The 285566-nt window shown below is 44.2% G+C and overlaps 6 protein-coding genes across 9 annotated transcripts; 5 read left to right on the top strand and 1 right to left on the bottom strand.

Annotated features, from left to right (window-relative positions):
- Positions 1 to 1929: 1929 nt before the first annotated feature.
- Positions 1930 to 6095, top strand: ITPA (inosine triphosphatase). The gene is made up of 8 exons (XM_065648912.1): positions 1930 to 2006; positions 2101 to 2158; positions 2236 to 2300; positions 3459 to 3532; positions 4363 to 4394; positions 5128 to 5243; positions 5539 to 5615; positions 5884 to 6095. The coding sequence occupies exons 1-8, from the start codon at positions 1944 to 1946 to the stop codon at positions 6002 to 6004; spliced, it is 606 nt and encodes a 201-aa protein (XP_065504984.1). The 5' UTR covers positions 1930 to 1943; the 3' UTR covers positions 6005 to 6095.
- A 385-nt stretch (positions 6096 to 6480) lies between these two features.
- METTL13 (methyltransferase 13, eEF1A N-terminus and K55) lies at positions 6481 to 11706 on the top strand. Of its 2 annotated transcripts, none has more exons than XM_065649069.1 (8): positions 6481 to 6676; positions 7103 to 7850; positions 8572 to 8771; positions 9335 to 9530; positions 9779 to 9922; positions 10014 to 10226; positions 10609 to 10740; positions 11216 to 11706. In XM_065649069.1, the coding sequence occupies exons 1-8, from the start codon at positions 6524 to 6526 to the stop codon at positions 11488 to 11490; spliced, it is 2061 nt and encodes a 686-aa protein (XP_065505141.1). In that variant the 5' UTR covers positions 6481 to 6523; the 3' UTR covers positions 11491 to 11706. The 2 variants fall into 2 exon arrangements, with proteins under 2 accessions (XP_065505141.1, XP_065505142.1); XM_065649070.1 differs by having other exon boundaries at positions 6490 to 6676; positions 9758 to 9922.
- A 7062-nt stretch (positions 11707 to 18768) lies between these two features.
- DNM3 (dynamin 3) lies at positions 18769 to 165515 on the top strand. Its single transcript, XM_065648911.1, is given in 24 exon segments — positions 18769 to 18956; positions 18958 to 19332; positions 35136 to 35209; positions 42135 to 42284; positions 44079 to 44282; positions 44834 to 44932; positions 45961 to 46121; positions 48719 to 48861; positions 49944 to 50079; positions 51419 to 51486; positions 53520 to 53658; positions 55715 to 55801; positions 58145 to 58215; positions 61821 to 61869; positions 63488 to 63517; positions 70225 to 70338; positions 119853 to 119962; positions 130803 to 130914; positions 134809 to 134820; positions 159531 to 159695; positions 164058 to 164284; positions 164895 to 165131; positions 165433 to 165468; positions 165470 to 165515. Coding segments are annotated over 24 exon segments (3033 nt in total).
- A 21642-nt stretch (positions 165516 to 187157) lies between these two features.
- Positions 187158 to 188201, bottom strand: PIGC (phosphatidylinositol glycan anchor biosynthesis class C). The gene has a single exon (XM_065649088.1). The coding sequence runs from the start codon at positions 188146 to 188148 to the stop codon at positions 187270 to 187272; it is 879 nt and encodes a 292-aa protein (XP_065505160.1). The 5' UTR covers positions 188149 to 188201; the 3' UTR covers positions 187158 to 187269.
- An 11661-nt stretch (positions 188202 to 199862) lies between these two features.
- On the top strand, positions 199863 to 235624 carry SUCO (SUN domain containing ossification factor). Of its 3 annotated transcripts, XM_065648977.1 has the most exons (24): positions 199863 to 200115; positions 207417 to 207525; positions 209789 to 209890; positions 211169 to 211311; positions 214561 to 214701; positions 214882 to 215029; positions 216931 to 217051; positions 217287 to 217411; positions 217877 to 217944; positions 218043 to 218150; positions 219267 to 219372; positions 221226 to 221246; positions 221481 to 221536; positions 222670 to 222761; positions 223495 to 223560; positions 224481 to 224555; positions 225101 to 225197; positions 226255 to 227421; positions 228302 to 228389; positions 229760 to 229864; positions 231637 to 231791; positions 232153 to 232244; positions 233467 to 233522; positions 233682 to 235624. In XM_065648977.1, exons 1-24 carry the CDS (start codon positions 200051 to 200053, stop codon positions 234126 to 234128), a joined length of 3753 nt encoding a protein of 1250 aa, XP_065505049.1. In that variant the 5' UTR covers positions 199863 to 200050; the 3' UTR covers positions 234129 to 235624. The 3 variants fall into 3 exon arrangements, with proteins under 3 accessions (XP_065505049.1, XP_065505050.1, XP_065505051.1); XM_065648978.1 differs by lacking the exon at positions 221226 to 221246; XM_065648979.1 differs by lacking the exon at positions 207417 to 207525 and having other exon boundaries at positions 200091 to 200115.
- An 8947-nt stretch (positions 235625 to 244571) lies between these two features.
- FASLG (Fas ligand) lies at positions 244572 to 247364 on the top strand. Its single transcript, XM_065649141.1, has 4 exons — positions 244572 to 244961; positions 245331 to 245376; positions 246479 to 246532; positions 246967 to 247364. The coding sequence occupies exons 1-4, from the start codon at positions 244572 to 244574 to the stop codon at positions 247362 to 247364; spliced, it is 888 nt and encodes a 295-aa protein (XP_065505213.1).
- Positions 247365 to 285566: the final 38202 nt, after the last annotated feature.

A 285566-nucleotide genomic window follows, 5' to 3' on the forward strand; every position in this document is an offset into this window, starting at 1 on the left:
ATGTGATTACAAGCTCTATTTGCCCAGCTGGAGTATAAATAGGGCTTTTCCCCTCTGTGGGCCTTGGTCTCTCCAGGTGGGAACCAGAATGCCAAGCTGGGTTTTTCCTCCTGAAGCATAGCCTGGTTTTGAGATCAGGCACCCAGTGAAAGGGGCAAAAATCATCCTGCCTATGCCTTTGGCTACTTTCCACCTGCCAGGGAACAAGAAGGTGGATGAAGAGGAACTATGTCTGTCTGCAGGGGGGCTGCAGGTCTCGCTGAGCTACTGGCTACTTTTCCCTGCCAGCTGCAAAGTGAGTTAATGGTGCTGTGAGCTGGTGTAATGGCTGTGCTGTGCCTGCTCTGGCCTGCCTGCTTGGCCAGGCTTTACTCCTGCTGCTAGAGAGTCCTGCTGGTACCTCTGGCTTTCTCTCCCAGCCCCATCTTGCCTTTACTGCTGCCACCCACAGGACCTGGGTGCTGCAGCAGCGTGTCAGAACTTCAGATCCCTGCTGGCACCAGGTCTGAGCAAGACAAGTCTGCAGTTGCTTGCTCGAGGCAAAGCCTGACTTTAAAGCTGAATGCTGGGGTTGTCCTGAGCACAGACCTCCAGGGACCAGGTCTGGCTTTGAGAGGCACCAGCAGCAGCAATCAACAGTCCTGGTCAGTAGCTTCACAGTAACAGAATTTATTGAGCAAGTTTTATAGTTTTATGTTTGTTTTTAAAAGGCTGTCATGATGTCCAGTCTCAGGTACGTTATAGAGCAGTCCTCCTTATATTCCTTTGAGATACCATGGTCTTTATATTGCAGCCTATGCCATCCCACCCTGGGCTGGTGGCAGGGAGAACTGTAGTGAGTGGAAGGGGTTGTTGTTTCCAGCAGTGTCTGCATGCTTTGGGATTAGTTTTCACTCAGGAGACATTATGAAGGAGATTTCTACAACAAAAACAATTCCTTCACCCAAGCGTAGAGTCTGTTTTATCCATTCACTCCTTGTGCAGAAGACAGACCTCTTCATTAGCTGCTGTTTTCCACATGATCACTTTTTTACAAGGAACAGCGTGTTTTGGCCAGAGCTGTGCATTCCTGCTGCAGGGCTGGTTCCTCCCAGGCCGGACCCCAGGGTCCCCATGCCTGAGGACACAGGAGCTGCAGGGATGGATGGCTGCAGCTCGTATGCAGGTGGGGAAAAGCCTCTCCCAGCTCTGGGAGCTGGCCAGACCGAAGGGGAAGGAGTTCTTCCCCTGGGGATTCCCCTTGCGAAACAGGAGCTTCTGAGGCTGCTGGCTGTGAGGAGGAGACCTGAGTACTGCAGTGGGAATGCTCCCAGGCCCCTGGTGCTCTGCAGGGCACTGCTCCCCATCACACTCTGCCTGGGGGCCACTGGCCTTCACCAACCCATCCCTCTAGGGCTCCGCACCGGGAACAGGGCCCATCTCTTGCCTCCCGAGTCCAGCTCTCCCTACCAACGCCGTTGCTGCAGCTGCCAGCTGGTCCCGCATCTGCCTTCAGCGAGGTGAAACTCCACCTCTCTCACACAGGAAATCTGGTTTCAGAAAGCGCAAAGACGTGCCAGGGGTCAGGAGCACAACTCGCTGCCCGGTTTCCCCAACTACACGTGGTTCTACTTCAGGGAAAACAGGCACAGGGCTGCCAGGCGCTGGGGAAGTAAACAGGGAGGCGACCGCCCCCGCCCGCTGCAGGCCGGGCCTCAGCCAGCAGTGACCAGCGGCCGTGGGGCGGGGTGGGCCCCGGCGGGGTGGGCCCCGGCGGGGTGGGCCCGGGCTCCCGCGGCACTGCCCGCGGGCGGCGAGCGGCCAGCGCCCTCCCCCGGGGGACCGGAAGTTCCCTTCTCTCGGGCATCGGCGGAAGCCTTCCCCATTGGCTGGGCGTTGCCGGGCGCGGTGCCGTTGGCGGCGGTGATTGGCTCCTCAGCGCGCAGGCGCCGCGCGGGGCGAGGATGGCGGCGCCGGTGCGGCGGAGCGTGGTGTTCGTGACGGGCAACGCCAAGAAGCTGGAGGAGGTGGGGGGGCGGTTGCCTGGCAACGCGCGGCGGCGGCCCGTGCTGGCGGGGCCGGGGCCTGACGGGCGGGTTTCCCCGCCTTCTCCCTCCGCAGGTCACTCAGATCCTCGGGGACTCCTCTCCCTACACGCTGGTGGCCAAGAAAATTGACCGTAAGTTGGCGGCGGGGCGTGGGGGGACGCGGCGGCTCGGCCCGGCCGTCTCCTCAGTGCCGGCTTTGTGTCCCCAGTGCCGGAGTACCAGGGGGAGCCGGACGAGATCTCCGTGCAGAAGTGCCGCGAAGCCGCCCGGCAGGTCACTCGCTTCGTCCTTCCCCTTTCCCGGCGGGGGTGGGTGCGGGGGACGCCGCGGCCCGGGGGGCGGGAGGCAGCCAGGGGCACTGGGGCATGGAATCGGCCCGGAGAGAAGCCAGGGACGTGTCCGGGCCCAGCCTGTCTGCGCTCCTGTCACCGGGCTGTGCTGGTGAATTCTCGCTGGTGACCGCTCAGGCAGTCCCGCTGCTGCTCCCCCAGCCCCGTGTCCCCTGAGCAGCGGGAGGACGTGACAGCTCCTTCATCCCCCGTGGGTGTGGGACACGGACTCTTCTGTCAGCTGGAGCTTCTGAAGGATCTCCTTCCAGAGCCGTCTCTGGGATGGGTATCTGACGCGAGGGTATGGACTTCACGACACGATCAATATGATCATCATGAGAGCCATTTATTGTTAGTCACACAGAAACCTTTATACTTCTTGAACATACTATTTTTAGACTACAGCATTTATACTTCTACAGCATACTATTTTTAGATTACAGCATTACTTAATTATTATTGTCAATTGCAAGAAAACAGAACCTTATCTATTTAGCAAAAGCAAGCAGTAGAAGTCTTATCCATCTGCAAAAGCAAATGGTTCAGGAAGCAACTTGCAGTTACATTATTGCGGTCACACAGACCTGGGTGCTGTCCTCCCTGCACCTGCGTGAGGGAGTTTCTCTCCTCCTGCTGTTTCTCTACATTCCTGGCTTACAGTACACAATTACTATTTATGAAACACTGGGTTGTTCACATTAGGATGACCAAAGTCCTGTAAAAACTCAGCAACAGGTATCTTAAAAGAACCAAGCGAGGATTGGGACTTAAGGAAAATGCAGGCATGCCTGTAGGACACCGGTTTGCCCTCTCCTTGTCCCACCGTTCCTGCCCCCCAAGAAGGCAGAGGATGTTCAGCTCTGCTCTGTTTTCTCCATGAAAGATCTTGCCTGCCATGCTTCAGCCACCCCAGCCTGTCTGGGGAGAGCATGGCTTTGGTTGTGTCTGTCAGGTATGTGGATGGCCTCTGAGGTGGCTGGTGGATTTTTGTGGTATTTCTGTTATCAAGGAAACACAGCAATAGAATAGAGCAAGAAAATGGTGTTGGAGGCAGTACATTCCTCGAGGTCTGATGTTTCCATCTCTTGGGCTTCTGCTGTAGGTTCGGGGACCTGTTATAGTAGAGGATACCTGCTTGTGCTTCAATGCCCTGGGGGGGCTTCCAGGACCGTACATGTAAGTAGGAGGGCACTTGCTTCACCTTTTGTGTCCTACAGTTAGTAGCGCAGGCTGGCAGGGTGTGTTTCACAGGAGATTCTCCACGTGTCAGGAGCAATAGGGTCAAGGAGGTGATTACTCGTTTGTGTTCTCTTCATCCTGTACCCTGGGGGCTGGACTTGAACTCCTTGAGCCCTGCTGTAAGTCACAGTGCAGGATGAGAGAGACACACCTGAATTATTTGCTCTGGCTCCTGATCTGTGGTGCCTGTTCTTGCAGCCAGCTTGGGAACCTGGTCTCACAGCGGGATCTGCATAGTAAATGCACCATGTGTTTCTGTGGGACTCTGGGATGAATGTCCTATAGGTTCTCAAGGGAACTGCCTTAATTCAGCAGATAACAAGATTATTACATTACAGTGTAATTCTGCTAAAAAAATACTGCCTTAACTCTTGGAATTAACTTTTAGTGTGATTAATTCTTCCAAGCTCTTCTAAGCAGAGACATAAAAGCTTTATGATGAAGTTGGCACTAGAACTGCGTGTAAGATGTGAACAACTTGAGTTGAGAAACGTATTTTTCCATGTAAGTGCTCATGCGTGAGAACTGGATTATTTACGTAGACCCCAGTGCTGTAGTAAATTAAATACTCCACTGCTGTTTTCACTGTGTCCCATTCAGTTTAAGTCTGTCTTTATTGGTAAATAGTGCAGAATGAGGTGATTTGGCAGCACATTTAAAAGGGATTCAGAGGGCTATGAAAATGTAGGCAACAGTGTCTCAGGGATGCCTGTATTTATGGAGAAATAATAGCAAAAATTAATCTTTCGTCTCTTCTTCCCCTTCAGAAAATGGTTTCTGGAAAAACTCAAACCAGAAGGTACTGCCTCCCATGTTCCTGCTCTGCATGTAACTCAGTCCTTTCCAAACAAAACGCATCCCTGCCCGTGCTGGGTTCTGCTGAGCGTGCTTGCCCGCCGCACTGCCTGTTTCTTAGCTGGTTCCTTTCCTGTCTGTCCAGCTCTGTCCCTCTGCATTCGCTCCTTCAGCCTGTTCTGTGCCCTTCTTCTTGGGATGTTGTTTCCCCCAGTAGCTTCAGCATCATCCCTGGATTCCCAGGCTCCTGTCTCTGCAGACTGATGGCAGGGCTTACAGGAGCTTCTTGTCTGTCATCAGTATGGCCCAGAAGACCTTCTGCTCCCTTTGGCATCTGTGCAAAGCCTCTCTGCACTAATGCACACCTCCCCAGTGTGCCGTGACTGCCTTTGATCCCGTGGTTAAGAGTGTGACTGCAAATCCGGCATTAGCATTGGGAACATGAGTGTTAATCATGCTAACTCAGAGCGGTCTTTAGTCCTCTCTGGCACCGTGCACTCGTTTAGTTTTGCTCCCAAATTAATAGTGGGGCCCTGCAGTTCACGCTATGTTAGATGCGTCAGTCGTACAAGGGACTGGGCCAAGAGCATCCTTGTGCCTGAGCTTTGTCACCTCCTGTAGTTCTTCCTCTCCCCTGTGGATGTGAACGCAGAATGCTCCCTCTGTTCGTCTCTAGGTGGATGTGTTGCGCTCCGAGGGAAAGGCACTGATGCCAGGATCCTTTCTGTTTCACTCAGGCCTGTACAAGCTGCTGGCTGGGTTTGAAGACAAATCTGCCTACGCTCTCTGTACCTTCGCATTCAGTACTGGAAACCCAGAGGAACCTGTGAAGCTCTTCAAAGGCCAGACTGACGTAGGTGTTGTGCCTGGGGAAGGGAAGATGCTGAGGGAGAGGGCTGGAATGTGAATTTTGTAACAGGGCTGGCTCTGTTGAGGACAACTTTAGTGGCCCCTCAGTCACTGAACGCCCTCGGAGCTTCTCTGTGCTGGGAACAGGCTGAGGGAGAACACAGGTCGTGGGTGCTGCAGCCTTTTCACCCACCATGTGAGCTGTGGCTGTGTGTAGCTCTTCAGTCTGTGTTTGAAATGCGGCTGCGAGGGAATTGCTGCGAAACCACAGCTTACGGGGCTGTTCTTTCTTGTGGCAGGGGCTGATAGTGGAGCCCAGAGGCCCCCGAGATTTTGGCTGGGATCCCTGCTTTCAGCCTGACGGCTACAACCAGACGTAAGTGGTGTTTAACCTGCAGCTCTAAGGCAAGCCAGGGTCAGGGTTGTGTGTGGAGGGGAACCTGCTTACGAGGAAGGGTGACAGGCAGAAAACTCCCTCCTGGATCTGATCGTGGTGGGTTACAGGGAACCCCCAGATCAGGATGTGGGTTGTTGTCACTATGGACACCCTGCTGCAATTGAGCAGAGTGGGAACTCTCGGTGACTGGGGGAGCGCATGCTGCCGTGTCCCTGCTGCTGACACTTGTGGTTTCTCTCCCCTCCAGCTATGCCGAGCTGCCCAAGGCAGTGAAGAACTCCATCTCGCACCGTTACAGAGCGCTGAGCGAGCTCTCCGCCTTCTTTCATCAGAGCAACTCTACAGAGCCCAGGCCCGCTCCCAGCTAACCCCCCCAGCAGCTCTCTGCCTTGTCCGTGTCACGTTCCGCCGCAGGGGAGCTCTGCTCCGCTGCGGGCTGCCATTAAAGCTGTTCCTTTTGAAGCCACTGGTATTTTATCGCTGTTTTCATTGCTCCAGAAGTGCTGGGCAGCCCTGGAGGGCTGGAGTATTTAGGCTGTGCGTTTGTGCTTTATGGAGGGGCTTGCAGGGCCCGTTGTGTCTGAGAGGGCTCCGAGCCTGCCCGGGCATTTCCTGCCGCCTTTGCTGCCTGGAGAAACGGCAGAGACCCGGTGCCGCAGCGCACCGAGACCCGGGTGACCGGCTTCGCGGGAGCTGCGGGCGCGCCGGCGGGCCGCGCTTCTGCGCGGAGCGGCTAGCCAATGGGAAGCGGCCGGAGGAAGAGCCAGCCAATCGGCTGCGGGTCCGCTGCGCCCAATGGCCGCGCTGCGCAGCCGGATGCAGTCAGCGCGCGGGGCGGCGGGCGCGGGGACACGCGGGGCGGGAGCGGCGGCGGGAGCGGCCCGGCCATGGAGCTGCTGCCCCGGAGCCCCGGGGAGTTCGGCTCAGCCCGGTACTGGGATCGGTTCTTCCGGCAGCGCGGGCAGCGGCCCTTCGAGTGGTACGGGGCCTTCCCGGAGCTCTGCCCGGTCCTGCATAAGTACGTCCGGCCCCGCGACAAGGTGAGTCCCGAGTGGAACCCAGCGCCGTGTGCCCGGGCCGAACCTCCCCCGCCATGGGCTGCGCCCGCGCCGCCAAACTGCGCCGCCAAACTGCGCCGCCGTGGCCCGGCTTAAACTGCCATCGTGCGCTGACACAGGTGGTGTGAAGCTCCCAGTGTGCAGAGACCCACGAGTTGTGCTGGGACGGGGAGCTCTGGGGGTAAAGCACCCAGATTGTACCAAAAAAGGTGCAATAGATGCATCGTTCCTGTGCCCTTGTGACCTTTCTATATGGAAATGTTATCTCAGGGCCCCAGAGAGTGGGTTTGCAGGTGCTGCGGGTGTGGTTTTCACGGAGGGCTCGTGGCTGATATTTGCTTGTAAAATGCTTTGGGACACGTTTCCAGGGTGTTCTCACCATCACGCTGTTCTTACGCTGCTCCCCAGGTTCTGGTGGTGGGCTGCGGGAACTCAGAGCTGAGTGAGCAGATGTATGACATGGGGATGTGTGAGGACATCATCAACATCGACATCAGCGATGCCGTGATTCGTCAGATGCAAGAGCGGAGCGGGAGCAAGAGGCCAAAGATGAGCTACCTGCTGATGGACATGCTTCACATGGACTTCCCTGATGCCCACTTCCAGGTGGTCCTGGACAAAGGCACGCTGGATGCCATCCTCACCGATGAAGAGGAGGCCACTGTAGCCAAGGTGGACAAGATGTTTGCTGAGATTAGCCGGGTCCTGCAGGTAGGAGGGCGCTACCTCTGCGTCTCCTTGGCTCAAGCCCACGTGCTGAAGAAAGCGGTAGAATATTTCTCTCAGGAAGGCTGGGTTGTGCGTGTCCATCAGGTGGCCGGCAGCGGGGACAAGCAGCAGTTTGTCCTACCTGTCTTTGTCTATGTCATGACAAAGTTCAGGAAGATCCCTGGCTCGGCACCGCAGATCCTGGAGATCTGTGCCGAGGAGCAGGACAAACCGATGCGGGTGGAGAGTGCAGAGCGGCTGGTGGCGGCGGTGAAGGACAGGCAGCATTATGCGCTGCTCTGCAGCCAGCTGAGCAAAACCCCATGCGGGGAGCAGGTTTCCCTGGATCTGTGCGACAAAGAGAGTGGGCAGCCTCGGTACACGCTGCATGTGGTCGACAGCCCCTCAGTGAAACCTTCCCGGGACAATCACTTCGCCATCTTCATCAGTGAGTACAGCTTCTCCTGCCTGCAATGAGACAGTGCTCTGGCCAGGAGCTGCAAGATGGCCAGTGGTCCTGGCCCTGCTGAATTCGGAGCTGGAGAGGGAAATAACCTGCCTGTGTGGGGTTTGGTTGATGTCTTAGTCTTGGCTTTGTGGTGGGACGTCTGTTTGCCTGGTGGTGCAAACAGAGATCTAGCACAGAGCTTGCTGGCTGAGCGGATGCCCATCTGGCAGCAGAGGGCTGCTGCCTGCCCTGCCTCCAAGGTACTGATTCCTGCAGCTCGTGGTGCTGGTGACAGCCGCAGTAGCAGGCGCTGCGTAAAGCCAGAGCGCAGCAGACACAGCCAGAAAGGTGTCACTGTTCTGTGTGGGCGTCCTGACTTCCCAGGGCCAGGCTGCTCAGGGCTGTGCTTTGCTTTTGCTCTTGCACCTTGCGGAGGTGCACTGGGCTCTGCCAGCAGCACTGTTCCCTCCCTGCGTGCCTGCAAAGCTGGGGCTTAGCACAGCCCAGAGATGGGTCATGAGGCTGTTGGATGCTCCCTTCTTATGACGCGTGGCTTTTCCAGCCTCTTGCATGAGCCTGCCCAAAATGAGGAAGGTCCTGACACTCTTGCAGTGTTACCTCTTCCTCATGTCTTGCCATTCGCCGTGGCTCCTTTCTTGAAGGCCTGGATGGTCACTCGGGGACCAGGACTGGCCCAGGCTGATGGCAGCCCCTTCTGCAGTCCCACAGGGCAGAGAAACTGAGTGGCTCTTTGGGACGGAGGAAGGGCGGAGGCAGCTGGCCGCCAGCGCAGGCTTCAGGCGCCTGGTCACCGTGGCCCTGCACAGGGAGCAGCACTACGAGGGCATGGCGGGCATCCAGGCGGAGCTGTCGGGGAAGGTGATGGAGCTGGCCCCGCCGGGCCTCCCTGCCCAGCAGCAGGTGAGCCCTGTCGCCCAGCATCCCTGCTCAGCTTCCCTGAAACCAGGGCCAGGCTGGCTCTGGCAGCAGCGTGTCCCTCTTCTCTGAGTGGACCGAGCTGCAATGCATTACCTGGCTGCCCTGGCAGTGAGGAGACTGGCCTCAGGTGTAGCTCCTCTTGTTTTTCCCACTAGCTGGCTGCCTTTGCTCGGAGGGAGGATTTTGGGGAATTGCATGGCAGGGTTCAATGTGAAGTCCTTGCGCTCCAAAACCCAGCATCCCAAGAAAACCAGGCATCCCAAAACCCTGAGAGCATCCAGCCCCTTCTTAATCCAGGCCTTAACTTTTCCTGTCCCTTCTGTCTCCTTCCTGCCCCACCTCCCCAAACCTCAACCCTTGCAAGAAATCTTGGGTGTTTGCTCCCTGTACCCCATCATACATGTACAGGAGGGGAACCTGGTGTCCCATGTGCTGGTCCCCAGCTGCCCTCTGGCTGCCTACAGCACATGGTCAGGGCAGCAGGAGCTCCAGGGTCTGTTCCTGTAGCCTTTCCTTCCTCACACCGGTCCCCATCCCTCCTGCAGGTGCCCTTCCTGTCCGTGGGAGGGGACATCGGGGTGCGGACGGTGCAGCACCGTGACACCAGCCCTCTGAGCGGGGAGTACGTTGTAGAGGATGTGAAGGGTGATGGCACCTTCTACTTCCGACGCCTCATCTTCCTCCGCAACAGGAACGTGGTGCAGTCAGAGGCTCGGCTCCTGGCCCCCGCGCCTGTCCCAGGTATGTGTGGCAGCCGGGAAGGGGCAGGGGCCAAGGGTGACTTTTTGGAGTGTCAGAGAGTGAGATTGATACGGGAGGAAGATAAAAGTCCTGCTGAGGCCTGCCTGCTTTGTCCTGGGGCGGCTCTGGAAATGTTTTTGCGCTCTGCTGCCTGCTCCGTGGGTGGGGCAGGGGCTGGGGTGGCTGGTTTCCAGAAAGCATCCCTATCTTCTGCCTTGCCTTACCAGCCAGTGCTTCCTGTCATTCAGGCCAGAGAAAACGGAGGAAGGACAAGAAGAAACCCAGCCCTGCTGAGCCACCTGCAGCCATTGACAAGAGCTACCTGTGCTGCGAGCACCACAAAGCCATGGTCGCGGGGCTCTGCCTGCTGGGGGGCCCTGACCCCCTCCCAGGTGAGTAAGCCGGTGGTGGGAGGCTGTGCGTGGGGATGGGTGGTGTGAGCACGGCCGTCCCGGTGGCTCACTGGCTGCTCTCTGTTGGCAGGAACGCTGCTGGCGGTGCTGGTGGTGGGGCTCGGTGGGGGCAGCCTGCCCCTCTTTGTCCACGACTACTTCTCGCAGGCCCATGTGGCCGTGGTGGAGATCGACCCCTCCATGCTGGAGGTGGCCACGTGCTGGTTCGGCTTCTCCCAGGGTGACCGGATGCAGGTGCACGTCTCCGATGGCTTGGACTACGTGGCCAAGCTGGCAGCTGAAGGTATTGTTTCATGGAGCATCGTGGCTGCTCCATCGATCCCACTGGGTGACAAGCTGGGGACCTGAGTCCTGGGCTGCTTTCACCCTCTGCTTCCAGTCCCTGCCCATCTCCTGCCATGTGTCATGAGCTCCAGCCTCGCCAGGTCTTGGCAGCTCACAAGCCCGTCCTTGCCAGCGTGTGCAGGGGACCTTAGATTTGCTGCCTCCCCCATTGCTGATGGCTGCTGCAGTGGGTTTCGTTTGGAAAGAGAAACCTTGAGAGAGACAGCAGCATCCACAACATAGCAGAGGAGGTGTCTTGGCCACCCCGTTTGTTTCCTCCCCACCACGTGTGGCTCATCTCTGTCTCACGGGATAATGGGTCTCTGCGCTCCCTCCTGCAGCCCCAGCCCAGTATGATGCCATCATGTTTGATGTGGACAGCAAGGACCTTACGGTGGGGATGAGCTGCCCACCCCCAGCCTTCGTGGAAAAGCCTTTTCTGCAGAAAGTTAAAACCATCCTCAAGCCAGAAGGTAGGAGGAGAAATCCAGTGTTGTCCCTGTGGCCGGGCTGGTGGGGTTTGAGTCACAGGGCCACTGTTTCCCATGCTGGAGAACAGCAGCTGCAGCCAGGGTTGCTGCATGGGATCTGCTGCTCCTGGTGGGTCCTGGATCTGGGTGTTTCAGTGGGCGTTGCGACAGCAGGGAGCAGGGTGGAGCAGGTGGCCCATGACACTGCTGTGTCAGGCAGGCTGAGACATCCCGGAGGGCCAAGAAAGGTTGCAGGAAGGCAGAGAGTGTAGACAGTATCTGGGAACAGATTGTGTGGCAGCAGGGATGTGGAGCTGGGCCAAGGGCACTGACGGGCTGTCAGTACTGCTTGTGCGGCTGCGGAGGAGCCACTTGCACCAGGGTGGCACCGATTTAGTTGTGTTCCCACAGAGAGGTGTGGAGCTGGGTTGCTGTGCGTGGGCTGGTCTGAACTCTCACTCCCCTGGCTCTGCTGCAGGAGTCTTTGTGCTCAACTTGGTGTGCCGCGACGCCCGGCTGAAGGAGTCCGTCCTGGCCACCCTCAGGGAGGTCTTCCCGCTGCTCTACACACGCCGCATTGAAGGGGAGGTCAACGAGATCCTCTTCTGCCAGCCCAGCGCTGAGGGCCGGCGGGACCCCACAGAGCTAGGAGCACGTGCCCGGGCACTGGAGGAGGCCTTGAGGCAGCCTGGCCGCCCCTGGGACAGCTCGTACGTGCTGGCAGACATGCTGCAGGCCGTCAGGATCCTCTGACAGCGGCCTTGGTGCTGCTTGAATGACAGGTGTCCCCACGTGGGTGCTGCGGCCCCACACTAAGGGGTGTCTGTGGCTGGGATTGCTGCCCCTGGGGGGCTGCTGGTGGCCTGGGTCTGCCTGAAGGACGTAACTGGTGTGGAGGAGTGCTCCCCGCAGCACGGTCCCCTGGGAGGGGGTCTGCAACTGGGGGGGCTGGGCAGCCCCAGGGGCAGTGTCGGGGTGGTGAGGGGAGGAAGGTGCTGTGGGTCTGGCAGGGCAGTGGGTTTGGCTCTGTCTCTTTTGCTCTGCTGTTGTGGGAAAAACATCGCTCCAACCTTCCTCTCCAGCAAAGCTCCTTCCCTCTGTGCTCCCCTACCTGTGTTTCCAGCATCCCTGGTCAGGGGTGTCCTTGCAAAGCGCTTGCCCTGAGCCTGGTTGCAGATGTCTGTGGGTGGGCTGAGCTGTGAAAATAAAGTGCTCAGAGCTGCTCTGAAGCCTACAGTGCTTTGCCTGTGTTATTTGTGGAGCACCTGACACCCCTGGGAAAGGTACAGACACCTCCACTCCTCAGTGGCACATCCTGGGGGCAGGCAGCTGCCCCTTGTGCCCACCGCCGCCTTCCCCAAACTGGGGCCCTTTGCATGCCCGCTCCTCTGTGTCTCTCCAGGCATCACCACTGTGAAGTGGGACCTGTGATACCTGTGGCCCCAACCCTTTTTCCCCCGTCCTCTGGGCAGGCAGGGACCAGCCCTGTGCTCAGGCTCCTGGCCACACTGACCTGCTCAGGTTGGCCTTCCTGTGGGATGAAATGTCAGCAGGAAAACACCCATTGAGGTGTTCCCGCGGCACCCCATTCCTGCCCAGGTGGCTCACTATTTCTCTCCTGAGGGTTTCAAAGGCGGGTTCCTCCCTGCAAGGTTTAGCTGAAGAGCTGACCCGTGGGCCCTGGCTGGTTACAGAGCAGCTGACCCGCCAGTGCTCCCTCAGTCTTCAGAAGTCATTGCGGGGTGGGGGCTTTCCTTTCTTCCCCTGCAACAGCTGATACCAAAATAGGTTTGAGACACAATACCAAGGTGACCGGCTTGCAGACACCGAGACATGTTGGAGTCCAAGGTGCAACCTGCTCAGGCACCACTGACCCCTCACTCCGTGCTCCCTTTTGCTGCTGGCACCCTGAGCGAGGACATCATTTTGTCAGCTGCTTCCCAAAGCAAACCTTTCCCAGCCACCCTTCCACAGCTCAGGAGTGACAATGACTCACCAGAAGCAGCTCCAAGTGGAATCTGACCTGGCCATCGGCGTGGAGGCAACAGTAGCCTCATCTCAGGGCTGGCTCTGCCGCTGTGCTGCTGGCTGTGCCGCTGTGCCGCTGGCTGTGCCGCTGTGCCGCTGTGCCGCTGGCTGTGCCGCTGTGCTGCTGGCTGTGCCGCTGTGCCGCTGGCTGTGCCGCTGTGCCACTGTGCCGCTGGCTGTGCCGCTGTGCCGCTGTGCCACTGGCTGTGCCGCTGTGCCGCTGTGCCGCTGGCTCTGCCGCTGTGCCGCTGTGCCGCTGTGCCACTGGCTGTGCCGCTGTGCCGCTGTGCCGCTGGCTCTGCCGCTGTGCCGCTGGCTGTGCCGCTGTGCCGCTGTGCCGCTGGCTGTGCCGCTGTGCCGCTGGCTGTGCCGCTGTGCCGCTGTGCCGCTGGCTGTGCCGCTGTGCCGCTGTGCTGCTGGCTCTGCCGCTGTGCCGCTGTGCTGCTGGCTGTGCCGCTGTGCCGCTGGCTGTGCCGCTGTGCTGCTGGCTCTGCCGCTGTGCCGCTGTGCTGCTGGCTGTGCCGCTGTGCCGCTGGCTGTGCCGCTGTGCTGCTGGCTGTGCCGCTGTGCCACTGTGCCGCTGTGCCGCTGGCTGTGCCGCTGTGCCGCTGTGCTGCTGGCTGTGCCGCTGTGCCGCTGGCTCTGCCGCTGTGCCGCTGGCTGTGCCGCTGTGCCACTGTGCTGCTGGCTCTGCCGCCGTGCCACTGGCTGTGCCGCTGTGCCACTGTGCCGCTGGCTCTGCCGTTGTGCCGCTGGCTCTGCCGCTCGTGCGCCTCTCACCAGGCAGCCTCACCACCCGCTGTCCTGCCAGGGTGTTGGTGGGCTGCCCCTCATCATCCTGTCCTTCAGCGGGGCTCCACCTGCGGGAAATCCTGGATCCTTTGGGAAGCCGAGCAAGAGAGTGTGTGAGCCCAGGGGTTTGCAGTTCCCCAGCCCTGTGAAGGCCATGGAAAGGGCATTGCAAGGGCTCTGAGCCCCTGAACCAGTGGGGACTGCAGACACTGCAGAAGATGGGGCTGTTTGTGCCCAGGAGTCACTACGGCAGCCACGTGGACAGCAAGCGTGTCCCTCCGATCTTCTGCTGTCGCTGTATTTTAATTTGCCAGCAGGTTCTGCTTTAGAAACTGCTCTGTTCAGATCCCTTCGATGCTCCCTGCCTTATTCCCCTTCACACAGCGGGACAAATCGGTGCCCTACTTTCTCCCTCGGCTGGCCCGCTTCGACACAGAGGGAGCAGATATTTTTTAAATAAGTGCCTTTGATGGTTCCCAGGCTGCGGAGAGCGGGGCTGGCCTGCTGCTTGCCTCAGATGAAGGATGGCAGTGGAGGCACTTGCTCTCTGTATGTTGCTCACTACCCATCGCTCCTCTGTAGCCTGTTCGGGACAGCATGTGGTTGCTGGTCCACAGGAGAGACAAGGCTGGGGCTCGAACTGGGTAGAAGGCTGGCTGTCCCCACACAGTTAGTTTCTAAAGCTGTTCTATGATAAGCAATTATTTGAAAGGTATCATCCATCCAGCTTAGCAATGGCAAATTTCTCAAGTGGATCAGCAGTGCTGCATTTAGTCTATTTGTAGTCTTTAGTTTTCAATTCTCAACATAATTCCGATGACATAGGTTTGTGTGTGTGCTCTTTATTTTATGGAAACCACCTCCTTTCTTCCCCAGGAGCTCATACAAAGGCCGCATTCATCCCTCCCTTGTCCAGTTCTGCCTTTCTGCTGTGTTTCCTAATCGCTATGTGATGCCACATCCTGGTGGAAAAACAAAAGCCATCTATTAGAAACAATGTAAGGGTGAAATCTCAGTTTGTTGCAGCTGTCCTTGCAGCTACTGACAGCCCTTCAAGTTTGATCTTGAAATACTGGAAAATCAGTAAAGTAATGAGCACTGCATATCCCTGAAATCCTGTGGTACAGGCAAAATGCTCTGAGGCTGGAATAATTGATGTTTAGTAAATATTTCTCTCCTGGAAGTCAAAACATGCAGCTAATGTATATGTTTGGCAACTGTGTTTCTGTTGAGTGTTTTGGCAATCTACTCATGTTTACATCCCTTACTCCTCACTTCCTTCCTTTGCAGTGTAGGCTCGCTGTAAGCCGGGGGATAGAACAAGCGCTGCTGTCACTTAGCAACCTCAGCTGGCTTTGAGATGTCGACTTTATTCCTTTCTGGATTTCCCAGCACAAAAAGAGACGGCCGTGTAACTCATTGCACGGCTTAGGTGTGAGGCTGTAGCCAGCCAGGGATGCTTTGATCTGGTCCAGCCTAAATCTCTCTCGGAGCATCAAACTTGTCTCCCACTGCTGTTCCAGTTGACAGGTCAGCCCTGGGTTTGGTGATCCAGAGTGGTTGGGATGCTTTGGCCCAGGGTGACACTGTGGCCAGGCAGCTGGCAGGACGGTGACGCTATCAGGCTGGCAGCGGTGGGGTGCCACACATATATCCCATATGGTATAACCTCCTTAGGGGTCACAGCCCAGATCCCTGCTCTGCAGAAGGACTGGAAGTGGCTGGGCTCTCGGAAAGAGGGTGGAGGTGGATGGGGAACTTACTGTCACCTGCCGCAAGCACGCCAAGCAGCTGGGAGAGATCTTGCAGTAATAAAAGCTGCGGGGAAGAGCCTTGCTGGGGTGAGCCTGGCCCTGCTGTCTGGGGGTGCTGCTGCTGCCTGGGCATGGCAGGGTCACAGCACAGCAAGGGCTGTGACAGTCATGTCTTGGAGGGTGGAAATGACTGGGAAGTGTTTTGTCCATGAATTCTTCCCTTGGGGAAGCACTTGGCCCGCCTGGCTTTGTGACCGAGGCTGCAGCAAGGGAGTACGGCTCTTCTCTGGTGTGCTCAGGGCTGCAAGGAAATGTCTCTGTGGGCTGCAATGCAGCACAGTGGCCTTTTGCTACCCTGCAACTGGATGCACCCAAGTAAAGGATCCAGCTGGAGGTCACAGGGCAGGAGAGTGGTTACCAGGCCATATGGGATGGGGATTGGGCTCACTGTCTTGTGGTCTGTGAGTAAGTTGTGCCACAGGCTGCAGGGGAACGGTAGAAAGCGCTGCCTCCTCCTTACTGGGAGAAATGCTGCAGCTGCTACTTCTAATCGCAGTGCTGCAGCCTCTCTGGCTTTCTTCCACTGGCCTTAATTCTGTCTTTTGCAGTTTCAAGGTCTGAGCATAATGCTGACCAGCACATTTATGCCAGTGTTGCGGAGCCAGGTGCTGCGGGGAACTTGGAAGCCAGAGAGCCTTGGTGCATGGGGCTCCTTGTCTACACCTCCTCCCGTTTCGTGGCGATCTGCTCCCTGAAAAGCTCTGCAAGACTCTGGGTTTGCATCTGGACCAAGAAGGAGGCAAGGAAGGTACCTGGAAAGAAGATGATTGTGTATGAAGGAGCTGGCCTGCCTCTTCTAAATGCTTCCTGGGGGGGGAGGACACAGCCTTATCTGTGCTCTGCTTCCCCTTGGGGTACTGCCTGCTGCAAATCTCCATTGTAGTTTATATATAACCCATTTTTCATGAAGGGAATTGTACCAGCATGTGTTTATAAAGCAGCCTGGGGACCTGATCCAAATGTCCTCAGCTGAGATGCTACAGCTATGCCCTGAAACCAGGCTATTTTTGCCATATGTATTTTTCTGGAAGTCAGAGCAGGACAAACTTGATCTGAAATGCACTGGAGGCTTTGGCAAGGCTGGAAGCCCCAGGCAGGCTGTGCTGGAGCTGGTGACGCTTGGAAGCGAGCAGACCACACTGATGGAGACAGCGGGGCCAGCGTGCCACCCTGGGGAGCTGGGCACCCTTCTCACCGTGCCGGGGAGAGGTGGTGGGTAAAGGTCTTCTCTCCTTGCTGAGCCTGGCACGTGGCAAAAGGAAACGATAAACAGTGTGGGGCACAACTGAGCGTTGGGTAAAAAGAGAGCGTGTTTAGCTGGCTAACCAGTGAGCAGTGCAGCTCTGTGCTCCCGCTGTGCTCTCAGGGGTCACACCTGGTGCTCTGCAGGAAAATGGTTTATTGTGTGGCCTTCTGATGCTGCTTTGGGTCTTTTTTTTTTTTTTTTTTTTTTTTTTTTTTTTTTTTTGGTGTTATTCATTACAGGAAGCTTTGCAATGGTCTCTGCTAGTACTGTCCCTGCTTCCTTTAATTTAGCCACTCTGAACCTTGATAAATTCAGAAAGCTAGGCTGGGCTCCGCAGTAGTGTTTGGAACAAGCTGCCTGGAAAAATCAAAAAAAGCAGAGACTTGAAGATACACTTGAGTGCCCTTCCTTTCTTCTTGCCTGCTCTCTTGGAGCTGTTGGAGAAACGAGCACCCTTGTGATAACATGGACATGCATAATGAAAATGTTCCTGCATTTTCCAGGAGGTGGGAAATCTATATTTGGCTACTTGTGGCTTTTTTTTGACGGAGGGTGGATTTTTGTAAGTGATGGAGTTGGAGAGTGAGCATGGTCACTTAGCAGCTTTAACTCAGCTTCAACAGGAAAAAAAGTTTGGTTCGGAAATTTCCCGGACTTGGGGGAATAACTCAAAATTTTCCTAATTGTATATATTTTCTTATTTTATTTTTTTTTAATCATGGAAGCAAAAATCAGATGTAATTTAAAGACCTAATGGAAAGCACAGTTCCCCAGGTTATCCATCTGAATGTGTGCATAATGTTGCTCCTGAGGCATTCTGCCTTTTTAGTCTTCGTTTGTCTCTTGTGGAAATGCAATCCTATCACCAGGCTGCTCTTCTACCAGTCTTAATTATTTCACTGGAGCAGCACAAAGTGCTCTGATGCTGAGATGAGATGGATTTGGCCAGAACATGATACTGTTCTTCCTGACTTCCAGCCTCTGTAGAACCCCATGAACTGGAGGAAGGCCAGGCAGTTACTCTAGTAGTAGTACTCTAGTTACTCTCGGCATAACCTGCTCACTCAGGAGTGGGGAAAAAAATAATCATGCTGCTAATTGGCATAATTATGATATGGTCAATAACGCCCCAGGCCCCATCTAGATAGAAGTGATCATGAGGCTTCTCCCAGAGGCTGTGATGCTGGAGGGGGTGATCTAAACACAGTGGCAAAGCCACTGCTAGAGAAACCACCTCTGTGTTACGCTGATTATAAATGTTTTAGCTTGAGCTAAAGCAAAACTGGTTTGTTTCCAGAACTCAGTCTGTTGTAGAGAGTCACTTTTTACACTTATTGAGAGCTCTGGCCAACAAGTTTTGATAATCCTCCAGACCGTTAGTATCTGTCAGCCTGCGGGATGTTCGCAGTTCCCTGTTGTTTTGCTTTTCATGCTGAGCGAGGCCGGTGTCTGGTTTAACGCAGAGGATAACTTTTATTGCTGCAGGACTCCCAAAGCCTCTGTTTTGGATATTTTTCTGTTGTGACTGCTGCCAGTAATCACAGATAAAGCTAATCTCTGTTGTTTGCCTGTGCTTTTAGCTCAGCCTCAGTATGCATTTTTAATTGAACCCACTGCAATGGTGTGACTTGGGCCTTGCTGTCGCTTCCCAGCCTGTTCCTGAAACACTCCCCTGCTACCAGCCCTGCTGGACCCATTTTCTTGGGTCTGCCCTGACCCGGTTCTGGTGGATGCGTGTCTGACCCTGCAGTGCTCCTGCCCATGTCTGAGCGTCAGTGCTGTTTGCCAGGGCCCCTCATGTTCTGCGGGGACGCATCGTGGCTCCCGCTGCTCCTGTTCCCATCGCAGGCAGGAACCGAGAGGAATTTGGCCACCGGGACTGCTCCGAACTACCCTGCTCGGCAGACTGGGAAGCGCTGAAGCCAGCTGCCTGCCAGGTCCCACGCCTGTAAGCATGTCCAGGCTCCTGGGTGTGCTCCCGGTTTGGCCGTGTTCCCAGTTTGGTGCCAAAGTCGCAGAGGAAGGAATGTACGCAAAGGTGCTGGGGCATGGCTCAGCCCTGTGCTGGGGGCTCTCCGGGGATGCTGCAGCCCTCTGCCAGCGGGAGGGGGTGGCCAGCCAGGGTTGGGGCTCCGGGGGCAGAGGGTTATAATGGTGGTCCCCTGCGTCATGTGTGGACCTGGGTCAACCGTGGTCCTCGTGCCCAAGGGCCCCAGCACCAAGGAGGCTTGTCCTCGTGTGGGGGTGAGCCCACCCAGCCGCTCGAGCAGGGCAGGTGGGCAGTGGGAGCTCTGGGCTGCCGGGAGGACCCCACGGATGCTCCCTTCAAGCTGCTGGCCTCTGCCGCTGCCGGGTCGCGGAGGGGCCGCTGCCACCGCAGGGACGGCAGCGGGGTCGCCACCGCCACGGGCAACCGGGACCCGCAGCGGGCGGGGGCGGGGCCGCAGCGGGCGGGGGCGTGGCCGCAGCGGGCGGGGGCGTGGCCTTTCGGTGGAGACCCCGCCCCCAGGTTCGGGGGTGGGCCGCATGCGCAGTGCGCCGGCCGTTACCTGTCAGCGGCGGCGGCGGGATGGAGGGGCTCATCCCGCTCGTCAACCGGCTGCAGGACGCCTTCGCGGCGCTGGGCCAGAACTGCCTGCTCGACCTGCCGCAGATCGCCGTGGTGGGCGGGCAGAGCGCCGGCAAGAGCTCCGTGCTGGAGAACTGCGTCTCCAGGTGAGGCGGCGGCCACAAGACCCCCGGGGCGCTCCCCCCCCCCCCACCCCGCCCCGCTCCCCGACCCCCGCGCCGCTGCCTGCGCGTGCCGTTCCCAACGGCCGTTCCCGCGCTCCCAACGGTCGCGGCGCGCGCCCCGCTGCAGCGCCGTTCCCCGGCCGGCGATGTGCGGGGCGCGGGGGGGTGCCCGGGGCAGCTCGGTGCGGGCCCCGGTGCCGCGGGGGCGGCGAGGCGGGCCCTGGCACGGCAGCGACCTTGGTGTGCGTGCTGCGGGGAGGGCGCCGCGACTCCGGTGTGAGCGCGTTCGTGTGCCCGGCGGCGAACTGTTGTCTGGAGGAAAAAAAAAAAGGTGTTTAAATCCTAACTACGGTGGGAGCTCTGGGTCTGGTCTGTTAATGGTTCTCATGCCATTGCGTACACTTCGTGCTGTCCTAACGTGCGGGTGGGTATTGGCATCTTTTTAAAAAATTACTGAAAGAAGAAAGGTGAAGGCTAATGATTCAGGTGGTCCCGTGAAGGTCTCTGGGGGTAAATGTGAACTTCACATGCTGTTTCATAAAGTTCTTGCTGCATTGGATGCGAATAGCAGGCAGTGTCCCGGAGGGAAGTGGTGTTTTCAGAGCATAGCTGCAATTGTTAATCTGCAAATAAGGTCTAACGTACTGTTGTGCGTCAGTGATTGGGGAACGTCATTAAAGGCGATATTAAATATTGTGTCTTTTTACAACCTGGCCACATGTCAAATCTCAATATCTCTTGACATACAGTTTGAAAATACTATACAGTTGATCTGTATCTCCACTTCCAAATTTACTCTTAATGTGTTAAATGCTGGTTCTTTCTAGTTAACCACTGATGTAGACAGTACTGCCAGTCTCCCAAGTTTAGAAAGCACAACCGAGGTCCTCAAAAATCAGTATTGGCCATCAAATTATTGGAATTTTTTTAAACCATTCTGTTAAAAGTATTCTTGTAACCTTTTGACTTTTTGATCTGTGTGTTCACGAAGCTATGCGAAGCACACGTGTAGAGGAGGAAAGGCATCTTCATTTTTCTTGTCAATAAGGATATTTTGGTCCCTGTGTCAAAGCCTTGTCGGGGGTGGCACCCACCTGGGATTGGCACTGAGTGCGGTGGGCTGATGTCTTTGGTAGAGGTTACTGCTCCCACATGCTTGTTATTGCTCCCCTGCTAGAGGGATCTGCTCCATCTGATCTGCAGGTGAGGTGGTTCCTCTAAATGCAGTGCACTCCTGTGCCTGCTGCCTGGATGCACCTGGCTAGAGCAAAAGGTGAAAATTAGCAGTTTGTGCTAATCTGATCCATTTTGACAAGGGGCTGGAACTGGCACAAGTGAGATGTGGACATCTCTAGGAAGAATTTTGCACAAAAGCTAAGGCCAATGACTTTTTTCACCCACATAATTATGCACCATGCAGCCTGCAGACACTACAAGAGAGTCTTCAGAGAAGAGGTTACAGACTACTGTGAAGCAGCAGGGTGTCTCTGTCACACGGGATCGGGAGTTTGAATTCTTTCAACCCCATCTCAGAGTTCCACATAGTTGTTTTGTGCAGTAAGTTCTTGAGATAAATTGTCAGCTGATCTGTAGTGCCTCCCTACTTGCAAGCTTGGAGCCTATTGCAAATGTGATGTTAAAATGCATTACTTCAAACCTATTCCACAAGACTTAAGCAACTGTGGTTTATTTGTGCCTTTCCTCCAGGCTGAGCGAGTATGTGTGGTCAGCAGATGTACACTTGCTAAGCTGTGAGAACTTGATTTTGAGCCATCGGAACCAGATTAATAAATATCCAGGAGATCAGAGCGTGTTTTGCTTATCAGATCAGCACACAAAATGGTCTATGGCTCTTTTTAGTAAGCTATAGGACATTCTATTTTTTACAGGATAACGAAGCTCCTCTTTGCAAACTAGAAGTTTGTTACATCTGCATCTGTCTTCATATGGTTTATAGAGGTAGCAAGTCTTGTTGTAGAGACATGCCATACTCATTTCTTGTTGTTACTAGTACATTGCATGATGTGTGATTAACCACTGGGCGAACACTAACAGTAACATGGCTTTGAAATTCACATCAAAGTAAAACACTCCCAGCATTGCTCTGAAGCTTAAGCATTAATTCTCATGGTTTTTTGTTTGGATTTTTTTGTCGTTGTCGTCTTAGGGGTGTTTTTTTTTTTGTTACCATATGAATTGCTAGTAGATTGTGAACTCTTAGCCTTCAGAGAGACATTCAAGATCTCCTCTCTTCAGGAATAGCTGTAATTGGGAAGAGGAAAGCATGCTATCCTCCATGGGGAGCACAAGGTCTTGCTACAAGCATGCTGTTGGTTGATAACCTCCGTATTTGTTAGTGGAGCTCTACTGAGGTTAGTAAGGTTGTTCTTAATTCTAGGGTCAGATTGTTATTCTCTGCTGCCTGTAGCCACTAGACTGGTGTGCCTGCTTCAGTCCTTCCTGGAGGCTTTGGTTGCACAAGGACAGAGAACACTTATTTTCTAGCTTGCAGGTGGTATCAGAGTTGGAGCTTGTTTATGGAGCCGAACCACCCAGGGAGCATGTTGGGCTATACCGCTTTACCCAGCATCTAGTTTAAGTATTGCCACGATTTTTCAGAAGTGGTGTGAGGGATCTGGCTCTGGTATAGTTCTGTGGGCTGGCAGATGGTTCTGGAAGTGGGATCCACGTGCTGTTATTTCTGAAGTTGCTGAGTGACACCCATCCATCTCTGTCCCCAAGGTAGCACCAAGCCTGCTTTAGGTGCACACAGCATCCGTAATTACTAAAAACAGTCAGTGAATGTGTTTGGATTAGATTGCATGTTTGATCTGCGTTGGTGCCGGTGTTGCATGAGGGTGAATTCTGCATGTCTGCCTGCTCTGGGAATTGTGTGACACCCAGAACTACTTATTGCGTCATGGTAGGTTGGCTTGGAGCAAGGCTGCAGTGGGGCAGGGTCAAATCTCCCAGTGCAGCCATTATTGTTACTATTTCTATTGGCATCCGCTGAGGTACTTGGAGAGTACGCTCTTCACTTATCACTCCTCTGTGTATAAGGAGACTCCTTCTTTTGGTAGTCAAGGACTGTGTTTGAAAGATTTCCTCTCAGGATTCTGGTTAAATTTAGATGGAAACAAAGATTTCAGAGAGCACCTGAGGACAACAGTCGTTTCCATTTATGGGTTAGACCTTCATGTGTTCCTAACTGGAGCTCGTGGCACGTGTTTGAGGAAATGGCATTGTCTGAAGAGCAAACTTTCTTCTTACCTGCTTCTCTTTGTAACAGAAGTAAATGTGCCCTTAAAATACTGAGCCAGTGTTTGAAGCAAGGCATCTAGTGCAATCTTCTGGTAGAAGTTGGTGGGAGAGAGATTCAAAAGCATAAAGGGGAGTCAAACATCTGATCCCAAGAGGATGCCAGTGGGAGATAGGCGCTTTGCCTGCTCCCACTCCTTTCCTACAGATGAGTACAGGACAACGACCTTGTATGTTGTTTGTGCTTTTTAAATGTCTTGCTGTTGATAATAATAGGGTTACTTAAAAGAAGACTAATGGCAGGAAGCCATCTCTGGAACCTGTATTTGGAGAGAAAACATTTTCTATTATTTCATATATCCAAATGGGTTTTTACCATAACGAAAGGCACAGATGGCAAGCTACCTTGTCAGGGCCTCTTTCTCCAGATTTGAATCAAAACCTTATTTTATTCTTACAAATAGCGAGAAATTAATAATCAGATTTCAAAGCTGAAAGCTCTTTACTTCCTTCCCTGCTTAATATAATATAAACTGCATGTGGCCAAATAATTGTTTTATAAGAGATGTGAAGTCTAGATTGTAAGCCTGTCAGTCACAATCAAACAAGCACTTTCATTTTAAGAGCCTGAGGTCTGGTTTTGTAATACAGCTTTACAGCTTTTTGATCTGAGACGCTTTTGATAATCTCATGGCCACTGTGTGTTGTATAGCTATTTATTATGACGTAGGTACTTTTTTTTTTTTTTTTTTTTTCAAATTATGATTCCTTGTGCACTCAGTTCATTCTTTTTGCTTGAGATGCTGGTGATGAAAAGACTTCGTTGAGTCATTAGGGGAAGAGAAAGGACTTTAAATCTGGCTGTTGAAGCACAGAATTTCTCCATAGGAGCAAGACACATACTTAGATTGTGTGCTTCCTGGGGGAGATACAGTTAAAATTGGTGCAGATATTTTATTATTTTAGTTACTAGTCATTTACAGAAAATTCTCCTCTTTCGTGAAACAGGCATGAAAAAGCTAAGCAGTTACAGATAGAAACTGAAATGTGGGGCTGTGTATTTTTTTTTTAATCTTGAGGATCTTCTGGAAATCAGAATCAGCCACTCCTTTTCCTGACTAATTAAGCCATTGTACAGCTGTATTGAGTGTATTAGTCTAGTTCTCAAAATAATTCGGTACGCTGAAAGCAAGAACAACTCCTGTTTTCAGCTATTTCTGACTATTCCATTAAATAGAAACAGCAACAAATGAGACAGTGTCTCATTTACGTTTCTTCTCTAAATATGTTTTTACATATAGATGCTGAAGAACAAACTTGGCCATTTATGTGGGATGTAGATGGCATAGTTTTGTCCTTAAATGTAACTCCAATGTGGATTCTAAGTTCATTTTTACATCGTGTTGAGAATTGATATATATAAAGTAAAGCAAATGTGTAGTTTAAAACAGACATGCAAACAAATATGGCGATTTTTTTTTTCTTTTTTTTTTCTTCCCCTGGATGTCAAGTAAAAGTTTCCCTCTAAAACTGTTTTGAGGATCCATGTCTCTTCTGGCATTTAAATTTTACCAATTAAAGGATTTCTTCTATTTTAAGAAAAGCTGTACTCCATAATGAGACATAGTATAGGGAGCCCTGACCTATATTATGGTATTTAAGTTCAGTATATCAAGCAGTTTACAGAGATGCTAGATCAATAAGAAATACATAACACTTTTGTAAAGAGTGCCTCTGAGAATACATATATGTATATATATATGGTCTTCAGCATTAGGCATAGTATGTACAATTAGGGCCTTGTAGGGGTTTAGTGAATACAAGCTTGGTATTTGAAGTCTGAGATGTAGGCTTCAGGAAGGAGCCCACACTTGGGATTTGTTAGTGTTGAGATCAACTAATAACAAACACCTTTGTCTTGCGGTTTCTTGACAGGCATTGCTTCTGCTAAGGCTTCAAGCTTATGTTAATTGCCTTTGTAGATTAAATAGGAAACAAAGCTTTCCAGTTTAGATAAAGAGATATTAAGAATATGATTGTCTGGACATTCATCTGTAGTCATAGGGAGTGATGCTGCTATGGAGAAGTAAGGACACTGTTCTCTGCCACTGATTTACTGTATGACATCAAACTGTTTTTTAAACGTTACCTGCATCTGTACCACATGTATATGCCTTAAGTCTTTACTGTCTTAACTGTATGAAGGATTTAGATTTTTATTCCTTTATTTTTAAGTTGCTTCTATTTCTAAAGGAAGAGGTTAGCATATAATCTTAACATCAGTGTGGGAGAACTGTGATTGTAGTCTAAAACTTGCTGTTAGGCATTTCTCTGCTTTGTGTGACATCTGCTTTAGATATCCACTGGATGTTTCAAAAAGATGGACACAATTTGAAATCACTGTATCTTTGAAATGGCACCAAAACTGAGTATTGGATTCTGCTTTGAACAGCTGAGGCAGAGCAGTGTTTCTTCTTCCTGAAAAGGGACCCTTGCAGGTGATTAGTTTGTGCCTCTAACAGCTTAGTCATTGAGAGATTGTGGTTTGCTATCCATCAGTTAATGATATTATTTGCAGTATTAAGGAGGTTCTTAAACAATGTCTGCCTAGATTGCAAGCAAAAAGGGCCAGAAGCCATTTCTGCCTTTTTTTTTTAAACAGTGCATTTCAAAATAAGGACTTCTAGTAAATAGAAGCCTGTGAACTCCTCTTGTTTGCTGTCCTCATGTGTAACGGGTTACTGGGATTCCTTTTAATGCTGTGTGTCCGCAGCGTAGAGCCTGTAGCGCGAATATGCTGAGAACAGGAAGCGAGCATTATTTAACTGTGACCTTGCATCTTTTTCTTCAGCAAGTTGCACTGAGATGAACAAGGCAGCATTATTGAACTAGAGAGGAGGAAAATCCCATTTAACTGCATGCTGGGCTTTGATGTACTGCCAAGTACTGTTGTCTGTGATAGCCTCTGGGATGCAAAGGAGACTGTAGCTGTAGATAAGAGAGGTTTTCAACTGAAGTGTCAAGCGATAGTGTCAGCTTTTATAATTTGTATGTAGAAGTTATGCTAGGTATTGAATTAAAAGCATAGTATTTCTGCATCCTAGTTCCCGTGCAAAATCACCAAGATTTCATTCTTCAGATATGCAGGAGATGTACTGTTTGCTGTAATACAGCCAGGTTTCCAGCCTCATAGATGACATAATCAAAGTTAGATTAATCTTTACCATTCTGTACTTGTTTATTACGTATAGTGCAGATGCCTAAAAAGGTCCATGTGTATTCAGCAGTCCATAAGTGTAGAGTATGTTCTAAAATGGTCTGTGTGTAATTCACCTGCAGAGAATAGGCAGGGCTTTGCGTGGCGAGTGCGAGAACCACTGTAAGGCATCTCTGGCCTCTGCTGCACGACAGCAGATGAAATGGGCTGTGTTCCAGATCTATTCAGCAGCCAAGCTGGAGGCTGCTGAAGAAATTTTAGCATAATCCATCAGAGGCAGTGTTGTGCCCTTGCGTGCTCACCTGTTAGTTTGTTCAGGTGCTAAACAAATGTTGACAGAAGATCCTCAGTGTCTGTCAGATCACAGAAATAGGGTGGAAAGCCTTAGGAGTCTGAGCTGAGACCTCTGGCATTATGACTTTGTTAGTGTTCTGGGAAGCAGCAGCATAAAACACTATTTTGGTCAGACATTTCATATAAAATTTTCTCGTGATAATAATTCTGTTTCTGGTGAGAGGAGAGATGGAAGATCATGCCACATATTAAATTTCAATGTTTAGCTAAACAGACTTTACATCGTCATGGACCATATGTTCATTTGCACATATTACCGGCCCAAAGAAGGGTAAGTGGGCAGGTAAAAAAGGACTAGAGAAATTGTTTGAGAGACTTGGATCACGTCTTTTGGAAACATCCCCCTTTCCTTCTTCCTTCTGTAGTTATCTTTCCGTCTATAAATTCAGGCTGTCTTTATACTGCAGTTCCCATTGTCTATACATTCTGGAGGGAGTAGAAGAATTGAATGCAGTTGTATTCCAGCTCAGCAACATAATCTGAAATGACTTGTATTGTACCAAGAAAGGTAGTTGTACAGTTTGACAACTTGTCCACCACAAAAGAGAAAATGTGTTTTTACAATGCTTCTGAAGAGGCAAAGTTTTTTGGACGTGACTAGGATGTGGCATAGCTGATTGTATGCTATACCACAGTTTAAAAAGTCTGTGGTGATGTATCTGCATTCAGGACAGTGTGATTTGGGAGGAAGGGTTAGAGCTTATTTTGTCCAGGTTTTTGATGGCACCACTGAAATTTGCAACATTTAAAGTCTTGTCATGATGGAGTATCCAGAGGGGAATTATTTGCAAAATGCAAGTAATTATATAGTAGTTAGCTTCATGTAGTTTATATGCCTGCTGTGCTGGGGACATGTTATTTTCTTTCTGATCCTTGTAATTGGAATTTCTTTATGTTTGTATCTGATTGTGTTATAGAGGAAAACTTTTTACTCAGATATTTTCTAAAGAAACATGTTAATAGTATTTGGCAGCTGTGATTAAAAAAAAAAAAAAACCACAACCACAAAAAGCCACCCAAACTTCTACTTAGAGCACTAACAGCAATTTAAAGTGAGTAAAGGATTTTTGTTGTTCATTTTTTCTATTGAGATACAAAAATCTTGCTGCATTTCTGTTCATCTTGAGAATGGATGGGCTTTTATGCACCAATGTTCTATGCAAATTAGTCCTTTCCTAAGAGCAAACGTATCTGATTAAGGAGGATACAGTTGGCCTGCAAAGTCTGCTTTATTCTTTTTGACGTACACATTCTGAGAATCGTTGGTTTTGTGGTTTCTTCCCCTCCAGCCCCCCAGTTGGGATTGATGGAGGGCACTGTCAAGCAGGAAATAGCAGAAGCTTTTGTAAAATCTTAAAGGAGAAAGGAAAAAGGGCATTTTCACAAATGGAATTAGGATGATGCAGCAGAGTTCTGGATGGCTGCCAGGGAGGACAGATGCATGGTGCATGCAGTGGCTTGCTGACGAGACTGCACATTGGCAGCCTCCCGATCTGTTTATACAGCAAGCCTACAGCCCGAGCGTAATCACTGCAAACAGACACTGTTCATCTTACCACTTTGGTGGTTTTGCTTGGTAAGTTCTCATAGCTGTGTATGGCAAGTTTTCAGTCCTATAAACGTTATTGAGACTTTAAAACTTCCTATCATGTAAAAGATACATATATATTTAATATTAGGAAGTGCATTTTCTTTCCTTGCCTCAGTGAACAGGCGTGCCTTTTTCTGTGCAAAAATGCAATGTGAGGTACTCTCGCTGCTGTCAGAATATGACATTAGATTTGGGGTACTAATAATGGGCCGCCTTAGACTTCTGTTCAAATATCCGCTACTTTGGAGAACCTGTTGACTCCAGTCACGTTTGATGGAAGACTTCACCACTGGGACTAGTGTGACTTTGGCACTGATTTTCTAATAGCCCTGTAATGTTTACTTTAATGGGAGACGTGTAGTAATTTCTGGCTTCTTGTTGAGCAGAAACGCTGCTGCTGCTACTTAAAGAAAACATCTTCCAGATACGAGAGAAGTATAACGACAGTGATTTCTAAGCCTGCTCTGTCTCCAGTCTTCTGCATGAAGAGCAAATCTCAAGCTTTGCTTTCTCACCTCAGTGGTGCCTAAGCATTGACATGGAACTTAGTTGTTCTGGAGGTGACCAGCTAGTGTGAATGAAATACCTTGCCATCATATTTGAAGTTCTTCAAGGGCTTTTCAAAAATACCTGAGGTCTCACCTTTAGAGTCAGTGCTCACCATGTTCCAATGGTAAAGGTCTGTTTGGGTGGATTTTTTTCTACTCTTCCCTCTGGATTTATGTATAGTTGGTCATAACTACATAAAGGAGTGGGGAAGACCCAAACAGACATTTTAGGCTGCTATGTTGTTGTGCTGTGAAGAATTTCAAGTTTTGTTTTTTGTGGTTTTGTTTGTTTGTTTGGTTGGTTTTTATTTTTTTTAAAATTATTATTATTGATTCAACTTGTGTGCTTATCTGAAAGTGAAGGATAGGGTAAGTGGGGTGTCCCTGCTTTGGCTGTTCAGTTCCAGTGGTTCAGCAATGGTGATGAAGGACACTGCCAGGTCAGAAAACAGCTTCTCAAAGACACCAAGTTTATCCACCCTGCTTGAAATGAAATTATAGTTAACGGCCCCAGGATGTTTGGATACTCAGTTTCTCATCTCCAAAGACATGCCCAAACTGCATGGGCTGCAATATGTGTAGTTACTACTCCTGGCTGTTGGACTGCATCTTGATTCAGCAGGTTAATTAAAGCAATCTCTTAGCTGAAGGAAGATTTACCTTGAAAGAATGGTTACTGCAAACTGAAACTAAACTTTATTAGAGAGCTTTGTCCAAGCACTAAAATGTCATGATAAGGATGCCAGCATCTGTGCTGTGAGGTTTATAAAAAACCTTGCAAAGATGGGTATTGAGCTTTAGGAGCTAATATATCTGAGATCACTAAAAATCCACAGCCTCTTAATGCATTTAGCTTGTCTATTAGGCCTAATTTAGATAGGTATCATTGATCTTCAATAAAGAGGATTGTTTATTTTCTACATCTTCATGTAAGCTGTGTTTCGTCAGACGGAGATTTTGCAGCCATTGAACAAAGCTGTGGGGGACTCGCTTGATTGACGGACATTGTGCCAATACAAAAAGAATTTACTCTTCTGTAACTAATGAAAGGAGGTGAGAGATCAAGTGGTGACTGATAATAAGCATTGGTCTCTGAGCTAGTGAGGAAGAGCATATGTAGCCAAATAGCAGTATGATGTAGAAAGTGATGTATGCTACTGTATTACTGAATAAAAAAAAAAAAAAGGGATGTGCTTGAGAACAACCAAGCACCACAGAGGTGGTGCCTTAAAGCTTTTGAGACTTCTTGAAAATGTGTCCCGGGGTTACCTTTGTACCGTCATTTGGAGGGTACAGGAGCTGTGATTCCAAAGCTCTAAGGAAGAATAAATACAGTGATGTCTGGCCTCAGTGATGACAAACCTCCTCCGAGAAAGTATTTCACTCAACTTTACAAATTTAATTCTGAAGGAAGCCTCTGCTTAAATGCAAAGTACATTTCCTATCACTTGGGTGCTTGGATAACTGCTTTGTAATGAACAAAAACGCACGAAGGATCTACTGCTGGGTCCTCTGTGGTGTTGGTGAGCATGGGAGCAAGAGCAGGTGAGACAGAATGATCACATCTGCCAAAATAGGCGTTAAGATGTATATTTTTAGCATTAAGAGTTCTTTAGTTATAAATTAACTGGTAATGGTTTATGGATTTTAAAAGGTGAACCCGAGGAAAGAAGTTAGAAATTATTAATATCTCTCTTTGTAGGCTTACACTAGGCCATGCTTTTGTGTATTTTTTTTTTTTTTTAGCATTGTGCTTTGAGGCTAAATATGCTAAATGCAAGAAAAATGAAAGCCTTTTGTAGTACGTCTGTACTCCGTACAGTGTACATTTGCCACACACCAGGGAGACGCTTGGCAGCGTAGGCACGTGTAGGTGTTCACTGTGAAACAGTGCGTTCTTTTGTGCAAGAGATGGCCGTTCGCAGCCAGGGCAAACCAGGAGCGCTCCCAGTGCTCCCAGTGTGCCAGGCCGGGGTCGTATAAACAATAAACGTGCTGTTGGAAAAAAGCCCAGGAAAACTGTTGACTTCTGGCATAATTGCTTCCTATTGCAATTGAAGCTGCGTTGCCGTCCTTGGCGAATCCTGGGAATAAAGAATAAAGGCCTGTGTGGAACGCCAGCACAGCAGTGGTGCTCATGTGAGCGGCCCATGGAATATGGCCTTTCTGCATGAGGGAAGGTTAGTGGAAAAACTTTTATAAGTAACGTTGCCAATATGGTTTGGCAAAATGAAATAGATTTAGATGGGTCATTTGTGCTCCTCTGTAAGAGAATGATGGCTCCTGTCCTGAGCTTGTCTTGTTTCTGCTGTTTGTGAAAAATGTGGAAGCTTTTTCTTTGGAGGGACTTCTGATTTTTATTTTTATTTTTGACAATTCATCACTATCACAGTTTTACTTGTTCCTAGCTCTTTAATGCAGCTACTGTGTAATCATTGACATTTTCCTCCATTATTTGATTTCCTGAATTCCCCGGATTTCCCCTATGTTTAATATGAATTAATTATATTGTAAATTAATCACCAATTATCCTGTATAATACCAACCATGTAACTGATCAAAGCGCAGAACATTTCTCAGTGTTCCCATTTCTTCCACGAGACTCTTCCCATTAATGAATTATCTAATTCCTTTTTCAGCTTATTTGCTTTCTGAGTGTCAGTCAGAGAGGGTGCTATGATAAAGGAAAGACAACATATAGAGACATGAGCTTTTTTGGTTTTTTTCTCACAGTAAAATTGTCTACTGTAGCAAAGATCAGATGCCTGTCTTGTTATTAGAAACTGCTAAAGTGATGGTGTGGCCATTGATAACTTCTTTCGCTATCCTGTGGCATCATTTTTTGAGATCTGGGTTTTAGCAAGTCAAATTTAAACCCATATCTATGACTTTTACACATGAAACAAATGTTTTAGTAGATCTATTTGTCCAGATCTCTGACACTGCAAGTGAGCTGTGTTAGAGAGCAAAGACAGCATAGCTTATGTTGTGCAGTAAGATGTGAGTGATTTTATAATTGTTAGGGTAAAAACTATTTGGCCCTGAAAAAAAATGTGCTCTTGAAAATATTTAATGGTATTCTAGGGTTGAAGAGTTCTTGATGTTCTGGAAGACCTGGCTGCTTGCAACTTATTTGCATCTGATATATCCAGTCCAGGCCACACTGGCCAGGCTTTGCTGCCGTTCTCCAAGCTGTCGTGTCACAGCAGCAGTGCTGCTGAGCCAGTATAGCTGTTGTCAGCAGGGTGCCTTTTGCTGAAAATGTTCTGAGAATAAAGATGTAAAAATAGTTTGATTCTTAATGTAGGATGCATGTCTTTTAAAGGAGTATATCTTTCATTCCCAGCTTTATTGTTGCACAGTGTGTTTCATTCTTGTTTCCTGCACCTTGTTGTTGTTAAGTGGTCTTGCAGCTGTGCACACAGGCTCACTACACCACCACAGAAGACAGCCTTTTCTGCCCCTTGTCCCTGCCTTTGTGCAAATGTTCTCGGGCAGGTCTTTTTTTCGAGATGGATTTATTTGTAGCTGTTGCAACTCTGACGTGATTTTTCTCCCAGCTCTCACTAAACGTACCTGTACACACTGACCGAAGGGTTTGGAAGAGCAGCTGTCTCAAACCTGTCCTTCAAAGAATGTTAAGTGTGCCACCGGGACACTGAGGGGCGTCATCCTTTTGGCCAGAAGGAACCTTTGTAACTTGGATGTGTTCAGTCCTATTCTATTTCTTGCTGCTGAAGCTGTCTTTTAATTATTATTATTTATTTTTGTCGCTGCTAACAAACCCTGTGTAGAAAGCTTTCCATATCAAGGACAGGGGGAGAAGACCTGCATCCTGTCTTGTTGTCAAAGTAGGCATTTCTGCAGAAGCAGTCGTACAGTATTTAATCTGATTCCCTTGCTGATAGAAATGTAATGTGGTGCTGTGGTGCTTTTCCTAAAAAAGTGCAAGTTATGTCTCAGACTTGATTTATGCTTCTGTGTGTGTTTAAAGAACCGTCTTTTTCTAGAAGTACAGATTAGGTATTTATTTGTAATACCCAATTTGGGCTGCACAGAGAAAGTCTGCTGATGCCATTGCGTTGTGGCTTAAGCTGAATTTTTGAAAGTTTTAAAAAAATATTCCCTGTGAGGGCATATTTATTAATAAAGATCAATGTTTCTTTCACAGAGGTAAAATATACATTCAGAAGTTATTGGGGAGGGAAGTTTCTTTCTGAACTCTCCCCATGAACCCCTTTTTATCCTCATTCTTTGCCAGTTTTTCCCCTTCAAACTGTACATCTAAAGCAGAAGCCTTATGTTCTTCTGCTGCAAACTATTTAGCTGGTTATGTGATCAGCACAGCTTGCCCTCTCACCAAGCAGGAATCTCTCTCTGCTGAGGCTTGCTTGAACAGACGATGGGCTTTTTGACAATAGTTCTATTTGTTAGAGAGGGTTATCGAATGCCATCTGGTTTGGACTTGTTAAGAGAACGTTCTGAAGGAAAATTGTTGTCATGCATTTATTTCTGATTTTGCTGTTGAGGGAAGGTCAGTGTTGTGTAACTAGGAGCTGCATTAATGCAGTGTTCATTATCTCTGAATGTGCTTTGTCTGAAGCAAAAAATCAATAAGTCTTTTCAGCCTTTGACTCCCTGAAGAAGTAATTTACTGCCTCATGTTGTGCTGTGGAGGACCTTAGCTTATTTTGTGTGACCAGTTTGTCCTGAATGGCAATTCCTTTTAGCTTCTGGATGGAAAATTTGGGTTTTTTATCCATCTATTTATTTTAAATAAGATCTGAAATGCTTGAAACTCAAAGTAGGAGACTGTCGTCTCAACAGGCGCTTTCTACAATCTGGGCTATTGTCATTTCAGTGCATACAGAAAAATGAATGTTTCTATGAAAATTTTCTCCTCCTGCCTATGAGAAAAATATCAGTAGATGGCACTTCACTGAGGCACAGGTTTCTCTGCATTGCTAAGTATTGAAATTGTATCAGACCTTTTGAAGGCCTTTAGCATCTTTCTAAGCTAGTCCTTGTATCCTACTGCTGTCTCAACTGTTACAAAGCATGGGGGCAGATATAAATCAGTATGTGTGATGTTTTTGCATTATCTTTGTTTTAGAGATTACTTGAATTCCTAATTGATTGCACTTTTGCCTGCAGATCTGTGTTTGAATATAGAAGTTAATGAGCTAGTTTGTGTTTGAACAGCCTCTCCTTTTTTGGTGCGCTTTAGCGTTAGTTTGAAGAGTAATCACATTGTAAGCACACAAACAGGTACTGAGAAAGTGAGACTTTTATCTAGAAATTAACATTGTTTCATTCAAAATGCTGGGGAGTTCTAAAGCGGTGTGGGGCACAGCTGGCAGCCAGTCTTTTTCCTCAGAGCTTTATAATAATTTTTATTTTTTTATGTCTAGATGTTAGGGTGGGAAGGAAGTCTTCAGAGCTTGTATCACAGGTAGAGTTGTCATATTTCTCTTCTGCAGGGTGCCACATCTTTGTTTTCTTGTTGGCGCTTGTGGAAAGAGGTTCGCTGTCGTTGCATTCCTGAGCCTGTCTTGACCAGGGACTCCCCAGACCTAATGTGCTCTGATTTGCACAAATAATATCCTGAAGTTTGAATTATTTGTGTGTTTTATTTTTCATAGATGTAGCCCTCTAGGCTTCGTTTAAAACTTGTAGGTTTGTGTGCTACCTTAAAGGAACTGCTAAAATCAGGCATCCATTAAGTAGCACAAGGTCAGTATGAAGCTACGCAATGACCATAGGTAACACGCGGTTTTTCAGGTGGCTTGAGCAGACCCCTCTAAGCAGTCCTGTCTAAAGGGCTGGCAGGGCTCTAGCTTTTTTCCTTTGACTCCTTTGTCCTTCTCCCCACCCCTCCCAAACACACAGTTCATTCCTGTCTCACTCTTTATACTGGCAGTAGCACATGTGACAACACGGTTATCTGAAGATGCTTATTTGAAGGCAGTACTCTTCAGAGCCCCTCACTGAACCTCATCTCAAGGTTCGGAAAGTTAAATAAGTATAGAAACTGGGGAAGACCCTGGAAAAAAAGTCCTTATTTTGCTTTGAGTTTCTGGACATTGTTTTTGCACTGACAATTGTTTCAAAGTTATTTATTGGGTTTCAGTGGCATGGGGAGTCTCCCTGTCTTTGGAGGCATGGAAAGGATCATGGGGATGCATAATGATATGAGAGAGTTGCTGTCTTTGCTTCCTTGCTTGCTTTCTGGTCCAAGGACACTCCCTCTTGCTGTCCCAGAGTACTTCTAACGTTCGGTTTTCACTCAAAAACTTCTGAGCAGATGTGTTGCTGGAAAAGTTATTTGGGGATTTGAACTGACAAAATTTAAGCATGGGAAAGAGTAGGTGCAGAGTGCTGGTAATTTGGTTTGGCCAGAGTTTTGCTATGGTAATGCGAGAATGTGTGTATTCATACGTCCATATCCTCTTCAAATCAAGTATAGGGTGAGGACACATTTGTTTTAGAGACCCTGATAAATGCAGGCATGGCTTCAGGTACTCGTACTATGCAAGGTGAATTTTGCGGTGTTATATGTGATGGTCATGAAGAAAGAGAATTGGTAATTCCCTGAAACAGTAATTTTGTTTTAATACATAATTTGTCTAATGACCTGCTGCTGATTTGAACCAAAATTAACAACCCTACTTTATAGTAGTGTTCGATGTAAATCTGGCCCCACTAACATTCCATTTTCATTGCAGCCGAAGGTATGGAGGAGGTTCAAAATTAGTTCACTATCTTATGTAACTGGACAGTGCTTTCTGGGTCATAACTGTTTTCTTAATGTTTCTAGGGATTTTCTTCCACGAGGTTCAGGAATTGTAACAAGACGGCCATTGGTCCTGCAACTCATCACTGCCAAAACAGGTAACATCTTTCTCTTTTTGGTTCAATGCCTGGAAAAGTGCTGATGTACTTCAGCAGGAGGAAAAAAAGATTCCAGGAAAACTGAAGCAGTGTGAAGAAAGGTGCAACTAAGCCGTCTGGGACAAAGACCTGCTGCTTCAAAACTGTATGCTCAGGACCAACTAATTTCACTGTCCTGTCTGGGAAAACAGTAAAATCTAAATCCTAGAACACATAGTAAATTTAATCCAAGATCAAACTTGAGGCAGTGAAGAAACATTATTACAAACAAGTGTTTTAGAAATTAGCTTTGATTTATTCCTTTCTTGACGAGCTTCACAGCTGTATTAGTTAACACACCAAAATTGCTGTACTTCCACCTTTAACTCTTGCTCCAGTGCACTCAGATTTGATTCCACACAGCTTGTTTTTGTGACTTGTCTTTTTTGGTTGGGCTCACTGCACTAAATAGAGCAGAAGGTAGGCTGGGGGAGAACAAGGCTTCAGTGTATTTGTCTGGTCCAAAATAAAAATACAGGATGTGTATACCACTGAGCTATGTGACGTATTGAGACCTTTCGTCAGAATTCACCACGTTATACTTTTCTAAGGGGCACTAAACCTGCTGTTTTGTAGCTTAGTTCTCTAGTATATGTAAAAGCAACTATGGTTTTCAATCATTTATTGTTGCTTCTAAACCAATGTAAGCAACAAAATCACTGGTTTAACATTCACTTCCATGCAAAATAGTTAAGAGAAATGAAAAAAAAGTACTTCTGTATGCTCAGCTTAGAAACTTCAAGATGTTCAGGTGTGCGATAAGCTTTATAGTGCTTTATATATATAATAAAAGATCAAATTAATTTTAGTTGGAGATATGAACACTTGCCATTTCTACATATCTGGCTTTAGATCTCTGACAGAGCATGCAGAAATGCATGAATAAAACCTAGCTATGGAGAAGCTTCATCTAATTTTCCCAGCACCATGAGAGCAGAAGAAAGAAAGAATTGAGCTCTGTGCTGGCGTTCCTAACAAAATGACTAAACTGCGGGAACATATGAATTAGTAAGTAAACTCTTACACTCTAACCTCGAGTGGTTAAATACTTATTCCTAGACATCCATCCTAAACTTATCCTGGCTGGTCTGTGTTGCCCTATTTTGTAAAAACATCATTGTCTCATGGTTAAGGGGGCAATGAAAGGGCTTCTCTTTCTGTTTTTTTTTCCCCATTAATATGTTCACATAGTATTAGCTTTAGTGGTAAGTGGCATAATATTATTGTATATTATTATTAGTAGTATAGTATTAGCATTGGCATAGTAGCTTTAGGTAGACCTCTAGGTTTTTGTATAGGTACCTTCTCTGCTGAAAAGTAATTCTTTATTACAACTTAAATAACACAACAAAAACTTTACAAATTCTGAAGAACTAGGCTTCAGCCTAATTTAGTGTTTCCTGGATGTCAAGGCATCCCTTTGGGAAATGCTGTGTATTTCTTGTTTGGGATTAGATGCCAAGGCCTTTGAAAATGCAGGCTTTAATGATTTTGTTACGTTCTTTAAACTTTGTTCTGTTGTTGCTGTTTTTGGTGGTAAAATTTCGAATAACTTTATTGTTTAAGCCACCTTGATCTTTCTGAACTAATTTTAAAAAGAGAAAATTAAGAAAACTCCTTAAAGAAGCACAGTGTTCTTTTACAGGAAGCAGATGCTGGACTGATTTTAGGTCAAGTCCATAATTATCCAAAATGTTATAGAAAGTAATCGGAGGACTGTATCAGGTTCTTGCTGCTGTGGCAAGCTTAACTGGTCTCTAATCCTAGGATCTTTCTTGACTCTTTTAAAAGTAACTATTCTTAATCTTATAGCATTACTTGGGAGGAAGGGGTCACTTTCCTATATACTGTAACATATAGGCATGCAGAAATGACTGCATGATATTTTAGCAACATTTTGAAAGTGGCTGAGTATCTTTTGGAATGTGAATTTGATTGACAGAAGAGATTAAAGCTTCATTTAACTTTAAGTCATTGCACTAAGGGATAAAGACTGGTAGCTAAGGCATTTGTACATACCCAAGTAAGGAAACTGTGACCACTTGTTATTAGGGTTGGCCATGTTGTGGAAGTGTGCATCAGGTTGTGAGAAGTTATCAGGGGCTCTCCAACATCTGGAAGATCTGACACATCGGACTAAAGAGCTGGTCTCTTTATGCGCTTTAAAAATCTGAATATGCAAGGGGTAACATGAAACAATTAAATACAAATTCATCTCATGAGATGAGGAGGGTTGGTTTTTTTAATAACTTTGTTTACTTCATCTTTTAAAAAAAAAAATTCTGTGTAATTAGTACAAAGCTATTTTGTAGTGACCTGTTGACCTTCTTTAATCACTAACATTATTTGGTGGGAACAGTATAATTCCTAAATCGATTTATGCCATTTGCACTTCCACATCCATGCAAATACTGCACTCTGCTGAAATCTTGGAGGCAAAGACAAAGGTTTTAATTAAATATGACAGCTGTCAAGTCAGTCTTTAGTAGTTGTGACTGTTTTCCTCTGAGTTTGATAATGTGAGAAATACCTGGTAGCAAAGAAGTTGTCAAAATGTGGCCTTGGGCAATTCCACAGCATTGGGAATGGCTGGTGTCAAGGGAAACAAGACTCCTGTGCCTTCATTGTTACTAGTCTCCGAAGGAGCTCTGAGGAAAGATTGGTTTTGGAAAAAATAGTCTCATCTGGGAAGATGCAATTCAGTGAGTTTTTTAGAAGGCACAGGTGTGGGCAGGGGGCTGGCGGGCGCTGATGGGGAACTCCAGGTTTTACAAGGCAGGCAAGACAGCTGTGATAAATTAACTTAGCCACTCAGAGGATGCACATGGGAGGAATTCCACCTACTCTTTTCCTGGGTGAGAAGTTGGATGTGAAGGCAGTTGATTTTGTGAGAGTCAGATGTCCAAATCAGACAGCAGACGTGCTGGTTCTGTCAGTATTTGACTGCTGCTGTGAAGGATACAGGAAGCTCATCCGTTCTCACCAGACAGCGTTTGTTTTAAATGCTGAACCATTGTGATATTTCATCAGTTTCCAATGAGTGAAGAAGAGTGCTGGTGTCTCACTTTCTTTACTCGTGATTCCTTTTCAGGAGGAGAAATGTGTTACGTATTCCTGTAGTTGTGCTCTTTGAAGGATGTTTCCCTGTGTGTCTTTAGGATGTAAGTGTTGGCACACAGCATGGGACAAGAATTTTAAGGCTGCATGACTTTTCAGTAGTCTTGGAGCAATATAACTGAATTCTGCATAAGGTACATGAGTTCAGTTTCAACTCTTAATCCTCTCACTACAAGTTTTGCCGGTAAACATGCTAACCTGTACTGATTTGTCATGTGTTACCATGATTTCTTAAAAGAGGACTAGCGAGCTGGTGGGTTTTTCTTTCTTTGAGTTGGTATGCCTTAATTTATATGTTCAAATCTATTTCTTCAACATTCTAAGTAAGATTAAATACTTTTTGTAGGAGTTGGTTGACACTTTTAAATGGTGCTGCTGAGTAAGCTTTGGGAAAGTAATGGCTTGAAATACCTTTGAAGGTCTTGGTTGGTGTGTTGATGTGGGTTTTGTTGTTGTTTTTATTTATTTATTGGGGGGGGGGGGTGTTGTGTTGTGGTTTTTTTTATTTTCTTCCCCTGTTGCCACACATTCTGTATAACTCCAGGCAATCTGTTCTTCCTCTTACTATGCTTTTTCTTGCCTGTGGAAGTGGAATAATTATCTAGATTTCTTGAGACTAAGAAGTATGTTTTTTAAACAGCAGTGACAAAAAATGTACTCAGGTTTTGGGTGAAGTGTTTGTTGTAGGTTTTCTGTTTGTTAAAAGTACATTGTCTGTTATATAAACACTGTTATTTGTTATTTACATGTTAAAATATCTTGGCTCTAGGAGGCTTGTTTTCCTCATTGTGGTAACTATTTTTGGAGGAATTTCAGATTTGCTTCATGGTTGGTTCTTTAGTTTCTTTGCTAAAAAAGTGGCAGATTAACAGAGTTTAAAAATCATTATTCAGGTGGATGTTTTTAGATGAATGAGCCATAGGTACAATACCCACGTTTGTTTGCTCTGTTAATCAGAACACTAAGTGGAAAGTAAATCACCATAAGGTTCAAAAGACATTCTGACTTTCTTTTTTTTTCTGAAGTCTTGCAGATGCTTTCTTCTGTTGAAGTTGCTGAGCTTTAATGCAAGTATGTTTTGTGATGAGACTACTCCTCAAGCATACCCATCTTTTGTTGCCATCTGGTGGCAAAAACAATCCTCTAACATAACACTAAAAAAATTATAAAAATAATTTAGATTGGTTGTTTCAACTAACACGAGTGATTTTCCAGACTTCATCAGCAGGAAAGCATTTGGAGGCCTTCAAGGACAAAAGCTAGAAAGGTGCCACAGTGCCAATAGTAGGGGAAAGACAATGTTTTCATTTTTAATTTATTTTTTATTTCTCTTAACTTCAGTTTCATACAGAAAATACCTGTCTGAAAACTAGATATTAGGCAGGATCACTTTTTCTTGTCTTGCTTCATGTCCATTCACACAAAAATGTAAATAAAATGTTTCCCTGGTATTCTTCTGGGTATGAAAGCTGCAAACTGAAGACTGCATTAAAGCATGTGCTTGTGCAGTCTGGCCGAAGGCATCATTGCCAAGGACAGGATCAGGGCTGAAAGCAGTAAAACAAAGCACTGCTTGTTCATTTGAATTTTTATTCCGTAGGCTGTGCGTGGCGCCACAGGTTATGAACCATTGTAAAGCCTATTCCCTCAGAACTAGTGGGGCCACAGATGTCACTGGGAGGAATGAGCTAGTAATAAATATTAACACAGCTGAAAAGTAGCAAACATTTCCATTTGAATTACCTTGAGGCCATTTCAGTTAGGGGCTCTTTCTGTTACTGAGTATTAAGTGGAACAAAGAGAAAAGCTTCCTCGACTATCAGCTGAGGCAGTCAAGTGATTACAGCTAGGCAACAAGTATTAATTACTGAATCTTGAAATATTTTTCTGAGAAAATCTGATAAACCACTGGGGAAAAAAAAAGGTAACTAAGAAGAATACATTTTACTTTATATCCGTAGCAGTGCATGAAGAACTGAGACAAAATAAGAGCCCTTTGTCAGCTCTCTTTTTCAGTACCTACTTTTCAACTTTGAGTTGACGAATTTTACAAACGTGAATTCTTAAATGTGCTAGAACAACTGAGATGTTTTATTTTGTGCACCACATTATCTTCACTTTGAAATATTTGACTATTCCTTGTTTGTTAAAATAAACAGTTGACAATGAAACATGCAAACCCCCCAGTCATTGTCATGATGCTGCTAGAGCTAAAAAGGAATGTAAGATATTCTGGAATTCTTAAGTTGTCAAAAGTAAGACAGAGATTCTTCTGATGTGCTCCCTTATTTTTAAAATAAGAGATGTGCTATTTTTATGTTAACAAGGGAGAGTTTCCCTGTCCCTCAAGCTTTGAATCTGAAGGGACTATGGTATTACAGTGCAAAAAGGTCGGTGTTTGTTGTTTTTCCCCTCCTCTCCTTTTTTAGCTTTCCGTTTGCTTTAACTATTGTTACGGTTTCATGTGTGGTTTTGACTATTTGGTGGTGTGTGTGGTTTTTTTTTTTTTAACAGCTCTGTTAACGATAGTAATAAAGTGACTGTTGGGAAACCGACTTCAGTACTGATACATAAGGCCCTCTATTGGTCTGTATTCTTAGATCAGTTCTCCTGAGCTACTGTTCTTTTTTGAGTACCAAACAAGCTCTTTGCCCCGATATTTGAGGTCTTTTTTACCAATAAATGATTTCTAGGGAAGAAACACCTAAATGGAACTTTGAGATCAGGCCTTGGATGTGGGATGAGATAAACACACACAACTCTGTCTGGCCTTTCTGCAGTGCTACTGCTTGCACCTCGAGGGAAGCCAATGCGGGCTGATGTCTGTGGTCACCATTTATGTCATTATATCTGATAACAGCCTTGCTGTGTGAGAGAAACTTTTGTGTTCTGTTTTGCCCTGTTTGAAGGAAGAAGCTCCAATTTTAAAATCTTGAGCTGTGCTTTTGGTTATGCAGCTCTAGGGAAGGAAATTCAGAAGGATACAGTAATTAGTATCGGTATTTGGATTCAAGGGTCAAAACAGGGACCTAGTGTCAGGTTTGAGTGTAACAAATTAGACTGTTATCTATCCCTGATTCCTGGCTGTTGCCATTTTAAGGTAAGAGAGCGAGTTGTATGATATTGAAGACTTAGGAATTCATTGTGTTCTACTGCAGCAAAATCACAGCTATATCTAGAAAAGCTTTTCTAAACTTCTTAAGCGTGGCTTGTATTTAGACTACAAGAAGTCTTTAGGAAATGAGGAGTTGTGTTTTGAAAACTTTACAGTGTTTTTAAGTGATCTTATTTTCATGATGAACTTGTAAAAATGTACGGAATTCCTTTGTTAAAATCAGATGTGACATGGGCTCTTAGGTTTTTGAAAACTAGTGCTAGTAATCTTTCATGATACAGAACTTGAATTACTTTTCTTACAGGCAAATGAAATCAGATGAACACTCAGAATCTGATTCACAATCTGTTCCTTATTCCATTAATGTAAACGGTACCTATTTGAATCTTTCGGGTTGTTCCAGATGACATGCTAGAGATAAAAGCAGTAAATCACATCCAGTCAACTTGACTTTTTAACTAACCCTTTCTTGTTGTAGGCTGGTTTTCATCTGTGCAATCATATCAATAGCATGTGCTCGTGTATAATGCTTTCCTGATATCCATGATGACATCCTTTTGTGCGTACACATCTGAAGAATACTAGGGGCTCGAAAGTGGGTGTCCAAGTCTAGAAGCCTGTGAAATACAGAGTTGCTATTGATATTTTTAACAGAGTATGCTGAATTTCTGCACTGCAAAGGGAGGAAATTTACCGATTTTGATGAAGTTCGTCAGGAAATTGAAGTAGAAACAGATAGAATAACAGGAGTGAACAAAGGCATTTCTTCAATTCCTATTAATTTAAGAATATATTCTCCACATGGTAGGTAAAATCATTCTGCTTTCTATTTCTGTCAAGTAATGCATTTTCTGTGTCTGTCTGTCTTAACTGTCGTCTTTTGTACATGCTCTCATTGCTTGAACAGAAGTCTTCTGGGATGAAAAAACTTCTGAGATTGAGTTGAACCAAAAGCGGATATATCTCTGGAAGAATCCTCAACTTCTCCTGTGTTAGGAAATCACTCTGTGTTGGAGAGCAGTTGCCCCTAGAGCTGGGCAGAATGCAGACTCTCTGTCTCATTGAATATCCTCATGATTTAAAAATATTCTCACTCTGCATCAGGGTCAAAACAATCTCTCCTGTAGTACATATACCTTTAGTTAGTAGCTCACTAGTAAAGACAAATAATAGGAGGTGAGAGACTTAGTGGCAAAACTTTTTGCCACCTTCCAGATGGATTCCCTGATCAGGGATCTAGAATGCCATTAAGTCTCCCAGCCCTGTTGGATGCTTATTGTGTGCTGTCCCTAGAAATACATGTAGACAACAATGGTGTTTGAAGCCGCTTTCTGTTGTAGACCCCCAGGATAGATCAAAGTTAATTCGTCTGGTTGCCATCTGCCTATTTAATGAAGGCAATCTAGAGAAAATGTTTTGCATTGAATCTGTCTTGCATACAAGAGAAAAGCGTTATGTTTGGCTGAAGCACTTTATTTTTCCAGCCGCCTCATCTGATGTCTTCATTGTGAATCAAAGGACAGAAAGATTAAAATAAGAGGAGAGGTAATTAAAAAGATGCTGAACCTCCTTTTGATATTCCATGAGCAGCCTTGGCTCTAAACATCTGTCCCTGAGCCCCTCTCTGCTATACAGATGTGGCATAGCCGACTGGAGAGGAGCTGGACTAAATGCCCTGCCCCAGAGCTTGTTTGTTGAACCTGCTGACTCCGAGAGAAAGTGCAGATTTCCTACTTAATGCTCTTACTGTGTTTTATTAGGATCAGTCTTTTAGTTCAGCCGCTATTGTATGAATTAGCCAGACCTGAAATATATGTCTGGTGTTTCCTTTCTAGGAATAGCATTTTTCTTATTTGTCTAAGAGGTGTCCTGTTAGCCCAGTACTGGCTGAGTAAGTTACGGTGCTTCTAGTTGGCACTGTGGCCTGTAGTGGGGAAGTCGCTCCAGAGGAAACAGGCTTTCTTAATGGATAAACTTTTTCACGTTTCTTTCATGTATTAAGAAGTTACAGAATTAAAAACAAACCAACCAACCCCAAAACAAAAGCATACCACCAAACACCTTAACAACAATTTTACTATATAAGTTAGGCTAGCTATTGAGGTTTTTTGGTAATTTCTTAATTGGAGATAGAGTTGAAAGCGTGGTCTGAGAGAGACTGTGTTTAAACAGCAACAACAACACCCAACAGCAGCAACAAACCAACCTAAAACCTGGTTTGGTTTGATTCGAAAGTTGCAATGGGAGTGGTCTGTTGTCTATGCTTCTGTTTGGTGGAAAAAGCTCAGAAAGCCATATTCATTTGTCTAAGAGCCTTCAAGGATATTCAGTGTAAGTATAATCCTCCTATGGCAGTTGTAATATTTAAAATATTAAATAGTACCAATAAATCCAGAGATGAAAGACCAACAAGGAAACAAATGTACTTTCCAGATTGTCAGGCATTTTGTTTGAAACATTGACAACCTTTATATACCTATAAAGGCAATTATGTGGGCTTTTATGTGACTAAAATTTGTCTGCAGCTGTAGATGTATAGACCTCTTTAGACATGTCTGGCACGCTAAACGGTTTTATGCTCCTGTGTTTTCCATATAGTATTAAGCCTGACTCTCATTGATTTGCCGGGAATCACTAAAGTGCCAGTAGGGGATCAGCCTCCAGATATTGAGCAACAGATCAGAGACATGATAATGCAGTTCATTGCCCGAGAAAACTGTCTGATACTGGCTGTGACTCCAGCTAACACTGATCTGGCCAACTCAGATGCACTGAAGTTAGCTAAGGAAGTGGACCCTCAAGGTAAGCGTGAGTGAACATAACCAGCTTTTGTTCTCAAGTGCAATAACATAACTGGAAGTAATAGACCAACTCCTGTCTGAAATATAAATTATAATCTATATGTACAGTCTCACATAGGCTTCAATATCTAAAATAACCATTTGTTAATTCAGTATGATTCAGGTAATGGTGCTGTAAATGTATTTTTAAAATTTGGTCACTAACTCTTATAAGCAAGTGGGGCAATGCCTATCTAGACATTTTTGTACTACCTAGCAAAAATGGACCTTGGTGCTGATGGGATTTTGGGGTACAGGTGATAAATTTTGTACAGTCTTATCATAAGCATGCTGAGCCTTGTTAAAGAGATTTGAGGAATGTCTTTCAGCACTGGCTATGATGACCCTTTCTTTTCCGGATATGCCATAGCAGTTGTGGCTGGTATTGTGTGACATATGATTTGAGAATGTCACATATTTATTATAATTATTATATAATTGTAAGATGTAATTTGTTTTCCTGAATATAAATGATTCTTCACTATTTTTTTCTCTTGTCTTTACCCTCCTCAGGCCTTAGGACCATCGGTGTGATCACAAAATTGGATCTGATGGATGAAGGAACAGATGCAAGAGAAATTCTAGAAAACAAACTACTTCCTCTTCGTAGAGGTGAGAATGTTGCCTATATTCTTTGCAATCCAGAAGGTGGTTTGAGTGAGGATGGTGACTGGGAGTTCTGGAGGTAAACCAAAGGTTATGGGGTTATGAGGAAGAAATTTTTTAAAGTGTGGATGGTAAAACAGTAGAACAGGTTGCCCAGAGAGGTGGTAGATGCTTCATCCCTGGGAACACTCGGCCAGGCTGGATGAGACTCTGAGCAACCTGATTTGGTTGAAGATGTCCCTGCTCATTGCAGGGGGGTTGGACTAGATGAACTTTGAAGGTCCCTTCCCACCCAAACTATTGTATGATTCTATGATGATCTGTTCAGCAAACAAAAAGGGGCTCTACTAAAAATATACTGTAAGTAATTTTTTTTTTTTCTGGACCTGGGAAATACACTGCATATTCTAGAGGAAACAAGAAATGACAGTTGAAGTTGTTGGCCAGTTTTGTTTTGTGTGCCAGATTGCTGTCCCTTACAACAAAGAATTTTTTTTTTCTTTTTACATATGACAGAAGCAAGCACCAGAGCTTGGGTAATCTCATCGTAAACCAAATTTTGACCCTTTCAGAAATTTTCCATGTGATTGTTCTGGCAGCTACGATCACAGTCACTCATACTTTTAACAATATAAAGAATTTTGATTCTAGTTGTAATTTACTGATGAGACCATCTTCTTCCATTATACGAATGTGGAAAACAATTCAGGAGCATGACCTGTGCCTGTGTTTTGATTTTGTTTTGGAGCTTTTTTTGTTTTTTGATTTTTGGAAGTGCTTTCTTTGCAGTACACCAAAGTTTCGGATATTTGTGTATTTGAATCCGTGATTTAAAAGGAAGTATATCTGTTATATATAAACAGGATGAACAATTTAGACACTGTTAAGGTCATTACAGTACTTGTAAACAATACCTGAAATGCCTAATTTGGAAAGTTTTGTTTGAACTGAGGCAGTCAATTTGTATGTAATGTGAATTCAGTAGTTCAGGCAGCAGCTCCATTGACCTACCCATTGTGTTTTTGTTGGTTTAGGTTATATTGGTGTCATAAACAGAAGCCAGAAAGACATTGAGGGGAAGAAGGACATAAAGGCAGCTCTTCTAGCAGAAAGGAAATTCTTTCTTTCCCACCCTGCATACAGGCATATGGCAGATCGAATGGGCACACCGTATCTCCAGAAAGTTCTAAACCAGGTAAAACCTGAAGTCTTTGTGGTGAAAGGCAGCTTTTATGATGATAGGACCAATACAACATGTTTATTGGAATGAATGTTGGTCAGTGAACCTAATTTATTCTTTCCTGCTTTAAACCTTTGTAATATTCACAATGTAATAAACTCAGCTGGATATTACATGTAGCATACAAAAACTTACTGTGAGATATAGTTTCTGATTTTTACTGACAGTTCTGCACTCTCCTGTTCTCTTGAATACTGAATATGAACATAGAAAACAAGATTCAACTACCTTGTTGGAAGAATACCATCCTATTCCTTAATTATCACATTTCTTCTAGTTTAACAGGATTTTTAGAATACAAATTTAGAAATTAGAGGGGAGAAAAAGAGACATTTTGAGCAATCGTGTACTGAGGGTTCACTGTATGTCTATACTTTAACCTCAAAATCTACACTTTATTGCAGCTTTTAATAGAAACAGTGTACTGTATACTAATGATATAAATGACAAATACAGTAATTGGAACAGTTCCGTTGACACAACCTTTATTTTTGCCCCAACCTTTGGTTTACTGCTGAGTCCATGCCAAACTGTGTCAGATCACAGCTTCCTTCAGCAGGAAATAGAGGGCTATTTCCCAGTTACCTGGAGCAGAAACCAATAGCTTACTGTCCTAATGAAGACACTGCCTACGGCAAACTTGGAGGAGTATATAATTCTCTTCACATTTTGTGTCTTTGGGTATTACTCTTTTCATAGCAACATCCCTTAGCTTGAATAACATGTGACCCTAATGATTAGGCATCTCAGCAAGTTTCAAGAGGGAAGTATCGTTTTGTGTCTGCCTCTCTAAAATTACTGGTGATGCCATGATATTATATATATATATATATTTTTTTTTTTTTTAAACTTAGTTTGTCAGCTGACCAGTGTTCTTGGCATTCCAACAAGTCAAACTGGATAGTGTTTTTTTCAGTTCACTGTCAAATTGCAGCCTTTGGTCTGGAATGGACAAAGACCAGGTCAGCCTGGCTTTGTCCGTTTTGGACAGCAGATGGAAACAGCAGAAAAGTTATTGATTAAGGAAGGAAAAAACATGCTGGCCTGCTCAGTTTCTTGCTACAGTGACTTTGCAGCTGTAACTAACTTGCCAGGCCGGTTTATGGCATGCTCTGGACTCGCTCAAGAACAGTGCTAGTGCCATTTATTTGTGCCTCAGAACCAAAGTCTTCAGCAGGATGCAAGACCTTGCCTGTATCCTGCAATTTCATCTGTGCTTAGGATGTTTTGCCTCTCTTTATGTCTTGAAAGTCTAATCCATGTGTCTTAGTTTTGAGACTGAGGCACGAGCCACATACGCCTTTGTACTGTCTTATCTGTCCTGACTTGCATTACTTCATATACTATTAACTTTTTTGTGAGCTGCTTTGTAAATTTACCTATTTCAGTGTGAAAAAGGCCTTCTGTTGCTATTACTTTGTGTAGAATATTATATATATGGGAAGATCTATTTAAGTTTCATCTCCAAGATATTAAACACCTATCAGTGCTTGTGGTTTCAGGTAATATTTTGATTTCTCTGTATCCACAAGGTGGTGCTCCAGGGAAACTCCAGCTTTTGATTTTGTGCCTGTCGGGTCTGCTGAACTTTTGTGTTTATATATTTTAGTATATGACATTCTTAACTTGTAGCTTCTCTGATAGGGGTTGGGAAGAGGGTTTGTAGTGTAGTGCAAGAAGTGTGCTTTAGTTTTAATCAAGGAATGGGCACAATGCATGAGAAGTTAATGACACAGGTAAGACATCAATAGTGCTGTCCAAACACATGACAAGGTAAATGTGCAAAAGTAAGGTAAGTTACACACAGATCTGGTAAGCCTTTTTCTACTCCCCTTCAATTTATTTTCCAGTACTTTTAGTTATATTTTCAGAAATGAGAACTGGTAGTCTTGAGTGATAAAAGCTTTTTCAGCCAAAAATCAAGTGTTTAAAAAATGTGAAGTTCTATAATCATTAATATGAGAGCAAAATCTCTTCCCTTTATTATACTTTGTACAAGGGAGCAGGAATCACGTGGAGGTGACTTTTCCCAATGGTGAGGAGTGCCAAGTAGATACTCTATATGTCTGTACTTCCCCACATCTCTGTTCTCAATGGGCTGTGGATGCTCAGAAACTCTTCCTTGTCCCATATTGTCTGGTAGCTGTACAGTAAAGGAGTCATTGTGCTGAACAAAATATATAGGGAATTGGGAATCTCCCTGAGGAAAACCAGCAAAGTGGGAGTGGTGTTGTGAGTGCTGAGTGACGAGAGATTGTTTCAAATCAAATATGTAATGCGTATAAGTTTTTTGTGTGTAACTGAACAAGTATGTAGTAACGGGGCTCAGCGCGTGGGAGGACGAAGGAATTTTTCAAGTCTCCTTATAATGTGTATGCAAAAGAGATGTTGTGTTGTTCTTTAGCAGTCTCCATTGCTTCAAAGATCAAAAGGAGCTACGCTAGTAAACTAGCACAGGTCATGGTTGATATGCTTGGCAGTCAGAAGGAAATGTTTGTGCTCTTGCTTTCATTTTTATTAACAGTATAAAAGGACTTTTATTTGCTTTTTAGCAACTTACCAATCACATTCGCGATACCCTGCCAGCCTTCAGAAGCAAACTGCAGAGCCAGCTGCTTTCCATAGAACATGAAGTAGAGGTATACAAAAACTTCAGACCAGAAGATCCAACCAGAAAAACGAAAGCCTTGTTGCAGTGAGTGTCTAGTCTTTTGTCTACTTTTCTACTTCATCTAGGTTTGTTTTGCCCCACCTTTTTTTTTTTTTTTTTAAATTTCTAATGAGTTTATATTTAAAGATTAGGATATGGTTAAGGATTCTGTATGCAAAGTCCGAAGAATTATGTGCTCGATGTTCCAGAACACTTTATTTACTTTACAATCTCAGCAGTTTTCCCTAAATTAATTTTAGTAATCCTAGAAAAGAGAGAAAGCAGAACAGGAAAAGGTGCAAAAATGGAAAACATTGATGATCAAAGGTAAGAAACTGCTTCTGATTGTATAGACAAATTCTTCATCCTGCCAAAAATATAACCTCAAGCAAGGGAAGGAGATTGTGTTAGAAGTCTGTGAGATGAGGAAAATGGTCACCTGAACTAGACAGGCTTTCTTGAGCCAGCTAAAGGCTCCGATTTAGTGCTTGGCTTTGTAACAACTCTGTCCAAAAGAGTCTGTCCCTCATGACTTCAGATGTTTTGGCTGCAGAAACAGAAGGACATCACCTTGACTCTTCCATGGCAGTACAACATGGGTGGTTTTTTTCAGTCTGTATATTTGGTGACTTAACTGCTAGAAACACATGTATGAAACTTAAACATTCAGGAATTTTGTTTGCTTATCCTGCTAAAAAGGATGCTATCGCTTTTTATTCTCTTAAAAATAGTTAAAAATTTACATTTACAATTATTGTGATAATAGATAAAACATGAACGTAGCCTGGTACCATGCTGTATTTGTAGCTGACTTTAATATACAGTTTAATAAACAGTGTTTTTAAAAATATAACATTTATGAAGAAAGCAAATATATACTGCTCTATGTCCTGTGAGAGAGGAGGAGTGTGAGGGGGTGTGTATAGTTACGGATTTTTAGGGGTTGGTAGCTTAGCTGAATGAGTTATTATAGATAGTTTTGTCGATTCCTAAACATGTTTTAATAGGCACTGGTTGTCACATAGTACTGAAGTAAGAGTTGGTTGTCGAATGTTGTTTAAATGGTTGTGTGGTTTTTTGTTTGTTTTTTGTTTTTTTTTTTTTTGTCTCCCCACTTTGAAATTTAGGATGGTACAGCAGTTTTCAGTGGACTTCGAAAAAAGAATCGAAGGATCAGGAGATCAGGTTGATACACTAGAACTTTCAGGAGGTGCCAAAATCAACCGTATTTTCCATGAACGTTTTCCTTTTGAACTAGTAAAGGTATTTAGCCATCTTGATTGTGTGCTTTGTGTTTTATTTATGTGTTCTTATGTTCATACTGATAGTAGTAAAGCCAAGATAAGGTCTGATTGGAAGAACATGCTCTTAGCTGTGGAAGAAATTACGTGAAGTGGTAATTGAGACATTTGGCTTCATTTCTAGTTTTGGATACTAAGACATGCTAAGAATTCTGAAATATAGGAATTAGAAAATAATTATATTCCCAGTTCTTACTATTTTCCATGCTTTTTTAAATTGTTTTATCACAAATGGCATCTTCCTCCTGGTTAGATGAGGCAGGCAAACAACTATAGTTGGTAAATATAAGTTGTTGTGTTCAAATAGCTAGTAAAGTTGTAGAAAATAGCCATTTTCTGTGTTTCCTACTTCCTGTGTTCAAAGCATAAAACCAAGGCCAGCTTTCAGTCCTACATTTTCATAGTGGGAGGTGGAGCACAAGCAAATTTAGTGTTCTGAGATAGTACTTCTCCTCTTGATACATCTCTTCTTGTTTACCCATCCTTTGCGTAACAATAAACAGAGGTCCAGTGGGGTGTGAACTAATGAAACCTGGATTTCTATGAATGTATGTTACATATTCTTTGATATTTCTTTCACTGCAGTGACTTCAGCTTCCCCTCACCATACCACTGTATCTCTAGTCCCCATTCTTTTACACTTTTCCTAAACCTCCTTTCTATACCTGTTCTATGTTCAGCTGCCTTGACATCCCCCAGCTTTCAGCTGGATAAGAACAAGACAGGGTTGTGGCTGGTCCCAGGGTTTAAATGTGGTAGGTCATCTAGCAGTCCAACAGCACAGGGGACACTTGGGCTTAGGTAATGACCCTTCTGTTTGTGACCACACTAACTTCTCTTCCAGCTAGCTGGCTTTCAAGAAGCTTGAAGAAAAGCTTTATAAAGTCATCACTGAGACCACTACTCTCTTAAATTTCATTGAAAAGCAGTAAACTGGGAAGGGGAGGATAAATGGACCATGATCACAGAAGTTGCATCACTTTAGGAAACGGGGCTTTAAAAAAAAGAGTTGCATCTTCCAAATGCTGTTTCTGGCTTACTCTATCAGCTCTGCAAGATCGTTCCAGCTGTTGCTATATATGGAATGGAAGGGTGCATAATTTTCAACAATCCTTACTGCTGCCTGTAGCCTTAGTGTTGAAATGTTCTAAAATACTTATGCTTTGTTTAGTGTAAATATGAATTAGTATTTTTGCCAGTTGAACTTGCCTGTCTTCCAGTTATACTGGGAGATGTAATATTTTTTTTGTTTTATTTAAAAACTTACCCTAGTATGATCTCATATGCTTTCGTTCTTCTAGATGGAATTCAATGAGAAGGAGCTGCGGAGGGAAATAAGTTATGCCATCAAGAACATTCATGGTATCAGGCAAGTGCTCCCATGTTTTCAAGGCCATTCACATTATAGAGAGTGTAGCGTCTTGAACCTACAGGCTCCCTGGCTATTGACTGCTAGACTACATTGCTAACATGCAGCTCCCAGCAGCTGACCTTCATCTTCCACTCCTTCACACTTCTGTTTTTCAGGTAGCTGTTTTGAGCCAAACAACTGATTTGCCTGAAGAGGTTTAATTTACTTAGAAATGCTGGAAAATTATTTTACAGAGAAAATCTGTTACTTTTTTTTTTTCTGGTAGAGTCTGCAGTTCTGGTGTGCCTGCATTCCTGAAAAAATAATAAGTTTTAGAGGGAAACTTGTGCCTTGGTATAGGAAAAAACTTTCAGCTTGTGTTACAGCAGACTCCTTGCACTATCTTGCTCTGCTTTATTTTCGACTGTTTCTTGAAATGACTGATTTACAAGTGACTTGGCTGAGGTTGTGGGTATGTCTGCAGTATATTGTTGGGTTTGGGAAGAGGAGGTATTTGGTTTGGAATGACCCAATTATCTCCCTTTGGAACCATCAGTCTGTTTTGGAGGGACACTTTATCAGACACGTACCCATTTTTTTATCTTTTGACGATAGAACACGTTCCAAAAGGCTTGGGTTCTTTTTTTGGGGTGTGTTTTTTTTGTTTTTTGTTTTTTTTACCTCTTCCTACCAACTTGTGATTACATAATATCTTTTGAAAGCATTGCTTATAAGCTGTGTTCTTAGTTTTTTGGAAAATGTTCTTCATGTTACTTGTATAATTATGTTACCAAGGTGACTTGGTGAGCGCTCAGCCCTGAAGCCTTGAAGCAAGAGAATTCTCTGCACCAGCAAATGGTGAAATGAGAATGTTATGCAAATCATCTGTAGTCCATTTCTACATTATTTGAATAGTATAACTTATCAGAGAAAGGAACACGAAATAGACTACTTGAAGTTTTCCAAAGGTTTGGAGAAACTGATATTTTAGGCCAAGATAAAGGGCCGAGATTGGAGGACACAAACAGAAGCTATACATTAAGTTGGCTATGCCTTTACTGTCACATGAAGGAGATAATGGACAGACGTTTATTTCCTTTTCTTGGTCAATTTAAGGAAGTACTGAGGTAGGTCTTGCTTCCTGTTGCTTAGGTAGTTGATTCCCAAGGAAGTTTACATACAAGATGCACCAGAACTCCAAGGCTAAGTGATTTCTTCTTGGGGGTTGTGAAATTGAAGTCACGTGCAACTCAGCTGTTACCTGCTAGGAATTACAATATTTTGTGATCTAAGATCACATTACAGTAAACTCACGGCCTGCTTCCCCAATATATGTTTTAAAATTAGGTCTTAAATTCTCAAATGGATGACTCCATTAGCTCCGGTGCAGTATTGGAACTTTTCTGGCCTTACTGATGGAATGGTCTTGATGAGGAATTTGTGCTGGCAAACTGATAGTTTTGGGCATGTTTTTGTAGTCTGCTTTTTTAATAAATCTTACCATCTGCCAAGATATTATAGATCTTTGCAAGCAATGCTTGAAAGAGAAGGAAGGCTGATTTGTTTAGACCTGGTTCTGTGAGGTATCTGTTATATAGGTTCATATACTCTGCAGTGACCAGCTATGGAGTTCTCCATATAGGACTCCGAGGACAGGACCACATTTACTGTTGTGAGTGCAAAGTACAGCTATATGATTCTTACGGGTTTGCTGTGCAAGTAATTGTGTGTGGAGTGCTGCAGCTACCATTCATCTCTAAGGTTTGATGCACTGCTGAAGGGGCTTTACTGTATTATATTGGTACTCTTTAGAGTTCTTGCAGTAATTTTCAAGTAGTAGGGCATGTTTCTGTTTTCGTATTCTTACAATTACACTTTGTTTTTTCAAGGGAAAGGAGCAAATTTAGTTGTGTTGAAGGCTGTTTGTTTGTGTTAGAGATGTTATTGCTCAGCTGTAAGCCTCTGAAATTGAAGATGGGCAGTTCAGTTAAAAAAGAGTCTTCCTTGCATGATTCTTTTTTTACCATCTTACATATTCTTTATCTCCACAGAACAGGTTTATTTACTCCTGATATGGCATTTGAAGCCATTGTTAAGAAACAGATAGTCAAGCTGAAAGGACCTTGCTTAAAAAGTGTGGATCTTGTGATGCAGGAGTTAATCAACACTGTCAAGAAGTGCACTAAAAAGGTAACTTGCAATTAGATCTGGTAACATAAGTATAACATAATTACATAGTAGATAATACAAAGCCTGTCTTGCATTTTATATTATTTATATTATTATAAGAGATTTCTTATCTAGTCTCTTGATGTACAGAGTAAGACACTCTAAAGGAACTACAACTTCTGCAAAAGTCTAACCAGTGTAATGCTGAAAATGTTTGTTGTTTTTGATTCCTGTTTTGAATATATATGCACCTCATGATTGGAGTTATGTTAAGAGTTGCCCCCAGTTTCCTCTTTAAAACAATGTTTTCACTAGTACTGAAAATGGAATTCTGCAGATATGTAAATCAGCAAAAAGTACTTTAAATTTTTCTCTTGCAATGCTAGTAAGAGGAAGAAACAGTGAAACCTTTATAGCGCAAAGGCCTCAAATGCATTCAGAGACATTTATCAAAGAGAGAAAAATACTCTTTGTATATTGAAACTTTACTGGGTAGCACTGCAGTTCTTTGTGATGTAATGGGACCACAACTTCTCCTGTGCTTTTTTCATACACGACTCCAAAACTTCTGATCTCCAGCTGTCAGGAGGTGAGAAGTGGAGATGTAGGAAGACTTCATCGCCCTTGTATTTGTATATGTATATCCTGAGTCAGCATCTTGGGAGGTGTTTAAAAGATGCATAGATGAGGCTCTAAACATGGTTCAGAGGTGGACTCGACAGTGTTCAGTTAATGATTGGACTCGGTGATCCAATCAAAATGATTCTATGATCATTGCATTAGTGTTGACAAATGAGCTTTCTGCACAGAAATGTTTAATTGGAAAGAAGTCCCGAGCGTAGAATCTCCTGGTGTGAAAGCTGAATGCATCAATTAAACTTTAACTCAAGATCCTGCAAATATCAAAATTAATATAGAGGTTCATCAAAACTAAACGTAGCATTACTATGAGTATTTGGGAATGGTTTTCCTGAAATGTGTGCTTGGGTTGGTCTATGATCTTAGAATGAAACCTCAAACCTCACACCAACCCCAGCTGTGGCTAAGGAAGCATGTGAGACGTATTAACATAAAGCTTTTTTCTTTAGACTTCACTTCCATCGGAAAGTTATCATCTGTAAATACTGCGACTCACTTGTCTGGAGCATTGACAACTAACAGTTACTGATTTTCAGTTCTCTTTTCTCCCATTACTCTCTGATATTCTAGAAGATCCCATTGACTCTTGTAGACTTCTTAGCTAACTGGCTACTTTTATCGTCTCACCTTCTGTTCATCTGTCTTTCCTACTGTGTTAGAGTGCAGAGTACGTTAATAGTGGCAAGTACAGGAGCAGTTCTGGGGTGTGAACAGAGGTATGCTGAAGTTGTTGAGAAACGTCCTGTCACAAGCTTTGCATTTTTTTGAATAATGCAATTCATTTTTTTTTTTAATACAAATGAGCAGGTAAAGGAGCTATTTTTTTAAAAACAGAAAGGGGTTACAATCTTTTGACAAAGATCATAGAGAAGTGGATTCACTGCAATATTTTGAGCAGCGTTTTCAGGTTTTTTCCCTTTTGTCAAAGTTTGAAAGACATGTCACTTGAATTAGTTGTGCAAATTCTTTTCCCAGTGCTATTGGCAAAATTTAGTGCTGTGTTTTGCTGTTCACATTTTTAAGTATTGTTATTGAGATGTAAAGATGTTGCCACAAGGTGGAGCCTTCAAAGAACAAGAAACTTGGAAATCATTTAAAGCGCCACTCTGCAATTAGACACAGCAGAAGAGAGAGGCACAGAGAAACCTCACCCCAAGGCTGGTAAACTCTGGTTCACGTGTCAAAAGTGTCCTTCCTCCATGTTCCACAGAGCACAAATCCAACAGCACCAACACAGAAACAATCCGATGGTTAGGTCTCTCCAGTTTCTCTGGAAAATGATCATTGAAAGCAAGTGAGGTTTGCTTTGTAGTGTAGTTTACTTTTAGCCCAAGCCTTTATAATAATAGCTTTCCTCCAAAGGGGAAAGCTGGAGACTCCTTTATTTTCTACTGCAGCCACTCTGCAGGTGTAAATTTCTATTCGTTTTACTTTTCAGTTGGCAACATATCCAAGGTTGTGTGAGGAAACAGAAAGAATTGTTGCTGGCTACATTCGTGAAAGAGAAGAGAAGACCAAGGATCAGGTGAGAATAAATAGGAGACCTAGCAGTCTGGGGAGAAGTGCAGAGGAGGAAAGTTCTTATGTACAAAGTATAGGAAGACAATGAAAGATTTTTTTATTATTATTATTATTAATGGCGAAAGAGAAATTGCTTCTCTACCATTGAGCTTTGACAAAGGAAACTGGAAGTGTTACAGAAAATACTAATCTGATCTCTCAAGATTAGGATTGGTGGCTTAAAGTAGCATTGCTCCTGTACCACAACAGCTGTTTGTGAAAAATGGATTCATTATTAAACTAACACACACACAGAAATACCCAGTCTTTTTTCTACTTTGTTTCCAGGGCTGTTTTTTAACATACCAATCCCATGTTTTAATCACAGTGAGGTCCACAAGCAGTTGTACTGGGATTCATGCAGGAGTAACAAGCTTTGTAGTGGATGTGTGAGCTCCAGCAAGTGTTGCTGCTGAAGTTCTGCGTTGCTAAACAACAGCATCAGCACGCGGGCTGAGCCGTGCAACTTGGCCCCTGAGCATGTTGACAGACTTGCTGAGGTGTGTAGTGTAGAACCACTGGAACTGACCCCTGAGGGCTATTGTATGCTTTGAAAGGCAGTGTCTCAAATCTGAAAATTAAAGTAATTTCTCCTTTGGATTCTAAAATAAGCAAGAAAAAGATTCCTCCTGTGGCCATTCTTAGAAGGCAGGGACAGCCATAAAGTTAATAATTTTGGCTTGTGGTTTGTTAAACTTGGAATTTCAAGAGTTTGTTAATTCCAGGTTCATGGATGTACAGCTTTTCTGATCCTTGCTTTCCCTGAAGTTAAAAAAAAAAAAATTATCTTAAGAGAAGCTTATTTAGAACGTACATCACCCAGCTCAGCAGTCCAAATCCAGGAAACTTCAAAGCTTAGATTACATCTGAAAAAATCCACTGGAAGTGGGAACAGGAATTATTGTCTGGAGAGTGCAGAGTGTGACAACAGAAATATTTGGGGAAGAAGGGCTAGGCAGAGCTCCTTAGTTGTTCTGGACTCCGGGCTCTCTAGCCGTGTCCCTGTGTGAGCTGGGGAGCTGTGCAGCGTGTCCTGTGTCTTTTAATCTGTGCTGTGAATGTATTCTTAAAAATAATTCTTAAAAAATTGTATTTGCTGGGCTTGTACTTGCAGGGTGTTCTAGTTAGCACACTCAGTTATGTCAAAATTTGGAAGAAGATACAAGTCACAGTAATTGAGTCCTTTTTCTTATTATTCCATTCATCATTGTATGCACGTAGCTGGCAATTTCCCAGAACAAAGTACAAAATATCAGCTTTCTGTAAATGCCAAGAACTGTTCAAATAGGTTATTGTCACATATTCACATAATTATTTATGCTGTTAGCAGTTATCATGAATAAATGAAAACATTAGTGAGAGTAATTTCAGAGGTAAGAGCTAGACCCAAATCCTCGCTATCTTTTGCTCTGAGTGAGGCACTGAATATCTTCTGGAAATTGTGAAGAACTTGGGAGTGATGCTGTGTTTAAGGAGCTGTACAGAAGCAACTCTGTACACTTTGAGGAGATGAAATGCTACCATTTGGTAGCAATAGGTTTCTTCCTTGCTCCCTGCTAATAATTGGAAGTCTGAAAAGATGGATGGAAAGTGCAGTGTCATGTGTGTTCAAGAAGCTGTTCAAGGGTGAACGTGGGTTTTCTCCAGTGTCTTAGCAAATTCTTTGCCAAGTTACATTATCAAGTTTGAATCAAGTTCCATCTCTGGGCTACTGAAGGCCTGGCAAGCGCTAAGTACAGAGACCATTCATTCTGTTATTTCATTGATTAGCTTATCTTGCAAGCCAGATGTGTGCACCAGAATGGCTGTCTAGTACCCAGACACTACATTTTTTGGGACAGGGCTTGCTTACTTATCACTTCTTTGTGGAGTGCCTAACGAAAATTTAGGTTCTCTGATTTTAGGTTTAAGGTTTGGGTTCCTTGCTGGCTTGGCTGGAATGCTACAAACAGGCAGAACTTTGCTAAAATTGCAAAACGTAGAGCTAGAATGTTATTAAATGCTCTCTGGCCATGTATGATTGAAATTAATAAAATGGACAAGGGCCAAGATAGTGAAAAAATGAGGTCTGTCAGGAAAGAAATAGGCAGAGGTAACAGCTCTTCTGTAGTGTAGCTTATTAAACAAGCACATGAACAGAAGTGGTAGGATTTAGAAAATATTCTTGCTTTTGGCTTGAGTAATTATGAAAGGAATATTCAATAATGCAGAAAATTGAAAAGTTCTGTTCTTTTCTCCCACCCTTTTCCTCAGTCTTTCTCCCCTACCTTATTCACCCTTTTTTTCTCTCTCTCCTCTCCTTTAATAGGTGCTGCTGCTGATTGATATCCAGGTTTCTTACATCAACACCAACCATGAAGACTTCATTGGCTTTGCCAAGTATGTATATAGAGACTTTGTTATAAAGATACTGTCTGGTGGTTTTTGTGTGTGTTTGTTTTTAAATAAATTCAAAACACAAGTCCTGCAGTGTGGCAGTGAAGATGCAAGCTGCGAAGGCCCGAACACGTTGAGGAATGCTCTTCTCGATATACATAGTATTGAACTCTGTCCCACTTTTAGGGGATTCTTCACCCCAGTTCACGAGACTAGTTTCACTGAAGCTGAAGCTTATGTCTCGGTCTGGAATCACGTGCAACTCAGGAAACATCTCTGGCAAGCTAATGCCTCCACTGTATCCATTTTAGGGCCGCAGCAATGTATAATATTGGTGGTCTTTCCACATTGTTGTGAATGCATATTTTGGGAGCTGTGATTCTGTGTGAAACAGTTTTGCTCAGAGTAATGGATGTCTCAATTATAAGTGTGCCTGCTGTTTGGCTGTAGAGAATAATAGTAGCAGAATGCCCTGCAGGGCCTGGTTTGACGTTCTCCTCACTTAATTGAAAAGGCTGTGAGAATATTCTCCAGAATGTTCTCCCTCAGCTTGCAGCAGTTTGTGCCTCAGGCACTTCGTACCAACATTTTGACACTAATAAAAACGTTAACGATGTCTTTGCTCTTTGAAGAATAAATGTTCCTTCAGTCATATTCATGCCATATTTGCCATAATAGTGTTTTGAGTCACAACAGGTTTCACCCGTGTGGGGTGCTGCCAACAAAGTTGGGCACCACAATACGTATTATACTATGGCCTATTCTAGTTAGCACTGTGAAGGGAGTTCTCCATGTTTGGCGGCGTGCCTTGAAGGTTTAAAACACGGAGTTCAGCAAGCCGAGAGGGGAGCAGGCAATGCCAGGCACTCTTTGTGTATGGTTTGAACAACTTTCTCTAGAATTGTTTGCAGGTCCTAGATGTCTTTATCAGTTCTCTTGACAAATGACAGGATGTTGTAGGAATGGTAGCTGGCCTTCTAGAGGTCAAGATAATGACCTGCCTGCTGCTGTTTACTTATCTTCATCCTTTTCTGACAGGAAAAAGCCTGCTAAAAACACTCCGTATATGTTAGTGGTGCGAGCTGTGACCTTGGGAAGTCACATAGGCCAGCCTCCTGCTCAGAGGAGGGTCAATGCTGAGTTTAGACCAGGTTACTCAGGGTTTTGTCCAATCAGATCTGGAAAACTTCCAAAATCAGAGGTTCTCCAGCCTCTATATGCAGTGTGTTCCAGTGCTTGCCTCTCTTCCTGTGAAAAGATTTTTCCTTTTGTCAAGTTGGAACCTTCCATATCTTACAGTTTTGGATTCTGGAGTATCAGGTATATCTGGTGCTATTTCGTTGTCTCTCTCCCCTGGAAAAATCCCCCTCGTGGATGCTGCTGCTGGGGGCTGTAGCTCAGTCTGTGGTCCTCCCTGCTGCATCTTTTCCAAGGAATTGCAATGCTTGAGTTCAATTTCTTGGGAAAGCTGTTTTTTCTTTTGCAAGTTGAGATCTGGAAATCCCCAGCCACTGTGTGCAGGTTATAAGCAGATAACGAATGGGTCTTTGCTTATGTTCACTGATAAGTTCAAGCAAGCGTTTATATAAGTTGAAACTGGTGGGAAGAGAAGTATCTCTGTTGACTTGTGCTCAACTCGAAAACTTGGATAACTAAGAATAATTTCAAATGTAAAATGTATTAATTTATGAGCTAAAGAGTAGAAAACACACATTTTAAACTATAATCATATTATTGTTATAGCAATTCTGTTAGAACTGGAAAATGAAGTAGTTTTTGAGTACCATATGAGCTTCTGCAGTATCTAAACATCCTGGACTATAGATTCCCCAGATTGCATCCTTTCTTTTGCTGAGTCTTCTAGCCAGCCGTCTCATGTGATTGCAGTGTTTTGTGAACCTTGTTCATCAGAACGAGAGCAGAAGACATTTCAAACTGCCTTGCAGCATTGCAGGGCCTAAGGCAGGTACAGCGCAATGTGAATTGACTTGAAAAGGATTTAAGTATGCCAGTTTTTAGGACAACTTTGCAAAGTTATGAAATCGTGAAATCTTAGGATATTAATGTTCGTCTCATTTGGCAGAACGAGTAGTAAAAGGTTGGGATTGGGTTTGTTTCCAGTTGGTGTAACTCAGAGCTACATGCTTCAATGCTACAAGCTACCCTTCTACATCAAGGGTAATTTGTATTCAGAGCAACAGAGGACCAATTGGTAGGCTATTAGTAAAAGGTGGGGGTCTCTTAGTATGATATCAGTGGGCTAATTAGCTTTCCTAAGGTGATAAAAGAAAATAAAGAAACAAACAAGCAAAACCAATGCCAAACTAAAAGAACGGCAGTTGGGTTTCCTAAAGCTGTCTCGTGTGTTTTTCAATACATCGAAATTGGTGAGAGGTTAGTGCTGTGGTTTTTGTGTACGCATACTTTGATAAAATTTATGCACCAAAGCTTATGCATCTCAGCTGATGCACCAGAGACATGCAGTGTTATTTGTTCAGAAGGATCTAGATGATTGAGAGCTAAGGCCAGCAAATAGGCACATGGAATAAACATCCGTTTGGATATTCTCACGGACAAGTATGGTCTGACAGGATCAGAATTGGGACAGGGCTGAGTCTGGTGCTTCAGCAATTCTTTGCAGCAGCAGCTGTGCGCAGAAGAGCTGCAGGACTTGCCCATGTGCTGTGATTCAAGCACCTCTTTCTTTCTTACTCTTTCAGAGCAATGTTTGTAGCTGATCTAATATGTATGCTTCTTTTTCAGTTAATCAATGCCTGATGAAATGGTATAACCTAATCCAAACAAAACTTCCTGTCACCAGTGGCCGCTCTGGTGGTCAAGTAGCCAAACCCTGCTGGCTGAATGCTTTTTCTTCCTCTTCCCAGCAATATTTTAATGTTGTGGCCTAACAATTACAAACCACCACATAATGCAAATGCTTTTAGAATTAATGGCAACTTGTATGTTTTTGAGACAGGAGTGTGTTTTTGTTTCAGGAACTGGGATTAACGGAATTTCAGAATTGAGCAAAACATTTAAAATACGTTTTAATTTCAAACATCCTCTATTCTTATAAGATTCCAGCTTTTTGAACCGGCTTTGTGACAGCTTCATCCATTGGTTATATTTACACCCTCAAAATGCATATAAATATCAGAATAATTTCCAAAACAAACTGTCAAGACAAAGCTATTAAGGAGCCTCCAGCAGGGGAGAATGTTGTTGTACTGCACTAAATAACATAAATGGCTTGCTTTTTGTCTCTCTTGAATATGTATAGAGGCTAATGTTTCCAAAGTTACCCACATGAGCCATAATTTCTTTGTGCTTTTAGGAACCTTTACCAAAGCAAGTAGATCTTGTTACAAAGGAGGTGATCAGTAGGAGTCGTCTGCTGTGCACGTCCCTTCTGTGCTAAGCAGGCATTCCTGTACTGTCAGAAAAAGTAGTGGAAATATGCACGTAGATGCAATGATTTTTGCTGTGTTTCTTTATTACGCTAGCTTTTTGTGCTGCAATCAGAAGTAACTTGCTGCTAAAATCTATTCCTTGGGAATGGGCTTAGTTGGAGTTTCTTCAGTGTAACTCTTTATCTCTGCTTTCCTTAGTGCCCAACAAAGAAGCAGTCAGGTTAACAAAAGTGCAGTGGGAAATCAGGTAGGCACCTAACAGAGAATGGATAATGGCATGTGCGAGTTATTCCAAGCTGTTTGGTTTTCTTGGCTGTGTTTATTTGTTGTAAGTGTATCATTTACCTTTTCTGCTTCAAACATACACAAAATGCATCATCATCACCTCATTTTACTGGGTTTTTTTTAGAGCCACCTGACTTTCATTGTTACCATTTATTAACCTCTGCTACTGCTTGCACTGCTGGTTGGTGTCTCCCCTCCCATGCAGTTTAGTGTGTTGAATCTTTCATGTTACACATCAATGTATTTTGGCATTAATTGTAAACTTGTGAATTTTGGAATCCAAATGCTGGTGAGTACTTGCTGTGTGTGTTTTGTCATAGTTGTTTTACTAGTTCTTAAGTGTTCACAGCTTGATAGCAGTGAAGGGGCGATTCAGCAAGCAAAAGCGGATTTGCCTTTACCTCTGCTGAAAACTCTCAGTTGACTTCGCAAAGCGAACAAAGAATATAACTGGTTGATGGACTCATTAATTAGAATTTTCACTGAGATTCATTAATGGAAGTACTTGTTTGGTTCTTTTTACCATATAAGAATATGGCATTGATTCTACAAGATGCTAAGTGCTCCCAAGCTTTGCTTCTTTCTTTGCTTTTGTGTGGGCTAGGGGTGCTCAGTACTTCACGGGATCAGTCCTGTTCTTTATATGCGATAAAAATAATGAAAATGCTACAATTTTGTGGGTTTCTGCTTGCTTTGAGGGTTTTGCAAAGTCTTACACAGAAATAAAATGCTATGGAATTAGAACATTCTTTAAAAGTATATAAAAAATCCAAGTAAAAATGAGACAATGACATTTTGTATAAAATATTACCTGACTTGAACATCTTCCTAATCTGTTAATGTGTAATTTGGTCAAACAATGCTTGGGAGTGAAAGGTCAAGGTTTTCAAATGTGACCACTGAGTTTAGATCCCTCAGGTGATAAACCTGAGCTTTCAGAAAGTCTCCTATTCTGCTGTTGTAAATGAGAGTTCTAGCATTTTTTGAAAACATAGTTGTCTTTTAGGGGATAGAAATCCAGCCTCTTTCTCCCACCAAGAAATTGCTAGTTATTTTTGAAATGTTAGTTAAAATAATCCATTACTTCTTGGATATGACTGTCCCATAGAGCCTTGCCAGTGTGAGTGGCATTTTTGATGTAATATGTGGTTTGGACTAAAATGAAGAAAGTTGAAAGGTCTAAACACTGAAATGGCTTCAAAGACGAGTCTCTCCGCTCTAGGGAGAAAATTCCTTCTTATCTAGCTGTGCCGGAACATGTGTCAAACACAACCACCATCAGCACTTTGGAGTGTCCCATAAAAGGAAGATCGACCAATTATCTAACTCTTCAGAAATACACAAACAAAATGAATGATTTTTTTTTAATTATGTGAATGTTCTGTCTCTAAAGAAGTGGAGAAAAAACTTGGCATTTTAAATTAAATGTTGAAACTGGATTACTTTTGGTATAAAGGACTTTGCTGAACCTTTTATTTTAAAGATAATAAACAGATGTTTGTAAGTTAATTGTATGGAGTTGAAAAGAATGAGAGAACATTTCTGAAATAAAACTTCATTTTTGCAATTTGCTATTTCAGGGAACCAATCTACCGCCTTCAAGGCAAATTGTACGAGCTAAGTTCTGTAAGCTTTATTGTTGCTTTTTCATTTAGCTTCTCAGAGGGCAAAGTTTGTCTCTAACTCATTGGTTTGTTGAGTACTTGCTACTAAACTACTTAACGTTAAACAGTCTTGGCCGTAACAGCTCCTCAACAAAGTATAATTGCAGTTCATCACTTAACTGCTACTAACCTGCTGTTATAAGTATGAACTAGTATCACTTAATGTTATAGAAAACTTTGAATAAAATCAGTATTGTATAATTTATTGTTTCTCAAACTAAAATGACTAATTGATGTTTCTTTTATTATATAACTGGAAAGCAGTATTTATCTGTTGTAAGTGCCTCTATTCGTAGGAAATCTTTTTGAAAGGTGGGCAAATAAGTTTGTGGTAACTGAAAGGAAGCATTAGCTGTTGCTTAAATGAACATGCTCTTTTGGGCTACAGGTACTGTTACTGGTATTTTGTTTATATGAAGGAATTACTTCTGCATAGAAAACGGGAGATTTATTAATAGAAATATTTAAGCCTTTGTAGCATTCTTTTCATAGCAGCAGGAGGATCAATACATAAAGGACGGGCTTCTTTCTAATCCTTCTACTTTATGAGTAAATAAATATGTGAATGCCTTTAATATTACTAATTAGAATAAACTGTCTAAACAGCAGTTAACTTTATAACAAGTTACTCCTGGTTCCATGATGGTGAGGTGTAAGAAGTAAACCTCTGTATGATGTGCATCCTTTAGTAATATGTATTATGAAAACGTATACATTTTTCCAATGTGTTGCCACATCATCAAATTATATTCATTTTCATTTCAGACAAACTTGAACTAATGTTCAATAAAAGAAAAAGGACTAGGCAGCACTGGTTCTAACAGCAGTTGAATTGAGTCTCTCAGAAGCTCAAGATCATTAAGTTTTCTCAAAATAGTGGGATGCTCATTTGCAATCCATTGCTTTTCTTTTTTGTAACTTGCTTTGAACTGGAATGATGCAGATAACTATTAACTGTTTCTGTGTATCTCAGAAATAAGATGAGCGCAGCAATATTGCTTTTTTGGAAGAAGTGTAATGCCAACTCCTCTTAACATGTTTTTGCTCCTCTTTCCTCTACTACTAATTTATCCTCTCACGCTTAATCTTTGGCCTTTTTTGTTTGTCTTTTCTTTGCTACCGCCTGAGGTTTTGACCTGACTCCACAAAGTTTCTTTTTAAGCCACAGGTTAGTCTGTCTTCTAATTTGCTTGAAATACTCAGTGTAATGCTTGGGTTTACACAGCACACTAGCAAGATCTGCTTCCCGAGAGCTGACTCACTCTTAACTGTGTATTTTGTGTGTTGAGATTTGTTTTGGTGACTAAAACTCGGTGTTTAAAGCTCCCCTTCACGATAAACCTGTGAAGGTGTCATTGCTCCATGTGCCCAATTGATACTCTGTGTGTGAGAAGGCAAGATACTCAAATTATAGAGGATTATATATAATTTATATGAAATTCTGTTCTGTGTTTTACTTCTGCAGCAAAATCTGCTGCTGTGTTTGAAGTAGCCTCTGTAATTGGAGAAGGGGCTTAATCTGAACTCTGAGTTTCCAGTCACTGTCCAAGTGATTTGGAGGTTTGGGTTCGAAGGCTTTGTTTGACCTGCTGCTTTTACAACATTATACCAGTGATCTACTTCACTTGTTCCGGACACAAGTAGCATTCAGACCCCATCAGTTGGCCTGAACTATTGTGCTAATAAGTAACTTTACCCCTAGTAACCCACCCCCCCACCCCCCCCCTTTTTTTTTTTTTTTAATTCTTGCTTTGTAGCATACTCTGCTGCTTATTTTCTTCAGATATACTTAAACCCTGTCACCTTGCATGACCCAGGAAAAAATGTGTGTTTAAGATGGAAATGGAAACTTGTGCTGTGGTCAGTGAGGTTATCATGTGAAGAAGTGCCGGTGTTTCTGTAAAGGTCGTACTGCCCATGGACAACCACATGATGATAAATTTTGAAATATCCTTAAATAAGACATACTGCTGTTAGATTTTCACCTTATCAAGACTAGAGGTGTATTGCTGTTCTAAATGGCCTTTAACTATACTTACTTTTCAGGTTAATATTCCTTTATGATTGACTTAATCACCTCAATCTTTAACTACCTTTGGAAGCATATTTTAGTTTCTCACTACTGAGTGCTTAGGTTTGGTAAAGACTAAATTATTCTTTAAAGTAGACATCTGTTTAGGACTTAAGTCACTGTCGTTATTTTTAAGTTATGTGATATATAATGCAGTGATTTTTAGGGAAGCGTCACAGATCTCGTTTCTATTCAGTATCAGTTTATGCTCTGACATTTGGCAAATTACAGTGAAATACCGTATTAGCTTTCCCCTCTAATCTGTTGTTCTGTGTGAGAATCTTCATATTCGAATTCAAAGAACCAATAGCTTGTAAGGATGCCTCACAGAATAATTTTTACAATTTTTATTCTCTCAATGTGCTTACTCTTTGGTAAGACACGCTGTTATCACAATGATTAGAAGGTAGGGTAGTGCCGGGGGTTGTGCGTTCAGAATTATTTAAATGGAGTTACGTAACAAAACTTTAACAGAGAGTTATGTTCACTCAACAAATGCTGCTGCTTGTACAGTAGCGGAAGTAGCCAGTCTCATGATTTTCACACTTGCATTTGTCTGCCCAGCCAATTTCTCTTCTCTCTCACTTATCTTGAAATCATCTTTAACATACTTATTTTAAAGAAATGGAACACTTTCTGATTCTCTAATGTATTTCTTTTACAAATACTTTATTTGATTTAATGGAATGAATAAGTCATGCAGCAGTACATAAAATGTACCTATTTTGTCAAATCCTCCTTTCCTGTTTATCCGTGAAGTGGTGAAGAACAAGAACAACTGATATCATTTGGGTTTTGTGCAGCTGAACTATCGGAAAATGACTTCCTCTGGCTTGGTCGTATGCATTTGTACCCTCTAAGTTTCATTTTTCAGACACCCAGATTAGATATCGGGACCCTGAAGGAAGGAACTGTGTCACCTCTTGTTCATCCTGTACATGGAGTCCAACTACCGGTCAGAATATTGTCTTCACTAGCTTCTGGCAATGCCCAGATTTTTCACCTTCCTGAAGTTCATAACTCATGTCACTGATGTCCGGTTTGCACAGAGTGGCATTTGGAAATATGATAGAAAATACTGAAATGGATCTGTTAAATCCAAACCAACCAGAAAACGAGCTAGTGAAAACAATAATGAAACACACCAGTTTCATTTTTCAAGCTGAAGTACTATGCAACATAGCTAACACAATAGTTCAAACAAACAAACAAAAAATACCACCAAAACAAAACTAAAAACCAACCACCTCCCCATCAGGGTTTTTTTTTTTTTTACTTCAGAAGCCTCCTTGAAAATCTTTGCTGCTTGTTTCCCATGGAAGGACACTTATTTCTAAAATACAGCTTGAGGTTTGGGTGGGTTTTGTTTTGAGAAAGTGACTGGAGTCTAAGGTGTAATTCAACTTCTCTGGAAAGTAAAACTATGTTGATTAATCTCGCTTTGTTTTGCACTTACTCCTTGATCTGACATCTCCTTCCCCCCGACCCCAACACTGGTACTAAGTATTTCGAAAGCGTAGCTTTTTGTAGTTAACAGAATGTGCCTGGAAAACGGGAACAATTCAATGAAAAGAATATGAAGCCTAGTACACTAAGCTCATCTCTCTCTTGACATCCCTCGGAGCTGCTTCCAAGTATTTTGGATAATTATGTTCCGTTGTAGTGTCCGGGATATTTTAGAGAACGGAGTACCCTGTTTTCCCAAAGGGGTATGGATAAACAGGTCTGGAAATGTGCACGTGAAACACATGTACCCAGGATTCTGCTCTGGCTTGGTGCCCTGCTCTTCATGCAGTGTTGTGTGGAAGTGACAGCTGGATCTAGTCCTCAGCACACAGGACTTCTGAGGAAACAACTGGCAAATTCCTTCCTTTACAAGACAGTGACCAGTGTTTGTATTAGCAGGTCAGCTTGTTTCTGTCCCATCCAGCCATGGTTATGCATCTATGGGGAGGTGTGTTGGACTGGAGCAAGATGGTCTTTTGGAGCTGTACAACTAATGTAGTTCCTATCTTAGGTGTGTTAAAAACTTCCTTACTTCTTAAATGACTTGTATAGTTTAGATTTTAAAATCTTGGCTTGGTCTGTTCTGAGACCTCTACCACGAATGCGTTCTTATCATATTGAGAAAATTTGATACAAAGCCTATGGTAATGACGAGGGAAAGCTCTGAATGAAATAAGCAGAGTGTGCTACTTCCCTTCTCTTGAAGTGCTCATCACCTGTAAGGTTCTTGAACATGATACTCAGGTGTTCCTCATGGGTTTGCTTCCAGAAACCATCTCTCTATCCCCACTGTGACATCGGTTTTCAAATCTTTTCCCCTTTCTAAGGTGTGTGTCAAAATCAGTTGTCAGCAGCGTGCTGGCCCAGCTGTCTGTGCTTCCCGTCCGTGGATACGTGCTTTCTAGGGAGCAACACGGCATTTTCAGCTGCAGACAGCCCGGTTCAACAGCATCTTCTCCCATAGCCTCTTATTTCAGTTTCTTTACAACATGGGAATAACAACCTTTGCACACTTGCTGTGAAGTATTAATATTTAGTTTGCTGTACACATATAGCTCACCTTGTTGCAGAGCTAAGCTCAAGTGGTTGGGGAACCTTAATTTCTTAGATTTTTTTCTTAAAATTTCTTCCATTTGCATCTGTGTAGTTCAATGCAGAAAAAAAAATGAAATTACCTTATTTCCACAACTTGTTCTGTGGCAGCCGCCTGAAGGCCAGTGCACTGGCTATATATGCATGTTACTTGTTTCCTGTTAAAAGTTTACTTCAATAAACATCATCAAATAAAATGAAGATTTGATGGGTAGTCAAGTTTATATCAGGATGTTGCCCTTAACTTGCACTTGAACAAGCATTCTGTGTCTATTTGTAAACAGTAATGCCCCTCTCCACTTTTTTTTTCTTCCACCAATGAACATGACTATTGAAAATAATTACCAACCTCTGCAGGAACCTTTGTGGTACAGGCTATTCCAGCCAGTCTGCTTGGGCCACGCTCTTGAGTCTCTCTATGGGAGACGCATCCAGTTCTCTCAGAGCTTACTCAGTCTTCAAAACCAAATCAGTGCTTTCTTAGCAATTTTCTTACAGGCTGAAACCCCATGGACTGTTTTTGGATCTTCAGTGGTTTTCTTACTTCTTTGAAAGGAAATTGATACTCTTGGATTATGTACATTACCAATACTTTTACCAGCTTTTCAGGTGCAACTTCTGATCTCTTTCTTTGGTTCACTTACCAAATATAAGTTAGTTCCTTGCTCTGTGCAATACCGCAGCTGGTTTCTTCAGGCAGTTTATATTAACATGCTTGCTGAATGGGAGGGAATTCTGATCCTGAAACTCTCACAGATGACAAGGAATAGATATTGAGCAATGTTTTGCTCTGATTATGCATTGATATTGGAGTAACTGGTCTTGTAAAGCACTTTGAGAGGGATGTCTCAGTCTCGTACAGTTCCCTAAAAGCAAGAGGAAACTTATGTTCAATCACCCAAGTCTATGCACGTAGCACTTACTGAGGCAGTTCTGAAGGACTTGTTTGGGCACTTCTTTCTATCTCAATACTTCATTGGCAAGTCAAGGGTGTTGCTGTAGGGAGAAACAGGAGGGCTGAGATGCCCTGCGTCCGTGTCATCCGGGGAGTTCTGTTGTCTTGTTCAGAATATGATAGGTAGGAAAGTTTTCTTTCTCATATATGTTTTCAAACCCAATAAATGTTCCAATAAAATTGAAAGTTTTAGCTGTATGATCTATAAACCAGTTCTCATGACCATTCTTTCCTCTTCAGCTCTGGAGCTGTCTCATTCCTCTTAAGTTTTCTTTTGTCTCTCTCTGCATGGTGTAGCCTCCTGGCCTGAGTATTTATAGGTATGCTGTTCCCATCTGTTCTTTCGTCTTTGGCTTGCATCTATTTTATAAAGTTCCACTTTACAAATTTTCCCTGATTTTTATTGCCACCTTAGGTTGTGGATTTTTTTTTTTCTTTTTTCCTCCTTTTCTACCTTATGAGAGGAAAATAGCTCTCATATACGTCTCCCTACCACTTCCTGCCCTAATTTTAAATTAACCGTACATACAAGACCTGTCCACTTTGTCACTTGATTCAACCCCTTTGGAAATTCCCAGTATGTGCCAGAAGCCACTCACTTTGCCAGGATCCAGGGGCTTTTCCTAGTATCCAACTTTACAAATGACCTTAACAATTAGCCTAGAACAGAGTAGGCGTACATGAAGTTGTATGGACATTACAAGGTGTTATTGTACAGCAAATAAATATCTTCAAGTTGACATGATCCTTGATGCACTCATACCTGCTGTAAGTACAACGTGATAACACTTAGGCTTCTCTCTTTCTCCATTTTTTTTGACTAAAAAAGGCTATATTCATGTTTTTACTTTTTTTTCTTCCTTGAATGATAAGCACCTGCAAAAACTCTTGAATTTGCCAGAGACTGAAAAAATGCACCTGTTCTTGTTTTATTTAGCAAATCTTAATGTTTAAGAGGATGAATGCAGCAGCAGAATAATGTCAAGTGATTAATGAACTAAACTTGTGCCTGACTGCACCTCTGCACAGGTCATCCGGAAAGGCTGGCTGACCATCAACAACATTGGCATCATGAAAGGAGGATCCAAGGAATACTGGTTCGTTTTAACGGCAGAAAGCTTGTCCTGGTATAAAGATGATGAGGTAAGGAACAAAGAACTTTTTTCTAACTGGGAAAAAAACCCAGTATTTTTTCAGTCTTCTAATAACAGCTTAAAATATTAAATCAGCTTATACACACTCGAATGGAAATAATGTTTTAAGTTTTTACCTGTGTCCTTTAAAATTTCTGCTTTTGATTCATGGAGAATGCTGACCCTATAAGACTTGTGTTGAAACGTTGATACATAAATACAGGGTGTTCTGTGGAGCGTTTTTGTTTGGGTTTTTTGTTTGCCTTTTTCCTCTCTTTCTGTGATTTCCATACATGGGTTAAAATACAAACCAAAAACAAAGCACAAAAAAACCAACCCCCAAACCTGGAATGTTCTGGTGGTAGTCCTATGCTTGTTTAGACCACACTTGGACATCTACTATTAGTTGATCGTGAACTGTCCAGGTAAAGTTACTTCTAAAAGTAACCACAGCAATTGATTTCATGATAATAGTTGTTCTCTGGCCTCAGAGAAGATGAGAAGCCTGTCTGCAGGGTTCTGGAGCTGGTTAGTATGGATTTTGAAATTTGCTACTGAAAATCTGAAAAACGTGCCTTTGTAAGAAATGTCGCTACTGAGCAGTAAATCTGAGGTGAGTAATAAGAGAACTGGAAAAAGCATTTCTATGATAAACAGGACATCCAGGTTGCTCACTTTGTTGAATATGTTGTTTAGGCAGCTTTGGTAACCAACGTTTTGCTCGTCTGTTCCATTTAATTATTTTTTCTACAATGTTGGTAATGATATTCTCTATCCAAAACTCAACAGCAGTTCTGCAGAGTTTCGAAGGTTAAAATGGGATTATTATGTGCACTATCAGCTTTATAGTAAAGCCTTTGTGGTTTTTTTAAAGTTTTGTGTTGGTTTTCATAGAAAAATTGGTCTACATTTAAAAGCAAAACACCTATTATTTTCTGATTTTTATTTTTAAGTCTCTTCAGCAAACAATTAGTGATTTTTAGGGTGAACGAGGTCAGTGGATGGAAGAGGCACAGGTAAAGAGAGCCTGAAATGAGCTCTAAAACATCACTCAATCTTTCCAACTTATTTTAAGTAATAAAACACTGGCTTACCCCGACAAAACAGGTAGTTGGTTACTGGGAACTATGCGGACAACTCATAACCTGTTTAACCAACTTAGTGTTTTACTGCAGTGGATTTTCTAGAAGCACTGGGGAGAAGTCCTGCAGTGCATGGATGTGAGGCAGAGCTCTGCAAATCCGGGATGTGGGACTTCCCAGGGGTAGTTACTTCAGAAATACTGATGGTGGAAACCGCGCTGGTCAGTAGTGGCTTTTTCATGAGTAAGTAGCCACTGTGGGCTAGATTTTAAGACTGAGGGACAGATTAGGTTAATCTTGGAAGATTTTGCCCCTTGTCCTTTTATTTAAGTTTTAAAGGGAGTCAAATGTATTTTGTCTAACAGGAAAATGAGTGCATGCCATCTGAGGGGAGCACCCAAGCGCTAGGTGTCAAGAGGGGAAGTTTTATTCTCAGATTATTGAAATATAACTTGAAGTATTTTATTGCAAAGACATAAAAATGAATTTTTTTAAAAAATGCAAATATGCCGTGATGAATTCGAAAATTCGAAGCGGTCTTCTTTTTTTAATCTACCTTGAAGCTACTAGGACGTACTGCCTTAGGTTAGGTGCAAGTAACTATAACTAAAAGAAGTGACGAGGTGAGATTAGCGCCCCTTGCTATGTTCCATCTCAAGCGCTTGGAGCTGTGTCTAATATGTGACATGGCAATTTTGGAGGTAGTTTCGGTGTTTCTTTTTTGAGTCTGATCTTTAGTGTGAAGTATAAAAATTCCTGAAAATACTTACGGAATGCCTTGTGCTATGCAACTTTAAAAAGAAAGTGTTTTGATAGTCTGCTAGAGAGTCACCTGGGAATCTCAGATTAGTACATGGAGAGAATTTGCCACTGTCTGCTTTCTGTATGCATATTTTAAAATTGTCTCTTTATTGCCAAACAGTTGTGTTTTGAGAGTCATGAAAATACCAGTAGTTCATTCAGGCCAATATGGAAGATAACTCAGGAATTTCTTAGGCTGGTAAAAGAAGATAACAGCACGGGATTCTATGCTTTGCTGATGGAAGAAGTTCCTCCTTAAGTATAGATTTGCTGTATAATGTGATTTATTTTTTTTTCCTGGGCCTTTCTCAGTAAAAAATTAGTAAAGTCTCTTTTAGATACATTCTGAAGATGGTCAAAAGCCACAGCTTGACCCCTTGGGTAATCAAAAGACCAGTGACTTTCTGTTTCAGAAACAGAACTACTGGCTTCTGAAAACAGAGCAGCAAATATTTCAGCTCCTGGCAGAATTCCAATTTTTAGAATTACATTTTGTCTCCTTAAAACGTTCTCCTCACTTTCAGCTTGGTTTGGTAGTTGTCACATCCTGTTCTCAGACAATTGATGCAATGGCTGCATGCTGGTGCACTTCCACCCTGGTAGGATACGATGTCTTCAGCAATGTGTGAAGTGATATCCGTGTTGATGTGTCTGGACGGTGCCCGGCACAGCGCGGCTGTGTGTGCTGTGAGCTCGCGGGGGTTCACAGCCCCCGTGCCGCCTCCTTGCACGGTAGCAAGAGCTGCTCCACCGCGGCCGGGGAAGATGCGGGAGGGCACGTCTCACCTTTATTCCCTCGCCACACTGATGAGTTCGTTCCCCCTGTGCCTCTGCCCCGTGTAAGGACTGTTGTAGCAGCCTGTGTACCAGTGAGCTCTGAGAACGCACTTCACACAGCAAGAGTGTTTGCTGGGACCTCAGGCGCCGTGTACCCCCTCTAGTGTAAGCCGAGCCCGTTTTCTCTAGTCTGGAATTCACCCGGAGATGAAAATCACTCTCCGAATGCAAGCGAATACTTGCTAGTACCGTTAGAAGGTTGTAAATGTTTTCCATTATTTGTGAGCTGCAGCTTCTGTAAGTGAAGAATCCACAGTGGAATGCGTTTTGAAGCAAGTTACTTTGGCAAAAGATTTCAAAATTGATTGTATGGTGTCTGTGTTACGAAAGAAACGATTGGTTTCTTGACATGGTTTTGTTGCTGCGCGGTCGTACAACAGGATTTTATTCCTGATGAGATGGGAATCAGCGCCTAAGAATGCTTTTTAGGTTTGACATTTGAACAGTGTGATTTAAGCAGTTATAGCATTGATTATGTGAATACTAATCTCGATTAGTTTCTGATGCTGCATACAGTTCCTTGTGTTCATAATTTTGTTGCGTGACCAATACCATAACTTTATGCTTTTCCACTTGCTTAAAATCAAGCAAATATTGTACCACTTCAAGGTTCTTGTAAATAAGTGCAAGATTAGCACTTTCATTGACCACACAAATAATAGTTTTCTTTCATAGAGTATTCCATATTATACTAGCTAAAGTATTATAAGGTATACTTACACAAAAAAGATTAAATCTGAGCATCTTAGCTCTCAGTTGTTACTGCGTTTATGTAGCACAAAAAGCTGTAAGCTTTTGTGTTAAGGTTCATTTGAGAGTCAACCTGCAAATGTGAAGTTTGCGAATTAGCCACTTCTACATTAGGCTAAAATGGACTTTAGGAATATGAACCACCATCCTAGCTTGCGAATCAAAAAGCTCTTTGCTGTAAACCAAAGGAGGCCATTTGTGAACTGGTGCAGCATTTTTACAGGGCATGGTCAGACAGTGTAATTTTATTATTCTTTCTAAAACATCCAGAGATTTCACTGGCATAATTGATGTGCAACAATTGCCAAACTGGACTCTAGGATAAGAGCTTCTAAAAATGTGAAATTTACATTTATTGGAAAAATCTCCTTTAGTTTTATTTCCAAATAAAATATTTCTGTTGCGTTTCAGTAGGAAAGGACAGTGCTATGAACATCGAGTGAGAGATGCAGTGTGTATTATAATTTCACAATTTATTTCCAATCGTAAAATTCTGTGTGATTTGGATCGGAGATATGAAAATAAGTGAAGAGGTGAGAGAGTGGAAAAGGGAGAAGTTACTCTTAGATCTGACACTGGTATGTTTACAGAATTAACTTGCCACACAATAGGCTGCTATTGGTTTCTGGGGCTAACAGGACTGTTAGTGATTTTTATACCAACAATAATAATGCAAGTTGCTCAAGTTATGCCTGAGAAGTAAATGGGAGGACAAAATGTACAATGGTGCCGCAAAGCTGCGTATAAATACAACTTATTGTTAGTGAGTTAATGAGAACAACTAGGAAAAGAGTACTATAGGAAGCACAGTAAAAATTTCAGCAGTGGGTTTTATTGTATTTTACCGGCAGTGTTGGTTTGACTTTAGGTGTGTCGCAGTACGCGCTTGGTTACTGACCGGCCATCTGAGGTCCAGAGTGACTCTTGGCTGGAGCTGCTGGTGCAGATGCTCGGGGGTGTCCGAGCGGTTTCCCGCTGGCTGGGTCCCTCAGGCTGGGTTGTCATGCGACTGCCTGTCTGTGCCTGCTGTACAGGTGAGAGGATGTTCTGCACAGCAAGTGTAGACAGGCAGACACATGACAACTCCGTCCAGCCAGTCCCTTGGAGCCATCACCGCTGGGGTGCAACAGTTTGTACCGTTCCGGGTTGGGGGGCTTTGTTGGGAGGGGGAACACACATAACACAATTAAACTTTAAAACATTGGGAGCTGTAGAACAAGAACAGAACTTGATTTTATTCGGAAAAGAAGCATTTTGGTACATCGGGTATCATTGTGCTGACGTGTATTAGAGATGTGATTTCAACAGACCAGTCACACTGAACATTTGGAAAAAGAAAAAGGATTGAAGCCGTGGTTTATTTTGTATGCGATTCATACAGGATTTTGCCTGCATATTCTACTCACACATAGTAATTTAACCAGATGTTTTAACTCTTCTTGGAAGCACAGAAATACTGAAGTTCAAGATAAAGGATATGTTTATACAGTACATATTTTCTAGGAGCAGATAAGTACAATAATCTTGCATGTTAAAAATAAAAGTCTTTCTGTATAAATGGAGGAAACCACTTGTACATTAACCCAGTTAAAGGGAATGTACTGGAAAGTGAATTGGTTGCATTTTAGAGCTGTTTTGCTAATCTGTTAAAGCTGTACACTTGTAATGATATTTCTTTAGTGTTTTGCTTTGCATATTATTTAAATTTAGCTTTCTCTCAAAATCTGTACTTTGTAAGAAAACAAAAAAAGCTTTGTAGAGCTTCAGTAAGTTTTTTCAGTTGAACATAGACTATGCTATAGAGCAAAAGCATGAAAACAGCATCATTTCACAAGATGTGCTGCTTTGCTAAACTTCCTGTATATAAAATACACATAACGCCTGTAATCCAGTTTTGCAGTGACATTTGCAGCATTACTGAGGTGTTGCTTCAAAAGGCTTAAAACACACTGGAAGCTTAAAAGGGGGAAAAATAGTTGTATTACTTTTCTATACAGATTAAATGTTTCTGTTTTGTGATGGTGTTTCTTAAACCACTTGCTCGCTAGTGCCTCCATAGGTAAGCGACAGACTTGTGCTTTCAAACCCTTCTTAAATAGAACCCATACAGAATAGCAGCAAAATGCTTTCACGTTCCAGCCCGAAACCTGATTATAAAAGGGATTAATTTACCAAAAGGCTAAAGGTGGGGAGAGTGTTGAGTTTTAAAATTAGACTAATAGTAAATGAATATGTAATTATTCAGGTGTGCTACCTCTAATCCTTATTTTGCCATAAAGAAAAAGATGCATTTTAGCTAATATACATGTTGAAGTATACAAATTAAGTGTTTCAACTGTATGAATAAAATTTTCCTTGAACCTGACAAGATAGAGTAAGATGTCTTAAATAAACAAAATCAAGCACAAAACAATGCCTAGCGAATTCGGACACGAGAACTTAATTCCTAGGCAAAAAATATTCTGACTTTGACTTCATCATATGCTTACTTAAATTTTTTTCTAGCTCTAAGTAAAGTTTACCCGTTTGACCACTTAAAAGAAAAACAAAAGTGGCAAATTAGGAGTACTTTTAAAACAAATATAAACCCCTACTTGTTTTATAGATTTAATCAAATTTAATTTCTGTATTTACTTGTTAAAGAAATCAATGATCTTTAGTCTAGGAGAAAGTTAGGTCTCGATTTCTATGTTGTGGTTCCTTTTTGAAATAGTGAAGAATTGTACAATAATATTCACGGGCAACCTATAGTATAGAAGGATTGGAAGAACAAAAGTATGCATTTTAATTAATAGGTTTTCTGTTAACAACTATCAGGGAACTAAGGGCAGTAAAAGTTGTAAGTGGAAAGACTGTATGGTCTTTCTAATAACTGTACAGGAGAATTCATCAAAGAACCAGCAAAGAGCTTTACATCTTGAGCTGAGGCAAAATTATTTTTGCATTCAATTAATTCATCGAGCGCTACTAACAACGGGATAGTTATCTCCACTTGATTATTACTTGAAAACTGATTTTCCTTGAAATTATAGTTGATTTACTAAAAGGCCTTAATACTTTTGTGTACTGTTCCTGGTCGATTCATTGATTCAGTGAAGGGCTCAAGAATATTTTAGAATGCTCGTAACAACAACAAAATAATCTCATGATTGCCAATATGATATTTGCAGAAACCTATATTAAGGATCTAACTTTTAATATTGGCAGCTTGGAAATTGAGTTGAGAATTGTGTTCTCTTCAACTGTGATCAGGACTTTTTGTTTAAAGGCAGGTTGTTATTTTTAGATGCTGTTTTGCACTGCAACGTAAAATGCAGTACAGAAGTACAGTAACATTTTTCAGGGAAGTTTCATTATGAACTGTGGCTTTTCCCGTCTTTTCGTAGGTTTAAACCTGACCCCTAATATTATCTCAATTAGGATTTTTTTTTTTTAATAAAGTACTGTTCAGGAGGCAAAGCGTTTTGCAAGTCAGAGTGAAGTTATGGTTAAAATTGATTATTTAAAAAAAAATACACAGTAAGATTTAGGATTTTTATCTTGCAATCTGCTTAACAGATTTTGATTAAAAGTTTATAATAATTTAACATTCTATTTAGAAGTATGGAATTTTAATGCAAGTATTTTGCTATTTTGGTTATAGTATTTTCCATAGGGCAGGGACACCTGGGTGGTCTGCAGCAATGTCTGTGGGCGCACGGTGAGAGTAAGGAGGGGGGCAAGGAGCCCGGGGAGGACAGCAGTGGCTTTTAGTCTTCCGAAAGTACAGATGTGTTACCCAGCACTGGTCACGGTGACACAGAAGATAACATACAACTTAATGACAAGGCAGAAAAATGTCAAATGACCTTTTTTTGGTTTTTTTTGAAGTAACTAGTTTTTTTCACATTTGGATGCTTATTTGATCTATATTTATGTCTGTAAAGTTAAGTGACTTTCCCCCATCCCTTCTTTGATTTTTTTTCCTTTTTTTTTTTTTTTAACATTAAAGGAATATATAAAAAAGGTTAGGAATATTTTCCTTCCTCTTCCCTATTTAATTTTGTTGAGTATACTAAAAAAATTGATGCTCCTTAAAGATGAAAGAAAGTCCATTATATTGAAACACTCATTTAAATGTTCATACTGGCTTTAATTTGCTTTTCCTGTTTTTGTGCATTCTATGGTAATATCAACTGTATCATTTAGTTCATACAACAGGCTTAAGCGTTGAGATCGTCCTGGTTTTACAGAACTCTCACCATGATTCAGTATGCATTGGATCCTGCTAATTTTTTTAGTCATTGCAAAAAGGTAGTGTTGTTTGATTATTTGGTTTTTGCTCGAAATATTTGTATACAGCTATCTCGTGTTTGCTGACACGAGTAGTTAAAACCTCTTGTTTTAGAACTACAGAAATCTTTTTCTGTATGGTTATGATCAGCTAGAATTTGTTTCAACTAAACCAGCGCTGTTTTAAGAACCACAGAATCAATTCATTACCTTCGAAAATGTTTTGATTACTGAGCTGCAGCAGATATACTTCCTTATTCATCGCTAACAATACGGGCTTTCTTTCCCTATCGGCTGCTCCCCCCGCCTCCTTCCCGAGCCCCACGCCAAGGGGGCCTCCGAGCTCCCAGCCTTCAGTCTAAAAATGTAGCTTTGAAGAGTCATGGGTGTATGGGAGGGGAATCACTTCCTAAACCCGGAGAGGTCATTTAAAATAAAGATGAATGCAAATAGTGGACTAGAGATAAGAGAAACACTAGTTCCATATGTTTTTGTTGTCCTTGCTTATTTAGCAAAAGTTAACGTGGGCTATCTGCAGCAGTATTTTCACTGAGAGCCTATTATTGGCTGGATAACAATACTTCCTTTCTTAATTTCTCGATCAGAATTATAAAAAAATAAAAGTAGCATTGCAAGTAAGCACTAGATAGAAAAAATATTTGCAAACGATCATATTCCCCTTGAAAGCATAACTGAGCAAGTTTCATAACAAGATTTGAAAACATTTTTCTACCGCTTGAACAAAATCTAAGTCTAAAAATTTTCAGATTTACTATGCCTAAAACAGCAGTCATACTTAAAGAGAGAGTGAGAAATATTAATGCAAGTTTGATTCTGGTTCCATTCCTTTAATTTCTTCCTGTCTCTTCAGATTTTCTATTAACAACTACATTTAACTGTGCGTTGTAACTCTACTTAAAAGTAGAACGAGAACAAAAGTTCAGTTTACTTGTACTACAATGGATTAAAACCCCATTAATTTAATTCTAAATATTATCTTCTGTAAGGTAAAGGAAGAGAGAGTGTATAACCTATAAGTCTATATATAAATTTTTAAATAATTCTTTTAGTCAAAATACATAAGCTTTGATGGGAGGCAAAGGGAAACGACAGTGCTAGTTCTTGCTATGTGGGCTTTAAGACAGCCAGTATAGGCACAGTCACACTAATGTGACCATCTCTCCTCAATAGGACTTGTATTGATTATTAAAGAAGCAACGAAAAAGGTAATAATAATATAGGTATATTTTTTTAAAAAAATTGCACAGCATCAAGGCTGTCTAAAATATAACTCACATTCTGCAAAATTGACTGGTCTAATACTAGTGGCTGCATATTTATTATAATTCTTACTATAGCATAGCTATTCAAAGCCTTCCTGGCAATAAAGAGCACCGTATAGATGGGATTTTTTTTTTTCCCGGTTGCAGTAGTTTCTTACTAGTGTTAACTTTAGGGGAGCTGACTCTGGAGTTCAGCTGGTATCAAATTGCATCCCAGACTTTTTGTATTATTTTGTCCGTGGGGATTTCATTCAGCCTGAGGGTTTTTTTTTTTTTCCCCTACCAGGACAGCTGGAAATTAACCAAAGCAAACTTCTGCATTCGTTTACAAATTCCATTTTTATCAGTGGGATTCAGGACAAAGTAACTTATCGTTTTGAATGTTAGAAGAAATATCAGCGATTCAAAGTATACATGAGAACGGCAACAATCAATTGGTGCTGGTCACTTATAGGCAATGGCCAGTCAGATATCGGGATGGAAAGTTGTTTGTTACATTTTATTTATGCATTGGTTTTGTTTTTTTCCATCACAGCCTGAACTTTCAGAGTAATTTTTCCTCACAATCAACGATTTTGTATTCTGCAGGGCAGAAGCCTAGCATGGAGTAGTCATAGTTTTCCTATGGTTTCCCTCTCAGTTTTCATTGCCACGTACAGCATAGGTTACTTGCAAAGAAGTTTCAGCTGCGTATAAAAATCTAAGTACAGTTCTTCCAAAGGTGGTATATTTTACAATAATTTAAAATAATATTCATGCATGCTTTTATTTTATTACTTTAAGAGAAAATAATTTCTAAAAATTGATTTTCAGATCATAGTTCACAACAGGAGCTACTCAGAATACATACTTCTAGCAAGTCTTTTCTGCATTAAAAAACCATTATATACTCCTTAAATATTTATACGGATTGCTACAAGTAAAAAAAAAAAATTAAATTTACCTTTTTAGTTTGTGGGGGGAAAAAAAGCTTTATTTTAAATTAAAAAAAAAAAGAAAAAAAAGAGAAAAAAGAAATGACCGCCTTTAAGTCTGCTCTTGTACACTTCTCTAGGCAGTATATACCTCTAGGCAATATACCTCTCTCATTTCTTGCATAGGTTTGATAAACCATCAGAGCTCCATCTTTCTTGCAGTGATGACTGGAGGAAGGGGGGAGGGGAGTCACCTAGGTCCGCCAGGTCATAGGCCAGGTGTTCTTCCAAAGTAGGCCTTACCAGAATGTCTTCCCCGCTTTATTCTGAAGTCCTCCTTTTTCACAGTGTCCCTTAGCGTTTCTTATTCCCTAGTGTGCAAAACCTGTGAAGAAAAATACTGTATATGAGATCTGAAAGGAGCAATAAGTGTCTTCTCCTTGGCAAGAGCAACTTGCGTCCCCAATAGTCCATGCCGCTGCTTTCCCTTGCCCAGTCTAACCAATGTGCAGACTACTGTACAACAGCATTGTCCTGAACAGGTAGTCTGAACACTGGGGCGACGGAGCAGGATCTCCGGACGCGTCTATTTATTTATTTTAAATCCTCTTTTAGTCTCGGGGAAAAACTGCCTTCCTGCATGACGGGTTGTGCTCGGCTCTCCCTCACACTCTGCAGCACTCACTGAAACACACTGAAGTGCTGTGATTTCCAGTCTTGACGTGGCACATTTGCAGCAGACTGGGGATCTGGCAATGAATTTAGGACCAGGAAAAGGGGGAGGGCTGGGCCTGAGAGTCCATATATGGGATGATGTCACCCTGGGGAGGTTTGGGTATGCACTGTGCCGCTGGTGAGACCGCTAGAATTGCCTGCTCTCAGACATGGGTCTGTGTATAAAATGGTACCAGATGTTTTAGTGTAATGTTAAGCAGTCATTTCATCTTCAGGCCAGATTTTTTTCTTCAACTGGGCAGGAAGTGGGCCCCAGTATGGAAAAGCTGTAAAAAGTCAAGATGTACAGTTTCACTGCAGCCAACGGAGAGCGAGTTAATGTAGACGCAGAATTTGCTGGTTTGTGAAGGCTGAAGAAACGAATTTATAAAAAGGATTCTGCTCGGGAAGCTAATGCACTAAGCCAGTGCTTATTTTCTTTCTTTTTAATGACACTAGTTGTGTTTTTCTATTTTGGCATTTCAGACCAAGAAAAGGGCAAATAGGTTCATTTTTTCTTGGAACTGTCAGCGGCATGCAGGCTGCCGAGACTTGAACAGTAATTAGAGTTACTTCCTGAAAGTGAAGCCCCCATGAAAAGTCTGGAGAAATGTTCTTTGTCATAGCCTCTACATGAGTAATTAGTTCCACATGTGGCCTTCCTATTTCCCTTCAGCTATTTTGGCTGGCTGGTTGAATACTTTGCTATAGCTCAAGACTTAAAGAAGCTTTAAAGTTTTCATTTCAAGCATCCACTGTGAAAATAGCTATTTCTGGTGTCATAATAAATTGCTTCTGGTAGATGAGTGCTATTAGGCCTGGCATTGTTTTTCACTGGTAACCCTGCTGGTCCCATTTTTCTTTTAATGGTGCTTGGTGGAATTATCCTGCTAAATTTTATCTTTGATGTTTACCAGATCTATTGAATTTTGCCAACTATGACTTTACCGTAGATTTTAAGATATTCTCCCCACGGGCAACCATCCTTGTTCTCCTGTAAACTTTGTTTCTTTGTTACTCATGCTTTTGAATCTAAGTATTGTATCCTTTTTTTTCTTTTTTTTTTCTTTTATCTTTTCTTTTTTTTTCTTCTTTTTTTTTCTTTTTTTTTTTTTCGGTGGTCTAAAACATGGTCTAAACCAACAGCTAACGTATCAAGTTAGCTCTTCTGAAATCAGACCCGGAGGTGATTGTGTACAGGTCTGTATGTGCACTGTATGGAATTGTTGCCAGTAGCTCTATTTCTGCCTAGGAGCCCCAGGCAAATGTCAGTATTGGGAGTACATTCTGAAAGGTACATCTCCACCTACTTCCTGGACAGGAATGTATGTAAATCTAAACATGCGCTGTGAGCTCTGGTGTCTTAAACAACGTATGCGTGATTTGGTTGTTCTTAGGTGATGGCAGATTCTGTGGGAGCCGTAACTCCTAGAGGCAGGCACAGGGCAGGTTGCAGAGCTCTAACTTCAGGAAGAACGAATGCAATAAACTTTGGATGTTGGGGGAGTTGGAATCGGAGTCTTGGGCCAATGAAAAGGGAAAGTGACCTTCAGGCTGCTTTGTGGCGGTGGCAAGCCGAGCGCTGCGTGCCTGTTTCAGCTTGTGCGTGCTGCTCTGCTGTTTGGATCACAGTGGGCTAGTGTGTGTCCAGGCACTGGTGGGGTTTCTTTTTTAATTAGCGAAGGTAGAGCTTTGAAGAAGTCCTAGAAAGAGGTTTAATGTGCAGAGTGCTTGGCTTTCTTAGAAACAGCAGCACCACATCAGCATGTAAGAGAAAGTGAGATGGTGGGAAAGAGCTTTGGGAGACAAAGCTGTGATAATGGAGAAAGTGGAGCGTGCCACGGACAAACCAGGAGGGCTCCCCGTCTGCACATCACTGCTTGTGTAGGAGCTGGCTGCTTTGTGATATTCCCACTTGGTGCTTGCGTTCTGGAAGAAGAATACAATTTTGGAAAGACTGAGTAGTGAGAGAGATTGGTGAGTGGGACCCTCAGTATGGTGGGTCAGATTTTCCCTAGTGAGGAACCATCAGAGATTAACTGCTGCATGTGCCACCAAGAGCAAGAAATTATGTTGTCAAGAAAAGACAGCGTTCCAGGGATCTTCTTTCCATACCAGCAGAAGGGGAGGTAGGCTGAATAGAACAGGAGGCAATGCGTTAATGAGCCAAGCAGGCTCAGGGGCTGAGGAAAGCGAAGTTTTGAATCTTGCTGCCGAATGCAGCAGCATTAGTCTATGGATATTTCTCGACGTGGTTAAATAGAACCAGAATAGCTCACCACATTGCAGCCTGGAAATTTGTTGCCTGTAAGTTTTGTTTCCTGGCAAAAGCAGAGCTTCAGAGGAATGGAGTGCAAGAACAGGAGTTTTGGGTAGTTCTGGGTGCCCAGAAAGATGGCAAAGCCTTGTCAGGGACAACTTCTAATATAGTGCAAAGCTATTCAGATCTCTTATGCACATTTTCTTTCCTTTCTGAGGGCTGCTCAGCTAGTTACACGCGTCTGTGTTAGACATTTAGATCCAATCCCTCCTTTTCCACTCGATCTCTATTTGGAAAGGAATAGGCCCAAAAAAGCAATCAACATTTCCATTCCTGTGATACCAAGTTCAGACTATACTTGAAATCTTCCACCTAATAGCTCCCCAGCTATGCTGTGGAATTTAAAACTGCTTCCGATCGTCTTCCGAGGCTCTCATTTAGCTGCAGTTTCTTGCATGGCAGGCTGCTTTCATAGTTGTAATAATCTTGACTCAGAGAGTTGATATCAACAATAAATTGTTATCGAGAGCTTATCCTAAGTGCCTTCCAAAGGTGGAGATAAACTTTCATTTTTCACGAGTTTATCATGTCGACATTTCTGTCGTGCCTATGAACTCAGCTTAATGGCTAAATTATTTTCCACAAGCTTAAAATATTCTTTGATTTTTTAACTTGGAGGTAACCAAGGTTTTTGAAAAGTCTAACTTCTTCATCAACACTTCTTTGGAGGGCTACCATGAAAAAGAAACCAGCTATATTTCTGCTTGATTGTCGTGTTTTCCTGGCGGACGGCAGCGTAGCGCCAGGCCATTCTTCGTGCTGGACGGGACAGGTGGTTTTGAAATGGTCATGAAGTGTGTGCCTAGCGTGGGAGCTATATGCTGCTTGTTGTTTGTAAGACATACTGGGCTGCATTTACACTAGTGAAGAGGCTGAATTGCTGCTAATGTGCATTTTTACATTTAAAAAAGTTATTGTAGAAAATGTCTGGACAACTGTAAATTTTGTATCTCTATTTATCAAAAGCTCTAAGTATGATCCAAGGAACTACAGAACAGTAAGCGGGATGTCTGCAGCTGATAAATGAGTTGAAATAATAGCAGACAATTGAACGTAGTTGTTCTTGAAATTCTGCAACAGAAAGTTGTCTGTCATGATTTGTTCTAGGTTTTTGTGCACATCCAGCAGTAAAGGTTAACCCTTGAGCATTCAATAAGCTAAATCATGATTTGAGTGAGTTGGAAACAAGCAGGCACAGGACACAGGGAATGGTATGGATAGGCTGTTGTTGCCATCATAGCCAAAACCCATGCAAAAACTACCTCCAGGGTCTGATTTTGTAGCTGAGTGAACGAAATGAGCGGAGAATTAAATGCCAATGAGAGTGAGCAAATGCAAAGGAGTTGTCTCAATTTGCAGAAAATCCCCTGAGTTATACTGTGAAATTATGTTCAATTTTATCGAGAAGGCTTGGGATATGGATGCAAGAAAGAAGATAAGGATCACATGGGGAGAGAAGAGGTGACGGTGGAGGAAGCACCAACATGTGAGGCAAGAGTATCCGATAACTTCCTTCTACAGAGTTTGTCAGTTTTCTGCTTAATCAACGAATATCACCGTTGGTTGGGCACGGTCTCATGCAGTCTTGCAATCCTGTTCTTTCTTGGTACTCCACTGCAATCTGACCTATGATTTTTTTTAAATTTTAATTTTCTTTAAAAAAAACCCAAAAGTTTGCCCCTTAGCAATTTTGTTTACTTATGGCTAATGCATGTAGGAATGATCTGTGCTCCTAAGTATCTGTGCCTATGGTTATGAGAACGCACTAAGCGCGTTCCTCATTTTCACCTTGAGCGTGTACCATCATCATCATCTATTGATCATTAATATTATTCTTGATGTCTGAAAAAACTCTGAGGCTGGCAGCAGTTTATCAGTTCTGACCGAAGACCCCCTGTGGTAGCGACCCCTGTGTGAAGGCTGTATGGCTGCGAAGAGCCACATCTATAGTTTTCCAAGCCGTCTGGCCTTGATATTGCACATAGTGATTTGCTCTTCCATGAACTACTTTGCTCCAGCTCTGTATGTGCTGGATAATGTTCTAGCGTAATGTCCCTCTGCTGTGTAGTTCCTGTGAATAAAACATAACGGACAGATGAAAACTATAGCCTCTAACACTGTGCTGTCTGTTCTCAGCCCTTTTCCCTTCCCCTACCTCTTTTTCGTTTGCCCCCTCTGGCTTGCTTTCCCTCCTCATCAGACAAATAACTTGAATGCTTTAGTGTATTTACTCTTCTACCTACTCTGCAGCCTTTCTCTCCCCAGTTCTACTTTTCTGCTCTGTGTATGTGTTCGGTGCCACACTTTGTAAGAGTTTGCAGGTGAGACATGAACGGGGAGAAAGCGGAGCTCGAAGGGCTCAGTCCAGCTATTTTGTGCATCTGACAGTTGAAATTTGTAAGAACTGAGTTTAGGAGCCGGTGTTTCCTGTATCTGCAGTGAGCAGGGACCACTCTGCCTCTGAGGTGGATACCTGTACTTTGCCAATGTCCATATCCACCCTTGCGTGTGTGAGGAGCTGAGCAGCAGGTTCAGTACCAATGCCACGTTTTCTTACCTCATTAGCAGTCTGGTTATTTTCGTCATTTTGTGTTCTGTATTGTTCAGTATTTTTATTGCCTTTCTAGCCAGTGGTCAGAGTTTACCAATGCATAATCAGAAATGCTGGAAAATAACCAGAATACCATAGAGCAGGAATTTTTATATACGGGTGACTATGTGCTCACTGCGTATTTTCCAGCTTAAATTTCGTGTATGCATTCATGCACATATTGGAACATCTGAACTGATTTTTGGATAATGAATTGGTTTGGGGGAACCGTGTATGCTCAGCCCAGCGGTAACAAGTGATTATAATGATTGGCAATGTTTAGATTGCATGTAGGTTATTTCATTCCTGCTAAAACAAATAGCTGTCTCGTCGAATTGTTGTGGTCTGATGGGAGGTGTTCTCTCCGCCTGTCATGTTTTTCTTCAGGAAAAGAACAGGATATGGAATAGCTTTGACATTTCCTTAGTCATTGCTTACTCATACACAACACACAATTAGTGGAGATGCAAAATTAGCTGAGCTCAGTTAATTTTCAGAGTGGTGGTGAGGAGCACGATATGCCCTGGATTAACACTGCCTTCTTTCTTGCCTGCTGTGATCTCCTCAGACTTTGTTTTAGCCTTGAAGCATGTTAGTGTTAAGCTTTTGGGCCCTTTATGAACCCCAGATGTGCAGCTGAATGAAGTGTTCTTTTTCCCCACTCAGACTTGAATGATTCAGTCAGGTTACCACATCACAGGAAGATCACTGCTTCTCTCAAGAAGATGTCACTTCTGCTACAAAGTGATGGTAGGATTCAGCAAAGCAAAGTAAGCGGACAATAAAAGGGGACAGAGCATTTGAGTGTAGGGTCAAACCGCTTAACCAAAGCAGAGATGTATAACGGATAAGCTTGCAGTGTTTTTTACTTCTTATTTCATTCCTTTCTAGGAAAAAAGAAAACAACAACAACAACAACAACAAAAGCACAAAACCCCAAAGCAACAAACAACAACTCTTCGAAAATAGAACTGCCTGAGTGGCCAATAAGAGCGTATACAAGTTTCTAGTTTAAAAATCCTCTGTCTTTGGGGGTTAACACTTCTGGGTTTTTTTCTAATTAGAATTTGGGGGTTGATTTACCCTTCAAATGTGTTTCTGTGAACATTCTTCTGCTGAATGGAGAGACAGCTTGTTGTTACTTTTGTGGTGATTTTTTTTTTTTCTTTTTCTGGCAAATTTTTGTGTTGCAGCTATTTCTGTGTTTCAGTAACATAATACACTGTGGAGGCAGATCTTGGAGATCTTTGACTCTAACGCATAACAGTCACGTGAGAGCAAATACATGATTTATTACTTGAGTATATTTTCAATAGTAATGCCTGGATTTTTTTTTTTTTAAAGTGGGGGGGAAGGGAGATCAAGAAAGAGAAGGAATTGAAAGAAATTAGTGGCAAAGTGCTATTAATGCTCACCTCGGTGCAAGCCTGTGGTTTGCAATACCAACATTGTGAATGATCCCAAAACAAAAGCATCCATCCTTTTTCGCATTTAAGAATAACATCAAGAGAATTGTGTTGTAGAAGCAGGTCTTAAAATGAACACCAGCAATATTGCTCAGGGCCTCTAAAACTGAAAGCCATTTCTTCTAGTATTTATTGTCTTTGGCAGAACTATTATCCTCTCTTTATATTAAGTGCTGCATGAAGTGTCGTCTTTGTCTTGCCAAAACTTCTGTTCATAATACAATTTTTTTCTTAGGTTGACTTGCTTTTGATAAAGACTTAACAATAATGAGCCAGGTTTTTGAATGTGGAATTGGGGGTTATTTTCCATAGAAATGGGTCATTTGTGCTGGGCAGAGATGTGTTCTCTAAGAAGATCGGGCTGTCAAGGAGTTCAGGGAGCCGTATTGCTCCAGCTCCATGAAATGTACTGAGTGTACCCGCATAACAGAGCCATTCATTCTCTTTTATGACCGAGTTCTAAATCACGTTTCCAAAGATTAATAAGTGATATCCAGGGGGTAGTCATGAGAGTAATATTTTTGTCTGGCTTTTTCTGTAGGTTCTTAAGATTTAATCGCCTGTTATTATTTGACTTGACTATGTAGGCATAAACATTTAAATTAGAATTAAGGGCCAACTTAGAAGCAATTTGATTGCTCAAATATGTTGAGGTGTCCGGTGAGATCCGATTCCTGCAAAATTTTCATGGGAACTGGTCAATACTGATGCTCCCAGGCATAACTTACCTATTTAATTTTTTAGGGAGGTTGTTTCTTGAAAATGTGTGAAACAGAAGAGTTAATAAATAAACAGATTTTGTTGTTATTGTTTTTGTTATTTTGTTACAGTGTCCCTGATATTTATAGTTGCTCTTTTCATCAATGTCTCCCAGGAAGAGAGGTTTCAAAATGGCTCATTATCACTCTAAAAGAACAAGAAATTTTTACTTGTCACTTAAGCTTCCATAGCCCTAAAAGAGGTTACCTCCTGCTTTCGTGACAGCGTGTGTTGGTTGCTGTTAGTGGGTGAACCAAGGCAGGATTTACCAGTTCAAACTCCTGATAAAGCTGAGGTGCTAACAGACTTTCTGTCTGTTATTTACTTCATCTGATGACTTTACAAGTAAAGTTTTAGCGCTTTGCCTTAGCTGTTGCTTTTCATGCACTACAAGAAAACGTGTGTTTATGGGGGCTTCACTAATGTCCTCTTAGCACTTGAGACAAGCTGTGTTCTAGAAACCTGTGAGCCAGTGTGCTGGCCAGGTAGGTATTTCTAAGCATTTGACAACACCCAACTAGTAGTTTAGTAAAACATACTCCATTCAGGCCTGTTGTGTTTGTGGTAGAGTTTCCTTTTGTTGAATTACTAAGCGTTTTTAAATGTTTATGTAAGTTCCAGGGAAACGAAACAAGTTACTGAGCTAGTTTGAGAGATGGTTAGTTGTTTTAAGTCCCTTTCCTTGTGGATCATCTTCATCATAGGGGATGCTTTAAAACCGTCACGACAAACATCCCTATTGATGCGTCTTGGCTCACACTCTCCAGAGGTCAAAAAGTTCTTTCCCCTTCCCATTGTTGTCTGAAATCATAGCAATAACTTATCCTTTGCAGTATAGAACCCCCAAAAAGAATAGTGTTCCTTCTTTGAAGTCCCTCTTCCTGCTTCAGTATCTTTTTCTGCATGATCTTTCACGGCTCTTCTCTCTCCTTTCATGTTATTCTCTGCCGAGCTATGCTCTGTCATCTCGCTGGCAGGAACCTTCACTCCGTATGGATCCGTGTTCTTCATGGCAGTGTCCTCAGCTTCATTCCAGGCCTTCCTTTTGCTGATGGAGAGACCTTTCCCTGCATGCATTACATTACTCCCTCTGCTGTCCAGCGAGCACTTCATCCTAAGAGAGCAAATTCTTTGAAGTCTTTCGTGTATGGCACTTGACCTCTTGAGGATCAGATCTTGATTTAAAAACAAAACAAAACCAAAATCCCCCAAAACAACAACTCGCTGAGCCAGCCACCCAGAGCCTTCTCTGGCTGCTTCTGTAATACTCTGTAACACCCACGGTCAACTCACCCGTATTGTTGCTCGCATTTCACTTACCTGCAGAGGTTTCCTTTGCTGCTTTACAGACTTGCATCTGATACGTGAATCTTAGTATATTCCGAAGTTTGCCAAAAGTTTCGGGATGAAGTAGACAGCTACGCTCTTGATTCCCTAATGGACCTTGTGTCATCTGACCTGTTGTCTTTTACTCCAGCTACAAGGTGTGTTTATTAAATGTGTCTTTTCCTAAAGCCTTACAAAAGATTTTTTTCGGTTGAACACTGAACCAAAATATTGCCTTGTGTGGGGAATGCAGAAAAGGTGGAAGAAACAGCAACATTTTTTGGGTATTAATGTCACTTACAGTGTTATTCACAAACAGTATGTGTGTAGGGTGAGACCTGAAAAAGCAGTTAAGTGAGGAAATTCAAGAGAGATCCAGGAAAATGATGAATATAGATACCTGCGACGTAGTTAATGCCTAAGTACACTTCTGAAAATTTCTGCAGCCAAGCAGGTTTCACAGCCCTGATTCAGCTGAACATCTTTACTGCTGAAAAAGCTCCCTAACTGATGTCTGTATAAAAAAATAAAAAAACCACTTTGTAGTGCAACGTTATTTTTCAGTAGATTTCTTCTCTATCCTCTGTTCTGGAATATTTGAAGCAAGACTTTTAATTGTTACTAGTTGCTTTAGTCTTCTGTATAACTTGTATATCCCATGGGTTCAATCATTTCAGCGTTTTGTGACCTGTAATGTGTTCTATCCATATGTCTTGAGGCTGATCCTCAAACCCAGCCAGGTCAGGTTGCTCAAAAAGTAGCAAGAATTCAGGACTTGGGACACCACCTTCTAATCCCAGAATCTTCCCTCTAAATTCACCTCCAAACAAAGCCAAGCTTGCATGAACAAACATTTCCATCGGTTATTCCCTTCCACTCTCTGATTACTCAAGAATGCTGAGAACTGAAGTGCCAGGTTGAACTGACCTATAGACTTCTGTGGGGATGCCTGGTCTGTTACTAGATTTTAGAGCACATAATGCTGTACAGATAGCTTGCCAGGTTAATAAGTACCAAAAAAAAGTGATTACATAGATCAAATATTCATGTACTTCATATTTTTTTAGTTTTCTATTCACTGCTTCTTTCCCTAGGTAACAATTTTTGCTTTCTTATGCACAAATATAAGGAGACATAGAATCAACAAAACTTCCTTTTATTCTTTCGACATGTCAAAGAATTCTCAGTTCACAAGTCTCCATCAAATAGATCTGCATAACAACACGTAACCTTTACGCTCTTGCTTCTTCTGAACAGGCATATGAACGCACAGATGCTGAGCACCTTTTAAAGCAGAGGCTGTGTCTGTCAGGCAAGATGTGTTCATCCCATGCTCATGCACGTTCTCTCAGAGACACAATATTGCCATATAGGATTTTTCTAAGTTTTGCTAAACTTGGTCTTTGCTTCCACCTTGCAGCTATGCAAAACTTCAGTGTCTTGTGCTTACAGGGATCAGTACTGTGTCATTCTGATACGCTAACCAGGTAATGTTTCTTGAGAACGTCTTTCTCCACACACATCCCCTTCTACTTGGACATGTACCTTGAAGAGGAAAAAGGGAAGGTGCTCCAAATTTTCTTCTATTTCAGTTTTGCATCCCACTCAATGCCTCCCTTATAGCTGATCTCCGAAGGGGAGGAAATCCAAACAATTGTTAACTCATGGAAACAACAAATGCATCCGACAAATAGCAGCTCATCATCCATTCTCTTCCATTGACATGTCAATCCCCTGAGAGTGTCTCGGGAAAAGGAGGAGCTTGCTGATTTGTAAACCTCCCTTGGCATCTGATAGAAACATGGCATATTTGCTTTGGTGTTTGTATGTCACCAGGAACTGCTGAGAATGCAGGAGAAAAAAAAATCAGCATAGGCTATGAGGAATAGGAGGAAAAGATCTATTTCATGTAAACAAAGTCAGAAAGACCTTTGAAGTAATTGTTTAAATCAGCTAGGAAAGCTGGTGGAATATGATAGTTATGGAGACTTCTTGGCAGAAACAGTATTTATAGGCTGGGTTTAGTATAGCACAGAGCATGTCAACTAGGTATAAAGTTGTTAGCGCTGGAAAACTCTGTGTGCTCTGAACAGGCATAAAATGCAACGAGCTGTGTGGCATGGACTAAGCTTCATATGCCTGAAAACAGAAAACTCTAGGGTAGGTTCACACAGCCATCATCTGAGTGCACGTATTTTGTATATACTGATTTATTAGCTAGATCCAACGGTACTTTTTAGGAATGATTTACCCTAACGAGAGAGAGCACAGACGTATTGCGACGTTTTTGTGCACAGAGGGTTGTCTCCTAACTCCTGTGCTGACAAGATTCTGAAAGTGGACTTCAGATCCGGATTTGTGGGAGGGATTTTTTCCTTGACTGTCTATGAAACATTGCATGAAGGAAAATGGAAACCATATGCAATTCACTACACAGATCTGTTTTTCATTTAAATCTTTTCCTGTATTACATTTTCTGCTAGTAGAAGAGAGAGAAACAAACTGCTAGATGAGTAGTATGGAGCTTAAAATAAAAGGCAGTATGTTTTGGGTTTTTTTCCTTTTTTTTCTGAAGAAAAAATGGTATTCGATCAGTAATATAATTTCATGTAGGATTCTATAGAAAGAGGACAATTGGTATATAGTATGCTGAAACATCTGTTGTTTTAAGTCTTAGTGGATTGAATTGATATGATATCAAGGGAACTGCAAGGTTGCTGAGTTAATAGAGCTGTATCATTTTAGTAGTAGCACCACAATGTAGAAGTTCTGATGAACTCTGCATACAAAACTAAAATAGGTAGTAGTTTCTAATACTGTTAAAAAAAAAATCCTTGGTCTGGTGTGGAGTTGTGGAAAATTTCACCATCTCTGAAAACAGTCCAGTGGTTTTATTCAGAGTCTCAGGGTTTGGGGTTTTTTTCCTACTTTTGAACAGAAGTTCAGTTTTTAAAAGTTCACTGAGACTCTTTGCCACTGAGGTAGTCCCTTGCTTTTTGCACAGAGCTCGGGAAAAGAAGCGCCGCAGGACAAATAAAACAGAATACAGCGCTTTAAAAAAAAAAAAAAAAAGCTGAGCTTTTTAATGTATTGGATATGTTATACTTTAAGTTCAGTCTGTGAATGAAGGACTTAACTGGCTTGAAAGGGAAGTAGTGAAGATCTTCTGCCTCTGGGACTTTCTGGAAGCTGTACCAAGTGGAGATCCTCAGGGCTAGTTCCCAGGCGCCCAGCAGTGTGTGCGCAGGGTCAACACCTACGTTTGTCCAGTGGCTTCCAGCCGTGCTACCCAGCAATGTAAACAGCGCGGTAAGGAATCTCTTTCATTTGGTCAGGGCAGTATGGAAAATTAAGCAAAGGAGACTGGTTCCTAGATCCAGTTTTCTTAGATTTCCGAGGACAACGTTGTCTAAATCTGCTTGAAAAATAACAACACTACCATAAAGGAACATTGCAGGCATTCAGAAGTGTTTCTGCACCTCCCGTCAGCTGCACAGATTAAGGAAGGTTGAAGGACCAGTTTCAGTTGCTAGATCTCCTTTCAAAGAGACTTTTAGTATTTTAATGTAGCTATTATAAGAATGTTAAAATCGCTTCTGAGCGCTAGAAATGCACAGAGCATGTGGTGGTACACGCTTTGTACAGCGGAGAACTGCACAAAGAGGCTTGAAACTCAGAAGAGTACTTAGAGGGACCTTGAGAAAGCCTCAGCACGTTGCACGCTGATGACGCTGCTGTCATGCAGTTGGCTGAAATCTGGCTTGATTTAATTAACGGCAAAGACCTGAAGGCACATAAGGGCATAACCAAACAGCAAGTCAGAGAAGCTATTGAATGTTTCTGCTGTTTTGTCACTGTGGCACAACTCAAATGTTCTCTCAGTGTATTTGAATTCCAAGCAGGAAAAGAAATTGAAATGTGATTCCATGGAATGCAATTCTGAATTCCTGCTTTTTTAATGTTAAATACTGGAGAGGATTGTTTCTACTTCATTCTTTTTGAAAAGGTGTTAATGAGATATACCTAATTCCTGTATTCACTCTTTTTTTTAATGCCTTGTGAGAGTAGCTACAGTGTGATTTGGGGTTGGTGTAGCCAAAGCTTATTAGAAAACCTTGTATTGAGAGTGGGGAAAAAAGAGATACTTTTATGTAGTAGTAAAGTGCTGAGTGGACAGGAGATGTAATTGTTGTGTTCTTGTGTCTTATTGATAACGAACATAAGAACTTGTTTTGATTACTATAGAATAATTTGGAAACATATTTCACTCCTCAAAAATCCCAAATGAAACAAAGAACTCCAACAGTATGATGTTAATCCTTATAAAATATGTTTGTTTGATGTTCCTCATTCCCATTTAATGCTCTCTGCTTGTCTTTAAACTGTAAGCCCGAATCTCAGTGTAAAAGATGTGAATCTAAGTTATGGCATTCAGATCCTGCTGTAACAAAAATATTTACTACCAATAGTAATAACATTTGGCTTGTGCTTTGTTTCACAAAATCTCTTTTGGTTTTAGAAGTTTTCTTTCGGGTTCCTTAATTTTGGAGGGGTGCGAATTATTTTGTTTTTCAGGTTGGATAACTTACAATGCTGTCTTTGGTCTGAAGTTTCTCTCTAGCTAACTGGAAAACATGTTTTTCTGCGGAAAATTTAGCTGTTTGAATGTATTTGAATTATCTGAAATTTTATTTATATACTTTCCACCTGTTGAGAAATATTTGTGGTGTTCTTTTAGCTTTCGTTCATAATTCAAGCCCCTGTTTTGAAACTTCATATTTGGCGTACTCCGAGGTATTGACAGACTGTTGCCTTGACTAGGAAAAACAATCATGGGCATTTAAAAAGCCCCACATTATTGGTGGTGTCTTTCCCATCTTCACTTTGAAGATTCACCAGGTGTTTAATTATGTAAAGTCAAATGCTGCTATTTTGGAATTCTCAGTTATGTTTATGTGCATTCAATTCCAGGGCTGTTTGTGTTTTACTCATTCATAGAAGGGCTGATAGAAAGTTTCCTGTACGAGACAGCAAGTTTGTATAAATCTCCATGTAATGTGAATATTTCTTTTCATGACTACAGTTTGTCTGTTTACTGCGCCTTTTTAACAAACTGCACATCTCTTGTAATAGAACCATAACAGGAGTTGAAGCAAGTATTTGAGTTGATCACTGCTAGGAGATAGTAATGTATAAAGGCAGTATTTAATTACTTGAAAAGGGATGACCGTAACAGACTGCCAGATGTCACAGGTTACACAGCCTGCTCAGCAGCCACAGCTGCCCCCTCCCAGCAGCCACGTCATCCCCACACATCAACTTGTTCTTAAAGCAAGCAGCAAAAATCAATGAAGAAATCAGCTCCAATTGCAGATGGTGCTCCAAAGCGAGGCTGCAGCCCCATGTCAGGTCTGCGCAAGCCTCTTCTGCTGAGGCTGAGGCTGCACATGTATGTATAGGTACAGTGCTTCACAGAATGAAGAAATCAGCAGGATCTATTTTTTTTCCACGAGTTGTTCATTTTTGTTACAGTATAGACTTGGGGATTTAGCTCAGGAAGGACAGAAGGGAAGGAAGCTTCATACTTCACCAGTGTTGGAAATATTTAGAGGAATTAAATGTGTTTATTGATGATAACCTGTTGAGAATAAGCAGTATGATTGGAGTGAAAATTGAATCAAGATTTTTGCCTTTTTCTGCATCACTTACTTGTATGACCTTGAGCAAATTCTTTCTGCTTTGGGTTCGTTCTCTTTTCTGTAAAGCCTTCAGAAGAAGACCATGTTACAATGCAATGCAAAGTACTTGTCTTGAGCTGCGGTAAAATAGTAACAAAACCAGGTGATAGGGCATGTTTGAAGTTAGGCAAGATAGGCTAGCTAAGTATGCAACAGGAGATGGATTGTGTATACGGTTGTTTTATGGGCTCTAAGATTGAATTCTGTCCCACAAAGTCTCCCACGGTGTCCCCTTTCCAATAACTCTCAGAAGTCCTGCATTTGAACAGCTAGAGGGGGAAAAAACCTCTTTATACAATATATTGCCTTAGTCTTAGAAGAAGTTTACAGAAAGGTCGTGTTTGGATGCAGTCCGTCTATAGAATATAATCAGTCAGTTAATGTTTCTGGATCCTTACACCTGTAAAATTTGTCTAAGACTACTTTGGACATCAGTGAGTTGGATTCAGTTTGGAGCTTTCTCACGTGGCCTGAAGCCATATTTTCGAATCTGTGCTTTTGAAAACATTGTGCCTGTGGCATCTTGGAGCCAGTTTCTTGAAGTGATTCTGCCGAGCTAACTCTGTGCTCCATCGCTCTGAACCACAGAGGTTTCTTTGCTCAAGAGGCGAGGAGTGGTTTCCTGCAGGTCTCAGCAGTTCTTTCCCGTCCAGCTGTCTCCATCACATTACCATCACCATTCATCAGTCCCTTACCTCCGGGACCTTCAATTCCTCCCCCCAGTGACCTTCTCTCTTCCACTGTCATATCTGCAAGCCGCAGTGCCCTGATAACTGCCATCTAGAGATGTAATATTGCAATTCTTTCTGCACCCAGTCCCTTTACTCCCCAGAACCAGCCTAGTCCCGCTTGACCATTTCTGCACTATTCTCTTCATGTCCAGTATATTTCAGTAGCATCAGAAGCCATAGTGGCATAGAGCTCCTGTTGCTTTCATCGTCTTTCACCAGTATTTCACCAGAACTTCCTTGCCCGTGACATTACTCCAGTTCCCAAGGATGACCTCCCCAGATCTCGTTATTCTTTTCAAACGCCTTTTTACTCTCTCCATGGATATCTCACCAATGTATTTGGTGGGGTTAATAGTCCGTTCATTCACTGTGCATAGAAATAAAAAAACACAACCAGAAATATTAATGTGTTCCTGTACCTATGTATTTCAAGGGCAAATAATTACTAATATGCCATAAAGGTATGGATTTTTTTCTCAGATGAGACGGGGTTACAAAAAGATTGTTTTCCATAAGGAATGACTGTTCTAAACAAAGAACATTTCTCTCAGGGCTTCGGTCTACGAGGTGTTGTCTCCGCTTGTGATGGACTTGAGTATTCTGCTGGAGATCTGGTTTATATATTTCCTTTTTCTTTCCTGTTGGTTTGCTGCTTGGCACTCAGCTGATCATACAGAAGAAAAAGTGTTAGTTTGTGGCCAGTGTGTCATAATCTGTGACCTTGCTATACCACATGCAGTTGAGTTTAGAAAGAACATCCTCTAGGAGAGGAACCTGTGGGAATCATCCTGGGTTTATTCACCCAGTTGCAGCTACAGTGTAATCTCCCACAGAATTATTATTTTTTTTTTACATAGAGGTTACATTTATCTTTACTACCTATCATAATTTAAGTATTGTAAAATAACTAATAAAGATGGCGAAAAGACTAATGGTAAATTCCTTTTACATAGGGTATGTGCATATAATTAAATAAAAACATTCTCTAGAGCCAGGAAGTCAGAAATTAGGCCTGCCGTTATCGTATTGGAAGGTAACATCGGGGAGAACTACAAAATGTGTGCCAAATGTATAGTCTTCTGTGCAGAATCTGATATTTTACGCTATGCCCCACTCTTCGTGTTGACGAAGGTGTTAGTGATTCATTCTTTTAATGTAGCTCCATTACTATCTATGAGTCTCTATATACTATCACTGAGTCTATATTAAAACCAAAAAATATCTTTTATGATCTTAACTCCTTTGTGAGGTGAATCATAATTGTGTTGCATTTTTTCATCTGATTTGGTCCGTCTTCCCCAAGATAATTTGTGACGTGGTTTGCAATGATAGTGATATACGTGATTTGAGGTGAAAAGAAGTGAGGATCCTAAGAGGAGGCAACTAAAATCATCCAATGTGTCTTGTGAGAGTGTTATTGAATTAGCCTCATCTTGTGGATAGTCTCCAGGTTCTTATTTCTGTGGGCCTTGGGATACGTTTGTGGAGAAAGTGAGAGCGGAGCCTATGTCGGTGCAGCAAAGAAAAAACAGCAGAGAAGATGCTGAGCAAATCCTGTCAGGTGGAAGGAGATGGGGAAGCGGGGCCAGCCAGCTTGGCGAGGAAGAGTCGCGGAGTGCAAATCGTGGTATATGTTGTTTGCGGACCATGAGGACCCTAAACGACATTGGCAGCCTCCCAGAAATCTTCATGTGACTGTTGTAAGTTTAATGATAAAAATTCAACTTGTCCATAGCAGCTAAGTTCTCCAAGGGTTTGTGGCACAGATGCAGGTGTTAGACCCTGAAAGAGCATCCAAAGGTTGGAGTAGATGTGCTTGAAGACCTTGTTAGCTGATCAAGAAGTAAAGACATTAGTATTTAGTTAATCCTTCAGTCTTAGCTAGATGGCTGCTTAGTAATGAACACTAATTTTGTCTTATATGTAGTTTGTCTAGTGAAAAACTTGAATTTGCTGAGGGCTGTCTCCTTCAGAACTCTGTCCCAGCATCTTCCCAATGTCAAAGGGAAAGTTTAAGAATTCTTGCAAGCGCTGGATAGCAGGGAAAGCAACTAGGAGATAAAGATTCAGGGAAATGTCACACTTCTACTTGTATTCTCAGCACTGACTTAATTATTTGAGGTTTGGATTTTAATTTTACTGCTTTCTTCTGCTCGCACAGCTGAGAGAGAGTAAAGCAGAAACCGTTTGCCAAGTTCTCTTTCCTTCCGCTCAGTACAAATGCCCGAAAAGTTAAAGGATTTGAATGAGCTGATTGAGCCGAGCACGTGAAGCTGCAGGGTGTGCGCGAGGTGTGGCGGTGGCGGCAGGGACGCCTGCCTGCGCTGGCAGGGTTTTCCTCGAAGAGCTCCAGTGCTGTTCTGATGCTTGTTTTAATAAGGAGGACCACAGTTTACTAAGCAGTGCTTTTAGCTGCCTAAGGAAACTGCCTGGGGCCTGTGGAGTAAAAGTATCGTATCTGTATTAATCCAGTGCCACCTGCTGAGCCAGCAACTGCATTGTGCACGGTGTCTGTTCTGGTGGTAGAGTCGTGCTGAACCAGCTGACGCTCTGGTAGTTGAACTTAGGTATAAAAGCTGCTGCCTTTGGAGACGTGTTTCTGGAAATCTGGAAGAGGCACTTTCTGTTTTGTCAGGTTGCATTGGGTAAGATTTGTGCCCTCTCCTGCAGCTCAGAACTCCTGCTTTACTAGAACAGCACCACGATCTCCAGTAGCTTTAAAGGGAAAACAGGGCTTGTTTTATATATTGCTGCTTTCCTTATATTTTTGTGAGAGTGCAATTAAAATGCCCTTTACTATAGGTTGCCCTCCCACCCCCACCCTTCTTAATTGTTTACTTGGAGCTCAGAGAACACAGTTCATTGTTAGGAAGAAAGAGAATAATTCAGACAACTTGGTCAATCAGTGTGCAGCTTGTTTTAATTTTTACACTGCCTCTATTGTGTGGAAAATATGACTTTTATAAGCATGATAGTGCAACCATGAAATGAGAGTGTTTGAAAACGTTACATCCATAAAATCAGAGTGTTTCAGAAATTATGTACTCTTAGACAACACAGTAATTTAAGTTGTTGCAATGTTTGTCAGGTGTATGCTGTACAAATATTACAACCAAAAATCTACATGAAAGGAACACTGTTTGCAGAGTGAAGTACTCAGAAGCCAGGAAATACTGGATTTATGGTTGTTTGTGCAAATGAAATTCTCTTCTCTTGTATGTGCTTTCTGCACACTGAACGAGGCAGGAGTTCCAGAGAAAAATAACGCACGATCATGTAATCAGATACTTAATCACAATGCTTACACACACGGAGCAGAATTGAAGTTGTATGTGCAACCATAAATCTGACATTCCCTGACTCTCAGGTACTTGATGTTGAAAGAATTTCATTAAAGTTGCAACATTTGTTGGTTTTAGGTACAGCCTTCAAACTTTAAAAAGGCTAAAAGGCTTTCTGGAACTGTTAAGGTTGGGTGTATCTCTAAGGATGGAAGTTGATGGTGAGGGGCTGAACTTCACAGCTGGTCCGATTCTCAAATAACACGGCGTGAGCTACTGGAGGCTGGTGCAGCTCAATGCTGGGGCAATTAGCTGTGCCTGCCCCAGTAATTAAGCACTGCAACTGTAAGGGCTCTTCCTGCCTTTTGCACCTCCTACCCTCAGCATTGCAATAGGAGTCATCGCCAGAGGGCTTGTAGCGTTTGGCAGTGGTGGCGAGTGGTAGGGCGAGAGAATTCTCTGTGCAGGGGCAATTAAGGGCCGGATTCAGGTATTGTGGACATAGGAATGCCAAGCTCAATCTGTTCTCCTTCTGGATGAAGAGAAGTAGAGCTGAATTTCGGGAGTTGGAGTAAAATAAAAAAGAATCTCCTGGCTTGGGGAGGTTTTGTTTGGTTTTTTTTTTTTTTCTGCCATGTATTATCAAGAGGCTACTACAAACTTCACAGATTTAAGAGCTCTTCAAAGATAAATCCAGAAGATGGATTAATAATGGGAAATGTGAGTTAAAATATTTTAGATTACTATCATCTGCTGAATCTGAGATGGTGCGCCCAGATGGACTACCTTACAGTGCATCCAGATTTTCGGAAAAGAGTAGGTGGTTGTAAGAAGGTGTCAGTTCAATTTGTCTTCCATAAATAGCCCATCAAACCTGATGGATAGTTGTTCAAAAATATAACAGCTATCTTGCACAACACAAGCCAACCCAAACCACCCTACAGCAGTCCAGCTATTTGAGGAAAGCTTTGTACACTGGGCACAGCTCAGCTCCCTCGTCACCCTGCCTTGCCAGCTACATCACAACATAGAATTGCCTGTGCTGCTGGAGTGCAGGTGGGATTTGAACATCCAGCACCATGTTTGGGTCAGAAAGCTTGCTGTGAAGTGAGCAGATTCTTGGCCTTGGACCCCTGGCTTTTTCATACATCACCTCAGTTCTGGAGCTCTCATGTGGAACTGCACTGATCAGAAGTGTAATGTGAAACTGATTTTGCAAAACAATAAATTGCAGCGAGCTTGAGGAAACAGGTGGTTTTGGTTAGTAAATTGCACGTAAAATACAAAACATCAGTAAATGGAAGTCTTGGCCCCGGGAGAGAAGCGGTGTTTAGCCCTTTGGTTTCCCTGCTCTGGTGATTGGTTTGAGCTCACTTGCCTTTGGCCCCAAAGGGGGCTGTTCTAGCAGCCCAGAACAGCCAGAGGCTGCCGAAGCCCCGGCACAACCTTCCTGTCCGTGTTTGCTCAGGCTTGTAGACAGCAAGTTACAGCAGCAAGCAACCGGAGAATACCTCCGGTACGGGAATTTCCCACATTGCCAGATTTGCCAACTCTCTGGACCCCGTCAGCAGCCAGAGTGGCATAATCTGCTCGATTACCTGGACCCCTTTGAGGTTTTACAGTGCTTCTCTTCTTTGTGATGGCAAGTCATTCGCAAAGACATTTTGTACTAAGAAAAACTAAAAAAAAAAAAAAAAAAGGTAAAAAAAGAAAAGAAAGCAAAACCCTTAAAAAAAATCCTTCCTTTGCAGTTTACACTGAATAACATTCCATGAGGCTCAAATTAACTGCGGTAATAAAATGTAGTTGATATTGAATTAATCTTACCAATGTGATGCATGTGGTAAGGATGACGGTTGCTTCAGTCTTTACTGTACCAAAGATGTATAAATGTAAATTGTGTTTTCTGAACTGGAGCTCTCTTTAATGTTGACTTCTAGCTGTGTTGCAGCTAAACCCCTGCCCAGATCCAAGACTGCAGACGCTCACACACAATTAATCTCACAGATTTATGAATGCCAGAGCATGGAGCAAAATGAAAACAACTGGAGGAATGTATAAGGGGAATAATTGGACTGTATCCAGATGTGCATGTGTAAAACATCACTGATTGACTCCTCCCCCATATCCTGTCTGAAGAAAGGAATTTTTTCAAAAATAAACTGGGGTTATTTGAAAGAAGTTGTGGTGTCTGAATGAAATCTAATAGGCAGGATTAGTGGTAATTAGGTGCATTCTTTAGTCCTTGGGTTTGTTTGGTTTTGTTTTGGTCTTTTTTCAGCTCCGTTGGTATCGTTGAATTTAGCAGATTCGTTGCCAGTTTGTGTTACAGCTGGAGCTTTTGCTAAATGTATCTGAGCTGCAGGACAGAAGAGGAGAATTGCGAGGACTGTATGAGTGTGTGGTGTTCAGTGTAAATTTTATGAGTAGCGGCAGGCACTTATAAGTTGTCTATCAGGATATTTTTGTAGTGAGGGCTGGTTAAGAGGCAGAGGGACACTTGAAAGGTTTTATATAGAGAGACTTTACCAAACTGGAGAAAAAATAAATGGCCCTTCCTCATGTCATATTTACAGATTGGAATAGCAATGAAGGGAACAAATGTGCTCTTAGATATTTTTTAAATTTTTTTTTTTAATCGCTGGCTTTCGGCGAAAGAGGACTAGCCAGTGTATGCAGTTAGGGCCAGCGTCTTTCCTCTCCGCCACAACTGTATACTGTCTGGCGGATTACGACTACAACGGGGATGGGAAGAGAAGAATGGGGAAGGGAAGGAGAAAAATCTAAACTGGAAAAAGCTCAACTTCTGCTTTACTGCTTTGTTGATTAAAAAAAAAAAAAGCCATCGTTCCCATAGTTATTTTGATGCACTTTTTATCTTTTTATGTTTTTCCTCTTCAATAAATTTCATTGCCCACCTCTAAATACTTCTGTGCTTTCTCAGCACAAACTTTTCCTAGACATTTTGTAACACTTATTTTTCTCCCCAGATGAAAATAGCAGGAACGCTGGCTGAGGTTCAGGAAACACCCTCACAGGCTTGCTCTACCGTCTTATGTTTACTTTGGTTCTATACCCAAATAGGTTGAGAAAAAAGAAATAGTACTGAACCTTCTTAAAAGCTGCAATTGATACTTACTGCGGGGAAGACTCGTAATGTTCTGGTTCTTTTTCTAGTCCTTGTTCACACAGCAGCGTCCCTGAAGCCAAGGACACTGAAAATAAGAAAGCTCTTTGGGGTTTGGACCACGAGACTCTAGCCACCTCCCTCCACAAAAGCCTTTATCACAGAAGCACTCGGTGCCGATTTCTTTTCATAAAATCTTGGTTTGGATTTCAACCTTTATTTTAGCTGTGCTTAAAATGGAGTCGAAGCGTTATTACAGTTTGGCTTCCGTTAAAGGGATGGGTTAGTACTTGGGCTTTCTGTGCCTCGAGCTAGACTTTTTATTTTTCTTCCTCTCTAATGGAAAGGGACATGCAGAACTCTCCAGGCAGGCTCATATTGTTGCCAGAGATGTAAAATTCTTGCACTTGAACTGAATGAACACAGAGGCATGATTTTTTTTACACCAGGTATAAAATTGCCAGACACAAATCTGATTTACCAGAATATGGTTTTGAACTTAGTGTCACAGCCTTTCCACTAGAATACAGAGAATGCTATTTCTCAAAAATATCTATAGTTCTTGGATAAAGTGCTCTAGAGGTTCATCTGAAAATGCTTTATAGTTGGAAAGACTCTTTAAAAAATTCAGAATTGCCACAGTTCGTCATGTTGATTCGCTGAAGTTGCAGCAGCTGTCGAGGTGAGATGGAGTTGCCTTGGCAACAGCACATATTGTATAACAGTACCACACCACCATCAAACCATTGAGGTGAGAAGTAGTTTAAAAGCGTTACTAAATTTTTATGATACGTCTGCTACGTTTTCAGCCTTGTGGTTGGCTGAATTTACCCAGCTTAGCCTTCTCGGAGCCCGGAAGGCTCAGCTGCCGAATACTCTTCGGTGAAGAAAGTGGGGGGGGGAAAATCCCTAATTTGCGTTGGTTTGTTTAAATGCTCAAGTTACGCTGTCTCTACATAACTGTTCTTGTTAATTATGTTCGTGCTCACAATGCAGAGTTACTGCTGTATGTAAATACGTTTTTCATTCCTTTTTATACCTTCTGTTACAAGAAAGAGTGACTTTTTTTTTCCCCCACTGTTTTGGGTAATAAAAGCAGGAGATATTTAGAAAAATCTATTAAAACTTGGCAGAGGAAGCCCCAAACCCATGAAACTGGCCTGGTTTTATGGTTGCATTAGAAATTCAGTCAAAATCCCCAAAGCATTCAAATGGTGAGGTTTCTGTCTTGTGACGACACTTAGGTACTGGGCTTTCTTTCCAATTTGCTTGCTTTCCAATCCTTTGTGCTTCCCACAGCTGTTTAATTTCATAGAATATATAATCACTTCCAGCCACATTATACACAAGGGGTATCTGTTCGTGTGCCCCACCCTCTATATCCTGTGTTCAGCTAGAGAACTTCAAATCCATTATTTTACCAGTCCAGTGGCCACCAAAAGATCTTTAAGGCTGTTTTCAGCATTTCTTTACTAACAAGCCTGTGTCTGGTGAAGTGATGGGTCATGTACATTTTTCACCTACCTCCACCGTTATTTCACTACTTTTTGGTTAATTTTAACAAAGATTCGGATCATCTTGAGTCTTTTTTGGGCTGTGATATTTAGATGGCTTTAATTAGAAACCAGGCAAAAACCAGTGTCTAGGTTAATTCATATTTTTCAACTTAAATCTGAAAACAAACCAAAACATGAACAAAAATATGGTATTAACTTTAAGCAGTGGGGAAAAAAAAAAACCAACAGCAAGAGGCGCAAGTGTTGTGAAAACCCTACAAATCGCAACCACCTGGTTAGAGTAGTGAGTCCCATGTAACTTGGAGAAGAACTGACTTCAGTCGTGATGTCCAAAAAACAAACCTGTGAGATGCTGCCCAAAGCACTAGTTAATAATTATTGCCTACAGCTTGGAGCCAGCCCAGATTCTGCAGTGCTGTTGGATCCTCCTGTGGGTTCGTGCATACCACAGGGATTATTGGATGCTTTTTCAAGGTCCATTATATGTCCTTGGTCGTGGGATTTGGTGCCTCTAGTGTTGAGCTGCGGAACTATTTAACAAAGCTGTGTCGACAGCAGGTGTGGTGTGTGTACATTCAGTGGGTTTTAGGGGTGCCACACAGATCTGAATGAAATGATTTCTGGTGCCTGGGAGCTGATCTCGCTATAGAATGTTTTGTAGAAGTTGTTCGTAGCGTGCTTAGGAGTTGATGGAGTCACTGCTGCTGTTCTTAGAATCAGAGGCCATTCAAAAGGCATCTCTCCTGCTCAGCTGTATTTCTGGGGACTGGCTTGCACGTCCAGTGTCCAGGCTGGTGAAAGAGGCTGAAGGTGAGTGCTTGGGCACAGTTTGCTCAGCTGCCACCCTTGCAGCAAGGGCAAGCTGGGTCGTGGCTGTATCACGTCACGCTGCTCATCGAGCCAGCTTACAGCTGTTCTGGAACTGAGAACACGGTCAGCACACCTGCACGGGCACCTGTGCTGACTGACTTTATGAAAAGTCAGGGCAACAGGCTTGTCCTGCTTCTAGGTTTGTGCTCTGTGTCTTCCTGAAGTGTTGCCCTGCACAGGATGATACCACGCTGACCAAAATCAATTTGGCAGGGATTCTTGTGGTTTGTTCTGTTGTGTCCTTAACGCAGGTGATTCAGTATTCCCTTTTCCAGTATTGGTCGGTCTAGCAAAGGATATTTGATGTTTGTGCATTTCAAAGACTAGGGTGAAGAAACTGAAGCAATAGTGATGAGGGAGGAATCTTTCCTTACGGTAGGCTTTGAAGTCTGCTAAACTATCTAGCCCCAGCACTACTTTGTTCCTAGCAGATGAGGTTTTGGTGTGTAGTTGCACAGCTTGACGCCTCATGCTTAATTTAAGTGAGGCTGCATGGAGGCAAGTCTTAAAAAACACTTATCAGTTTGTAAATAATCCTCCTGCTCCTAACATAATATGGTTTTGCAGCCTTTGATATAGGGTCTAGCTGCAACAGCAGAGGAAAGGGAATGTTCCTGGAAGACTGCCAGGTGACCTCCAAGCTTTTAGTCAGGGTGACAAAGATTGTTCCCCCTCGAGGCAAGAAATGCTGGAAATATTTTTACGGTGCCATTTCAAAATATTCTGTAGATGCTCCTGCAGTGCAAGTGATGATAATGGTCCTGTTGCTAGTCTTGAGTTTAGCAGTAGATTGACAATATCTGCATTTCTCAGACCTGCCGACCTTCTGCTCGCATTGCATCACAGACCCTCACATCTGAATGTGTATTTTTACTAGTAATTGGAATATGACTGAGTTCTACTGAGCTCTCTCTCTTTATTAACCACAAGTAACAGGCCTAATAACTATAGCATTTTTTTGGCTGAAACATTTTGTTAATTGCTTATTTTATTTGCTTGGGTGAGTGAGCTAGCCTAGTAAATCTTCCAGTAGTTCTAAGTAATAACTTGACTTTTGGAAGCTATTTTCTATTAGCTGAGGCAACCAAATTATTGTTTTGGCAGTCAGAGCACAGCATACGTACCAGAGCAAAAACGATTAGGAAGGGGATCAGAAAACTGATCAGTACATCGGGCTCTTAGTTGACATGAAGGTTTCTGTGTTCTGCAAAGGAGAAGGTGTTTGTTGTTGGTTTGCGGTTGTTTGTTTGTTTGTTTTTTCCTGTACAGCTTTGAAGGCAGTTTTATCCTGGGCTGCAGAGAAAAGGCATCACTATTTTTGATTTGTTGATAACCTGCCATTGGGGAATTGTATCGTAGATGCACTCCTTTGTTCCTCTCTTCCATTCATTTGGGTTTTATCTTACTCATAGGTCAGATCAGTAAATAAATGATATTTGAATTCATTCTGTTTCTTTATGATGGCAAATGAGAGAGGCTGATATTTGAATGCACTTATTTTGTAAGAACTAGCATAATAAAAAACTTTATTTTGCATCAATCTCCTGTCTCTGCCAGTACTGAGGGTGCAGACCACCATCCGCCCATGCGGTAGAGTTGTTGAATCATCTTCTAGCTCACTTTTATTTCAAATTTTGCTGTCTATCTGTATATGCAGTCATCATCACCGTTGGAGTCAACATCCTCTCTTCTTGAGGAAGTGGATATATATCAAGTACAATCCACAGCTTGGTGAGTTTTGTTGTGATGGTCACCTTGGCTTATCTCATTGGAGTAGAATGAGAATATTCCTGAAGCCTCATGTCTCTGAAACTTGATGCCGTTTTCAGCAGGAGTAGCAGTTATGCTCCAGCTGTCCCCACTGAAGCTCCCGTAGGTCCACGCGAGACAAGCCGGGCAGGTAGCGAGCGCAGGCCCTGGGAACGCTGCTCGACACCTCCAGGGAGCACGTGTGCGGTGAAGCGTCGTGTGCGCCCTGCGGACGGAGCCTGGTGCGGGCTTTGTGCCGTCCGTCTGCAAGAGCGTTCACCAGGCTACCCGGCTTCTGGGAGTCCTGAATAGGTGACCGTGGCCCGTCTTTTCCAGTTAGGAAAGCTTTCCGTGGGGATAAACGAGTATTTCCAGGGAAGTGTTGTCGTATGGTACCTTAGCTGGAACATCTTACTGATTGCTAGAATGTGGGGCCTCAACAAAATTAACAGCCAAAACAGGTATAGAAAGAAATCATTTAAGTATGGGCTGGTGTGTGCTTGTGTTCTGTTAAAGTGAAATTTGCAACTTGCCCATTCATGGAGTCACTTAATAAGCCAGAGAGACTGGAGGTGGCATGAGGATGGTAAAAAGCTTCAGTGTAAGACGTGACAATGACTCCAGCTTGAAAATAAGGATTGCACAAATAGGAATGTTCTTGTTTGATTTAATCGCGTGGGAGTAATCGCTGCAGATGAGACAGGTTACAGGACTGGGCACAGTATCTCTTCTGTTGTTTGTTTTTATATAATTTCTAGTCATTCCTTGGCTATTGATAAAGGTCGTTAAACCAGACTATAACCTTCATCAGTATGAGTAGCTTTTATGTGATACTATCATCTTTTACAAGACACATCCCATGTTTCTAAGCATATCTTAATGTGTTATCTGTTTAAATTTTTTCCTTTTGGTTTCCCGCTTTCCCACTTCAATTTTATTACCTGACTAACAAGTGAGAAGTAAAGTCTGGGTAGCGGTTTCAACATTTTTCAAGAAAGAAAAGTGTTGTAACTAAAATATAGGATGAAAAGTTAAAGGCTGTGATTCAGTTCCTGTTTCTACCGTTTCTCTTGTTGTTAAGCTCACTGTGAGGAGATGCCGTCAGTGTGAAACCAGAGTTCAGTCTGCAGTTTTGTCATCTGTCAGATGTAAACAGAACTATCAAAACGAAAAAGCTAAGGAAAAAGAAAAAAAGCTCCGCTTTTGACGTTGTGTATTTGACAGCATTTGAAAAGTAGCAATTCTTGTCCTCAATCAGATTAGTGTGTTTGTGAAAGCAGCAAATGCCAGATGCTAAAAAAGAACTAAATCCAATGGACTACTCCAGTCCCCACAGCAGATGGTTGGGCAGCATTTGGCTCTCTGGCTTCATGAAAATTTATTTTCCTTGCATGGGTTCCTTTTTGATTTTCTAATGCAGTTGGGGTGTCCGTAGGAACGGATTCCTGGAGTCACACTGAATTCTTGGTCTGGAGGATGCTTGGCATCAGTGGAGGTCACACATGAAGTATGTGCTTTGTTTAAAGAAACTTCTGTTTATCAGCTTTCGCAGAGGAAATGCAAAAGTCAGTCACTTGTTTGATTTCATCTTCTGTTTATGTTGGAGAAAAAAATATTCACAAACATAGAAAATTAGTTTTAAAGCTACAGAATGGCAGTTGGGTGCTTAGAGGAACAGGCAGGACTTTATACTACCGAATACAGGATTGTTTTTGTTTTAAATGAAAACATCCAATTCACGTGTCTCTGATTGCAAACTCACCCATAAAATACTGTGCATCTTCCTTTTAAGATTTCAGTTTAATTATTAATATTTATAGAGAGGGCTTCTGAAATGCCTAAAGGCAAAACATAAATGTTGCCTAGGCGTTTAAATACCAGTGCACAACAGTGGGTTAAAAATACTGCACATTTTTCGTAATGTTAGAAGCCCCGACGGGTGGAGTACAATGGGCGTTTTAGTGTAGATGGGTTTACTAACCCTTTGCTGTAGAGCTGAAATACAAAAGATTGAAGTAATGGCCAGCAAGAAAGTGGATTCTCGGGAAGCTTTGTTTAATGAAGCCTGTTTAAAAACCACTTCTGCGCAAGAGAGATTGTTTTCTGCTGCAGGAGGAGCAAGGACTTTAACTGTTTTCTAATCACTAGCTTTTTCTTGTAAATACTGTAGGAAAAGCATTGCAAGAACAGCCTTAAAGAGTTAGGAAAGCTCATTAGCAACCAGTTGCCAAAATACCTGTTTCTACATATTCTACCCAAGTTAGAATAATCAAATTAAATGAAAGATGGTTTTTACATCTGGTTTGGAATCTGGAAATAAGTTGGTACAGACAGAGATTCACTGGACAGTTTAATTGCTGTAATAAATTTACAGTAAACCTCGTGGAAATATTTTCTTTTTTCACTGTGAAAATGGGTACATCCTTACATAAAGAGAAGCCTGCTTCCTCCTTCGTCTCATTGTTGACAACTACAAATTTTCTGTTAGATTTTTGTAATGGATAACTACTCCTAAGAAATTCCATCTGTATGAAAAACTATGGAAAGTGTAGGCATCCACAGTAAGGTCAGTAAGCGGTGCTGCTAACAAGAGAAGCTCCAGGAAGAAATGCCTTTTCATTACACTTTTCAAAAATAGCCTCTGCAGATTGCACACGGGTGCTTTGTGGGAGGGCGTTCCACGCCGCGGGAGCAGAACAAGTGCCTCTCGGCGTCTGAGGTCAGAATGTGAACAAGGACTTAAGACACTTGTAGTTGTGTTCCTCCCTGCTTATGAAAAAATTATCTCAACAGTTTAGGGATAGTGTATACGGCAAGCTTAATTTGGCAATAACCAACACTTTATTGGCACAAATTACACAAAACTTAGAATTTTAAGTTCTCTAATATTTTCATAATGACCTTCTTTGCTGTGTACAGTGCACATGTGCCTATAGCCTTCATGTAAGACACGTGAAATGATGCCGTTCCGCAAGTTATTTGCCACTGAGATGATGGGCCAACACCCTACCACAGCAAATGGAAAAGCTGAGTGGCGGCTGCTGGGCCAGGCTGGGACCGCGCCAGGAGGGGACACGGGAAGGTGTGGTGCATTATTTCCCAGAGCCTTGACTCCTTTGTTTTTGGAGCAGAACCAGATGTTGACCTCTCCTCTGGAAGATGAAGGCGCCTCTGTGGTTTGAGCCCCCTGCTCAGCTGGACTTGCCGTCGTGTGGTGGAAAGCAGGTGCCCCTCTTCTCTGGGTTTGGTTTGTACTGGCAGCTTGTTCTGTAAATGGGGAGTTCTCATGCTGGCTAAGCATGGGGTGCTGTCGCCTTTCAGCCCCGCACTGATGAGTAGTGGCAGCATTCCCAGCGAACTGAGTTCTTGGGTTCCGTCGTTAGAGCCCGTCTCCCACCTGTGCCTTCAGCAGCTCTGCCAGGCTGCAGCTGACACACGGCGCTGAGCACCCTCCTGGGAGCTGGGACTTGAAAAAGCAGTTCCGGAGACAAGGAGCTAGCGGATGCAGGGCTAGAGTATGCAAAATCGTCTGCACTGGGGCAGAACGGAGAGGAAAAGAGAAAGTGCTTAAAATAGAAACACATTTGGGAATCTCTGAGGCTGTTTTTCTGAGGAAGATTGCGTGTCGTCTCGTACAGCAAAGCTGCTAGCTGCGGTGTAAATAGCAGAGTAAGAGTAGGGCTTAGTTCCAAGGGACTCTTGTGCTTTTTAAGTCAGGTTTGCTTTTCTGTTCGCTCTGTGTAATTTAGATAAGAGGTTTACACACATCAGTTGCAGAGTTTTTACTCTTATGACTTTAACCGGTTGATTCAAAACCGAGGCACGTGTGAGAGCTGAAAGAAGGGGTGTTGGTGGGGTTATGGAACTTAGCGGTTTGTACTAGCGCGTCATTTTCTTTCATTTCTTTTTTTCTTCTAATATCTAACCATAGTCACCTTTATGACTTCTTAGGCTTTTTAGTGAAGAGTAATGTGAAAGAAGGTGTGAAAGAAGGTTTGAATACTGGACCTTTCTCAGCATTGCCTATTGATAGGTTTCCCCCTCAACTAAGCAGTGGGTCAGTTTTTTCCATGGTTAAAATACCTTATTACCATCAAGTCCTGTACCGTGAATCATTATAGTGAACCCTGAAAGGCCCGGTGTTGGTGATACACATGTTCCTTGTTCCTTAGTTGCCTCAGGAACGTTCAGAACCCCTCTCTCCCTGTTTGGTGTCAATCCAGCATCTTTTGCTGCTGTCCTCTAGCTCTCGATTGTTCTTAAAGCTAATAGTTTCTTGATGTCTTGGATGTTCTCCTAATCTTTTTTTTCCTACTTTCCTGTGTCCCCGTTTGTGAGGTTCCTTTTTCCGAGTTCAGTTATTGCTCAGGGTTTGCTGTGATAAAGTCTGCAATCCCCACTCGCATTCAAGTACCTCCTGGGGCAGACGATGTATTTCGAGAAGCAACTTCTGTCTTGAGAGGGTTACAGCCTAGAGACAACTTGAGGTCAGTTTGGGGAACGGCTTTGGCAGTGAGCTTCAGGAGCCCGCCGGTCTGGGACAGTTTCATGGAAACAATCTCCCTGATGGATGTCTCTAAGGAGGCTTCAACCTGGTAGCTGTTAATTTCCAAGGGCAGAGGGTTGCAGGTTTTCCTGCACATCACCGTAATTATTTTAGGACATATTTTGTCAAATTCTGAGACACATTTCAAAACCCACTCCCTTGAAGATGTGATGACATATGGCACTTAGCATTCGAAGGTAATGGTCTTGATATAAAGTAGAAACAGGGCTTGATCATTATTGTGTCTTCAATTTTTCTTTGTTTATTTAATATAGGAACATCTCCAGGGCTACTTATTTTACAAAAAACCAGAGGTCTTTTTACGGTAGAATAAGCAAGTGGTTTTCTCGCTCTTTTGTTATAATTGAACAGTTTTTCTTTGATGAAACGAAGAAGCCGGAGTATATTTATACATATAATGTAGAGCAAGGAAGGAGGTATCTTCAGACAGTTGTCTCAGAAGTTGATGTTTTCCACGATCCAAGTATCTTGGCTTGCTTAAAAAAAGAGCTGAAATGGTACCTTTCAAAAAATGCTGCTATTAAAAAAAAAAAGGAGGGGTGGTGGGGGAGAAATCTTGACACCAGAAGCTCTTTCATAGCAGAGTATCTCTCGGATGTCTGGAAAAAGTCTTATACTTCTGGGATGCTTTCCAAAATATTTTCAGTGACCACTGCCACAGGCGTGAACTTCTTAATGCATTTCGCAGTAATCTCCACCACAGTGAAACTGATTGCTGTCTGAAAGCTTTTAATGATAACAAGCAAGTAGGGCAGCACAAATGGCATGAGCTCATTTGTGTTTGTGTATTTTGTTGGATCTTCGGGAGTCTTGCAGAGGCAGATGTGCCGCCTCAGGAAAATCCTGCTTGACTTTTTTTTACATAATTATGTAATTGCATATTTATCATTTTGATTTTAGTAACGAGGAATTTCTTCTTCCACACACACGCGTGCACACACGTGCACACAAAGCATCTAGAAATACAATCTTTTTCCAGATACTTCAGTTCGTACCCAAAGAAAAATATCTGGTGGCTTCCTGAGTTTCAGATTTTCTAGGATTCATTTTATAGAAACTGAAATGTATTCAAAAGCTAGAAGCATTTCAAGAAAGAGCTTTCCAGCAGAAAAGAACGGGAACTGTAGCAAAGGTGTATCATCTTCATATACCTACCAGGGAATTTTGGGAGGCTCATAAATGAGAGGCTCTCTTCTTATGTGCGAGTTAAGGGAGTCCAGGAAGCTGAAAATACAGTTAAACTTACGGGGTTTTTTTCAATCTTAACTAAGCATTCCTAATGTAAGAGGTCATTAGAACTGGAGAGGTTCATCCACCCAGACCATCACCTCCTCAGGACTGAAATGTGGGCTGCACTCCTATTCAAAGTTAATGTTTTTCCTTCAAAAAAAATAAAAGAGAACCCCACCGTCAAAATATAGGGGGGGGGGGAGCGTGTGCACACATATAAATGTAAAAAGCAAAACTGTAAACTGTATGAATGGAAATCTGCACCGAACTGAAAAGACAGACCCGCAGTCAGCGTCCGTCTGCACCCTCTGCCAGCGCAGACACGCTGCACCAAAGCCCTTCATCTGCACTATCGCTCCCACAGACCAGTGTGAGTTTTGGATGAGCTGCAGTAGGTGAAGAGTGAAAAATAAAAACTTAAGCACCAGTAGAGGAAAACAAGCTGTCATAAGGAGGCTTCACATTACAAGGGATAAAAAGGTCAGAGGATACTTTTTTCTGGTCCCCTCCCTACCTTCGGGGCAGCCACTAGACACATCCAGCAGGATTTTTCCAGACTGTCAACTGGTTCATCAGTTGGGGCTTTCTCTCGGTTTTAAATGCCAGCACCACTTCAGTTCGGAGGAATTGCTGGCTTCTTTCCCAGACAAGATTTCCCAAATTCAAAATGACCTTTCAAGATCCTAACTAATAGGAGCTAAACAGAGATTTCCTCTTCATCAGAGTCTTTCTCGGATTGATCCTTTTCCTGACACAGCTTATCCCCACAGCACAAACCAGTGAAACAGCAGCCCTTCCACCTGTGAAAATAAACACCTCTTTCGGAGAGGGGCAATCTTGGTCTATTTGTTCTGTATTCCAGAAACTTATTACGCTTCCATCGGATGCACTGATAATGTAAAGACACGTGGAGTACTGGTGAAATAACTGTGGTGTGGCTGTGGGGTTTGGTTTTGGTTTCGATCCATCCATCCGTTCGGGGTCTGTACCAATACAATGGGATGCCTGCTCAGCCACCCCTCGTTATTGAGGAACGACGGGAAAGTTGTGTATCTGGGTGCCATGATGTGGGGGATCCTTTATTGGCATCCCTCTGTGAAGTCTTGAAATGTAGCAGCATGGTAAACTCCTTTCAAGATAGACAGCAGTGACCATTTCTTGAAAGGATGAAGTATTTCAAATATGGACTTGTGAAGTCTTGTGGCTCTATTCCTGAAGAAGCTTGGGCAGAAGGAAAGTGCAGAAACAAATATAATACTGTTTCTCATAAGAGAAAAACACTGTGGGAAATGAATAACACTGTAAAATGAAAGACAGGACTAAACTAAGGACTGATTTAACATTAGCATCAGGTTTAATCCCTTAATTGAATTCAGAAGAAACACCAGAGAGATAACACACCCCTGAATTTTTTTAAACAATATGTTGTGGGGAAAGGTACCAAAAGATTGGGAAGAACAAGCAGATGTGTAAAGAAAAGTTTAGGAAAGATTGCCTTAGAATCAGAAGTGTCGTGAATGCTCATAATTGCTTGGAAAAGAGATTACAAATGCAAAATATAAAAAGTTACTAGCTTAAACCTGAAATAGCCTGATTCTATTGTCAGATCCCCGTTTTCAAGCTGCAGTTTCAGGTTTGGCATTTCCAGCTTTGATTTGTGTAAGGAACTCATTGTCTCTGTCATGGCAGAAGGTAAAATCTTGTAACGCTGAAGGAATATAAGATTTGGGATTTGTGGTCTTTACTGTATGCTCCTGTCTTCTGACTTATCACCCTAAGCTGTTGTCACCATTTTGGGCATGTAGGGTGTCATTTGAATGTTTGCGAGTGCTTCGTGATGCCCGTGTGACTGGCTTTAGTGGAGAACCAGAATCGGTGGTGGTTTGAATCTGGTTTCACTGGTCAAAGAAAAGAAACTCTTGGAAAAGTGCTCGGCTTCAATGCTTTATTATCAACAACTAAAACCAGGTAGGAGTTGATAGTAAAAGACTGGAAGGAGAGATGCAGAGGTGGAAGAAATACGGTCTTGTCATCTGCAATTTTTTTGCTATACTTTTCATTAAAATGTTAGCATGTTTATGTATGCTATACTTTTCATTAAAATGTTAGCATGTTTATGTATGCGTTGTTTTTCTGTGAAAGCAGCTCCTTCTTCATTCTGTAGACACTTTAGAACTGTTTTATACAGCCGTACCCAGGAGCACGTTCAGGCCTGAATCTCATATTGCTAAGTTGTCTGTAATAGAATAACTTGCCTTGTTTTTCTTCAAAAGTTCTCAGTACTATAAAAGTATCTCATGCTTCATTTTTCAGAGTATGCTTTAAAGCCAAGTGTGGTAAAGCAGAGACCATTGTGAAGCTGATGTGTGGCTTTCCAAACTGCAAGAGAAAAATGAACTGAAATAGAAACACAGTAAAATGCTCTTGGGTATATTTAAAGTTAGAATATGGTTAACTCTTCGATATCGATTTAAATACTGTAAGAGTTGCTATGAGGCATCATAATAGTTTGCATTGTCATCAGATGCCCTAGAGCAGGCTATTCTGCACTGGCAGTGAGAGCAGCTCCTAGGTGTAAACACATCTGAGCCTTTCCTTTTCAGGAGTAAACAGACATCATTTCAGGCCACCACCAGCATTTCCTTACGCTTCTCATTTTTTTCTTCTTCTTTCTTTCACACGGCTCGCTCCGGCTCAGCAGCTTCGCAGGCCACTGCTGCTTGTGCCTGCTCCTGTCTGTGAAACGGGGGTAGGGATCCAGCCATCCGTACGAGTGTAGTACTGTAGAACATCTTCATTTTGGTATTATTTTCTGCCTCTGCTGCTTAACTGCTTTGCCAAGTAGCTGCTTGGCTTTGGTGTTCCCCCTACGCATTTTAGCACCCTGTTTGCAGGATCCCTTTGTCATTCGCTGCCATCGCCAGCTGCTCACAAAAACAACAAAAGGTCTGGTACGGTGCCCGTGAGCCAGGGGAGTGTCAGGCCTGAGTGACTGGCATGGAAACAACTGCAGAGGTTAGTACAGTGCTGGTCTGGAAATCTGGTTCGGAGGCAGAAGTGTCAGCCTTGTTATCTGCTGTTCTCAAGCTTTAATTCAAAGCTGTCCTTCCTCAGTTTATGATTTTAAAGGAGATCGCTCTTTCGCCTCATTAATGCCTAATGCTTGTTAATGCATGAACCGAGTGGTAGAGGTGTTTCGTGGATACCTATGTTTGCTATCCATGTGCAGTAATTGCTCTTGAGAGTTGTGCTTTCAGCACAAGTGATGCAGGGAATGAACCCTGCTGTAGAGCAGCCTTGTTCTAGCGTCCCAGCGTAGCCTGCACTTCCAGTTGGGAGCTTGATTGCTGTGGTCTTGTGGGCCCCACAGCTGGCATCGACAGGGTTTGGTTGGTGTCATGAAGCCCCTGTTGGAAATCGGTGATGTAAAAAGCTTTATGAAGTGATGAGCAAACCGTCTCAGTTCCCCATGACGTGACTGAAAGTGCCATTAGGCCAGTGGTCAGGCTCAGACCTGCCTTCCAGCGTCTGAGCATCATATATTTAAATTGTCCTGCATGAATTTTGCTTGTATTCCTCAGCATACAAAATGAGGAGTGGAATTTGCCCTGCGTGCTGCTGTTCTGCAGTAGCCATCCTGAAGTGACAAAGAAAAATGAGAATCGTCTTTGATAACTGGAAGAAGATGAAGTAATTTAACAATCTCTTTTATTTGAAGCAAAGGAATTCTGTTCCCCTTATAGTCCCGTTAGCTGACACTGTGTCTAAGATTTCTTCTGTCGTTGTTCTGATGGAGCCTATAGAGTTCCAAAAGCAGAGGACGATTTCTGCCCCTGGCTGCGAATGAAGTTCATTAGCTTGGAAGTGCTGGCTGAGACGTAGCTAGTGGGGGAGAGCTGCCGTTGTATTTTTTGCATCCCTTGTGCCATTCGGGACTTCAGCAGTATTTATTTTTAGTACATTTAAACACCGTAGAAGGGGCAGTTGTAATATGGCATATTTACATCATACTGTCAGTTCCTGGCAGCATACTCGCCTGTCGGAGAACAGAACTAGTCCATTAAGGATGTGAGTGCTACTTATGCCCAGGAGTGGTGAAACGTCGTCTCAGGGGTGGGAAGACCTCCCCAGGCTAGCAGGTTGGTTTGTTTTTCTAAGGTGCATTATGGGGAGGTTTTTTTCCGTGTCACAGAAGCAGGAATGGGCCGCGCTACCTCCCACTTTTTCCGTCTTCTCCTTTGCTCTGTGTAGGAAAAAGAGAGGCAAAGTCTCTACGTGAGATCAGCGTGTGCTGGTTTTTCCCCTCATGTCACGCTTCAGTTCTCTGCCCCATTATAAAAATAAAAATCTATAAATAAAAAAGAACAAATGCGGAGGGGGACAAACTGGACCCGCAGTTATGTGCGTGTTGTCACTCGTAGTAGTGTGCCGAGCCCCATTCCTGCCAGGCTTCGGACATTCCCTCTTTCTTGTGCTGTCGGCCTCTCGGGATGGGAAACATGCACGGACAGTGCTGGCCGGGGCTTTTTTTGCCTCACCATAACATAATATTAATGGAGCTAAGGCTGAAATGATGTTGGGCTCATCTGCTGTTGAATGAGCTCATGCTCCATTTATGTGTATTTTTTTCTCTTTGTTTGGGGGAAAAAAAAAAAGTCGCGATGGGTTTTGCTGCCACACTTTAATGTCACCTTTCTCCTGGAATTAAGCGGCGTTTAGGTCTGACCACTCAAGTGTGACATCCTGTCTCTGGTAGCTTCAATCATATCCACCCTATGATTTGCCTTTCTCGGAAACTGCTCAGTCTCAGCATGTGGGTAGGAGGCCGTGTAAATAAATACCAACCACTTCTTAGCCTTCAGCAGGCATTTCCTTCTTCCTGGTGGCTGCAGGAGAAACACTTTCTCACAGTTTGGCATCAAACATTTATAAAACTTTCCTGCTTGTGGAATTTTTGTTTAGACAATCAGACTCTTGGTATAGTTTTTTTCATGAGTTTTTCTTTCTTTACTCGTTATTGGTTGCTTGGTTTTTAAGTGAGTAGTGTCTATCAGAACAAACACTTCATCAGAAACTTCTTGAATTTATGGCAAGTGAATAGTAGGTCATTAGAAGCATGTTCTGTAATAGTGAAAGATAAGTTTTAAAGAATAAAACAATCTTAGCGGGTTTTTTCCTTAGTTGTGATGTAATAAATAACATAGATATTTCTGCCCAAAAGATTTCTTTCTTTTTCAGATAACCTGTCTTAGATGTTTGAAATAGAAAACAAGGCGTCTTACATTACCATGCAGTCTAGCTTTCAACTGAAAAAAAATAATGCTTTTAATACAAAGTTTACTGTGTGTTCTCTAGGATTTATATGCTAGGATATTTTTCAAGCGTGTGTCACTTAGTCATGGCAGCAAAGCTAACACATTGATACCTTTTAAATGCTACTGGAAGTATTTAGGGCAGGAATTTGTAATATCAAAACAGATCATATCAATAAAAATCAGTATTAGAGGACAGTGCGCTTCTAATTTTTATACGTAAATATCTGATATGTAGTTCTTTATTTAGCTTCATTTACTATTGTTTATTTACTTTTAAATTGGTAAATTATGAATTTACTCGTTTAGTTTTATTTCTCTCAGTGGTAATACTTACTGAATGGGTGGCAGTATCTTCTCCCTTCAGGGAGAGCCCCAAAGGTTCAGCGAGTATCTATTGCCTGGGAGCAGAATATAGCTATGAACTGTGATAAATAGCTGTAGACCGGCACAGAACTAGACTCCCGCATCAGAATAGTTGTTAGATGAGAAGGTGAAGAATATACATATGTATGATCTTTTGTGGGTAAGAATTTCTAGGATGGCTAAGCTAGAGGCAGTTTGAAAATGCATCAGATATTTCCAATGAAATACTTCCACACTGGATTTGATAACTTTTGTGTTCAACAAAACAAGAAGCAGAAATGCTTTTTCCTCTACTGAGGCCTGTTACGAAGCTGTCTAGGAAAGTGACCCATTGCTGGACACATCACTGTATTTTTATAGTTTCGCTCTTCGGTACATTCTCATCCAGTTTAGTTTTGCAGTCGTCTGAAGCTTAGCCAGGTTGAATTGCATCTGCCCTCGCAGTACACACATCTCTGTCTAGCTAGGACTTCGACCAGTTCTGTGCAGTGGAAGTTGCTTTTGCGTATTTCTTCTGGAAATATGTATCTTGAAATAGGAGTCCTAGTTCGGTTTGTCCCTGTTGCCCTGTTTTATGGCAAACAATAAACTATCGTCACGTATCTGTTTTTTACTTGAGCCAGCCACCGTAAGTGATGGCCCAGTTCACAACCCTCCAGCAAGTGCAGTGGGCGCTGGGCTTCACAGCTGGTTCTGCTGACGGCTGGGTGGTCCGGCAGTCTGGCTTCATGGTGGCAGATAAGGGACTGTGAAGGAATCTTAAGCTTTCCACCTTCGGTGATTTATTGGACTCTGAGTCATTGGATAGCCAAATTGATAAGAACCCCGTTCGCTATTTGCTGCACAAATTCCAGGGCATAAATCCTCTCCCCACTCTATTGCTGCCGTGGTGATGGTGCCAGCCTTAGAAATACCTTAATGGCCTTTGAAAGCTGCTGAACTCTGTTCTGTGTTAGTGCCCTTGTCAGCAATTTCATTGTGATGTGCTAAACAGAATGGGGTTATGAGGATGCAGGCGTTGCCTCTCTTGTCTTTGGATCTTTTTCTACTTAGCATCAGGTGGATTTGCAAAGCAACATGGAGAGGTTTGCCCCGGTTTATTCATCAGTACGAGGAATTCAAGGAAGCTTAACACAACAAGAGCAGCTAATAATCTTAGGGCTTCTTTTGTTCTGACACCATAAAGTAGCTTGAGAGTGTTACTAGTCTTCAATTTGGAGTGACAGGAAGTGAGAAACCTAGAAAAGGTGAAATTATAGTAATAGTCCTGTAAATGAGGGTTGTGATGAAAATGCAAAAGGAGTTGGCTAAAGCAAGAGCGAGTGGATCATTCCCGCTGTTTGGAGAAACAAGCTGGTTAGAGTCCGGTTTTGTTTGTATGTGATATATAGAAAACCACAATGATGGTATGATTTTGATTGATTTGTATGATTTCTGCATTTTCCCCTGGAGGAAGGAAAATTTTTCCTGAGGTCGTCAAATGCGACCCCTAAATAATTATTAATAGTAATTCTAGCTTGAAATGAATTTTACGTCACAGGTTACTCCGGTTGCTATGCAGACATGGTAGAAGAGTTCTGCATTGATTAGATACTTTCATTTTAGTTGTCTGACCCTTTTCTTTTTAGAATTCAGAGGAATGAAGAATAATAAATGTAGATGCTTATGCGTTTGAGATGGAATTTTTCAATTAGGAAATGTTTTAAAAGGGTCATTGAAAAACACAACTGGAATTGAGGTTTCATTTCTGTTGCAGGTACGTCTATGAAAGATAAGCAGACGTTTCAATTTTGGATATTCCGTTACAATAATAAATGTACTGAAGGCATTACCAGCTAAACAGAGCACTGAGATCAGGCTTCTTTGAGGCTTCTCACATAGTGGTCTTTTAATATGTTGGGGTTTGTTTTTGTTTTTTCTAGGAAAAAGAGAAGAAGTATATGCTTCCTTTGGACAACTTGAAAGTGCGAGATGTCGAAAAGAGCTTCATGTCTAGCAAACATATCTTTGCATTGTTTAACACAGAGCAGAGGTAAGAAAATGTGCTATTCTGCAGACATTTCTATAAAACTGTATCCAGCTGAGCATTTTAATAACTGAGAGTGCAGTTCTGCTATTTCCACTGTGTTGATGAACAAAGATCTTGATACTCTGGATTTCTCTGCTGCTTTGCTGTTGCGTAGCCAGGGGGTGGAGGGTTAGTGTCCTCCTAGCCACCGCGGGGTGAACCAGCTCCGTGATTACTCATCCAGCTCTGTATGGCTGAATAATCATCTCCTGATCCTACTTTTGTTTTGTTTGGCAATCACCTAGGCTTGCCAAAACATTCATGGCTTCTGATATCTTGTGACCAGATTCAACTGGTGTAAATCACAAAAACGTCATTGCTTTTCACTTTCTCCAGTGGAAAATCTTGCCTGTCTGTAATCTTGGGATTCATTCTGTTGTTCGTTTGGGTTTAAATACTGCTGAATGGAGAAAAAATGTGCACAAATAAGTCAAAGAAATATGGCAACACTCAAAGACATACAAGTGACCTGTAGATTTTTAAATTATTTTTATTTTATTTTACTTTTACTAAAGGGTAGAGTTCCGTTTGCAGCTGTCTCAGTGGAATTGCATTTCAGCAGAAAAGGTGCAATTTCTGTAAGATTTTTTTTCAGGAAAATAAGTCAGATTAATTGTAGTGGTAGCATGGGTAGATGCCCTTGTTTTCCTCTTCGCTTCTGAGTCCCTTCACACTCCCTCCCCCCTTGGCAATACCTTCAGATACTGCTCAAGATGCTGAGGGCTGGATGTGGCTCCCTGCAGAGCCAGCTGTTGTTGCTCCTGAACGGGCCAGAAATAGTCCTTTCAGAAGCAAGGAATGCTCCTCCTTCCTGCAAAGCAAAAGCGAAGCACAAGACTTCTGGGCTGTCAGGTTTCTGCTGGCCCCAGAAACATAAGGACGCAATGTGAGTCCCACTCTGAACTGCCCCATGAAGGCTTTGCCTACATCTGCTGACATCTCAGCTAGCCTACATGTGGACATTGTCTGCCAGGAGATGCCCTTTGAAAGTATGTCACACACATACTTGCTGGGAGTAAGATTTCAAACACTTGACCACTTGCGTGTCTGGAGCACAGAAAAAAGCTTTGAAAAACTTTTCATGTTTTTAAAAACATAAATGATCTTCAGATGCTGCAAACTAATGTAATTCTGATTATTCTGCTGTAGGTATGTGTGAATTGTCCCAACATTGCATGTACATCAGTCAAGAGAGATAGCTTTGTCCCAATGGCTTGATAATCAGCTGTACATATTGAGTTCCTTCCGTGAGAAATCTGTTAATTTCAGCTCATTGTTTCTCCTTTGTTTTGGCTAATGGCTTTGAATATTTTCATCATCTTAAATATTAATCGCTAAAATGCTGTGAAAGATCCAAGAGAAGCATGCATTTCCATTGGCAGCTATAGCTGCATATTTACATTTTCACTGGATCCTCATGCACAGTGGACAGCAAAGATTTCAAAATCAGATGTCTAAAATGTTTGCCGTGTCTGTAATAACCCTGTGAGTAGAGCCTCCAGCATCTGCAAGCTGCTCTAAAAACATCCTTATATCTGTATGGGCACGTTAAGACATGACAGCACAGCGACAAGACGACAAAATAACTTTGCCTTGGGAGAGAGTGTTTACAAAGACAGCCTTCCAGCTTAAAAGGAGGCAGAACTTCTTCAGGATAAATATTTCTTGAATTCTAATTGCAACAGCAATCCCTCTGTTACTGTAAAAAAGCTGATTTTTTGATATTTCTAAAAATCTGCCTGCTGGTACAAATTGGTCAAAACAAATTTAGTATCTCTTTCCACTGTCCTCCAAACTCATGGATTGTGCCAGCAGAAGCCAGGGATGTTGGGGCTTGGGGAAAGTGGTCTGGCCCTCAACTCGGGACTGGGTTCCCTATCTCAAATTCTTAGGGAAACTGAAACAGGGAGTCAGTAAAGATCTGTTGAAATAAGGAGTCTCATTGTTGTACTTTATGCTAATCCATTTCTGTTTTTTTAATGTGGGGGTTTGTGTGTGAATATGGCTTGCTTTTCAAAATTATTGTAAAAATTAATTTCTGGTTGTTTGGGGAGGTGGGGAGATGGGGGGCGGTGTTTGGGTTTTGAATTAAAAAAACCTTAGTAATTGAGAAATAAATCAGCCTTCTCTTTCTGAGTTTGCCTACTGAGGGTTCTGGTTATGGAACCATTTTGCTATTTAAGATGTAGATCATTAAAGAACAAAGGCAAAATCATCTGTTCCAGCTTCCATGATAGCATGGAGATGATTCTGTACCTTTTTTCAGCACCCCCCCCAATAACCTGCAGCATTTTTCTAATCAACTACGTAAACTTTCTTAATGTTAAATTAAAGTATTTTTTAATTTTCAAGCAAAATCCATTTAGGAGAAAAATTTTAATAAGCTTGTTCTCTTTTTCATTCCCAGCCCCTCACTGCATAGGTATTTGCTCCAGCCATATGTTTCTGATACTGTACATTTCAATAGTTTCCTGGATTATGCAGTGCATTTTTTCCATTTATGAAAGCCTTTCCAGTTCTGAAATATAGTTACCAGGAAAATGCTCATTTCACTGCATAGAAGGAAAAACTATCTTGAGTTCGCTGAGGCTTGGGGATAGATGCAGAAGGAAACGAACAGTATCTGTCATTTTGATTTACTGCAGAAGTCAACAGTTCTCTGACAGGAATCAAATGTGACTTCGTAATGTATAGTAAATGGAGACTGTGACGATTGATTTCACAGTGAAGATAAATTCTCATGAAATGAACATAATTGTATGTTTATGAAAAGGATGCATTGTGAAATAATGGTATTATTTTTCCTGTTACTTTCCAATTAAAATTAAAAAAAAAAAAAAAAAGAAAATGAAAATTCTTAGCGTGAAATAGATATAGTATTGCTTAAAGAATGGCGGGGGGGAGCGTTTTGCTTTTCAGCAAACTAAATAGCGTATTGAAAGTTTTTGAGTCGACCCATCTACTTAATATATAGACACCACAGATAGAAGGGTTCATCTTGTTTACTTACCTTAGCAGTACTAGAGATAAAGCAAAGTACGTTAGAGTGAGTGCTCTTTGCTTCCCGGATTGGTTTTGGCTGTGCCCGTGTCTGTGAGTCTGCTTCCCAGCAACTGAAGTTGAGCTGTAGGGTCAAGCAGTGCATGTCTAAACCTAAAGCTCTCACAAAACCGAGTGCTATTTTGTGTTGACTGTCGTTTTCTCCTCCACAGTAAGCTGCTGGCAAATATTTTAGGGTGGAAAATATTAAAAGTATTTGAAAATAATGATATTGTAGGAAAAAACCTAATGTTTGCGGTACTGCTGTAGAACATAGTGTGAAGTTGTGTGGATGTAGCTGCTGATTGACTTTCTTAGGCAGATCTAAGAATGGAGGAGAGAGGACTTTGTCAGCACCTGTGCTTACACATAGTGTAGATTAACCTGTGATGTCCCTATTGATGAATGTGTAAGACTCATGTGCAGAGTTCAAGAACAAACAAGACAAATTCTGCGCATCCCAGAAAGTTTACTTTCCTTCTAGGATTTCATTCCAAACACTTGTCTATTCCCCTGTATTTCCTGTAAAAGTTATTCATCGATTGGTGCTTTTTCTTTTAGCCAAGTACTGTAGTCTGGGACAACAACTGCAGTCGGAAATGTGCCTCTCTTTAGGATCTATGCAACAGTCCCATGTCACCTTAATTAAGAAGGGCAAGCAGTCAGTATTTCTCATGATCTTGCCCAGTTGACTACAGGATCCACATGGCACTATTTTACTAGATTTTGTGCTGTTCAAAGTAGTCCTTTGCCTTTGCAGTAGAGTAGTTGCACTTTTTTCCTGATTTATTGCTCAATAGGTTGTATTACTGTATTACAACTCCATCTAAATACTGCTTCTAAGTAAAGAGGGAATGATGAGTAAAAATCTCTCTTATTTTGCTACAAGTAGAGATAAAGCTTCCTTACCACCTCTTTTCCAAGTCTGGAGAGATGAATTCTCTTTTGTGGGAGAAGAGTTTCTACTAAGTAAAGATTTTGGGGGTTATAAAACACTAGTAGGCTGAAGTGCTTGAGTTGGTGAATTTTCAAGCCTTTCTTACCACTACTGGGAGCAGCAAGCGTATAATGAGGAGGAGCTGCCTGACGAGAGTCCCTGTCAGTAGCCTTTCTTATGCGGGAAGCTCTGTTCCTCTTCAGGCTCATTCCTTTCCTCGGAGCCAAGGAAGTAGAACCAGCGTGTGAAATTCTCCCTTCCTTGCAGGGCCAGATCCCACCCACTAAGTCCCCGTCTTTTACTTTCCTGCCCAGCCGGGATCCAGATGAAACTCAATAATGGTGTTGCTTTCCTCACCTCCGAGGTTCTGTATCATGGGGAGATGCGAGGAACAAACTCAAAGCACAGAACCGTTCCTGTTTGCCTTCGCAGGAAAAGGTTCCTGAGAGCCAAATGCTCCTCAGTACTCTTGCGGCAGCGGGACGGAACCTCCCGTCCCTGCGCGAGAGCTGACCGTCTGGGGCAGGCTCCTCGTAGAAACAGATCCTTAATCTGAGAAACAGATGAATGTCAAGAGGGGAGCGATCAAAAGGGAGCTTTGAGGGCACACAATAGGACTGGAAATAAAACTGCCAGACGATAAATTTTTAGCTCCTGAGTCCACTCTGACTGTCAGGAATTGCGTTGCACGAGAAACCGCGTTGTCTGGTAGGACCCAGGAAAGTGCTCTGTGTCTACTAAGTGAAAGGTGTGTGTGACAATACTTATTTGGGGTGCATGTTGTTGGCTGAATGTTGCTGTAGAAGGGGATGGAGCACAAGTTCTCTCTGGGACTCCAAATGCACTAGAGCTTCAAGTACTGAATTTCTTGTGGAGAGCAACCAGTTAACTGCTATCCATATATAAGGGAAATTGGGCAAGAGCCAAAATAAAGGGAACTAGTGAAAGGAGACCGGGTCAGAGGAGGTGTTGGATGGAAGCCAGGCTAAAGGAGAAAGCCTAAGACGAGATGTATGTTTAGTTACTGTTTTTGAATTACTCAGAAAGTTAAGCCCCAGGAAGAGCTGGACTGTAAGCTATTCAGAGCCCTTTCTATTAGAAATGGAAGAATGAGAATCTATTTAATTTAAAAAGCCCACAAATTTAATCCAGAAAAAAAGCTGCTAACGTTTGTAAACAAACTTCTAAAATCCTGGTAGAGTACAATGTTTAGGAAGAGGAAAAATATACAAACCCAAGGAATAACTACCCTTTATCCCCCAAGTCCATTCCATTAACCAAAAAAAAAAGAAAAAGAAAAAAGAAAAAAGAAAAAAAAGAAATAGAAAAAAGAAAAAAAGGCTTGCTTTTTTTCCCCCTCAAGTCGTGATTGGTAAACTTGACACAGGCTGCAGGAGCTTCGTCTTGGTGAGTGTGACCCGCAGGGGCCGGCCCCCCGCGCCGTGCGGGGAGCGCGGGGCGGGCGCGGGAGCGGAGCCCCCTCGGTGCCTGCCCGGGCTCTGGCAGCTGCGAGCAGCTTGTGCGGCCCCCACGCACCTTCCAGAACAGGCTGCTGTCCCTCACCAGGAGAAGGATCAAACCTTCTTCAGCAGGAATATTTTAGTGCCAGTTGCTGATACTTCTCCATATTTTGGCCCACGTGATGTTAGTTTTGGCTGCATTTCTGTTCTGGATTACATATAGAACTCTAGATACTTCATAGTCCAGGCTTGGCTCTATACTGATCAGCATCTCTTCGGTTCATTTTCACCTGAAAATTGTCTGGATTTGTCTGTGTATTTGTGTCCGTGAACTTGAAAAGATCCGTATACTTCTGGGAGACCACTTATATGAGTTAGGTGGTAAAATCCTTAAGTGCTATTATTTCATGACCTTGTCTCAGAGTTTGTCTCTTTGGCTTTTCTGGATGTTACGAAAACATCTTTGGAGACATGTGTAATTAATTTTAATTAGCATTCACATTGGACTGATCTGAAATAGCACGCCTTGATAGAAAATGTTAGTCATTGCTGTTAACTCAGAGCAGATGGTCATTTTTGTTTCTTTAAAATATATGATTTGCGGAGATTTTAGTAGAGCTTTCTTATGTGAAAAATAGCCATTGTGGAATTACAGGTGTCTAAAATGGAAGACTACGGTTGAATAAGTAGAATGTGTACGGTAGAGTTGCAAGTTGAATAAGAAGAGAACACACAGTAGAGTTTCATCCAAGATTATTGTTCCCGATTGTGCATGTATATTTGGAGTATGGGATTCTGTTATTTTCTCACTTTTTTCCATTTTAGGTGACTATTTATGAAACCCATAATTTGTATGATTTCAATCAAGTAAGAAATATCTAGGAATTGAATCTCTTGTGTTTTTCATGGAATAAAATTGACCCAATTTGCATTTGGTTCTAGATTTCTAATGTTCATTTTTATCCCACTTGCATCCTAACTACAAGACCAGATATTTACAAAAAAATTATTTGAGATGATAGGCACAGTTGTTTGAAATCCCTGTAAAAGAGCAACCGCTGAAGTTAAATGGTGTTTTGTGTTCTTTGGAGGATTAAAGGGGCTTATAAGCACCGTTCTAAAAATGTCACTAATATTCTTGCTCTGTAATTGCTGTTCCATCTTCTCCCATACTGGCAAGAATAAATGCTTCTTTTAATCTTGGTTTGTATTTTCTCTCTATATAAAAAAATTATATGCATATACAGTATATCTTTATCTACTTAAGTGTTTGAGATCCAACTCAATCTAAAAGCTGTCTATGCATATGTTTAATATCTGGATATGCATTAGTATATATGTACACATGTTAACTGAGTGATCACCCTCAAAATCTTTCCAGGTTTGTTGAAGATAAAGAATTAACCTTTTCTTGGTATTAAGAAATTGCAAGGGATACCATACATCTTGAGGTCTAGCAGTCGAGTTTGCTCAGATAACAAGCAGTTTTGATATGCTAATGCTGTAGAGGGAAACCTACTGGTGTTGCCTCCACTGTAGCAGGCAACTGGAAAGGTATTTCTTTGTGATTTCCACTGTGTGTTATTCACCATTTGGTCCTGGATTCTGTTCTGCTGTTTTATAGGCGATCGAACCTTCTCTGTGCCATGTTGACAGCCGAGGCTTCAGGACTAGTGGGACAGAAATCTCAGTAACTCACAGATGAGCTCAGTCTTCAAACTTATCTGGCACTTCTCTGTTTCCTCCTGTACACTTTCAAATTCCTGCATTTTCACGTTAGGATTCTTCCGCAGTGGCAGGGGTTAAAGAAATACCTGTGGACGATATAAAGGTCATTTCTGCATTAGAAAGTTCACTTTTGGCCCTGAAATACATTTGGGAAAGGAGTCCAGTATGCTGGAGGCAAAGGTAATAATAAAGTGAAGACGTTGTTGGGTCAGCAAAGTTACAGCTGGGTGTCTGCTGAACCTTCAATACCAGGCCGGGCTTAGAGAAGGTATGACCTGAGTGTTGAACCACTCCGGAATTGGAAATTATGCTTTTAGTCCAATTGTCTGTTCATCTCCATAAGCAATTTTCTGGTGGTTTTTTTTTTCCTGGAATGCAGTTCTTGAGGTTTATTTACCTAGAGTATAATAAAATCTGCAGTTAACAAATGTTAACCTTCTGTATTTTTCACTCTGGAAAAAAAAAAACAAACGGTAGTAGCATGTTAACTTCCAGTAATGCCACTGTAGATAGATTTTCATGTACTATGCAGGTTATTAAATTACAATGATGAGACCCTACAGGGGGAAGTGGCATAGGTAGATGTGGTATACACATATAGCTTTGCACACAGCTTCCTTGTTTATGCGTTCACATTTTAAAAATGTTAAATATTCAAGGGAAATGTTGCACACAAATTGTACTTCTAGGCATGTTCCCATTTATTGTATCTGGTTTGTTTCTACAGTCCCTTAGATTCAAAGATGCTTGAATTATCAACAAGATTTGTATTGTTGAGAGTTCATCTTTTTGCTTCTTCGTATCCTGCATTATATCATTCTCTTTGATGTATAACATCCCATTTAGCTGCTATAGAGATGACAATGAGAACATGACCTCACTGTATTCCATATGGAGCAAGTAGGTGAGGATTGAGTAGTAACTCTTTCTGTGCCGATATCTTCAGCGATTTTAAAAAGTGGAAGAGAGAACTAAACAGAAAATCTGAATTGTTTTCGAGAACATTTTTACAGCTTTCCATGAGACGCCAGTGGATTCCTAATGAGTAAAACATGTTAATTTGTTTTTGTAAGATTCCACTAGTAACAGAAAAAGGACACACTCTTTTCAGAAGTTCCTTTGGCTTTTCTTTTTCTTTGGAAAGTTCCCGTGCCTGTCAGCCTTTCTGGAAGAAAGGCAGGCAAAGGAAATCCAGTAGCAAGGAAGCTGATGTGGGAGGCAAGTATTTACCTGCCCTGCTGCAAGCTTCCTATGAGTTCTGGCTCAGGGCATGTGTCCTTCATTTCCTCCTTTATACTGAAACTTGTGTCTTTTGTGTTGGAGGGGGTAGGATTAGCTACACTAGAACGGTGGATCTGTCAGATACTACAGGGAGAGGGGCCTTGGAAAGCCGGAGACATCAGTCCCTTGGCCATAAAGTGTCTGTAGACCTAGGAAAAGTCTTGACGCAGAGACAGGAATGCAGGACTGTCCGCTCCCACCTCTTCAAAGCAGTTGGCTAAGATCCCTTCTCGTACAGCTATGCTTGATGTAGCAAGTCACAAAATGCCAAGAAGTTTAATATATAACATGACAGTCCTGAAAAAATATTTTCACAAGCTGGTGTCATGTTGGTTTGCTCTTGCAGATAAGTATTTTTGGAACTTCCCTATCGCTGTGTTTTACAGCCTTTATTTGCTCTATTGTTATTTTTAGTCATCTTTTCTGAGAGTACCCTTTTACCATTTCAGCTTCGTATTTCTTCAAAGTTATAGCTGCTTAGTTAACTTAGCCAAAATACTTGTCTCGGTAAAATTTCTTCTACCAATAAATCAAAGCATTTTTTCCTCTGGCGATTTCATTTTGCTTCTCCTTTTATTGTTATTATTTGTTTTTTTCAGTAAGCGTTGACTTGGAATTCCACAATATTGCAAATTGAATAAAATTCAAGTGTTTTGTCACCACTTCAAGATAACAGCATCTGACGAGGTCATCCAGGCTACTGTTTGCCTTAAAGCAGGATTAGTACTTTTGAAGTCAGGGAAGAAATAGGTTTAATTTTAAATTTCTAACCAATAAAAGAATGCGTAGAGCTTTCAGTCATTCGTACTGTCAGTGTCTTTGCCTAAACTATGTGACATGACCCTTTAGTGTCTCTTTGTCCCAGATGGAGCCACTGAAATTGGTGAGAATTATGTCACCGTCATGAGGAAATCTGAGTATGTCCTTTATTCTTTGCAGTTTGGAATGCAATCTATAAGCCTGATTAAAAATGCCTGATTTCCTTCTACGCAGAGGTGAGGATACTCTGGTTGCCATACTGTGGTTTTGCGGCTGACAACGTAATGATTAGGTGTCACGGCTGCTCCATATCATCATCATGCTCTGCATGAGTGCTTACCGTTCAATTACAATTTTTCTACCCGTCTGTTTCCTGGGACTGCCCCAAAAAGCAGGGCCAGGAGCTGTCTGGCCATGTGGGTAAGGGAGAAGCGCTTCCGTGAGTGGGAATTACATCAAGTTGTTGTATTCCGGCAGTGTGACGGTGAAATCCCACCAGTCCCTGAATGCTAAAGAAATTTGTCTAGGCAGTGATGATAATAGCTTTATTTCCTGGTTCCAGAGTGTATTCAAATTGATTTTCTCCAAATACAGGGTAGAAATGACCTCTGTAGTTGCTTAATGAAACCAAAGAATGCTTTGTTGTTGCTGTCTCAGGTGAAGTGATCTCCATCAACCCCCTAGCCACCCGCGCTCCCCCTTCTCCAGAGCTTGCGAAGGAAAGAAAACAGTCCGGTTGCGATGGAACGTTCATTCTTGTGCAACAGTTCAGATCTAGCAAAATGCGGTTTCCTAACCTTTGTCAGCTAAGCTTACGGCCTTTCCTAAAAAGACTGTTGGCTGACAAATTTATAGTGATCTGGTCTGTATATAGAATTTGAATTTGGAAACTAATGGCTAAACCGTAAGGGGAAAATCTGTTCTGCTTATTGGAGATTTTACAAGTACCACCTTCTTACATATTATGTATTTTTTCCTCATTTCTCTTTTCTTCCATTAAGTGATTCCCTATATTTATCTAGCTCTATGGATTACCTGCAAAAGGTGTCATTTAAACGTGTCCCAATTTTCTTGCTGTGACGGCAGACATCAGAGGTTTGTTTAAAATATTTGGTTCTCATGGTTTTCTTTCCCTTTTTACTGGTGATGTCTAAAAGCTAAAAAGCGTATATAATGCACTGAAAGGACTTAACATGGGAAAAACTTGCGTCATTGATTATTTTGATACTTATTGGTTACAGCAGCAATCGGTCACCAGGCGTTCACTTTTGTTGACATGTCTTGTGTGTTCGTCCTTGGCATCACAACAGCTTTTTTTTTTCCCTAAAAGTGCTCCATTTTGGCAAAAGCTGGAAAATTGATTGTAAGTAGTTTCACGGTGCTTTCAGATGATTATTATTTCCAGAGCTGTGCTGTAGCTTTCTAAGATATTTTTAAGTACTCCATGTAATTATGAAACAAGCACCTGTCCCATAAACTCTGTTGTCCAAAACAATTACCGAGTAATTTCTGATCCCAAAGTATTTTTGATTTAAAATGCTGCGTGCATGATACGGAGTAGTGAAATGGTAGTTTTACAATGTGGTGCTCTTTGTTCTAGGAATGTTTACAAGGATTACCGCTTCCTTGAGCTGGCCTGTGACTCCCAAGAGGAGGTGGATAGCTGGAAGGCCTCTCTGCTACGAGCCGGTGTCTATCCTGATAAATCCTCAGTAAGTTAAACAGCTCACTGGTTTTCCAGTAGCTGCTCTGTTTGAGTCGGAAAAAACCAATTTGTATCATCTGGGAAAACACAATGTCTGCAGATATCTCAAGAAATGGTAGCCTCTTCTTTGTAGTCTTCTGCGGTGATTTTGAAATATTCATAACGGAATATTTTAAGATGAATTCATGCGTCAAACCTCAATGTTAAAAAACCCAAACCACCAAACCTTCCGGAAAATTATTAATTGGATCTGTGTAGTAAAAGCATTGAGCGATTTGGAGTTTCCTGAGCTTCATTGTTTCTATTAATGTCTCTTAAGGTAAAGATGTGCTTTGAAGAGTTTATTCCCTCAAGCTCTGTGTTACAGAACTGACAGAAGCATTCCAGGCAATCATGTATATTTATTTTGCTGATTCACTGCATGGTTTTTGTGTATGAAACACATGCTAAACCTTTCCAAAGGCAGTTTTACTCAGCTAATCATCATGTGGAGCAAATTGAACAGGATGCTGTAAAAAAACCTCTATTAATTTAACAGAAAAGACAGAAAGTCAGCAAGCAGAATGTGTCCAACTACCATTTTGATATTTTTTGGATTTGGTTATTTTGATATTTAATATCAAGTGAAGGTTTGAGAAGCTGTATCCAGAGAGAAGGCTGACTAGCAAAAATACCCGTGATTTGAGCTTCTGAAAGTTTCTCTAATGCACACTTCACCTTTCTTCAGTAAGTCTGCTAGTCCACTAAATTCCTTCAGCAGAAGATCTGTTCTGGGAAATGATGCTTTGATTTTTATGGAATTTGTTCTTCTTCCCGCTTGCTTTCTTTGGGAACGCCAGGTCCCTTGAGTCCAGAGTCTTGCGCTGTTTTCTGTCTCTTCATCTTTCTCTTCCTCATATTTCCCTTATGCTGCTGATACCTCCATGGCTTCCAGTATAATTGCGTCTGCATCTCCTCTAGCTGCTCTTTGCACGAACAACCCTCGGCTTCCTCTCTCCACGCCAAGTTGCAAGGCTACCGTCAGAAGATGAATCGGAGAATCCTGGATACGCTGGATTCTCCCGTTATTCTAGGAGTAAACGGTGATGATGATAATGATGGTGATTTTTTTTTTTCAAGAATAGTTCACATACAAATTTATCAGGAGACCTACCAGGTATCTGAGACTTTACCTTTAAAAAAAAAAAAAAAAAATTAAAAATTTGGTTACTCTTCAGTATGTTGCCTGTCCCTGTAGATCAGTTCCTACCTAAGACCATCACAAGTCATTTTAGAAGGATTAGTTACGAGAGGTTACCTAAATAATTACTAGGAACCAAACACTGTATTGTTTGTTGTGGTTTCTGGTTCTTTGTTGTGTGTTTAATTTTTCCGTTTGTTTGGGTTTTGTTTGTTCGGTTTGGGGTTTTTTTTCTTGCTCAGGTTTTAATAATGATGTCAAAAAAGCCTGTGGCTGCCTCTGGTTTAATCTCGTGTTCTGTGACATGTTTATCGTATTCATGTATCTGTTACTTTATCTTTAAACAAGACGGACTAGTTAGATTTGCAAACTTCTGTTCTGTCTTCCTGTCTCTCCCTGCCCCCCAAAAATATTTTGTATTCAAAATATGTTTATAAAGAATTCTTGTTTTTGTTTAAAGTTGGTCTGTCAAAGGGGTCTTAGACACAAGATGAGAGACTTCCTTGACCGAAAGAAAGAGGAAGCCAAAATTCACTTCTCCTTTGAGCTGGAATTATCTTTACATTACAAAAAGAGTGAATATTATTGCTCCAAGCCCCTGTAGTTTGAAATTCACCCAGGAGTCTATCAAACTGTTCAGGAAAGGTGCTTGATGCTACTCTGGTCTTGCAAAGCACGTTGTTCCTACAGGGCTGGAGGTCCGAACGTGAACTGCAAGTCCGATGTTGAAGTTTTGGATTTTGTAAAGCAAAAGGTCCAAGGCCCAGGGTACCTGAGAAATTTCAATGGAACTTCAATAAAAATCAGCAGCATTTCATTAAAATCCTGTGCCTACTCCTCGACGTTCACACCTTCCTCTGACAATATAAAATAGTTTTAGAGACACCCTCTCAGTCTTTTATTCTCCTTTGAAGATTTAGAGACCGTGTTTTTATGTAAAAGAGCCTGCCAGAAAATGGCAGCAACTCGTGTTTACCGCAGTGCTGCCCCACGGCTTTGCGACCCCCGAGTTGAAAAGGCAGAGAGGTGCCCCAGCCCCTGCCCACTCCCCCTTTCTCGCTCCTTTTCATGTGCGAGTCGCAGCCGGTAGCTTTGAGTGGCCCAGGTTTGGCACCAGGAGGAGAAAAACGGCTGCTTAGAAATGAAAAATAGGTGAATGGTGCTGTAAACCTGGAGCACTGCGGTGGCGAAACGGCCTGCTTTCTGTAACTGGTGGCAGGAAAAACAGGAACTTGTCGCTGAACTGAAGAGGTTTGTTCTGAATTCTCACCAGGGGCAAACCTCTCAAATAAGAGTATTAATTTTTTCTGTTTTTTTTTTTGTTGTTTTGTTTGTTTGTTTGTTTGTTTTTTAGTAGCGTTACTTGAAATTGTATGATTACAGTGGTAATGGGACTCGATACTTATTACCACTGATATGAACTCTCTAGTACTAATTTAATGCTGTAGGTGAAGTCCAAGGTTGTCTATTTTTAAATTTTTCTTACTGCCTAAACGAATGTCATTAATATATTAAAAATTAAGGCCAGATACCACCCTATTCCTCCATTTCCTTGCCTCCTTTTGCCTGCCTTCCCTGGCCTTCTGCACATGGAGATGCACACTCACGTTCATATATTCATGCTCTTGTTAACTATCTTTAGTCACCCCTCAAAGCTGCTCTGTGAGCCCCCAAATTCTTTCGCAGTTTGCCAAGTCGCCTCCTTCCCCCAGGAGATTTGCTTTTGTCAGGACGTGGGCTTTGACAGCCACCCAAATAGCCATGAATCGGTGTTTTTATTTTTCCAACCCATACGCAAGTCAGCTTGCTTGATATAAATCACACTGTGGCCGGTTCACTTTGAAACGGGATATCCATTTACCAGCTGACTTTACTGCTGGCTTTCTGGACCGATGCATCCAAACCCCTCCTTTTTTAAAAAATGACAACTTTGTGACTAACCTTTCCAGACTGTATTTCTCAACTGTAGGCTGGTGTTTATTTTGGCTGACTTCCCACTGTATAATATACACTGTTCATGCCAGCTCATGGCAAAACTCACAATTTAAAAAAAAAAAAAAAAAAAATTAAAAATAGCACAGATGTTTGTTGTAACTCGCTCTGCACACTTTACCTTGCTAGCACCGTCCATTCCTTTTCCCCCTCCCCTAGTGCCACCTCGTCCTTGTTTTTATTACTAATTGAAAAGTTAAATATTTGCTTTTTGAAAAGCATTTGGATCGTGAAACTCCCCATTCGTTGGCACATCGTAGGGAGCGGTTGTCACGCGAGGGTAAGCAGAGACGTGCGGCGGGTCGCTCTGGGTACGGGAAGGTCGGGGCGACCACCAGGCGGAAGGCCTCAGGCTCCCCTCCCACCCCGCATCATTTCGGGCCTCGCTTTCTCCTCACTTGTGTCCACTGGCTTCCCAGGAGCTGCTCCTGATTTACACTGGAAGGAGCAAAAGTGGAATCAGAATGTTTGTGTAGAGAAGAAATTTTGAAAAACAGCGTGAATTTACAACTTTGCGGAACATTTAAAATCCTTTGTGAATGTCCTGTGCTCCCCTGGCAGCCGCCTCACCAAAGGATTCAGTGGCTGTTCTTTGAGTCAGTCCCTCATTTGGTTTGAGCTCTTTCCAGAACTGTACAAGTTAGACTGAATGCGTGTAAAATAAATGTATCTAATATTTCTTTTTTTTTTTTTTTTCCCCCTCTTTCCTCCTTGCTGCATCCTGCAAAGGGGAACAACAGAGTAAGTTGTTTGTCCTTTTACAAAATCCCTTCGTATCCTGTCTCAAGGGTTTTGTCAGGAATATTGGTTTCTCTTTTGGTTCACACAACTATTCCCTGCATGCTCTTAACAGCAAACTCCTATTAAAAATGTGGGTGCAAAAGTGTCTTCTAGAAAACTATTAATGGCTCTTTGTTTTAATTTTGGGGAAGGAGATGTGGTAAATGTTGCTGAGTGTTGTTTCTTAAAGCAGTTCAGTAAGAATGATACTATAAAATGGTATTGGGACCAAAGATTGTGAAGGTATAGTAATAAAGACCTTCTGAGGAAAGGTTACTACAGTCTGATGAAACTCATTACAGCTGGATTTTTTGACCATACATCAAAGCTTGTATTAATGGGCAGTTATAAAAACCCGGCACTAAAGTCTTAAATAACAGATTTGCTGGCGATGTTGGCTAAGCTGAACTAGATCAGTGTACTGGCTTTGAAGGTGCCTTAAAATGGATGTTGGAGGGTGGGGTCACCATTTGCCTTGGCTTCTAGACCCTTGATGTGTTCCAGCTGGACAGCAGCAGAAGGGTGTGGGGTGTGGAGAGGGAGGCTGAAAATATGCAGGGTAGGTTTTTTTCAAAGTAAGCAGCACATAAAAAGGCAGTTTTGCTGATGTTGGTCTGATAAACTAATAATCAAGCTGTTCCCAGGCTAAGTACTTTTTTTTTTTTTTTTTAATGCCGTTTTTACTGAGCTTAAGAATGGAAATTGCACATCTCACACTTTGGAATACGATGCAGAGAGAGTTTGTCATACCATGGAAAGAAGTTACACAGCTTTTGTGCTTTTTTTCCCCCCTTCCTGTTTTGGTATATTAACCCTTAGGAAGATGTATGTGGAGCATCAAAAGATGCTTCACAGCAAATGTTTAAAGTAGGCCTTGAAATATTGTCTGTAGCATCTCATTGTGAGCTTGAAGCATTTCTGGGGTATTTGGGAAAGACTCACATGGGTTTCAAATGTCCTGAAGGTTGGGGAATTTTGTCTTTTCTTAATTTTTGTGGTCTTAATCATTTTTTGACTCCTCCTGTCTCCATAGTAGCTGGACTCAGGAGCACCAAAAAGCTTCCATTTTGTTGGCCTGCCCGAGAGAAAGGGCTCTGGGTGTTGGTTGGGGGGGGTTAAGAGAAGTGGTGTATTGATGGCACAGAGAGAGAAACTTTACACAGGAGGTGGTGTGAAATGTAAAGGTTAACTGCGGATGCTAAAATGTCAAGGTAATGTTTATGATGTTTCTTTCTGATATGCTGACTTATGGCTTTGCTGCTGCACTGGGTGCTGATCTGGTCTCCAGAGGAGAGAGGTTGGACTGTAGATGCTCTGTCAAGGGAAATGGGGACAGATGGGGCACCAAAGTGCTCCCGGGGCTGGCAGAAAGAGTCCGGAGCTCGGGAGTCGCGTGGCCCAGCTCTGTTCTCCAGGCACCTGAGCTGCGGGGCACCCCAGGAGGGCAGGACCAGTAGCATCTAACATAGAGTTAATTGCTAGCACGAGGCGGGATACTTATAAGTAAGTGTAGGAGAAACCTTTGAGGTTTGAGGATTGCTGGAGCCGCGAGCTTTCCTTTCACTCTGCGCAAAGGGCAGTTCTTGCTGTAGGTTCAGAAGCGCTCTCTTTCTGGCCTGGGCTGTCAGCCAGAAGCAAACTCCAGAAGAAAGCTCTGTGAAAACCATCCTGATCTTTCTCTCTGACCTACTTCATCGTAAGGATTCTTGTGTCCTTTATCTGTGTTCCCCCCTTGTCTCGCACAGGTCATTTGTGCTGGCTTCTGGAGGTTCCATTAGCCGAGTTAGACGGGTAGCGTTAACCTGCAGCCGCCTGCCAGGGCTCAAACGCCTTCGCACTGAGTGGCATGGGAAATGAAACGGGTAAATGTGGGAGCTGACACGGGAGTTTTTGAGAAGGGGTTGAGGGAAGAGAAGAGTGGCAGCTTGAGGATGACGGTGGTTTCTCAAAGCTGCGTAATCCTTCCTTACTGTGCGGGTGCAGATTTCCCGGGTACCCAGCAGAGCCGTAACGCTCCTGCTAGTGCTGCCTGCTGTGGCGTTCATACTGGGGATCGCGTCGTGCGCACGTGCGTGAAGATCCCGTACCCGCCCATTCATTCAGATTGTGGCTGCTTTTGTACCTCTGCCTTTAGCTTTGCACTCTTAGATTTACGAAAGTAAAAATAAACATTGGAGTAATGAGTTCCTAAGAAAATGGGGGGAAGTGAAGAGGGTTTATAATTGTCAGCGGACTACTAATCATTTTTATTTTTACTTGTTATTGTTGTACAATCATTAACGTAAGTGAGATTTCTCACATGGTTGAAGATAAATATATCTTCAAAAGCTTTGTTGGATAAAATCTGTAAAAGGGTTGTGCAGAATGAGGTAATGGAGACCTACCTCATTCAACAAGCACATGTTGGCAAGCCCCATCTTGCTAATATTAAAACTGAACTCTGCTCGGCAGCCTTGTCCCGAGGCAGGAAGAGTGGAGAATGCACAGAGCTGTGCAGGGCGTTGGAGCTCCAGGCCGGGTGCTGAAGGCACAGGAGCTGTGCGTCTTCATCAGCCTCATTTAAAACAAAACCAAAACCCCCCAAAATTCCCCTCAAACAGGCCTCCAGAGCCTGCTGTTTGAAAATAACAGCAAAACCCATGGCATTCTCATGAAATCCATTTTCATTATGCTTCTGACATAGTTAGGTTAAAAGATTAGGTAGATGCCGTGGCCTTATAAAATTTTGATTCCAAATCCTTAGGCATTTGAGCAGTAGAACAACAACAAAACCCAAAAACCTAAAGGGACACTTTTTAATATAAAGAATTCACTTTTCGTTTGTCGTGCTTAGCACTGAGCTAGCTAATTATTTCTGCCTAATTTGAAAGATCAAATCCTTTAATGCTGAGATCAGACTTGAGAAAATTCAACTTGGAAAAAACAAATCTGATCGAATTTCTTTTTGTGGATAAAGTGACTACAAATTCCTATCTTCTAATTACTTTTCCATTACTGTGTTTACTGATACCCTTTCCAGAGCATGTAGAACTAAGTATATAAACCATATATTTGCATCTCAGTTAATGGAGTTGTCACAGTGTGGATAATCCTGCACATGTGAACGTTCACTGAATATAAAGTCAGTTAGTCTAATTTAGTTCAAATTTTCTCTCGAGAAAAACAGAATTCCTTTTGAAAGGAGAAGGAGAATACTCTCCCTGCCAGGTCAGTTTGTATGTTATTTCTTAAAATACTTCTTGGTGACATATTAATTGCTTAGATTTAAGTATATATTTTTTTTCCTTTATTATTTTTTTTTCTTTCTCTTTTTTGGGCGGAGGGAGTAGTTTTACTAAACCCATATTCTAGACCATCTACTTCATTAGGAAGACCTGGTGTCCTACTGTGTCTTGAGACAGTCCTTGAAAATGGAAACTTTGTGAAGCCAGGGTACTCATCTACCTTTATACATGACAACAGCTCTCTCAGTTCATCTGTTTCATGCTTGACTATTGACATGTCAATGCAGCTACAGTGCCAGAAGCCATACGTCTCTTTACATTGGAATAAGGCTCTGATCCTCTCTTTTCAAACTTGACCATGTTGCTGAAGGGGCTTCAGTTGCCTCCCAGCCATGGACTCGGAGTCAGGCAGTTACTGGCTGTGGGGATGCTCTGCCAGTGCCCCGGCCAGATTGAAGCTGAAGGTAAGTGGTTCTGCTCTGGGATTGCTAAAATCCATGTTCGAGTCAAGTTCCCAAACTAGAAAAAGTAAAGACTCGTTTGGTTTTGTCGCATAGTAATATGTTGAAAAGCAAACTGTGCTGATACGTCAGAGGGTAAAACGGTGTAGACAGAAGTATAAACTGTGCATTTATTGGTTTTACTTCTCTTTTCTCTTAAAAAAGACCAAACCCCTAATATATTTTGGAAAAGGAAGGCATGGAATCCTAGGAAAAGAAGAATCCACTCCGGTTACGACTAAGATTGGATTCAGGCCAACTAGTTTTAAAAATAACTTTTAAATGAAGAAGTATCATTAAAAAAAAAAAAAAAAAGGAAAAATGCCATAATTTTATAGACAGTGTTTCAGTCCTTGCTTTGAACAGATGAATTGTGTTTTACAATGAAGTCACGGTGTAAAGGAGCAGACCAAGCGAGCGAGTGTGCGTGCGCACACGTGCTGGGTCAAAAGGCGTCCGAAATCCAGGGAGGAAAGGAAATGGCAGGCTGGCTTGCAGTCCCTTTCTTGCTGCCTCGCGGTTTCAAGGATGTGAAAACAACGTTTCAGATAAAACTTCTCTTCTTCTTCTCATAAATATTTACTAGTTCAAAGAACAACTAGATGCAACCTTGTTCCCTCAGTGTTCCCTGAGAAACAGAGCAGCCCTGGTTTATATTCTTGTAAGAGAAAAATAATTGCTGTCACGAGAGAGTTAAAATTGTACAGGGAAAGAGAGATTCATAGTGTTGCATCAGTTGCTCTGACTGTAACAAGATGCAGGCTGCCGGGCTGAGTGATTTCAAAACCCGTCCCGGGGAAGCTGGTAACTGCCTATCAGGGGTCGGGGCTTCAATAGCTGTCACGGGGTTTTACATTTCTGCTATTAAATGGGACTGCTGACATTAAGCAAACTCCAGGAAATTTAGAAACGAGCAAACATTTCTGTAATGTACTCACGGTGGGCTTTTTACTGTGCTTTTGGCAAAGAATCTGCATATCGAAAATATTTTAAGATTCTTCGTTCTTTATGGCACAGCTAATTGTTGCATGATTTCCACTCTAATGAAAGATTTAATTGAAGCTCTACCGAAAGGTGAAAACTCTCTGGTTGTAACATTTCAGATCATGGAGCCCTGGATATATAGCGAGCTTTGCCCGGGGGAAAGCCGTGGAGGTGGCCAGCCTCTAAGGACGCCTTCCCAACCCTGCCCGACGAGTGCTGAGGGTTGGCTGCAGAGAGGAAGGTGCTTCTGGCCTCTCCTGCGCCAGCTTGTGCTACCGAGGTCCTTTAAAGTCCAGGCTGATATTCACACCTGCAGCTGGAGCTCCCGTGTCTCCAGGTCTCAGAGCAGCTGCAGCCGAGAAGGTCTGGTTGCCCCTTCCGAACGGGGTCACCCACCACGGGCACCAAACAGAAGGCGAAACACACTCACGGGTATCATGAGACTTTGAGACAATCCTAAAATATCTTCCTGGTCTTCCAAGTCAGTAATTGCACAAAAACCTACTTGTGAGTAATAACTGGGAGTAAATAAAAGTTTGAAAGATTTTTTTCCTGCCAAAAATGTCAGCAGGCTCACCCGTCCTTAGCATGTACAGTGTAACAGGAAATGTGGTCACTGGACATGAGGGTGGAGCGCGCTGGTGGGTGGCCAGATACTTCTTTTCTTCTCATTTACAAGGGAAAACAAGATGATCAGGAGAAACTGAGTGCTATTTTCCCTGACTCTGTTTTAGAGAAAAACTAAGCTATGCAAGGTCTAGTCTGATCCATAGTTGATCCTGTATTTCTTTAACCTATCCTACCTATCTTATTTGTGGAAATAGGTTTACACTTACTCTCCATCTGCCAAGTCGGACTCAACTCCCATGTTTTACGCATAAAATCCTCCATTCTGGAGCTGCGTTGTCACTCATGTAACTCTCCTTCCGTGGTGTCATGCATTCATGTTCTGTGGTCACTCCTCGGGTCCTGTCCCACCTGTTTCCCAGCCCCGTCGTGGCCTTCGATTGACCGATGTCTTCCCCGTCCTTCTCTGTTTGTTGATTTTATGATGCTTGATATATTGACTATGACAATTTTGGAGAACTGGGGTTTTCCACCAGGAAGAGATGTCTGTGGTGTTTTACCTGATGGATTCTTTGGTGACTTTCCTACTCCCGTTCCCTAAACCCCCTGTTCCTGCAGTTGAGAAACAAGTGGTCTTCCTCTGTTTCCTTCACATTCTCTCTCTTTTAAACCTAACCCCTGCTTTTCCCGTTTTCTAATCAAATAATTTGTAATTCAATGAAAGTAATAGATATCACTGAATGTGCCACTAAGTTCAAATAAAATGTGAAATTATTTGGGTAGGTGTAAGCCCTGTGGTGGTAGATACAAAGTTATCATGAGCTGTTACACAAGGTGTCAGGCCTATATTAGACCATTTACATAGCAGATATTCAAACTTTTCCGTCATATTTGTTGCACACTATTACCCTGACCTGTTCAACAGCTGGGTTTCTGCACTGGGTGGCAGAATATCTAAGGGCGTTGAGGGAAATCAGGTAAAGGAATGAACCTAGAGTATGGAAGATAAAGTCCATGAGAAAAATTCATCTTATGCAATGTAATTTGGCATTCAGTTGTAGCTGGGTTTAAAACTCTGCTTGGTTTGCAGACCTAGATATTTTCCAGTGGAAGCAGAAAATCGCCATGTAACGGAGAGAAGCTTTTCCGGTCACAGGCCAGTTGTCCTTAGCCATGCTCTGCAGACACAGCACAGAAGTAGGACCACTGCTTGGAAACAACTGCTTTACCTTAATTCTAAATTATAGTTATTAAAGGTTACCTGGCTGATTCAGATAGCGAATTCTCAGAAGCGCTGTGAGCTAGATTTTCCTTAGCTCTGCTGTGAGCCTGTTTGTCCACTTTTGCAGCTGCATGCCGTCAGGCATCCTCAAATAGCTCAACCTCTCTTTCACATCACCCGTGACCCAAGAGATGTGCCGGCAAACACTCAGGAGATGCAAAGTCTTCACGCCAGCTCTGTGCACCAAGGAGCTCTAGGGGCGTAATTCCTTGCTGTCCTGAAGCCGAGGGCTTCAGTGTAGCTCATGGTCTGACTCCATGAGCAATGACACCAGCAGGCAGCCCCAAATGTGTTGGTGTCTAGAGCTGTGGGATTATACATGAACCAAAGCTGGTGTACTTGTACGTGGGCCAATGTATATGTCTGTATGTGTGTACAAGTAACCAATGTCCTATGCAAAGGTGAATTCTTACCCTAATTAGTAGGACTTCTTTACTTTTAGAGCAATGGCTTCTGGTTAAGGGCTCGCTCTTGACTGGAATGTTAAAGCTAAGGCTGACAGCGAGAACAAAATACAGCATTGTCTGCAGTCCTTAACACCATCTGTTTTTCTTGGTATGGTGAAAATCAGAGCTCTTGCCTTAGGAAGCTCATCCTTCACTTGTCTTCAATAGCTTGAAACCATCAACTCTCTACCTACGCTCTTTGTTTTATACTGCTCTGCAGGAAATAGCTCTTAACCTGATGAGTGAATGTATATGCTCAGAAATCATTTAATTGCAACCAATCGAGGTCCTGGAAAGGCTGGAAGATGGGCACGCTGAAGTCAATGGCATCAACTTCCAGCGGGTTAGAATTTCACCCGTTGTGAGTGGATGTGTTGTCCTTAGTATTGTATGTTTTTAGGGGACTCGTGTTTGTTTTGTTTTGTTTTTTTCCCCATGCTTTCTGTAATCTGATTAGAGTTATGCTAAAATAAAGTTCTCCTTTCCTAGAACCAGTCCTGGCGTTGTCTGACTGGGGCTGTGATTTCTGCCCCATGTCATATTTCTTTTATTTAGTTCCATCTTATTTGTACAGTTTCTTTTGTAAGCCACAGCATGATGCCTTTCCAGCAGCTGTTGTTAATATTATGAGTAGATACTATTTGTCTAGAAGCTGCAATTGTGGACCAGGATCCTGTTTTACAAACTTAGAGTAAAAACATGGTTCCTTGCAGTCAAAGAATGGCATGAGAGAATTGATGGGTAATTAGGGAACAGTGTCTTGTCTGTGGTTTTTGTTAAAGGCTTGTCACTAGCCATTGAGTACCTCTGGAAATAGAGGGTCTTGAGGCAAACTACCTGTTTGTCACTGGTGTGACTAGCACAGGTCATGGGATTTAGGATTTTTTCTGTTGCTAATCAATGCCGTGAAGAAAGACCATGACTTCTTTCACAGGAGATCTCTCTTCAAGCCTGGGAAGACAGTATTATGAGTGGTTTGGAGCAGGTTTGGCAAGATCTTTCATTTTTTAAGAACACCTCACTCCAGCATCTCTTGAGTGTGCAGTGATTTCTTTCTCTCTTTCTTTTAAGAACAAGCGGTGATTAATCCTCCTGTTCTGCTTATTTACCAGACTCTCTTCAGTTCTTCTCTAAAATTTGGCACTAGTTCATTTGAGTGTCCCTCCTTACCTGGTAGAGGCATCTCAGCTTAAAGTAGGATTGGAAATTTGCTCAAGTGGTTTTGTTGGGTCAGTTGTTCCAATGATTTAAAACCAGTGATCCTTGTGAAGTAGCTTAGTTGTAAGCATGTAAGGACGTGGCCCTTCTCAGTGTGACCTGTTCCTCTTGGTGCATTGCTGTGTTTCCAGGCAAAGTCATTCCTGCCTATGGTCGTTCTAGTTGAATCTTCCTTTTGGGATGTCAGAATGGTTTACTTGACCTAAAAGATGCTCCTGTTTTAAAGCAGTTACTTATATCTCACTTGCAGCTGCTTTTTTTTCTGTGCGAAGCTCTTGCGTCTTCAGCGTCGATGGCCTCTAGGCTGCTCTTTCATAGCTTTTTATGAAATATATTTCATCATATGTAGAGGAGCCATTAAGCTACCTATCAGAGTTTACACATAATCACAAATACCTGAAAGATTGTCACAAATAACCCGTTTCTTCCAAATTCAACCCCCAACTGACAATGGAAAATTACAGTTCAAATATCAGTGATGCTACCTCTTTTGTTGCCGAGTGTTTTGGTAAAAACACTGCTTTGCTATGGTAACTCCACAGTCCCTTGGGAATTACTCTTCAATGCTTCCAACCTTCAATTTCTTTCTTGACAAGTTTCTGGCTACATCCTGAAAAACTTCTAAAGTCTGCTATAGATCTACAGCAGCTGAAAATATGGCGAGCAGCATAAACTGAAACACATTATGTTTGGTATGAAGAGGAATAACTTTGGGCAGGAGAGGTTTCCAGTGCAAATTAAAATGTCCACATTCGCACTTAACAAGCTAAAAACTCATTAGGGAGGTAAAATTACTAAGAACTTGGTACCAAATTTCCACTCTGTCCTCCTCGACATCTGCAAAAACTAAGCTGCTTTGCTACAGGACGTTAAGCTCTGCTTGACACAGAATGCTTTTGTTAATATTCCTACCTGGGATCTCCAACAGTAGAGCTTTTTAGTCAGTCCAAGTTCAGGCGTCGCGGTGTTCAGATCTGGTCATTTGTTTGGAAACCACCGTGGTTTCTCTTATTTTTATGAACTTTACTGAGTTTAAAGTCTCTTTGCTGGAAACACACAACATGCTTCCAATGTTGTGCTAATAAAAAAAAAATTAAAAAAAAAAAAGAAAATTAAAGGAAAAATCCCTCCTAGCCAAAGAAGTTCTACATTGCAAGGTAAATCCCTCCCTTCTTTGGACAGAGTGCTATTTCTTACGCAGCCTGCTGTGTGTCTGATAACATATTCCAGAGAGGCTGTGCATGCAGTGAGCTTTTCATTCAGATTCTTTGGGCGCAGTATGGCAGGATATTTGAATCTGTAACATCTTGTTATAAAAGATGCAGAGTATATTGAAATCCAGGCATTTATATATCTTGAGAGTACGACTGCCTGTAGTCAGAGTACTCCTCTCCGGTGCTATAACAAAAAGCATTTTCTCATGTACCTTCCCAGTTTGCATTAGACATGTCGTACACGAGCTAGAATATGAGGCAGACCTTGCGAGCAGCCACGGCAGTTCTTACGGGTTTTTGGGTTTCCCAAAGAGAACCGTGCTCCGTAGCTTGTTGGGCTGCCAAAGGTTTTATCGTGTGGACGAAGTATCGTAACGGAACAGACAACACCATCTTCATGTGTTTTAGACGTGTTATTTACTGGGGTTTCCCTGAAGAAAGCTTAAGGATTCTTTCCTTATGAGTCACTAACCAAGTGATTGTTTTTATACAAACTTTCCTTCAGCTGGTTAGAGTTGGAACACGGTGTCTTCTGCTCGTTCTGGGGTCTGACTTTTCTCTTCATTTCTTTTAATAGTTGTTCCAGCAGCCAACAGGATGATGGTTTGAACCTTGTGACCTTCCCCCGCTCCCTCTCCGAGTTCCATAGTCTTGAAAATCGCTGGTTGAGCCAGCCCAAGTGCTGGTGGCAATCGTTATTTGTGTGTAATTCCACTTTTCAGCTTCTGCCTCGTGGTGCTTTTTCAGCTCTGCACCTTACTTGCGGCTTAGGGAGGGTGTGCTGTTGACATTAGCCAAACTGGAGTTTGCATATTATGTGCTGAAATTACAACAAAAAGTTGATATTTGACTTCAGTGGCATAAAGGTTAAAAGCTGTAAAGTGCTGTGTTTCCATGATGGAAATCACTGAAGCTGGAGAGACGCATGCCTTCTCTTACATACCCCTGAATCCTTTCCCACCCTCTTTCGGTGGCTGCCGTGGAGTCGTCTTTTGCCAGCAGAGTGGTGCAGAGTCACTTTTAATCACCTCCTTCCACTGCTTTTGATTTCAAGCCCAACTGATGGCGCCAGGGGCGGAACCAGAGGGAGATCTCCAGGCAAGTCGTGCCGCTGCCAGGCAGCCGTGCCGGGCAGATGCTGTACAGCCCGCTGCGCTTCCTTGCGGTGTCTTTGTTATTCCATTTTAATTTTTTTAGCCTGAGACAGAAACTCTGTTAAAATCTGGTAACTGTAATGTGCTTGTACGTTTGAAGTTCTAGGTTATGGTCACTAACTTCTCTTCCGCTCCCTGATCTCACTTTAGATATTTCTATTCTGTGTGTACGTGTATGTAATGATATGTATGTTTGACTTCACAGGTAACATATCCTGTACGTACAGATTTGTTAAAATACATGGCATTATTTTAAGCCAGCAAGTATGCACAGTTCTTTGAGTCTTTTTCATAACCCAAGGTGGATTTCTTTATTTTTACAGGAACAGGAATGGTTTAGCTGGAATGAAAATGTTCATTCCACTGCATCATTAGCTACAGGCAATCTTCAGTTGAAGCCTAGCCCACTTTTCATGCTAAAGCTCTAACAGCTTGACTATTAATCAACATGTAGGACGAATTTCTGGGGCTGAGAGAGCTTGTCTGCACGCCTGTAATTTAAGCTGAATGCTTTTTTTTTCTTTCTTTCGAATGGAAGGAAGGTAGCAAGAAAATAAATTATATTTGAAAGAGTTCACCTCCCTTTTCACCCCCTTCTACCATTCCCCTTCTGATAAACACCCCAAAGTTTTCACTGGATGGAGATGGAGATTTAGCTGGAGTAGCAGATCCTCAAATGTGTCACTCGATCTTCCAATAATTCTAAAGCAACCTAATTCTATACAATAACTCTAAAGCAAACCTGTTGGATGAGAGTAGTCGCTGACACGGTGATTGTCTCAGGTGCTGTGCTTAGTACCGAGGGTCCAGTCCCAATTGGCTTCTGTCAATTTAAATGTTCATTTTTAGGGCCCCAGATAAAGTTTTTCCTTCCCTTCTCCATTGCAAGGAAGCTGTATCCAGCAGCCCATGGGATAACAGCAGTGTTAGGATCTTCAGTCAGCTGTTGACCTGCCTTTTCAGCTGCCTGCTCTTCCCACACAAGGGTCACACGCTCTTGCCAAGTTGGATGAAGGCTTCCGGAAGGGTGACACAAGGTGACAAGTCAACCCGTGACAGTGACAGTTTCCATTTGCTCCTCTGCTGTTCAGATCACTCACTCTTTAGGACCAGGCCGCTCTCGTCCCTGCATACGAGCCAGTAGAAGGTGAAGAGTCCCAGGACTGATCCTCCCGTTCAGAGACAGGAGTGGGGAAATCATGCCTGGAAAGGCAGGAGTTATTTCCTTACACCGCCTCTCTAGTCTCACCACTAGATCGCCCTGCACTGACCTGTGGACCACGCAGTTCTTCTCCAGCCCCGAGGAGCTGAAAGCAGTAATTCATGCTCCTGCAACACAGCGTTTTCTCCTTTGGTGTTATCACTAAGTTGCACCCCAAAATACAGCCTGTGATTCCAGACCGTGGTCTTCCCTCCGTGTCTCCTGTGTTTCTTGTGGGGCCACTGGCTGGTTTTCCTTCTCAGGTCTTTTCACTTTTATATTGGTTCAGTTCCTATTCCTCTTCCAAACGTATAATTGTGTTCCCTCAGGCTAGTTGACCTCTTAGTGCATGTTTCGCATAAGCCTTCGCTTCCTCCAGCCATGGGCATTCACAGTTCATGTGAACCACGGTTCACATCATTGTACACTTTCTTGCCAATAACCATTGCCCCTGCACAAACGCATGGTATCCCTGTGTGGGTGTAAAGAAGTACATGCATTTGCACACATCCAAATTTAAATCGTGCTAGTTTATGCTGAGGTTATGTTTCTGTCTAATTCTAGAGAGTATTAGGCACAAATAAAAGTCATTTAATGTGGAATATGTAATTATCAGTCAAAAAATCTGCACCTTCTCAGATGCCTCGTCAACACTTCACATCTCAAAATGTGTAGTATCCAGACAATTCTGGTGTTAACCTGTTCTAGTCCACACCGAACATGTGAAAAATCAGTCCTTTTTTGTGTTTGCATGGGATCTTTGTTTGCTGTGATTAATGGTCCACTAACAGTCCCCAATACAGTTCAGGGCAACATACAACGTGTCTTTGATGCCAGACGTTCTACAGTGCTGTGCAGAAACTAAAGCTAATAGTCATAAGCCTGAGAGGACTGGAATGTTTTCAATTTACTTTTAAACAAATGACTTTATTGTGCCATTCTCACATGGGAGTAAATTCCACAGCCTTAGTGCCGCATTAAACAAAACTTTTTTTACCTGCTTATTTCTGTTTATACTTGGAGATAAGAAATAAACCTTGGCTAGGGATTGGAGGGAATAGGACAGGACTATTAAACTCGGTGGGAATTTTGTCAGGGGCTTTGCTGGGAGCAGAGTGGGATGCAGGAGTAAAGGATGTAGCTGAAGGGTGGTTTGTGGTGCAGAGCAGAGGTCAGGAATTCTGTGTGCCTGACAAGCAAACTCATGAAACGCACATGTAGGAAAAGCTTTAAAACTGGCTTTGCTGCTCCTGACATGTAAGGAAGCGGTGGTTGTAGTCTGAGTAAATGCTGGTGGATATTGGGAGGCAGATGCGTAGTGACTGCGGCTGGAGGTGGATGAGGCCCATCTCCTGAAAGGAACAATTCTCAAGTAAGTCATGGGTGTCTGTAGCCATATAGGAATGACATCTCTTGACCTCACCATATTGCTCTTGTAAAGGTAAATTGTAAAGAATTATAGGGAAAAGAGTCTCAGAGATATTTCCATTTTGATTTGTAAGGCAGGGAAAGTCTCTCCAGTTCGTTTCTCCTCACTTGTTAGTTTTCTTCCTTTTTTTTCTTTTAAAAAAAAAAAAAGGTGTATGTTTATCATTACTGGGAAGAAACCAGTGTGTGTATAGAGGGCAGCTTTTACACAGCCAAATGCTGCCGTGAGTCAAAACTGAGATGAGGAGCGTTACTCGGCAGTGTTGGGAAGACTCTGGGGGCAAAGGCGGCGCCAGCTCCTTCCCAGGTGATGCCTGGATGTGGCTTATTTCCCTGAGCAGAACAATGATTTTGTTACAAATCTGGATTTTCTAAAAAGTCGTTCTAAACTATGTTTTAGGAGTCGTCGTAAAGCCCCTCTCCCTGCAGCGGGGAAGAAACCGTGCGGCAGAAGGCAGGCTCACGCCAGTGCAGAGCAGCTGGACGTTCTGGGCAGCAGCAGCGGTCCTCTCTCCATCCTGCCCCCAGCAGCGAGCTCCCCGGGCTCTGCCCCCTTCAAATGGGAAACGAAACTGCAGAGAGGGAGCATCGCCAGGGCCTGAGCCTGGTTCAGCTTTCCAGACTGGGTAGCGCAAGGAGCAATTATGTACGTTCGTCTTAAGATTCTTCAAACTATCTCTGTAACCTGCTCGCTTCCTGCCCGTCTGGAAAGGCAAGTCCCTCCCTTGCAAAATGTCTTGGGGAAAGAGAGGAGGAGGGGACACGCTGCTGCAATGGAAGCATCTCATCCATCCCCTTTGTCTCCCAAATGCCTTTCTACAGGAGGGATGTAACCTGTGCTTCAGGGTGGCTCCCTGGGGGCCCAGTTTGGCAAACAGCCTGGCAGGGAACACGTGCTCTGAAGCCAGAGGGCGTCTCGAATGAAACGGTATTTGAACCTCACCATGGAGGTCTTAATAATCCATGAGTCTTAATATGGCCGTAAGGCTATAAATTCAGGGATTTTTGACCTCAGCATCTCTGAGTGTGTTTAAAAATAGCTCACCCATCCTCATTTTATCACTTCATATACTCTGAGACAGTTTTGGAACCTCCCTCCATCTCATCTAGCAGGGGAACACTGTAATTAAGAATCAGTTTTGAAAGGCTGTTCTCCCTTAGCTTAAGGCAGAATAAGGCTTTATGTATTTTGCAGGAGATTATAAACAATTCATCTGCTAAAATTAGCAGTAAAAAGGGAGCCCCAGTTCTTTCCTGTGCTGTGGTTTGTACCACAAAGACTTAGTGTTTTTAAATCATGACGGAGCTCTCTAAAAACCTTGAAAGCGTATTATGTATGTGTCACTTTGGCTCAGTTAGGAGCAGCCTCACCTCTAAGCCAGAAGGCCATGGGTTCAGATTCTGTGCCCGCCCTTGCATTTAGCTGTCTCACAGTAGTTTTATTACAGAAAACATTTTAAAATAGAACCGGGGGGGAAGAAGAGTGAAACTTTTGTACCTGTAGCCGTGCTGTGAGACATTCAGTCTTTGGGACAATGCGTTAAACCGCTGCTCTTACTACCTGCTTTGCTCAGCAGGCGTCGACTCTAAAAAGAGAGGGGCTCTCCCTATTACAGTGTGTCAGTTTTCTCTCTGCTTCACAAAAAAAAGTTCTAATCCTTGGGACTGTGTGTGTGTGAGTTACTGATCCCTGTCTGAAAGAAGTTTGCATTCGCATTGTGCCGCCCCAAGGACGGGGTTCCTGGGTGTCAAGGAGATGTCAAATGAGGCTCGACTGTACCTTTTGCTGCTGACCAGTAACAGAAGCGTGTGGGGGAATCAAACCTTTGAACTGAAAATGCCATAGATCATTTTTAATGTTAATTTGCAAAGATATCCAACAGAAGCGCAAGGCTACGGTTGTTTGTAGCACCGATAAAGCCAGGTTATCTCAACTGCAAAGATAAACTCGGTGTTGTGTCTGCTGAGGGTAGAGTGCTAATTTAACTTCCCCGCAGAGGGGAGATCAGAGTGACTTAAGGTTTAAACTCCCTAATTTCATTTTGGTTTGTGCCAACGAGCATGTGGTCTTATAACATGAAGTGTTTATGTTTGTTGCTTATTAACTTACCAGAATCACACTGTCTTTTAAATACAATTTGCTTTTATTTTAGGGAGGCAAAAAAAAATCTTTTATTTTTTACTGGTTTTGTACAATACTTAGAAGGGTTTTGGCATATTATACAGAATGGAAGCCGTGTTGTGAAGCAGTATCTAATTCTATTTGGTCCAGAATTATGTGCACCATAGTTACAACTCATTTCTTCCCCTGAAGATAATTCTACCCAATAATTTTTGATTTCTGTTCTTGTGGCATGAATCCAAAATGCTCCTGCATGGGTGATTTTCTTTTGTTTCGGAATATTTGTTAGACTTCAGTAAAGCTTTCAGGTTCCTCTTCTGATCTGTTTTGAGGCTTTTCTGCCACAGGAATGTTGCAGGTCACATTTTTACTTGCAAAGTTAAAAAAAGTTCTGAGATGGGGAATATGGATGGTGGTGTTTGGTGATGCTCTATGGGGGTGAGAGCTCCTGCCAGAATTTGTAGACCACTGTCACTCTGCCCAACAGAGGGCTTATGAAAAACGCATTAACGTGTATAAGAGCTTTGAATCTTGGCACTTGAATTATCAAACGAAATGTCTTGATGAGAACTCTGGCCAAGATATGTTTGGCATATGACTAACATCTGGGAAGGGTAGATCTATCTACATAAGATGCTGGTGGTTCTTGTATGTCCACTTGCTAAATTAGATTAAACACATTCCTGCTATTAATTTCTTTTCAGATAAGCAGTTACTAGGGGTGCTGCAGAGACTATGAGAGTTGGGGCACGAGAAGGGCGGATAATCCATCTTGTCGTGGCAGAATATTGGCCCATGTAGTCACATCTGGGATGCGGGTGGGGTGGTCTGCGCAAGGCTTGAGTTTGGTAACGGGCTGTGGAAACCAGGGGTGAAGGGTGGGCTGGCCAGCTGGCCTGCGAGGGGGGTGTCCACGAGACAGATTTCTGTACTGAGATGCGGTCCTCGTTGGGAGAAAAAGATTGAGAATGTTTCCCATAGAGCCTGGCTTAACGGTATTGACTGAATGCGAGGCCAAGGGGAAAGGAAATGGTGCTGCTCTGGAGCACAGGGATCTGACTGTGTGAAGTCAGTGTGGGTGCTATTAAAATGCCATCTTCATCTCCCTTCCCCTTTCCTTCCTCCCTCCCTCCCCCTCCGCTGTCAGCCTGGCTGAGGAAAAGTCAAATAACGAACGACTGTGTTCCTTGGCATCACAACTGCAATTTCCCTTTAGGGGCTTCAAACTTGAGAATGGGAGGCTTTAAATCTTGCTGATTCGTGCTATTCCAGCAAGCATATGTGTGAGGAGAAAGAACAATGCCAGTTCAAAACAGAAATCACAAGTGAGAAATCTTTGCTGCTAAATCAGGTGTTGCAGGGGCCAGTGGAAAAATCAGACACTAAGAAAAGTAGGAAATTGCTTTGTTTAGAGCTGGGAAGGTTAATGAGAATGAATTAGAAAATGTTTTCTGTGTATTCAGCCCCGAAGGATTTGAGCATAGAGGGGATTTATTTACTGATTATCCAGACTATACAACTGGCAATAAGATTAAGTGAGGAATTTTGGAACACGCTGACATTTCTTATTTGCATCATTTACTATGGAGATCATTTGTCGGTACTGCACTGAGTTTGTGGTGAACCAGGGCTTAGTCTGGCCCAGCAGAGACGGGTCTGGTACTTCTCATGGCTCGAGGGATGTGGGCGTGAAAACAGTTTAACGTCCTCTTCTGCGTCTCACGGAGGAAACATCAAGTTTGTCTAGGTGCTTATCAGAGGAGAATTTCAGAGTATTTTCCTAGACATCATTAATTATGGAAAAGAGCGCAGTTATAGGTGACACATCGCATTAGATCAACTGAAAATAAAAGACAGGGCTGTAATTTGTAGAGCCCCTGCACCGGACGCAGTGCAGAGCTCCCCAGTACGAGGCCCCCTCCCAGTCCTGCCCTCCCAGCACTCGCACGGAGCCTCGCGCTGCCCGTCTCCTCCCGCCTTCAAACTCCTTTGAATCAGGCTGGCGAGGATTGAAAAGTTACCATCTCAGCTGGAGGAAGTGAAGAGGGACCATGGGATCGGAGCTTAGTACAGCATCTAGAAAAACAGTTGTGATTTTTGTTCTTTATTCTGGGCGTCACATTTTGTGAAAAGCACGCAACTCTGCTCTATTATGTGCGTAGACACATGAAGTCATAAGCCGTGGTTTAAAGGTGTAATCTTGGATGATGTGTTTCCCAAGACTGGCCTTCACCAAGCCACTCTCTATGCACTGAGCACTTACCAGCCCCATTTTAATCCCCTAAAATGTGACAGTTCCTTGTCCCTAAAGGAGTCCTTCAGCCAAGGCTGGTGCACTGTTGCTGGAATAAGAAAAATTTTGTTAGTGACCCTCTCTTGCGTGGTTAGTGCTAAATAAAAGTCCTTCATAATGATCAGTTCTGCCAGCATTTCAGAGAATAGTCTTTTAGGAATAGTTTTGATAAGGAGGTGAACAATAGGTGAATGGCAAGGTGTTGTTTCGGTCTTTATGATGACTCTTAATACTCCTCTGATCACCATCATGGATGACTAATTCTCCTGCTCTCTATTTTCATCATCTTTGGTGTAAGCTGCAAGACCTCTATTTGTTTTCCTTCTTAGGGGAACTGCAGCCAGTAGCTTTCATCCTTTAATCCTCAGGTGTCCAGCTGATGCCTCCACCTGCTGATTACCTCCTTTTGCAGCAAATGATCCGTTTCCCTTTACGATGAACGTCCAACGCTGGATCGGGCTGTCGTCTCTGGAAATGTGCTTCATGCACTTAGTAACAAAGAAACGATAAATTTTGACCTCACCATCCTCTGGGCTAATCATTACACTTCGAATCTTCATCATCGTGACTTGAATTCTTGGGTAACTCACCACTATTTGAGACTTCCCAAGATCTACTGACCTCTTTCTACGCTGAAATAACGCAAATAGTGCGCCAATAGTGTCTCACATCCTAGATTATTTTTTTCTAATGTGCTCCTATAAATATGGGGTACTTCATGTGTTGTTATGACAAGGAAATTCTTTGACTGAAAAGTTTGCAAATTCCAAAGTAGTATTTGTTTTATAAACAAAGGTGCTGTTTTCCTTATGCCAGCCTCTCTCTGCTTTTGCTTGTCCAGCAGTCTGTTCCAAAAGGCACGAAGCAGCTGTTGGCCCCGAATCAAAACTCGCAGCACAGGGAGGGTTATGTAAAAGTCCTTTGTGTGAGAGATGTACATGGCAGCAAATGGTGAAATCGGAGCACAGATTTTTTTGAGGGGAGATGGCTATTCATGGCAATGTTTTATTTTTCACTTGATTTTTGCATAGAACAAAAAGTAGAAGATATAATACTTTTTTTTGTATTATCAGGAATCTTTGGAGAAGATTCTGCAACTCTCCTAGTCCATCTATTTCTGTGCTTCACTGTGCTTACCATGTAACGCTTTCCAAATATTTGTTTGACATCCTTTCCTATCCGTAGACACTCATTTCTCCCCTTTCACAGGTGGTTTCTTTTGAACTCCTCAGTCCAAATTGATCTCAGCTTTTCCTTTCAGGTAATATTTTACAGAGCCCTGGGCATCATTTTCAGTGGTTTCCTCTGAACACTCTCCAAATGTGCCACAAATTTCTGTCAGTGTGATAACCAGAACTGGATGCACAATCCTCGTACTGATTTCATAATAGCAAGAGATCGTTGACTAATACTCTGTTTATATTGCACTGTGGACACAGTTCCTTTCCTGCCGAACTGCTCCTTAAGTGGCCATTCTCATGCTGTATGTTTATAACGGATTTATTCCCGCCCAAGTCAAACATTTCCTACTCGCAATTAATTTAATCTAGATTTTTAAACTATTTCTCCAGTTCATTGTGAAGTCTAGTCCTTGTCATCTAACGTAACCACATCCCCTTCCAGATTCTTCTCATCTGTGAACGTAATAGGCACGGGCTCTAATCCACCATCCTGAGCATTAAGGCATTAATACGCACATTAAAAAATACAGCCCAGCTGAGGGTTCCCAGTTTGACAGTGAGCCATTGACAGCTTTTCTGTGGAAACGAGCATCAACCAGTAACTGTGGGGAGAGCACGCTTCCATTAACGAAAACGTCACTTGATATTGTGTCAAAAAGCTTTACTGAAGTCTGGACTATGCCGCAATGAACGTTAATACCTTACTCATAAGATCTGAATCCCTGCTCTAAAAGGAGATTGGGTTGATTTGACATGATTAGTTGTCAACCTGTTACGAACTATAAAACAAAAGTAACTCCAAATGTGTCGAAGTTCTGGTAATATATCATTCCTTTCTGTCTCGTCGTTCCAAATCAGCTTCTTGATGGAGGAAGGCAGGGAGAGAACCTAGCGCAGGTTTTGAACGTTTGAGGTCGTTAAAGCTCCGTAAATATCTGGGGATTCAGCAGAAGGTTGTAGCTCACGGGCTGCGCTATACAACGTCTGTAACCACAAAGAAGAATCTAAGTAGGCAATTGTTTCAACTAATCCAGAGAGTTAAATACTTCAGAATCACGTTGAGCTAGGTTATGTCTTTCTTCTGCGTGGGTATGAAGTGGGAGAGGTGGCGCGTGCAGGGAAAGCCGGATGGGAACCCCTGCGCGGAGCGGTTGGGCGCCGCTGGCGAAGCGGAGGAGCGGAAAGGGCAGCCCGGGGCTGGCTCCGCACGGGCGGCGGCAGGACGAGGTCAGGAGATGCCGCCAGCGCGGAAGAGAGCCGCAAAGGCACCCGCTGGGAGGGAGAAGGGCGGCTTCCAAGCTACCCGGGAAATGTTCTTTTTCTGCTGCTCGCTTTGTTGTAAATACACAAAAGTAATGTATCGTCATTTACTTGTGGTTCCTTCCAGGAAGAAAACCTCGCTGCGTGAAGCCGTTGTGTGGTTTCAGCAGCGCTCTGAAGACACGCAAAGACACGCTACGCACAGCTGAGAGTGTGTTAGCTAAATTAGATGTACCGCATCAAACTGCAATGAAGAGAGAATATCAAGAATCAGTTGTAAAGATTTAGGAAAAAACAGGGAGGTTTAGGACAACTGCAACGTGCTGCATGTTGGTGCATTAAAGAAAAAACCTTACTTGGACAGGAATAGATAAAATAGATTATATATTCAGCAGCTATGAATTAAAACAAATACAGTCTGGAGGTAATAATTCATTTTCAGGTGGTGGTGGTTGTTATGAACTTGCATCTGTAAATGAAAGACGTAAAAGCAGCTTTTAAATGGTTGGTTTCTCACTGCAGCCTTGGGCTTATTTCTTAGCGTACAGAGCGTTGCTTTGCTGCTGCTCGGACTTTCACCCTTTCATCAGTCACCTTCCAGTTTGCTTCCTCTCAGTCATTTTTAATAGAATGCCTTTTTGATTACAGAAAATTGGTTGATACGCTGCTCTAATGAAAATGCTAGACAAATGCTCCTTCTTGGAACTGACATCAGGAATGTTATACAAGACATTCTTAAATATGCTGGCAGCTGCCCTGAATGTAATGAAATCATGGAAATTAGAAGTATTGCACTCTCTGTGTGGCCGGCTCAGGACTGTTCTCAGTATGTTACCAGTTTTGCTGTGAATTTCAAAAGGAATCACTTTTCCTGATTTTTTTTTTTTTTCTTGGGACATTCTTCAACATGCTTGTAACTCCCACAATCAGGAAAATTATCCTGATCTTCTGAGGTACTATTCCTTTTTTTTTTTTTTTTTTTAATTGCACACAATGGCTACATCCCTTTGTACCACACTAAATCGTTCCTCTTCCAGCAGCGAGTTGACAGTCTTCAGAAGGCCGATAACTCTTCTGGTAGAAGCGCATGTGTAGGATGAAACCGTATTCCCACTGCAGCCAGCAGTAAAATTCCCACAAACTGAAGTGGTTCGGATTTCACGTGCAGTTTTTAGTCTTCTCTTGTATGACACTTTCGTTAATCCTTAATGCGTTCTAGTACAGAAGGGGTCTAAATGCAGAAAAGGTAGAAGAGCAGCGATGATGCATATTTTGTGTTTCACCAGCACCTTTCCATGCAAGGAGGTTAAAGTAATGGGACCTGCTGCAGAGCACAAGGGATAGATATTATTTTAATCCTTCTAAAGTGCAGAGAAAGTAGAAGGGAAGGACCTTATCTCTGTGGCAATGCGTATGTCTGTATAAATGGAAGGACTATCCTGGCTTCAATGTTACCGTCTCTTCATCCGTGTTTTTATTCACCTATTGCTTCTCTGTAGCTTTGGTGTATTTTGGTCAGATATTCCGATTTTGAGTTTTCCAAGATGGATCTAATTTTCTTTACTTGGTTTTTAGTGTTTGAGATTCTTCCACAGTTTCTTTGTTGGAGGCTTACAAAAGTTCCTGAAGCAGTCGTAGTTGTGTTCATTTGAAGTAACGATATTCGTTAATGAATAGCAGTATTAAGCAGTATATTAATTAATAGCAGCATTAAGCAAGAATGAAAACTTTGCCCACATTCATATGCTGTCGCTCAACACTTGCTATTGGAACTGGCAAGTTCTGGCTCGAGGATGATGAGCACCGCAAGGGGCTGGGGCTGCCTTGGCTGCTGGCAAAGAAGGCACAGAAACCTCTTTGCAGCTGCTGCATTCTCCTTTTCTGTTCAGCATGAACGTTCTGTTCAAGAGTGGCCAAGGAGACATAAGGGTTTTCTTACACGTTTTGGTTTGGGCTTATTCATTGCAACAGACTTGCAAAAAAAGCCTTTCTAGAATGCAGGGTGGCAGGGGCTTCGGGGATGCTCGGTGAGCAAACCAGCTCTTTTGAAAGGATGGCGAGGAGCTGGCACAGGGCAGCTACGTCGCTTCTGTCTTGTTGTGATGCTCAGATTTACCAGATGCTGCTGTTGGAACAACGCAGAGGTGGCTTCCCAAAGACAGCCTGGTAACGCTTGTACGTACAGTGTATGGCATAGACGTGTATGGCATAGACGTGCTAGACGCAGATTTCCGTGTGCATGATGTGATGCAAACAAGATTGTTTCTGGCATGAAAAGCCTTCAGCTGAGACACCAAATTATTATGAATACTATGGCCAGAAGTTTTTGTAATAAATTACTGTAAACTCACGAAAGATTGATCTTTCTTTGATTTTAGAGAAAATAAATCAACAGTATAAATTCAGCTCTATTACAGTTTCAAACAAGAGACGGACTCCTGAAGTATTATCCACTTTCTGTAAATATCACCTATGAACCTGTATATAAAAGGTTAAATGTTTGCAGACAGTCTTTGCCTTAAGTTCAAACACAAATTACTATTTTTACTTTACATTCTCTTGATGAGGATAATGATAAACATCTGTCACTTTGCTGCTTAGCCAGCCAAGAATCTTATTGCAATCTGTAATTTAAACAGTGAGGGGGGAAAAACAAAACCCCAAACAAACAAACAAAAAAACACGTGGACAAACTGTACTTCATAAAGATAGCAAAGAAGAAAAGCGAGAGAACAGAAGTCAAATGCAGGAGAACTGAGAAGGGGGCATTTTCGGTCTGCAGTTACGTGGCTAAAATCGGTGGATATATGATAGATGTAAGATTTTTCCGTTTATTTGGTATTTCACAGGGAAAATTACATTTAGTTTCTTTTCAGACATGGAGACTAGGGAAAATACTCCATTGGCATGCTGTGACTTTTTGGCATATGCAGTTTATTAACAAAATGATTAAGGTTTATAGGGTAGTGTGTCTACGGGCGTGTCTCCTGTTTTCATCAGGAGCTCTTTCAGTGTCCTCCCCTGTCCCAGCTTTTTTAGGAATCACTGCTAATTATTTTCAAGTCCACAGATCAGCTAGTTTTCCAGTAATTCATCTGTGTTTAAAAACAATCTGAACTTTTGAAACTTCTTGTACAAACAGTTTTGTTTCTAAATGGTGCATTGGATCGTGTTTCTTAACAAAACTATAATTTAACAAATCACAACCATTGCTATTTCATTTAGACTCGACTGATCAAGCCGTACTTTACCAGGAGTAAATACAAAGTGGTCCACCTGCTAATGTTGCGTGAGCAGAAGCAGAGCCTGTGTTAGGAGGTGAAACTGGGAATCTCTTTGTGGCCCAGCAAGGGTGGGTTGCACGCAGGGAGCAGCCCGTTGGTGTCACGTTTGCATATCTAGCTCTAATGGTCTTTTGCTAATGGGTAAGCTACCAATCGCAACTGCTCAGGGAATCTGTAAAGCACTAGTGGTGTGTAAATTTTAGCTAAATGCTATTTTGTAAATGGAGTTGTGCCGACTGGGGTCTGGCTGGTATGTAACTAGTTCTTGTTATTGAGTTATTCAGTGTTTGCAGGTGATTTTCGTTTCTTCATGTGATGCCTCTTAGGTACCAACAGAACAGATTTAGATTTTATAGTTCTTGCTATAAAGAACTTTGCTAAAAAGGCTTTGGTGGTCGTTTTCAGGGAGTATTGTGTGTCAGAGTTTGGGGAAAGGACGTCGTTCTTTGTACTTTCCAGGTCGAAATTCCATTCTTTTGGCATCTTTGAGCTTCAGAAAGCAGTCTGATTTTTACCAAAAGGCTGCTATTTTTTTTTTTTTTAAGATTTTCTTATATTTATACAGGCCAGACCAAAGCAAAGTACATACCTTTTAGCTTTCAGTTTAAGTTCCTGGTATTTTCTTTAATTAGGTCAGCTGTTTACATACAAAGAAGGTTTTTTTCTGTCTAATGAAAAAGAGACCTCTAATACATAATCCAGTCTATGTTATGCTGAGCCTTGAGCACTGGAACCAATGATGCTTCTGCTGTTATCCTTCATAAATCCTTTGTTTATATAGGTGCTATTCACATCTAACAAGTCTGAGGCTGAAGTGCGGAATTTGTCACAACTGAGTCAGTCTTAAATAACAAGGAGGTTTTTTACCCATAGGAGGGTAAAATTCAAAATCCAGACCTATGGTGCTGCTTTCTTGCATGGGTCAAGCTGGCTCAATCCTGAGTGGTAAAAGACTTGATAATAAGTATTGCAGTAAGTGATCTGAGATAATTTCTTGGGTTTTCATTTACCATCACACTCTTTGTCTGAAAACTTGCTTTAATACAAAATTACAATTTTGTACGGAAATATATAATGTACTTTGTGAAAAAGGCCTTGCGTCTCATATTGCATTAACCTCTAAAAGTCCAGATTTCATGACATTAAATGCTAATGTTAAACAGGCCAGCACTTCATATTTTATCCACCAGACATTCTTTGTATGAGTTACATTGCTGGATTACTTCAGTGTAAGTCCAGGTTTTTTCCCCAATATATTTCCAATTTACTGCAGTCTGAAAGACTTTTCTTTTTTTTTTTTTCCTTCTGTGTAGGCTGAAAATGATGAGAATGGCCAAGCAGACAATTTTTCAATGGACCCCCAGCTGGAGAGACAGGTGGAGACAATTCGAAATCTCGTGGACTCCTACATGTCTATTATCAACAAATGTATCCGAGACTTGATACCAAAAACAATCATGCATCTTATGATCAATAATGTAAGTAACAACCAGGTTTCTAAATTATTTTAATACATCTGTAAAATCTCTTGTGCTCCCACAAACACACCTCTTGAATATAGCAGCAACAACGGCATATACTAAAGAGAAGAACACACTCCCGTAAACGTGACGCTCTTAGACAAAATATTCCAATCTTTTGTAGTAGTATTAAGTTCTACAGCCTTCTGGCACACTGCCTTGAGTGCTCACTCCAAATGCTAATTAATTTACATCTTAATCAGAGCATAAGTTATTATTTAAAGGTAAGTCAAGGATATTTTTTAATTTTTTTCTGTCTTGCTTTTGGTATAACAGGAAAAGGGAGTTGGGAGCTCCATCTAGGCAGCCTGTGAGAGTGGCAGAGCAGGGCTGCGCTTCCTTGATTTTCAGTCTGTAGCCCTTTGTCGTGATTTCTTGAAGCAATTCTTATTTTATTTGGGTTTCTTTATATTTTTAAGTTACCATTTTCAAGGAATAAATCTAGAAGCCTTGGACACTGTTGTTTAGATAAGCAGATGTGGTTGGTTGATTTATTGTGTGTGTCCTTCTTAGATGTGAAGATTATTTGGTTAAAGAAATGGCTTTGAGATATCATTGTTTTTCCACCGCGCTAGTGTCTCAGCCTCCGCTTTCTGGCAGAGTTTGGAACGGACCTTGTTGAAAATTAAGCTGAGTGTTAGTGCCACTGCTGCCATATATATTAATAATGGAGAGCACAGCTCCTGTTAGTTACAGGTAGCACCTTTTCTGAGAGGTCATCCATTGCTTTTTAAAATACAATATGCTATAAGGCAAATCTGTTTAGAAAGCACCATTTAGTTTTGACACAGAGCCACCTCTAGCCTTTGTCTGATGGATTTCATTAGTCCTGTGGAATTTGTGTTGCACTTAGGAGTTAAGTGCTTGGACAGGAAATTTTGAATGGGATTTCCTGGAACATATAATATGAGCAGAATTTTTGCATGAGGTGAGAGATATTCCATTAACTTCTTTAGGTTTAGGGGAGCCAGGCTCCAAATAATGCTCTAGTCATGGGTGAGTTTTTACAAAAGAGCATGGGAACAATGGAACTGCCGGTTTTTTCCTTCTGAAATCAGCCATGCTCTCGAATTTATAGGGTGAGCGTGTTCCCTCCGCGCTTTCCAGATCACAGCTAGCAACTTGCTCCTTCAACTTAGCACAACTTCAGTGCCTTTTGAAAGGGCTGGATTTTAGCTCTCATTTCATAAACTGCAGAGTTCGGCGTGCGGTTCCTTTTGAAAGTTTATATTACATTTTCTGCCACTCACCTCCTCATATGGAATAGTTTAAGGGTCTCTGAAGTGGGTGCTTTACTCAAAAGTAGAATACTTCAAGATTTTGTACTTTGTCTCATCAGCTGTTATGCTGGTAGAGTCTGCCATGCCGGCTGACCATGGCACACGGAAGCACCATACTTACAATATCGTCTACCTTTCAATTGACCTCATAGTCCATAGCAGTGTTTGACTTGCTAGAATGAGCTAAGACCCACACCTCAATACCAGAATTTACATTTGTGGCAAAGAATCAAAACATTTTAAAGGACTGTGTAGAGGGAGACTAGAAACATTAATGCACTTGTTTCTTTGCAGCATAGGCAGTAAAATGCCATATTGAAAACAATAGATAAAATACAAATTTAAAAAAATCAGTGATATTCAAAAGAGAGAGAAATGCTTGAGCCATGCCAAAAGGTTGTGCAACCACCTGGAAAGCGGCGGAGCTGTGATGGGAAGCGGGTCCTGTTAAGCAGATTGTGTTCCTTAGGGTCTTCAGAAGTCCAACCCATCCACCAGGAGTTAAGAGAAAACACCCTTCCTCCCCCTTAGTGAGCATATTCTGTACTTTCTGCTGCCCCATCGTGTCGCCTCCAAAACTCTGGAAACAAACTGATCCCAAGGAGTTTGTTTCCATGACAATTGTAACCTCCCAAGTCCTCCTAGAACTTCCTTTCTGCTTTGTGGGCCTGTCAGTGAACACTTGTAATTCAAGGGAAGTATCAGATTCGAACTCAGTGTACAGAAAATAGTTAGATGCTGTCCCTAAGCATATTTGAGGCCTAAGCCTAGATTGTTGCATTCCAAATGCATCCCTTATTTTTCCCTTAGGGTGGATGTTGATTACCTTACAAGAAAATGCATTTACCACACAGAACTGCATTGAGTTACCACTACCAAATCAAACACGCACAAACAAAACACACATTTCAGAATTTGTGTTTCGCGATGCCTGGGTATGGCAGATTCTACAAGAGGGGTGGTCTTGCACTAGACAGTGTACACTCCATAAGCAGTGCTGATATTAATCTCAGCTGAGTAGAAAAACTCCTAGGTACTTGTTAATACAAAACTTAAGGTTAAGGAATGGATTGCGTTTGAGGCAGTGATGTCTGTTGTAGTCTGAATGAAGTTGCAAGCCCACCTTACTCCACTTGGGAGCGGCAGGGCAGGCTTTGCGGCACCGGCATTTTGGATGTTTGCTGTGGTTTGGCTTTGACCACAGTCTGATGTCTGCGAAGGAAAATGTTTTAAACCATTCCTGTGAGTCTGTTTTCTAGAAGGAGCAAAGGCATGAGTAAGTGTCACTTTCCCTTCCTCTTCCAAGCTGGAGAAAGTGGCTATTGTGGAAAGACCTTCCTCTGTCTAGTACCGTGCAGAAGGAAGGAGGTTGGTCCAGGACCCGTCCTTAGCACAGCGGTCTTCCCCTTCCAGAGGAGCTCAGGGAGTTACTTGAGTCTCCTGCTAGCGGCAGACAGGGATCTCTCATTATAATTGTCACAGGCTGATTTTTTCAAACAGATATTTGCGGTTTAACAATGCTTTTACAATCAGCTCTGTCCTTAATCTAATTTTAGGACTTCTTCTTCTTCTTCTTTTTTTGAAGTGATGCCATTAAAATGCTCATTTCATCAAGTAGAATGTGATGCTGTTTAACTATGATATCTGTTTTTAATGTGGAGCTTTTGGCAATCGCGAGGAAAGTAGTGTACTCTGGCTCTTGATCAGTACCATCTACTGGAAAACAGCATGAGACTCATGGAAAATTTTTGCAGGCTTTGCGAAGAATTTGTGCCTCTCCTGTCATACGTGAATGGGAAACGACAGCCAAGCCCAGGCAATATAGTTTCGTTCCTCTGCAAAGTCCGTCCTGGCCTGCTTTCCATTGCTGGGTGACCACGAAGGGTCCTACGTCCGTGCGGTTCGGCTGCTCTCACTGACCCTATCTGAGCACAAACTTTGCCTTAGTCTATCTGTCAGGACTTAATATAGCTAAACCAGCACAAACCCAGGAGCAAACTGAGCTCAGGTTTATTTAATCAGAATCGTTAGCATCTCCAGCTCAAAAAAACATTAATAGAGCAAAAAGCCAGATGAGAAATAGATCAGAAAAGCAAAGAAAGTCTCAAGTGGAAGGATTTAGTAGGTCAGCAGTTGGTCTCTTTACCACAGTCTTATTTAATCAGAGTACCTTTAGCTTTTTATCTCTTCTAATGTGGTCCAGGTTTCTATAACCAGGGCATGCGTAGCAGGAAATCAATATAGTGAATTAGATTACTTAGAGACTTCTCCCTTCAGTTTGAATGTGTGTGGACGGGATATTTAGAATCGGACAAAGTTGTTGGAGATGAAAGACGCCGTCTACAGTAGGGTAAATTGTTGCTAAGAAAATAATTGACAGAGGTGCTATAAAGCCTGAAAATTCCCATTCCTGGGGGAATTTGGTATCTGATGGTGTTGCTAATGGCTGCCATTTAAACCTCAGCCCTTTAGAGCTGGACCAGATGGCAGCTGACTCCTGGGAGCTGTTGAGAAGCCTCTTTGAAATGAACTGTAACCACAGGTGTCACCTTAGAGACACAGACCACTGTTAACTCCAACCGTGTCCAGTGTTTCAAAGACAGACACAAAAAAAGGCCACAGTGCGTTGTGAAGTGACTGCACAAAACCAGCTCTTCCTCACATGTGAATCGTTCTCTCAGAATGCGGCTTCATAATTGCATTAAGCCCATCGGTGTGCAGGCTGCTGCTAGGAGGTCCAGTCCATCCTTTTCCAGATGCTCTGGCAGCTGCACGTGCCAGCCCCTCCTTGCGCCGCAGCTCGACCTCAGGCTGCGGCACCATCCGCTCAGTCTCAGTTCCGCGTGTTTTAGTCCCTGATCTGACCAGTAGAACCGATGTAAGGTAGTAGGAGAAACAGATTAAATTGAGATAAGTCTGTCTCCTGGTTCCATGGATCTCACACTGTATTTGTTCAGTATTGTATTCTCCATTTTTTAAAAAAATTACTTTGCGGGGTTTTTTTTCTTTCTTTTTTTTTTTTTTTTGTCTGATGAAATAGGTGAAAGAATTTATCAATGCAGAGCTCCTGGCTCACTTGTATTCTTCTGAGGACCAAAACACTCTAATGGAGGAGTCGGCTGAACAGGCACAGAGGCGAGATGAAATGCTCCGCATGTACCAAGCTCTAAAGGAAGCCCTGGCAATCATTGGAGATATTAGCACTAGCACTGTCTCAACCCCTGCACCCCCTCCTGTGGATGACTCTTGGCTTCAGCAGGCCCGCAGGTAAGGATCCTCATATCTGTTTTGCAATGAAATTGAGGACAGGCAGACCTTGTCAGCATCAGCGGTCCCCTCCATACCTGTCTCCTTGGGAAGATGCTCCTCCAGGTCTTCGATGACATTTGTGAGGGAAATCGGAATGTTTTCCCACATATAAATATTTTATGGATGTGTACATGAACACCAGAGAGGATATTTGCCTTGTAGAAGACTATCCAGTGGAATTATAGCTTGTCCGATGCTGGAGATAGCAGCCACATGGCCTCTTCTTGCAAGCTGTTATAATAATTGAGCATCTCAGGCTCCATGTCGTAGGAAATCCACTTAATAGAACGTTTTTAGAACTCCATTAAAATCTGTTACATTTACCTCTTTGCTTGTATGTTTATTTCTGGCTATTGTAAGGCATGCTGTCTGTGGGAAAGGTGATAGATTTAAGTATATGGGATGCTCACACACTGACAGCAGAGGAAAATGCCAAGAAAATACAATATCTTAGGCATAACAAAGGGTTTAATTTCTGTTTAAAAATAAAAATAATAATAAAATAAAACCAAACCAAAACCCAAACCCCACCTTACTGAGCTTCTTAAATCTCTTGGTATTTCACTAGATCGCCTCCTCCAAGTCCCTCAACTCAGAGGAGGCCTACGTTAAACAATCCCCCAACCAGACCTTTATCTGGCCGAGGACCAGCTCCTGCAATCCCATCTCCAGGCCCGCAGTCGGGGGCTCCCCCGGTCCCGTTCCGCCCAGGACCGCTGCCTCCGTTTCCGAGTGCCGGTGAAGCCCTTGGAGGACCTCCCCAGGTCCCCTCTCGGCCGAGCCGGGCTCCTCCCAGCGTCCCAAGGTAAGACGTCTGATCTTCCTGGTGGTGGGCATGGTTCTCTCCCTCTAGCATAACAGACAGATTCTGCACTGTGTCAGAAAGTTGAGCACCGGTGTTGAGTAAGTCTTGTAACAAAGCAAAATTGGGCGTTCCCTGCAGAGAGTCAAAAGGCATTTTGAGGAACCAATTCTTAGCGCAAATATGACTTTTGGAAATGATAGAAAGTTCTTTTTTTCATGAAAGAAAAGAATAAATCCAATTTGAAGAGGCTAGATGATTTTACATTAAGAACCCCTGTTCTGGGTGTGTTGTACCCACGCAGGAGTTCACAGAGAGAGGTTGGTCATCTCCCCCTCCACCCAAAGGGGCAGGGGTGCAGCTCCCTGCTCACCTGTGCCGTTCTGAGTCCTCACCAGAGGAAGGGACGGCTCTGCTGGGAGAGAACGAGAACAATCCTCGTAGAACCAGTGGAACAAGCTGATAGGAATCTGATTTTTATTCCACAAGGCAAGTAATTAACAGCCAGTTGAAAAGGGTCCACAGTTGTCTAACAGCGTAGGTCATATAGCAGAAAACAATTTGTTAAGGAACAGCATCTTCATGACTCTGTCGTTTCTTTTCCTTCCCAGGCCTTTTTATGTATCAGTACTACTCAAAGTAGCTGTGCATATTTTATAATTTTTTGTGGCGTAAACTGCCTTTTTATATATGACTAAAATGTCCTTAATGTTTTCACAATGACATAATACACGTGATCACTCACATGTGAGTGGTCCAAAGCCTACGATTCCGAGGGCTTTGGTAACTTCCTAAATTACGTGAGACGCATGAATAGATTAAGCAATGTTGGAACAAAGGGGTTTCTCCATTTTTAATAAACAAACGGTTACATTAAAATTAGTCAAAGTTTACCAGAAAATGCCAGTTAAATAGAGACAAAAACTGTCCAAACTTTCAGTTTTAGAAATGGTAACTGAGAGGAGAGAACCTTTGGAGAAAAGCTTTTTTTTTTACATAGGTGAGATCTGTTGTAGTTGTCAGTAACTTGAGGCTCAGTTTCTAACATAATCACTCTTTATAATGTGAAGAATAAATAAATGAGGTATATAAAAATACTTCATTCCTTTGATATATTTGCTATGGAAAGGGTGCCGTTGCATCGGTGCCCATCCACGAAACGCACTTGTTGGGTGTCCCGTCGTTCACAGTAGGACCCCTGGGGAGAAACGTGCAGTTTGCTTTCTGGGTGCTGGACTTTGCGCTGGGAGGGCAGAGTCGAAGCAGCATCCCCTGGCTGGGAGAGCCTGGGCTGAGCTGAGGGCACCGGCCCCGGCCTTCCCCCTGTGCCATCAGAGGATAAATCACACACTAGGTACAGAAGTGAGGTCCGGTGTTGTGTCGGTTGTACTGCTGGAGAGAACCATGGCTCCCTGGCGCCTCTCACCTTGCCTTGCACATGAGCATGTCTCTTTGTCTTGCCTGGCTGTGATTGTGCATGACCATCGCTTTCCTGAGGTGCCTTGCCAAGAGCACGTCTGATGATAATCTTTTGACGCTGAAGTGATAGGTGGGATGGAAACCAGAGAGGAATTTTCTAACAGACGAAAGACACTGGGGTAAGCAGCCTGCGAACAGCTCCATTTGTGGCTGCCGGTGGTGGCACGCAGAGCAGTGGCTGATAAAGGAGGTCAGTGTTTTTAAAATCCTGTAGCTGGATACATAATTGAATGTATGACTGCTTGACATCTTTGTGGAAAAATATCTGCAATACACATCTTCTGGACTGGATCCTAGATGTCTTTTTTAGAGCTATGAAAGCCTCAGACATAAAAAAATCTCAACTGCTAAAGAATGAAGGAAAGGTTTGCTGTTTTGCTGAAACTTCAGGTTTCTCCTGCCGACTGAACTCTGAGAGAGGAAATCCCAGGGCAGGGGCTGCAGGGGAAATCACCCGAGGGGGACAGTGTGGCCGGCTCCTGGGCCTGTTAAACCTTTCTTTTGAGCCACGGCATTTCTGCTACGCTTGGTCTGGTTTTAATAACGGCCTTCGCAGGATCATAGGAAATTGACTCAGAAAATGGGTCTGAGATATTAAAAGAGAGAAAAAATAGTTTTGAGGAAGAGTTCTTGTGGAAATCTGAGCGTTCTCTGTGGCTTGTTTTTGAACTGGGGCTCTGTGCTCTGACTGCTCAACCCCCGTTTTCTGCAACGATTCCTTGAAGTGTCAGGCGCTCTCATATCTAGGGAAATCGTTCAGCTTCCTGAGGAAAAAAAGTTGTATTTTTAAAGTTCATCTAGCTTTCCAAAGGAGCTTTTTGTTCAGCCCCCATCACTGTCACTGAAGAAATATAAGCTTTCTATTTTCTCCTATTCTGTCTTAAGATAAAAAGATCATTTTCAGGGGTAAGATTTGAACTGTCCTTTTCCAACGAGCAGCTGAGCACACATTTGATTTGGAGAACTTGCCACCTTATAGCAAGATACAAGCCCTGACTTTAAAACAATCCTTTTCTTCCCCCCTTGATTTTATCAGCGTTTAACCGAAAGAATTGGACAGAAAATGTGAGCTCTCAGCATTTTCTCACTGTTCCTCGCTTACTGTACAGGGAAAGGAAGAGGGTTAGGGGAGCAGGAAATAATTTTCTTCCTTGCTTCACTCTGATTCTAAAGCTGGTTTGGGTTATGTGCGCTGAATATTTCTGTAAGGAAACAGAAACTATTTGCATGATACATGCCTCTTTTAATTAATCCCACTTGAGGTGGGTGGATCTCTCCCAGCAAAGCCTGTGAGTAAAGGCCCCTGGCTTTAAGGGCTTGATGCCAAAGCATATATGATTTGTGAAATATTCCCTGCTGCCAGAATTTAGATTATTCCCCCTCTCTCTTAAAAGGCTGCATTAGTATTTTGAAAGAAAATGCAGCTGTGAGCTCGCTTTGGTAAGATGGCTTTAAGCAGGCACTGCAGCTTACCACGATGTGTGTTTGCCTGCCTGTTTAGAAAGCCTGATCTTGACCAATTTTAGTTCTACTGTGGATGCTTTGATTTATTGGGTTTTAAATGTCTTGAATGGGATTCTCAGCTTTGCCACAAGGAAAACAATGGAACTGGAAATGTTTTTCTCCTGGCAGCAGAGCCCATGGTGTTAGTGGGGGTGGGAGGGTGCTCCCCGTTTTCTCTCTGTGTCCTGCTCTGCAGTGCTGCTCTGGACCGATGAAAGCTTTCCCGACAAAGCACTGGAGATCGTTACTCACTTTGCCGTGAAAACATACACGAACGTGCGTGATGGGGAACCCTGGCACCTGGTTAAACAGAGGTCTTGAAGGGCCAGACTGTCCACTGGAGCAGGCAGGAACAGAAATGCTCTCGAGCAGGGGTGTCTCCCCGCAGGCATGCTGGTGCTCAGTCCTTGGGGCTGAGGACGGTCTTTACCTGTGAGACAAGCAGCAGGGAGAGAATTCACGCTGTGCTGTTCATGAACAGTCCCATACGCACCTCGTTCAGCTGTCTCCCTACAATTTATAATACTTCAACCCACAGCCAGCCAGCATGGAAGAGGTGGAGGCCGCTATGCAGCTACGTTTTGTTATGCCACTGAGGCTAATTACACGACCTGCTGTGTTTGTAATTAATCTACGTTCTAAGCCATCATTACATATTTCTGCCAACCTGGCACAAAAACGTACTTACACTTGACAGTAATTACAGTTAGAAGATTCCAGACAAAGCCAGAAGCGCTGCAGAACGCATCACTGCCTGATGTTTCCTGCTCCGCAAGCTCTGTACTCAGCTTTTTGCCAAATATCAACCATGAAGTAAGTTTTCTGTGATGGATTTGTACGGATTAGGGTTCTTTGGAAAGATTTAATATAATGTCTTACCCTGTTTATTAAATCATAAGGGTATCCCTTGAAAAAATTGCACGTGATCCTCTGATTAATATCTGTCATAGTGCACAGGCATGTAAGACCAGAAGAGTTATCCTGCCTTAGCCTGGGAATCTCCTCTCTTCTGAAACTTTGACCTTGCAGCCTTAAAAGCTTACTACTATATTTTTAATGGAATATAAATAATAATCAGATAGCCATTGCATCAAAGTCTTCTGGCAGGATGAGTCAGTGCCCACCTTAAAGCATTTGCATGCTCAGTTGGATGATCTCTATCTGAACAACCAAGTAGAAGAGCACAACTCTGTCCAACAGTAGCATCCACTTGTCCTCTTTGAATGGATCTTCAGTGAAGGTTGTATTCAAAAAGTATAATCAGTAATTAGGAGTGTTTCATGCAAGCATGGAAGCAAGAGTGTTATCTGGAGAGATTTCAAAATCCTGCTGAATTTAAGGGGAAAAAGAAAGCCAAAGAATAACTAATTTAGCTCTGCATTGCATGTCTGTGGTCAAAAGAATAGACATACAAGGGTGATGCAAAGCCAGAGCCCATCACAGGAGGGGCCATTGCTCTACTGTAGTCGCTACCTTTCACGTTCTGCCTGTCCAAGGACCACAAAATCACAAAACTTATGAGAATATCAGTTATTCTTTCTGTGATTTCTGCTCTGGGGAAAGACACCCCTGTGTAATTTGTTACCAGTCTAATTTACATTTCTTGATGTAATGCACACCCAGTAATATGCTCCTTTTGCTGCTGGCTGCTTTGAGCAGGAGACTCCATTTATTTTCCCTTATCTCTTAGAAAGGAGCACTGTTTTTTCCCTTTGTCCACTGGCTCCTTCATCACTATTTCATTTCATCTTCTTTTCTGCCCTTCCCCTGCTGTCCCTTTCTTGACCATGCTTTTTTGCTTCCTCTTTCACCTTCTACCTTCACTTGGTTTCCTGCCCAGTACATTTGTCTCTCCCACGTAGTCCCTCCTTTCCTTCTCATCGTCTTGTCTTGATTTCTTTCCAACTTATCCCTTCCCTGGCACCTTTGTAAATCTGTCTCCCGCTCCTTGCATTTCTGTCTTAAAGTTTTTCCTCCAGTTTTCAAACCATAAAATGCAATATTAGGCAATCTTTCTTAGCAGCAGCCTGGTGTCAGTGGCTCTGACAACCACTCGAAACACTAGCTACACCAGTCAGGGTAGCCCTACTGCCATGTGCAAAACCGGTTGAGGAACACTGGTCACCTTGCAGCTTCGGTCCTAATAGAAGCAAGGAAAGAACTAGCGTTCTGGAGGAGGATAAATATTGGAGGGACTGGCCAGAAAGCAGGTCACAGCAGGTTTTAAAAACATGTAAAAAATCACAATACAACTTCAGTGGTTTCATTATAATTCTGCAATACTTATCTTACCAGAAATTTGGAACAGGATATGCACAGAACTGATTCTTCAGCCACGTGAACTGTAGTGCCGCCAGAGATACAGGAAGGTTTCTACCTCTGCTCCAGGAGCTTCACCGATTGCTGCCCCTAAGAGCAGCAATCTCCTTTCTTCTAGACTAGCAATAGGATTTTGTTCACCACCTTCCTTCATCTACCTCTTCTCCAGATGACTGTCCTGAAGATCAAGTAAAACGAAGTTGATGGGATGTCGGACCCTGCAGCCTGGGGCTGCAGCCGCTGCCTCCCATCAGCATCTCCCTCCATCAGCCAGGGGCAGGCTCTCCACTTTGTATCCTCAGTGCTCTAGGAATTTTCTGATGGGCAATCCGCTGTGAACAAATGTATTTGAGGAGTCACTTGTTCCATGTGGAATTTAGGTTTGTTCTTATTTATTGTATATCAGGTAGTTTTGATCATCTTTAGTATTGTTCCTGAGCTACTTGCTCCTGCCTTGTTCAACAAAAACGTTTTTAAAACGAGGTGAACTGGGAGAGATCCATTTGATTGAGACCGTTGCAAGTTACTTTCAGAGTTCAGCAACGTGGATTAGTGTAGACTGGTCCCATGGGAGGGGGAAGGATAAGTAAAAATTATGCAAGAGAGAGGAAGACAGAAAAAGAAGAAACCTGAAAAGAGTTGAAAGAAGTGACTCTGGGATAAAGATGATATTGTGAGTGCGTTCCTCTCACACAGTTGAAGCCTGCTTTGGGAGTATTAGCTGGTGAACTGAATGAATAAGTAATTTATTCTGCTAAGTATTTTCAGCAAAAACTTTTTTTTTTTTTCATCCTTAGCCTTTTCTCTCAAGATACTGTTAGTAGAAGGAAGTGGGTTTTTTTCAGTTGTCTCTCATCTTGAAAAAGGAAAGTAGAATCAAACAATAGCGAATGTTGTTTGCCAGAAATACAGGAACCTGAAGATGTGTTTTGTCACCAGTAATTATTTAACGTTTATAAATATAAATATTTTATATTATATATACTATAGTATTATATAAATATTTTAATAAATATACCTATTTTAATAGGTATCTAAATATTTAATTTTTAAAAGCAGAGTATTTTAATAAGTTGCCATGAAGGCTCTGCAGGATTAGAGCAAGAGCGTTAAGCAGGATATTTCTTGTCTTGTCTGAAAGAGTGGGCAGAACAGCGGTGCATTTGTAGCCTTCCCTGTGCTAGAAGAGAAGACGTATGATGTAAATAGAGCGGTGACGATTTGAACCTCCTGAACCTGCAGGCATCCTGAAAGGCTCTCCTTGCAACTCTCCTGTCCCCTGCAAGGTGCACTGGATCATTAGTGAATGAGGGCGCTGAATGGCCTCATTAACAACAGTGACACTGATAATCACGTTAGTTTTCATCACGGACAAGAAGAGGTGCAACTCCAGCTGGAAGTGACAGCCAGGATGTTTGCTCCCTTTCTTGCAGCGAGAGGTGCATGTCATGTATCAGGGTACTCCAAGAGGGCTGCATTATAAGGAAACCAAGATCATAGTAAAAGCGAGAGAATCATGGAGTTTTGTTTACAATTGCAGATCTATAGGATGTATCGTAAAGTGTAGTTATGTGCATGCCTTCTGCAGCTGTTCTCTGGTGGTCACAAGCAAATAAGAATGTAAAATGTAAGTGGAAATGAAAGCCTTTTATTTAGAAGTATGTTTGCTGTGCTCCGAGAAGAGAAGCCATCTTCTTCGAGCGGGGCCTCCCATGGTAATTACGGCCGTGCTTCACTGAAAGCATATTTTGTGGACTCTGTGTGGGGAGCGATAGCACTGCTCAAAAGGCAAATGCCTGAAGAGCTCCCATATGTTTCTGATCGAATTTTAAGTCTAGACTTGCTTTATTTAGTTTCTTTTGCTCTGCATTTGCCTAGCTAAAGCTATTAGGAGTTCTTTTAAAACTGGAAAAATGGGGTGTGCTGCTTAGGTTAAAAATAAATGTAAAACTTTTCCTTTTTTAAAAAGTTTTTGCATCAGGGTAAGAGTTATCCTCCGTTCAAAACCCCCGTGAGCTCTTCAAAGAAGGAGTCTGTGCAGCAACATCAGGGAGTTATTAAATACATACTTAGTCCGCAATTTTCATTGGTAAATTCTTTGTGTCTGCTTAATGTGTGCTAGTTAGAAGAACTGATTCTTTCTGCAGACTCGTTTACTCAACCCTGGGGACCCATGATCCCCTGCCCCTTTAGCACTAGCTTTTACAAACACCATTTCCATTTTTTTTAAATACGAAAAAAAAAAAAAATAATAAAAAAAAAAGACAACAACAACAAACCCCACCACACAACAGACCAAGCAGCCTGTTAAAAAGAGGCCAGGCAGCAGAACTCAGCCCCAATACTTGAAAACCGAAATGCTGGAGACAATAACCGAATTGGAATTACCGCAGCAGTGACACTTTTATAAGAAGGAGCTTTCTATGAATGGAGAGCTGCTGTCTGGGGCCTGGGAACAGCTCGGCACCGCGAACGCAGCCCCAGGCTGTCGGAGTTGGCCTGATAATGCAGGGAAGACGCAGTCTACGCCGTCTCTACCGCTATCATCTTCCGGGCTCAGACTAAACATTTAATTGGGCTTAGTCACTTATTTACTCACTGACATGGCAGCCAGTGTGAGCAGGGATCTGGGGGAGGTTGTTTTTCCTCTGCTTCTGCCCACAGGCAGGTTGGAGCTCCCTCTGCTGCTCTCTGCTTCGGGTTACTGCTATTTGCTCCACTTTTCTCCACATTTGGAGAGTCTGGCAGAGCTCATTTACGTAACCTTTGCTCAGAAGGCCATCGTGCTGAAATCATGCAAGGCTTCCCTCAGACCGGTGTTTTTCAGAGGTCTCCAGAGCAAAGAGGACGGTGGGACTACACTCGCAAGGAGCAGTGTGGTGCTGGTTCTGGTATCTCAAGGTGGTTCTCTGGGTGCCTGGGTCCCTGTGCCTCTCCGTCCAGGGGAGCCCTTGCCCTCCCAGCCACCACCCAGGGCAGAAAGATGCCTCTTCTCCTGACGTCGCGGTTGAGATTCCTGTTAGGAGGGGAAAAAAAGTCTGAATCCTGCTCCCAGTGTAAAAGTGGTCACTTGATGACTTGTCACCCTGACGGGGGTATCTAGTGACAGGCAACTCCTGGGCTTTTGTCCTTTCCCTGACTTTGACTTGAGTCTCAGCTCACGCCGGTTGATACCGTGTGCTGGTGGCTACTGAAGGTAAAGGTCCCGTCCCCGAGCTGAACCCCCGCCCTGCGCTCTGCCTGGGGATCCTCTTCCTGCATTGCCAGCAACAGGGAGCCAGTCTTTTCCCAAGCGCTGCCTTTTCCCAAACATCTGCCGCCCCTCTGGAAGGCACCTCTGACCTCCAGGTGCGGGTCCCACTCCCCTGGTCACAGTGTGCTGGGCGAAGGAGCTGGAGGGAAGCCCCGTGAAACGGCGTGGGAGCAAGGCAGCACCACGGCGGGGCAGAGGAGAGGGGCTGCAGCGGGGAGAGCTCTGCCTGGTCCTCCCGCGTGTCCCTGCCTGTACCCGCTGGGAAGATGCACAGAAGTGTCTGTACGCAGAGCATCCCAGATACACACGAACGGCTCCACCGGGAGGTATTCGTAGCGGGATTTGGTGGCGGAGCTTGGGCTCTGGGTGGAAAGGAGAGCTTGCTGCGGGATTTCTCTGTTCAGGTCTGGACTGGGCTTGAATGAAAATTCAAAATATAATGGTCAGAGTGCAGCTCTGCTTCGAGGAGGAAAAGAGGCTCTGGCCTGATTTTGGTTCAGGTTTGGTTTGACGGGTTACATCCAGGAAATCCTCCCACTGTCCTCTCCAGTTTCTGATCCTGCTGGGCTAAATAGCAATTTGGCTAAATTACGTTATTTGAATCTAGTGTGCTGCATTCAACCTGGTATTAAAATGCATGTATCTTTTAAATTTGATATGAAGACAGCTGTATGCGTTTTCCCTTGTTTGTAAATTGTATACACATGATACGAAGTTTTCAGTAAGCACTAAACAATGCGATGTGAGGCATTTCAACAAAGGAATAATTTAATGCAACCCAGCAGAAATGCAGAGCCTTAGAAGTGGTTCCTTATGAAGCTACAAATTTTGGAAATGGGTCCAGAAGACCTACACTGGAGCAGCACAAAAAACAATAGTTAACACAGTAACATTTTTTCTGTAAGAAAAATACACCATGAATAAATTATATTTTGCCTATTTTTTTAGCTCGTTGATTTACTTGAACGCTTCAGTTGGCATATTTTGTATTCATTGCATGTTAGGGATTAAGATTCTCATTTCTTCACCAAAAGAGAATATTGTCATACAAGATGCACTTCGAGCCAATGAGACTTTTTTAGTCAAGTGTAAATTTGTCTCATATATTATGTTCCAGTTCAAAGAAGATTAACACATTGTTACGTTTGTTTCATCTTCTATTTAGCTTTAACACAATGAGACACGTTTCCTTTGTAACCTTCTTCAGAGACAGGAACTGTTCCTACTTTGACAGGTTGAGGACCGTCCTAGAGGGGACTGTAGGATTTGTCGCGGCCATTAATGAAGTCTGCAGAAGCTGGCTGGGAACTGAAGAGCTCTCAGCTCCCCACCTTCTTCAGACCCTGAGTTCATGTGCTCTCATGGTGATCTGGGCTGGATTAAGGAATAAAAGAACACTAGTATTTCCCGGTAAAGAAAATAGGAAGCAAAACAACTGTGTCAGAGATAGAATAACTGCAGCAACAAAGCCGTGCTGGGGGAGCAGGCTGTGAGGAACAGGGTCTCTGGTATACCTTGGGTGTATTTAAAGCACACAGCAGTGCTGGGCAGAACTGTCTGAGCTGGAGGCCAAACAGGTATTGTCATGTCTGATTCCGCACAGGATTTGCTGAGTCCTGAGTGTTTTAGCCCAGGTGGCTAAATAATAATAATAAAATACTCTTTGTAACTTAACTGATGGAGTTATCGCCACAAAGCACCGGTACGAACCATGTACCCTAAATACATGCAAAAATGTAAAAGGCAATTATGTAGGTACCAGAGAGAACCTAACTCCAGCAGAGTTGGCATGTCATCCGTGGACAAAGCCGGGGGGGAAGGTCTCAGCCTGGACTATCCTTGCTCGGCCCGGCCTGCAGGTGGGACATGCTTGGGGATTGCACTGCTGCTGTCTAACTCTTGCACCCTGCTCTCTTACCAGATGGCGATGCAGCTCAAATTGAAATGCAGTAGTTTGCAGTACATAGGAGCCTGTGCTGAACCAGCCACTTGAAATAGAGGAATAAAGACCCATAAGCCTTCCCAAAACAACTGGGACGCTCTTAGCAGTTACTGAAGTTGATAGAAGAACACATTAGTGGTAAATGAATGAATCCAGAAGCCACAGCTAACGTTTCGTAAGTGGCCACTGATTTAAAGCTTAAGATTTGTGCCTCAAATTCAGGCACGTCGGTGTGGCTTCAGCTGGCCCAGCTGTGCAAAAAGCTGCAGGTTTTTCTGCAAACAGCAGCTGAAGTCTCTGCCGGCTGTCTGCCCGAATCCAGCTGGCCACGCTGAAACGCGCCTGTAAGTCCGCTCTGTGGTTGTCCAGGCTGGGCCTGACCCTGGAGAAAACAGGAATGCTGATCTCCCCTGACGGTTCCCATGGCACGAGAAGGTAACTGTGTTTGGAGAATAGCCGGGCTGTGGACCAGAGAGCAGAGCCGCCCAATGCGCGAGGAGGCTGAGGCACGGAACGCATGTGGCAACCCACTGCTCAATGTGGATGCTGAGGGCTGTCATGCCTCCGTGTACGCGGAAATAAGATTGTTGTGTTTGGGTGCATGTGCATGTTCATGTTGTGACAGCAAGAGGTGCCGGGTTTGTTCTCAGTGTTTGTGCTTATTGTTTCTTCTCTCTTTCCAGTCGAAGACCACCCCCTTCACCTACTCGACCCACTGTAATTCGTCCGTTAGATTCATCCCTGTTAGACTAAAAGAAGTTTCTGGCATGTCATTAATTGTTAACCAAATACGTGGGAGCAAATTGCTTGATAACTGTTGCAATAACCAATGTATAGTCGCATGTATGGACATCTATAGGCAAGTAACCCATTTTACTGATATACTCTCTGTCCATTCCACATCGTTTATGAGGTCTTAAATGTTTTGGGAAGGTCTGTACTGCCTTGACTTCTCCTTTTGCAATAGCTGATGTTAGCTAACTTACTGACACGTGTTCACCCAGGCCACTGTGCTCACAGTCAAAGGAGGGCTTGATTTTGTGTGTGTTTGTGCACGTGTTGATTTGATCTACTTCTTCCTTTCCTCTTATCTGAAAAGAATCTTATTTTTATTTGTACCTTTCAGATTTTCTGTCCTTTGGAATTACACAGTTATGCCCATTTTATTTTTTGAATGGCTAAACTGGGCGGAGAAAAACGATGTGGTTTCTTATCAAGCTCTTCCGAAGGCCCCACACTTCCACGTCTTTCTTGCAAGAAGCTTGCTGGATGGCTGCTTCTCTAACTTCTCCTTATCCAAAGTCTAGTTTTTAAGGAATGTCGTTGAACAGGAAGGGTGTGTATGGGACAACGTGTGTTTTACTTTCTTTCCACGTTGGTGGCTGATGAGCAGAGGTGGTTGGGTGGCTGGTGTAAGGACCAGACTGCAGTGCCCCAGCTTGCAAGGCTCGTTGTGGAGCCATCCCACCCTGCAGCAAGGATGTGAAAGAGCAGTTTGAAGAGCCAGTACGTGACAGAACGGCGTGCGCCAGCTCGCTTTGTCCTCTGCTAGCGCTTGCTCGCGTTTGCGCTCCCGCTGAACTCATGGGAAGCCCTGTGGGTATGTGAGTGCCTGTAATGTGTATAAATGCGCTGCACAGCAGGATCCAGAGAACTGAGCGCCGCTTTTGGTCATTTTGTGAAACAGAAGGAGATACGGGTACATATAGAAATATATGTACAGCTTTAAATGGGCTACTGCTCTTCTGCCCACTGTGTGAGCCATTTCACAGAGCTACGGCCTAGATTTGCATCTGAGCTTTCCAAGGGTTTGGTTTGAAGTATTTGCTCACACCAGTTGATAAAGCTCCACTGTGCCCAGGATATAAATATTTTCTCTGTGCATCACTTCAAGTCCTGCACACCTCAGATTAGGGTTGCTTTTCCAGCTGGGTACTGAGAAGTGCTCAGCTGTGCATCCTGGCAATGGATTATTTTCGCAGCTGTTTGCTTGCAGAGGTCCTCTCTGCCTATTGTTTTGTATATTATATATTAATGCGTTATAAAAACTTTTTGTCTTAACTGCACTTTAAACGCTTAGGGTCAGTGTCACCCTTATTACCTAAAACTTACTGAGTTAGCAGAATTAAACTAGAGATGAATTTGGCTTTGTTTCTTCAGAAAATATTAATTACTGTTATTACAATTATAGTTACAGATCCCTAGACAAAGCAATTGGTGGTTTCAAAGGCCCCCAGCATAATCAGCCTAAGAAATTTATTTATCGAGACGGCGTGAAGGGCTCCAGTATGCTGTAGCCCCATGGTTAGGAAGAATCCAATCAGAGAGCCACAACCAATGGGGATTTTGCCTGTTACGTATTCCCAGACTGCTGATTAACTAACAGTTGTGCTCACCGCTGAAGCAAATCCTGTTTCGGCTTGCATAAGAGAGACGAGCTTGGGAAAGCATCATGATTTGTATGTTAGCTTAACTTTAATTTCCTGTCATACTTGTGACACACACCTGGGGAGTCTAGAGGCCGACATCTGAAGCACAGCGAGGAGGGAGTTCGTCAGAGCACCCACGTCTTGGTCATCTCAGAAGATTGCTTAAGCAGTCGGTGTTTGTTTGGAGAACAGGCCCACGTCTCCAACAAGAAATGCACAGAATCGCCTTTCAAGGAAAAAAAAAAAAATAGGTTGCAAACCCAACTACAGTTATATTGATTGTTACTAGAAAAAAAAAAGTTTTGATGATTTTTCTGGTGTTCTACACAGTTTTCCACTGTGTAGCGCTCTCTGCTGTAACATTCACGCATCTATTAGGTGTATATTTATAAATAGCCATAGCAGTCCATACCGTTTCCCAGCCAGCAAACCTGTATCTAGTTTATCAGAGCCCTCTGTGACTGACCGGCAGGTGCCTGCTGACAGAAAGCCAAGCTCTGCGCCTCTTCGCTTCAGCCACAGAAAGTTGCTTTATCCCCACGTTTTGAGATTCATTCAGTGACATTGCAAGGCCGTGGGCTGGGTTTGTCCCACCACCCCCAAGGTCGCCTTTGCTCAGTGGAAAGAGGCAGCACCTCCAGAAGGTGATTCAGACCGGTGTGGCCGCATGGGAGACCAGGGTGGTAATGCTGCTAAGGTAGGAGCCACAATTAGATGACATATATCCTGGCCTAAAAACATGTTTTTCAATTCTCTGTACTTGAGACTCCTTAATTTACTTTAATGACTCTGTTTCTGTCAAGCATAAAGAAGTGGGTAGCACAATTCAGCGCTGTCCTTAGCTCTGCCCTCCAAGAAATTGTATTTCTCAGCAGTAAGCCTAGATTGTCAATGAAGCTCTCAAGGGTGGGTTTACCCAAAAGAGGAGGAGGAGGCCGTGAGGCGCCTGTGGCCCCGCGCTCAGCAGCACCTGTGGGACACAGCTGCACAGCCCGCTCTCTGCATCCTCATGCAGATCACATCAGCATCTGGCCCTGCGCCCTAAATGCAACACGTTTAGGTGTGCAGGTTAATAATTAACCTTGAGCACAGATCCAGAGTTTGATGATTTGACCTCTAACTTCTTGCATATACGCTTTTCAGAATGCACAACGTAGAATTGTTGTTTATAGGAAAAATATTAAGGGCTTCCCAAGAAATTGCCGCATCCACTTGAATAAGAGCTGTCCTCCCAAATTCAGCCCATTTCCTCCTGCTGTACAGGGCCTGGAATGGGTTTGTTTGTCCTGTTCGCTCCTTGTGCTGGCGAGTTGTGTGTCTCCCATCCCTTGTTCTCCAAGGAGCAGCTTTGGCAGCAACTCGCTCCGTGCCTGAAGGACAGCAGGACGAGCACCCCGTGGACGTGCCGGAGGGGCTGGCCCCCTCCCACGGGCCACCGTCCCCTCTGCAGACACCCCGACATGGCCCGAGCTGAGCCCGAGCTCCCGTAGCTGAGAAGCACAGGTTGCCCTCTCTGTTTCTTAAATTCCCTCTGGCATAGCTCATAAGACTGACAGGGAGGAGTAGAGATGTCCATTAAGCAACAGCAGGGTTTCTGATCTTACGTGGGGTGTGCAATTAGCTGGGTGACGTATGTAGTTACGTTGCAGGAGGGTGCTAGTATTGCATTTAGGCTAAGCCTGAGTGTCCGCCTAGAGAATGTGTTCCTGCTCACCTCACCACGGCTGACCGGCAGCTGGAGAGCTTGCGTGTGCCGTGGATAGCTCTCGGCCTTCAGTCTCAAGGGATCTTGTGTTAGGATTAAAAAGATTGTATGTTCAATGAAAAGGCTTATGTACATAGTTAATGTGTGTTTATTTTATGGCTGATCTTGTTGCACTTTCTGAGTAAGCCTCATAAAAGTAGATTATTTATCATATTAAAGGAGATCCATTATAGGTTATGGCATTTCATGTTAAAACCTAACATAGAAAATATTATACTCTCTGTCGCAGACAGCTACACTAAACAACGTGTATACAGCATATTGAGATTACTGGCTAGTTCTGTCTTTCTGTCTTAAAGCAGTCCAAACCTCCTGGATTCAAAGCAGGCCTGTTTTGCGCCTGTGACGCTGGGGAGGCACCCGACGTGTCGGGGTGCAGGCGGCCCGGTTCCCCCGCGGTGGCACCGAACCTCCTCCCCGGGCTCTAGCAGAACAGCTCCCTTGTGTAAACGAATGTTACTCTGCCTGTCTTTCCTCTTGCTTTGTCTGCAGGCGAGCTGATGCCGACGGCTCCTCCCGTCCAGACAGTCCTCCACTCTTGCTTGATATATGATTTGTCCCGTCTTGCCGGCTGTTTGCTTTACTGCCTGTCTCTTTACTCTTCCAGGACACTGTAAACGTTGGCTTCTTTTTGTAAGAAGCAAACGCTTGATTTCTTTCTGAATTTTGCTCTGTATGTTAATGCCCTACTTCATATGAGCCAAAACATCTGCTTCGGTTTCATGATGTGTACATGGTTCCTGGTGTTGACCTTTGGGCACAGCAAGTTGATTCCCGAAACCATGGTCATTACTGAGCCTCACGTACACCTGCTGTAAAAATGTTACGCTGCATTTCTGAACCTGAAATAAACTGTAACTCTTGATGGGCTTTTATTATTACTTTCTGGATGCGCGTGAGTGGTTTTCTGTCTCTTGCGCTGTCGTCTCAGCACGCTGCGCTGCGCCTCTGTTGGGACTGCGGTGAGGATTTATTGGAGATGCGCGTTGCATTGACATCACTGGAGATGTCGTTAGAAGGGGCGAAGGGGGAGCAGTGGCCCATGGGAAGCATTCAGCCTGCTGCCCGGCAAGGGGCTGGGCGTGCAGCAGAGATGTGTTGCTGGGAAGCGGATGAATGTTTTTCAAGCTGTACCTGGTATTCATTTCATTGTCGAGGAAAGCACGTTTTGGGGGAGATTCAGAGCTGAGCAGAAGGCCAGAGTGAATCCTCCAGGGCAGGAGCTGGAGTAAAACTGTGCGTGTGTTATGTCTGGAAGGGATTTCCCCCTCAAGTGGTTGTGTACGAATATGCAGACGTCTTGATTACTCAGTTCCTCCTTCAGATCAGTGTGAGCCAAGTAACTGGAACCAGTGCTTGGAGGAGATGGTCCGTGTGGCACAAGCAGCACAACAGCTGCTGACGGGAGAGGACAGTTGTCACTGAGCACAAAGTCACTGCGTTGGTCCTTAAGTTTTGGGAAGGAGGGGGGAAGGTGGGATGAGCAAAGCAGCAACATCCCTGTTGTATTCACTTTCTTGCTGTAACGTTTGGAGAGATTTTTTTTTTTTTAATGACCCTTAATGGCTATGCCTGAGGCTGTCTGTGCACCCCCCTCAGCGAGAAGCAGGGTCACACATGTCCCGTCTGGCCGGACTATGTTACCTGCCCCCGTATGGGTTTGGGTCCCGCATGCCGGTCAGTGACAGGTCAGTGCTCTGCGCTGGGGCAGCAGCCGCTCCTCTCGAACCGCTGCACCGGGCCGCCAGCTGCCCAGCGTCTCCCCTGCTGGGGCCAGCAGTAGATTCCTTGCCCTGCTGTCATCCACGTTTTTAACCTTTCCCAGCAATGTCCCCTCCGGATACCCCAATCCGGCCCACAGGCCACCTTGTTTGATCATTGCCAATTTCATCAGAATCTCACTTAAAAAAGGTCCACTCCATGAACAGTGTTTGAAGCAGGCTGTGGTGCAAATTTTAAGGCTGGCTGGGGAAAAGCTCTTCCAGAGGATATTTGCTGCAAGAAAATTAGGAAGCCTGTGACCAGCGCTCTCCACGCTTGTGACGTGATTGTCCTCGTCCTCTGGCAGCAGCGAGTCAGATGGGAAGCGGTGAGGATGGAAGCCGAGGCTGTGCCGAGCGCCAGCTCATTCTAATCATGCTCTTGCTCTTTTCCTTACTGTGCATGTTCTGTGCCTTTTCCTCTTAACCCATTTTATTAAGATAATTTTGTATATAAGTTATTTTATTGTTTCCCGACCTTGTGTTTTAAATCTCGTCTCCCCGCACCCCCTGTGAATTTTGGGTTATTTTTTGTCTTCTTCCTAGGCGACCTCCACCAGCTGTTCCAGGAAGATCATCCTAACGTACACATTTCTTTTTTCTTGCATGCAGTCTCCCTCTTTTTTTTTGTCGAAAATTATCTTTAATTTGTACTAGCCTATTTGTAAATAAAAGATTTTATTTTCAGATGTCAATGATAAGCCCGGATTTAAAGAAAATAAAAATTCTGACTAGAAAACAAATGTGTGCTGGTTTTCTATTGAAGGGTCTACCCACTCTTTCTCAAATGGAGCCATTAACAGCCCATGGAAGCAAATGCCTGGGCTCTGTGGGGACTCCCACCCTCCGAGGTGGGAGGGACGTTCTGCTGGGATTCTACCACCGCTTCTGAATTCATTAACTGCCAGGATTGTGCTGTATAAATGGCTTTGGTTTAGCATCAGCAGGAAGAAGAGCAGCCAGCTTCTCTAACAAAAAGAGTCCTAAAAGAGGTGTAATGCACCAGCAGCAATACCTGACTGTGTGAAGATTGCAGCAGTCTCTCCACTGGTGAATCTGCACAGTTATAAATAAATCACAGCTGTTCTGACCATTTTTTTTTTCAAGCTAAACCTCCGAATTCCTTGCAAGCCGACCTCATTGGAGCATCTGAGCTCAAATAGCTGTAAGTAGTTACTTCTGGGATTCCAAATGTCTCTGTCCCTATGGGAAAGATAAAATCTGTGATTTAATGTTTAAAAGATGTGCTTGTTTTGGGTGCCAGAGAAGTATACAAAGGGTAAGTCTAAAAAAGGTAAAATTCGTGGGTTTATTGACTTTTTTTTTTCCTCACGTGAAAACAAAGAGGAGATGTCTCACAAACCATCGTAGATAAATCAGAGGGAGCTGCGTAGATAGAAACTGGAGGTACAACACAGCATTGGGACTGCACCCTGTCGCTTCAGGAGCACAAACAAGACATTTCTTTGTAGTGGATAGTTGAGGGTGAGAGGGAGCTGGAGTAGTGCTGCTCAGGGGATGGGGGCAGGAGATCAGTATTGTGTGTGTGTGTCTAGAAGGGGCCTGACAACACATGGGCTGTGTTCGTTTTCAAGCCAGGTCTGACACAGCTTTCCTGAATTTGGCCAGTTCCTCCTGCTCCGGCTGATTTGGGTCCCTGCTGGCCTCTTGTATATCTAGAGAGCTGCTGAACCACCTGCATGTGCTGGGAAATGCCAGGCACTGATTTTGCTCAAATTAAAAGGGATGCAAGATCAGAGAGCTGTAGACTCAGATTTTTCTTTCTTCTCACTTCGACTTTGTGTTTTGGTAGAGGACAACAGTATTGGCAATGGTATTACCAAAAAAAAGCGGGGGGGAAAAACCCCAGGGACAGCAAATTTTTAGGAGAGGGTGATAAATAATCATTCCTGTTAGACCTTTGAACTGCATGTGCTAAACTAGGAATTGCTGGAGCTGGAAAGAGCACAGTGATGGGCAAGGTGCTTCCCAGCACCCTGCGAAAAGGGAGAAATGGAGGTTCCCAGCAGTCCACGAACACAAGTGTCCTGGAGTAGGGGATGAGGAGGGGAGCTCAGACCAGCTGTTACATGTCCTCTGTGGAACTCCCCTGTGTCGGGTACTGAGGAAAAGAAACTTCAGCAGAGTTCAGGAATTGTGTATTCTCACGACTACTACAGAAGCGACAACGTTTGTACCCAGCGGGTTCTTAGGGAGGTTCCGGCTGTGCTTCACCTCTCAGGTAAGAGGGAATGGGAAGAGACTGAATTTCACAAGCTGCTTTTTTTCCAGGCTGTTCAAAAGGCTGATCTGCACTGGGGGAAGCTCTCAATGCAATGGCATGATACCAGCAGGTGAGCCAACAGCAAATAAAAGGTGGCTGATATTTGAGTTGCGTGGCCGTACCTACAGCACGCCAACCAGGAGCTGCTGCTGTCCTCCCAGCTGCCAGGCAACCTCCGTGCATTAGGCTGTAAGGTACAACCTTCTTTCTTGGGGCATTTAATGTTGTTAAACCCTTCACAGGAATCCTTACCTTCTTCTGCAGTGTTTGATAAAAAATACTGTTGGAAAAAGGACTGCGAACTTCATGGTTTTCTGGTAGCCATTCCTGAAATCTCCTAAGTAGAAAGACAAAGGTATTGGTGTGCTGGGAAACTTCGGCACGTTCTTTAGCATCAACTCGTGGGGTGACTTTTTAAAGAGGCTGTTTAACCTTGTCTGTGCTGTTTGCACCCTGCGATGGTGTGCGTTCCGTGGGTGGGTGGATAAGGCCAAGGGTGCTGCACCAGCTGGTGGCATTATGCGTCCTGGGCTGCTTTTCAATGGATGGGTTAGGACCAAAATCCCGTTTCGGTTTCCTGATCACATATGTCGTTGCTGTTGCCTCTCACATCACAAAGCTGAGAAAAGCTCAGTGATTACGGTGGGAATTGAAGAGATATAAAGATCTTATCTTCAAAGACTAAAGCTTGCCTCTTTCCAGGATTCCCAGATCTCAGGCACCCTCGTGGGGAGGGACACCGACCGCTGGCAGCACGGCGTGGCTGGCGGACACTTGCCTTTCCCTGCAGCAGAGGCTGTAGATGGGGATTCCAGGCGGCACGTGTCAGCAGCTCCCCCAGGAGCGAGGCTTATCCCCGGCCGGTTTACAATTACTCACATTTGGCCAGCTTCAAATCAAAGGAAAATGTCCCACTGAAGTACACAAGTCTCAGTGGACTTGGAAACTTAAAGAAACTGCACTTCCGTGTAATGCAAAATAACATTTAACTCTTGAGAGTTGTTTGGTGATGATTTGGTTGCATGCAAACCGAGAAGGACCTATTTCTTTGGTCTCACCGTGTGCTTCATCAGAGAAGCTGCAGACTGGTACGCTCGGGTAGCGAATGCTCAAAGGGCGTCCAGCGTGGCTGCCAAACTGAGCACAGAGTTATTGCAAAGTTTTGTTCTGTGGCAGATATTCTGACCTCGGGCGTAAAGACTCATAATGGCCATTTATTCAGCATCTTAAATAACTTCAGCAGTATTGCAGAGCACGTGTCCTCAGGAGAAGGTCAGAGAAGCCCCAGGGAAACTCTTCCTGGCCTGTCTCCTCCTCCCCCCTCCCCGGCTCTCTTTCATTTTTCCCTCCTTCGAAGTCTCTTTGTGCATCCAGGCTGTGGACTGAGCTTTATAGTTTCATCTCACAGGCTAGGGAGAGCAGGGTATCTGTGTGGGCTAAGCCTTTCCCTAGGGGATCTCTGGGCAAGGACTGAGCCTAAGGAGGAGGTGAAGGGAAGGAGTTGGGCTGAGCAGAGACGTGGGGCTGCGGGCAGGGATGAAACTGCCTGCCGAGAGCCGCACGGGACACATCCTGCACCCTGCCTGGACAGAGCTTGCTGCATCCATCACAGCCCCGGGATCTGTAGAGGTTGATCCACTGGATTCCAACTGTGGTGGAGGTGAACGTGGCAGCCTGTGCCCGTCTCTACCTGGAATGATGTCTGGGTAGTTGATGTTTGCACTTTACCTAACCCAGAGCTGGTTTTGAGAGTCTGAATTTGGGAAGAGTATTTTTTCAGGAAATATTTCTCCCTGAGGGAATGGGATGCAGCAGAAACGGACTGGAGCCAGGCAGGCTAGATTTGATTTACTTTTGATGTGGACTCAAGCCTTGCCCTACTGATGGACTCTGTGAACCAGCTTTGGGTGGCAGCGTCACAACGGCATAGCCCAGCGCGAGATGGGGCATCCTGGTCGCTGAGCAGCGTTCTGGGAAACCTTGTGAAGAAATACTCGTATTTCAGACAAGCTAAAATATGTCATATTGACTGTGAGCATCTGGCTACTCCGTGCTCCCTGTGAGACTAGAGCATGTGCTCTAAACCTCTCCAGGTTTTCTTTAATTAAAACCAAAATGAGATGTAGTTGTCACCATGACAACAACGGCAATGTTTAATACTTGGCGAGAGTCGTAACAAAGCACTGGAGGTGTTGGGGACCCCGTTGGGGGCTGCTCATTTCCGAGAAAGCCCAAGAAGTATGCGGCAAGCGCCTGCTTACTGGGGTGAGACACCAGCACTCAAAGGGACGGAGTAAATAAAGCAGAAAGTTGCATTTCTGCAGCACTGGCCTCCCAAATAAGTTTCATAAAAACCTGGGTGATGCAAAATGCATCCCTGCGAGGTGGGGCTGGGGCAGCTGTGTGCATCCCTTCCTGCTGGTGGGTTCTGCTCCCCAGGACAGCCAGCGCAGCGCCGGGATGCAGCAGGATGGTCCCAAATGGGAGCAGGGAAAGGGAAGGCGCCGGGGAAGCCCTGCCGGCACTGGGCCAGCTCGTCCCGGCCTCCAGCGGGACTTGTTTGCCATGAGCGCCCTCTGTTGCGGTGTGTCCAGTGCTGGACAGACGTCCACCAGACAGGACCTTACTGTGCCCCGCCACTGTCACAGTAGCCGGGCATCTCCCCAGCGGTGGGTGCACCCACTGGCGTCTGTGCTGAGCTCCATCCCTCTGGCTCGGGGTCTGACCCTGTGGCGGGGCCAGATCCACCCCTGGGAAGGGGCTGGAGAGGGGAACAAGGTGTCTTGCCTCCTCACCCCGCTTCTCCTAAAGGATTTAGGGTAACATGGTGCCTGGCAGCATCGTGAGGCTAATCTGGCCTCGGTGACCGGTGGGGTGCAGGTGAGCGGGGTGAGCACCGCACCCGTCCCGGGCGCCCTCGTGCTCGGTCCAGCAGCACCCACCACCCCGCACTGCCACCCTGCCACAGCCCCCGGCCCCTCCAGCCCTCCCGGGGACGTGCTGTCAGTCCCCATCGCACACGCCGAGGTCCCAGGGGCTGAGGACCTCCGTGGGCACGTGGAGCACGCCTGAGCCAGATGCGCGTTTCCAAGCAGCATTTCTGCTCAGGGGGATGCACCCCCTGTACCCCACCCCCAAATGCAGGTACGGGTCTGCGTGGTCAGAGCACACACTGTCCCACTCGCCTGCACCCCGAGCTGCTGCCCGGGCCGGCCGCTCCGTGGGGTTCAGCTCCCTCCTTGGCCAAAACCAAGCAGGTCAGGTCTGAAAATGGATGCTGAGGGTAACACAAATGTGGTCCTTGCTGCTGTGCGAGAGGTTTTATTGGGCTGGTATCCTCTCCCCAGAGCTGTCCCCCAGCAAAGACCCTTGCACTGCTCACAGCAGAACGTCCCCCCAAGCCAGGCCTACATGAGGAACCTGGACAGGTCCTCTTTGATTTCAGCCTCGTCCCACGGCCCGTGGATGTTGTCCTTGAGCAGCTGAAGGCGGATGAGGCAGTAAGGGCACAGGCAGGAGACGGCGAGCAGCAGCAATGTGAAGAGCACGGCACCCACGCTGGAGACGGTGGCCAGCCCCGCCAGCGCCACCAGCGCGAAGAGCACAGTCACCCCCACGTAGCATTGGGGCGTCTGGGCTTTCAGCTTCTTCTGCAGCATGGGCCAGAGAGCAAAGATCTGCATGGCGAAGGTGACCATGACGAAGGCGTGGAGGGAGCGAGGCAGGCGGGAGGCCAGGCACACCGAGGCGAAGATGGCCATGTTGAGGGACAGCGTGCTGGAGACGATGGCGGCGTTGGCGCCGTAATCAAAGAAGATGAGGTGACCGAGGAGCATGAGGGCCGACATGGCGTAGATGGTGTCCGTGCTGATGGACTCCGTCAGCGTCTTCAGCACCGGCGAGAAGCCGTAGGTGAAGGCGGTGAACACCAGCGTGCTCTTCAGGTCAGCCCACCGCGTCCGCCCGCTCTCCCGCCGCCCGGCCCCGCCGTCCACGGCGTCGAAGAGGACGTAGCCGAGCAGGGAGGCGGCCAGGGCCGCCCCGAAAAGCCCCTGCGGGCTCAGCATGCCGGCGTCCATGTACCACCAGGTGACCACGAAGATGCAGACGCTGCACAGCTGCTGCACCACCGCTCCCGACTGGAAGACGACGGCCCGGTACCGGTACCGCCGGGCGCGCACGTTCTTCCGCAGCTCCTCCAGGAACCGCTGGTCCACGTAGTTATCGGGGAAGGGCTGCCGCTCGTACAGCACCTTCTGCCACCGCCGCCCGGGCACCGGCTCCATCCCCCGCGCCGGGCGGGGGCTGCTCGGCCGCCGCACACGCAGCCGCGGCCCGGCCGGGCCCCGCTGCCGCCGCAAGGGCCGCCGGGCCGCGCGGGGCTGCCCCCTGCCGGCAAACGGCCGCTGCTCGCGCCGGAACGGGCGGGCGGGCCGCGGGTTCGCGCCGCGGGGGGGCCTGGCAGCAGCTGCGGGCGTCCCGCGGCGCGACGGGGCCGGGCCGGAGCTGGCGGGGGCGGGGGACGAGGAGTCAAATTTTCTAGTCTGTTTTGGTGATTTTATTTTCTCTTGACTGGGTGAGGATCTGCTGTGGCTGCACTGATGTTTCTTGTGTGACAGCTAGCTTTTGCTGACAGATCTTACACTGCAGCAAACCAGTGCCTCCTCTTTCTTCCAACTGAGTAGTCGTATCCTAAGGTAGATGCCATTGGCATAGATTGATAATCTGCTTTGTGTCGTTAAATATTGCATTTTGTGATAATACCAAGAGTGATAAGGAAGATAACTTCCATGAGACAAGCCACCTGAAACACAGTTTCTGGCTACTCTGCTGGAGATTTCAATAGCATCCTGAACCACTTCTGATGAAGCACTTTGTTTGCTGTTCCCCGGGCAGCGGTGCGAGGCACTGCCAGGGTGCCCCCCTCCCTGCAAGCAGGCTGGTCCCTGTAGCTTTTGGGGGGCTAGAGGGACGCCCCAGCTCCATGCCGGGGTCCGGCCACCCCGGGTGCCACAGCCCCTACCCTGCACACAGGCCCGTGCACGGAGGTGCTGCTGGGGCTGCCTCGTTTCTCCCAAAAACGCCTGGGCTGGCAGCTGCGGGAGGTAGCGCCGGCCCCACGGGCAGGAGGGATGCGGGTCCTGCCCTGGGACGCGGGTCCTGCCCTGGGATGGGGGTCCTGCCCTGGGATGCGGGTCCTGCCGTGGGATGCGGGTCCTGCCCTGGGATGGGGGTCCTGCCCTGGGACGCGGGTCCTGCCCTGGGACGGGGGTCCTGCCCTGGGATGCGGGTCCTGCCCTGGGATGGGGGTCCTGCCCTGGGATGCGGGTCCTGCCCTGGGATGCGGGTCCTGCCCTGGGATGCGGGTCCTGCCACGGGATGCGGGTCCTGCCCTGGGATGCGGGTCCTGCCACGGGATGGGGGTCCTGCCGCGGGATGGGGGTCCTGCCACGGGATGGGGGTCCTGCCGCGGGATGGGGGTCCTGCCACGGGATGCGGGTCCTGCCCTGGGATGCGGGTCCTGCCACGGGATGCGGGTCCTGCCGTGGTCCCGGCAGCGGCTGTCCCCACACACCGTGGTGAAGGACTCTCCTGGGGGACCCTCCTGCAGCCCCAATGTGCCACCCTTAAGTGGCCATCCAGAAGGGCACAGCAGGTTGGTGGGATTTGGTCTGTTCTCTGTGCTTGGACACCCCCGTGTGTCCAGCCTCGCTCTCGGCAGGTGACCCCAGCCTGTGTCGCAAGCCCCTCTCCCCGTCCCGGCCCAGTGAGGCACCTGCTTTTCTGGTCAAACCAGGCTCCAGCACCCATGTCGAGGAATGTGGGTGCGATGCTGCAAGCACCGGTCACCTTTCAGTCGCGCCCTGCTCTCTCAGCCTGCCAGCACCCTCAAGAAGCAAAGCGGGAAGAGGAAAGGGAGAAGTCGTGGCTCAGCATGGGCTGAGAAGTGCAGCTCTACAGGGACACCCATCCCCGGTGCCGCCCAACCCCTCGCCAAACAGAGCGAGCTAGTGTGCAGCAGGGGGACCGGGGAACAAACAGGCACGAGGGGAGGTTTCACAGAGGCAAGAGGTGTTTTCCCTAAGCGCGTGGGGGTTTGTGCTCGGGTCAGAGCCTTCCCAGCCGCAGAGAGGTGCTTGCTGTGGAGGAGCTGCTTACTTTGGCCTCACGCAAGAGGCCTCAGCCCGGGGCAGAGCAACCCGAACACTGCGCTGTTTGTGCTTCAGGAAGGGGCGTTCGTGGGTGTCCTGTCACGGTGGGAGCGGGCAAAAGAGCTGACGGTTGTTTCCCCACCCCAGCCCTCACATGTTTCCCTTCGCATCAACAGGAACCAGCCAGCGCCTGCCACGGGGGGCTCTCCAAGCAGGACGTCACCTCGTCCAGATACGTGCAGAGCAGCAGGTAACCCCCACAAGCTGGTGTGCCTTCGGGGGACCTCGGGCTGAGCCGCTCCACGGTGACATCTAAAAAGTGCCACCTCCCAGCTCCGTGCCATAGCACTTGCTCTGCAGGGCGGGAACGGCTGGCCACCCTGCCACCCAAGGGGCCAAGCTGGCGACCCCACGCCGGGATGGAGCTGGGCTCAGTTTCAGCTGCCCTGCCTGTAGCCCCATCCCCACACTTTGCACAGGGCCAGGCGTGTTCCTCCGTGCACACCAGCCGGTGCCCACAGGGACAGGGAGTGCTGCCAGCTCCCGCGATTGCTGGCATTGCCTTGAAGCCCAGGGCCTGGGAACTTGTATTTTTATAATAAATGAAATGTCAGTCTCCCAAAGTCGCAGAGTGAAGCTGGGGTGCGCAAGAGAAATGCTCAGAGGGCAGCACTCCCCTCCTGCTCCCCTGAGAAGCGACATGGCCATGGCAGCGGAGGGACACAGCGCGTCCCACGGGCAGGGCAGCGCTCTGCTCTCATTGCGAGTGTACGTAACCGTGGTGCTCTGGGGACAAGGGACGCTGGGCTGGGGCACAACGCTGCCTTGGTGTGGTCAGGTCCATCTGGAAACGCCTGCGGGACGCCCAGCCACCGAATGAGGGGATCACCGTGGCGCTGGCTCTGCACCCTCGGCAGCGCGGAGACCCGCGGGCCCAGGCGCCCCTTCGCTGCTTGGGAGACCCAAACGGGCTTCAGCACTCAGCAGCTGGCGCTGGGACTGGTGCTGGGTCCCAGCAGCAGGGGACGGCGTGAGCTCTGCAAACCTGCTGCCCACAGTCCAAAGGGCAGCTCAGCCCTGCGCGGCTGGCCCAGACTCTGTCTGCAGGGGGATGACTCACCTGCCTGCGCTACAGCCCCAGCAGGACCGGCCATGGGACCGGCCACGTCACCGTCCATCCCTGCCAGTCAGGGGGAAACGTGTGCCATGGAGTCGACCCTCAGCCCTCCTGGGGCCACGTGGCCGCTGGGGCTCTCTCGGCGGGGATGAGCAGTAGCCAAGGTCAAGGATGCAAAAGCTCTTTGTGAGTGTCTTAATGCCTGCACTGGATTCCGTGCAACGGGGCCTCCCTCACCTCACGATGAGGTGTCCCCAAGTGCCACTGGCCTCTGAAGAGGTCGTAAGATGGCAAGTGCTGTGAGACCCTCTGCTGAAATGCAGAAATGAGGAGCTGGACCCCATGGCACTACAAATCCCATATAGGTGGAGGACCTGTTGGCTTGGATGTCCCCTCCTGTTTGCGAAGGGACCCCACTGTGGGTTTGTTTAGTTTCTGCTGGTCTCTGAATGTTTGAATAAGCTGCTACAGCTGTTTGGAAGGAAGGCTGGAAAAGGTGACAGGCTGGGACTGAAACAGCTGTGACTGATCTAGGCCTCCACTAGAGATATTTGAATACCCAAGCATAGAGGGCACCGCACCCCCGCCGCTGGCTCAGGGCTGCCTCCAGGTGTGTCTGCTTGTCCTCAGGGTGGGACCATCGCTTGTAGGCTTCAAAATAACCAAAGAGCACACCCTGCTTGGGGTTTGAGCTTGCCCAAGGCTGCATGGATGAGGGCAGATCCTGCACCTCCCCATGTCCCTCGGCTGGGGCTCTTCCCCTGCGTCCCATCCATGTCACTCCCCGGGGGACGGGGCTGCCCCAGTTGCAAGTCCACAATGGTGCCAGCAGCTTTGCAGGCTCCTGGCGGTGCAGGCTCCATCCTTCTCACCGTCCCCCTGCAGCGAGCGGTGCCAGCACCAGCACACGGGAGGTTGTGCTGCATGTCCCAGGTCGCTGTGACGGAGCTGGGTCCCTCCGTGGGCCTGGGGCAGTGGGACGATGGGGCTGCCTGCAAGCACAGCTATGGATGCTCCGTTTCTCTGCCAAGCAATCCCCCAGCCCTCCCCTTTGACCCTGGAGCTGAACCCTCCCTCCGCAGGAATGTTTTCCGGGGGGAGGTTGGCTCCGCTCCAGCTGCTGAATTTTTCCATGCCCAGAGACCATCTCCTGCCTTACATGGCCCCACAGCACGGCTGCGTCTGCTCGCCTGCAGTCACCTATTTAAGGATTGTTTGGATTCAGTCCGCAGCATGGAATGGGACAGCAGCCCAGCTCCCCACCGCTGGGCTGAGCCTTGTGGGGGGTGCTGGGGCACGCAGAGACCCCAGGGAGGCATTGCCAGGTGAACGGTCCCTGCCCAGGTCAGGGAGGACCTGAATGCTGGTGCGTCGCTGTTTCCCCTCGTGACAGCATCCTAGGGACATGTAGGACGGGCTGGGCAAGACATGGAGGCTTGCAGGGGAGAACAGGGGTGGTGGGAAAGGAGTAGCCAGGGAAGGGGGGAACCAGCACCCTGCCAGGCAACAAAGTGAGATGAGGAGGTACCGAGGCTGCTGGAGAAACCCAGTGATGCTGCTCAGGGCTGGGGAGAGTGGTCCAGGAAATTGGGATTGGGTCTAAGGATCCCAGGCTGGACCAGCACCCGTCAGGACGAGGTTTGGGATTTGCTGAGCGTGTTGCAGGGCGTAAAGGATGGGAACGCTGCTGTGGAGCTGGGAGGAGGCGCTGTGGCAGGAGAGAGGAGATGTAGAAAGGCAGATGCTTGCAGGGACGTGACCTCTGGCAGACGTGGCCTCTGGGGCAGCTGCAAAACTGAGCTCCCTCAGTCCTGGCATTCCCCGGCAGTCAGCACAGGTCGGTCAAGCCCTGCGGCAAAACGCCCTCCCCACCACCCACATTCCTCCAGGGAGAGGGACAAGCTGGTGACCCCGGCCAGCTCCAGGGCAGTGGGTCAGTAGGCTTCCATTTTGTAGGGGAACGAGAAGAAGGTCAAGCTGTCACCTAGTGAAGATGGTTTTGGTTTTTAATCTGCTTAAAAAAAAAATAATCCTCGGGTAACTGCAGCCAAAAATGACATCAACGATGTGCTCTGCCAGCTGTAGGGTGGGACAAGTTCGAACTTCAGCCACCCAGGTAAGCTCAGCTCAGCCCTTGGTCATACGTGGCACATCCCTAATGCACAGACACAGGGATGAAACCAGACCTGGGGGGTAAAAAAATTAAACTGCCCGTGGAACCTGAGCATGGGTTGTCATGGAGGCTGGAAGATGAGAAATGTGAGTGGAAAATTTGGGAGTGAGGAGGGTCTTCAGTTCCTTTGGGTGCCCACAAGACCTGGCAGAGATGAATGAAGCTTCTGCTGAGCAGTTTCTGAGTCTGTTCTTCATTTAAGCCCTGAATTTGAAGCGTGGGGATGGGATACGAAGCGAAGTTCTGACCCAGCTCTGCCACAGTGGGTGAGAAAGAATCAAGAGCTACAGGTGGCAAAATGCTCTGAAAAAAAACAACTCCCCAGAGGGCGAAGGCAACAGACTGTTGGGGAGAGCTGGTAACCAGGGTGGTGGTGGCTGGAACCGCGTGCCAGGTCCCCCGTGTCAGCTCTCCATCACCCCGAGCCTCGTCCACAGCTGCTTCCCTCCCTTTGCAGCTCTGCGACATGGAGTGAGAGGCATGAAGGGACGCGGTGTTTCATAACGAGGTTTTTACCATCTGCCCAGGGGGATGTGTTTGTTCTGTAGCCGTGCAGGTACAAAGCAAACCAGAAACAGATGGGGAGGGGAACACTGGATGAAACGGCGCTTGCAAATGGGCCGGCTGGGGAAAAATTTGGCATGTACTGATCGAAAGAGGTTGTAAATCACTGCTTTAGTTTAGTGTACTGCAAAAGGATCCTCTGCTCACCTTCCCACTTGACTAGTAAAGAAGCATTCGTTCAAACACAGCATGGCCTCAGCCTGGAAACAACGGCAGTTTTGGAGGAGATATTCACCCAGGAGCCCTTCCTGCCCTTTTTCCAACAACATCTACCTGGAGCCTCCAAGCAGGGGCTCCTGCGCTTGGGAACAGCGGTGTGATGTTGGGGCTGAGACGTGTTTTACACATGCAGTGCTTCTCCCTGCAATCCGAGCTCGTCCTACCCTGAAACACGGGGAGAAGGGTCCCCTGGGCTTGGCCCTGCAGGGCATGCACGTCCCCCTCCTCGTGTGTCCCTGGGGAGTGACTCCCTGCTACTGGCCCCCGCCTCACCCACCTCCCTATTTTTAAATATCTCCTGGGGAGAGGATGGAGCCAGGTGGGAATTTAGTTTATTTTAGCACTCAGCAAAAAGGGGAAGGGAAGCAGCTGATCCTGTGGCATCCCCTGTGCGTGCCCAGCCAGCCCCTCTCGTCCCTCGTCCCCACCGCTTGCACCGGGTGGTGGGGCTGCGGCTCCAGCACGGCTGCCCTGGGCCCCAGCTGCCCTCCCAGCCCTGGGGGAGTGCTCTCAGGTTTGGTTTTGTGTTGAGCAAGCCACAGACGTGCTGTCCTGCTGCATCATGTGCCTGCAGTGTTGCCCACTTTGGCCTCAATTTGCATGGGGCCGTGGAGGAAACCCAGCGCGCCCCATTGCACTGGGTGCTTTCCCAGCCCTTCCACTTGCCCCCGGTGCTTATGGGCAGGTTCAGCCCCCGCCGTCCTCCCAGAAATAAAGCTCAAAAAAAGCTTTACACCTCCGTCATGAAGTTTTGCCGTTTCTCGGTTTCTGTAGCAAGATTTGCTTTTTCTTCTCCCAGGGGGCTCAGCTTGCAGCTGCCAGGAAGCACTGGGGGAACCAGCAGGACCCCACTGGAAGCCTCTGGCCCCACAGCACATTTCCATCATGCGACCGAGAGTTAATTTTGATTGTCTGTGTGTCAGCTGCTGGTGGCTGTCTGGACTTTCCCCCTGGGATGACAAGAGCAGCTCCTCGGCTGCCGATGACGTTGTCTTCTCGGGCTGGCAGTGAGCAGTGGCCGCTGCACCGGGGCATGGCACCGAGCCGAGGTGCTGCTGAAGGCCGTACCTGGAACGCCTGCCAGCTGGGCTGGAGAAGGTGGGTCTCTTCTCCTTGAAGCCGTTTTCCATCTGTTCCCAAGCACCAGCTCTAGGAAAAGGTGTTTCCTGTTGCGCAGGGACTCTGTGCTCCCAAGGTGGGGCCGGGAGGTGCTGTGGCTTTCTGCTGCGCCTCGCCTGGGCATCCCTGCTGGAGCAATCCTTCTGCCTCCTGTTCTTAGCCAAGATTTTAAAATTCATACAAAGCCACACAAAGTGAGCCAACCAAATACAAATGTGTTCAGAAGTGGAATTCCTATTTCAATTAATTTTCAGCACCTTAGTTAAAGTTTTGATTTTCAGGTTTTGAGCCACTAAAGGGGGGGCTCAGAGCCAGGCAGAAGAATTCTCTCTCTGGACCCAGCTGTGCCCCCCGAGAGCCGTGCGAGGGGTCTGAGCCTGTCACAGGAGGCCCAGGCCACAGCTCCACCAGCGCTTTTGGGAGCCCCAGGCCCGCACCAACCTCTCCCCATGCCACGTTTCAAGGCTCTTTCAGGCCGGAGTGGAGCCGGCTGGCTGGAGATCAGAGCAGTCACTCTCCTGCACCAGGTCACGCAGCCCCTGCCAAGAGTCACCGTGTGCTGTGAGACGTGACAGGAGCAGAATCACCGGTGCAAGCTCCACCATCCGTCCCTGCTGCCTCAGCCCAGGGGTGAAACCCTGCAGCAACAACCCTCCCCCAAAATCCCGTGTCTCGGAGAGACTTTATTGAGTGATGAAAGAGCAATTCTCAGCTCGGCTGGAAGCAGAGTTTCTCCTGTTTGGGTTTGCAAGGAAAATGATTCCAACCCCATTTTTTTGCACAGCTTGTCCCCACTTGGTGTGAGCTGCAAAAGAAAGAAAAGAAATTCAGGATTTTTTTTTTTTTTTCCTACGTTTTGTACCGGTTTGCTGGATTCTCTCCTGCAAGTGGTTAATGGTTCATCTGAAGTCTGAGGAAGCTCTCTGAAGCAATCTTGCAATTTACAGCTTTTCCTTTACTAAATAAGAAATGGTCAGGAAATTAAACAGGAAATTGTGTCTGGAAGGAACAAAAGTTGTGTTGTCACAACCTGCTTATGAAAGGTTTACTTTATTCTAACCAGTAAGGAGCCAAGATCAATAGTCAGAAGAGGAAGGAGTTTGTGCGAATTAAATCACAAGTGAAAAGAAAAAAAAAACCAACCACCAACACTTGGGAAAACAAGAAGCCTTTGTAAAGAGCAGAGAGGGTGAATAAGAGCGAAGGCTCAGCATCTGTGGCAACTAAATGCTGGAAAATGCTGAAAGATGGAGGCCCGGGGTGTAGCCTGTGGTCAGGCATCTCCCAAAAGGTCAAACATTGCTCGATGGCCTCCCGTCTCTGGGAGATTCTCTGCAGCCCATACAACACGCTGGGTCTGTTAGAGTGTGACAGAGAAGTGCTGCTCCCTCCCTGCATGGGGTTTGCAGGTTTCCCGCTCAGAAACCCCACAGCGAGGTGCCCCTTGGCCCGCCCAGGGGACACAGGTCCTGCACAATTGGGTGACACGGTGGCCCGAATTCAGCCCTGCGGCAGCACCAGCTCACCTCATCCCGGGATGTGGCCAAGAGAAATTTGGCCAAGGGCAAGCCAAAAACCTGCTACAATCGTGCAGAGCTTTCTGAGGATCCCACGCAAATATTTGCTCCCAAGTAGCCCTACAGTACATTGGGCTTTGCTTTAATTATGGCCTCTAGTTGGGAGATTAGGTAATGTCTAATTATTTTTTTAACCGCTATCCTGCTCATATTATCAGTGGTTGAGAAGCAAGCTTAGCAAGCGCTGGTACGTGGGTATGTCAGAGGTGATGGATCAAAATCTCTGTCTGGATGATGGCACCAGGCCATTCTGGTGGACGCTTGTACCTGGGTGGGGACTGACTCCAAGGGGCTTTTACTCCATGATCCTGACCAGTCACTGCGGTGGTTCCCCTGAAATGATCTGTCCTCTGTGACAGCTCGTTAGTTGTGTTTGGTCTAAGCCATACGTGATTAATCCCCAGCTGGTAATGGGACTGTAGCATGAGAGCTGTGCCAGCCCAGAGCAGCCACGTGGGCTGAACAAGTGTGGCTTCCCAGCCGCGTCTCCTCCTCCCAGGCCAAGTTCTTGGCAAGGAGGCCGGAGGAATCACCGTCCCAGGAGCACGGCAGAGGCTGGTGACAGAGGCAGTCCCAGGGGTACGCTGTGGCACAGCCCTGAGCAAAGCACCGCCTGCCAGCACCCAGGCAAGAGCTCTGGCTGGGAATACTCAGCAACGGGTTAATAAATGTTAACCGGCTCTTCTAGAAACCCTCGTGGCAAAGGCGCTGTCTCGCCCCGCCAGTGCTGCGAAGCAGCTTCTCAGCGTTTTTCAGGAATTGCCTCGCTCCCGTAACCGGTTGGGCTGCTCCTGTGTCATCCCCGCACCTGGGGTGACAGGACCTGACCGAGTTGGGCGGCACTGGGGCAGCTGGGCTGAGCTGCCCTCCTGGCCGCTTTCATCTCGGTATAATCCATACTGCAGTTCAGCGAGTCCATTTTCCTCTGCTAGAGGTTCACCCTAAATCCCACGGGCTTCTTGCAAAACCTTCTGGTGACTTGCACAGGAATTTTTTTTCTCCTGTTCAACCAAGTCACAGCCCCCTCCAGCGGGTCCAAGCCAGGCTTCTGGCTCAGCTGCAAGGTACGGGGCAGCAGGACCTGCTTTGCACCCCGTGCTGTTGTACCCCCATCTTCCAAAGAGACACAGCACAGATCCGCCCCCTCCTTGCGCAGCCTGTGGTTTGCTGGCCAGGGGGGGTTAAACCCCAGCTGGTGTGCAGCTGGAGCTTCTCCCGTGTGGCTTCTCCTCCATGTGTTGGCACCCAGACCTGTGGCACATGGAGCTTTCGGAAGGGCAGGGGGTGCCGAGCGTCAATGACAGCGTTTGGGAGCCCCCCGGGCAGCCGCAGGGGCCGCTCCACGGGCTGCAGCGCCTTTGGGGACAACAGCAGCTGTGGCCTGGGAGCGTAAGGAGCTATTAAAGCAGGAATGTTGGTTTTACAAACTGGGGACCTGACACCTCACCGGATCGAGAGACATCTGACTGTAAATCTTCAATGTAAAACAGAGTGGCTTCAAATTAACCCTGGATTGCAAGCTGATTCCTGTATTTAAAAAGTTAAGCTAGGGGGAAGGGTAGCCAAAGAGCCAGGAATCTGTATTTTTTTAATAAATTTATATGGGGAGAGGGTTGTTAGAATTAGACGGATGAGACAGGTAAACTGAGGCAGGGCCGGGTAGCGTGTAAACCCTGGAGTCCCAGCCGGTGGGAACAGCGGAGGGACCGTGCGGCCGGGACGGGGGTGATACAAGCAGGGCCCATTTGCCGTGTTCCGTGTGCCTCCCATCAGGTACAACACCCGGTCCTGCAAAGTCGTTACTAAAACCTGCTTCGATGAGCAATCCTGCCTGTGACTATTACATTGGCAAGGTAATCGTTTTGTGATAGATAAACTTACTCGACACAGACAGAGTCTATGCCCAAGAGAAGTTTATTGTGGTAGAGATAAGCGAAGCAGCGCTGGGTGTGTGGGGAATCTGCGTTCCACCTACACGCACACCTGACAAAGTTTTTAGTGGTCATTATATACCCCCCCCTTTGTTATTACAATTCTCTGTTTTTGGGAATTATCCCACCTACTAATACATATTCATACTAATAGATACGCGTGCTCTGTCGTGGTGTTAGGGTCTTCTCTCCCCATCTGGTGGTCGTCAGGATGAAGGCTCTCCTCTTCCTCAGTTTGTCCTTTATCTGAACTCGGGGGTCCTTGTAGAAAAAAAAATCACTGTCCTTCTGGCTTTGGCTGACGTTTCTATTATCTCCCCCATTTGGTCGTCATCTTGTCCTTCAGTCCACGATTTATTTGTTCCTGTCCTGTGTTTCGGTACATCTGGTTTCCTCAAAATAGACTCAGAACATCCTTATCAATAACATGAGCCATCTGCCATCCCATTTAACTAGCAACAGGAATCACTAGGTCGCTCTAACATTTACTACGGTTTCCTACAGGAGGGCGCTGGTCCCGCAAGGGCTGCGGTGGCTCACGCCTTGTGCTCACACACACGGGCCGGAGCCGCCGCCGGCAAAATGGCGGCTTCCCCGTCCCCCCCGAACTACAGCTCCCAGCAGCCCCCGCGCCCCGGCCCGCCCGCTGGGAAATGGAGTTTCCCCGCCCACTCCGCCGCGGGGTTTCTGCTGGGGGCCTCAGCCGACACCAATCAGCGCTCGGCTCTGTGGGGCAGCCAGAGATGCCTGATCAAAAAAAAAAAAAAAAACCACCTGTCAGCTCGGAGGGCCGTTCCTTAAAATGTCCCTCGCAGCGGAGGTAATGACATTCTTCGCACGCCCCGCGGCCTCGGATTTTGCTGTCAGCCGTTATTTATTACTACGGCGAGTTCCCTTTAACGGCTTATTTCACGCGGACACCTCACAGGGGTCCTTGGAAGGGCGGGGAAATAGAACACCGCTCTCTTGATTCGCTGTCACGCTGGAGCGAAGGAGCCAATCTGCTCCGGCAGCCGGGATTGGGAGGCGGGGCCGCCGCCAGCTGCGCAGGTCATTGGTGGCCGCTGGGCGAAGGGGCGTGGCGGAGCGGCGGGGAGGGTGACGCGTATCCTTCCAGCTCAGCGCGTGAACGGATAAGGGCCGGGGGGAGGGGCCCGGTTCGGCGGGCGGTAACGGCCGCGCTCGCGCCGCCGCGTGTCGCGTCACGTCGGGGCCGCTCCAACGGTCGCTTCTCCTCAGCGGCGCTCGCCGCCGCCGCCCGCGCTTCTCCCGCCGTCCCTTTGCCGGGGAGGATGCGCCGCCTCTGCCCGGCCGCGGCAGGTAGACGGGGGAGACGATGAGGGAGCGGCCCCGCCGGCTCCTGGCCCTGGGCTCCTGCCTCTTCCTCTGCGCCGTGCTCTGGTGAGTCCCGGCCGCGCCGCGGGCTCTCGCGGGGGAAGAGGCTCCTCCGAGGTCTCCCGGGAGTGCGGGCGTCCCCCTGCGCGGGGCTCTCGGGGAGAAGGGCAGCGGCAGCCCCCGGCGCCGGGCCCGCCTTAGCCTCGCCGCCCCTGCCCTCCCCGGCAGCGCGGGGACCCCGGTCCTGCTGCCCCGGCTGGGGAGTGTTTCGCAGCCCGGCGGGGAGCGCCCTGGTCGGGGTGCTGGGAGGCGATGGCCGGGGGCGCGCGGAGCGGGGGGCGGGAGCGGAGACGGTGCCGTTGGGGAAAGAAGGTGCTTCCTTTTGGCAAAATGCGAATGTGCGAGTGTGCTGGCAGCAGCCGGGGAGGAAAAGGCAGGTAACAGCTTTTGGGAGGGTAATTCCCGCTGCTGTGAATAAGAATCATTTGCCGCGTTCGTGACAAGCAGCGGTGTCGGATGTGGAGTCAGTCCTCAAATACCAGGGCTTCCAAGTTACTCTGTAGACTTCTGTGTGTATTTAGTTGCCACTCCGTGCTTTTAACCGGACGGCTGGCTTGCTTTTCTAATTTCGGGCTGAGCTCTGGCTGTGTTCTCTGAAAGATCAGGATGCCTCATTCTTGAAACTGATTTTCTGTGACTGGCTGGAGTTGTGATAAATTAAAGCTAACGAGCCCTTTCATTTTTGCATTGGTTATGTCTTTTAGAGTGTTTTTTTCACAGTGGTTACCTTAGCTATACCTTTTTCCAGCATCTTCTGTTTACTTTGTTTTCAAACTTCCTTAAAATGTGACTTTTATTAAAACACAAATATTAGGAGAATATATTTCTATGTGGGAAGTTCTAAGCTTCTTAAACTTTGGCCTCCTTTGAAGTCGGTGACTCACTGTTTGAGAAACGCTAGCCAGTTTGACCAGCAAACTGCAAATATCAGAAACTGAAGCAGCAGCAGTTGTTAGAGATAACTGTGTATCTGGAGTATTTTAACGCATTTCCTGTAAATTGTTTAAATAGTCTATTTAGCAGAGAAAAAAATGAAATAGTTTTGAAGTTCTGCGTTGTCTCATGGTTGATTCTAGTTGGATGGACAAGGGGAGCCGAGACATGTTTCTGTACAGAATCAGTTGCAAATCTGCTGCTGACACTTGCATTACTGTTTTTGGGCAATCGTGGAGCAAATTTGGTTCGTGTCATCACATTCCTGTTTTCAGGAGGCAATACAGTGAGTCTAAAAAGTGCTTAAACTCTGTTGCTGTGTTTACATTTAGCAAAACTTTAAAAGAAAAAGCTCCTAGCTATGTAAGTTAACTGTGAACCTGATGTAGCTGTCCAGACAGCTTTTCTTTTACTTGTTGGAAAATTATGTGGGTTGTTGTTTGTTTGTTTGTTTGTTTTTTCTCATGGAAGGTTCTTCTTGTTAGGATCCTCATTAGGAAGACAGATTTTGTTTGTTACTGTATCTTGAGGGCTGATAACCTGTTTCCGCCTCAATGTAATTTGTTACCAAAGGTTTTCTCAATTTAGTGATATATGGATGTAATTTTTTTCTTGTTGTGTTCTTAGTTTACTGTTTTAATGGGACTGTTTTAAGAAAGTTCAGTTGCCTGTTCCATATTGATAAAGACATATCCTGTTCAATTAACTTCTTGAAATATTTCTATTCTGTAAAGCTCAGACAACTTCTGAGTTCATCTTGGGTATGTTTAGGAGAAAAATTGAGCTGTGTTTTTTCTGACTTTTTAGAAGAGATTGCTCTTCCAAGCGGTGTCTTAATGGAGCTCAGAGCTTGCACTAGAGTATCCCGAACTTCTTGCTGTTTAAAAAGGAGAAATCCAGACTGTGTTCACCCTGCTCACTCTAGGTGCTTTTGATTAAAGAGCCAGTAGATTACCTTAGATGTTGCGAGGTCTACAGCTCTAGTTCTCTAGTCTCTGTTGCCCAAACATAAATTCACATTAGGGCATTTAAAATTCTCTGTTTGCAGGATGGCATTGCAGCTTGCTTTAATTTCAGTAGCCGTGTCACATTTGTGATTGGAAAGTCTCATCTATTAATTCCTGCCTTGTTGCTGGACTATGTAATGTGATAAGTTGTGATGTATGTAACATTTTCCTAAAAAGAAAATCAATGACTCTGCTCATATAAGCAGTTAAGAAACTTTGAATAGTAAATGGGAGGCTTTGTGTTCTAAATGTTGGCATGTGTGACAAATGTTGGCTTTTTAAATTTAGTTGTCATTAAATGTAATCATCCAAGGATGTAATGTTAGTAGGAGAGAAGCTGTTTTCTTACAGGTGAAAGTAGTGTTCAACAAATGATCAAATTAAAACCAAAAAAGCATGGTGGGGGGAAAAAACACAAGGCAAAGCAGAGTTGCTGAAAGAACATTTTTGGGGCTACTTGGACTCCTATTTTTTCTTTTTTTCCTCCCCTCCGCACCCCCCCCCCCGCCTTTGTTTCATTCCTGGACAGACAGTTGCTTTTTTCTTTGATGAAACTAAGCTTAAAATAGGATTTTTTTTAAAAAAAATCTCCCATCATGCATTTTAAAGCATGCCTGAAGAAGTTGGTCCAGTGGAGAAATATCAGTTGCTAAAAATCAAGTGGGTAAAAAATTGATATGACAATTTTCTAACTGGAAACTGTTTAAAAAGATCTTGTCCTGTAAGTTAAAAATGTGTATCAGGAACAGTACAAAAAAGCCAGAAGCCTGAGTTGAGGGATTTGTTAGCTGCTGTCTTCTAATGAGGGCAATGTGGAGTGCAGGATCAGAGAGATACAAGCACTTGCAGCTTTCTGAAGCAAACTGTACATGGAACAAATGCAGATCTCTGACAAACCTCAGCCAGTGAGGTTGTTCCAAGTAGTTCAAAAGAGTGGGATGGCTGCATGGTTTTGGAGAAATATTTTTGATGGAGGTAAGGCTTAGGAATGTAGTGCTCTAAAAATAATACACGTCTGTGCAGACTGAAGCTTTGACTGTACATGACAAATGACTCCTGTTGTCCTGAATTTACAGAGATTTTTTTACTGCTTCGTTTAATTCCTTTGTGTGGATGATCATAATGTAAAAAAATACTTACAGAACTTGTAATGCTTTGTAGTTTGACAATATACAGAGCTGAAGAAGTGAAGTGGATTTAGAAGCTTATAGGGGGTACTGGAACTATCTGAACTGAGGCTAGCTGTGACAGTTGTTTGACGAGTAACCTGTATGAATTGTTCTGATGTCAGCTTTTGCCTGCCATAAGCTGTGCTTTCCAAGTGTTAGCTATGAGTTTAATAAAGAAGTCGTGCATACACTAGCTTGTCTATGTTTCATTCTGTCCCAGAAAGTGCTTTGCACAGTCTGATCTACTTAGCTTTTATGAACTCTTTTGTCATCCTTGGTTTTACAACTATGAGTAAAAGGAAGATGAGGGTTAAGTGCATGTGTGCATCAGGATTCTTTAGTTGTAGTTAAATTGTGAATCTGCTGCATCAGTAAAGTAAGGCTTGTATCAATGTGGCTGACTTGAAGTATATGGTGCCACTGTAACCTTGTTTTGTAGTCTTTGCATGATAACGCATTTAAAATGCTGAAAGCAGTATTTTAAACCAATGGTTGGAATCTCACTGTCTGAAGCTATGAAATTCAGTATTGTCTGAAGCGTCTTTGTGTTGGGCTTTTCTGAATATGTGACTTAAATGTCTTTTTGTGTTGCATTCCATTAGACAGTCTGGAGAGCACATTCTTTGCAAAGAGTAGATCTAGTCTCAGCTTTTTTTCTCCCTTAAAGATCCATCAGAACTTTTAAAATTATCTTAGTAATGCATGCAGCTCTCCTGTGGTAATAAATAGCCTTTAAATGAATGGTGTGTTGTTTTGTTTTGTCCTTTTTTTATCAGCATTTTACAAGATTAATGGTGGTTCTTTGCATTTATCAACAGTTATTTCTACTGCATATGCAGCAACGAGTGTTGTGTCTCTGGAGGTTGTGCTAAAGCAGTCAGTGCCTTGAAGGTAGCTTTCTTCCTCTGACTGCCTGAAATAATGCCATTGTCATAGAAGCCCGGTCTTCATTTTCTGAGAGGTTTACTTTGTTCTTCAGGCCTTTTTCAATGGAACTCACGCTTCCTGAACTGTTCTGAAAGAAAGACTGAGTCCATTAAGTTACTGAGGAGAGAGTGAGGGTTCCCTCCTTTTTATAGAATTGCAGAACGGTCTGGGTTGAAAGGGGCCTTCAAAGCTCATCCAGTGCCCCCCCTGCCATGAGCAGGGACATCTGCACCAGCTCAGGTTGCTCAGAGCCCTGTCCAGCCTGGCCTGGGATGTCTCCAGGGATGGTTCATCCACCACCTCTCTGGGCAACCTGGACCAGTGTTTTCCCATGTGTACCACTGCTTCCAGATGCTGGAGCATGGCACTGAGAAAAGCTGGTTTTGCTCTTACCAAGCTTGTGCTTCATGCTGCCTATGGGCAGCAAGACAGCTTTGTGACTGCATCTTCTGAATAAGCTGCCGATGGATACTGATGAGCCTTTTGCCATTTTTTTCTGCATTACCAGTGGCTGGAAGGTGGGTTAGTGCAGACTTGAGAGTCTGGCTGTGGATCTGCTGAGCTCCTTGTTCGTAGAGAGCCTTCTTTCTCTTTGACAGTTAGGCTAGTGATAGCAGTCACAGACCTGTATGATTTGTTCAAAGCAAAAGATTTTCCTGCCTTCCTCACCCTTTCACAACTTCTCTCTTTTTTTTTTTTTTAAACCGATTATTCCAGACTAAATTATTTTGTAATCAAGAAGATAAGCTTCAACCAAGCCTCATTCGTAGGCCTATTGTGCTGGCTGTTTGCCCCTTAGGTCCGAAATCTGCCCACCTTCTCTTGCACAGGTGTATGCTGAACTGATCCTGTGAATATTTTCAGTAGAGAAGTGTCACACAGCAGGGACTGACATCTTAATTCTCCCTCTTAGCTGTTTGGCATTGGTGCATCCGCACCTGTTGGTAATACAACCCTTCGAGAGATGCAGAAAATGTCAGTGATCCTCCTGGAGAGAGACTGTTCCCTGCACACTCAAGGAGAGCTTGGTAATGGGTACACTGGTGATAGCTTCCTTCTGTTTTCCCTTGGCTTAAAATTATTCTGTTTCACAGGTGTCAACCGTAAACTGTTTTGAACTCCTGCACTCTCCATTGTCCAGAAATAGGTCTTGTTTGGGGAGACTTTAAGAAAACTCTTGGGTCATTTAGAGGACAGATGAATTTGAATTGAACCTTGTGTCGGTGTTTTTGTATAAAGTCTTTGGAAAGGATAGCTTAGGTGGTTTATCTCTGGGAAGATCAAATTGTGGAAAAACTGCTCTTATCTTCATGTTCTGCTAATTTGGATTTTTTTTATCAGCTGTAATGTATATGATTAATTTTTCTTAGCAGTTGTTTACTTTCTACTTGATTTTTGTGCTTGTCAAAGCAGTTATCAATAGTTTCACTATCTCTGATAGTCTTCTGCAACCTCCTTCACAATTACTTACAGAGTTTGAGCCGAATTAGAACTGGATGGTCTTTCACATGAAATGTACACTGCAATTTCAAAACCACCCGCACTTCTGAATTTCAGTGCATTCCTTTCACAAGCCTAACAGCCATCAGTAGACCATAGCTAATTCGTATGGCAATACGTGTACCCTACCATTCAGATAGGGGTGAGCAGACTTTCTGCTTCAGTAGAGAACCATAGTATGTGCCTGCCCTGTGAAGAGTGAAGATTACTCCCCCCCCTTCTGTGTCTGGGCTTGCAAGCTTTTGCTTTTGGGTTTGTGCACATCAAGCTGAAAAATTCATGTTGTACTAGAGACAATGGCTCTTAAACTACATTAATGATGATACTAAAATACTCGTGCTTAAGTTCCTTTGTTCTTGATGAGGTTTAATAGCTGCTGCTATTTTGAATCATACTTGAAACTTCTGTATTTGAAGTATTGAAAACTTCTGCTTTCATGTAAGTCACGAAGTGTTGGTTATGTGTTTGGAACAATCTCTTGGAGTGTTTCTGCACTGTTAAGTCATTTGAAGATACACCTTGTACCTGAGACAGTGTATCTAGTGACTAATCTCCTGTACTATTTGGGCATTAGATCTCCTTGTTTTCAAGCCAGCATTAAAATGCTACTCTTGTCATGAGAAAGGGAAGGGTGTATTAATATATACAGATACAGAAGCTGCTGTGTGTTCACTGGACATACTGTGCAAGTTTCCTGAACTCAATGGGAATTCTGTTCTCTGTAAATTAACACTTAAGTTTTCATGTTTGTTGTCTTTCTGCATATAGAGAGATGCTTAAGAGGTGCTATACCATTTGGCTTTTTTTTTTTTATTATGAGCTGTATCATTTACAGGCTAAAGAAGCCTGTTGAATGAATATGCAGAATGCTGAAAGATAGTAAGATAGTGGCAGGTGACTCTGATGTTTGAGTATAGTTAGAAACCTCACTAAAAGCTCAATTTGCATTGCATTTTGCTGGACTTATTCAAAGTCTGCATGAAGACCTTTCCTGGCCTTTGGGACTCCAAGTCTCATGTTTTGCTGTACAGATGTTTTTTGGGATGTGAAGGGGCCATGCACTATAAGCAACAAAAGATGCTGTTCTGATGCAAGTGTTTGTATAGATATTTGGTGTTGTTCTGTGAAAATAAATCCATTTCTACTGAGAAGCAAAACTGCTTGGAACTGCAAGTACAAAACAAATCTCTATGGAGGTTGTAGCTAAAGCCAGCACCTGGTTTGCCATTTGTCTCTGCATTTTCATGACTTTTTTTGCATCAGCCTTATTTTCTCTAATTCTTTGAAATGTGCTTGATGCTGCTGACCATGCAGAATTTTCTCGGGTACGATCTGTATAGGGGAATAAGGAGCTTTATTTTTTTAATCTATGGCTTTAGTTTTTGCTTAGTAGTAATCATTGCTAAAGATATCCTGTTACTATATGATGGATATAGTTGATTCAAATTCTTTCTAAATTGCAGTAACTTAAAAATTAGTGACGGAAAACCCACTACAAATTTGCTGCTTCCAAAAGACAAAAGTATCTTTTGATACTTTTTTGATACTTGATACGGGGTGATACCGTGTCACGAAGTGGAAGGTGACACAAATTAGTTAAGCCCTCCAATAGTTTTGATCAATTACATATGGACTGTATGTGCATATTTTTATTTTTAGGCACCTCATGGGAACAGATGAAAAAAGGTTGAGTGAGACAAAGCTAAGGGAATTTTAAAATGTTGTTCATTTTAAATCAAGCCTTTGACTCTCTTTTATTTATTTTTAATAGGCTTCCTATTTGGCATGTCTTTTGTAAAGACAGTCTTTCATCAGCGGTGCAATATGCTTCAGGTGATGCTTGTGCCCTGGCAAATGATGATGAAAATGTCCAGGAAAAGGTATGCTGAATAAATCATGTTAATTAGCTACTCAGTCTGGCGTGATATTAAATTTAAAAAAAATTGATTCATACACTTTGATTCATGGAATCTTCTTGGCCAGAATATTTTATGTACTCGCTTGTTTTGTCAGCCATGATGTTTTCTTCCCACACTTTTGTTTTCCTTTACTTCAAGTTTGTTGCAGCTATGTGACAATACAGCTGGACAGTTTGTGTGTAGCGAGGAACAAATAGGAAAATTGCTAATGGTGGCTCAGATTTTTTTTGTTTGAGTGCCAGATGTTAGAAGTGGTCATCAGGGACAGTATGTGGCTCTGTAGAGACCATGCTAAGAGGTGATGGCCTGGATAAGTCTAGGCCACAGTATGCCAGTTGCATCTATGTTAAAAACCTAATGCACAAATTGTTGTCCTAAATAGATGCTTTAAGATTAATTGTTTTATTAAGTCAGTATTTATCCCTTTTTTCCTTCCTGTTTAATAAAAATTAACAAAGCTAAAATACATATGTGAAATGCTAATAAACAAGATTCTGTCCCTTTCTTATTTACGTTACTCAGCACCTTACGTTAAATTGAGTGTAATCGTCCCACCCTGATTAACTCATAACAAGTTTCTGCATATTGCAGTTTCATAGTGAGTTCCCAAGCTGTTGAGTCATGTCGGAAAGTCACGGTAATTTCACTTACCTGTTTTCACAGGTGAAGAATCAGTCCTGTGATAAGCATGGGTAGCATTGATGTTATTGGTCTTCCCATTTCGTAGTGTTAATCATGGTCCTCATTCCAAGAAAGCTTTTATATGCCACATCAAACCTGGACAATGTGCGCTGAACATTTTAGTTGACTCAAGTGGAGAGCTGTCTGACCAGAAAACAAAACTTTAAATATTGTAGGTTTCTTAAGCATTTCAACATCTAGGGTAGCCGTGCTTTTTGTCAGCTTGTGTGGCCAAATAGAATTCAGTCCTGTTGTTCTGGCTGCCTGAAAAAAGTCTTGTTCAAGTTTAATGGCTCATGTAGTAAAACTGGAAAGATCAAGTAAGTTTTGAGACTGGGAAGCCACCGGTCTATATTTTCCTACTTTTTTTGCAACGTTCTTCCCTTCATTCTATTAACATGGTGCATACTTAAGCAGATTTCTCAAGTTAAACTGAAAGATGTGAAATATACTGTACTTTATTACTCATAAAAGAAAAAATTCTTGGGTGTATGAGAAATCTTAAGCATGTGTCTATTACTCTTAACAAGGCTGCTGGAGCTGTCCTGCTCCAGAAGAGCAGTCTTGCAGCCCTTGATCAGTTTTCCTTAGATCAGTTGTCTCTTTGAGGCATTGATGCTATTTAATCTTGGGGCGTAGGATGTGAGCTAATAATATTTGGGCAAAGATGTTGATTAGCTGTTGTCTTTAAATTTGCCTGCTCAAATTAGCACTTCCTGCTCCTCATTGTATGCCTGAACTCTCAAATTAATATGATCGTGTATAGTGTAACAGCCCATTTTGGATCTGAACACTAGTACTTGCAGTCCTTGACCACAGGATTTTAGCTAGCCCTTATAAAACGTGTGGTATGTAAATTTATACCAGATTGGCTGCAAAGCATTGCTCAAAAATAACTTGCATATGCTGTACTCACAACTTAAAAAAAAAAAAGTTTGAGGGGCAAGTAAATTCTTGTTCGTTCTACGGTCCGATGGTTTTAGAACTTTTTTCCCCCCCTCAAGTGTCTATTCTTTTCTACTTTGTGAATTCACTGCACTCAATTGTTAATCTGTAGTTGTAAAAGATATAGTTGCTTTTTAAAGGTTATGGCAGACTTGTGAAATTATTCTGGTTCTGGTGATAAGGCTGCTATGACTGAAATGTGCCAAGTGTTATTTTTTAGTGGTGGTCTGTTGCAAGTCATCTTAGGAGTTTTTTTTTTTCCTCCTATTTTGGGCAGCATGGAGATAGGAAGGATTTGTTGACATGGGAAATCATAGCAGAATGATTAACCTTCCTTAGTACACAAACAATTTAAGATAGTGTTAGAATGGTCTTTTCTGTGAGGTTTTAACTTAATCAGTTGAACTTGCTGTAGTTTTTATACAGATGAGATTTTAAATGTATGTGGGCCATGGCTCTGGAGATTTGTGTAGCTTAACTTCTCATTGATATTTTGATTATTGTAAAGGTAGTATTCAGTCTGTACCAGAAGTAACTCCTCTTACTAGAAGGCCGGTGTTACTGCATACTAACTGTTGTTTCACCTTTAATATTCTAGGGGGAAGCGGCTGGTCCCAGACTGGAGTCTGAGCATGCAGACTCAAGTACATGGAGTTACCCTACAGAAGAGCTACTTGATGACTTTACAAAATCTGACCAGGCAAGACTTGTTTCATTCACTGTCTCCATACACTCTTCAAATGCTTCTTGGATTTCAGTGTCTTTCGTTTTGGATATCTAAAGCTCATAGTAACCATCTATCTATCGCATTTCGCTTGCGTGCAGGGTGGCTGTCAGACTCATGTTTCCAATGGGGGAGAAAATGTGTGAGCTAACAGATCTTGCATTTCCCATGTGCATGAGTAATAATAATTTAATATTTGTAGGTACTGACTAAAGCTTCCCAAGATAAATTAAATTGGATGTTATAGGTATGGAAGTCTCTTTGGAAACAAAACAAAACCTCACTGAGATCTTTTATGTAGATTAGACTAGGGGATCGTAGCAGTCCATTTTAGCTTCGATCCCTCATGGCTTCTGTCTGTTTTATTTCCTTAGTTAAAACGGAAAAAGGGTTGTGTTTCAGTTGAATGTGCCATTAATACCATTAATGCTTGGCATCAAGTATTACAAAGCCCACTGTTAAAGGTGATCTATTTGCTATATGTATTTTTGTTTTGTAGATTATAAGACAACATACATAGGACATACTTCCGGATATATGTTGCATGGTTTAGATACATAATTCTACAGTAAAACATTCCAGACCTCCTCATGTCCAGTCAGATGACTTGGAGTTAATCCACCTCTTGTTTAATGGCATTTTCTATTGCTGCAAGAGGTATTCTGACCTGTTTCAGTGGTTAGGTACTCTTCCAGATTTAGCCTTATTTTGATTATGCTGTGCAAGGACTTATGAAAACTGAAGGCTAGGATAAATAAGACTCAAGACTACTAGACTCTCAGAAGTGATAAGCGATTTTTATATTTGTTCATAGACTATAAGTAATTTTGGACCTCTATTGGAGTGATAAAATCAAAAGCCTTCCCAAAAATTAAGCTTAGGATGAGAATACTAAATATAAATTTTATGGTAATGAAGCACACAAACAGCATTATTTCTTTCGGTTGCTGAAATATTCAAGTGTATTTTCTTCTGGCTGCCTCTTTATAGAAATGCATGATTGACAAAGCTGTTCCACATGCCTTTTCCAATTAATTTCTCTTACACTAATATTACAGACTGTGAAAGTGTTTCAACTGTTCCAAAGCAGCACTGAATACCACCTAGCAACTGTTTTGCTGTCTGCTTTTCAGGTTCATTGATGACAGAAATCTGAACTGCTGAGCTGTTAAAACTTCATACTAGATGTTACTGCATGAATGCTTTTCCTGTTCAAGTTTTGAAAACCTGTGTTCACCTGTAATGTTTTCACAGACTACAATGAGTGGAACAAGCCAGCCTGAAGTTGAGACTCCACTTTCAGCAGATTTAAATGAAGCTTCATCTAGCATAGTTGCAAGCACTGAAAACATTTCCAGTTCACCTACCTCAGAGATACCTCCAGTCTCGCAGCCTGAGTAAGCTTTTTTTAATTAATATTTTAGTGGTTTGATCTTTCAGAGAATATCACTTACTCCGATGCTGTTAAAAGGATTACCTCTTCAGGTGTAGTAGGGATGAGACTAGACTGTCCCACACTATTCTTTTGCTGTACTTTGGTTTATGGTGCCAATGTTAATAGAATATGCCATCATTTCCTCAGTGCATGGATTCAGTTGTGTACTTGAGTGAAGTGTCATACTGTTGCCATTATCAGTCTCTAAGGTGCTGCTTTGACACAAAAACATCCAGTGTCTTCTATGTGCTAGGCAATATATACTATAAAAGTCCTCAGGTCTTTACCATTAGGATTTCTGCCCTTCACAAATGTGCTTTTGCGTCTGTAATAACAAGCATCAAGGCTACTTTAGCAATGGCCTCTGCTTTCAGGTAAGGAAGAACTTTGCAGAATTTTATTCTAAGACTTAGAGCAGTCTTAAATAAGTTCTGATATAAGAGACTTTTGATGAAATAGCAAATTTAAGTATAAGTGCAACCAAGACAGTTTGTAATTCTGGTACATAGTAGTGTATAGCAGAGCTACCTCTACTGCGGGCATTCTGCAAGAGTTGACGTGCTTTGTTTTGTTTCCCTTCTCTTGTGGAATGTTGTGCTATCAAACGTGAACTGTAGTATAGACGTTCATGTGTATATAGTTCTAGGTACTTTCACAAAATTCTCCTGGGCTTTTTAATGTGTGCTAAGGGGATGTATTCTTCTGATTGTCTGCTAATAAAGATCTAATATTTTGGTAGATAAAAATTCAACACACTTAAAATGAAGTGGATTTCTCTTTAGTGTTTTGTGTTTTTTAAGGGTCCATTTTTTTTTTTTTAATTTACCCAATTTAGTTTCTTCAGCATAGAAGAGGTCTGGAAATCTTGTCTGCTGACTGATTTTGCCTAGTCTGCTAAGGCTAATGCTTAAGCACCTTTTGGTGCTTCCTAAGTATCTGTAATTGCAAGTCTTTGAAAATCAAGCTTCCCAAATTTGCAGTTTTTATAAAGCAAAACTGGAATGTAATTTCAGCATGTTTCTTTTTATAGAGTTTATTGACTGCTGATTAGTTTGTGTAATGTGTTACAAGTCTGACTTTTATCAGGTCTTTAGTAGGAGATTCAGGATGTTTTCTTTTCAGCATTCAGCTTGGTTTCTTGTAACTGTTGAAAGCAGTCTTGCTGTCATAGTTGGGGAATACTAGAGTGATGAACTCTGAAGACTTGATCTATGAAACAAATGAAAATAGAAACTTGTTTTGGAGCACCTGATATATTAGTTAATGCTTGACGGTGGTGTTCTGACACTACCATTTACAGGAAGAAAGGCTAGAATGATTATAAGAGAGATGCATATTTAAAGCTAAACTGAAGTTAGAAATAATGTATAAATATTCTCTTTATGTACAGATTAACTGTCGTATCCAAAACAGCTGTAGTCCAACTCCATAGTTAACTCCATAGTTAAACATGATGTTTAAAAAGACTCCATTGCATTTGTAATTTTTCGACAGCATTTTTCCTGTTTTAAATGCTCATTCCCATCAGTGTAACAAAGTCCAGCTCCCTTAGGTGTTACCGGTCTGATGTCAAAATATCCTGGAAGTAATTTTATTCCAAACTATTTTTGTTTTGTAATGAATCATTTTTAGGACAGCACTGATTGTAGCTTTTCTATCCAGACCTAATCTGGGGAAAACTTCTTGAAAAATAATCTGAGTTCCTCTTGTGGGTGCAAGTAAAGACAGCTGCTGTGTGAAGTCAGCTTGGTAATGCACTTCAAAAATTAAGGCAAAGCTACTTACTAATGAAAGTACCCAAAGGAGAGGGAGTACTGCAGCTTTTAGGCTGGTGTTATTCACCTTCTGCCAAAATTAGTTATTTGAGTCCAGTCAGGTACACCCTGATATCAGGGTATTTATGAGTTCACACTTCTCTCATGTTTTATTTAGTTGATAATTATTCATACTGTCATCTATCCACCGAGATCGAGAATATGTGGAGCTTTATAAAATTAAGTGTAGTGGTCAACCTTCAGTCACTAAGGCGTTACATGCAGAGTTAAACTGTGTGCATCTCGGTTATATGCATTTTGGGGCGTTCAGAGAAACTGCTGCCTGTTTGTTGCTAATAAATTCTTGTATTCCTAGTGTTTGTTACATTTTGTTACGTAGCAAAAAGTCTTGAATACCTGTGAGTTTTTTGTTTTATACTGTGGGAACTTTACCATATGAGAGGTGCTAAAATTGGCTCTCTGGGTTTGTTGCAGCTGCTTCTGTTGATAAGTGTAGCAGTCAGAGAACCAAAAAGATCCCTTTTTAAGTTTCCGATGTGCTGTTTGTGTTTTGACAGCTCTGTATAATGATGTTGGATTAACCTAGTTTGCTACTGACATCGAAGAAAGCTTATGTTGAAATTTAGGAGGCAAAATAAAGCTTTTAGATCTGGTTTATAACCTTCTAGATCAATATGAAAGTCATCCCTGTACTGGAGCAGAGAGGACAGTCACAGAAGTTACCAACTGAAAGTTATTATTTATCCTTCTTCTCCTCCCCACCAATTCCATCATTCCTAAAGAGCACACAAGGGAGGCTTTCTTTTTGGTTTTTGCCTTAGGATTTGTCTGATGCAGCATGTTCAGCCTTTCTGGGAGAGAGGGAGTAGAGCAGTGGGCAGATTAGCTAGTTCAGGCTGCTGATGCAGCTTGGTTAATGTCTAATGCACTACCTCATTTTTAATTACACTAGCAAAAAAAAATAGTGGAAAGGAAGTCAGGCTAGCTACTACATATTGTTATGCCACCACTTCTCTAGTTTTAGCCAAGTTCTGTTCTGACTGCTGCCCATTGACTTGGGAGCATTAGGAGCTTTTAGTGGTGGACAGTCTCGTGTTTTGATCCTTTGAAAAGGAAAGTTGCTGGCAGTCATGTAACTCTGAAGCTGTTCTTAATTTGTAGTGATGATGGGAAAAATGATCCATTTGCAGATGAGATGGGAGATGAGAAGCCAGCTTTGTGTTCCTTTGCTGAGACAAACAGTCTGGAAAAGGAAATTCCATTCTTGCGTGGGTACAGTTGAGAATGCAGTTCTAAAAGTATAGCATACTTCATTCCTCTTTTCTGAATTGTTTCTGTGAGACTGTTGCTTTCAAATATCTCTAGCTGTGTGGTTGATTAGCAGGGTTACTTGTGTTATCAGAAGGGTAAAAAGCATGTTATTTCTTTCCCTTCAGTGCAATAGAAAATTCCCGTGCTGATATCCCTGTAGTCAGCTCTAGTGAAGCTGAGCAGTCAGAACCTGACTGTGATACTGGTGGGACACTTGAGGCTGACCCTCAGAGTGAGCCTTCCTCTTTTGTCAGCCCACCAGAAAGGTGAGTATTGAAGTAGGTTGTGTTTCTGAATAATTGAAAAGTAATCGTTCTTTTCTGTCTTGGCCTTGCAACAAACATTTGCATGTGCTTGCTTAACTACGTAGTTGTGTGTGTGTTTAGTGTTGCGTATCGTTGAAAATGTGATCGTTTTATAGGTCCTAATACTCTTAAAACTTTCAGCCTTGCAGGTCAACATATAGAGAACATATCTTCTTCACATGGCAAGGGAAAGAAGACAAAATCCGAGTTTGACTCGAAAGTTTCAGCAGCTGAAAAGGGAGCAGATGAGCAAAAATCTGCCCTAAATGCTTCAGAGAACTTAAAGGAGGTAAGCAGGACTGATACCACTCAGTACCCAGAAGAGCCTAATGTCCTCTGTTACGTTATCACCAATGTTAAAGATGAGTGATATCCATCGGTTTTCTGATTGCTACTTTATAAATGCACAGCCCTCGCATTTTCAGCACTGTGTGTGGTTTTGATATTGCAGTGTTAACAAGGCTATAATAAAATGGGAGAAAAAGGCAGCAACACTGATCCATTGGCACAGTTTTTCTGACCTAAGTCTCTTCAAACACAAGATTTGGGCAAATCAAAACTATCTGAAGCAGGATCCAGAAGAAATGTTCTTTATGTAACAGTTAAGTTGGGGCTTCCTGCAGGATGCTGATTTTATTTATTTATTATTTTTAAAGGGAGGAGGGGTTGCACAGTCCAGGTAAACTTATAGAAGTCTGAGGGTTGAATCTTGACTGAGTCAGGAAGTCCCCAAGTAGTAAGCAGATGGCTAGAGGCAAAGATGACAGTTGGAGGAAATAAAAAATGTGTGGTGTATTTTTATTCTTTCCTAGATATCTTATTTGTCCACTGTTAAAGTGGGATGCTTAGTCAGACTGGTCTTTTATACTTAACTGTATGACTGCTTTTATGTTCTTACTGTCAGGCGCTTCCTAAAGGTTATGTTTTTGAATAAGTAAAGAATGACCAAGGACACGGCAATACCATTTTTTGCTATTTTAGGGTCACATTTAAACTGTTGGTAATATAATTTTGATAGCTCTCTTTTAAAACTGAGAAGTTTTTCCCAAGATTATTGAACAGAGTACAGCATGCCTTAAAATAATTACATGCAGTTAGGAAGAGTCTTCTAAACAACCTACTACAAACAAATTGGTGTAAACCAGTATTTAAAAAATCCAGGATTTTCTTTATTTAGCCTAATGTTTTAAAGATCTCAATTTAAATAAATATGGTGTTGGCCTGATGTCCTAGTTAAGAGCGTGATTTGGCATTGCTTAGTCAGATTTTTGACTTTACACTTTTGTCATAGTCCAAGGAAGATCTTGTACCCTGAACTTTCTTGGGAGAGGAAGATACACCTTTTTTTAGGTCCTCTCATTCCTAATTGTATTGGGGATGTATTTTTGGGTATGCCACATCTAAAGTTCTGTTGCACTGTAGTAATGTGAAGAATTTTATTGTCACTTATCTCCAAATATATGGGTTTGGCTCTCTTTTGAGGACTTTCAGCTATAGAACTGTATGTGAAAGATTTCTTGCTTTAAGTGCAGAGGAAATATCAACCAATAAAGCAGTCATTCTGGAAACTACCTGTAAAATCTTGTCTACAAAATAACCTCTACACTTGAAATGTCAAGCAAAAGCTTTTCACGGATCTGGTGGTGTGCTGGAAATGTGTTTTTACAAAGGAGGAGACTTGAAACGGTATAGCGTATGGTTAACTTAAAAGGGTTGCTGCATTATCAGACAAGTCCAAAGCATTATTTCTTTGATAATTAAACATTTTAATATCTCATTCTGCTGGTTTTTGACATGTTCAGAAACTCTAGTGGACCTCTAGAATTATGGCATGACCAGCATTCATATTTGAAGATTTCTGCTACCTGGAAACCTTTTCTCCTTAGGAGGCGGAAAAACAACAAGAAAAAGCAGATGTTTTATGAGACAGAATGCTTATGTTTTACTTCAAATATATTAGTTTAGCCACAAAAATTACCAGCAGTGAAAGAATCTATAATTCTGAGGCGAGATCATCACGTGTTTTTCCTGGCTTATGAGCTTACCTTGGCACTAAGTTTTTAACATGATGCATCTGCTGTTGACTTGATGAGCGCATGCTTTTTTTTTTTTTAAAAAAGCATTCAGGTTCATATTCGTTTCCATTGTTGGTACTGAAAAATATTCACAGTTGATGGCTTTCTCTTGCAGAAAGACTACAAGAAAACAGGAGAAATCGACCCTACGTCAGTGATGACTCCAAAGGACCCTGAAGACATTCCAACATTTGATGAATGGAAGAAGAAAGTCATGGAAGTAGAGAAAGAGAAGAGTAAGTTCGGGATTCATTGGTTTGGTCTAAATACAGACCACTTCCATCTTGTCTCAAATTTGAATAGTGAAACTGTCTGAATTTGGAATGCAGCCTGGAACTTTGTTTTTCTACTAGAACTGCATAATTGATAGCACTTATTGCAGAAAAGCAGTGAGCAGAAGTTCCCTGAAAGTGAAAATACTGTTTGGTTTTTTTGTGGTTTGTTATAGTAGCAATATTTTCTTCTTCCTAGGTCAGTCAATGCACCCTTCTGCAGTTGGTGGGCAGCACTCCACAAAAAAGGTCCAGAAAAACAGAAATAACTATGCCTCTGTAGAATGTGGTGCCAAAATTCTGGCAGCGAATCCAGAGGCAAAGGTAAACACTTGCTAATTATTAGTGTACATTATTTCAGTTTACTCTTGCGCAATAAGCCATACAAAGTAGACTTATTTAAAACTCAGCACTCATTTCTAAAGTAATTTTTATTTTTGTGTTTGGGTTTATTGTGATTTTTGATTTACAAAAAAATGAACATACTATGATCTGTCCCTTGTTTTAATAGGGATTGCCATAGTTTATCTCTTGGAAGGGGAGCAGAGTACAGAAATTGAACAAAGTTGTAATAAATAGTAAATAATTGCCATAGTAAATAATCTATGATTGCCCAAAAGGAGTATGGCATACTGTCTCTTGTGTATTATCTTGCTTAGAATGTTATGAAACTTGGATATTAGTTACTTAGACTAAGAGCAACTTATTTTCGGAGAGAGGGCAAAAACCCTTGCTACCACATTAGAATCTCCCATACAATTTAAAATACTAATTCTCTTCTTTACACAGAGCACTTCAGCTATTTTGATGGAAAACATGGACCTTTATATGCTAAATCCTTGCAGTACTAAAATCTGGTAGGTTACTGAGGTTTATTTGTGTGCCAGGAGTGGTTATAGGTTTCCATCACAGTGGGACTGTATGTAACCTATGTATTTTCCTCTTTGTCTTCAAGGTTTGTTATCGAGCTCTGTGAACCAGTCCAAGTAAAGCAGCTTGACATTGCAAATCATGAATTATTCTCTTCCACTCCTAAAGACTTTCTAGTGTCTATTAGTGACAGGTATGTTATCAAAACTTGCAATTCTGAATGAAAAATGGAATAGTTATTAAGTGGATGGCTTAATAAAACGCGATCTCTGTATGCCTGTTGTTGTCAATAGTGTAATTCATTGTGAAATTACGTGGGTTTTCTTTGTGTATATTACCAGCTACTAGCTTTTTTTAGAATTTCCATGGAAAGGTAACTGTGAGGTCCTAGAAGACATGGTTTGTGTTCTTTCTATGCTTCCTATGTTCTGTTTTTTCTTTCCCACCTTAAAAGCAAAAAAGGAAAAATTTGTTGAAAAGTAGAAATGATACAGTAGTTGGGTAGCGGATGGCAGGTCATAAGATGAACGTTCCTTAACAGAATGCCACTGTGGTTGTGGGGTCTCTTCACTTGTCATTCAGACCATTTTCACATGTCTTAAACTGTCGTCAATGCTGAGCTCTGTCCAAAAAAACCCCGCAAACTATTTACAAAAGAAAAAACAGTACACTATTGAGGAAGTAGAAATAGTAAGAATATTACTGGTTGGCTGAATGGCTGATTAAAGGGTGGCTTTTATTGTGTGTTAGAAAATGTTATGCCCCCAGTACTTTTGAGAGTGAGCAGTTTATTCTGGTGCGTGAAAGAGTAGACATTTGCAGAGTGTATCAAAAAACCTCACTTTCCTCTTCAGTGCTCAAAGTGTGTGGATTCTGATTTTCCGCTCTTGATCTGTTGCCTGTTTCTAACTCTACTTTGCTCACCATTTTTTGCTGCTTGCTTACATTAATAATGACAACCTGTCACTTGTGCGGCATGTTCTTCAGTGTTCATCTGAGGTGACTTTTTCAGTTCCAAAAACTTTACTGTAGGCTAGTTGAATTTCAGTAATTGGATCAAGTACAGGGTTTCAACCTTCAGGGGCTCGCACACTGTTATAAGCTTGAGAGAAGTACTGCTGAGGTTTTGTGTTGGGACTGGCCTTACCTTACAACTCTTCTTACCATAGAAACACGTTGCTACTATCTTGCAACTGAAAAAACAAAATGGTATTTATTCTGTGAAAAGGCATTTTGGGAAGCTTTGGCAAGTGTCTGTAAACAGTGGGTTCTTGCATTTCATTAGCTGACTCCATTGTTTCTTTTCTAGGTATCCAACAAACAAATGGATTAAATTAGGTACTTTCCATGCTAGAGATGAGAGGAATGTCCAAAGCTTTCCTCTGGATGAACAGATGTATGCAAAATATGTTAAGGTAACTTCATGCTGCAAAAGCATCCATGATTCTCAGGAAAGGAGAGGTTTGCTGGGCTTACCCTGTATAACAGAGCATCCAGAGACATGTTATCAAAGCATGATTTACCATTAATTGCACTAGCTTCATTAGTGGCCCTAGTGCGATTGGCTGTGTACTAAACCCTTGTCACACAATCACACATCGCCTTCCTCATAATGGTAACTGAGGGGGTCTTGGGAAGCACCTTGTATCCAAGTACATACTTGATTGCTAGCTGAATGAAGAAAAATCCAGACAGTGTTCTATTCTATTTGACTTAACTGTTTTCTGAATGTAAGGTTAGAAGTATCAGCCTGTTTTGTCTCTTGGCTGTACCTGCTTTGTGTATATATACATACAAATATATATACACACACGCCCTGGAGCACGGATGAGAACATGCATATTTCTTGATTTTTGTGTTGTATTCTGCTATATGGTCTTAAGGCAATCCGAAAGAGTAAGCATTTGAATTCTGGTTCTCATCGATAGTCTGAAAGTGCAGTTTGGCAGCTACTCAGTCATAGCTGCAACTCCTGCAAGTTATTTAGGCTTACTGCTACTGGAGCACTTGCCATGATCTCTCCACCTTCAAAATAACTTGCAGCAAGCTATCTTTACTCAGACTCAGAATAAAACTCTATAAATAATGCGGTCTTTGGACTGGGATAAAAGCTTTTGTGAAAATATTGGGATGTAGGGGAGGTTTAAATTCAAATAAAATACAGACCTTTTAGGTCCTCGCCAGTGATGCGTTATCTTCCAATTATGGTGCTTGTAGGAAAAAAAAAAAAATTGGTTGAAGTAGCTAGGAATGATAGTTATCTAACTTCTCTACCCCAGAAATTCTGCATGAGTCACAAGATAAAGATTTTGTTTATTTTTAATTCTGCTTTCTGGCTGAATTAATGCCTTAAGGTAGCTGGAATCTCGCTTGTCACTGAAGTTCCAGAATTACGCTGGATGCTTCAGCACTTAATCCCTTGGTGGATACAGTGTTCTGCCTTGAATATTGTAGCGTGGTAAAATTTTCAAAGGATTGTTCTAGTGATGTTTTTACATCATAGCACAAAAAGTAGGCAAGTTCTAAGTGTGCCTAGTCTACAGAAGAAGAGTCCAAAAATGTTTTGAAGAGTTTCATTTTTGAAGTGGCTTAATGAACTTGTATGAAAAATAATGGAAATTTTTTGTAAGAGTGCTTTTATGGGAATAGTTACCTTGATCTTGCAGATTACTACAGTCCTTCATTGGTGGTGTCTACATAGTGTTTTAATAAATGCATTCTACACTTGCAAATTAATTTCAATTAAATAAATATCAGTGTGTAGTCAAGATCACACTAGAAATACTGATGATTGCAGCTTCTAAATGTATCATCAGATGCTCTATACGTTTTCTTCCAGTAGTGGTTCTATAAATTGAAGTATATTGAAGCAGCAGCAGTCCACAGAATGCATGCTGTGAAGGGATTTTTTTTTCCTTTTGAGCCACTTCCTGTAATCTGTGCTCTTTAAGGGGAAAAAACCCCACACTTAGTAAATTTGACGCACTTCTGTCTGCAATCATGTTACCTAGAAAAACAGAGCAACTTGTTAAGTTCATTAATAAAACACGTGTTGCATGTTACCTTCTATCTGCAAGGTACAAGGACTAAGTGAGATCTTGCTACCTAGGGTAGATGAAGTAGTATTGCAACTTTATCTTTCTTAACTTGTCGTCTTAGGCAGTTATAGTACTGAATTAAAAACAACAAAACTCTGTAGTTGCCTGTGGCATGTGTTCAGCCTTTGTACTGACATCTTTTTTTTCTCTTTTCCTTTCTCTCGCTTCAGATGTTCATCAAGTACATAAAGGTTAGCAACCTCTTCTTTTGGAATGATGAATGCATGGGGCTTGGGGTGTTCTCTACTGCAACTTGGCACTTTAATGCATGGCAAGAACAGATCTTTGAGTCTTTTCTGTTATGGGCAATCTACAAATCCCTTGAGTAAATAAAACTTGCAATTTCAAGATTGGATGTATGTGTTAAATGAACTCTTGACTGTGGGTCTTTGGAGTTTTGTTTTTAAGTACCTTTTATTCTTTAGGTGGAGTTGATATCGCACTTTGGATCAGAACATTTTTGTCCTTTGAGTCTTATAAGGTAACACATTAAAGTTTTTGCTTTGTCTTTCTACTTCCTTGAAGTAAGGATTAGTGTGTTCTAATAATAGTCAGGCAACAAATGCTGGTCTTCAGAATATATAAGTTATTTGGAAGTACTCTGAATTAAGTAATTACCTAACTTGTTGTGTAGCATGTTTCACATCTGTTTAAAGAAGCTTTGGATCTTTTGATTTGATTCTCCAGTAGGTAAGAAATAGTTTAGATTTGCAGGGGGGAACGTTAGGAAACAGGAGCATGAGCGGCCTTATGGGAAAACATGAACATCTCAAGGCTGACCAAGCAAAACAAGGAACAAATGGTGAACTCAAAGGAGCAGGTGTGGTGAGTTATTTTGGGAAACTGCTGTGTTGCCTGGCACCCCAGGTACATACAGTTAGTAGTGCTTGGAATATCTAAATTATAGCAACTGCGTGTGTGTAGTTCAGAGAATAATTGGCTGTACTGCTCCTAAAATAAAAACAATAAACAAACCCCCAACCAAACAGAAAAACCAAAACCAAAACCAAACAAACAAAACCCCCCACAAAATAAACACAAACAAACAAAAATGCAAACCCAAGCAGATTTCAATTCTCCTGCCAAAGCTATGTCAGGATTTGAACCTGAGAACTCTGGCATTATAAGCCAAACCATATTTTCAGTTGACAAGGCTGCTTTAAATTGATTCGATTGGATTTTATTTCAGCAGAACAGGAGGTCAAAGAGAATATAGCGTGCAAAGTGAGACAGTCATGAAGAGAGAGTCTTGAAATTAGTCAAAGGTGAAGCTGAAGAGGAGGCCTAAGAGCTCTTAGAGAGCTTAAGACAAGGAGGTCTAGGTATGAGTTCAAGTTAAAAAGGAGGAAAAGTCTCTTTGGAATTACTAGAATTAAAAGCAGGCCTTTGTTCTGCTGCAGCACTTGAAAACACGCAATGGACTTTGTGGATACAAGTTTGAGAAAATAAGCATACCTGCTGCTTGATCTTGGTTAACTGACAGCAACTATTGCTTATCTAATTTATATGCTATATATTACATAATGTTAACATTGCTTATCTAATTACCAATTATATCAAGTAATTATGTGACTATTAGACTATTAGGTTTTTATTTTAAAACTTTGCTCATAGGGTATTTGGTACAAGCATGGTTGAAGAGTATGAAGAAATAGCTGATTCTCAGTATCAGTCTGAACGACAAGAACTCTTTGATGAAGATTATGGTAAGCAAATGACTTCTACATTTTTAGCCATTCAGACATGTCTTGTGTGAGTCTGGCTTGTCGTTTCCTGCATATGATAAATTGACTGCTAAATTTACTCGTAGTATTGTTGACAGTATCTCAGCATTTCTGAGCTTATCCAACATTCCTTTTAAGTTTTTAACACTGTGGTGTAACTATTTGGAGGGTTACTTTAAAATGCTAGTAATAGGTCTCTATTTCACTTGGCAGGCTGAGCAGTATCATTATGTGCTGACAAGTAGTAAAGGATAACTAAAATAGTCAAAGAAGCTCACATGAAACAGCTTTATTCTTAGTTGTTCATAGCCCAGTTTCTAAGACTGTATGATCACTGCTGCAAGTAATTGGAAAGGTGATTATTTTGGCTTGTAGACTTCATGTTCAAAGAAAAAAAAAATGAGAATGCCTACCTCCAGGCCTCATGAGGAGGAGAAGAGGGGGGAAAACCTCAGCTCAGTGAGCTGTTTGTTGCATCTGTGTCGTGAATTCTGAGGAAACCGAGGCTCAAACCCTGAATCTCTTCAGGTTTCTCATTGCTTGGAGCTTGATATTTCAGTATGTAACCTGACCTTTAACTTCATTTCTGTAGTTTTATTTTCACACTTTCAAACTGACATAGTTGAACGAAATGTTAAATCTTAAGGTGTTTTTTTTTCTTTGCCTGTGACACATTTAATTTTGGTAGTCATAAGTGTTCTTCTTTATTATATAGATTATCTATTGGATTATAATACAGGGGAAGAAAAATCTTCGAAAAATCTCCTTGGTTCTGCTACAAGTGAGTATGATTTATTAGAAAAAATATTGCTGTGCTGAAACAAATTAAGCTAATTCAAAGTGGAATGACATTTTACTACTTCATTTACTTCTGTGGTTTTTGGTTTTGTTTTGTTTGTTGTTGTTTGGTTTTTTTGTTTTGGCTCTTTTAAGGAAAAAACTTCTACTTAACAGATCCTTTAAACAAAAATCTAAGCCGCATCTGTGGATATTTGTTACAGTTTTCTTCCAGTTGCCTTGAGTGATCTAGATTGCATTCAAGCAACAGATTGTAAAGTGTAGGTTTTCTTCTGCAAATCTTAAAATATTAGAATTGTTATGCTGCAGCAGTATCAGACTTAAACGTAAGATTCACGATTAAGGAAGGAGGTATGATGCAAAATGACAAATTGTTCAGCTAGATTTGAATGAAGCTTTAGTCTTCTGTGGACATCTTGTGTTTAAAGGCAGAATTTTGTCTTGCTCATTGACAAACGACACTTATTGATTTGCTGCTTTAGTGCCATTATGACAAATGATCCAGGCTGTCTTTATTAGAGCTCCTCTGAGTGTTCAACCTCTAAATTTCTGTCTTGGGACCTCCCTCAGTCATTCACACAGTTATCAAAAAAAGTCCATGCTTAAATATTCTTCTATTTGTCTTGCTGTTTCTTAGTTTCAGTGGACTAATGATCAGTGGGTACTTTCACTGGTGTTACAAGGTCTAGCTGGTAAAGGTTAGATATGGGTTCTCATATAGATGTCTAGCTTATAAACTTACTCTTTAACAGATGCATCCATTGTAAAAGAATGATCACTTTTTTTTTTGTATCCTTATGCTGTGATTTGTTTCAAGCAAGTGTTAAAAAATAGGAGCTTGCTCTCTGCTAATCTCTGGGCCCTCTGAATATGACCCCTTTGATTAGTTATTTTCTCTTTCAGATGCTATCCTGAGTATGGTGAATATTGCTGCTAATATGCTTGGAGCCAAAACTGAAGAGTCCTCTGAAGCTGAAGGTATTTTATATATATATATATATATATATATATATATATATATATATATATATAAAAAAGCATTCTGGAAAGTGTAATTTTTAAAAATTATTTCTTTTGAGGAGTTGGATGATCTATGTTTAAATGGCTTTTTTCACCTTTTACGGCATTCTGGATTAGCACCATAGAATTCTTATCCTTCTGACTGTGAAAAGTGGAACAAAGATGCTGAATCTACTGAGAAGGGAACTAATACAAGGATAACATATGTTTGTTCAGCAATATTTGGAGATCTTTATTCTCTGTATTTACCCAGCTTCAGTTGTGAAGTCTGACTTGCTGCTGCCTTGTGGAAATATTTTGAGACTGTCCACAACATTGTATACATAAAGTAACAGTAGCACTTTCATTCAAATAACTGAGTGAGATCTGCAGTTAATTTGGTAGTGCAATTAATAATCTAAAATAAAATAAAACAAATGTTAAAAAAACCAAAGCAACTAAAATTCATTGAAAACAAGCATGGTTCTTGAGTTTTTATGTTCGCATTTTCTTCCTTCCTGCAGTAGGCAACAAAAGTTTGTCTGAAAATGTCACTGCCACCCCTGCAACTTCAACAGCTGCACCGAGGCTGCTTGAACCAACTCCTGTTCCTTCACCAGAGTAAGTCGTTGGTGTGAGGTGTTTTCACTTCCAGTGTGTTCCTAGCAGGAACTAACAAGTCTGGCATCTTTGGCAGTAGAATGCTCAGATATGGCACACTGCCTTAAACAAATGAAAAAGCACATATTTGAAATGTGTAGTGTGGTAATGTACTAAGCAGGAAAACTTATTGGTTTAATTACTGTTTATAGCTATTTCCATTATGAGATGTTTTTTGTTTTAACAATTGACTAAATGTCAAAACGAATAGCTGACTTTCTCAATGGTTTGTATTTTGTTTAGAACAAGTAGCAGTGTTTTGCTCTTGTCTATTGCAGATTTATTGGGTGGAAACTGACTTAATATTCTTCCAGGTTTTGCAGGTTGTCTCCTGCAAAGGAGACTAATTACCAATGTAAGATCGATTGCTAAAACTTCAGTTAAATTGTGTTGACAAAAATTCTGATTTAGGAGCTTATCTTTTCAGTAAGGGAAGTCTAGCAAAAAAATATGTATGCAAAGATATGGAATTAGGTTGGGAAGAGAAGTTGTATGTAGAAATTCTGTGGGTTTTTTCAGTCGAGTACAATTGTTTAGAATTGATTTGGCTACTTAGAGCTGATACTCTAGCTCTTAAATGTTAAGCTATGACTTGTGCTGTATTTAGTGGTTTTATGGTTTCCTAGCACTCTGGTTGTTGAGAGATTGAAGAAGGTCAGTGGGAAGGTTGTGATTCTCGCATTTGCATTTGAAGGTTGCAACAGAAGAGTAAGATGCTTGCCATGTAAGAACTTAGTGATATTTGAACTGGTGACTTTTTTCAAGGCTGAGAGAATGGGTAATATCTGACTGAGAAGGCTTGCTGTTTCAGAAGCAAGGGTTGAAATAATTTGTTTGCAAATCAGGATTGAAAAACACCAGAGAAAATACTTACAGAATTTGAGTGTATCCAAACTGGTCTTTGTTATTGCAATAGACTTCACTAATTTTCTAAAAGATCTTATATGCCTGCTCTGGAAGACTGCAAAAGTGAAACTATTGGAAGTAACATCCCATCTTTAACTCTCTCTTATTGTAGGCTTGCTACTACAGATATTCCACAGATAGATAAAGAGCAATTAATTGTGGATTTGACGAAAGAAAATCCTATTGTTCAGCTAGTACAAGAGTATGAAGAAGATACAAGCCAGTCAACAGTAACCTTGCTGCCCAGTGATGATCAGGAAGAAGAAGCAGCATCATGGTTTGAACTTGAGACAGAAAAGTACTGCTATGACATGGCAACAGCATGTTGTATTTCCACCTTTTCAGAATATCTGTTTAAGTGGTGTTCAGTTGCGGTAGCCATGCATCGACAGCATAGTAAAACTGCAGGTAAACAAGGGCAAGATTACTCTGCTGATGTTCAGCAGCCACAGGTGGTTCCGACTGAGTCTATACATATGTCAATAGATGAGCCTCTACCTGAGGAGTTAGACAGCAAAGCTGAGAGACCATCTGGATCTACTGTTGCCGTTGACTTCAGCATTGCGGTCCGTGAGGAGATCAGTAATGAGACCACAGATTCAGTTGAACTGGAACCAAGCCATCCTCAAACTGTCTCTCAATCCCTCCTCTTAGAAGTTACTTCTGAAATTAAGCCATTTCCAACAACGGACACGGCGTTGGAGGCTGCCAAAGAAGATGCAGGCCAGGTAGCTCCAAGAGTGACTCCCCAGGTGGATACAGCTGAGATCAGTGAAGAAACAGAAAAGGCTGAGAGCTCTGTTGCAGAAGAAACCCCTGTAGTTTCTGAGACCAGTGTGGCCGCTGAGGTAAAGGAGATGAGCACAAGAGAGACTATTGCTACTCCGATTGTTTTAAGGCCTACAGAGACAGTTCTGCAGCCTGAACATACAGTGGGCATGTTAGCTGGTGATGCTGGGGAGGGAAAGGAAAGCACTCCAGAAGTGCAGAAACCCGTTTTGCTTCCTGTTGAGTCGTCTGTATCTGCTGAAACAAAGGAGGATGATCAGGTAACTGAAGAAGCTTTCATGGCAATTCCGGTCTCCGGAGGACTGCAGAGAACAGCTACAGACTTCTATGCCGAATTGCAGAATTCAACAGATCTAGGTTATGCAAATGGAAATCTTGTTCATGGATCTAATCAGAAGGAGTCTGTCTTCATGCGCCTTAATAATCGCATAAAAGCCCTAGAAGTAAACATGTCTCTCAGCAGCCGTTATTTAGAAGAACTTAGTCAGAGGTAAGTCTGAAGAAGACTGGAAAGAGTCTACTGTATGTAACCATGATTTTAGCCAACTATACAAAGGAGCATACACATATGAAAAGTAGTACAGTGGAAGCAGAGTATAACCTAAATCACAGCTTAAAGCTTTATGGAAAACTGAGAAGAGTACCTAATTCTACGTAGCTACTGGAGACCTAGATGTCTGCAAGTGGCAAAGGTTCTCTTTCTGTATTTGTTACAATCACATTTATTTTGTTTTGAGGAATATTGCTGTGGGTTTTTTAAAAGGATAAAGCATTGCCAGGATGTAAACGTTAATCCGGTCCATAATCCTTTCAACAAAGGGGCAGATCCTCCTGTCGCTGTTAAACTGGATGACACAGACCTATGATGCCACCTTCACTGTGTTGATCGTTTCCACTTAAACTACCATGTTGTCAGTAATAGCTTTTGTTGAAGCAGGGAACATGGAGAGGGAGCCAAGAGCTTTCTGTGAAGGGTGTATGTATATTTGTGTTTATCTGTGATGCTCTTTAGCCATAGGAGAATGAGGAAACTTCAGAATTGGTTCCAAGGAAGTGGCTATTTCTAATATTTACTCTTGTGTTTTCTGGCAGTTGGTGTTTTGTAGAGAATTCTCCATAGTGAAGGTGCTAAGGTCTAAGGTGTTGAAATAGATTTGACTTTAACCTTAGGGGTGGGGAGAGGGGGGAATAGGAAGAGGAATGTCCCTGTTTTAATGTGTGAAACTTAAAAGGAAATACCACTGGATGTTTAAATAAAACTTCTTTGGACAAAAAGCAGCTTTCCCCTTGCCTAGTGGTATTTCCTAAAGGCAAATGTGCTGAGGAGTTTTATGAACTAGCATTTCAGACCTTTACACTCTTTGTTCTAGGTACCGAAAGCAAATGGAAGAAATGCAGAAAGCTTTCAATAAAACAATAATAAAACTTCAGAACACCTCAAGAATAGCAGAAGAGCAGGTATGGTTTGAAGTACTTAAGTGTTTTCCTGCTTAGGAGAGTTTACTTTTCAGAATGAGTCACAAAGAGGTGCAGAAATCCTCTTTTTAATTGAAGAAGTTCATTAGTCACATGTCTGCCTTTTAAAAACATCCTCTCCATGCTTCCCAGGTTTTTTTCTCTCTAAACAAATTTTTAGATATGTTCCCAGTTGGTTTAGAACAAAGCTATTTCGAGCTCTGTTTCCCGATTTTTTTTGTGTTTGAAGAAAAAAAAATTAGTTGTCAGCTGGTTATGGCTAAAAAAGCCTCCTAAATGTTTTTGTCAATGTAAAAGTTATCCAGGTAATTTCCAACCCTTGTTTCTTGGTTGTAGCTGCACTCAAACCCTTTTTTTAAAACTTGGTTTGGTTTTCATCTCTGATTTAAAGTATAGATAGACAGTTGCCCTGATGTTGCTGAAGAGACCTAGACTCTGGAAAGGGAGAAGGGGTACAGTAATGGCGTATGCCAAATTTGCCTTTGAAAGTGTAGTGCCTGTAACAAAAGCTTAGTTCACTCTTCAAAATGTGATGTAAGGAAGTGGGGGCTGATGAAGTTTTCCTACTCTGCCATCCTGGCTTTCCTGAGCAGTGCTACCTGCAGTGCTAAATAATCACTAAAGCAACTGTGCATGTGGCATAGCAGACTTAATCCCAAACTGCCTGGAAAATTCTGAAGTGCTATCCCAGGCCTGTAGTTTGCTCGTTCATCAACACTGATGAAAATCACAGCTTCCCTGAGATAATGTGTGGTCTTTTCTGCTTTGTGGGGTTTTTTTTAGTAGTATCAAATGCTGGTCAGTCTGAGGTGTTCCTCCTCGTTAATCTTCCCAGCGTTCTGCTCACCTTTCTTAATTTCTTGTAGGATTAAGAATCCCGTTAGGACTCTTTCCAGGAAGGAGATGATAGCAGCAAAGGACTCAGGCTCCTGTCATGAAGTGGCTGACTTGCTGTGTGTCAGCTCTTAGACTTGAACTCTGCCTGGTCATCTGCATGTGCATATTGTAACATGATAGTACTCAGCTTCCTTACAGTGATTGCCTAGAGCTGGCTACTTAATCTGCCCTTAATGAAGATAGCAGAAGTCACTGTAATGAAATGCATTTGGCATGATGTTACAAAACATGCTTTGATAAGTAAAAATGTTGATTTTTTTTTAAGTGTGAGACTAGTGCTGCTTAAGCAGTTTCAAATGTTAGATGAAAGTTTTGTTGAAAACAGTGCTGAATAGATCATGTGGCTACAAAACGCCTGTGTCAGACAGAATGCTAACTTGGTACATGTGAGACTGACTGTATGATAGTGGGAACCTGACAATTAAATAGCACGGCCACGACTCTCTTTAATACAGGATCAACGGCAAACAGAAGCAATCCAGCTGTTACAAGCACAGCTCACCAACATGACGCAGCTAGCTTCCAATCTGTCAACAACTGTGGCGGAATTAAAACGTGAGGTAATTATAATTTAGAAATATGGCACGAGAATTTAAAGGAAGCAGATGCATAACCATATCTCAATTTGAAGGGGCCTGGAATCATTAGATGAAGCATTTCATTTGGGAAGTTGTCTGTAGTGTTGCTTTCAACCTACTTTAGCAGCTGGCCAGAGGAGGGGAGGGAGGTTTGAGTAGCTTGATCTGCCTTCTGCACAGCAAGATTGGTAATTTCTACTACAGCCCTACTTAGCCCCATGATTGTAGTCTAAGCTAACAATAAAGATAATAGAATAACTTAATATCTCAGCCTTTCTGTAGTGCATTGGAATTGATACCATTCTGTGAAATGATTAATGAAATTAGAAGTCTAACCACTGACTTTGAAATGGTAATCATAGGATTTGTTGCACATATAGAATGTTTGACACACACCAGAGGGAATGGTAAAGTTCATGCTTCAAGAACTTTTCTGGCACTTGTTCCGTTATATAAGCAGTTTGATTGCGTGGCTTTGTTACACAGCTTTAGTAAAATGGGATGGTTTGCAGTGTCCAGCATTTATATTGTCCACTTAAATACTAATGGACTTCTGCTGTAGGAGGTTTAATGTGCGAGAGTGTACTGGCCACTGTTGGAACTGGGCTGTAATAACAGACGAGTATGTGGAGGATTGCACACTTAGCTGCTGAATGGGAGGCTCATGTGGCTGAGAGACCCTTCTCCTTTCCCCTCTGGCTGTTGTGATCTTTTGAGTTTAGGGGAATCTTGGAAAGAATATTAGGAACATGATCTCTCAAATGTTTACATTCTCCAGCCTGAGATTTCAAGCAGTACTATAAATATGACTCTTTTTTTTTTTATTTGTGCATGTTGCCAAAGACATCTCTTGAGCTGTTTTCTAACACTTAGTGAGGCTCCTTTGCCTGGCTGGCTGGCTAAGCTGCTGTTCATGAGTGCTGTGGTTTTACCCAGGAGTTGACAGCGCTGATCGTCAGGGTGTGTTAGATGAGTATCCTGGGACTGGAGCACATGGCTTTCCCTGAACTCAGCTCCAGTCACCTGAGTCTGTTAGTCTGAGACAGTTGGTGGTTACAAAATGGGAGATCATGTTCCTTGTCTTCTCTAGAATCTTTGTGTGACTTCTGAGGTCTCTTACTGTGTTCAAGATAGATTTTTATAGGAAACAGCTGTGCAATTCGTTTGCTTTTTTAAAACATCTGCAAAATATCCTTGGATTTCAGGTTCCATGTAATTGTAGTAAGCTTCAGAAATTAACATACTTGAAAAAAATCCTTCTGTTAGGTTGTGAAATGGAAGAATAGTCAGAAAGATAAAACCCATTGAATCAAGTTAATACAATGGTATTTATTCTGTGAAGAACTGCAATTGAGCTAATGAAAAGCGTGGTAAAATTAAGGTAGTATTACATCAACCGTAAAACAGAGAAGTTACTTTCTTAGTACCCTTTCCTGTGGAAGGTATGTAACTTCCAGGTAGGTTTGAATGCTCTGTGCAAGGGCCGCCTGCTGCTTTAAGTTACAGTAGTACCATAATTGGTGAAATTTGGCTGTGTGGTTTTCAGCCTTCAGTCCTTGAATGCTGCATAGCCAACAGGCTACATCAAACCCCTGAAAAAATACTCCAATTCGAACAAGTGTTTAGTGATATTGAAGGAAACTGACTTGAGAATGTGTCATTTGTACTATTTTAAAGATTTTAATGTTTAAAACAAGAATAATAGTATCATTAAATTATTCTTTGTGTCTAACAACTGTATCAACTTCTTCCAGGTTTCTGATCGGCAGACTTACCTTGTGATTTCTCTGGTTCTCTGTGTCATTCTGGGCTTGGTGCTTTGTGTGCAGCGGTGCAGAAGCAATTCTCAGTTCTGTGAAGATTACCTCTCAAAAATTCCCAAAAGTAATCACTACCCTAGTCCCAAAAGGTAATGTATTTATATTTGAAACTTAATTGTTCTTGCAGCTTTTATTGGTATTGCCTAAATCTGGTGCAACTGGCACATCTGCTTTAATTCTGAGTTTTCTTTCTGCAAACTCAAAATTGATAGCAAAGAGCTGTTACTGCTCTGTAGTAATGCTCTCCTAGGAGCATTTTGGGGCTACTGCACTTAACATGCCTTGATAGCTCATTGCAAATACAGTACTGTGTCTGTTTGCAAGGCTTTCTTGGGCACCTTGGTGAATAATTCTGTCCTTCTGCCAAAGGTGTTTCTTAATGAAATACGTGTATGACAAAGCACTGAGAAAAATGTGTTTATAAAAGCTTTGTCGATTTTTGTGTTCTAGGTGTTTTTCCTCCTATGATGACATGAATTTGAAAAGAAGAACTTCTCTTCCACTGGTCAGATCACAGTCTTTTCAGCTAGCTGGTAAAGAAGGTAGTATTCACACCTCGTACATCCAGTTTCTAGTGTTACTCTATTAGCGCTATACGACGTGTGTGTTACTGCACGTGTATGAAAAAGGAATTGAAGGTTAACGTCAGAGTACATTGGACTACAGTAGTTCACTGAAACATTCCGTAGGACAAGGTGGTTCATGAACAAGTTACTGGACACTCATAAAACTGTGCTAAATTATGCTAAGACATTAAGTGCAGTCTTTGCTATTGTTTATACTCTACAGATGTTTTCTTGGGGTTAGTAGCAATCTATGCAGGCATTCAGGTCGACAAAGCTACGAAGCTTGCAGAAAGTGGATTTGTTTTTATTTATGCTAGATGTGAGAAGTCTGAATGCCCTACTTCTCAGAAGTCCTGATAGCCTGTCTTTGAAAACTGGCAGATAAATAGGATCCTAATTTAGATTATGTATCTTGGCCTGGGTATGAGGAATGATCTGGTCTTTTCAGTGTTCATGTTACACTCAGGACAACTGAAGTTTGATTTCTTAGGCCATCATCATCTTGCAAAACCAAAAATGTGTAGATCATAGTAACTACTAAGTGTGCAGCTCATACTGCTTTTCTGGGTGCAGCAAGCTTGCTTCACAGGTTTTTGTACTGTGAATAAAACTGTATGAAAACCTATCAGTTCAATTGGGAATATGTTGTAATAGAGACTAGCTAAGGTGTAGACTGGTGTGGTTTCGTTTTTTTGCAAAAACGTGCTTTTTCCAAATTCCCCCTTGCTTTGGCTGGTAAGAACGGTTTACAAAGCAGTAATGGAAGAATGACAGATTGACCTCAACAGTCTGAACATCTGTGTCCTGGATAGGCACATGTGCTTCTAGTGTCTGTCCTGTCATGGGCAGACTGCACATTAAACACTATTATATTGGTAACAGTTTGTTATCGTAGAAGCTGATTTTGGTGAATATTGTTCCTTTTCCCCAAGGGACGTTCTCTGCACCTCTGCTATGGCCTCATCTATCAGGAGGTCATGTGTATGTCACTGACAGCTGCCATGGCAGCACAGGGGAATTCCTCTCTGTTGACTTCGTTTTCAGTGTTCATGTGTTCCACCTCTGTTAACATATAATAGGAGCAAAAATGTGTGTGATAAGTGAAACATTGTGTCATGCCATTATTATTTATTTAGAATTGTGGTGTTCTAGAGCTGGCAGCGTCAGCAGTGCTAAATTTATGTTCCCTCTCTTACAGTGGAAGCAGAGGACCTGTACATTGTGGAGCCCCTGAAGTTTTCCCCTGAGAAGAAGGTACGGTGGTGTGGGCAGGGCAGGCTGAGCTGAGCGTGTTTCTGCCGGCAGGTGGGGTGTGACTCAGCTGCTTGCCCCTGCGCGGGTTCCTCGGCTTGGTTTTTATGCTCTGCTTGCTTTCTAGAACCTAACTGTTTCTCTTTTTACTTGTGGTTTCAGAAAAAGCGTTGTAAATACAAAAGTGAAAAAATAGAGACTATTAAGCCGACAACAGAGCCTCTGCATCCAATAGCCAACGGGGAAATTAAAGGAAGGAAGCCTTTTACGAACCAGAGGGACTTCTCTAACATTGGGGAAGTTTATCACTCTTCGTACAAGGGTCCTCCATCTGAAGGAAGCTCTGAAACGTCATCGCAGTCTGAGGAGTCCTACTTCTGTGGCATTTCAGCTTGTACAAGTCTGTGCAATGGACAGACCCAAAAGACAAAAACTGAGAAGAGGGCTATAAAACGAAGACGGTCTAAAGTTTCAGACCAAGGGAAGCTCATAAAAACTCTAATACAGACTAAGTCAGGGTCAATGCCAAGCCTGCATGACATAATCAAGGGAAACAAAGATATAACAGTGGGAACACTTGGTGTCACGACAGTTTCTGGACACATCTAAAACTAGCTGAACTTCTCAGACAGGAGGGTGTTTGTTCATTTGAGAACAGTCTGTGGTATTCTGTGGGAGGATGGTGGGAGAGGAAGAGCTCAACTAATTGGAAAGTATTCAGAAATTTGGTTTCTGTCTTTTTAAATAGATGGGATTGTGTCAATCTTGGCTATAAGCTGCAGCTTTACAAGGCTGATAATTTCCTATGAGAACAGCTTGGGGGGAGGGAGGACAGGGTTCATTTTATAAAGGTTGTTTTTTTTTCACAGTTTCTGGGGCAGAGATTTTTTGAAACCCCATTTGTTGGGTGGAATAGGGATAAAAGCCTAATCCTCTTCCTTTAGCTTTGTTCCTATTTCTTGCACCTTCCCATATTTATGTGCCTTTTGTCTATTTATAATGCCACTGGAAGAGGGGAGATACAACTGTTTGTCATTTGATTTATTTTGTAATTTCTCTAGCTTTTTTTGAAGATGCAACACTACAGTGCTGTAAAGGGACATGTGTTGGCCTTGAGCTGGACTCAGTAATGTGGTCTGGATACTGTAAAAATACTAATAGATGGACTTGCCTGACTAGATGCTGGTTTTGCAAACTCGGTTGAGGAAATTATCTCACTATGGATGGTAATAGCGTTTATTTGCACCTTCAGTTACGAGTCAGAGCTGTAGTCTGATGTGATAAATGAATGACAGTGGCTTTTTGGGATTTCCTGTGTACGGTGGGGTCTCAGGCTGCTGAATGCATTTGTTATCTCAGTTGCCTGCGGTAGTTCTCTGAAGGAAGCGATTGGGAGAATGCTCGGTGCTGCTGTGCTGAGAGCTGAGGGGTGCGAGGGGCTGAGCTGCTGCAGCTGGGCCGTCCCAGCCAGCTCTGCGTGGGTTGAGTTTGCAAAGCCTCCAAGTCTGACCTGTCAGGCTGGTTCAAAGTGGATATTTCCATAACGTTTGCTTTTGTATTGGCTAACAAATGTGCAGTGTTTGTATGGTTGGTATTTTCAGATCCAAGTGGGTTTTTTTATTTTGACTGTGATTATATATTTGGATACTATAGGATGTGTGATTGCTAAAATGTTGTGTGTATCTGAGTGAGTGGAACAAAAGATTATTCCTTTTGACAGGTGTTACAGGTTCACGTTGTAAAAAAATAAGTTAACTTATTGAGCACTTTTAGTGGTACCCTTTTTAACAGATCTAATGCCTTTCCTGGGTATTGTTTGTAATGTGACTTATTTAAAGCCTTTTTTTTTTTTTGCTGCTTTCTTGTTAGTTTATGAATACTTTAAGGTGATGTACTTTTGGAGTTGATCTGCACAATTAGCCAGTCAGAGCACATGAACCGGGCGTGTTGAACGTGAATTCAGAAGGGTTTCAAACCTGGATGAGGAAAATATATACCACCTGAGTGCAGCATATGATGTTGTGGAACAAGAGTATGTAACTACAGAGCTGTAGTGCCATTAGAAACTGTGAATTTCCGAATAAATCTGAACACTTTGTCTTTAATTTACTGGCATTTTTCCTTTGAAAATGAAACTTGTGGCTCAAATTCGTTCAGAAGGTCTAGTCCTAGAACTTTAGTCCAGGACTAGGATTGGAGTCCTTTGCATCATAATAAGGAGTTCATAAACTTATTTGCTAGCCTAGATGTATTTGTGTATTTAAAAAAAATGAAAAGGGGGGGGTCGAGTGAGTGAAACTGAAGGTTGAGTGGTGCTTTGTCTGAAAGTTCAGGAATTGTGGCCATGTAAAACTGCTAGAGGAGTTTCCAGCAGGTATCAGTTCATGTCTTGACCTGGGGGATCCCTACAAGTGGTTGCTTTCTGTGAGAGTTGGTTGCATGAACTACCTGGTGGTACTCAGAGCTAAGATTTGTGAAGGGTATAAAGGACCATTAAAATGAAACCTTAGTCATTTATTATTTCAAGACAGAGTTTACCCCTGACTGATCCCTTCCTCCAAACTTATTTCTAGCAGGCGTAGCAGCACTGCGTGCAGCCAAATGCCAAATTCACTGGCTATCCAGCATCTGTTTCTCCTGTCAAATGAGGCCTTCCCAGCACTAATTTCTTCTCTCAAGACTCTCTGCTTCATCATAGCACTATGATTGAAAAAGCAATTGAACGTGGGGTTTACTGGTGGGGTGGGGTGGTTTTTGGGGGTGTGTTTTTCTGTGATGTGGGTTTTTTACTTAACTGGCCTTCCTCTTGCTACATCACTTGTAGGAAACACGCTTTCCGTTACTGCCCTGGCAATCACTGAGCTGTTGTTCTTGTCAGTAAGAATCAACTGAAGCTGGACATGATTGAATTCTTAAAGCAGCACGTCTTTACTATCTGGCTATAAACCAAAGACTGACAGACCTAGAATATGCTGTTAGGTATAGAATGAGGCCAAATGAGTTGCGATGCAACATGCAGGTAACAAATGTGTCTGTAACAGAGGGGTTTTTTTTTTTTGCTTCATAGTAGTCAGCCTGTAAGCATTGGATGAAAGCTAATTGGTTTGGGAAACTGAAGTTAAATCAAAGAGGATGATGGTCGTATATATTTATCAACTGTGCAGTGTGAGCATATAGCTCTGGGGCAAGGAGGGTTGCCTTTCCTGCAAGCAGCAGTTCTATGGATGAACAGAAACTTTCTTCCTCATCCTCTTCTTTTTTGCTGTCCTGGACATTTTGTCCTGCATACATCTGCTTCCTAGACTGGGTTGCCCCACAGCACTGGTGAGCAGTGAAAATCACTTAGAAATTCCAGTTGAGGAATTAGCGGCTCTCCTCAGTGCTTCCTCATACAAGAGCAGTGTATTGTGATGGTTTAAAAACCTTTATGTATACACCCCATTCTCTCTTGGGACGTGACACTTAGCCTTGGACTGAAATCCATTTCTGCTGATATGGTCTGTTTTACACCTTAGATGTTGGTAAGTCTGAGTAGGTTGTGCATGTTTAAATTCCAAACACAGGTTCAAATTTCCAAGTTAACCATTTCAGATGTGAAACTAAATGCCTTCTAAAACAGTCTTTAATAAACCCTGTTCTCTACATATGTCTTAAAAATTGGGCGTAACTTAGATCTAAGGTGTTGCTACATTCTGTGGAAAAATATCAGTGATAAAGCTCGTCGTGTAATGAACATGTAGGAAACACGCCATGGGAATAATGTATATCCTGAGGGACAGAGCAGAGCCCTGTGGTGAGAGCAGGGCTGGAGGCCACGTGGTTCCCAGCTCACACTAGAGATGAGGCAGATGCCTGAAGAGGTAGATAGCACAGGGTTAGAAACTCTTCTCACTCGGTCTCTCATGTTTCAAGACTGTTTTGAGAACGCTTCACAGTATTCCCGCCTCTGAAAGTGTTCCCAAGGATCAGTGTAAAGAATAAAAGATGTCATGGGCTGTGTAGGTTGGCTTTCCTGAAAGCTACTTACTGTTCCTAAGAAACGCTGCCTCTGGGCTCCCAGTCAACAGGAGCTTGTGTGAATTCAGCGGGTGTGACGGGGAGCAAAGGCACAGCACACAGTGCAGACTTCTCTAGTATTTTCATATCTGGCTAACAGAAACTCAGGCCATATGGTGACAAATGTCAGTCTAATGTGTTTTGTGCTGGGTCAGTGGAGATGGCTGCTAGCAGGAATGACTCCTGTGAATAAGGCACATTGTAGAGTCACTACTGGTGCATGTCGGCCACGGAGTGACATTCATCTTCTAAGTGTGTTACCAACCATTTCATCTATGTCTGGGTCTAAACCTTTCCAGTCAAAGCAGAGGTTGTGCTTCAGCCGCTGAGAAAGCAGCACCTGAAGGAACCTATGGAGCTGATCGTGCTGTTGCACTTGAGTGTTTGTTCTGGCAATAGACTGGAGACTGAACCACAGCTTCCGCCTGCTGCTGCCTTGCCGCTTTTAATTATTTCTAACCGCTTTTCTCTAAAAAAAAAAAAGAAATGATGGCCCTTAATGTCAAGTTCTTATTGCTTAATGTTATACTTTCATGTGGGCTGTTGAGTCATTTTTTACTTCCAGTTTTATTAATGTCACACTGATTCTAGCTTACACAACTTGATTCTTTAGTGAAATCAAGTCCCTCTTAAATTGGTCATAATCTTTATACAGAGATAAGAGTTTCTAATGAAGACAGCTTATAAATCTTGAAAAATTCCTGTGGTGTTATGGATACTTAAAGGGAAGGCCTAGTCCATCTTGTGATATTGCTTAATAAGGCTGGACAGTTGTCAGTGTGAAATACCAAGAATCCAGCATGTGTATGCAGGAGCGAGGACTGTGTCCCTGCAGGTCTTGAGTCCAAGGTCAAAAAACACTTAAGCAATATGAAGTTTTCCATGGGAGGATGGATGGTCACAAACACACACATTGTATAAGTGAGTTACTAGCCATGTTTGCCAAAATAAGATGCTTAGGTTATATTCATTAAGCATCAGAGTAGAAATCCAATATTTTTAAAATATGCAGACTCTACCAGCTGTGTGGTAAGTAGAGAACTCGTGTATAAGATGTGCTTGTGTGGCTTCTGCTTTTGCCAGGTTAATGTGAGATGAAACAAGATGGAACAGCTTAGCACACTTCACTTAATGCGCTACAAATATGTTCCACTTCATTTGGAACAATTTCAGTGTAGAGCCCTGACCACAGAGTGCTGTGGGTAGGTCACCAAGAGCATGTGTCTCATCTCCTGGAAACCCTGAGTGTCGAACAGCACCAGGTACTGCTGAAGACATCATTGGGGTTTGCTTGAGAAGAATTGGTGTTCCCAGAGCTTGTTTAGATAAAACGCATTAGTTTAGGGAAAGATATCAAAACTCATTAATCTTTCTTACGCATCCCTTCTCTAATTTAAGAACAGTCATTTTAAAAGAAGCTACGAAGGAGCTTTCTGCTGCCGTACTGCTGTCTCTCAGATTGGACACGTGGCCTGGGAGCTGCAACTGGTCTTGCCTGTGTTGCTTTTCATTCCAGTCACTAATTAATTCACAGATTAGAGGTATGGCTTTTGATAGGGAATGGAGATAAGGTTAACTCTGCACTTTGTGGACCTACAAATGGAAAAGACTGTTTGTCACCTGGAGGCTTGTTTTTTCATTTGTTAGGTGTGGTGGCTATAGCCTACATCCAGCTGCCGGGTCCTCTGTGAACTCTCAGCAAACAATCCTTATCTGTGATATATTTTTTTTTCAGAAGAAATAAATGGAAGCAGCTAATTAGTAACTTCTACTAGTCACAATTTGACATGGTTACTGCTGAAATGTCAGGGTCGTGGACATTGTCTGTGAAACCACCTGTAGCTCCAAGTTGCATCCCAGGAAAGTCAGCTGAAGGTCCCTCGGGGTTTTGAGAAGTCGCTGACATGGGTCAGTTGTGTCAGGGCGCTCGTGCAGCGAGATGGGCACAGCTGGTGTTGGGGTCTCCATGTGCCAAACTAACGCCAGACGGCCTGAGTCTGCCGAGTGACACAGAGCTGAGGTGTGATCCTGGTGGAACTCAGGAAGGAGATCTTGGAGGGTTTTAGTTTTGGTGCGTGGTTGTGTTTTTTGTGTGCGTAGGTAGTGGCGGTGGGTTGTTTGTTTGTTGTGGGTGTTTTTTTTTTTTTTTCCTAACGGCCTGCAAACAGCTGCTCCCAAGGAGGAATGAAGTTGTCAGATACCGACTGGGCCGCGTTGGCCGGCAGGGCGGCCGGCGTCCAGGGCCGCGGGCGGCCGTGTGCGGGCGGGCAGGGCCGGGGCCTGCTGCCGGGCTCCCGAGGGCTTCTCAGCCGCAACGGCGAAATCCACGCGCTCCACACGATCCAATATGAATTCAGCTGAAGCCGTTTGTTACTTGTCACAATACTCCTTAAGTATCTTTTTGCTCTCTCCACGCTCTTACAGGCTGCATGTAATTAGTTAATAAGTACTGTTCACGCGCCGCAAACTAACAAGGGATCGGATCTTAACAGTGAGCACGAGCTCTGACATTCAGCATTACTTCACTACAAAATTGCTGACTTGCTGACTCTTGATTTCTTCACCAGACACACTTTCTCTTGTTCTCGCTCAAGGCTGCTCGAAGTCACGTAAGGCGTGTAGGCTGGTTTTGCTCTTGTTCACACAGGCCTCACAGGCCTGTTCAGTTCCATATAGTGTCCATTCTTTTCAAGAAAATCCCTCAAATCTCCCACACTCAACCGTCACGGGGAGGACGGGAAATCACCACCTGCACACTCGCTGTGGTCTTCCTCCTAACCTCTGAGCGGCCACACCACCTCGTTCCATTTCTTCCATGACTAAGCTAGTGTATTTAATGAAATTACCTGCTTCTCTTTTTCTCGGATACTCGAGCAACAGATCCCATTACCTCATAACCACTATGCCTCATTTCCTTGCTTTTATTACAGACGCAAAAGAAAGAAAAAAAATAATCTGCTGGTTTCAATTCTGCCTGTTTTTTCTCAGCCGCTTTGGCTCCTTCCCTGCTTGGATTCTGTCCCGTGTCAGGTCAGAGCCCAGCACCTCTTCTGCTGAACCCAGGGCTGCTGCCTGCTTGTTGGGGTCATGGTGAAGGAGGGAACAAAGCATCTTGCTTGCTGGAAGAGGAGCAACACCAGGCCAGGGCCGTTAGAAATGGATTTTGAAACCTGCTCTTGAGCGTGAATATGTGAATTTCTCTCTCGTGTGCTGTTGGCACCAAGGATATGGCTTTATGTATGCTGCAAGTGCTTCTAGCAAGGAGAGCGGTTGTTGAGGAAATGAGAAGCATCGCCCGTGTCTTGAAAACTGAACTGTTAAAAAAAAAAAAGGTAATAAAGAAATTACACAAAGACGTTAGCGCTAACTGCAAAGTGTGGCTGAGTTCCGCTGTCTCCCACACCCCTCGAAGGCTTCAGTGGCAGGAGAAGTGCTGCCTCTGGAGGCAGTTCCCACAAGCATCCATTCTGACGTTCAGTCAAAAATCCATGTGTGTTTTGCACAAACTCCTTCAGCTTTGGCTCCCAGTTAGTGGCTCCCTGGGAAGATTTTTTGTTTCCTAGTGTAATAGGAAACATCCATTAATCTTTCTCAGACAGGCACATACCTGACTCTGTCCAGAACCTGATAAGAGCCTCTCCTATACAGCGGTTCACGCTTAGGGTTTTGTTTTGTTTTTTGGTTTTATTTTTTGTCAAGTACTAGATCTGGATCATGTTCAAGTCCCGCTTTCTTTGGTGTATTTCAAGCAGGTCATGATTTTGTCCTTAAATCTGCTGATACAAACTTTTAGCTGCTGGCTGATTTTCTTTGCTGTCAACATAAACTTTATTATAGGTTTGTATCATTAAGAGCTCCCACCTCTCTTACAGGGGTGAGGTGGGGATGGAGAAGGTTCTGCTGAGCAAATCTTCTTTTTCTAACTGTGGCTTGTCTTTTGTTGGTTTTGGCAAAGGGGATTGATACGCTGATAAAGGATATGGAAGGTGTTTCCGTTTGAAAACATTCCCTCCTGTTCGAATGACATAATGTGGCTGCGGAAAACAGAGCGTGCATCTTGCGGACTGGGTGAAGGAGGGGCCAGGGAGGCAGACAGACAAATCTGACACCCCTTTTGTCCTTTTTATGTCCTCCTTTTCTGCCCAGCTGTCCTTGCCCCATATTTTAGGAGAGCTCTAGTTCTAGGCCTTCTAGCCAAATAGGTTGACTCAGGTGTCTACCTATGGCAAATTGTCCCACTATTGTTTCAAAAGCCCTGTTAATATTTTGTGTTGCTTGAGCCGGGGAAGCGAGCAGAACGCAGAGCCCGCAGGCAGCATGTTGTGCTGCACACACAGCCCCACTTGCCACTGTCTTCCAGTGTGTGTCACCCTGGAGATCTCTGGAGGTGGTGACAGGGGAAACAGAGTGTGACAGCACGGCCAGTACGGTAGAGTGTGCTGGGAAGGGAGAGGTCTCAAAATGTGCTGTGCACCCAAAATGATCCTCTGATGGTAAAACAGCCCTGGTCTTTGGCTTGCCACAATGTGTGGTATTAGCAGGCTCTTGATCTGAGCATCTGAAAGAGAAGATGCAGCAGACATGGCTATGGTTTCATTGTCTCTGCCCTCTCACCTACCCATTTAAAAAAAAAAAAAAAAAAGCATCTTTGTGAAAATAGGAAGCGGTGGGTGAGAAATAAGTACGCTGACATTTAAGGGAAACTGCTACTGTGTCTGCAATCCCACCAAGACGAGCTCTCTGCATTAAACACAGTGTCAGAAAAAACTTGAGACTGGATCCTCTCCAGGCAGAGCTGTGTGCTTGGTGGCTTCTGATGGGCTTGTCGGCAATGCCCCCAACTTGGAGAAAGTCCGGGGCTCCAGTCGCAGAGCTGTCACTGTATTTTACAGCAGTTGAACAGGCCAGAGAGGCCATTAAAGAAACAGGAGCTCCCTGACACCCATGTCTGTGTTTGGAAGCCCCACAGGCACGCTGTGCTCGTTGCTCTGAGAGCAAGGGGGTGCAGGCACTGATTGTGCATCCCCCTACTCGTGGCTCAGATGCTGGTGGCAGCAGCAGGGCTGGAGTGCTGCGCCAGGGCGTGATGGGGAGGGCGCTGGCAGGGGATGCCCGACCGTCCTGCCGCCGCTCCGGGCTCCCTGTGCCTCGGAGGCATCTCTTTCTCTGTGCCCAGCACTGGCTCACAGGCTGCAGTTCACCACGTGGCACGGGAGCCGTGGAGCTGAGCCCAGCCCTCTGCGTGACCCTCTCTTGTAATGATTGCAGGAGCAGACAAGGACCTGTCCTCAGGCTGGCTGGGGAGCACTAGCACTGTTCTGGGACGCAGAGAGGGCAGGCATGACCAGGATCCAACTGCTGGAGCTGAATTTATGTTCCTTTTGTGTATTTTACGTTGGAAACCTAGAAGTACGAGGAAGAGCCAGACAGCTTGCTGAAACCTCTTGTGCTGCGGATCACCGCTGCAGCAAACGGCTGCGGTGAACATCTTCAAAAAGCAGTGGGGTGTCTGGTGGTGCAGGCAAGGCTTTGAGGACACATCTGACTTATTGGTGTGGTTGGAGGCAAAGCTGAGCCCTTGCTTTGGAGAAACAAGTGTGTGTATGTTGCTAAATCACGCTGTTCTCAGACCCCAGTTTTGATGTTCAAGATCAAAGCCTGCATGTTGGGATTGCTTCCTTCAGCCACAGAGGAGACAAATCTCCAGTTTGTTATTGTATTAAGCATTTCCTTTTCTTAAATACTACCCCATACAAATACATACTTCAATATAGGTCTATAAAAAGGAAGGACAAACTGCTGTTTATAACCACTTGTGTGCACCTGTAAATCTGTGGAAAAATCTCATTGCCACCACTAGGAAATCTGTGGTCAATGAAGAATGGAAACTGGAAACTGAGGAATGGAAATGTCCTCCCCATCTCTCCTCATTATGATTTCCTAATGAGGTCTTATAAGTGCTGGTCCTTGCAGCATGGCCTGAATTTTGGATCCTTTCTTGAAGGTAAAAGAAATTCCACCAAGAGGAGTAGCACAGTGTCTATCCCAGGCTTTAGTCACAAGTTACTCAGCCAGGTTAGGTCCTGCTGCAGTGCTCAGCATTCTCCTGAAGAGATGGTGGAAAAGCCTTCCCCTCTCTAAAGCTGCTTCAGGTTAGAAGAGGACCCTGGTACCAGATTCAGTACTGGCAAGGGTAAGAGAGGCAGCAGAAGCTGCCAGAAGAGCCCGCTCGTGCCCCGAGACGCCGCGTGTTTCCCACATTACAGCACACTGGTGCAGCCTGGCCGGTGCCCCACACAGCCCGCTGAGCTGGCCCTACACGGGCCGTTAATGCTGAGGCTGCCGCGTTGACGGTGTCTTCCTCTTCTCAGCACGATTTTTATCACAGTGGGTCGACGTCTGCGACCGGCGTTTTGTGGCTCAGGATCCGTGCCCTACAGAGCAGCCAAAGAAAAGGTGAGATGCACAACAGACGGCAGTAAGTCATCCTGTGCGAAATAAAGCAGCTCCCCAGCACCCACAGCTGCGCTTGGGATCTCGTCTTCATCCTTCTGCTGAGTGGAGGAGTCCTTGCCCCACTCTGGGGCTGGACACCAGAGGTTTTGTCATTCCTCTTGCTCTGCTTGTGGTGCAGGACACGGCTGTGGAAAAGCAGCTGCCTCTGCCCGAGTGGGCTGCTGGAAAGGGTGGTTGGCTGGTGGGTGTGCGCTGCGCTGATTACTCAGCCCCTGCCGGGCAGCGCAGCCCTCGTGTGCCCCACGAGCACTTGGCTGCTGCGTGCACCTGCTTCCCGAGCCGGCTGCCGGCGCGGTTTTGTGCGAGCACGGTCTGCCGCCGGGCTCGTCCCGCTCTCTGTGCGTGCTGCCTCGGTGTGGGAGGAGCAGGCGGGTGCCCTCAACTCGCAGCCGAAGGCGGAAGCTCTTTGGGGTTTGCTGTTGATGCTTGAGACTTTTATAGAGGTGCAGCATCTGAGCTGAGGCGCTCGCTGCTGGACTGATGCAGGCGTATAAAGGCAGAGCTGGGTCTTCCCCTAGGGCTCAGTCCGGGGCAGCCCAGGAAGTTTTTGGTTGCCGTATGGAAGATAACGCCAAGCACGTCCAGCCCATCCCACTCCCAGCCATGCAGCAGAACTTGAACTACGTGTACCCCCAGATCTTTTGGGTGGACGGCTGTGCCAACACAAGTGCTTCCTGCCCCTCAGCACCCCCCGTCGCTCCTCTTCCACCACCAGTACCTGACCGGAGGAGAAAACCAAGGAACAACAGGGAAAGGAGGAGTGTCGGCTTCCTGGTGGTCTCCTTGCTGATCCTGGTGGCCCTCACTGGAGTGGGGCTGAGCATGTTTCAGATTTTCCACCTGGAGAAGGAACTGGCTGAACTCAGAGAGGTGAGATCTGCCTGGCTGCTCACAGGGGCTCTGGGCAAACAGGGGAAAAAAGAAGAACTTAAAATTGGGTCTGAGGTGCTCAGGTGGTGTAAAACTCCCCAAGGGGCAGGCTGGTTAGAAGTCTGCCACGGCAGTGTAAGTGGGGTTGCTTAGTACTGGGGGTGACTGCTGTGGTGACTGATGTATCTGGATGTCTTTGTGTTTCTGAGTGCAGCGAGGTCTCTTTCTCTCTGTATGTTTCTCAGCACTTCACAGCTCCCCGTGAGCACCCAGAATTAGCTACTGGCCAAGATAGTTCTTGGCTGCTTTAGAGGTTGCCCTTCTGCTCTCACTCTGCTAAGACAGCTTGTCACTCTTCTCTTTTGACAGTCTGCCAGCAGTGAACGCATCCCTCCAGCTTTGGAGAAACTCAAAGGTGAGTTGATGTACCTAGAGGACGAACTCCTCTGTGTTAGCACGTGCGGATGCTCCTGTCCAGCTCTTCCCTCTCCTCAGCAGTGGGCAAAGGCAGGCTCACAGCTCGATACTCTGAAAGTGCTGATTTCACTTGCTTGGCTGGGAACAGAGCTTTATCTCTGGAGTGTGGAGATGAGGTCCTGCGCCCTGCCTGTTGGGGTGCTTAGCGGTGTCAGCCATGGGTTCCTGGGACACTGTCCCTCTGCCTTGGACCTCCCAGGCCCAGTGGGACAATGGTACTGGGGGTACTCACCTGCAAAAGTGAGTTTCTGGCTGTCCTAATGTATAGCAAGAATGTGCACGGAAGGCAGAGAATGGAGACAGGCACCACATGTTACTTCTTTCCCTCCTTACTCAATATTTTTGGGTGATTCAGAGGGTTTCATTTGCTTTGGGGGTGGGAGATTCACTCCCACCATTGAGAGTGCAATTTATTTTTTCCTAAATTCTTTTGGTGCAAAGTATCACTGCAGCCAAAGAGAGCTGAGAAGATCCTGATTATATGTGGGGTTTTTTTCTTTTAGAAATGTCATTTCACTGAAATCGAAACTTTCCACAAGAACCTGCCAATTTTTCTAAATTTCATTTAGGAAAAAAAGAGTTTCAATCTGAATGGAGCAACTTAAAAAGCATATTCTGAACTTCCAAACTATTATTTTACTTTTACATTCCACGTTAATGCTATCAATAAGAATATCCCTTTTTAAAGATGGCCAAGTCAAAAAGAAATTTGCAGCTCTCTTGACAATTTTTGCTAGATCTGAAAATGTATTTATTTTTCCCTTGAGGATTTTGCTTAATAGGAAAGTTAATTTATTTTCAAGTTTATTCTGATACTGAATGAAAACAAATTTTAGAAATATCAAAATTCTCTGGAAAGGGCAGTTCCAGTACCCATCAACTCCCATATCAATAAATTTTGTAATCTATTGCTTAGGGGCAGGGGAGCTGTCATTTTAACTGGATGCTCAGTGCTCTGATCACAGGATATTTTAGCAGAAGCTCTCTGGGCTGGCTTCTCCATGGACTGTACGGCTAATGTCTTCCCTATTTTTGTGCAGGGCAGAAGGAACAGTCAACGGCAAAGGAAGCGAGGAAGGCAGCACACTTAACAGGTACGTGCCGAGGGGCCAGCAAGATGTGGGAGCAGGGGACGTGTGGCTCAGCGAGTGGGTGGCATGGCTGTAGTTGTGAGGAGCCCACCTTGCACGGGCTCTCCTGTTTTCCTTTGGTAACACGTGCGCTCCGGCAGCGGGAAGTTACACCCCAGCTCAAATCTTTCCGTCACTTGGGCTTTTCAGTGAGGGCTCTGTTTGTTCGTTTGGTTTTTGGTTGGCGTCTGGGCTGTGCGGGGCAGAAGGCTGTCACAAGCGGCTGGCGTTGAGCGAGGGGAAGGCGAGAGCTCCCACCAGCGCGAGGTCGGGGCAGACTTTCCGCGTTGCAGACAAGGGTTTGGACAACAGTTGACTTGTTGTGTGGGTTTTGCTCAGGTCCCACTCCCTGTCAGAACTGCATGTACTTACCACACTTGTCCTGTTTTGGCTTCCAGGGAACCCAGCCCAGCGAGACCTCCCTCTGGAGTGGGAGCCCATCTCCGGCCATGCCTTCACCAACGGCGTTGAGTACCGCGATCAGGGCCTCGTCATCAATGAGACCGGCCTGTACTTCGTGTATTCCAACGTGCTTTTCCGGGGCAGCGTCTGCAGCAGCAGCCAGATGTTAACCCACATTGTCTACAAGAAAAACCCGGCCTCACCAGGCAGCCATGTGCTGATGGAGGACAAAGGCATCAACTACTGTACAAGTCAGAAAACATGGGCCCGGAAAAGCTACCTGGGGGCTCTATTCAAGCTCAGGAAGATGGACAGTTTGCACGTCAACGTCTCCAAAATTGCTCTGGTTAATTTTGAGGAATCCAAGACATTCTTTGGCTTATTTAAACTTTAAATGGGGTTGTTGGATCATGGCCGGCAGTGCCCCACACACACTGGGACGTGTGAGGGGTGAGTGCTGGCTGCGCAGCAGTGGCCAAGCCAGGGTCTCGCACCACAAAGCTCACCAAGAAACCATATTTTGCCCTTCGTTGTGAGAGGGCTCAAGCAACTGGTAAAGTCTTGAAAGCTGACCTCTGGGAAGCACCAGGGCTGGACTGGGTCAACCTGAAGAAAATTGCACATTATCCCCCTCTAGGGAAAAAAAAAAAAAAAGAAAAACAGAAAAAACCCAACGAACTCAAAATGCAGTGTGCTGGAGACCCTGTTGAAACTCACTACTTGCTACCTGAGAAGATGCTGGTACCAGTGGCCCCACATGGCACCATGGCCTTGGTGAGCCTGGGACAGCTGGCGGGCGCTGAGGAAGCCCCGTGAGCCAGGGCTGTGGGTGCCTGGGCTGTGCCGTGCCACGCGTGGGCAGCGGCGCGGGCAGGAGTTGTGTGGGGGGCCTCAACTGCCCTTCCCAAGCCGCGGCCGGCCACCCTGCCTGGGCATTGGGCACTGACTGCTGAACAACAGGCACCTGCCTTCTGGCTGGCTCATTACGTGTGATATGTTCATTTTGTTTTAAGTTATCAACCATTCCCATCCCAGAAAATGTCCCCTAACCCATTTATTTAACTCATCCCCACTGCTTTGCAAGGAATGTGCCTGAAGCAGTGGTGCTGTGAGGGAAGTCCCAACCTTGGAGAGAATCCATGGCCACGCTGTGATGGTGGGGCTGGTGGGGAGGCCACGCGCTCTGCAGACGGGACCTGAACAACACAGCGGTGGAGGGCAGTGGGGCCTGAGACGAAAGCATTGTCTCCAACCCCCTTTCTGCCCTTTCGACACATCGAGGTCCCCCACGGAGACCCGGTCCTGCCACCCCCTGCTTTGGTGCAGGCAGAGGTGTGCTGGCCACCATCAACAGCATGGCTTTGGCTGCCCTCTTGTCACAGGGTATGCTGTCTCGAGCAAAACACAGATGGTAAATAAAGGTATATTTTTCTAGTAAGTGGCACTATCCTCTCTCCTCATTTGGGGCAGCAGCTTCTGCAATGGCCAAAGCCCTGTGATCAGGGGCCAGCACCCTACTCCTTCTCCAGCAGCATAGCAGAAATCTGGGAGCTTCAGCCCACTCTGCTGCCTGCTTGGCAGGGCACAGGGTCCCTGCCATGGAACTTTGGGGCTCCAGCATTGAAACAGCAGGATTTGTTGCTGAGCAGAAGAGCTGCCATCCCCAAAGGCACCGTGCTCCTCCATGCACCCTGTGGCTGCAGCAGCATTTCCCGCATAACAGTCCGAAGGGCAAGGAAAGGAAATTTTTAAAAAGGAAAAAAAAATTGCTCACCCTCTCTGGTCCATGTAGCTTTTCCCTTGCGTGGGTTAACCCCAGGGCTGTATGTCACATTGCCACCAGGCAGTACAGGAAAGCTGTGGTGCATTGTCATCTCTGTGGTCCAGCCTTCTCGTAGCTCTCGTGTTGGTCACAGTGAACAGTGGCTCTTCAGCAGCCTGCAGCATTTATTTCCTTTTCCATGGTGCTGTTCTCATCTCCGTGGCATGTGGCCTGTGGTTTGCTGTTGCTTGCTTCAGGGAAACCTGTTTCTTTGAAACTTAGAAGTGGACTGGCTATTGGTGGGGCCACCATGAAGTGAACAATGCACTCAGATATTTCCACTGCATTTCTCAGGATGGAAAAATGCCTCAAAAGGTCAAACTTTAGGGATCTTTTTACTTGATTGATGCTCTCTTGCTGTTCCCACCCCCTCCTAGTATCAGAGTGACAGACCACACAGCACAAGGATGGAGGTCTTGCATCCAGGCAAGGCTGGAGGTTGCTGACCTCTTCTGATTGCTCTTTGTGCTGCATCGCTTTCCTAGTGACCGGATATCCAAGTGGGGAGTGGCCATCTGCATATACACATGCCTGCAAGCTCACAGCTATTTCTGTGGCAAAACCAGCTGAGGACCGTGCATGCTTCCTTCGCTGGTGAGCAGCTTGGGAGAGACAGGTCATTCAGTTGCTGCTATTGCTGCGCATCAGCAAGGGCAAGGATCTGCTCATCTTTCTGTCTGCAGTGCTAAAGGCAATGCAGACCTGCAAACTGCAGAGACAGTGGCACAGGGGGATGGACAGTTGTTTTAGAGCTAGTGCTGGGATCTCCTGAGGTGGACAGAGCTGGCTTACCGTGGCAGGACAAAGCCAGGTGCTGGTAGGATTGCTCCTGAGTCCGGGAGCAGCTCTGACTGCGGTGAGTCAGTGGCGCCGCTGCCAGTAGGACACGTTTCTTCTTTGTGATCCTTTCCTCGAACATCGCTCTAAGCTGCCCAGAGAAAACCCACTACTTAGCTTGTGGGCTCTGACTAAAAATTCAAATAAGGTCATGGCAGGATTATGCAATTTAAAACTACACAGAGTCAATTCATAGACTGCCTGTGCTACAACAGCTTTATTAAAGTCATCTCTTTAGCTAACGAGCTGTTCATTTAGTGAATTACTTGCTTATTGTTAGCATTAAATACTTAATGAATATTTAATGCTGACACTATTAATAGCTCTGAGACTATATTTAAAATTATTGAATAAGTATTCAAATTACTTGCTTATTGTTAGCATTACTTAATGAATATTTAATGCTGACGTTATTAACAGCTCCAAGACTATATTTAAAATTATTCAATAAGTATTCAAATTATTGATATTTATTTTTAAATTATCAAGTATTTTGTTTTCTCCCCAGCAAAGGAAGGCTATCTGTACTAGAAAGGATATTCCAGCTTCATTGGCATTTTGTTTGGTTGTTTTTTTTCCTTTTTTTCTTGAGGAAATACAGGACTTTTCTCTGCAGGCCACGTTGCTGGATTGCGATAGCCTGAGCTGAGATCCTGCTCCCAGAGGCCGGCACGCTTCCCTGCGAGCTCTGGCCCGGGGGACCTGTGCAGGCTGAGCCGGCGGCACCTTGCAGGCGCACGGCTCCCGCGGTCAGCCGAACCCTTTCCAGCAGGGCCTGTGCACGCGGGGTGTGCAGCTGCCCAAATCGGGGCTCTGCGTGACACGGAAACACTCGTGCTGCCGTGTGGCCAAGCACAGCGAGCTGCTTGACAGAGATATGGACTCTTCTTGTGGTTTATGTGTATCAGATGCTGCATCCTATTTACCTTTCTGGGTGGCAGAAAGGGCAGGGCAGCACCACGCTAGTGTCTTGAAAACCTTGTGTAGGCGCAGTATGTACAGCAACCAAGGTGGTAGAAGGGACTGCATTATATAAAGGACCCTATGGACAGGGTTATTGCTTCTCGTACAGCAAAAGCGCAGGGGAAGCAGAGAGACACCCGGTGAGCTCTGAGAGACAGAGAACGAGCAGAGACTGAGACAGGATGAGCCATGAGTGGTGCTGCTGTGCGGTGGGTGCTGCTGTGCGGTGGGTGCTGCTTCTCACGGATCCCTGGAGATGGGAGGCGATGTGCTGGGAGCAGCTCTCCAGTGCCCGCCGCAGCTCCGCTCAACCTGGGCAGAGAGCGAGAAACATCCCTAGGCAGCTGTGGCCAGCATCCATCGCATCAACACTGCGGATCGCATCCTTGTGTCCTGACTCCTCACCAGTCCGTGGTCACTCCTCACGGGCAGGATGGTGACTGGTGCACAGCAGAGGTCTGGAGGGCACCTGTCACGCAAAAGCAGAAGGAGCAGCCGGATTTCCAGCTGATCCCCAGTATCTGCTGAGACACCAGGGTGTCAGAGGCAAGAAACGGAGCCACAGCATGGACTAGCTCTTGGCAGACTTGCTCAGATACGTATCTTGTCTCAGAAACCTCACAGCTCAGTTGTCGCAGTTAGCTGGAACTGTCACTGTTGAGATGTGCGATGCATGACTGTTTCCGTAGCCCTCCCAGGGAGAAGAGAGCGAGCATGAGTAAGAATGGAAGAACTGAGACGTCTGAAGTCACTCCAATCCTGTGAGTTCAGACAGCAACCTTCTATTGATCTGACAAGTTTCATTGTTGCTTTGGTTGCTTTTTGGAGGGCGGTGATTTTTTTTTTTTTCTTATTAATTTTCCTGAAGCCAGCCTTGTGCTTTCTAAGTTTCTGTTACAATGTCTTGTGGGGTTGTTTCTTCCAGCACAAGGTGCTGTAACGACTACCAAATTTTTACCAGGTTGGAAAGGAGCATTGCCTAGTGGTTAGAGAAAGGAGAAAAAGGGAGGGGAGGTAAACTTGAATATTGCTATTATTTTTCTAGTAATCTGACGTGTAGGCATATTGCATTACGGTTACAGAAGTGTAATTTTAGGCATGACTAAGTGACTGAGGTTTAACGCAAAAGAGAGGATGAGGTGAGTAAAGAAAGAGGATGAGTTCTGATGTAAGCTGAGGCAAGTTGCATGTGAATTTCTTGTTGATTTTAATTATTAAAAAAAAAAAAGAGAGAAAAGAAAATCTTGACAACTTGGTGCTGATTCATCTCTTGGGGTAACACGGAGAGTCAAATGTTCCATTCCCTGCACATGAGCAAGGCCCTGACAGAGGAGACGTGGGACTGCAGGCTGTGGTGCAGGAGGATGTTGGTGGTGCCTGCAACGATGTCTTCAGCCGCGTCTTCTGCCAGGCGGAGGCGTGGAGAGGTGCTGAGTTCCCTGGTCCCTGCCTGTGGTACGACCAGCTATGCTGCTTTAGGATCCTACCAATAGGCGCTGGTTTGGCTGGTTATCCCTGCCAATGCTCCGCCAGTCACGCAAACGGGCACAAAGGAGGACTGTTGTGAGGACTGGAGGGTTTTGGAAAATAAGCTGCTCTTTGCTTTGGGTGGCAAAGAGACAAAAAGCTACAGGTGGAATAACAAACCCCCAATGTGCTTTCCTCTGCCTCAGTTGCCTCACCATTCCTCAGCACGCTCTGTACAACTCAGCTCTCTCCACAGAGATCCAATTTCTTTTCCCCGCTTACAAACCATCATAGAGATTTTACACCTCTTAAGGTTTCTGCATCAAAAACAGGTATCCAAGAATTGGCTTTCATTAAAGTCCTGAAAGAGCACTCCCAACTGTGGAAGATCAGAGATGCTCTAGCAACAAAAAAGGATGTTATTTGCTCTAATTCCCTGCCCGGTTTCAACAGGACAGGACCAGGATAAATTCAGTACATTCAGCAGACAAATCCCATTGCTGTACTTGGTATGAGCGAAGGTGGCTGGGCTGGCTAGTTTCAAGTAAGCCCCAGAAGCATGCTGCTGCAGCCTTCGCGATGTTCCTTGCTGTCGTGCTCTGAAATGGGCACTGCGTGTCCTCGCCGTGGAGCGGTCCTGCCGGGCTGCCTGCACTGCTTTGCTGCTGAGACCTAATTTAAGGCTTGGAAGTCGCACGGGGTTTACTGTGGCTTAGCCAGCTACCATCTGTTAGCAGAGCTGTGCCCGTAGCAAACGTGGTATTATTGTCACAGCCTTTGAAGTTTGGGGGGGTGAAGGGGCGTTTCTGCCTCCCGCTTGCAGCTGCACTTGCTTGTTTATCTGATCTGCCCAGGACTCGAGTGAGGAGCTTTGCGAGGGCTCCTCTGCCAGCCTGGTGCATGAGTTTGCAGCGAGGGCAGGGAATGACCGTTTCGAAGGTTTGCTCAGAACTCCCCACTTGCATGCTGCGGAGACCCTGCTTGCTGGGCTGGAGACGTGGCTCAGGCGGGGCTGCTAAAGGAGGGAAGAGGATGGTAATTTCTTGATCCAGCTCGAAGCACCCTTAGGTCCTGCCGCCCTGCCCTTGAAGTGTTTATTTTGTCACCGCGTGTATTTTATTCCGCACAGGGGGGAGTTCAGAGGCAAGACGTGGTGTGATGCGTCTGTCAGTTTATGTATCCACGTAGTCACGGTATCTAGTGCCCTCCCGGTCACAGAATAAAGATGTTTCAGACCTGGCTGGATCGGCTACGCAGTGCTACAAGAGAAGTACTAGTGCTGTGCATTGGGCTTTTGTCTTCGTGAAGACAAATTACACAAGCAAACAAAAATCCAGCCCTGTTGTTTGGAGGAAGCTGGAATATACACTGAGGGGACGAAATAAGAGAACATCGGGACACACCAGCAGGCTTCAAGGCTGCCATGCTCAAGACTGGTTTTTGGGGCTGAATGCAGAGCACGTCAAAAACCATCCAACCACTGAATTCTTTGGAAAAAACCAAAACCAAACCAAAAACCAAACAACAAAACCCCTAAAATTGGTACTTGGTAGCAGTGCTTTCGTTTCTCTGCATTTCAGCTCATTGCCCGTAAATCACGCTTGGCACCTGGCTTTGTAGGATGCTGTGAAGAAAAGCTTGCTGATTTCTCCGCAGTGCTCGCGTTGGGGTTATGACCAGCACCAAAAGTGCGTAAGGAAATGGTGAGAGTGGCGAGCCTCCTCTCTCCGGCAGCCCAGAGCCAGGTCGCATCAGCATACTGAGTCTCTGGAGAGAGAGAACAAGGTTATATGAACAAGGGATACAACTTGGAGAAAATAAACCAATGTTTACTGCCTTTAATCATTAACTCTCCAGGAAGGTCACTTAGACAGCAGGTGTTGCTGCTTTGTACAGCCTTCGTGGTCAGGCTGACCTCTTGCTTGTGACCAAATTGCTCTCCTTTGGTTTTTTGCAACTGTTTTCTAGTGTTTTCTTTTTAAATTTGGTACCACTGCTGAACGCTTTGCTTTTGCTCTTAGGGTGTGAAAACCTCTTGCAGAACCATTTAGTTGCCTGTTAGCAGCATGCTTCACATAATTGGTTTGGAAAGTCAGTCTTTCATTAACCGCTTTTGCTCTTCTCATTCTTTACTTCTGATTTCCTCTGTGAGAAGAGAAGAAAAGATGCTGCCCCCCATAACCCTGCTTTTTATAAGTGCTATTTCCTGTGGTCTTGAAGAGCTTGTTGAACACAGAAATGAGAACCTGAGTACCTCGGTGCTCTCTTGCTGAGTGTAAAAGGGAGCAGGTATGTGGTGCAGCCCTGTGCTGGCTTCCAGGAGCCCCCAGCCTTGCAGGGAGCTGCCGGGGCAGCGTGTCTGCTGGGAATCCCTCCTTCCCCACAGCACCGCACGGGGTCCTGCTCTCCAAAGGTCCTGCCGGCATGGCAAATGTGCCTCCACTGGAGACGCAGATGGAACCGCTTTTTTTTTTGCCCTCTCAGCGTCTCCATGTGCTGAACAGGGCGGGCAGATTGCTTCCCTGGGGGGAGCAGGGCTGAGCCACATTCAAAGCACTCAGGCTCTCACCTGGAATATGCAATGGAAGTGGCGCATTTTAAACTTGCTGGATGAATACTCCACACCCTGCCCACCGAATGCTTCAAATTTAAATAATAGTACTTGTGGTGGGTCGACTCAGGCCAGCAGCCCAATGGCCAACCGGCTGCTCTCTTGTTCCCTCTCCTCAACAGAATGGGGGAGAAAATAAGATGTAAAGGCTCGTGGTTGAGATAAAGACAGAGATATCAGCTACTGATTGCTGTCACAGGTGAAACAGACTCGCTTTGGGGAAATTAATGTTAAGTGAAAGGGGTTTGGATAGTGAGGAGCGAAGGAGGCTGCGGTCAGTCCAGAGGAGCGTCTCTGCTGCTCCTCCCTCCTCACGCTTTTCCCCTTCCAGGGCGGCACAGAGGAGCCGCGGGGGCTCCCTGGAGCGTCTCCCCTCCTTCCTCCTCTGTCCTTGCCGCCACAGGGCAGTTTCTTGCACTTTTTTCCCCATGCTTCTCAATGCGGCATTTTCACCTTTTTAAAACATATTTTCACCAAGGCGCCACCAGCTTTGCTGTGTCACACATCCCGAGACAAAGCTCTTTCACAGCAGGGACGTGCCGGAGTTTGAGACTGTAGCTATAAAAGCATGAGAGAGCAGTTCACTTGTGCTTTATTTGCTGCTGGGCCTTCCTCCTCACAGTCAGTTTCTCCTCTGAAATTTACGAACGTTGGAGTCAGGAGTAGTTACTCCTTTTTCACCCAGAGCAACAAATGTGGATCCCGAGGCAATGTTTTCCCACACAGCTTTTACTGGCAGCTGAAACCCGCAGCTGTGGTTTGCGTTCTGTGTTGTATTGTTCTTTGCTCTTTATTTCTGGTTGCATTTTTTGGATGCCTTCCCAGGTGATGCATGATTCTTATTGTTACCTGGTTCGATGACTTATATGTTTCGTGTCAGCATTTAGTGCACTTTGATGTATGGTGGCATTGTGCAGCGGGGGTGTGTGTTCACAACAAGTGTTTCCAAGGCCCTCTCAGCAATCTGTGATGACTCACGTTTTTCATGTTGTCCTTTTTCTGTTTTTCCTTCACTGTTGTTAACGTATGCATGAACTCAAGTCTAGGATGTGCCCTATTTTAAAGTTGCCTTCAAGGGAGTTACTCACTTTATATTAAGACGTTGGAATGAGTAGCTGGCATTGCTAAGGATGAGGGAGTATGAGCTTGACTGGAGATGTAGTGCCTGCGGTAGGCAAAAAATAGCTTAAATGATGAACACTGGCAGGTGGCAGCCAATTGTGCATGTATGCATGCGGGTGAGTGTCCGAAACAGAACTATTTTCCATCTACCACTGTGCCTGAAGCCGATACATCTCTGAAGGTGGTTTCCCTCCACGCAGCTTGTATGGCACGTGGCCCAGTGCCCAGGCGGAGGAGGGTAAGTGACTGGTGGTGGCAGGGGAGAAAATAATGGTGTGAGGAGCTGATGTTTTCTCCAGAAGCCCGGGGCAATGGCTGGGGAAGCTGCAGGGTGCAGGACGGGCTGCAGGCAGCAGCGAGGAACAGCTGCTTGTGTCTGGGAGGGTCTCCTGCTAGTCCACTCCAGGCCGCCTTGCGCTGGGACAGGAAGCACGTGCAAAGCTACAAACGCCCCAAAAGCAGCACTGCTGACAAAGACAATACGAGGCAGAGTAGCTAATGCTGTATGGGTTGTCTGTCCCACCCAGAGGTGGCCGCGTTCCAGTGTTGGAGGGAGGGAAGAGGTGGTCTGTAAAAATGCTTCAGATACTTTTGCAAACAAGATAATAGCGTCTTTCTCTTTTGTCACAGAACTCTGCTTTGCTGGCACGACCTGGAAGCTGAGGAACGTGCGCGCTGCGTTGGCTGCGTTTGCAGGATTTCAGGACCTGGAGGAGAAGTGGCTTGGATGAGCAGCCAGGAGATGTGTTTGGGAGGGAGGGCAGGGCACGTGGGTGCCGCGGCAAGTGCTGGGGAGTGGGAAACGCCCTGAACTCCTTGCCTGGAGGTGGGAACTGGCTAGGAGCAGGTATGGGGGCTGACAACACCGAAGGGAGGAACTGCATTGGGGCCCCTCAGACTCTGCTTGGATGAGCAGAGCGCGCATCCTTTCACTTCAAAAGGGAATCAGATATACAGATATAATCTCCTTTGTCTCAGAGCCTGGTATCCTGGGGATACTGGTCTGAACTGACTCTCAGTGTGCAGTTTGTGCGTGAGGGCATGGTTACAGGGACATTTTCAGCTGAAGGGGAGCAGAGAAGAGGAAAGGTATGGCCACACTAACCCTGCAGCAAAGGAGGAAGCCGAAACAAGGGGCTGGGGCCGGGGTGTCGTGGGCAGGATCAGCGTTTGGACAGACGTTGGCAGGGGCCTCCATGCTGAAAGAAGCCACAGGCCTTCCAACCACACGAAAAAACCACCTTTGGTGGCACGAGGAAAGCTCAATAAGAGATCCCAGCTATAGGCAAGGCAGCTCCAGGCTCCAGCCCCGTGCACCACTAATACTCAGTTAAGCCACCGTCCCCGTGTCCTGTCCGTGTGCCGTGGGCCTGTTATGTGATGCTGCCAGGAGGGCACGTGGTCTGTGACATTCGCAGCCTCACCTCCCAGGGCAGTGTGGCCTTGTGCGGGAGTGGTGTGATACTTCCAAAAGAGCAAGACCCACAGGTGATTCATAAATATTTGCATTCTGAAAATGACTTTTCTGCTGGCATGAGTGAATCACATCTGGTGGTGGTGAGGGCTTGGGGGGAGATAAGGCCCTTCTTTCCACAAAGGGTGGTGGAGTCTTCTCCAGCCTGAGTGCTCTGGCACCTTGACCTGTGCTGAGCTCAGGACCTTTGGGAAACTCTTTTCTCACCGCTGTTGGGCGAGGTGCGCAGCCAGCCCCACGGCAGTGCCCATTCTGCTCGACCCTGTGGATGCTTGGGGTGCTGCCTACCTGCACCCGTGTCCTGGGCTCCCCCGCGCTGCTGCCGGCTGGCGCATTGCCCGCTCTGGAGAGGTCCTGTGTCTCCTTCAGGGCCGCGGTGGCCGCCCGCGCTGCCCTCCCTGCTGGGTGGGAGAGGATGCTCGAACTTTTCCGTGATGCTCGGTGTTAGCGGGGGCAGGAAGTGCTGATGATCTAAGCTGCGAGGAGACCTTCTTCTCCAGCATTGCTGGTTTTAGCCTTGAGTAGGTTGTGGGTCCCTGGGGGACAGAGCAGGGATAGCGCTTGTTTATGTGTGTCTGTCTGGCAGGCTTGCCATGGGTTTATCCCAGAAATGAGGTTTGGCCTGTGACTGGGAGACAGAGGTGGCAGCTTATGGTTACAACACGAACCCTTTGCATGAGCATGTGTTCTCTGCAAAACTTGCAGCCTCCCTTGGAGAGCCCTGGGCTCAGGAGGACAACCTCTAGGAAGAGATTCTGGCTCCACGCGGGCCAGGAACTTGGGGACTGGGAGCTACAGGGTGGACTGATATATGCCAGCACCCTGCCCGACTCGTTAGCCCCGCGTGCTGCGGGGGCTGGACAGGGGCTCTCCAGAGAGCCCTTCCCACCTCCCCACCCTACGGCTTGACGCCAGGTCCCAGCTCAGCCCCAAGCTAGAATTGTCCTTCCTCTGTGCAGTGTGTCTGCACTCAGGGTGGTAATGTCCTGCGGGGAAATTCTCCTTCTGCAGCCAGGGAGGAGGAGAGGATGTGCAGGAGGGGCTGAACAGCTCCTCCCCATTCCAGACACCTTGAGGGTGATGGGCTTGTTCCACCCGTAGGTGCTCACAGCAGGCTGTCCCCGGTGACAACTCTCTGCCACCTGGAAGGAAGTGTAACAGTCGCAGTCATGATAAACAGCTCGGGACTTATTAGAACAGCAGATACAAACAGAAAATATTTCCTCTTTTTTGTGTGTGTGTAAACACAGCTACAGGAAATCAAGCTACCTTGGGCAGGAAGCAGAGGTTACTGGGGACAGGGACAGGACAGGCAGCGGGGTTTTGCGTGCTTCTGATGGCAGTCTTGATCCACCGCTGCTCCAAAGAATTGTCACCATCTTCATTTCCTGATGGGGTCTCAGGAGCCTTGGAGGGGCTGTGGTGGGGGGGAGCGGGGATGTCACGCGTGCAGCCTGAGAGACAGCCTGCTTTGCTGTGCATCCTGCACCTCCCGGCCATGGCCGGCTGAGCACTCTCAGGAAACGCTCTGCAGGGAAGGAGCTGAAGTCGGGACAGCTTGTGAACTGCCGTGGTGAAAGAGACGGAGGCCTCGAAGACCAGACCAGGGAGGCTTAAAAAGTGCAATTTAAACGAACACCCTGCTTTACACATGCAAATTTGCAGACTTGTTAATATGTGACTTCGGGATGCAGATGCCAAATGTGACCGTATCAAAGTGGGTTTTGGCAAAAACAGACCTGGATTGCTTTGAGAGTGTTAAATGGGAAGCTCAGTTCAGACTAATCTTAAAAGTAAAATCGTCAGGACACTCAAAAGTAGATTAAGATCCAAATAAGCATCTGAGTCCAAAGAAGCTAGGATGGCTATTGCCAGTATTGCATTATTGAGACTGTTTGCCAGCTAGACACAATAATGTTAGTTCCAGCTGTAGCCCTGCAGAGCTTTAGAGACACAGGCTGTTATTAAACCTCTTTAGGACTGGAGCTTTCCCAGTTCTTCTGAAGGTTCGCCACATAGGTCTCTTGGGACCAGTGTGGGCTGACTGTGATATGAAGTGTATCAAATCGAAAGTTTTAGGTTGGCTCATCAGCAAAGTGCTCAGTATTGATGTGAAAACAAAGGGCCTGAGTGCACAGAAGCAGCATTCTACGATACCTCTTCGCTGGATATAGTTTGCAGCTTTTAATTGCTCTTCCTCCGCCATTGATAACCTGTTTAACTGAGATGTCCTTACCAAGAGATGGCTCACTGCTGTCTTCATTGCTAAGAATGCAAAAAAATGTCCTGAACTAAGCCAAGCATTTGTAACAAAACTATCATAGGCTTGGAAAAGACTATTATTTGGGTAAGCAGGACTTGCTCTGAGAAGTAGGAAGAAGTGAGAGGAGAACAACCCTGTCAATAATAAGAAGTTGTTTGTGGATTTCTCACCTGGCCTAGGGACTCATGTCTAAACATCTGAACGGGCTGTGTGGGAAGATGTGTGCTAACTTTGAATCCTTGGAAGAGAGGGAAATTCCAGAGACCGGGTACATACCAGTGACATGTGACAGCAGGTGTAACAATGGCCAAAGAGCTAATGACATCACACTTGAGAGAATACTGGGAAACTTAGCAGAGTCCAGTCGCAGCCCAGTCAAGAGACATGAGCTGAAGCTCTCTCCGCAGTCTGAAAGGCTCCCATGTGTTGTCTGGAACTGCTTTATTGTCTGCAGACTTGGTTTGCTGGTGCTTTTAATTTGAACCTGGGTTTGCAGTCCTTAAGTGTCCTGGATTATTTCTAAAGGGACAACAAAAAGTTATCTAAAAGCAGCTTACTTTCCTTAGAGGGCCTTCTGGTCACTGATGGGACTGACCAAATTCCCCCTCCGAAAACGTGGGCACGGTAAGTCAGAGCAGAGCACTAGAGGGGCCCTGGGAGGCGACCTACACCTGCGTGTGCAACTGCCACTGAACCATTTGTCAGTGCAAACCCCAGCTCAAGGGTTGCAACCCTCTGGTACGAAACAAAACTACTTTCTGGGATGGAGCGGCCCTGCAGACCCTTTAAGATTGTCCTGGGCAAGCAACTCCTCCTGCCTCACCTGCGGCAGGTAGCAGAAAAGTCTTTGAGCTGGGACAGACAGAGGAGCAGAGACCAAAGGCACTGGTGGGTGACTTTCATTCCTCCTGCCTCTCGGTCAGTTTGTGCAGTATCTACCTTGTAGTGAGATTGCTACTTAAACCATAGTGGTTAAGGAGTTGCTGAGAAGAAACAAAATTCTGGCTCATAATTACCATTCTTGAGGATAAATACAGAAAGCTTTTTCCTTCACTGGACAAAGTCCCGAGATCCACTGGTGAAAAAATAGCCTAATCTGGGTGAAAAATAAAACACCTGTTTATCGCAGGGAGGGGTGATGAACCTGAGGAATTCTGACTTGAGTCACACCTGTGTGGAGAACAAGGTTCAGCCAAAGCTTAATTGGCCTAATTGGCAAATTACTTAAAGCTGGTAAAGGTAGGTGGGGCCCAGTTTAGTTGTGCTGAGCTGGCTGGGAGTTAAGGTTGTGTGATCTCCTACCTGCCTGCTTTAGATTCTGTAGCTTAATGTTGCTGTCTGGGCTTAGGGTATTGCCGCTGACTTGGGTTTTGCTGCGTGTGTGTTTGAAAGTGGTAGCTGCAAAAGTGCTTTGAAAAGGGGAGCTTGGGTCCTTAGTAATCCACGGAATATCTGTTACTGGGTAGTGCTAGAGAGTGGACGGGGCTCAGGGGCCTTTTGCCTGACCCAGAGCTGGCGCAGTGCTGCGTGGTCACTGCGTCCTCAGCGTAACTGCTCAGAGCTACATCCCTGGTGGTTCTTTTTGGGACAGCTGCTGGTGCAGAGGCGCGGCAAACTCCAAAGGCAGCAAAATCCTATTCAACAAGGATTACTCTGGTTCTGTCCTATGTCGCCAACACCCGGACTGCAGAGGGGTTTGTGCACCTTGACTCTTAAAATCTCAAGCCTTGTACGCGCTGCGCAGCGGCGAAAGCTGTGCCTCTGTGCCCTTGGCTAATGTGCAGCTCCACATCACCCCACCTGCAGGCCTTCTCGCGTTTCCCCTCAGGAGCGGGTGCCTTCGGGCCGGCAGTCACGAAAATATTCTTTTTGTGGTCGTAAACCGGAACGTGAACCTTAAATCCTGCATGTGTTTTTCACACAGGAAAATACAGTCAAAGGAGAGAGAGAGCGAGACTCCGCTAACCAGCAGTTGCACAGGGATCAAACGGTGTTTACGAGAAAGGAAACCACCTGTGAAATCGGTCTCGATGATTTTACCTGACCAGATCTGTGCTCCCTTCCTGCACCTCCGAGCGCTGGCTCTCCCTCAGCCTGACATGTAAGAGCTGAAGTGACTGAACGGGCACGCACGAGGCTGTCCCCCAACAGAGGCACCTCTGCCAGCGTTCCCAGCCCTCCCGCCGTAAACCCGCTGGTGCAGACTGGGATATGCCGGGCTGGAGCGGAGCAGCTGCAGGCACTGGATGGAGCTGTGGATGCTGCTGTGCGAGGTGAGGCAGGGAGGGAGGGCTCCGCAGCCGTGTGTGTGCGTTCCTGCCCCAAGGCTGGGTTGGGTGCTCTGCCCGGGGTGGGTTCGAGTCCAGGAGCAGCGTTGGGGAACGTCTCCAGGCAGTTCGTCTGAAGCTCTTCTCAGGCACTGTTTGATCAAAAGCAGCGCAGTACAAATGCTTTCTCTCTGAAAGCTGATCTGATGAGATAAGGCACTATCAGTAGGTATTTCCATTAGACATAAAAGAAAATAACTCCTTTTCCGCCACCCCCACCGCACTAGTTCCACACCTTGGTGGAGGGAGAGCAGCTCTACCCACTCAGCGCTCCTGGCTGCTCTGAAGGCCAGTGCTGACCCAGCAATGGGGCCGTTCACGCTAACCCAGGACTTCTCCGGGCTCTGGCAGCCTGCACAGAAAATGGAGCAGCAGCGGGCTTCAAAAGAAATGGGTGTATACTGCTCCTCCAGAGTTAGCTGGCAGCAGCTCCTGTATAAAGGGGTCTTTTAACTCACCCTGTTGTGCCTCTGCCGAGTGTGCTTCTAGCCTTCTCTGCAGTGCGTCGCATTTTCATTTTGTCTGTAACTCTCGTGTACTTGACCCTGGTTTGTTTGAATGTCAAAGGCTGAGCATCTTCCCTCAGGGACCTCAAAGCCTTGCCTGGCGTGGGGCCCTCCTGCTGTAGCACCTGTGTAAACTGCACTTGTCCAGGGCTGTTGAGTGTGGCTGGAAGGTGGAAGTCCTCGCTGAGTCCCTTGGAAGGTTTTTGAGAGGTTTTGAGTGAGAAAGATTCATACCTCCTTCCTTGCAGTGTTCTCTCTGTCCTGTAATACCTCACATTCTCATCCATGCTGGAGTGATTTATGCTGCTTCTGAGATGTGGCAATCAGAGAGTTTTGTCTCAGAGTTGCTTTTCATGTATGAAATGAGCTGCTTTTAATTAAGTGGGAGAAATAACATCTCTGTTTTCGAAGCCCTTTTTGTCCTGCTGCAAACACCCTGCTCAGGCAAAAGCATTGCAACTGCCCAGGGTTACCCATTTAGCCTTTTGCCAAGGGATGCATGTTTGTACCAGGTTTGGGACAACATGATGTTTCCTATTTCCCAGCTATCCAGAGACTGTTCATTTCAGTATTTGTTTGAAAACCATGTTGGTGGTTTACTGTCCCATGCTGGCTGGTAAAGGGAGTCGGTTTTTCAAATCCTTTGCAAAATCAGCCCCAAAGATGCAAGATCTTTGTCCTAGCTGGAACTCTGTTGTTAGGACAAGAATATTCCTGTAATACCTTTTCCTCTGAGGTTTTACATCACGTTTCTGATCTCAGCATGTTTATGTATAGAATAGTAATTCTGTGAGCTTTGCTTCTGGTGAAAAATGCTGCTGCTCTGGCTGGGTGCATAGGCAGTGGGTATGCAGAGGAGTGGTGAGGGTGGCTGGTGCAATGGGGCACAGCCCTTGTCACCTCTTGCATGCCTTGGGCTTTATTACCATGTGCATGGTTTTGTTCTGGGTGGGATGAGAAGTGCATTGGTATCTTGGGTAGCACAGAGGTTCGTGCTTACCAATCACAGCTACTGGGCTGTCCTGGGAAGGATTTTTTGCTGGAGACAACCGTTTGGGAAGAGCAGCCACAGGGTGAGGAGGGGCTGATGAGGAGGCCCTTGTCTGTGAGTGTGTGGAGGAGCAAGTGGGAGAGCTGTAACCGGGAGGAGATACGGTTCCCATGTGGGGAGAGCAAAAGGTCATATCTTAGGTGCTGGGTGCAGCCCAGCGGTGAGCAAAGCGGTGCCCTGGGGGGGACGTGTGCCAGGTGAGGCCGGTCCCTCTGCTCCGGGTGTCGAGAGCGCGAGGGAATGAATACTGCCTTCCCAGCAAGCGGGCGGCTCACGTGGATGGCGCTGCCTGCCCAGACCTGGCTGTGCCCTTGCTGCCCAAAGTAGTACCTGTTGTAAGAAATCTCCCCAATGCCCTGGGCTGAAGGCTGCAAAAAGAGAAAGTCCGGTGTTGGGCGAAGTCCCTGGAGGAACCTGTGGAGGGGGCTGGTGGCTGGTAGACAAGAGAGAAAGGGCAATAAATATGTGTGGAGGCAGAGCAGAAGTGCTGCTGGCAAGGCAGCATGGCATGGAGCAGACAAAAGGACCCCAAACTCTGTTTATCAGCCCTGACACAGGGGAGGAGAGGTACCAGCTGGCTCTGCGTGCTGATGTATGAGTGTTATACATACCCAAATAACTAGGAAAAATCCTGTCCTCTGGGTGATTCCACCTGCCCCCATAATCACTTACATCGGCATTGTTTTTATCCTGCCCACGCGTTTTGGCTGCTCCAATAAGCACATGAAGAAACCACCCTCCTACTGCTGAGTGACTCACACTGTCACCCCTCCAGGAAACCAAGAGATAACCTCACTACTGTTGATAACAGCAGCTCTTCCTTAGCTTCACAGGTGGTGGGACACCCCTCAAATGCTGCTTGCAGCCGCTTCAGGGGCATCCCCACCTCCTCAAATTCAAATGTGCTCTGGAGATCAAAGAGCCGAGCTCTTCAACTGGGTCGCCTTTGCACAGAGCAGGTGGGGATTCCTCCTGGGGGTGGCTTTTCTCTTTCCTGCTTTGTGCTTTGCTGCCCTTTGAGGCTGGCTGCTTTTCTGCTCTGTTCTGTGCTCCAGCCCTTTCCTCTGCAGAGCTGTGCATAGCGTGCTGTCACACGTGGGACGGAGTCATGGTGTTTCTGTGCAGAACAAGGCCAGGAAGAGCCTGACAGAGGAAGTCCAGACCAGGCTGGGAGGAGCAGTGCCTGCAGGAATGATGGCAAGGCTGTTTCGCTCCATTTTGGGATTATGTTTGTTTAAATCAGAAACTTCAGAAAACCAAGACAGTTTGTGGGTGCAGTGTCTAGCATACATGCTGCTGCCAGGACAGTCCTGATACACTGTGACTCTCTTGCTTTTTTTTTTCCATGTGAGATTTCTGCTTTGTTTGACAAAATAGTGGGCGTTCAGGTTTTCTCTTGTCCCTCCTGGGTACCTAGATGGTGACCTGCAGCTGTCTGATTGTAAACTCTGTGAACTCTCAGTCACCACCATGTGCTCTCACCACAATTGTGTGTGACTCTGAAATAAGACTGAATTTACCATCTTCAGGGTATGCGGGGGTTGGAGACAGGCTATCCTCATCTCAAAGTAGAGGTAGAAACACAAATCAGTTAAGGCTGAAACTATCTGTTTCGGGTACTCCACAGCATCTGACAGAGTTATGTGTATATTACTTTTAAGCAATATCTGTCATCATTTGGCATTCAGTCTGTTCAAAGACACCTAACTCGATGCAAATTTGGTACCGCCTCTCCATCCCACCAGAGGATGACTGCTAGAAGTCACGCAGGTGGTGATGGAGAAGTGGGGAGCAAGGCTGAGCATGCTGATGCCTGGGCCATGACCTGCTGGACCTTTCTTAGCTTGCAGTTTCCCTATGAAATGAGTATTAAGCTGTGTATTGGGGATCTTTCAAGGATGCTGGGCCACAGAGGGAAACCCAAACTCTTTAAAGCAGTCAGGCTCCAAGCCCATGCTCTGGTCTTCTGAGAAAGTCCCTGCAGGACGCAGCTGCCCCTGGGAGAGCAGAGGCAAGGGCTCTGTGCTGAACTAGTAAGTGATTTCTTTGGTTGTACCACCCAGGAGGGCTGTGCTTGCTGAAATCTCCCTTTACAAGTGCAACACCGGTTTTCCTATCACCCTGTAGTGCTTCTTATTTTGGATTTGGGAAGATTTCTATTGGCAAGACACTGCTTTGTGACATTGGCCTCTTGTGTTTTCTGGTGTGGAGAGATGCACGGATGTTTTACCAGATTTGCATCATACAGATTGTGTGCTCACTTCTTGTACCACAAGAACTGACCTCTCAAAAATGGCCAGAGCAGTGGATTGAACTGGAAGTATTTGATTTGTGGCATGGGCTTCCTAAATGACCTAACTGGCAGCTCTCTAGGGTGTGCGGATTCATTCTGTGTGTGCACAGGGTCTGACACAGGGGCACCTTGGTTTTACTTTGACAATGAAATAAATCATGGTGCTGGTGCTGCTGTGTGGTGGCACTGGTGGAGTTTGAGCACAGACCACTAGATGTCTGTATAAACTAGGGTTTGACAAGCAGCGGTCCCAGCTGTGGTTTATGAATTTATTGACTTATAAACAGCAGAGACGGAGCACAGATTCATAAACTGCAGTCTCTCGCACCCACAGAAGGGTGGCAGCAAACGAGGGGATCGGAGACTGATGCTGCAGCACAGAGCGGAATGGTGCATGACCAGGAGGTGGTTTGCAGGAGCCTGAGGCCGGGTTGATGCTGCCAGGTCCCAGCGCTCTGGTGGGACATGCTCTGCCATTGCAATCAGAGCTCCCAGCAAGGAGCCCCCGCAACCCCAGTGAAGTCTGTCTCTTGCCAAGAAAGTTTTGGTTTTGGTGTTGTGGGTTTGTTTTTTTTTTTTTGGTAAGAGAGAGGCTTTTGCCCATCGGAATAGAGATCAAGGTGGTCAGAAGGAGCTCTACCCCCTCTTCCCTCACTGCGGGCACAGCAACTTGTGTCTCCACTCCCCAAATCCTCAAGTGCTGGTTGAACCTGTGTCCCACCCGAGAGAACTGCGTTTCCCTGCCAAAGCAGCTTGCTTTGCTTTAGCTCTGCGAGGCAGAGCGCTGTCAGCACCAGAGCAGCTTGCCCGCCTGCCCGCTGGGGAGGGAGAGGAGGAAGCAGCTCTCCTGTGCTCGTCCTTTCGCACAATTGCACTAAACCCACTAGAGGGCAGGGGAGGCCTGTGAAAGAGCAGAGTGGCCTCAAGCCTGCGGGAAAAGAGCTCAGCTGTCCCTGGGGGGATCCTGCACCTGAGGAAGGATGCTGTTCTCTGCTTCTTGGAGGGGTCCTGGCACAGGCTGAACCCGCTGCAGCCTGGCCTGGCGCAGGAGCAGTACCTTGTTCTCCAAAGGCCATTCCCTCCTGCTCTGCTCTCCTGCCGCCTCCCTGCATCTACATAGACCTTTCCTTCTCTGCTCCACCCTGCCTTGTCCCTTGTTCTAGCTCCACCAGCCCACAGGCTGGAGCATCACCTTAGCTTGCCCAGGGTGCTCAGCCCAGCTGTAGAGATTTGGGAGGCTACTCCAAGGGACAAGCAGTCTCCTCGCATGGTGCATCTGGCGTCTGATGTCTCTGGCACGTGGGCAATCAGAGGGCTCTGTGGCTGAGCTGGAGCTCAAGCCACTGAACTGCAAAATGCCATGAGGATTGTGCAAGGCAGAAATTACCTTGGTGTGGTAAATGGAGGAGTAGCACATCCCCCTAGTGCTGCCTGCGTGGAGAAGGGAGAGGAAGTGGCAGCACGCAAAGGGACTGTGTCCCCTTACAACAGATCATGCGTTACTGGATACAAGGGGCACCTGTGGCTGGAGGGGAGCTGGCTTGTGAACCGCTCACAGCTGTGCCTCAGCCTGTGTGACACTGGAGCTCTGGGAGCACAGCGGGGCTAACGGCAAGGTGCAGCTATGGGCAAAGAGACACTGCATGTTGTGCTCCTTGTGCTGCGTCGCACCAGATGTGCATGAAGTCCCCGAGTCGAGGGACTTCGTCAGGATGTGGCTGGAGACACTCTCTGGCTGGGAGCGTGACCTGGTCAGAGCTGTGGGTGTTTCTGTAATTCCCAGGAGTGCAGATGCTCTCTCTGAAGATGCGTATCAGCCCCACGTTCTGCTGCTCGCTGCACCAGCCAGCAGAGCCCAGGGCAAAGCAGGCAGAAGCAGAGCGGCCAGCGCAGGAGCCGGAGGAAGCTGGGGTACTGCACGGGGGCATCGGAGCCACAGCACAGGGTGTAAATGAGGAAAGGGGGGTAATGCGGCCAAGCTGTCCCTGTCTCCTGCCCTTACCTTTAAAAGAACATTTGTCTCTGGCTTTTCTTGAAGGAAAATTGGACTTTCTGGAAGATCTTGCCTACAGATGTCTTTGCTCAATGTTGTTTATTGCGGGGCTGGTGTTTGTAAAGTACGGAGCAGACCACATGTCTCTTGGGGATTCTCTTTTTCTTAAATTCCAGTTAGCAAGGCAATCTACGGAAATAAGTTTGAACAGATAGGCTCTAAATTGATTGTTTAAACCATGGTATTGGACAGGATCTGATGTACCGTTTGAGGAAACCCGAGAATCCGCACTTCGCGAAAGATACCACTGCTTGCTTCTGCGTGCTCTTCATTGTTGCACCTATTTTTGAATCCAGCGGACACATTTGCCAGCTTGTGTGGGGAATGGGAAGGGGACTCTATTTCTTTCCTAGGAAAGAAAATATGAATACTTGCATTTCTGACATAGCTGGGAACAGAGCATGGAGCCTTGTGAAGACTCGGTTCAGGCTCAGCTGGTCACCTTGCAGCTGGGCTGCGTCAATCCAGGACTTTGTATGCTGTGCAGGCAGCCAAGTCACAAAGTTGTTTGTTTGGTTTATTTTTTTTAATAACTTCAAAGCTCTATGGATCGATGTATTATATTTGGGGCTGAGTAGTAGTGAGTCAGGCTTTTAAATCTCTAAGCTCTGGATTTATTCCTAAGCCAAACAGATGTACTGTTAACACTGAGCTATCTGGAAGTGCAAGACCACCTTCTTGCTCTTAGTTTTGGATACGGAAAAATGGCACCTTATCGTACAGCCTCCTAACTGACTAGAGGAAAGAATAGGTTGCAGCTGGATGCAGAGAAAGCATGTGAGCAGGCGACAAGAGAAGTTGCCTCTCGGAGGAGTGGAAACCTCCAGCTGGTACTTGATGCAGCCTTTAGAAAGGCATGAACTGAGGCTTACTCAGCTCTGAATCTGAGCAGGACACGGCTGGCAGAACATCACAAAAGCAGTGAGGGTCTGCAATGCAGCTGCCTTCTCTGGGAGCTGCCAGCCCGAGGCCTCCTCGGGGCAGCAGAGGTAGAAACTGCTGCAGTTGTGCAGATGCTCTGGGCAGGACGCCCTCTTCCAGCACTGAAGTCGCTGGGTGCCCAGGAAGGCTGTCTGATGGGCAGGCTGGGACTTCTTGCTGAGCAGACCTGACATGATGCCAGAGAAGTTCAGAAGCATCAGACCCTTTTACCAAGTGCCCCCTACTTTTTCAGATTTGCATCTGTCCTTCCTTTTGAGCTTTCTTCTTTGTAGACGTGTCTCTGTCCAACACGTTAGCCTCTGTTTTGTTTGCCGTGACTCAGCGGGATGCACTTCCCGCTTGTGAAGGGGACAAAGCCAGTAAGAGAAGATAGAACACGGAGAGGAAACAGGGGCAGCTAAGAGCACAGCCAAGAGCCAAGCCGGGGGGAAATAAGTATGCAGTGCCCTGCCAGAGACGTATTTTCTTATTCCCAACTGAGGAGATTTTTTCAGTAACTTCTGTATGAGCAAGCTGGTGCCATGGTAATCAGGCCCACGTTTGACAACAACAGTATCTGCGGTTGCAATAATTGATTGGTGTTTGCAGCTAGTGCTGGCACATGTGGCTTCTACTTTGTATCTGATTCATGACTCGTTTCCCGTCTTTGGATGGGGGTCCCATCTCTATGTGCCCTATTTTGTAACATTCTAATCTTTTGGCTGCTGGATCCATAGCACAGCATGGTGCAGTTGCCTCTGGCCTGTTTTTTTCCCAACGAGCAAATTCTTGGCAGCGTGCATGTTGCAGTCAGGTGGGACGTGTTGTTCCTATGGCCTGGCCTCATCACTGCCACAGTGACAGTCTTGTCGGAGATGTTGGGAGAGAACGCGAGGAGATCACCCTGGCTCACAGTGACTTGCGGTAAGCCCAGTCTTGTTCTGCCAGATGCGAGGTGACCTCGATTTGGAGAAGATAAGGGAAAATACTTCTTGGAGAGTTAAGGTGAGATCAAGAGCTGGAGGTGGGACAATTTGCACCCACCAGCTGACCTCATGAGGCCTTCCCAACGGTGTGAACAGAAGTTGTATGACTAGCCCTTAAACTTGGGGTAACACCCAGAACTGGCAAGACTTGTTTCACACCACTGTGAAATTATGGGGTCGGAAGCAGCCATGGATGTGAAACTTTAACACCAGTAAGATGAGTCAAAACCTCCAGCACCCAGTGTCCTGCACTGAGGCTCTGACATTTCTGAAACATGACACCGAGCAAGTCTGGATGTGTTCCTATCTGAAGGCAACGGCTTATTTGGCTGACAGCTTTCTGTTGACAACCTTGGAAACTCATTTTTCATCCCATAAAATTCTTGCTATAAGGGAGAACCAGCTGAAATTCCCCATGAGCCTAACATTGTAGGATTTTCTTTGCCAGTCTGATGGATTCAGTCTTTTTCTGTTCAGACAGTTCTTTCAATGCCTAAAAAATGCTTTAATTCCTATAACATCCTTTTTTTTCAAGCAAGCACAGAGCTGTAGCTTCTCCCACCATACGGGCTGTTTGACTGGCTCTGATGTGGTTTGTGGTTACATGTAACATTGCTCATGTGGCCCTCCTGTGCTTTTGATTTTCTGAATCACCAGTGAGTGTACTTTCACAAGCAAGTGTGAGTCTTGCTCAGGAGATGCGTGTAAATACCATGGAGGGGCACCAAGAGGCTCAGGTGCTTCCAGCATGACCTGCGGGCTCCTGTGCCTGCTGCAGGTGGGGGCGTGTGGTTTCCAGGTGCTGCTGCAGCAGGCACTGGGGAGCCCAGGACACCCCACCAAGCACAGTCCCTGCCCTGAGCTACTCTGGACTCCAACCACCCACCAGTGTGGGATGAAGCTCCCCAGGGCTAGATGGTATCCGCTGGGTACTGAGAAATTATCAGGGGGCTCCAGTCTCCTTCCTCGTTTGCCAGATTATCACCTCTCCATTGACAATTTGCTGTGCTTGAATCCCAAAAGATTCAAAAAGTCCTGGTGTTGACCTGCCACACTGTGGGGGCTTTGAAGACATGAGCTTTACCGGTGCACGTGCTGCACGTCTTAAATAAAGAGCAGATGGTGGTGTCCCAAGCTGCCAAACGGGCCACAACGTGTCGATGGCAGAGGGGCCAGGCATGATGATGCCACTGGAACATGGTGTTGAGTCAGTGCATTTTCTTCTAAAAGATGGCAAAGCAAATAACAGAAAGTAAACTTCGCAGAGGCGGTGGTTTCTCGAAGTTCCAAGTCAGGCACAGGTCTGTGTCAGAGCCTGGGTCCAGTGGGTGCTGGTGTAATTTGGAGCTACCACACTGTTGCTGGTCCAAACGCTGTGGTATCTCACGCAGACACACGATGTCCCATTATATTGGGCTGTGCTAGAGCTAGACACCACAAAGACCTGAGTTCAGTGCATCTGCAGAGAAGTACCATGAATCACACAGGCCCAGGAATGATGTCTGTCTTAACTTAGCAGGGTGATAATGAAAGACGTGGCACAGCTGATAAACCAAGATGCTATTTAGAGAAGATACCCAAGAACAGGAACTGGTGCACAATGGGGTACTCCCAGTACGCTTACAGTAATTTGCAGATTGTCTGCATCTCCCTGGTGTATGTGTGCTGCCCTAACTGCATCTTCACCTCTCTGTTTGAATGCTGCTAAGCTTCTGGCAGTAAGTTAGCAAGCCAGCTAAACCACAAAGAAGAGTCTTCACCAAGGCCTGACCCCATTAATCAACAAAGCAAAGTTCCCCCCTCCTCTGCTGAACCATTTCATAGCCATGTCTGAGTGGTGGTGGGAGTGTGATAGGAAAGAAGCTGCCCTAGATGAGAAGGTGACTGTGGCTCTGCTCAAAAATGGCACCCAAGGAAAGAAAAACTGCCCGGTGAGAGGCACAATCCAAGGAATTGTGCAACTGGAGGTGGAAAACAGAAACTGGTGGTCGAAGTCACTCAGAATTGAGACTCCGTCTGAGAAGTGCTATCCTATGAAAACAGGAATGCAATTAAAGCTCTAGTTAGGAACGTGAATGTTTTACTGCGTAAAGATCCTGAGGGATTTCCCATAAAACCTCTTGCCTGGGGGCTTTGCCTCTTTTAATGCCTTGGTGCTATTTCTGTCCCAAATGATACGAGACAATCCCCCTGGAGAAGAGGTAATGCTAGCAGTAAAACCTGCTTTCCGATCCTACCCTGGCAGATGCAAAACGAACCAGAGGATATACTGCAAGCATCATTACGGGAGTCTCTTTAGTTCAACAGGTCTTCTGCAAAGGAAGTGACATTTTCCTATGGTGTTTTCCTCCTGTCATTGAGTTCATCATCCTCTGCTGTCTCCTTTAAAGATCAAACAAACAAAACAACAAACCAAAACAAACCAACCCCAACCCTGCTAAGTAAAAAACCCCAAATCTTTGTAGCATATCCAGGAGGGACTCCAGATAGGTGCTACTCAGCTTGCTGAGGTTTTTTGCGGTGTTTTCTTATGTCACTCATTTTGGGTAAGTCAAGCACATATGAGGCCTTTACAAATAAAAATGTCAAGATTGTGTTTATGTTCTTGTCGTATAGATAGGTGCCCTAGCCTCCTGCTGGCAGATTTGATTTGGAAGTGCAGCGACTTTCCATACCTATAGATCACAATTTGGGTCTGAGTCTTCTGGGACACAGGTCTGAACAATGTTCAGATCAACCTCTCAGACAGGTCCTGGCTTGTTTCCTTTCATTGTGTTGTGCAATGATGCATTTAACTTCCAATATCAAAGACTGGTGGTGCTGTGCAGCTGTCTGAGAAAGGTCACCGAAAGCCAGAGGAGTTTCACAAAAAACAGAGATGAATAGTTGACTCAGATTCACTGAAACGAGCAAACCTCTTCTCTTTTTCTTTCAGCATTATCTGTTTTTTGTGAAACTTGCTGGTTTTGCTGTGATCTTTATCTGTTACTCGGTTGCAAGAAACTTTGTTTTTTCATGCACGTTGGGAAGGACTTTAATACAGACAGAGTTCACATCCTGTGCTCGATGCTGCAGGATGGATTGAGATTTCCTGTGTCAATCCTGTCACCAGTGGCTCCCATTGCCAGCCTCTGCTGTTGTCGGTGGCACTGAAGGGGACATTTACAGCTGGCAGTGATGGGTGATGCTTCAATCTAGGATGTGACTCCAGCAGCCTGGCAATATTCCTGCCTGCCTGGGCTGCCTTGGGCTGTGCTAAGCCATGTGTATGCTCTGGGACGCGTATCCAGAATCCTCCCCTTCATCCATGCAGAGTGGGGAGATACCTCTTCTGTGATTTGATGCCATCATGTTAAAGTTTTTCTTGCCCATCATTGACCAAAAAAGATCCTAGAGAATAAAAAGAGCCGTGGCCTTTCTGTGAGTGGCAGTGTCTGAGGCCGTTCATCAGCCTGGTCTGAATTCGGAGGATTTTGCTGGTATCCAGTGCCAGGCAGACATGCTGTTAGTGTGGCTCCTGAATCCTTTTCTGTGTGTAACCAACTAGGCAAAATAAATATTCGCTACCCGATGAGGCGTCAAGAAGGTGCTGGTGTAGAATAGAGAGCGATATGCGGTTGAGATGCCCCAGATATTTCTGGGGAGGGGTGATATTTGAGGTAAGATGTCACAGTCTCAGGTGACTTCAGGATGCTATTAATAGCCTGTCAAGCATAACACCTTGCTTTGAAACCAGCGGCTATTGGCTGTGGCAGCCGATGGCCTCTATGTGGGCTGGCGGTTCCCACAGACACCACTGAAACCGGTGCTCTTGTCTTGCCGCTGCCATCTCAAGAGGGAGCTTGGGGAGCAGGATGGAGCCCCAGTGACACTGTGCTGCAGAGAGGAGCGAACGACCGCTTTAGCTGGATTGTTGTCTTAACACGTCTGTTTTCCCCTCGAGAAATCCCATGTATACGTGAGTCATACGCGACTAAGTTTGCAATAAATAAAGAAGCTTTCTCAGGGCGGAGTGCCCTGGCTATCAGTGCGAAGATGTCTCGCTGCTGCAGGGTGGGCAATGGTAGGGGGCCTTGGTTCTGCCCAGGCGGTGTGATTTTTAAAGAAAAGTGATGAGTCACAAATACTTAAAGAGTCTTGGCTGTCAGGCAGTAGCTCTTTAAGTCTGCTATGAGTTGATTTCAGCCCATTAGGAGTCCGAGCTGACTGGAAATAAGCAATTCCTTAAATGAGAACGAGCATCTCGAGCGTTTGTGCCTATCCAGCTCAAGCGGTTGAAGTTCACAACATAAATCTCACTGGCATAATTTGCTCTGCCTCCTCAATCAGCTGGACATCATTCAATATGTAAGTCCACAGGAAATGACTCCTTGTTAGAAAAGATGCTGGTTGCTAAAAGACGCATTAGGAGTTGCTCTACTGAGAGACAACCAGAGCAGTACCAGAATCAGAGATATTGAGATGGCTGAAGGCGAGGAATACTCATCTACTATTTTCATGAATTCCTCTAGATCAAAAACCTAGTGCTGGCTAACAAAATATTCTTTGGATATTTGAACTTCAGCATGGGGAGGGCCCAGAATATTATACCAGGAATGCTGAGACCAGAGCACTAGAAATGGGCTGAAACCCAGCAGTACAGTGTGCAAGGGCGCTCAGTGACTAAGAACAAAAACCTATTTTTAAGCAGAGGCCTCATCAGTTAGAAAATACTGAGAAGGAGAAAGATGTCAGTGAATTGGCTGATCACAGGATGACTGTGAACCATCAATATGATGTTCTTGTGAAAAAGGCAAATTTAGTGTGAGGATCCACCAGGTGAGTTGTGATGGGCCCTAGTCCACTGTGTGGTGCAGTTGTGAAGAATGACAATGTAGATGCTGAGCGTTTCTTACACCAGGTCACGTTGGAAGGAAGCCTACTAGAAGGCTGAACAAAGGAAAGGACTGAATATTTGGAAAGGACAGGAACGTAAACTGAAGATAGTGCTGTCAGAAGAAGAAAACCATGAGAAATGGTGATGAAGATCTCTCGGCTGCAAATTGGGAGTTTTTCTAACCATCAAGGTCTAGAATATCCTCCTCCTAGAAACAGAAGTGCCAAAGAATCTAGTCTTTCCCTAAAATGACGTGCTACGGGGGGCTAAATGACAGGCTCATAATAGCACAGGATCGGCTTTGGTGGTCTGTAAGCCTTCCTCCAGTTCAATGCTCCCAGACAAGCTGTTGGTGAAATAGCTGCAAGTTTTGTAGTTTGTAAGCACAAAGTTAATCAGTGGAAGCCGGGTTGCTAAAAATGCATGGAGGCAGGCATTTGTAACTGATGTAACTTCAGAATTTTGCAGAGGTTTAAACCGAGCTCTTCCTAGCTGTGTGGTCACAAATCCCAAGTTTGCTTAGGCAAGGTACGCCAAGGTAGATCAAGGTAACGCTGTTGTCAGGAAAGTGGCCCTGCACGCATTCACCCTGATTTAAGTTCACCATTTGAAAGCTTATTGCTAGATGACAGAGCTCTGAATTCCCTGTGTTGGTAAGGGCTATGATGAAGGAAGTGAGGGATGCTCAAAGAATTCTTTCCCAGGTGAGCTAGTTAAAAACTAGAGAGAGATTTGGAAAGCAAAGGTGGTGCTTGATCATCCATGTACGTTTGGAGTGGTGTGTAGCTGCTGTGACCTTTCTCTGAACTGGTGCACCTGTAACCATGCTCCAAGAGAAAGCCGTTGTCCTTGTCATCATAATCGCTCTTACGCAAAGTAGACATCTGCTGATTTGTCAATGCTTAAAATTCCTTTTGCTTGTGTTGCTAACTGCCATTCAACAGTTGTTTCACTTCTGTGTTTTAACAGTGATGCAATTTAAATAGGAAGAATCATATCTGCTGGAGGAAAAAAAAAAAACTGTTTTCCTTAGAGTCAAAAGGGGCTTGGGTGGTTTTGTTTGGGTCAGCTTGGTGGGATCAAAAAGTCAGCAGGCAGCCCTAGAAAAATTAAATTTAACAGCACTGCCGTGTGATGCATGTTCTGCTGCGGTACCACCGAGGGCCCGGGGATGCCGCTTCCTCCAGCCGCTGTGCTCCTGCAGGCTGGGAGAGAATCTCCCTCTCTGGTCCGCTTCCTATACCACTTCATTGGTTTTTTTACCTTAGGCTTTGAACCTTTGTTGCATTCCACACTGACCCAGACTCAACCAAGCTAAGCGTGTTCCTATTAAGGGAGTATCTCCTCTTACCCATTTAGTAACTGCTATAGTACTGATCATAGGGGTCTATCGTTAATGGTTTTTTAGAGCTCAGGAGATGGTCCAGGAGTTTGCGCTGTTTGTGCAGCACCCGAAACTTCTCCTGATGGTTGGGGTGGTTCGGAATGAGAGACGTGAGTGCTTTTGCAGAAAACCGGGGTACAAATAGTGCAGTGCTTCCTGCAGCAACATCGGGAGCCCTCCCGGAGAGCAGCATCTGGTTCCCATCAGCCCTGTCTCCTGACTTCTGCCGGAGCGCACCTACTGCGCCTGCTCCCAAAAATGGATACCAAAGGCTTAAAGTCGTCGTCCACTAAGGCTCCTGATGTTGCTGAACCTGTTGCAGCTCAGATCGAATTAGAAATGGTGCGAATTTTCAGTTAAATACATGTTAGTTACATGGAGTTAGAGAGAGGCACTGTTCACTCCTGCTTGTAGATATTAAGATTGCAAGACAAAGTACTTGTTTCAAAGTATTAACTGATGTCTAGCTGGCAGTGCCTTGGTAAACCCAGCATTTGTTTTGATCATCAGCTTTCCCTGTATTTTTGTTTTGATCATCAGCTTTCCCTGTATTTTTGTTTTGATCATCAGCTTTCCCTGTATTTTTGTTTTGATCATCAGCTTTCCCTGTATTTCCTGCTTGTTCTGAGAATTGCTCTGACTCACTGGTAGCAGCTCATTCTCACATTGCTGGCTCCCGCTGAGTTTCTTTTCTATGGATGTCTTTTCCAGCCCCATGTGGTTCCACTGTGGCCACTCTCTAGAAACAGTACAGAGCTCGGGTCGGAGAGCCAGAGGGGCCGGGTGAAGCAGGACTGATGTCTTCACCTCTCTGTTTGCTGGAAGTGGTTTGGGCTGCAAAAGGCAGCTGGAGAAGCTGGAAGCTCCTGGCAGCTCCCCAGGGCTGATTTCCTTGGTTTGGTTCCTCCTGCACTCATGGACCACCAGGCAAAAGAAGGAGGAAGCTACAGGAGTAGGCTGGGAGCAGTTTATCTGTGTCCTTGCTTTTAATTGAAGTGCAAGGCAGTGGGTATCTAGACCTGGCTTCTCTTTGTGTTAAAGTGGTACTGTTGTTTGAAGAGGCTGGAAACTGCTGTTCTGAATGTTGCTGGAAGGAAACGAGCTGGTTTTGTGTTTTAGCAACGGGATGTTTCTTGCCTGGAGCCATACAGGCATGTGTCAGGGGTTCAGTGGTGGACAGGTCACACCGAAATATCTCTTAAACAGAAATCCCCATTTGAAGAAGTTAAACTTTGTGGGCCTGATTTTCCCACTTGCATCCTCCTTTCTAAGATATAACTTTGCGTAGTTCATTGGAGTTATTCTAACCCACCTCAATGTGAGTAAAATCAGGAGGAGCTCTTGTATTTTTAAATGCAACTCTGCACATGTAGCAACTGTCAAATATCAAGCTTACTCCTAAAACTAGGTTTTAAAAGAACCACTGGAAAGTTTAGGATTTCACTTTGACTCACACGACTTTTCTTTTTATGGGAACATCACTAAGACTCTCCTTTCTTGATACAGTTTTGAGCCGACAGGAGCTGGGATAGCCCCTTCGATGGAGCGGTGTGTTTGAATTTCATAGGAACTTTGAATAAACTGCAAGGTGAAATAGTTAGCTAACTCAAGAATATGCATGTTTTTGTCTCAGCATGTAGTTTATAAGCCAAAGTAAATATTAGAGCTTGTGTTTTCCCCATCCAGATACTGAAATAATCCAGACACATGACTTATAACATAAAGACTGACTTTCCAGTAAGAATTCATATGTCATTAAAGTTTGTTTGAAAATGGAGCGCAGGAAAGACTTTTGGTCAGAAAGCAGGTCAGACTTCCTTTGTAAAAGAGTATGCATTGTTTGGGGTTTCACTTATTTAGTAAAGCACAGGATATTTTTCTCACTGCTAGTCAAACAGCAACAAATTACAGATAAATTGGCAATGTGACATGATAAACTCATCACGGTATGAAACCAAGGCTCTGCTCAAACAGTGCTGTTAACAAATTCCTTGTGACTTGATATTAATGATGTGGTCTACCTTATTAGAGATAAAGGAATTGAAGTGTGTGCGGTTTTAATATTAAATCAAGAAACATACTGAAACTTAGACTTTATCAGAAGATAATTAATAGTCATCTTTATTTACTGTAAGCCTTTTCTGTTTTCTCTTCAGCCAAAGAGAAAGACTACTTGGACTACCAGCAGCTGCTTATGTTAGTGGAAGGTAGATGGGTATCTTTTCTGGAAATGATAACTGCCAGCTTCAGCTGGGTAATTCTGATTAAGGAGGTAGTTTGGGCCAGCAATGCTGAGGGTTTTGACAGATGAGCCTGTGATTAACTGCAGCACTTTGTGGAGTTGCCACCACAACCTCTCACAGCTCTCTTAGCTTGAGCTGGTCAAATGACTGGAAGTCATTTTAACCTCTGTCCTCTGCCGAGAAGTGTAGCCCTGGCCTCAGGTGCATCTTTCTGTCCGCTCCTGTGACACTTGAGGCAAATCAGTGCACTGCTGCTTTGCAGTGGGTTTTGTGTCACCCGCTGCTTGGAAACTTTTTCCCAAATTGACAGCCATGGTAGATAGAGCCGTCTCCCCTTAAGGAAACTACAGGATGGGTTTCCATCACCCCCTTCCTTGCCAGCGTGCAAGCCTGACTGGAGAGGGCTTTGCGACGGCATTTAGCAAGGCTGGCAGTTAGCACAGGCTAATTAAGGACATACTTGAGTAACAGACGAGTGTGGTAGAAAAGCTTTTCTCTCAAACAGCACTGTTCCCGGGGATTTAGTGCGAGGACCCCAGGGACACGGCTGTGCAAGAACAGCAGGAAAGGCAGGGGACTCAAGTTGTCGTGTTCCCTGCCGCTGCCCCTGCAGCAGCCCAGGCTGGCTGCGCCGTCCGGCGGGGCTGGCAGCCGGTGCTTGGGTGTTACAGGGCAGGGTGACACAGGGAGGCTGCGGCCGTTCCTGGGCACAGCCAGCTTTCTCTGCACTCAGCAGTCTGGCACTCACGATGCCCCTGTCCTCAGAGGGCAGCTCCCACTAGACCAAAAACCACCCGTAGGAAATCCAAACCCAACGATTAGCACACAGCCCGGACTCGCATCCAAACCCAACGCAGAGATTGCATATGTTTGTTTTGAATTAGTGATTCCAGCGTGTGCACTGGCATTTGTTTTCCTCCCACAAGAACCGGGGTGGTTTTAACAGATTTAATCTGTCTCTTGGGCTTTGGCTGCAGGAATAACTGCTGACAGCCAGCTTGCCAATGGCAATGGAAGACAATTCTGTGATTAGGAATAGTTGGAAGATAGTGGCATGTATTTGGGGCCAGCTGTTTCCTGTCATGGTGTTTGGATGCTAGTGAGGACCTCTGATTCCTGAACCCGGTTATTAAACTTTGCAGTCCTCAAATGACTAATCTTTTCAGGTGGAGTAACCTCCAGAGGGTGGTACTAAAAATCCTGGGAGCCTGGCTAGAAGGAGCACAGGTACCGTGCCCCATTGAACAAAGGAAAGCATTTCCCAGACACATCCTTGCAGTTCAGGGAAAGGTGGAAATATTTTTCAGTTAGCTCTGCACTGTGGTTAGGATTGTAAATGTGTTTATTCATTAGCTGTTGATGTTAATTCTCTTCAGGCTTTCTGAAAGTATGAATGAGAAGGAACTTGGTAATATGGCAATTATGAAAAAATTTAAGCAGGATTTTGACTATTCAACATTCTACCACTACTGTTGTTATCTGTTAGCATATATGTGGGATTTTTCCTAGCAAATCACTTCCCTTAGAAATGAGTAACAAAAATCCCCAAATATTTGCAAAGCAAAGGCAGCTGCATCAGCCTGCCCGTTATCAGACAGGGTGCCAGAGGATCTCACGAGTCTGTATGACTGGATGAGAATTTGGCAAATGAAATTTGTTACCGATCACTGCAAAAGTTTGTCTGTGGGAAATAAGAGCTTGCTTTAGGGATATATGTTAATGTCCCTAATAGCTTTCGCTTCTCTGGAAGGCTGTTGGAATCACTGTAGGTGCCTGGCTGAGAACTTCACCCAGCCCTTAGTAGGAGTAGAAAAGGCAAAGAGTTCAGAGCAAAGCGGAACAGAAATCCATATTGTGCCCACATCTGCAATGCTGGTGGCAGTTCCATCCAGTTTACCTGGGAAGCTTTACAGTCAAGCTATAGAAAACACAAAGATTGGCAACTAGGGTGATGAGCTTTCATATGCAAGGTGACTATGCCAAGCTTTTTTGTTTAGAAAGAGGCGATTGTGAGGAGACCTACTGAAGATTGGTGCATTTATCAACAGAGAAGTGAAATATGTTTCACTCGTGCTTGCTTGTAGTACAAATGCAGGGGCATACGATGACATTACTCAGCAGCAGGTAAGCTAAAGGAAGGAGTGTTTTCACGACACACAGTCCAAGTTCAGTGAATTACTACGGGATATTTTGGAGGCCAGGAATATACCTGGTCATAGGGGTTAGGTGTGTTTATTGAAAGTTAGGTCCATGAAGACCTCAGCTCAGGAAGTCAGCCAATTTTCTTTGCTGGGAGGTGTAAAGTGGGGTCCCATACTATGCAGACACCTTTTTATATTCTTCCTGAAGAATCCACTTTTTACCGCTATCAGAAAGAGGATATCGGGCTAGATAGAATAGCTGTCCTAGATGAAGAATGCTGTGAGAGTGTTTATGTAAAAACTGAGAAAACTGTTTGACAGTGACATTGTGTGGACAGCTTTAAAGGGAAGTTTTGGTTTCTTGGGAGAAGATGTTTGACTGCCATGTACTGCTACCTCCTTTCCTCTGCAAGTTCTTTGCATTGTAACCTGGGAACTAGCAAAAGTTACAGAAGCTTCCCCGATAAAGATGATGAAAGATCAAGACAACAGTCTTGCACATGCATTAACAGAATGAGGCCTCCGGAGAAAAAGAGGTGGCCTCCCAACCCACTCCCTATTCTACTTCATGGCATCAAGCATGGGGCATGAGACCCAGAAACAGATGATCTCAGAGGAGAGTAACTGAGCTGAGCCCTTGTGCAGAGTAAACTACAAGACCTTCTCTAACAGCTGCTGCCTGTTAGTAGGAATTACCTGCTAATCAGTCTGCAACTTTCTTAATGTCTCAGATTTTGCAGAGATTTCTCTCTGAGAGGATCCATTGTAATGCTCAGTGTTTTCCGTTCTTCGTCTTCATGCTTGGATTTCACAGAGTGTGTGTGGGCAGAATGAGAGGAGGAGGAAGGAAGGAAAAGGAAGCCTCACGAAGTTTTTGTGGTTTTACCCACAAGAGAAAACAGATTCCCTTATTTGCATGCTGTCCTCCTCTCTCTGGGATAAAACCTGGTCTTCTCAGGAAGAGAAAGTGGGTATTCCCTGGTTCTGTGAGCTTTCCCCTCAAGCCTGTGCTGTAAATTTGCGTCTGCTTTTGGAAGGTAGGTTTAGTGTCCTGTCAACTTTTCACCTATTTATGGCTTGTGGAGAGTGTGGGCTTGTGTGATGTTCCTAAGAAAGAGTTGAAGATCTGTCAGGAATGTGTGGTTAAACTGGGGATTTCATTGCTTCAGTGTGTTGTAGGGCATTAATACATTAAGAAATGAATTTGACACATGGAAGTTGAGAGGTTCTTAACCAAATGAATCCTGCTGTAACTTCCTGTTAGGAAAACCCTGAACAACGCTTTGCTACTTGAGCTCAGAAGATGTGCAGAAGGATGACTTATACGTGTATCCTAATCCTGATATTCCTTCTAAAGCACTTGGTGCTACCAACTGCTAGAGGCAGACTTCTCAACCACCCTTTACTGTCTGAACTTGGGCAGCCATTCTTATGCACCATATATATATACAGTGGTCAACAGTGTATAGCTGTTCACAGATATACTTTATCTCCCCTTTCTACTAGGAGACTGTCATGCAGAAAGATGAGTGCTCTACCTAGTACGATGGCCAAGGCAACAGTGTAGGTCCTCACTATGGTAAAGCAAGAGTGCAGGGAGACATCCTCACAGCTGCCGTTCCCAGCTGTGGTTGTGCGTGCCCAGGCGGTGTGCTTCCTTAAGTCCTGCGCTGCAAATCAGCGTATTTGATGTTCGACTCCACTGCCCTGTTTGAAGGCAGCTCAAAGTGGACTCCTGTCACTTGGACTGCTCACACTGAAGCAAAAGCGGGATGCCGGCGTGTTCTGCCAGCCGTGCATAAATTTACGGAGTCTACGGTTCTCACGGAGCTGGATGGAGCAGAACGGGGAGTCAAGGAAGCTACATGTGAAATGGAAAGTTACATGCCAAGCTGAAGTTTCTAAATTACAAGGGCTGGGAAGTACTGTCGTGAAGGAAAGCTGTTTAAATTTTAGGCAAATGATCAGTGTTTGCTACCTCCACGGCGGGTGGAGGGTGGTGTGTAGTGTTGTATGCTCTCTAGAACACCATGTAGCTTTGCTGGTAGAGGATCTGTTGCCTCCTAGATGTGTATTAGAGCTTTGAATGTGGCTGATGATGTGGCTTGCATATATCTACTTGTTGCCATACAAAGAATTTTTGCAATGATATTGAAGAGTGCAGGATCAGGGCCTGACTTGTTCATCTTGCCTGTCTTTGAAATCAGGTAGCTGACATGTTTCTGTCCTTTCCAGTTTTCCCACACATTGTGATTGCACAGGATATTTGCGTTTGCAATACGAAACACAAAGTAGGCTTCTATTTTAACACCATTGCCCTTCATTTTGCTGCCTAGAATTTCCACCTAACCAAGTATGACTGTAGCTGTCAAGTTACAAGTAAAAAAAAAAAGGTGACAATAAAGTTGCTCTCAAAGTACTTTGAGCTGTGCTGATTCACCCTGTAGAGAATCTGACCTTTTGTTAGTGGATTTCTGATGACTTGACCCTGTACTGTAGTGTTAATCTGTTCCCACTCTTGCAATGTAGAAAGTATCTGTCTCAGATTCTTCTGTGATGACTTTGGCTTCCAACTCCCACTGTTAAAATGCACCTTATTGAGCTTGTAGGGGTGAATTAAGGAATCAAGAGCTGGGAAACCTTTGTTCTGTCCACCACTGAACTAAAGGACTTGGGTTACACCACTTAGCTACATCTTTCTGAGAGCATCACACTCGTTCATTTCATGTGTACGTGAGTGCTTATTTATGCACTTTGTATGATCAGTGATTGTGTTTTGACATTCCTCTCACATACAAGCAGATCATTTTCTGTGCAATGATTTGATGACTGGAGTATCCTTCATCCTGCTACTACCCTAGCATCAAACTGTAAAGTTTGGCTTTAGAAAAATAAGAGCATTATCACTCCTTTCTTCCAACCATTGTGGCTAGTTTTGGAAGGTTGCCTTGGGATGGTTAGAGCTAGAGTTTCAGGAAGTCAGCCCATCTGAGCAGGAAGATAATGTGTCTATCAGCCCTAGCGACATTGATAAGTTACAATAATTGTTTGTTTTTCCATGGACTCACAGTTTAGATCCCGTTGCAAGTCAGGGGCTCATGGAGCTAGAGGTCCAGCGTATGGCAGACAGATTTCCCTGCTGCAATAACACCCAAGAACCATGTACCTTTTCTTCTTCTATCTGTGCCAATCCAACTTATTGTACTGATGCAGTAGTATATCTCAGTTTCCAATGAAGAATTAAATCAGCCACAGTCTAAGAATCACATCATGCCTTCTCAACTCAACAAACTCTCACAAAAGAGTACAGCAGAGTGGCAAAGTGCTCTCTGTAGTGGCTCTGGACCCTGCCCTCACACCCATCTAAATGGGCTTAGGACCTCCATCATTAATTCTGAGCCTGCAGGTAACTGTCTTAGGTTTTGCTAGTCCTCTGATAACTATACAGGATAAATCATCTGAACAGTTGAAAAGGCAGCAGTTTTTTTACACTGCTAGCTCTCTTCTCTTCAAAATGCTCTGGCTTATTATTGGCTAGGGCAGTTCAAGGCAAGCTTAATTTTGTATTACATTGGATGATAGTCAATGTGAGTGAGATTGCAGCTTTTAGAATGTACGCCTTGCTTAATCTCATCCTAAACAGCAAGTACACATCTTCTAGGAAACCGTGGACTGAGCAACATCGTGGTGGTAACAAGAAAGGAATGACCCTTTGGGAAGCAACGAGGAGCAGTGACATCCTCAAGACATGCCAGAGACCTTGTCCCACCACTCACACACCCAACATGGCCATTTCTCGGGTTGTTGTATGGGAGACGAAGAGATGGGGATGGAGAGAACCCCCCTCTCCCTGCGGTGTGACTCAGCATTGTTTCCGCGGTTGTATGAACTATACATGAGCACAATGTCAGGGTAACGTGCTGCTGAGTAATACGAAAAGTGCCACTCAGGCTTCTAGAGGCAAGGACCATGGCTGGAACCGCACTACATGTATTTGTCTGAGCTTACCACAACTTGGAGACTGGAATTCCCCTTGTGCGTTTTGCTTTGAGGGTGAGGGAACCCTGTCAGGGTTAAAGCAAGATACTCACCCCACCTCATTCTAGCACAGGTGCTTCATGTAAAGACACCCCTGGTGCTGCAGGTCTGCAGAATGCATCTGGGCTATGAAGTGGGTGACACCGAGATAAAAAATTCTGCTGGAGGTATTGAGCCCTCGGCAGCGTAAATGTGGATTTACTCAGCTGCACAGGGTGCCCTTCCCATCAACGCCTTAATTGTGAAAGACCCACATGTAGACATAGGAAATGTGTGATGATGTTGTTGGACTGTGATGCCATGGGCTGTGAGGATACAGGCACCTGAAAACTCAGCTTCCCCTTTCTCCTTGTGGTTGAACACCTCAGCAGCAAGGTAAAGAGCGACAATGTTCCTGAAAGGAAGCAGAAAAGTTCCACGGTTTGTTCTCTTAACTTGACACTGGGTGTTTCTCAAGTCTCCCTTCCTTCTTCCTTCCTTCCTCCCAATGCTCTCTCCTGCGGCTCCCTGGGCAGTAGTGAGAGTGGGCAGGAGTTCAGGGCACAGGGACAGCAGAATTTTCCTTGAAGGTTCATAGTTGTAAGAGTGCTAATAAGAAGAGAGTTTTCCACTCTAACAAATGTCAAGAAAGCAAAGAGCTTTATTTTTTAATGAGTGTAATAGTCCAACAGGGCTGCAACTAGTCTTTTGTGACTTTTGCTGCTGCTTACTGACTTCTCAACAAGCTTTTTGATCAAAATCTGTTTCTGTCTCTGAACATACTGGCTGAATTCAGCATGCGAAAATCATTAAAGGACTTCTCTGCAGAAGAATAATCTTGGTTTGCTATGAGAAGATGGTTTAATTGCACATAAATTATTACAATTTTGGGTCAGACTTATTTTTGGTAAAGTTCCGTTTGCTTCAGTGGCTTTCAGTCAACATAAATGTGGTTTAACTTCTTTGTGGTCAATGATACACATTTTCTGCCTTTGGGATGATAATTAAAATCACAGAACGGTCTTCAAGCTATGAAAACTAACCTAGGTGATGCTGACCTTCAGTGAAATGGTAGCTATGTAGACCCTCAAGGGTATCAGTGGTCAAACCCCAGGTCACCAGGGAAGCTGGTGCTCTTGGACCCTAACAGGTGGCAACTCAGTAGTAGTAGCTTTGTAGCTACTGTCTTATCTATGCAAGGAAGTTCTCTGCTTGCTCAGATACAAACTGCTGGGTCCA

The sequence above is a fragment of the Caloenas nicobarica genome, chromosome 20, assembly GCF_036013445.1.
Source record: "Caloenas nicobarica isolate bCalNic1 chromosome 20, bCalNic1.hap1, whole genome shotgun sequence".
NCBI lineage: Eukaryota > Metazoa > Chordata > Aves > Columbiformes > Columbidae > Caloenas > Caloenas nicobarica.

Coding starts and splice junctions, on each gene's coding strand:
- ITPA (XM_065648912.1), top strand. CDS start 1,944: ATGGCGGCGCCGGTGCGGCGGAGCGTGGTGTTCGTGACGGGCAACGCC. Junction 2,159..2,235: donor GGTGGCCAAGAAAATTGACC/GTAAGTTGGCGG, acceptor TTGTGTCCCCAG/TGCCGGAGTACCAGGGGGAG. Junction 5,616..5,883: donor CCTGACGGCTACAACCAGAC/GTAAGTGGTGTT, acceptor TCTCCCCTCCAG/CTATGCCGAGCTGCCCAAGG.
- METTL13 (XM_065649070.1), top strand. CDS start 6,524: ATGGAGCTGCTGCCCCGGAGCCCCGGGGAGTTCGGCTCAGCCCGGTAC. Junction 9,923..10,013: donor GGGCCCTGACCCCCTCCCAG/GTGAGTAAGCCG, acceptor CTCTGTTGGCAG/GAACGCTGCTGGCGGTGCTG. Junction 10,741..11,215: donor AACCATCCTCAAGCCAGAAG/GTAGGAGGAGAA, acceptor GCTCTGCTGCAG/GAGTCTTTGTGCTCAACTTG.
- PIGC (XM_065649088.1), bottom strand. CDS start 188,148: ATGGAGCCGGTGCCCGGGCGGCGGTGGCAGAAGGTGCTGTACGAGCGG.
- SUCO (XM_065648977.1), top strand. CDS start 200,051: ATGAGGGAGCGGCCCCGCCGGCTCCTGGCCCTGGGCTCCTGCCTCTTC. Junction 221,537..222,669: donor TGTCCTTTGAGTCTTATAAG/GTAACACATTAA, acceptor CTTTGCTCATAG/GGTATTTGGTACAAGCATGG. Junction 232,245..233,466: donor TCAGCTAGCTGGTAAAGAAG/GTAGTATTCACA, acceptor CCTCTCTTACAG/TGGAAGCAGAGGACCTGTAC.
- FASLG (XM_065649141.1), top strand. CDS start 244,572: ATGCAGGCGTATAAAGGCAGAGCTGGGTCTTCCCCTAGGGCTCAGTCC. Junction 244,962..245,330: donor AACTGGCTGAACTCAGAGAG/GTGAGATCTGCC, acceptor CTCTTTTGACAG/TCTGCCAGCAGTGAACGCAT. Junction 245,377..246,478: donor AGCTTTGGAGAAACTCAAAG/GTGAGTTGATGT, acceptor ATTTTTGTGCAG/GGCAGAAGGAACAGTCAACG.